The sequence below is a fragment of the Vicugna pacos genome, unplaced genomic scaffold (assembly GCF_048564905.1).
Source record: "Vicugna pacos unplaced genomic scaffold, VicPac4 scaffold_77, whole genome shotgun sequence".
In the NCBI taxonomy this organism is placed as follows: Eukaryota; Metazoa; Chordata; class Mammalia; order Artiodactyla; family Camelidae; genus Vicugna; species Vicugna pacos.
Window position 1 is genome coordinate 3,890,687 of NW_027328758.1, and position 212,519 is coordinate 4,103,205.

Here is a 212,519-nt window from a genome sequence, read left to right on the forward strand (position 1 = left end):
ACATTCGGTAATGGTGACAAGGCCCACGACCTTGGGGTGTTTCTGGAAGACGCTCCACCGATTCTCGGGCACATAGCGGTGCCTGTAGTGGATACAGAGTGTCCACTGGGAGCCACAAGGGCTGATATGGCTAACCGAGGTGAGTAGCTGATAGATGCAAAAGAAATTCTCCTCTGAGATGATCTCTATGGATTGGACCACAACGGGACGAGTCTGGTGGTCCTCAGCACACTGCACGTAGTCAGGGATGCTCATGTTGCAGGCCCTGCCGAGAGGGGGAGGAGATCGAGGTACATTCTCTGCTGTGTGCTATGGGCCCATCTGGGTTGCTTTGACCTGGTGTGTACCAGCCAGAAGACAAGGGAAGCCAAAGCAAATCCAAGGGTACAGTTTGTCCTCAGAGTCTGCATATGGCTACTGTAGCTCGATCACATTACCCAGCTTTTGGTCTAGGCTTCCTGCCTCTGCAGAGAAAGGTCATTTCTTATTTTCTATTTCCAAGCACCTAGCAAGGCCCTGATGCAAAGTCACTGCTCAAAAATGCTGAATAAAGAAATGAACAAAGGAAATGCTTCCCCAACCCCCTTCAGCAGAATATAAAGAAAAGGACCACAGTAGGATCAAAAGATCTGGATTCCTATTCAATTTATTTGAACTCCTAAGCTTCATAATAATGGATAAGAAAACTTGCCTTGGGGTAAAGGGTATTGTTCATTGGTAGAGCATATGCTTAGCATGTACGAGGTCCTGGGTTCAAACCCCAGTACCTCATTTTAAAAATGAAACAAGTAAATACACCTAATTACCCAGCTGAAAAAGTATTTTTTAATTCAAAAGTCAAAAAACACCTTGCAATTGACACAACATTGTAAACTTGACTATACTTCAATTAAAAAAAGCCTTGCCTTACAAGAATATATCTGGATTACGGATGTTTGAAAATGTAAAATGCATAGGGTACCACCTGCATAAAAGGAGGTGACTGTACACATGTTCTATCCTTCCTTTATGAGTTATACTTCCTTTGGGGGGTTTATAACCTCTCAGAGCTAATTTTCTCAGATTAAAAAATATAAACATTACCTGATTCTCAGTACTGCTGAAGAATCAGATAACTCTATGAAAGCATCTGACCCACAGAGTTTACTCAATAAATGTTTGTTGAATGAATGAATAAACAAGCAAAGTGAATGCTGCTCCCTGCCACAAACCATCATAATGGTACTGCCTGGAAATCCCAAGTCCACTTTCACCCGACTCTGCATTAACAATGTGGGTGACCTGGACAGGCCTGCGTGCTTCACGAAGCCCCAGTTTAATCGTGAATAGAAATAAGGGCAATAACACAAACCTCAAATTGTTAGTGAGTCAGTAATGAATTGTACCCCAACACTGCAAGATGGAACCATTAAGAAAACTGGGCAAAGGGCCCATAGGCCCTCTCCATATAATCTCTTACTACCACATGGGAATCTACATTACATCTCAAAATTAAAAGTCTAATATTTTAAAGAGGTTATCGAGGTTAGGTGAGCTCACTGTCTCAAATAAGGAACACACAGTACAAATAGGACAATGCCCAGCCCATGAGATACACTCAGTTAACATTCCCACTGAGCCCACTAGTCCCTCCAACTTCAGAGCAAGAGGATGGGTCCTCGTGGCAACAGGCCACAGCACCTGAAGCTAACAAAGCTAATGGTGTCCACTTAAAAGAGCCCCTGTCACCACCCTTGTTCTAATTTTCTATTTGTAATTTTTTTCTTTTCATTAAATTGGAACTCCAAATTGCATAGAATTCTTACCAGATATCATGATGGCAGCCCTTCAAAACCTGACCACAGAGATCATGATGGCAGCCCTTCTTGGTGAAACAATAAAATGAAAAGCCATTTCCACAAGACCTCTGTGTAAATCTACTAGGGAACTTCATCCTGGACTGAGGAAGAGGACTGGGGAGTAGGGGGTAAACTGGGACACGGAGAAATATGGGCCACCTGTCCCACAATGGACTTTAGACTCACCCTCACCCTCCAGGAACGTCTAAATACACACAGACAGAGTGCTATGGACAAGAATTTTTTTTTAAACAAATCCCTGAATCCCTAGCAGATCTTGTTTCTACCGAGACACAAATGTCTTATTTGTATAATGTTTCACAGAAGCCTTAAAATATTATCACCCCAACTTGACACATCAAGAAACTGAGGTAGAGAAGTTTATCACATTCTACAAGATTAGAGAGAGGCCACGTCAGACACCGTATTTAAATCCAAGTCCCTGCTCCGTTGCTCACACTAGAAAGTGTCACATACTGCCTCTTTCCTGCCCTCTCCCTGCAATAAATCTCTGAAGAGTCTTTTCTGTGTCACCTGCAATCAAAATCACATCAATTTTTCACAAAGAGCTATGTCACTCCTTGGAGGACATACCAAAATCTAAAGGGTTGGGTTGAGAGGAGATATTTGCATTTTCTGTTTCTCAAAGGAAACATGGCTTTAAAAGAAACTGAAAAGTATTTATCTAGTCTAAGCGCTCATTGTGCACAGAAAGAAACGGAGGCTCAGAGGAGAAGAGGAAAGGGCGTTATTAACAAATATTGCCTCAGTGCAGCACCAAGCCAGCCCTGGGCACTTCTGGGGGAGGATCTGGAAGGCCCAGGAGAATGAGTGTTAGAAAATAGAAAGAGAAGAAGAATATAAGGCCCCGTCTCTACACCACCATAACATGAATTTCCACCAAATTACCCAGTATGGGTGCAGCCAATATTAAGGTTGTCTAAACAGGTTATTGAAACCTGGAATTCTCAACCATAGTGGAAATTCCAGCATTTACTGTGCTTTTTTCCCAGTTCAATCATCAATTCAGTGGGCATTCTGTACCAGGGACTACACGAGACCTGGAGTTCTCCCAAATAAAGATCTCTATTACCACGTGTGCAAACCACATAAAGACCACCAGAAGAAAAGCGCCCACAGATAAGATGGAATTACTGAAACTGAAAGCAGCCAAAGAGCATATATTACTAGGAAAAATGGTGCTCCTATAAATGGACTCATGGACATAGAAAGCAAACTGTATTTAGCAGGCAGGAAAGGAGGGATTAACAGATACAAATTAGTAAATATAAAATAAATGACAAGGACCTGCTATATAACACAGGGAACTATATTCAATTTCTTGTAATGAGTTATACTAAAAACAATCTAAAACATATATATATACATATGCATATGTTTATAACTGAATCTCTGCTGTACACCTGAAACTAACATTGTAAATTGACTACACTTAAATAAAAAATAATTTAAAAAATAAGTAAAAATAAAAGCAATGCCATTAAGAAAAAATAAAAGAACACTCTAATCCCCTTAGCTGTAGGTGGTGGAGAATTCTGGTTGCAAACACCAAGTCCACTGGATCACTCCAGCAATGGCTGTCACTCTTTCTGACCATCAGAGAGTCACTTGTTTCACTGAGGTTTCTTTTCTCTTCTGTGAAAGGCTACAGCTGCAACTAACGATGTATAGAATCTCATCATTCACAAGCCCAACAAGTAGTGAGGACTTCCCATGGGCCAGGCTCTGGACAGAGGAAAATACAGGGTCCGAAATATATTCATGGGTAGAAGTTTGTGCCATAAAGACGTTAATTCTTCCTGTTTTGATAGACAGATTCATTGCAATTCTGATTAGAATTCCTACCAGATTTTTCTTGGAATGTAACAAGTGAATTTATGGTCAAGATTAGCCAAGAAATTTCTTTAGAACCACCACTGGGGAGGGGTGGATAGGTCATTAATTTCCACTGCTCTTTCTGAAGTGATAAAAACGTTCTGGAATAATAATGGTTGCACAACTGTGAATATGCTAAAAGCTGCTGAATTTTACCATTTAAATGGATGTACTTCATGGTGTGTGAACTATATCACAATAACGCTGTTATATGAAAAAATATTTCTTGACAAATATTTTTCTTTTTATACCACTAGTCTGTCCCACAATTTAAGAAAAACAAAAAACCAATACAAACCAAACTGTGCCAGGAGTTCTTTAGGACTGCAATATCCCTGGGTCTCCAAGGCCTCTGGTGATGCTGTTCCTGTTAACACACACTAGCTGGGCTGGGCTAGTTAGGGACTGTAACTGTCTTTTTAAAATCGACGGTCACACGTTTCACCCTTGGAGAGGGAAGGAAGGAGGATATCACAGCTTCATGCCTTCAGCTCATTTTTAACAGAACCAAGCCCTGCTTTCACCACTGTTAATCCCTCTCACTATAAAAACACGTGACATCAACAAGCACCGCCATCATAACACCTGAAAGTGTTCAAGGTACTTACCTGTGGCAGAAACACTGAGGGAGGAGACAGAAGCTTGCTCAGCACTGATGCTCCCTTTTCCCGACTCCACCAGGTGAAGCTGGGCGCTACAGCCAGAGGCCCTCAGCCCCGGGAGCAGCACACACGCCACTGAGCTGGTCCTGAGGGAGGGTGAAAGGGAAAGGAGGGCAGCCCTAGGGGGGAGGGAAAGGGGGGGTGCGGGCTGCAGCCCCGCTCGGAGGCCAGCCCCAGCACCAGCATAAGCCGCCCGCTCCCATCCAGGTCCGCAGACCACGCCCACCCGGGAAAAAGCCCGCCCATTGGTGGGGACGGGCAGGCGGCCGAGGAGAGGAAGCCCGGGAGGAGAGGACTCGCTGGCGGGAGAGGGGAAGGGGACGCCAGCCGTGGACTGAGGGGATCCCGGCTGCGTGAGAGGTGGCAGGCGCACACCTGGACCTGGACAGCTGTGGCCGGGGCGCCGGGGCAGGTGGTGCTGTCAGAAGGGTCTGGCCAGAGAAATTCAGCTGAACACGGGCTGACTGGCGCCCTTGGGGGCTGTGAAAGGCGGATCACCCTCCCGAAGCCGCCTGAACCCTTTCCCGGGAGCCCCCCACCTTGCACTTCCACAGCCAGAAGCCCCGGCCCCAGGCAGGAACCAAAGGCCTAACGGGCGACAGAGTTGAGAAGCATTTGGGGCCAATCCCCGGCTCGGACATGGAGCTTTGAACCAGGGGACCACCAGGCACCGACAGCGCATGCACAGGAGGGACATGGATCCTCTCTGGATTCTGTGAGAGAAGGTGGGACAGCGAGGGAGGGAGAAGATGGGAGCGGGTGGAGAAGAGGGGAAAAGTGGAGGGATACAGATGGACAGGAAGAGCAGAGAAGGGATGGGTCTGGATAGGGGAGTGTCGTAGCGGAGTTGGAGAGAAAAAGCTTTACCTCTAGGGCACCCTGAGATGGCAGACCTACCTCTGTACCCTTCTGTAACCGTTCAAGTCCCGCAGCTCATGTTTTACCTCCCTGATCCAGCCCTCCATCAGATGCTTCTGCAGAAACACTACGGGGATCACACCCGTTGCCCCCATGCGGAGCTGGGTTTTCTGTTGCTCTGAGAACCAAGCACCCGCAGGTGTTGTCGCTCAGAACTTCCTTGGGAAGAGTACATATTCCCCTTTTACACGCTGGGAAACAGGCAGGAAGGATCACTGCCTTAGCTCCACTGTCCCAGGTGTTGGGCTGGCGGGGAGTGGTGTGGTACAAGATCAGAGCCCCAGACAGAGCAGACTGCCTGAGTGTTGGTGCATAGTCCCCATCCCTCCTGGGTAAACCATACCCCACCCTAGTGGAAACATCAAGGGCTCACAGTGGTTTCCTGGGGGTGGAAGAGCTGTCCTCATGTGAAGGAAAAGTCCAGCTGGGCTAACAAGCTAAGTCACAAATCTAAGTGTGATAAGTGTCGGTTTACTGATCTAAGTTCTGCTGGGCTATCTCGTAAATCTGAAGTTTAGTGTCAGTTTATTGGGCTAACAACCTAACTCGTAATTCCAAGCTCAACAAGTGTCAGTAATGTGAACTATTACAAATTGATAAGCTGCAGTGTACTGATTCCTTGCATTTTGTTCTTTGAGTCTTATTGGCTAATATCCCCTTACTTGTATTGAAGTCTTTAAAACCTCATGTGCACGTCTTGGAGGTGCTCAGAAATTCGGAGCAGAAGCCCCTCTGAGCCCGCCGGCATAATAATTCTGAGTACTCCAGCACTCCGATTGGTGCTTGTTTCTTGGCTGGCCTGTTTCCATAACACTCAGCTCCAGTGCCCTGCTTTCTAGGTAAATAGGAGTGTTACCAAGTCCAAATTCATACTCCTCAGTGCTGGACAGGCCAATAAGTTTGGAAACCAGATGTTGGGGCTTGGAATAGCAAGTTTCTGTAGACCTAGTTGGCAAACTAATGTTCTGGAAAACCATCTCCCCAAGTCACAATTCAGGCTCCTTTCCTACGCGCTTGGTTGTTGCAAACTTCTTAGTGTAGGAATTCCTTCTTGTTAGAATCCTTTGTTCTTACAGCTATCTGCGTGGGTCAGATCCCTGTAAATCTCCAACAAAACAAACGTTATTTTCTATTCTGCAATTTGCTATCTTTTAATGAATGAAAAAATGTTAAATATCCTTAAAGGTCAGAGCTTCAGAATAAGCTCTCCTGTGTATTTCAGGCTCTAGGCAACAATTTTTTACAAGCAAGATGAAGCCTAGGAGACAGAGCATAGGGTTAAATTCAAAGGAACAGATCTAATATGGAGTCAGATTTGTTCTGTTCTATTACCCGGGCAGAAGCCACTTGAGGATTTAAATCTCTTTAAGTTAAAAATAACTAAAATTTTAAAGGAATTTACATGCATAGGTGGGAATGTGCAAAGCATATCTGGAAAAGCACCCAAAAGATAGTAAACAGTGGCATCTCCAGACAGGGCTGAAAGAACAGAGGATGAGGGAAAACTTCTTTCACTTGTGTATTTTTGTGCTCTGTTTGAGTTTTTTTTTTTAACCTTTTGCTTGCATTTCTTTTTCAGTTAAAATAATGTGTAATGGAGCAAAGGAGTAACTAGCTTAGCAAATACAGCAGCCATGGAATCACTAAGTCATCACTTTTGATTTAAGCCAGAAACATTTATTGACTCTCTCCAATGTGCTCAGTCCTGTTTTAAGACTTCTTTTATTATAATAATAAAATAATAATTTTATTTTATTATAATAATAAAATAATAATAATTATTATTATTATTATTATACTATTATTATTTCTAGTACTATTACTATTACTATTATTACTATTATTTTATGAAATAATAACATGGTATACCTCACCCCTGCCCATGACTGGTGGAAAACCAACTGAGTTTTTCTTGTGTTGTTTTCCAAGGAGTAGAGATGAGTTTATAAACAGAACACATCTTCAGGGCAAAACAGGCAGTGTGCATTACCAGCAGGCCAGACAGCAATGAAGGGTTTTCAATTGAGGCGCAAAGAAGCTGAGAGAGAAAGCCTCAAGGACACTACAAAAAGCTGCCCAAACTGCCATCTCCATGGTACTACTGAAATAGGAAAGAACAAATCTGACTCCACATTTGATCTGTTTCTTTGACTTTAACAAAGCCAAGTTAATATGCTCCGGTCTTTTCATGGGTTATGATGTCACAGAGGAAACGGACAGGTCAACAAGGAACCACTCTGCCGTGATCACGGAGCCGGGGAAAGGGATGGGTTGCAAGATGTATGAAGCAGCCGCAACTGTGCCCGTGCTTCTAGGCAGGTATCCAAAATCGCCTCGACAAGGTGTCAAACATTTGTGCCCACGTCCTCATCAACAGACATGTATTAAAGACAAATGGAAACATATAAAAGGCCAATACCCTTGCTGGGTACACCGTCCAAAGAACAAAGTCTCAGTTTGACAACTGGCCATCTCGGTTCCATGGGATTCATTCTTGGAGAACCTTAAAAACCACTCTTCTGTCCTCAAGAATTGCTGCATATTTGTCCTATCTTTGGCTCAGGGATGCAGCACGTTCAAGTGAACTTTAATGTCTGCACAGATTTGACTGTCTTTCTCCAGGTCCATTTGTCCTTTCCAATGAGGCCTGAGCTATGTCCATCCTCCGTAAGATCTATTCCCTCCAGTGACAGTTCATTGAGCCTGCAATTAAAAGCCAAGTGAACAAGACTGTCCTCAGCTAAAAAGTTGACCCACCCTTCACTGTTTTCTTAATCTCCTCTCCTGGCTAATTGCAACAGACTAACACCTCCCTCCACCAAGATTAAAAACTATGTCATTTTGTCTCCCCAAAGAGAAAGTAAGGTCCATAATAGAGGAGACAACTACATAGTCACCTCTGAATTCGTAGCATATAGAACTGTTAATAAATAGATCTATGATTATGGCTTCTTTCCTTTAAAACCTTTCTGGTTATTTGAATGAGACCTTGGAAGGGAGGTGTTTGCTGTCCAGTATCTTGATCCACAAGACTCTGGAGGACTTTTTCAGAATGGCTGTTCACTGAATCATTCAAAACACAACTTATCAATCAAGGAGTATCTGTGCTTTTCTGCCAGGCGTTTGTGGTCACTCTAATGCCAGAACAACTTTAAATTATATCCTTACTTTGGATTTGTTATTTTTCCCCTCTTCCAACAAAATTGACTTTCCTTAATTTCTTGCCTTGAGGAATTTTTTTTTTTTCCTATTTCACCCTTTAGTAAACCAAGATCCTCAGGATGGGCTTGGCCCATAATATGATCCCCCATCCAACTCCTAGTGTCAGAGGCCTGGGGCTCACATCCTGCCCTCCTGTCAAGGCAACTGAAAATCAGTTCAGGATCAAACCAGCACCCCAGGGATTCTAAGGCTCGCATATCTCCCAGAAACCCTGCTTTCTCATTTGTCTTGGCTTCTGAGAATTTTCCCTCACTTTCTTGACAATTAGTTGTGCAGCTTGAAAGATGAGGAAGGAAGGTTTTATTTCTTAATCAGCATTTTAAGGAACTTGTGTAATGAAAGTTTTCACGAGTTTCTAGAACCCTCCATTGCCGAGAAATAAAACACACTAGACATTTTCTAAATTTAGCTCCCATGTGCATTTTTTCTTTGTTTTTGTTTTCTTAACTGTTAACAGACATTTTTTAATTAAAAAAAAATAAGGCCCCAAAAAGGATAGAACACTGAAGGGGCAAACAAAATTAAAGGGCAAAGACAGAAAAATGATAACTACTCTACAAAGTTAATATAATACATACACTATGTATCAGATCAGCAATTCTCAGTAACAGCTAATTGAAAAATGACCATGAGGTAAAATTTCTCTCCTGTCAGGACATGGCCAACAGAAAATACAATTAAACCAACAAACTAATATCCTAAGTCTGGCGAGGTACAGAAGTCTACAAGCTAAATGTGTCTTCTTCTGGAAAAGAGGAAGACACACCAGCTCTTTTCTGTGGAGCCTGAGCCCACGGGAGGACGGTGAAGTGAGCTCTGTAAGTACCCAATTAGCAAACTGAGTGATGAATAAATAGACGTGAGCTTTGATGACAGAGGTGATACTACTATTCATTTGTCCTGTAAAGTATGACTTCCGTTCAGTGATCAATACTTCGGTGTCCTCAGGAGTTGACATTATTGGAAAATGCACAGCCTGGGCGCAGACCTCCACTTTCAGCTCGTGACACTGCACTTAGATGTCACAAGGGCACCTCCAACTCCACCTGCAAAGAGCTGACTTCACGGTGCTCCTCCAATAGCCGTCCTGCCCAGGGCCTCTGGTCGGGGGCTAAGTTCTCCGTGCCTCTCCCAACTCAGACCCATCACTCACAGATGTGAATGGACCCCTCCTTCAGGGCCCAGATATCCTCAGACACCGAGTCCCACCACCCACACCTGACCTACCAGATACTCACTGACACTCACTCAGCACTGACTCTGTGCTGGGACCATGCTGCACACTGCAAAAGTTATCTCACTGGATCTCCACAACAGTCCTGGGAATTGGGTACATCGCTGCTTCAATTGATTAGATAAATTGTTTCACTTCCTTGAGTGCGTCATTCAAACTGACACGGCTACTGAGCCACAAGCCTGGGCCTGAAAACCAGTTGAAAATTGAACACTGCTACACCTCGCAGCCACCCTACTCTGACTCATCACATCACCTCCTGCCAAGCCTTCTAAATGTTTCCAAGCATTCTACAAGACAAAAGTGAACTACGAGAGCACCCCACTCTCCAACATAAAATCTGTCAATGATGGTCCGCTGCCCTTAGGAGAAAGCCCCACCAGGCCTGAGCACAGCCCAACGGCCCAGCATCCGCGTTCCCTGCGCGGCCACGCCGCCTCACCCAGTACGCAGCTCTACACGTGCCTTCTCTAGGACAGGGATGCAGACTCCGCACAACCCAGGGCTTGTCTCACTTGAACAATGATCACCTTCTTCAGTGTTCATCTTCTTCTTTGCTGACCCTCAGAAAAATGTTTTCTCATGATGAATAAATATCTTTTTCCTTATAACTTCCCATCATTGATAATGAGCTCCCCCGAAAGAGAGAAGACCTAATTGTCAGTCTCCTTATCTGTAAAGTGAGATTAACAAGGAAATATGTGAGGTTTTATGAGAAATAATATTCATGTGAGGCTGAGGGACAATTCCATCATACAATAAGCACTCAATATGTGCTTAATTAATATTAATAAGAATATATTGCATTCCAGCAACCTTCAATCAATTTTTAATGACTTTGTCCAACAGACTACTGACAAACTGTTGGACGAACCACTTTGAGCAGATCAGCACAAGCGTACTGGGATAGGTAAGCGCTGACTCCAGTTGCAGCTGCAGCCACCCAGCACTACGGGGTGGGGGCAGTTTGCTCAAGCTCTTACATGTTGCTTGAGCATTTAGTTGTCGTTATTGATTAAAGACAGGTGGGGGTTCTTTAGTCAAAGCACCTGAAACATAAATCTTCAAAGATTGATGCAAATTAGGTTTCAAGAACAACACTCTCACTAGAAATTATTTGAAAATCATAGTCTTAGCTACTCCGCACATCAAAAGGGCATGTTCTTAAAGTATCTGACTAAATACACCGGAAGGGTTGTTTAAAAGAAATTACGATGAAGCCATCCTGAATAAGCTCCAGTATCATCTGCACAAAGCCCCACCCAAGGGTCTCATTTCACATTTCCACATAGGTGTTCAGGTAGCTTAACTTGGGTCTTGGTTTCTTATAACACGGGGCGGGGAATAGTTGTGGATAGATTTAAGTAGCAAATATATAACTAGGGTAATTGCTGTTAAGGAATTCTAGAAATAAGAAGATTGATATATAGTCCCACCCATAAGAAACTCAGCATGTCCAATTACAGCAGCATTAAAAATAAAATGAGGGATACATTTAACAAAAGTTTACAAGATTTGTACATTGAACTTTTTGAAGTATCACCAAAATAAATTTTAAAAGATCTACATATATGGAAGACATCCCATTTCCATGGAATGATAGACAGTATTATTAAAAATATTAAGACTCCTCAAAATGATCTACATATACAGTGGAATCCCTATCAAAATTCCAGCTGACTTCTTTGCAAAAATTGAAAAACTGATCCCAAAATTAATATGGACGTGCAAGGGGCCCAGGATAGGCAAAACAACCTTGCAAAAGAAGAGTAAAGTTGGAGGACTCACTTTAAAAGGTACTAAAATGCTATAGTAATAAGTCAGTATGATGCTGGCATAAGTTTGGATAAATAAATCTATGAGACACAATAAAAACCCATGGGGAAAAACTTACATTTACAGACAGTTTTCCACTACGGGGCCAAAAACACCCCATTGAAAGAATAGTCTATTCAACAAATTGTGCAGGGACAGCTGGGTATCTGCAGGCAAAAGAATCAATCTGGAATCTGAACACCCATATTTTATATAACAAATAAAAATTAAAACAAAGTAGATCACAGACAGAAATGTAAAAATTAAACCTATAAACTTTCTAAAAGAAGACACAGTATAAATCTTTGTGGTCCTAGGATAGGCTTTGGTTTCCTGGATACAATACCAAGAGCACAAGTGATAGAAGAAAAAAGCAGATAAACTGGACTTCATCAAAATTAAAACCCTTTTCTTACAAAAGACATCATCAAGAAAGTCAAATGACAGGGGAAATGGGTATCTCAAGTCAGAGAGTGCGTGCTTAGCAAGAAAAATAAAATAAATCATTACATCTAACTACCTCCCCTGTAAAGAAATTGTTTTAATGTTTAAAAAAAATAAAGTGAAAGACAATGTGCAGAATAGAAGAACAATTTTGCAAAACATTTATCTAATAAGAGAGTAGCATCCAGGATATATAACGAATTCTTACAACTGAACAATACAATAAAACAGACCCAATTTTTAAATTTACCACGAATTTAGATACATATACAAATGGCCAATAAGCATATGAAAAGATGCTCAACATCACTAGACAAATCAAAATTAAAATGAGATCTCATTTTACACCCACTAGGATGGTTATTACCAAATCATGGACAATAACAAATGTCATTCAGGAGGCAGAGAAACCTCATATGCGGCCAGGGGAAAGGGACAATTGTGCAACTTCTTTGGAGAAGTCTGGTATTTCCTCAAAAGCTTAGAGTTATATGGCTCAGCAATTCCACTCCTACATATAGAGTCATCTCTCAATATCCTTGGGGGGTTGGTTTCAGGAACCCCACACCCTGGATACCATAATCCAAGGATGTTCGAGTCCCTTTACAATCAGCCATCTGGATCCATGTAGTGGAAACTACAGATATGGAGGGCCAACTGTACAGCCAACAGAATGAAAACATATTCTCATAAAAATTTCACATCAATATTCATAGCAGTATCATTCAGAGTAGCCAAAAGTTACTAACAATATCCATCCATCAATGAACGGATAAACACATTTACCAAGAATAGGCCCACAAACTTTTGGTCATTGAAACTTTGACAAAGGAGGTGAGAACATACAATGGATTAAAGACAGCCTCTTCAGCAAATGGTGCAGGGAAAACTGCACAGCTGCATGTAAATCAATGAAGTTAGACTACTCCCTCACAGCATACACAAAAATGAATTCAAAATGTGTTAAAGAATTAAACATGTAGACAAGACACTATAAACCTCTTAGAAGCAACCATAGGCAAAACATGTGACATACATCTCAGCAATGATTTCCTAGAGCAGTCTACTCAAGCAATAGAAAAACAACCAAAAATATACAAGAGGGCTCTAATTAAACTTACAAACATTTGCACAGCTATGGAAACAGTAAGCAAAACAAAAAGACAACCAACCTATGGAATGGGAGAAAATATTTGCAATAAATGAAACTGCTAGGGGCTTAATTCCCAGAATATGTAAACAGCTTTTACACTTAATAAGAAAGAAAAACAAACAATTCAATTCAAAAATTGGCAGAAGTCCTAAAGAAACATTTCTCCAATGAAGACGCACAAATGACCAGTAGGCACATGAAAAAATGTTCAATATCATTATCAGAGAAATGCAAATCAAAACTGCAATCAAATATCACCTCTCACCAGTCAGAATAGCCATCATTCAGAAGTTCACAGACAATAAATACTGGAGAGGCTGCGGAGAATTGGGAACCCTCCTACACTGTGGTGGGAATGCAGTTTGGTGGAGCCATTGTGGAAAAATTATACAGGTTCATCAAAGACAAAACCTTGACCTCCCAGATGACCCAGCAATCCCACTCCTGGGCATATATCCAGAAGGAACCCTAATTAAAAAAGACACCTACACCCCAATGTTCACAGCAGCACTATTTACAATAGCAAGACATGGAAACAACCGAAATGTCCACTGACAGATGGCTGGATAAAGAGGTTGTAGCATATTTGTCCAATAGACTACTATTCAGCCATAAAATAATAATAAAATAATGCCATTTGCAGCAACATCAATGGACCTGGAGAATGTCATTCTAAGTGAAGTAAGCCAGAAAGAGAAAGGAAAATACCACATGAGATTGCTGACATGTGGAATCACAAAAAAAAAAAAAGAAAGAAACAAAAAGATAAATTTCTCTACAGAACAGAAACAGACAGAGTCACAGGAACCAAACTCTGGTTACCAGAGGGGGGAGGGTGTGGGAAGGAATAAATTGGGAGTTCAAGATTTGCAGTTACTGAGTATGTAAAGAATAAACAGCAAGTTTATACTGTATAGCACAGGAGAATATATTTAATATCTTATAGTAACTTATGTTTAAAAACAGTATGAAAATGAATGCCGGTATGTTCCTTTTTAACTGAAGTCTTGTGCTGTAGACAAGAAACTGACACAACATTATAAACTGACTAGACTTCAATGAAAATATTTTTAAATAGACTAAAACCAAAAAAAATGGAAAAGGATATTATCAAACAAAAAGAATAAAGTACTGATTCAGGCTACAATATGGATGAACCTTGAAATTTTATGCTAAAATAAGCCAGACACAGAAAGCCAAATAGTGCCCTTTAAGGTGAACTGTATCTAAGCGTTTATTATACTACTCCTGTAAATTTTCCAGAGGTTTGAAATCTATCAATATCAAAATAAAATGTATTATGCATTAAAAACTTAAAACGCTTCCTCACAGGAGGGCTTTGATTATTAAATGCAGAAACGCATATAAAGCTCTTGGAAAAACAATTTGCACGTCCACACACAGTCACTGCTGTCACTGCCACTCAGAGGGTGGTGCCAGCGCTGATGAGAGCTGCCTCCACTCGCTCCCCTGCAGAAAGGAGTGAAGGCCTGAGCTCTGCCATGCAGGGTGAGCGTGAACCTGAGTCATACACAGCCACCTTCCAGACTCTGCGTTACCCAACTTTCTTATACAAACTGCAACATGTAATGTAAACACGCTAGAGGGATGTATCTTACAACACAGGGAATACAGACAATGTTTTACAGTAACTATAAATGGAGCATCTATTGTACACCTGAAACTAATATCATATTTTAAATCAGCTATATCTCTATAAAAAATTAAAAAATATTTTTAAAATGTTATCACTTTAATATTCAAATCGGTTTTTAAGTAAATACTAAACAGCTTAGAATATATAAAAGCATTTAATTGTGCTGTTTGTTTGCATATTTACATTCAGCCTCTTGCTAAAAGAGAATTTAAACAATTTTTTTAAACACAGCTTAACAACCATAACAACAAAAAGGCAAAACGGAGAGTGAAGAGAAAATGGAGATTCAATACTTAAATGAAACCAGGGGGAGATAAACTCATAAAAATGGATTCCATGAAGTCAGGGCAAGTGTTAAAGGCCGACTACAAATTCAGCTGTAAGATTCTTGGCAGCTAAAGCAAAAAGAAAATGATGAAGGGGCGGGTGGTAGAGCATGTGCTTAGCGTGCACGGGGTCCTGGGTTCAAGCCCCAGGGCCTCCACTAACAGATAAATACATCTAATTACCTTCCCACCAAAAGAACCCCAAAGAAAAGAAAAAGAGAAATTTCTTTCCCAAAAAACCCTGATATTAAATTTGGGTTAAATACTTAAAAACAGATAAAAAGAAAAATAAAAAAGATAAGTGACACTGTGAAGGAAAACCCCAGCTGGGCTAACAAGCTAAGTCACAAATCTAAGTGTGATAATGTCGGTTTACTGATCTAAGTTTTGCTGAGCTACTTGGTAAACCTGAAGTTTAGTGTCAGTTTAATGGGCTAATAAGCTAACACGTAAATCCAAGGACAACAATTGTCAGTAACGGGATCTGTTCCAAATTGATAAGCTTCAGTGTACTGATTCCTTGCTTTTTGTTGTTTGAGCCTTATTGGCTAATAGCCCCATACTTGTAATTAACCCTATAAAACCTCATGTGCACGTCTTGGAGGTGCTCAGAGCTTTGGAAAAGAAGCCCCTCTGAGCGTGTCAGCATAATAAATCTCAGTACTACAACCCTGTGAGTTATACTTGTTTCTTGGCTTGCCTGTTGTTTCTATAACAACACAAGCGATAATGCCCGTGAGATAAATCTGCGGAGGTTGCTGTCAGGTTCCCATGTCTCACGTAGGAAAATCTGAAACATTTTTCTCACCATTCAGGGTCATCATAAGCCCACCTCACACCTCCCGCAGTTAAATGCAAGAGCACAGGTAGGGCCAGACCTTTGCTGTCTCTGTGTCATCACAGTGAGACAGGATGGAAGGGGGAAGAGCACAGCCATTCAAGGAAGGCCACAGCAATTAACATCAAAATGTTAAAGGATTCAACCCCCAATAGGCCTTGAGGCTCAGGATGAAGAGATTTAACTTCTAGCAGATCTTGAGCTTCAGTAAACATCCATTGTATTAGTAACTTGGTCAATAACATGCCCCAGGCAACATGGCAGTCCCAATGATAGCCACAAAAGGTCAAAGGGTGGGAAATGGCCAACTCCCTGGGAATCCCAGCGCCTTACCCTAAGGCTGGTCCTTCTACTTATTAGCATATGAAACCACCAAGCCCAAGAAAACAAGCAACACAGTGCCACCTCGCGGTCACCACTCTCTCTCCCTCTTTGGGGAAGGCCCTCAATCTGTGGAGTGTGTACCTACTTCTAATATGAGCATCAAACCCCCACACCTCGTGACGTTTCTCTTGCATTTCAATGTATCTCTCTGAATAAATCTACCTTTACTCAACACTGGCTTGCTCTTGAATTCTTTACTGCATGAAGTTAAGGAACAAAATCTGGTGGGGCACATCCCAGGGGCTCAATGAAAGCCTGGGACACAGCCCTTCTCATGCCCAACGTTTTTTATTCTTGTATCAACAGGACTGGGCTGTGAAGGGAGGTCTGAGGCCACAGCTAAGGGACAGAAGCAGCCTCCAGGGCTCCAATTGGTGGGCAGTCTCTCCCCCAGCATGGGTCTTGGGGTCTGCCCGGTTCTCTGTGTTTCTCTGTTGTGCTGACTCCCCAGACATACAGCGTACTCCTAGGCTTGTCCCCACAAAACCCTTCTCTCCAAAATACAAGCACATCATGTCACAATCCTCTTGTTCAACAAGGAAATGTTCAGCCCACTTTTTTTCCTCCCCAATAAAGTACCCAACTGTCCTCGCTCCCATCACACCACTATTTTTTGTGAGAACTCTGCACTCGCCACACCCCATCCTGAACACAGGTGCCTTACTGGCTGTGATTGAGATGTTTCTTTCTCACACAGCCTGCGTCCTTTCACTTTCCCCTTGTTACCTTAAAAAAGCATTTCCTGAGTCACTCACCCCTCTGATTCTGAACTAACAAAGTGCTGAGGTTGCAGTCACTATATGCATACATCCCAGTTTTGGCTAGGTTTCCATCACAAGATCTTCATTAAGGAGCTGCATCAAGAAGTTTAAAGAGGCTATTCTTACATCTGAGTGGAGGAGCCTGCAAAAAGTTGAATGGCTTTGAAGAGAGAGTTAACTAGGGACAAAGAAGTTGCAGGTCCTAGTCAAAACTGTCATGAGGCAAAATGTTCTCCCAAGGCTCAATGTGGCTTATGAACACGGAGTCGGCGGGGAGGAGGTGACAGGCAGTGAGTAGGGTGAGAGATACGGGTTACGCTCCCCCAGCTGGGGAAGAAAAGGTTTTTTCCAGTTTTCCAAACAATTTCTTACTACCTTTTTCTATTATTGTCACATACTATTTCCAACGAATTAAGCATATCAATGTCAGTCATTTGGGCCACTTGGGAGAAGCTACACGATGCCATTCACAGGGCTGGGACATGACAGCCACACCAGTCTAGATTGAAAGAACAGTCGGGGTATTTGCAAGGTAATCACGGGCATGCAGCAAACTCCCCAGCTTCAATGACCTCATCTCAATGCTGGGGCCAAGAAAACTACCAAGCAAAGTGCGTGATGATTATGGCCAACATCTGTTTACTAGGTAAGTGCCCGTGAAAGCTGCCGCTTAATGGGGAATGAGTACGATCAACGAGGCCCTGTCTACCTGGCCACACGCGCCCTGCCTTCCTGCCTTGGTGCAGCAGCAGAAATTGTTTAGCTGAGATGAACACCCCCAGAGCAGCCTCGACGGGAAAGCTCCCAGCTCTGTACGGCGAGACGTGTTCCTTTCCTTCTCAGAGCTGATCACAATTTGCTGTCGTCTGTTTTTATGTTTATCCCTTTTGTAACTGTCTCTCCATCGGAGTTTTTGCTCAAGCAGAACAGGGCCAGATGTGTCTTGCGGCCTGCCGGATATTCTGGGCAGGGAAACAGCCGACTCCATATCTGGCTCTGGTGCTGAACAGAGAGGGCAGAAGGCCCAGGGGGCCATGCTGAACCGAGGCCTCTGCACCCAAAATTATGGTCTGATTTTGGGCAAATTATACAGTCTTTTTACCATGAGATTCCTCATCTGTCCATGAAAATAACTGTCCATGGCACATAGAGTTACAAGGATTATAGGAAATCACCAAATTCATAACCTAGCCAAGGGGCTACAAGTGCATCCTCAACAGACAAATGCTGCCTTTACGGCTCTGACACATGCTAAGCGGGGCGGCCCCACACAGTGAACACTGCTAAGTGCCAGTGGGTTAAGTGCTTCATGTGTGCTATAATACTCTTTAGATCTTACAACAATCCCAGGGTGAAACGAATGTTATGCCCATTTCACAGATTCACCAACAGGTTAAGAGATTTTGAATTCTATTTCAAGGCCCTATGGTGAAGAAATGGCAATTTAAACCGGAATCTGGGCCCAGGCCTTGGCTCCATCTCTCTCCAATCCACCTGACCACTTGCCTTTGAATTCCACCTCTCCAATACACAAGTTTCAGCCGGCCAGCTCTTAAATGCAATTTGTGCAGTTTGTCAATGTTGGTTAATTACCATAAACTGTTCTCAGAAACCACTACAGTAAAGAAAGGTGGACTTAAGGAATTCTGCATTGCGTTCTCCTGCAATGTGCAGGATCCCTTTCCTACACCTCCAAATCCAAGTGTATGCTTCCTCCCTGTTTATGTTTGCACACGGCTTATTAAAGCAGAAGGTACCTGCAGTAATTCCATCTCGGTTGCTTTCCAAGGTTGCAGATTATCCATAATCAGTCTGTGAACGAAAATACTACAATGTGAATGAGAATACTGCAACCATGACAGTAAACAAAGAATACTGAAACCAAGTCATTAAAGGCTGCCGCCACCCCCCAGCTAGGACAGGCCTGCAGCTCAGCTGCTACAGCAACTCACAATGGTGTCATCTGAGCAGACTCAGAATAAGAAAGGACAGGCTACTGGCCCGAGATAGCTAGGTGCTTGTCTAAAAAATGAATTCAGTGAGTCCAAATATTTGCTTCCTCTCACACATACAAAAGTACTAAATTCTTGAACTTGAGATACCTGGCTTTCTTTAGATAACAAGCAATCTTTTATTGTTCCAACAACCTGGTCTTTGTTGTAAAGCTCCTATATATCCTAGCTCTGCCTCAACCTCTTGGGAGCAGTCCCTCAGAGAGTTCTGACAGGCTGTCATCCCGGCTCGAGTCCTCCCGCCAAATGAAACATAACTCTTAACTTTTAGGCTGCACATGTATTTCAGTCAACAGTTTTGGACATCATGAAGCACCACAGCAGATTTCTCTCCACCTGAACTCTCCAAGTAACCGGAGCCTTGGTACCAGCAGTGGCCCTTTGTGCCCATCCACCTCCTCGGGGAGTCCAGATGAATTTGGGTGAGTCTCTCTTGGTTCTCGGATCTCACATATTGGTTGATGATCCTAAGTTTATCTGGCGGTGTATCCAGGTACGTGGCCCTCCAGTTGAAAGAACCTGAGGTGAATTACCCACCCAGTGGAGACATATTGGGTGGGGCCTGGTTGAAAGATAACAGGAAATATCCACCTTGAGGATATGTCCAAAGTGGGGCTGGTGGAAACATATGAGGAAAATACTCACCCAGTGGAGACATCCTGAGTGAGTCCAAGTTGAAAGACACTGGGTTCAGGACTGAGTGGTTAGGTAAGAGTCTGGTCTAATATTTTCCTCAATTTGGTTACCTACATTGAATTTTTCAGGATAAAAGTAAAACTCTTATGAGGAAGCTTTCAACTCCAAAATTCGGACCATCCTCCTGGCTGGTAACAGCTTTCTCGGGTGACAGAGAATCTTCCAGGAGTTGTAGACACAAAGACTTCATGACACAGAGTTGTCCCTGTGGGAAATCTTACTAGCAAATTTATTCTGAGAACCCGACCTTACAATGGGGAATAGAACTTTCAAAAAAAAAATAAAGAACAGAAAAGAAAAGAAAAAGAAATGACAGATTGCCAGTCTCCAACTATTACCCCAGCCAGGTTTATGTACATACAAAATTTACAACATTAATTGGGAATAAGAAAAAAAAAACTCACTCTGAAAATAACTAACCAGGCCTGATAAAAACATTTTTTGGCATTCTGAACTTATAAAAACAAAATCCCCTTTAGGGGTAACTTGGATTTCTCTTCCTGTGTCCTTGAAATGTAAATGTTTTATCTTTCTCTGGGTGTTTTAAGTGTGTGTATGTATGTATATGTATGTTTAGTTTATTTTTTAAAGGAAACCTTGGACTCCACCATACAAAAGTTTCAAGTATTGTGTACATATGGTGGCCACGCAAATAAATTGGGATTCTAAGCAATTCTTTGATAGTACCAATTTTCAGATATTTTGCCATCTTAAACTTTGTTGCATCAGCCTGGACCACGAAGGCTTTTAGCTTTTGGAGAGTAAACCTTTGAATTTTATTTAGGCAACACCCCGACTCTCATGTGGAAGGGCCTCTTCATCTTATTGGTTTAAAATCACTATATATATATTATATTTGTATATAAATTGATGGCCATATGATGGATTTTTTAATTTGGAAAACTTTTTAATTGGTGAAAGTTTAAAGAGATCTCATTATAAACAGTTGTTTTATGGTTTCTAATAAAATCAAGTTTAAATGTAGAAAAATATATCTAATGGTTAACCTAAGAACTTAGTTAAAAAAATAAAACTGGTTTGAAAAGCTACGTTTGTGTTTTTCCTTTCTAATAAATGTTTCTAGATATGCTAATAAAAACTTAGAATTATTAATGTTAATTAGGTTGAATAACTGGAAAAATGATTGTAAAAATGTCGAAAAAAAAATTAAGTGGCTTATCCCAAAAGGATAAATATTTTTATATGGTTATTTTGAATCAAATACATAAAATGGACATTTTTGGATTTACATACAGGGTTTTGATACTACACAACGTAAAGTTAAAAAAAAAAGGGCCAAAGGGTTCACCTACTCCCCCCCAAGACTAAAGTTCAAACAAGCCCATTTTACTTACCACAGTTTGAAATATATGTATATATAGACTGAAATACTTGATCAATAATTGGGATAACAGACCAATTAATGTAATTAAAAACTGAGAAGTGCCTAAGCTCTTTGGCTGAAACTTGGGCATCTTAGAGACTTCTATAAAATTATATACAATGCACACACACACACAAAAAGGTTTCTGGCACTCCTTCTAGAAATAAGAATTATTGATTAAACTTAATAAATATAAAAATTAAAGGTATAAGATTTAATAAAATTGAGATAAAAGTTTGTGAAATTGGTATATTTAAATGGTCTTTATACAAAACTTTTGCTTATGTTGTGGGATACATATGTTTAAGAGGAAAAACACTTCCCCTTCTTGGTATTATAAGGCTAGGCACATATCTGTCCCTCTGAAAATATTAATTGAACAAATTAAAATAAACCAATATAGTTACATAAGCCGTCCAATATAATGTAAAACTAAAAACTAATTTGAGTGGCTAATAAAAAAATACAGGTTTACCCTGGGTTTAACTTATAACACAAGGAAAAGAGATCTTACTAAATGCCTTATGCAAGTTTTGGAAGACATATTTAAGTAAGCCTTAATGTTTTAAAACATGGAATTCTTTGTTTACAGCTCTTCTCACTGATACAAAAATGCCATTTAAGGAGATAAAATACGGCATGGGTGAGAGAGCAGTTCTCTGGGGACCTGGAAGACAGTGTCTTTGTCTTGCACATCAGAAATATAAATACAACAAACAGTGACCTAGGACTGAGTCTAATTAGCTCAACGAAATAAACCTTAAGGCCAAGAAATTTTTGGCATATTAGAACTCAGAACTCTGAAGGGTCCTTCAGCCTTTGTGAAGAAATTTTAACTGTCTGTTTCATAAATAGTAAGCCTTAGTGATTTGAGCAAGCAAATTCAGCTTACTCCAACTATTATTATACCTATCTTATAAGTAAGTTTTAAAGTGAAGCTATGAGATCTCTAGCTTTTTTCTGATTATAAGCCTGTGTACACATTATAGAAGTGAGATATTTCTACTGCTAAAGAAAAAAAATTCAAAGTCATAGAGCTCTGCTTAATTGACGTAAAAATATAAGAGCTTAAACATTAAGTATTTTTAAAATAACAACTGAACAAATTGACTTTCAGCGTCATGTGAAATGGAAAATATTCAATATTAAGATAATATTTGATATTGTTTAGTTTAAGTATGTTCTAATTAATATAGACATCTTTAAAGTCATCAATATTATGTATAATACCTTTACTGTACCTAGGTTTAATGAAAGTCAAATAAGATCCTGTTATATATGTTGCAGATTTGTCAAAAAAAAAAATAAAAGTAATGTGCTGTGGTAAAATTTTAAGTAAATTAAATGCAAATGAGATGAGAGCTTTGGGTAAATATTTAAAATATATTTTTAAAATGTATGTTTAAGATAATCTCTAAGTGTTTGGTATCTTTAAATTCTAGTGGTGTGCTAAATTAAGTTAAATGACAAGATTTTATTAAATAGCTATGCCATTTTCAGATAAAATAACATTGAAATACGAATTACTTAACATTTGACTTCCTCTTACAGTGAAACTAAAGGTATATAGAAATATTAATAAATGGTTGGTGCCACACTGAAATAGTCTCTATTAGTAAGGGAATGATCTCAGTATCCTAGGAAAGTAATATAAATGCGTAAAGGAAGATGTAAGAATGGAATAATACTTTGTTAATGAAAAATAGTGACTTTCTCCTGAAGCTGGTTACCTCTGAATGGAAGACAAAATAAGGGACACACTAATATAAGTATAGAAAGCTGTGGAATTCTTGTGGAAAAGGAACCCTGAGGGAAGAGTTTTGTACATGGTCAGAATTGGCTAAGTTTAGAAACAAATTGGGCAACGTAAATGAATCTTAGAAGTTAGCTGGAACAAGATTAGATTTGGTTTTCTCTCTGTTAAGAGGAAAAAATTTTCTTAAAATATTAATCCACCTTCAGTAACAGATTGTAAAACTTCTTATACCACTTAGCTGATCTGTTCTGCCTTTACATTTGACATATTTTCTTGTTAATGAATTAGTACTACTTTACAGTGATCTATATGTTTATCTGATCAAGTGTTCTGAAATCTTTCACAAAACTCCCCAAATATAAAATTCTAATTAATTAAATAAAAATTAATTTAATTAATTAAAATTCTTTTAATCTCCAGTTAAGTTTGGGATGCTACAGAAGGCCCCTGAAACATCCCAAAGAGAGATTTTTAACTATAAAGTTTCATTTGGCATTTTAAATAACATGGAATTATCAAATGAATCATAAAACTTCTAAGGTTATATTGAATGAGAAATATTATTAATATAGGTATTGTAGAAATTACATGGACTCCCTAAAATTCTGGCATATCTGAAATGTTACCAGTGATAATTATGGGTATAGTGAACAGGTTTCTTTATTGATTATAGTGTAACGGTGTTTAACCATGCTTTTAAATTTTTGTCATTTATAGACAGTTAATTGTTTTCTTCTGATGGTTTTGCAAAATGCTTTCTCTTCAAGGAGATTTACTGATTTCTAATAAATTTCAAACTACAGCACTGAACTAAACTGGGTAAGAAATTTTAAAGTTCTAATGAAAACTCTCATTAAAAGAATTAGTTACATGGGACTGGTTAACCTGCTGAATATGGTTATAATTTTTGATATTGTTTGAAATACTACTGGCTTTTAACCTGTTTCCCAGACGTAAAGAATCTCGTCTCCTTAAGCTAGTTATGGTTCACAGCAATTTGATAAATTATACCTATGTAATCACACTTGGAACACTTATCTTTTCTCTCTATCTGATCCCTCAATAGACTAAAAACACTTAGGTCCCCAGTGGCTCTATCAAACAAATTAGGGAGATCATCTCCTAACAGATATAGGAGTATAAAGATATTTTAAGGATTTTAAAGAGAAAAGAATTTACCTAAATCTGTAAGGCAGAAACCCATGAAAAGCCTTGATGTGGCTTTCTTGGCCTTAGCAAACCTTAACATTCTACCCTGAGACTCCGTATTAAAACTTCCAACACAGCCAATTTAAAAAAGCCTATATGATCAAATAATCAGACCTAAGTTGTAAAAAATTAATCTTGATTTGGCTATATTTGAGAAAACTGAGGGTAACTTAAGAGAGAAAATAAATTATATTTTAGTGGATATTAAATTCTAGTTTTGTTAATTGAGGTCCATATTTACTAAGACACTTCCCAGATCATTCCTTGCTGTTATGTCACATTACTGTACGGTTTAATTGAATTATGAAAAAGATACTCTAGGTTTGTTTCTGAAGCTCAGAAATCTATCCTTGGGTAAAGTTCCAATGCCCCATGACCTGCAGCCAGGGGTTATACATACTGCAACAGGCATGACTTAAAGAACTGTCTCCAACCTGAATGGAAGGACCCTTTTTCAGGTACTCTTTTCCAGACCATACACACCAAAGCTGAAGGAAACGGAGTCTCCGATTCATTTCCTATCAGAAACATCCCCTGCACTGCACTGGCCTATCGAGTGCTGCTCCCCTGAAAACAATGCCCAAATGGAGAAAAAGCTACCAGACCAGGATGAGAAGAAGATGACATCTGAGCTAGACAGCTGACCCAAGACACCGGACCAGGACTGTATACCAATTACTTTGATAATTTCTCCAACCTTTGATTATGAACTACTCCACTTGTTAAGTTTATGATAAATTACCTATGTCTAGTACTTCTGTGTTACCTTGGTGGGTTTCCCTACTCCAAGGCTCTAATTAGATAGCCCTCAGAAACGTTATTCTAAAAAGAATTTATAGTTCTGTTTAGGCCACTGTTGATCTTACAAGGTGGGAGATTTCAACTGGCCAATTAATACCTGCTCTGACCCTGACCATAAATATGAACTTTCTCATAGGATCAAACTCAGAAACACAAGCAAAATTTTAACCCAAAAATACAACTTCTCGACTATTAAATTCTTACTTGTGACTTTATTAACGTTACTAGCTGTATTACTTATATCCTGTCTATTTTATAAAATTGTTGTCTGTTACAATTCCCAATGTGTAACTAGGCCCACAAGATGGATGATGGCTAAACATCTTGAAGAAACAGATAAAATTTATAACCCTGAATAAAATAAATATAATAGTGTGATTCTAGGTATGGGAATGAGCAAAGATGGGTAAACACTTTCTGTATCATAATAGACTAGTAAGACAGGTGATCCAGAGAACTTTTAGTATCAACAGGGCCTGACAAAAAAAAACTAACACCTTGAATGGCAACTCAGAAGATTCTTCACCTGAACTAGGAATGAGCCATCCTAGCACCGTGGGACAAAATTGGTCATGAAATGTCTCTCAAAATATTGGTCGAATTTAGGACCAAGTGGGAGCACTGTGAATGAAAATACTACAATGTGCATGAAAATACTGCAACCATGACAGTAAACAAAGAATGCTGAATCCGAGTCATCAGCGGCTGCTGCCAACCCCCAGCGAGTACATGCCTACAGCCCGGCCTCTCAGCCACTCACAGTGGTGCCCTCTGAGCAGACTCAGAGTAAGAAAGGACAGGATACTGGCCCTAGATAGCCAGGGGATTGCCAAAGGAATGAATTCAATGACCCAAATGTTTGCTTTTCACCATACATAGAAAAGCAGTAAATACTTGAACTTGAGATATCTGGTTTTCTTTAGATAACAAGCAATGTTTTATTGTTCCAATTACCTGGTCTTTGTTGTAAGCTTCTATATATCCTAGCTCCTCCCCTACCTCTTGGGAGCAGTCCCTCAGAGTGATCTGAGAGGCTGTCATCCCGGCTCGAGTCCTCCAGCCAAATAAAACAAAGCCCTTAACATATAGGCTGAACGTTTATTTCAATGACGTTCCAGAATAGACACAACTCATCAATTCTGTAATGGAACACACTGAATCAGGAACCAAAGCGTGTTTTAGTCCGGAAAATCTCCGGGTTCCTATTTCTTCCTGTCCTTATACAATCCCTCTAGAACTCATTAATTTGCTGTCTGCTCCTCTGGCAACAAAACTCGTAGAAGACTCAACTCAGCAGAGCGCCCTGCTGGGGAGAACACCCCGCAGAAGCACTGCAGGCTGCCTGCCCTCCTGCACGCTCTGCTGACCCTTGGTGTCCCCCGTGGAGACCAGGCCAACAGAGCTGTTCCTAACAGCTACAAATTCGCACTCGTTAAATAAATCATTTTATTTTATATGATATTTTACGTATATACCCATCTCTGAAAACAGCTTTGCAGAAGCTCAAATCTTCAACATCAATCCCCAAAGGCAAATCCGGTCCCCAAGGGGAAACAAGACTTAAGACGACGCTAAGGCCTCCAAAGTCCTCTCAAGGACCGTCAACCAAACTGCCTGCAGGTCTGCAGCTGCAGGCTGTTACATGTCTGCTTTTAAAGCAACCCCTTCCTGCCCTCGGGTATTACAGTGTCCCTCTACGCCCTCCTGTCTCAGAGTAAAAGCAGCCATTGCAGAACCTTGCAGGGAAGCACTGACAGGAGTCGACAAAGAGGATCAGAGCTAAGCTAATACTTCTGATGACACGACCTTGTCACTGTGTCACTTTACAGATGAAGATATATAGAGAGAGAGGTGGGGTGATATTGCTTAAAGTCACACAGCTAATAAGTGGCAAAGTCTATAACTCTGCTCTTCCCTTCGGCGTGACGCCCCAGCTGGGACGCCCACAGGGTTGTCTCATGCCTGCCTGAACAATCCTCTCCTGTCACTCATAACCCACCACAGGGTCTGACCCTAGCCTGCCTTTTCAGCATCTATTCCCTCCAGTCTCTCAGGAACAAGGCCGTTTGGGCCACTGTATGACTTCCGGCTCCCGGAAACATCAGTGCTCATGCTGGTCTTGCCTGTGCATCCGGCCCGCTGCTCAGAGGCTCTTCCTCCCCTGCAGGAGTACATTTCCACTCTCCGCAGGGACACCTCCTCAGGGGAGCCCTCTTCTCGCTCTCAGCACGGCAGGGCCACATCCCGAGCTGCCCCATTAGGACAGTGTGCGCCCAGGTCTGTTAATCAGACCAGCAGCATCAGAGCCAGGGATTATGCCCGGGCTACCCTGCAAAACTACTGCCCGCCACACAGTCCCCAGCCAGCAGGTCACCTGGAAGTCACAGCAAGTGCCCCACCCAATCCAGAAGCCTCTTCATTTGCCAGCATCGCTGATGACTGGTTTCCAAACTTTGGTCAGTTTCACACAAAACAGCACCTTCAACTGTGAAGCAGAGGGTTTCGCTTCTGCTCCCCATCCTTACTGGTAATGTCAAGGAAAACAAAGAGGCCTTTTCTCAACACTTTTATAATGACACCCTCCCACCCACAATATTCATATGCTCAAGAGCTTTGGATCCACGTGATTTTCTTTCCCTTATGATAAGCGGCTCAAAACACTGCGGGATTCCTTCTATTTAGAGGGTATTTGTACTCAGTTTATCGGCTTTAATCTGTTTTTGTCTCTCTTCAATATCCCTAGCAGTTGCCACCTCTTACTCCCTTCAGCAGCCTCCCTCCCAACATCTACTCTAGGAAATCAGCTGTGATGAGGGGCCCTGGGGCAGTCACAGACGATGCAACTAAGGCAAAGAGAGGGTCCATAATTTGCCCGAGAAGATCAGCTTCAACCCCCAACAATGTGTGTCACATCCCTGTCTTTAACTCTTATGCTAAGCAAGATAACTTTTTGTAGATTATGGTTATAAACAGATGAGGTATAAAAATACATACAAGGACACACATCTACTCTAAGATGCTCACTAACTCCACTATTTTGTTTCTACTTATTTCTATTAAAAAATATTAAGAACCTCTGCAGTCAGTATAGCAAAATGTTACTGGGCTTTAAATCCAGAATATAGAGGTGTTAAATGTGTCATTACTCATACTTATTTGTATGTTCACAATACAAAATTATTTGAAAGTCCCTCTCACCTCCCCCTACTCACTACTGGCTCTCACCTGAGCTCCCAGACCACACATCTAACAACCTTTCACTTTACCCACAGCTGAACTCATCAGTTTTCCGCAGAACTCCCTCTGCAGCTTTCCCTCCTCAGAGCACAGAAGGACCATCATTTACCTCATTAATCCACCCAGAAACCTGGGCCTTACTCCATCCTACATTCACAGACAGCCTTCATCCTTTCCTTTTTACCATCTAAACATGCCTTCAATATGTTCGCTTTTAAACACTGACCGTCCCACCGCTCAAGTGGAAGCCACCAACACTGCCCACCTGGACACATGAGTCTCCTACGTGGCCCCACAGCCACTCTCCCCTACTTGAGACAAATGGGACTTTGTCACTCCCGCGCTTTTTGGACTCTTTTCAGACCCACTCTTCTTAGAAGAAACTCCAAGTTCTTCACCAGGTGAAAGTCTTTGCCATGAAATTGTCACCTCAGGGAGGGCAGGACCCGCCCTCTCCCCTCGGCCCCGCCCTCTCCCCTCGGCCCCGCCCTCTGGCAGAGCATCAGCTTGGGAGGACCTGCTGAGCTACACCAGCCTGTATTCTAAACCTGGTCTGAGTTCTTAGCAAACTGCTTCAATTATCCATACAATTCCAAGGTAAATTAGAAAGATTTTAGATGTTGAGCTAGACTATTGATTTTGGGATTTTGCACTAGCAACCTGCAAGGACATGTTCTAAAGATTCTGTCTTCTTAAAACCACACCCAGGTTAAAGGAGTATTTGTGGAATGTCTTCGGAGGAAAAGGGACTGTACTTTTACAGGCTTTATGTTTTATAACATGAACAACCCGGACAGGGTCACAAATGGAACCGCCTCACAAGTGACAGAAGACAGGTGAGAGGCACAAAGCAACAGGTTGCAAAGATGGTAAGAGCAAACATGATTCTCCAACCCCCCCCAAAAATTTTTGAAACAACCAAAAATTCTGAATTTTAAAAGTAAAAGAGTATCATATAGAGAAGTGAAATAAATAATGCTCTTCATCAGGGTTTCAAGATCTCACTCCAGAGTTTTTAGCAGGCCATACTGAATCCTAGCACAGAAAAATCAAATGGACTTGTAGTGAGAAAGTTCCAGGAAAACTGCAGTAATTCCTCCACTTGTGTAAGGACATACACTCACCTGCTGAAGGTGAATGTAAACCGCATTCTGGATAAATTCGAAAGCTTCCAGGCTCCGCTTCTGGATGCCAAGGACATGGACAGCTTGGAAGCATGCTTCTAACTCAGTCATCGGCATTTTTACACTGCAGGGGAAACGGAGGCACCCAGTCAAGAGCAGAGATGTTCCTGTCGTGTCTCACAGGCCGTGCCTCGGGGATTCAGTGCCCTGCAGCAGCCCGGCCCCAGGCAAGGACCAGCAGCGTTTTCCACCCAAGCAGGAGGGGCACTGTGCTTGAGAAAGCCCATCTCCGATGGGGGCAAGAGGGGCTGGTGGGGTTCAGTGAACCTATAAATGCCCACAGAAATATGCCTGCATTCATTCAAGTGATGCAAACAACTGTAGCAGGCTATTTAACAAAATTTCAATTGTCAGTGGAAATTTTGCCATTCCTTTCCGCTTGTCCCCTGCACTCTGAGACAGGCTTAGGCTCTCTTACACCTGCAGCTCTGTGCAATAGTTGTGAAGTCATTTTACTTTACAGATACCACGGTTCTGCCCAGGGTGATATCCAGCCCAGAGAGGTGGCCCAGGCCAATTTAAAGCTATGTGGCTTGCGTGCGGGGGCAATTACAGGAGCTGGTTCTGGAGCCAGGCCCCTCCCCACCTCTGCTCCCCTCTCTCCCGAGGCCCCGCTGCCAAGCACTCAGGCTCCGTGATCTTATGTCCTACTCTTCTACTCTACTCCAAACCCTTTTCCTTTTGTTTTTTTCCCTAATTATTCCCAGCTGGAGTGATTTTTCAATCTCAATATCTGAAAAAAATTCCTGCAGCCGAAAAAGAGGTCTCCAGAGGTCAATGCCCATATGCTGGTTCCTGAAGAGAGCCCCTGGCTACGGGGACCCTCACCAACACTCACGGGGCATCAGAGATGTTGCAGGGTCGGCCACCCCCTACAAGAGTTTGCTGTCACCCCAATGCCTGCACAGCATCCCTGCTCACAAAATATAGTTGGTACACTTATCGGTTATTAAGAAGCAAAAATACAAAATTGCTCGTATTTCTTACTAATATTATCTATGAAGCTGGAAACGGAATTGTAATAAAATGTACAGTTTTTACCCTATGTTAAATCTGTTCCTTTGAGTTTAAACCTGTGCCCTGTTTCCTAGGCTCAGACTTGGTAGCTCTGCACCATTTGAAAAAGAAAGTTGCCTTTAGCCTGAAATCTGCAGGAAAGCCTATTCTCCTGGCCCTGATCTTTAAAAATGTTAGCTCATCTGCACTTCTGTAGAGATGGCAAGTTGCATAATAGAGAATAGCCTTTGTTTTTTTGGAGGTTTTACAGGGGTACCATGATTTGATCCACATGGACAGCTGCAAGAACAGCGGATTCAAAGGACAAACAATTCATAAAGCAAGAAGTATGCAACAACCAACCACAACCCCGCCCCTTTTTAGTATAAAAGGAGACTGAATTCTTACTTGGGGAAGATAGTTTTCCAGGACATCAGTCTGCCGTCTTCTGGGTCTGCCAGCATTGCAAGTGAAGTCACTATTCCTTGCTCCAACACCTCATCTCCCGGTTTATTGGCCTGTCATGTGGCGAGCAGAACGAGTTTGGACTCAGTAACAAAATGACTGCATTGGAGGTAGTATGTCTCCAATGTTTCCTCATTTCCAATATGTAACATGCACATCATTTATGATCTAGTGCAAATAATTCATCAAAGACAACCACAAAAAGAAGCTATACTCACCTAGCTATCAACACTGAAGTCACAACCTGTCAATTTTATATGATGTTGAACAACACAATGGAAAAACCTAACATAGGGAGTTGATTCCACGGAAATAAAATTATTTCTACTCCTTCAATACTTTTTCTTTTCTTTTCTATTTTATTTTGTTTTGCTTATTGAAAGGAAAATAAAAGTCGTCATTTTATTTCACATATTTTTGTTATAGCTACATTCTTTAAATACTACAAAGAGATTTAAACTGCAAAAAATTGTTCATATATTAGTATAAAGATATATACACAATCAATGGGGATTAGGAAAGGAATGGACATTTACTAAAAATCCACTGCAATCTTGTCTTTTACAAGCATATCCTGGAATATAAGCTGTATGATCCAGGGGGCTCCACCCCCATTCTCACTGTTGAGTCCCTTAGCAATCAACTACTAAGGCACCAGCATAGAACCATGTGATCAGTATTTTAGGAATAAATTAGGGAATTAGCACATTCAATTCTAAAACAAAAACCCTAAAATAAATACTGAACTTATTTACAGATAAAGAAAATTGGAACCAAAACAGTAGTTATTTCCCCAAGGTCACAAAGCTAATAACTGGTAAAGACAAGATTTGAACTCATCTGCCTGATTCTAAAAACTAAGGTGGAAATCCCATTTGACTGGGGAGGGTCCAGCAGCAGAGCCTATCACCCTATCTTTGTTCAGATCTAGCCTTAGACAGCCTGAGACAGCACCCCATTCCTATGGAACTCGAGGGCAAATGATAACAATAAGGATTTTATATCCAGTAGTTTGTTAGGTCTCATTTATATAAAGTGTCAGCAGGTCAGCAGAAAAACTCTGGAAAATATGAGTGGGTCCAGAGCTTTCTGCTGATTAGTAACTCAGTCTCTCAGGACATAGTGACCTTCCCATGAGAGGCCTCATGGACATAAACTAAAGGCAGCTGAGCAATGAAAACTAACAAGAACCTGGAACTCAAGCAAGAAGGTTCCCTGCCATCCCCCACCCAGTTGCCTCTTCACCCGCGTGGACACGATGGCAGGAGACCCAGATTCTTGTCTAAGTTACATCATCATGGATTCTCATCCATAATAATGTATGACTCTATGCCGCCTTATGTCCATTAAAACTCAAATATGATAACACCAATATCTCAGCAGAATATCTATGTCTCCACTTCCTGTCTTCTAATAGGAGAATATTTTTATGGACAAAAAGCAGAAATCCAATTTAAAAAGCCATGCACGAAGCCAGGTGAAATTCTGCTTAAGAGACTGCTCTCACGCTGAGTAAATGAAAACTCAGAAAAAGTGGCCCTTCTCCCTCAGCAAATGGGAGGTAGCCTGATGTGTGTGTGTGTGTGTGTGCACGTGTGTGTGTGTGTAAATCAAATACAATGAATTCTGGGATGTGTACAGTTTTTTTAAGTCACTGTCATTTCATGGGAATGAGCCACAATTTAAATAATTTGAATCTAGTGTTCTGAGAGAGTCTCAGGCTCTTGGTGGAGGAGGTGAAAGGGGAGAGTGAAGGAGGAAAGAGGTACATGAAGCAAAGAACTAAGAATACTGCCAGGGAAAGGCAAGACGTTAGTTTTGTTCTTCCTTGCACCACATACAAATTAGGGACTCGCTTTCTGCTGATGACTTATCGAGCACTGATTTGCAGGAGAAGAGGGGACAGCTCATTGCTCACTGAGCTTGTGACTGTACGTGGCATCTTATAGACACAAATCATTTACCCTGATCAAACACTCTAGCAGCAGGCTGTAATTCTTCTGTTTTGAGAGACAACAAAGCAGGAGTTCAAACAGGATGCATAACTTGACAAAAGTCAGAGGTCCAGTAAACTAAAGAGGATTAATTCAAACTCAGATCTGAATGCAGAGTCTGATCTTCCCACTCCCAGGACTGGAAAATCCTTAACACAGGCTCCCCAGCTCCCCTGCATTGTTCCTGGCACCAAGCATTTGCCATGGCAATGGTCACCATTTCTCACAGACACAGCGCTCTGTGCAGCAAATGACCTTGATCAGACCTTGATCATCTACCTGCCACGCCCACCAGGCTTCACCATACAGGCAGGAAAGCTGGCTTTCAAGTGCATACAAAGCCATTCCTTGTCTAACCTGGGCTCTTCTGTGGTTTCTCCAGCCTAAAGGCAGCCATGAAACTGCTCACAGTTTGTACATGAGCCACACTACCTCTCTCCATCTGTCTCCCCACCTATACTACTTAGCTATGAACATTTTGAGAATCTTCGACACAAATTTTTAAAAACAAAAAAGAAAGGATTCTGGAACAACTACTTAATACTTACAATTTTAAATGACAAAATACAAAGTGAGTATTTACAAACCGAATCTTCCTTTCTAAATTTCAGTTTTAAGCGTTTAAAAATATAATAGCAAAAAATTTTCACTTACAAAATTGACAAAAACATAAACAATAATCTGGAATAAGTTAAAAAATAATGCCCATGTTCTAAATGGAGAAACTTCAGGGCTGTACTGAGGGGTAAAGTAAGAGGTGAGAATGTAGAGACATCAACAAATTGCATGGAGGAAAGCAGTTTTGTAAAGATGTAAGTTCTCATCAGAATAATTCAAAACTTACTGAAAACTCCCATGGCAACTCCAATCTGATTTTTTTTAACTTGAACAAAATATTTTGGAATTCTTCAGGAATAATAAAATCATAATACTAGACAAGAAAATTTGGGATGGAAGAAAAGAATGGAAAAAATTCAGACTGCCAATTATTAAATAAATTTTTACAATATGTAAGTTATGGTGCTGGAGTAAGAAAGGCAGATTGACAGAAGGGAACCATGAGCTCAAAAAGAGACTCTAGTGTACACAAGTATTTTGTAAAGGTGGGATTTCAAATCAAAGAGAAAAGTATGACTTCAGTAATTGTCCTGAGACAATCAGACAATCACCTAGAAAGAATAAATACTATTCCTCTCATAAGGACCACAAGATAATTTACAGACAGTGATGTAAATATAAAAAAGTACTAATAACAGCAAATACAACACTTTGCTCTTATTAACTCAACTAACCCTTACATTAACAAGTACTATTATCATCTCCATCTTAGAGATTAAAAAAAACCTACAGAGGAGATTTATTCCAGTATAAGAAATTATTTTTAAGAATAATTTCAAAGATAAAACACATAAGGAATACATTTATTATCATAAGAATATTTTGAGACACTACCAAAATAAAAATCCTCCTAAACAAAATGAAAGGAAAGAAATGACAAGAAAAAGCTCTGTGATACATGTTGTTGAAGACAAGAAGTTAATGTTCATAACATACAAAGAGCTGTCACAAACCAACAAGAAGCTCCCCCACTTAAATGTGTGCAAAGGATAAAAGGAATCATTCATTTTAAAAAAGTCAAATGGCTAATGAGTGAAAAATGCTCAATACCTCACTGGTCATCAAATGCAAACTAAAACAATGAAAAAGCACTTTTGCTCATCATATTGGCAAATATTTTTAAAAGATATTCTATCTAGTGTCCATCTGTGGGAGAAGAAACCATGAGCGACATTTTCAGAGGACGACATGTCAATGGATATGTAAACTCTGAAAAACGTACGTACACAATGACTCAACACCACTTCTAGGAATCGTTTCCTTTAGGAAAAAACAAATTAGGTCCAAAAAGATGTACCCATCAGGGCATTTACACAGCACTGTTTACAATGGTGGGAAGAAAAACTGAAGTGAAATCATATCCAGCAATAGAGAATTGGTTACATAAGTAATTGTGCATCTTTTCATTCCCCTATGGAAGGAATTTCTAGAGTTACTTGAATGGAGTCTGTGATGAATGTAAATGTCACATCCAGGGACTAAATTTCCAGAAGCCTTAACTAAGGGAATACTCATAAAAGATCACAGGAATGTCTGTACAAGAAGGATGCCAGTCAAATATCCTTTCTGACAGTGGAAAATGGAGAAAATTTAACTGTCCACCATCAAGACAATGATGCGGTAAATCACGACGAGCTGCGAGCAATGAGGGAGCCAGCGTTTCACCGTGGTCCAGGGCCTTGTCCACAGCATTCTCTCACCAAAGGTGTGCGTGGGAAAGAGACCACACCCGCAAATCAGGAGACCCCTCCACTCTATCTGAAAGGACCGGGTGAGTCTGGAGTGGGAGGACGTCTATGATATACACCTGAGTGATTAAAGCGAGCTGCAGAAAAACATATAGTATGGTCTCATTTTTAAATAAAGCATATATACACACACGTATACATGGAATTCTCATATGTGTGTATATATGTATGTCATAGGCATAAAGGTCATGAAATATATATATCAAATTTTCAACAGTTTTTACTCTTCGGAAATAAGGGGAAGGGAGGTAGGGCCTTCCTCTACCACCACAGTTCTCTTTTCAGTATTTCAGTTAAGTATACTTGGAATTTAAAAGTTTATTTAAGTCCGAAGTAAAATTGACAATGCCTCCACAAGACAGAATGCTATACTGGTCATCAAAAATCATGCCAGAGGAGATAGAATATTGTAGAAAAACATATAAAAAGCCAAATGGAAAATGGAGGTGTCCACACAGTAAACAGTCACAGAGTGCTCTCTGGTTTTTTATGACAGAGGTGATCCACACTGATGAAAATATACGTTAACGTCTTAATTATTATCTTTGAATAGCGGGACAAGGATAGCCTCTTTTGCCCCCCTTTTCAGAGTTATTATTTTAAATGCACATTCTTTTTCATCTGAAAAAAGCATTTTTGGGTGTGTAGTACTATGCATTGGAGAATAATACAAGAATACTTAGAGAAACAAGTAACTAGGAGACAAAGCAGCAGCATCACACAATGTAGGAAGGGCGATCCTGATTAACACCACGCAGTTACATAAGGACCCACAAAGTGAGAGCACCTGCTGTAACAGGGCGTGGCCCCCTTCTATTTGTCAGCAGTGTCTTCAGGGCTGAGGCAGTTCTGAGCACGGCCAGTGTCAGTGCTGGTGTCTTGATTGATGCTACTGGGGGTGAGGGCACCTGCAAGCCGAGAGGAAGAACAGAAATCATCCTCTGCCTTTTCTGTCTTGTTTCTTTGTTACTTTAAAAGAGAGCCATATATAAGATAAACCGTGTATCTCCCCAAATGAAATTTCAGTAATGAAACCGTTTTTAAAGACTTCACAGCTTATATTCTGCCTATAACTGTCTTTTCAACAAAGATCATATTTATTAAATGTTAATTAACTCAGTTAATTAACTCCCTGTTGAAACATTCTAGTAAAGAACATGAAATGCAGTATGTAAAAGAACCACACCTGCAGTGACTAGCTCAGCTGTCTTGACGGCAGTGCAGTCAGCCCCCACCATCCCGTGGCCCTGAGCTCCTGATGCTGGTAAGAGATTACGCTGCCGCCTCAGATGGAGAGAAACGGTGAAAGCATTTCTTGAACCCTACAGCACTGACAAAACATAACTGACAAATCCCAGGCCACTTTGAGGCTCTCATTTTCTGTTTCTGGCCAACCCCCATCAATGAGCAGAACCACCCAATCCCCGAGCCATGGGACTCACGTGGGAAGCAGTTTTGGAGAAATTTCCAGGTATAGAATGTAACCAACTATACATAGAACTCTGAAAAAGAAAAGATGCCATACTCTGATTTTGGAAGACACTCAAAATATTCTCCTAAGCCTTAGTAGCTGGAAAGGCTGGGCTTCTCCTAAGTCACTTATTTATTTCACAGCCAGTAAGCATCTCCCTCAAATCCTGCTTCCCTGTGTCTGCTGGGAGCTTGAAGCACACTGCTGCTGTCGATCTTATAAGTCACATGGCAGAGACATGTGTCTCACGCCTGCAATCCTCACACAGGCTCGCCTCCTAGCCTCACTGTCTGAACTGGGCCCCATTTTCTCACCTGTTTATTTGGTATCTGTTCTTCTGTAAGCTACCTGAAATGCGTTTTGGAACATGTCAGAAGAAGCAGTGGGTTGAGAAATGGACAGATTGAGAGGTGAGAGATGGGCAGACAGAGAGAGAGACTCCAAGAAAAGGGGAACAAATAAAATTTCCTATGCAAAACCCTCTTCTAATCAGGGAAGGAAACCACCACGGAAAAGTGTGAAGAGGCAGGTAGCTTAGGACTGTTTCCTGGATTCCATGAAAAGTAATACCAAGAGATGAGAGGGTAGAACTTTAAATAGTAAAAGAAAAAAAGCACGCATGCTTGAAAAATATATCTACAATATGTACTTTCTAAAGAATAGACTGAAATCAGCAGGGCCCAATAACACTACACTTGGGTATTTACAGAAGTGAGAATCCCATCTCCAAACCACAAGGCATCCCTTCAGAGCACTGACAGTCTACATGGGGCGGTCATAAAGCCATCACCGCAAAAGCTATGCTACCCTGCACTTACAAGGAATGAGCAGCTGTGCTCAGGCTGCCCATGCGCATCATTTAAAACCTACAGCACCTCTACGGGGGGGACGCCTAGCGAGCCCCGTCTCTGCAGGACAGAAAACCAGTTCTGGAGAGGCTAAGCCGACTTACCAGTTCTCCATCTCACAGGACTGGTCTCTCCAGAGCAGGACACGAACTCGGACCCACGATTGTAACCATGGTACTACAGTGCTTTGTGTGCTGTTTGTGTGTATAATACATTTGTTTCTATCATGAAAGGTTATTTAATAAATGATCGGTTGTCTTGTCTATCTCATTAGCTCACAATCAATCTTTATACTGTTGAATTGTACTCTTTTCCCCTGAAGAAAGGAACGGAAACAGCGGGGGTCAGAAAGAGGTGGGGCTCCATTCTTTATCTGGGATCTCATCTCATCGAAGTCTCCAAACAGGGAAAAGGAGCAAATGTTCTCTTTATCTTTTAAAGAGAGGGCTCCAGTGATGGTGACTTATTCAATTACAAAATCAAGGCTGGGGAAAGGGCACATGCAGCAACTAGAGCAGTATCAGCTGTAGGAAGGTCAAAAGTGCTCACGGGAGGGCTCAGGGGGCAGCCTCATTTAATTTCAATCAATAAAACAATAACAAACTCTAAAAATACTGGCCTACAATGGATTAGCTCTTTCTTGACATCTAGCAAGTTTCCACAGCCCACATGTAACATTATCGGGAACGAGTGAAAGGAAGAGTCCACAGACAAGGAAAATCAATGCCACAGGCAGGCTGAAACCCAGGCTGGAGTTTAGGAAGAGAAAGGGCATAGTTAAGAACTGGGGAAAGGCTGGGGAAAAAAATCATCACAAGGACTCTCAAGCATCATCCAACAATCATATAATCATTCATTCAAGAGAGAGTTACTGAGGTCGTATTCTGTGCAAGATTGTACAGCGGGTGAAGCAAGAGCGCAGCGTCCATGGTGGCAGCAAGTTGCGGGGCTCAAATACACTTCTGATCCCAGTACCTTGCACACTTGTCCTCAATATAAAGGCAAAGATAATTAAAGTAAAATAATACTCTGTAAACTCAAAGCATTGTTGAAAAAAAAAGTTAAAGAAGACCTAAATACCAGGACAGACACTCCACACACATTCCCCTATCAAAAGAAAGTGCTCTTGGAATGGCAGTGCTCCCCAGAGCGATCCGTATATTCAACGTGGTCTCGATCACAATCCCAGCGGGCTCCTCTGCAGAAACTGACTATCTGCTGCTACAATTCATATGGGAATTCGAGGATCTCAGTAACCAATACGTACTTGAAAAAGAAAAATTTGAGAGGACTTATAATTCTCAATTTCAAACCTTACAACTGTATCTCCAGGTGAGATTAGAGGCCATTGTGAAGTTATTACTGTGTTAATCCTTATTTACTAAATTCTCTACAATGAATATTACTGTTAAAATAAGAAAAATAAAAAGTAAGTTATCCTTTAAAACATGCACACCGATTCATTCATTGGGAAAAAATTATTCTATCAATTAAGAGATAAATATCTATTGAAAAAGGACAACTTAAAAACAAGAGTGCATTTGCATTTTTCATAAATTGAAAACTGAAAAGCACAAAGACGTCAAGTTTCTAGGGAGACCAATGCAACATATTAATAGTTATTTTCAGAAATTCTAATTTAACAATGAAAACTCTGGAAAGGGAAAATCGTGACTGAGAGCCAACTGCAAACACATGGAGAGCAAAGGCCTAGAAATCACAGTTCCTTTAACTCTGCTCCTAACACAATAGGAGAGGAAATTCCTCACTGAGGGGACAGTGGAATCCCATGCATAAGACAGGATACACAGTACAAACTGCACTAGAATTGGTGGTGAATTTTTTAGAAGAATTCTAAAGTTACAAAATTGCTGAAAAACTATTAAAACACTGACAGAAAGATTAAAACACACAGTCATATATATTATATAGAAACATATGTAGTCTGCTCCCATGTTGCATTTAAATACAAATATATTTGTTCATTTATGGGCACTTATGACTTTATCCCTGGTAGAATATTTCAACTAAAACAAATAATCAATATAACACTCCTTTTGTCAAATCTACTTGATAAGTTACTCTGCTATGTAAACATAATGTGTCTAAGATAGATCTAAAATTAGTGAAAAAGACCTTTGTATGGCTTCTTGAACTATTCTCAAAATTCAAAGCTTAATTTTAAAACAGATCTGAACAGTAATTCTATATTACCTTTCCCGTCGTGAAATGAACAACACAGTCTGTTGTCAAAATTCTGTCCTTACAATGATTCACGAGCACCGTATCCTCACAAAACTGCTGGACAGCAAGGCACTATCCAGACACTGTGACCCAACAAATAAAACACAATGAAGACAGTGACCCTATTCTGGAGGGTTTATAGTCTGTGTCAACACCAGGGTTTTATCTGATTGGTTTGATTTGTTGGCAAAATAAAATCAATCAAGTACTTTCTTCTTTGAGCATTCTATAAGTCATGACTCTGCTGTTAGTGTCATGAGCAGGAAAGACTTAAGCATGACTTGATTAGATCAACTAGCAACAATCATCACTGGAGAGTGAGTAATAAAGAAGTTAACTGATAGCAATGCTTCTCCCTACATGAGACCTAAAATAAATCGACACTGATATCCGAAAAGAAAATGAGAATTTGAGGTCCCCAATAAGAAAAAAATCTAACAAGAAATCAAAAAAGTAAAGATTTTTTCATTAACGTTTCCTGGAAAGATTGGAGCATGGTGGTGTTGAGCTCAGATGCTAGGGAAAAACATGAGGGTCTGAATTCCCACAGCACTGGGTAGCTTTGACACTAATATGTCAGTCAAATTCTCTGCATCTCAGTCTCCGATGCATAGACTGGGGACAACAACCGCACCCATCTCCTAGAACGGTCCTAAGAATTAAGTTATTTTATATATACAAGTTTTAATAAAATACATCAGATATTAAATATTACCCCAAAAGCACAAGGAAAAATGAAAACAGAGATAAATTGGAGTTCATTAAACTTTAAAACTTTGCTTCAAAAAACACCATCCAGAAAGTGAAAAAACAACACTCAGGAGAAAATTTTTTCAAATCATTTATCTGATAAGGAATTTGTGTATCAAAAAAAAAATTCCACAGCTCAACAATAAAAAGGCAACTCAATTAAAAAATGAAAAAATAATCTGAAAAGATATTTTTCAAGGAAAATATACAAATGGCCAATAAGCACAATGAAACGGTGTTCAATAACATTAGCTCTAAAGGAAATCAAGTCAAAACAACTAGGAGAAACCGCTTCACATTCACTACAATAGGTTAAAATCAAAAAAAGATTAACAAGCACTAATGAGGACACAGAGGAAGCAGAGCCCGCAGCCATTGCTGGTGAGGATGTAACACAGTGTGACCACTTTGGAAAACATCCTGGCACGTCCTCAGAGAGTTGAACATTTGGCTTCTGAATGATCCACCAATTCTGCTTCCTGGGCACACAAGTAAGAGAACTGAAAACAAATGTTAACATAAAAACTCCTACAGGAATATTCACCATTACTTTTCGCCATTAATTTTCAGAGCCAAAAAACAGAAACAACCCAAATGACTATCACGTGATGAATGGGTAAATAAAGGGGCCCAGCCATACAGTGAAATATTATTCAGCAATAGCAAAGCATAGAGTACTGACTCAGGCCACAACATGGACAAACATTGAAAACGTTACTCAGTGTGAAAGAAGTCAGTCAAAATAGACGGTTCCACTTACATGAAGTGACTCGATTTGCATGAAATGTTCAGCACAGGCAAATCCACAGAGACAGAAGAGTGGCTCCCTGGGGCTTGGGGAGGATGGGGAAGTTGATAATGTCTGCTTATGCGTACTGGGTTTCCTGTTGGGGGGAAGAAAATATTCTAAGATTGACTGGGATGCACATTTCTGGGCATAGAGTAAAATCCGCTGTACATTTTAATGGGTGATTTGTATTAAAACTGTTAAGAACAAAAGCACCTCGGATTAGTACCTTCCATAGTAAATGCAAATTGCTAACATTTATTACAGGAAGAAGAAACTGCCTTCAGCATGAAAGCAGGAGATCAGCAAATATTAGTTAACCGAAATTGGACAAGAGCATTTCACTTGAAACTGTTGCTGAGTGTACAAGAAATACTCAGACATGACAAGGAAAATCAGTTTGACATCACGAAGAAGCATTCTGCTTCAAATGCAAATCAAGGATTCGGCAAGCCCAGCTGCTACAAATGACCAGAGAAGAAACCTGGTTCTTAAAACAAGCACCAGAGCCAACAAGGAAATGGTGGTGAGGAAAGCAGGCGGCCTAAAATCTGGAACAGTGTGCTACAAATAATTTCTCCACTGAAAATTCAAAAATAAAATGAAAGTGATGTAATGCTGTGTTGAACTCACGTGAATGGGCTTCCTGCAGTGCTTGACAGTTCTGTAACCCCGAATGACTCAGGAGAATCAGCATGGCTCCTGGGAGTCCCCAAGTAACTGCCCATCAGCACGCTGACCACCATCACATCTGCCAGGGTTGAATTGCAGAGAAGAGAGCAACCTCTGAAAGGCACAGGGAATGTTGACAAGGGAATAAAAGGCTGCGGTCAATCCTGGGACAGAGGCCCTGTGAGCAGAGGCCAGAAGGCTGCAGGTGAACTGGAGTGGCCCTGGGGCAGGAAGGGACCACAGGGGAGCATATCTCAATTATCTCCTCTCTCTCCCTCGGGTAGGAGGGATAAAGCCTGCATCCTTCTCACCTGGAACTGTGGGTTCTGGCTGGCGGAAGTCTTACCGACACGGAATGAATTTCTCAAGACTGTGGAAAAAGGAAAGAAAGCGAGAGGGATTAGGGAGCCAAATCCACGAGTCTCTCAAATGCTCCCATATTTATTGTGTATAATCAAAGTAAAAAGTCAATAACAGTTATGAGATAGTAGGCAGGAACTTGGGGAAAGAAGGGATGAGACAGAGATTGTAGACTCCACCATGAGTACTAAGGCTTAGTTTACCTTTAGGGAAGTCATGGGCTGAGGGGAACAAGATACATTTTTTAGACATGTTCATTACAAAGCAGACCACCAGACCAGCCTGGTCCCTGTTTTGGGGATAATAGACTATCTAACACCACGCAGGCCTGGCGTTTATAGCTGAGGGCCTGGGTCATTGCTCTGCAATAAGCAGTGTGCTATCTATAACCTCAAATATGCAAGCAAGGCATTGTCTCTGCTTTTTATGGCAAGGAGACAGGAGTGAGGATGCACAGGTGTTTGCTTTAAAGCAGTTAATAAGCACATTTTTTTTCTTAAAGTTGACAGGCGGCTGGGATGTGTTACAACTTGTTAACTCAATCATGGGCTCCCACATGGAACCATTATGGAGGACATCCTAGGATGACAAATCCTGGCTCTGGATCTTTTCCTGCCAGCTTCGGCCACTCCAGCAGGGTCTAGACACATCCCTGAATAACGATCCCACAGAACCACCTAAACTCTTAACTCCTGGTGCTTGAAACTTAATTTTAGCTCTACACAACTTAATGTAGAAAAGTTTCAGAAATAAAAGATATTATATTCTTTTTATATCTCATCATAAGACTGATTTTTCTGATTGCTCTAAGCTGCTTCTACATGGTAAAGCACCTAATTCTGCAGGTGAATTCAGTACTTTCCTTTGGGCATAACTAGACAGTCTGGGCTGTCTGACTTCTATTAGTCAAATAGCAATACACTTAATTGATTTCTTTGTTCATCAATTTCAGCCTGGAGGTGAGGGTCTATCACTATTTTCCTCAGCCCACCCTCTACTCTTTTCTCATCAGCATCTCAGGCCTCCTGAAAACAAAACAAAGCATTTGTTTCCCTTCATCTACACTTTCCACAAAGGCAACAGGAATCATCATGCCTAGAGAATGAATTCAACACAAATGTTAAAACAAAAATCTATAAACCTGAAGCAACTCCATCTCCGACTCATGATACACAATGACATGAGAGTAAGTGTGTCAGGTACAAAGCATGCGTGAGCCTGACCACCTCATTTCTATTCTTCAAAGGAAGGAAGGTTTTCGTATTTTTTATTATCATTCTTTGTCATTGTTTCTGATTAAGCCAAAAAATTTTTTATGAAATAATTAAGCACTGCAATAACAGATTTTCGCTGTATCAATTACAGAAGGAATTCAGAGGGGATAGGAAAACCCACCTCTGTAAAAAATGCAAAATTCCTTCCCCTGTTAAGAACACGAATACAAAATGCAACAGAATTCAAATTCTTGTGGAGAGGACAAAAGCCACAGAATCAAAGCAAAGTCATTATTATGACTCAATCCAAAATTCACTGGACAAACATGCTCAATGCATTCAAATAATTTTTAAGGCACACTGCAAACCATTCACTTAATTATCTACAGGCTAGAGGAAGAATTTCCCTCTATAACAGACAACATAAATCAATAGGTTGCCCCACCAAACAAGGAACAAACATCAGGTTTTTTGCAGTTCTGATAAATCAGCAAGTTTTAAAGATCAAAATCCAGAAATTTTAAACATTCATTCACACCAGAATGAATCAAGCACTTAAAAAAAATAAATAACCCAAAGAAACTAAACACATTGATCACGTACCTGGATCAATGAGAAATTCTTGTACAGCTGGAAAAAAAGAACAGTCTATAGACTTATACTTGAAAAATAAAACTACTTTTAAAGATAACTGCTAAAACACATTTCATCATTCATGTTGCCTTGAAAAATCTGAGGCACTTGTCTCTGATCAGAAAAGCAATTCTGAGTATTAGTATGTTACAATTCAGTGCCAGTTTGCTTTAGAAGAAAAAAGAAAAGCTACTGTTTCTCATCTTGCACAAAGTTTAAAGAACCTCCCTGCCTCTATCTCCTCCCATTTTCTAAGCTCATGCTCCCCAACCCTTCTGAAACAATTATGAGAACCTCTTATTCCCACCAATATGCCAAATCACAAAAGAGTATCAATTTATTTGTGTAAATATATACCTACACCTTGAACTGGAGGAGAAAGATTTCAGAAGGCTATATGGAACTTATTGCTACATTCCTGAAATCACACACATACACGTTCACAGAGACACAGACATATACAAACTGAATTACTGGGCACTTCACAAGCTAAGGACTTACAACTTCTAGAAGATAACTTTGTAGTTAGTTTAAAATACAAAACGGTCAGCTTTTGAAAGCCTTGAACATTGCAAAATCATCCAAATATCAATGAGATCCAATTAGCCTTCTCTGTAGAATGTAATTCCCCATGATGGCAAAGCAGACCCTAAGAAGTAGTGGATCCAAGACTCGTGTTTTTCACTAGCTATGATCGTTTTAAAACATGTAAACAGATTTAGAAAGGTATGTCCCTATGACATTTATTCTTATTGAGATGGCATATGTATTCAATTGTCTATGCAGAAAATAGGACCCATGATGGTGTTTAAGAAATATTTTGTGTATTGAAATATTTATTTTTAAGTGCAGACAAGGAGGGTGGGTATTACTCCATTGTAGAGCACCTGTTGTGCACGCACATGTTCCTGGCTTCAATCCCCAGTACCTTCATGAAAATAAATAAATACAAGTGCTTACTTAAAAATAAGAATAAATTTATATAAAAAAATAAATGCAGACTAAAAAGCACTGCAATCTAGGAGCCACAATTATAATAAAAAACAAGTGTTTCTATCAAATATTGACTATATGCCAATCACAGAGACAACCACAAATCACACCTGACAACCATCACGTGTGATTCTCAGCAATCCTACTAAGTAGACACGGATGAGAAACCCGGCTCTGCGGATGAGGAGACGGAGCTCGGAGGAGCCGGGGACACTGACCGTCCTGCTCCCCGTGACACCGCATCAGCCCAGGGCAAGCGCTGACAGAGCTGCACTGAGGGGACACCCAGCTGCATGGAACCTTGGGGCACTGGGGAGTCCTAGAAAATACTCAAAAGTGTTCAATGAAAAACCATCTCAAATATATTACTCTGTGCCCCATCCTCTAAACACAGAACATGTCTGGGACCTTTTTGATGCCTCCGTGTCCTTTCTGCCATCATCAGTTACGTGCCCTCTCAGCGCGACCAGTCATGAACTGGACCCCATACGAAGTGCACTCAGATGGAAGAGCTTTAAAAGCTGTTTTATGAAGTTTGTAAGACTCTGTCTATTCCTCACACAGGCGGTCATCCAGCACTACTCACCGGTGCGGATGTACCACCTGAAATCACACCTTTCTGCTTTTTAAAATCCCTTCATGTAATACAGACTTTTAAACAGCAAAGAAGCAGCTCAACCACAGACAGTGGACAGCTTTTCACCAAATGGACTCGAACAGCACATCTGACAACCTGGAAGCCCTTGTCTTCTATTAAACCCACTTCCAGGTACTTCATCATTTTCGGATTGGTGGACTCGGCCTCTGAATGGCCTACTCAGAGAGATCCCATCCTCACATCCGGGGGTGGGAGAGGACCCTGCTGCTGGGAGAAATCAGTGAGGAAGGTGGACATCCTCCAGCCATTTCTGCACGGGTAGAAATGCCACATGCTCAGAAATTATACCGTCAGCACCCCTGGGCTCCCATGGACTGGTTTCACATTAAGCAAACTTATGACACACTGATGCAAGAAAACCAGAAATTTAATTTATTAATGTAACAGGAGATGTGAAACTACAAACCAGATTGAAATATCAGAGTTCAACCATGAGTACAGATTCTCCTCCACGGCCCAATCTCGGGCAGGCAGTCACATGGCAAGCGTGGACAGAAGCAGAGCAGGAAGGGTTTCTAGATTAACTCAATGGACTAAATTTCTGTTATAAGAACAGATCTACTGCCTGGAAAACAATTAATGCCAATCACGGGGCACACTCCATGGACAGTGGCTGAGACACGACTGTGAGCACCTGTATAACTCCACTTTCCCTGTCCTTTCTGGTCTAACTGATGCAGAGGTACAGAGGTCCAGGGATGCAGATACCTGTAAACACCCAAAGCCCATCCCTGGGAGCCTGGAAACCAGATAGCCAGGATTTAAATCCCAGCTCTGCCACTTACTAGCTCTGTTACCTTGGCCAAATTACTTACCCTCTGTGTGCCTCAATTTCCACACTGTAAACCTGGGATAACAATCAAATCTTTCTTACTCACTTGTTGTGAAAATTGGAGGATTCATTTCTGTAAAACTCTCAGAAAAGAATGTAGCACATTTTTGGTGCCCAACAAATTTCAATTTAATAAGAAAGTGATTTACAAGTCTCCCATCTAATCATCTTCTGTGTTTCATGACTATTCTGAGTCCCAAAGGAAATCCTTATTTCCCCTCTTATAAACTCTTGAGGAGCACCCTTCTGTTTCAAGCCACCACCTGTTTAAACTGAGGGGGGATTCCCTCCTCCCCACTCCTCTGGTCCATGGGAGACTGCTTCTCCCTTCACACTCCTGACCACTGGCCCACGGCTAGCCCTCCTCACACTAACAGATTGAGGTGTGAGTCCGGGGAGACAAGCAGGGCATATGAAAGCTTTCCTTCCCCTCCAGTGTTGGCCACCCTTAGGAAGCAGCCGGGATGCTCAGTTCCATGGCAAGACAGTCCTGTGCATTATGGGTCAGAATCTCTCAAGGGAATGCTCGCTGTGGACCAGAGTTACCTGGGACTGCGTAAGTCTCTAATTCTGGGACATAGTGTCATGACACTCACTCTCCCACAGCCCTGAATTTCATGGAGAACGTGGCTTCATCAGTAATAAAGGAGACATTTATCGCCTGCCTGTTCTTCTTTGTCATCTCTCAGTTGGCTGCTGGACACAACATGTGTATAAGTATTGGGTCCCCTTAAGCCCCAACATATATGAAGTAACAAAAATTCTGTGGCTTAACATTGGTTCAGGGCGACTGTGTAAATGTCCTGACTCTGCTGATGCTAAATTATGTGTATAGGAACTATGGAACCTCCTCAAATATCTTTCATCATAAAACCAGCTTTTCTTATTTTCCTGTTTCTCAGTAATTGCCAAAGACTATCAAATGATGGCTTCACACCAAATAGCAGTTAAGATTATGAGCCCTCTTGTCATACACACTGTGCTAAACACTTTACATAATTTCTAATTCTCACAATTCTACAAAGCAGAAATGAGTGTCCCCATCTCACAGACGAGGGAAAAACTCAGAACGAACTGACTCAGGATCACGTAGCTCAGTGGCAGCGCGTGCACGCAAACCCAAGTCAAAACACCACACCCCTTTGTATATGTACCAAATCTCCTACCACCCATTGACACACAGCGGTGGGGATAATACTTAGGGAACTCAGTACACTTTTCAGCTTTAAGGTGCTCCAGAGGCCGCTTCTAGCTCTTTTATAAAATCCCGGCTCACTGGTTTCTAACACTGCAAGAAAAGTCCGATGTTGCAACTGTTTGCACAGGAAGTCTGAAATGTTCACAGCGAGATGATAGAATAAAACTAAGACATAAGCAGAATAATAGTTCCAGGTAGTCAGACATAATGGACATTGTGCTACCCTGAAGCATTAAGCAAAGGAATCAAAAAAAAAAAAAAAGTTTAAGACTTCCTTTACAAACAGGAAAGTTAAGACTGTAAGAAGGTGCAACAGCGCCACCTATGGCTTAAAAGGCCTTCCTGGTTGCCTGGAAAGGTGCAACACAAAAATTGCCTGTGGATCAGAAACAAGAATCAGATAACTAAAAGCTTATGTAGTACATACTGCTCTCCTAGTCTTCATGTCTTGCACTGTAGCAAAAACCAACAGACCTGTACTAGGCCTATATTCATAAAAGTCATGTCTGTATTTTTCCAACAGGAGGTAATCTAAGTATCTTGCAAAATACTTCTCAAAGAGCCAGGAAATCATAGAAGTGTATTGAAATACAAAAACATTTATTTACATATTAAAACAGCATGAGCTTTTTTCTATTAAAAAAGCTGACATGTCAAATCAATGTTTTGATATTTTAAAACCTATTAAGAGTGCAGAAAAATAAATCAAAATTTTCTTTAATCACAAAAGAGAGAAGCTTATTCCCTGAAAATGATCAATGTGGATTTTTCTAAACTTAATGCTTCTGGTCAGAGTCCTACGAATTTAAATGTCTGAGTGTATAGTTACACGGCAGCATGAACACTGAGTTGTAACAATACACATTCTGTGTAAATAATCTTCAAGGTCGTCTGCTTAAGTCAATTTAACTAGTCCCTGTCTCAATAGAATGATACAGATTTCATTAAAACTTCATACTGCACGCACACACACACACAAAACCCTGAATCCTTGTTACTTTAAGCCATATTCATATATATCCATATTGAATATGCATCAGAAACAAGCCACCCTCTTTAGTATTCACAGTTGATCCTTCTAAACTATCTGTCATTGTGACAGCACATTTTTACTAAGCAGCTCTTGGATGCTTTGTATACAAGGCGTCTACCTCTCACAGTCAGACATGGTAAACGGCATCACTCAAATTTCACAAATGAGGAAATATACTTAAGCCATGGAAACAACGTACATATTTATCATCAGGAAAGAAAAGAGTAAAGATTTTACTTTCAATATGCACTGACAAACTTTTCCTCCATACTAAGACTACATACATAAAACAAATTCAGTCATTGTAAATTATTCTGTCAATAAACACCACTAGAGAAAAACAAGCAACATCATTAGCAATGATTGGACTTTCAAAGCCCACTCCTATTTTGCACTATAATCATTTTTAATGTTTTGTTTTTAGTGCTTACATAGCACTAATATAAAGAAAACATAAACTATTTAAGTCATTACCTGAGAATGCAACATTTGTGAAAATGTACAATTTTAATTTATGCCGCTCTGTCTCACATTCTCACTGGTGTCTCTCCTTTGAAGGCCTCATCAGGCTGAGATCGCCAAAATCGGTCATTTATGGACTCACAGGAGTTCGGGAAACCACTCAACGGGAGGCTGATCAGAGGAGAAATTGAGAATGCATCCTGTGCAGCCTGGGTTCCAGCACCGAGCTAGGCACCGCCAGCTGCGTTTGATTTGGGACAAGCTGCCCACCTCTCAATCCCTCAGCTGCAAAAAGGAGACATTGATACCTACCGTCAAACACCTGCTTTGAAGTAAAACATGAGAAAAACAGTTTAGCCTTTGGTAGGTGTCCACTCACAGCAAGCTTGGTCATTATGATGATGAGGATTACTTTTAATAAGTTAAGCTAGACCAAAAATTAGAAATCACCATAAAGGAGAAACATTTTAACTCAATAAGCATTTCCTTTTGAATGGATTGATAAAAGTTCTAATGATTTTTTTAATAAACCAAATTTTGTCCATTAATTTTAGATTTACCGGTTTATGGACAAGTCTCCAAAAAAAGAATTAGAGGCCTCTAACCTCTGAATACTAAGAAAGTAAAGTTTAAAACAATTATGGGGGAGAGTATACCTCAGTTGAGAGAGTATGTGCTCAGCACGCATGAGGCCCTCAGTTCAGTCCCCAGTAACTCCATTTAAAAACTTTTATTTAAAAAAAAGGAGAATTAAAGGAAAAAGATGGAGGACTACAGAATTTTTTTAGAGAATCCACTCAGATTTAAGATGGGGAAAAAATATCCATTTCTCACAGGAAATCTTGAGAACTATGTAAACCGGATCTGAGTTGTCTAGTCTTTAACATTATTCATGAATTCATATTACCAAGTCTTAAAACTACCTGATAACCCACAGTGGTGATAGTGATCATAAAACCTGACAATGCGGATCGAACTCCGGCTAGGACTGCTCTGTTCTGACATCTCTGCCCCTGAAGCCTCACCAGGCTGAGAGCACTAAATTTTGTCATTCATGAGCATCTCGTGTAAGTCTTCCACTTGTGCTTCTCAGTCTCCTCTCACCAGCCCCTCTGAGGGAAGCACTGTTATCATCTTCCCCACACGCAGATAAGGTCACTGAGGTACAGAAACTAAACCTGCTCCAGGTCACATCGGCATTAAAGGACGTCTGTATTTCTGCTGTTTTGCGGTTGACAAAGGAATCTGAGATATCAATACAAGATAGACTGTTAAATAATCAAGTCTGTCAGCTCTTCACCTCAAAGAGCAGATACTATAAATTCCTGATGTAGGATGAGGCTGCTGCCACAAAATGACTCAGCTAGAAATTAATATCCAAGATGAAGCAGCGGATACACATAAATATTCATGACTGTCAACTCCTCTCACGGGTCTTGGCCCTTCACTGCCTGAATGGGGGTGAAATCCCCACCCGTGTCTGGGAGGGTAGCGCGGCTCTTCCAAGTCTCACCCAGGCTTCACAGGCTGTTTCCCCCTACAGACTGTCCTAAATGATTAAAAAGCTCACAAGATTTTTACACCAGCCAAAACTGAAAGACATTTCTGCATATGGAGCACTTTCTCAGGCTTAAACCATTTTTGCCTACACTCAGCAAGGGGGAAAAAAGAAACATGACTCTGCAAAGTCTCTTAGCCTTACCACTCACAGGAGTTGAATGGTCTCAGCACAAGATGACCCTTCACATTACAGGATGAGAACAAAATAAAGCCGCCCCAACAACAAGCACTCCCAGAGACAGCGCTCAGCAGTCTTCTGCACACTCACGGTTGTGCAGCCCTCACCACCATCTATTTCCAGAACACTTCATCACCCCAATAGAACACCCCTGTCACTAGCAGTCACTCCACAACCCCCCTCCACCCAGCCCCTTGCAACCATCATCTGCTCTCTGCCACTGCATGAGCCAATTCTGGGCATTTCTAAGATCACTGAAATCAACAATATGTGGCTGTTTGTGTCTGGTTCCTTTCAGTTAACGTGCTGTTATCAAGGCTTTCCCATGTTGAAGTGGTATCAGCATGTCTCTTTTTTTTTGAAAATGTTAAACTTTATTAGAAGGTGGTAAATACTATCAAAAATAGTAGAGTGGGGTATAAGGGATGGGGTTTCAAAGGGAAAAGGCCGGGTTGAGCAGTCAGGGTGGACTACCCAGAGCAGATGGCTTTTTTCATATTCCCCTTTATTTATTTTTTCTTTTTTATTCACTCTTATGTCTGAATAATATTCCACTAAATGGAGATACTACATTTTGTTCTTTCATTCAGCAGCTATATATGGACGAGGTCCAGAAGAATGAGTGTAAGTGGTGGCTAGCAGGGATGGCATTTAAGCAAAGGGCAAGATGTGCTTTCAAAAAAAAAAGTGAACAATCAGAGGCACAAGGAAATTCAGCGCGTTTCTGAGAAAGTGCATGGTTGCTTCAGTAGGACTGCCATGCAGGGCTGTGGGGGATAGTGACAGGAGACACAGTGAGGGAGTCACCTGAGAATATTCCCCACTGCAAGCAGCTCAGCCAATTCTCCTCCCTCATCCTGTGTTTTAGAGACATTTTTGCTAGCTTTTCTCTTATTTCAAGTAACAGTACTTTAGTTACACATCTGATCATCTGCATCAGACCACATTAGCTCCAAGCCACAGAAAATCATTCACTGACCGGAGCAGCTCCAAGACATAACATTGATGGACCAGGGAGTCCTGCAGCATCCCATCCTGCAGGCACAAACCACACATGTTCCCTGGTGATGTCCGGAAAGTAAAATGCATGGAAATATCTCACTGCTGCTGCACGACATCTGCCCACAAATTGCCCCCAAATCATGCTGGCACAGCACTACTCAACCCTCGCACTACCCAAAAAAAAAAAAAAAGAGAGAGAGAGAAAAGAAAAGAAAAGAGAAGAAAAGAAAAGAAAAGAAAAGAAAAGAAAAGAAAAGAAAAGAATAAAGCTAAGAAAGCAAATTTAGGCTCTTCCATTGAAAACCAGCAACCATCACTGCCAGTATCTGAGCTGGAATGATCCTGACTTCAAAAAACACTGTGCAGTTACTATTCAAATGTGACAGACATATATGTATTTCACTTAGATGATATTACAATAGGATTTTTCTTTTCAAAATTTCCAGTTGCAACAATAGCACAAGAAAGTTTATGTTTCATTTTTTAAAAAAAATCAATTATTTTCCACTTTGTTAATTTTGAATCTATTATTATTTTATAAAGGGAGCTATGCTGCAGATTATAAACCAAATATCTGGCTTCTGCAAACAAGACCTATATGACTTCACTATTTCAGAGCAAGCTTTAATGATGCTTTCAAATTGGGGGCGCTCACTAACAGCTCTTTAAATACTGTCAAAGATGTGCTATTATGTAATGCAAAGGGTCTACCTACACATCAACTCAGAAACCAAAGAAACTACACGAAAGCCTTAGTTTATCATTTTAAAATATTCCTATTATTTTGAATATTAAATTTCTTAAAAGATAAGATATTTTTTGAGAAAGACATCAGTTGTATTAAATTTCCTCTCACCAAGAAAGCAATCTTTATCAAGAATTACTACCCCTATGAAAATCCAAAAGACAGGACGTTTCTAGCTAAGTTAACTTACAGATCTCAACACAAGCCTAAATCCTATCTGCTCTCACTTGAACGAGCCCAGCAAAGTCCTGGGCTACTCTGGAACTTAGCTCTTCTGTTCCATATGTTGGCAGAGCTAAGATCATCACACAAGGCAGGGAAGGAGAGAAGAGGTAAGTCCACCTGGCGGCCTCCATCTGTTTACTTCCAGCCACAAGGTGTCGCTAGAGCGACCCCGCTAACAAGCCCTCCACACAAGGAAACCCGGCATCCACTCTGCCCCTGCGGTCCCCAAGCAGTCCCGACGCCCCTCTCCCACTGGTGGCCTCCGAGCCTGTGAATGGTCTTCTAATGACCCTCCCAGTTGGTGACACCCTCCCCCTCTTCCCCGCTACACACACACACACACACACACACACACACACAGCCAAGGCAGCCTTCCCAAAGCACAAATTTGATTACATCTCCCCCACTTCAAACCCATCAGAGGCTCCCTGGTAGAGTTCTAGCCCCACCCCCGACCCTGCTTGTCCATCCTCACCTCAGTACCAGGTCCCCAGTGACCTCAGGGGCCCCGTGACCTGCTGCTACTTCCCACTAGCCTCCAGGCTCATTTTAACTGTTTGTCAAGGAAGTCTTCCTTCCCTCCAACCTCCGCACTTTGGATTAGGTGCCCTGCTGTGTTAATAAAACATTTTAATCTAAGTCAACTTCTGACACTGCTAAGCTCTCAAGAAGCAAGTACATTTTGCTTACTACTGTAGGTCCACCCCGTCTCCCCTAGACACTCAGAATTGCGTGTGTTGTGAATAAAAGAATGAAGGGGTGGGACTCAAAAGGACAGGCAGAGCTGCTCTCCTAAGGGTCACTTCCTGCTGACACCCTTCACTGCCTCTTCTGTGTCAGTTCTAGTAAAAACCAAGCTCCTCCAAAGCCCTCCACCCCTAGGCCCTCTCCAGTGTCCTTCAAAGCAGGGTCACCCACCACCCTGGACCACACAGGGCAGTCTCCCCGAGTCCTCACCCCACAAGCCTCCAGGCCTCTACCCAGGCTGCTCCTGCCACCTGAGTCACCCTCTTGATTCCTTCCCCTGGCTGACTCTTACTCTGTCCTCAGAACTGAATGTAGAGCCAATTTCTTCCAGGAAGTCCTCCCTGATGATGTCCTTTAGCTCTTGGCTGGCTCCATCTACAGCAGCACTGCTTGGCGACCAACTGGTATTTGTCCACCTGCTCCTATGAGACCATGACCTCTTGGAGGCCACGTGGGAAAAAGGAGTGAGGTGACAAGAGGGGTGGGAAGAGCAAACAGGAAAGTCGCAGCTCAAGTCCCAAATTCAAGGATTCTATCTCAGATAAAAAGAATAAACTGTTTCATACGTGTGTCATTTGGCTATGATTTTTGTGGCTCATGGAAAACAAGAGCTTGGTGTTCAAGCCTGAAATCCAAGTTACATGCAAAGAAATGTATATATTCATATCCAAAGGAAACCAGAGCTGCTCAACAACACTTTGCAGTTAAAATCCAAAGGAACTTTGATAAAGGCAATCTCCCTCTCTCTCTTTATTTTTATTTATTTATTTTTTTTTGGTATCATATAGTTTTAGAAGTATTTGTATAACTAAGTGATGGCTACAGCCTATGATTCTGCACTGGAGTGTTTGGGGCTAAGGAAGCCCAGATTACATGCACTGTGTAAATGCAATCACACCAACACAATGACAGGCGCCCTAGTGGCTGAGCTGAAGTTCCAAAGCAGAGAACCTTATGTTGGAAGACAGCTCTCAGTAGAAAGTAAGAAATGAAATGTTCTGTACTCAATCTCATTAGCTTTATGAGCCATTAACAGATAGTATGTCTTGTCTAATGAAACCCCAAAATATATTGTCATCTTCGATTTTCTCCATCTGACTGTTTTATGCTAAATTTGGATATCAAACCCTCACTCCATACGGAAAGCTCAGGCCTTAGCTGCAGCACAGTTACATCCCGTGGAAGAAAGCCGATCAAGGGAGAACAGGAGAGTTTCCCTTCAGAAGCTGCTAAGTGTGGTTTTGCACCTGTATGTCATTTACAACCACGCCATCGTCAAAGGAGTAAGACCTTACATCTGTGGGGCAAAAAGCACTGCGGTGGTTCTGAACCATGAAAGAACACTGAGCTTTGTGCAACAGTCCTGAGGCACTTAAAGCGTACTTTCTCTGAAAGGCTCCGAAACTGACTCACTTCACCATTTCAGGTACAACCGGAATTAGTAGAGAGAACATGCCCTTGAAGTCTGACAAGGCCCTGCTGGAATCCTGCTACAGCATTTACTAGCTGCTAAATGAACCAATTCCTTAAACCTCTGAGGAGGCTTCCCAATCTTCAAAACGGGGCTGCCACCGCCCACTTGGGAGGCATGGATGTGAATGCAACACGCAAGTAGGGCGGCCGACTGGTACGTGACACGGGGCCTGGCTAGTTTCCCTCCGCTGCCCTTCTCCCCCTTTAAACTTGCACTGTTCCCCCTGGTAAGGGTGAAGCCCCAGGAACAGACTGCCCGATTCTTCTGTATATCCCCGGATACATACCTTACCCTTAGGAGGTCAGAAAAACAACTGCCTCCTCCCCAGTCACTATCAATATTCTTAAGAGTCTGGGTTTTTTTAACTCTATGTTTCAGGGAGACTATTCAAGAATTGTTCAACCACCGTTCTCCAGGTTGGCTCCTCTCCCAACGCCCATCCCTTCTTACCTCAAATCTTCTGTCTGATTGCCTTTTGTTCGTGGGAAAGAGAGTCCGCTAGGGTGCGGACTCCCTAGGCCTCCCTCCCTTCATCACAGGAGAGTGTGACTACATTCTCCCAACTCCCCACTCCGACTCCAGCTTCTGAGGAGTTTCCCCTTCTGGACCCTGCAGCCTCTGGATCGTCCCAAGACGCGCACACGTGGCCAAAACCCTCTCTTCAGATTTCTTCCTGGGTGGGCCTGCCCACCCCCCAGAACCTTAAGGATAAATGCCATTGCTCTGAAAATCACAAACGCCGCTGTCTGACACACCAAAGCTGCATGGTCCGGGCTTTCCTCCAAACCAGACACAGCCCTGCCCCCCCTCAGACACAGTCTGCACCTCTTGAGATGAGCTGATCCACTTGCACGGCTGTGAACACCAGCTAAGAATGACGAATCCCAATGTGTATCTCTAGTCCAGCTCCTTCACCTGAGCCCCAGGCTCATAGACACGAGTGCCTCTTGGAAGTCCTAACTTGGATGACAAATGGCATCTTAAAAATGCCATATGTCAAAAAAAAAAGGCCTTATGTCCACCATTTACTCTAGACTTCGATTCCTGGCAGGTACCTCCCAGGCTCCCCATTTTAGTAACAGCCCCAGCACCCACCTAGGTGTTTGAGGTCACATTCAATTTCCACTGTTCCCTCCACCTGGCCCTGCCCTGGAATCAGTCTTGTTATTTCTGTCACTAAGCCAGTCTCAAGTCTGGTTCTGCAGGGAGCACGATGGAAACCCACAAGCTCACAGCAAGGTGCACTGAGTCACAGTCCTCCGAAGGGAGTTCCCTGGAGGGGGAGGCATCTCCTGCTGCCAGTCACCTCAGAAGGCACTGGATTCTCACAAAGAAGGACCAGAAGAAGGGACTCAAGGATCTCCCGTGATCTGAGGTTTGAAGGGCCCGAGGTCTGGGGGAGCTCCTAGTTAGCTGACACTCCTGTCAGTGAGCAGATGAGGATGGTAGGAACCCAGGCAAGTCTTTTCTCGCTCCGACCCCTTTTCTCTCGGGAGCCACGGGAAAGGCCAGTTTCCAGGGCACAGACCGGCCATCACAGATCCCAGCCTGCATTTGCCAACCCAGACAGCCTAGATTCCTACTTGCGACCCTTACTTCTGTTCTGTTCCCCCCCAGAATGTGATGGACTCTTTCAGAAAGTCTGGACTGTCTCAAGCGAGACCAAGTCAGTGAAGGATGAAGTGTCCACATTTGGACCAGAGCATGAAAGGAGAAACAAGGCCTCATGTCCAGCATGACGGTGGTGGCCAAGCCCTTTCCCTGGGTGAGATGAACCAGGGTCGGGGTGAGAATGCAAGGTCCCTTCACGGCTGACAGGGGTGTTGGAGACTCACTACCGCAAAATAACCACACGGCCGTCAGTGGTGGACATCAGCTGCAACAGACACAGAGTCAGCTATTTACTGCCAAAAAGGGGTAAAAGTAAAGGCCGGTGCAGGGAGGCCTGCACGGCTGCTGAGGCAAACCACAGACCCGGCTCTGAATGCCCACTGGCTGAAGCAGAGAGGAAGCTATGGTCCCATTTAGGGGTCCCTGTGTCCACCAGATCCAAGTGAACCAGCTCCTTAGGACAAGGCAATGTTTTCCTGATACTTAGAAAAACCAGTCTCATAAAGGGAACAAAAGAGTGGCATGGTTTTAGGCCCGCTCCTGCCCCTCTATGAATGCAAAGTAAAGTAAATGGCACTGGGAAGGTGAATGCAAAAAAAAAAACCAAAAAACAAAAAACCGGTGACTGCTTCCTCCAACAGCGTCCCCTGCAGCTGCTCACCCCCGAGCCGGCCACTTCCTCACCAGTGACCGCCGGCCAGGAAGCGCCGTCACGCACGTCACACAGCGACAGCCAGGAACCGTGTGCCGAGCACGTTTGTGTAAAAGCCAGAATCAAGCAAGGTGCTGCAGATTTTGACTTTCCAAGTTTAAATACTCCATGAAAAAAATCCCTCAGCAGCCGCCTAAATCAATTCGCATCTCACTTCTTCAAAACAAATAAACAAAATTAGTAAGAGAGCATTTGTTACCAAATATAAGGACGAACTAATAGGTTCCTCAAAGCAAGGACTTTAACATATATCAAACTCCAGTGGGTGATGTGCTAACATAGCAAAAATTCCAAAAAAGTAGAAAATAAGATGACTAGGATAATATACGAATCATGGCAACTGTTAAGTTTTTGCTTTTTATAGCGATGGAGACGGCACAGAGGGCGATCTGGCTATTCCAATGCAGGGTGTGCACAGCCCACATTTTCAGACCGAACAACATGCTCACGGGGTGGTATAAGGGATAAAGGAAAATAGAAAAAGGAATAGAGGAACAGCCAAAATTAGAAACACACGAGAACAAAAATGACTTTGACAGCATTTACAAGAAATTACGTGAGTGTGATGAGGACAGGGACGCGGGGACGGTGAGACCCACCCTCACCTCCTGATCCAGGGAAGGCAGGGGCCTGAGGGGAGCGATGCTGCCGGGGGACCCCAACGTGGTCAGCGCCCCAAACCAAAACTTCACCTAGATGCGTGTAGACAGCTTTTGAGCTACAAAATGTGGTCGCATTTCAAGCTGGACAACTTTACTCACTCCCACCAAGAGGAACAGGGGAGAATTAGGTTCTGCTCCTGAACCAAAGCATTGTTTAAAAAATTAATGACTGTGTAATAGTAAAAGCAACAATGGAGTAAAAGTCACTGGAGGAGAAAGTGCTTGACCCGAGCTCACTGGCCACGTTATCTCACTGACGTTCAGATGCTGGCTGAGCCCTTATGGTACCAGAACAGACAGACCCACCAGGAGGGAGGTTTAATGTGCTGCTGTATTTTGATGCCGGCAGCCATGCCTGGTACACGAGGTTCTGGGTAAACAATGGTGACAGTGTCAACCACTATGGGCTAAGCACACATCCAGCTACTCCGCCAAATCCCAAGGGCAGACTTCAAAAGGCAAAAACAAGCTGGCATTCTCTGTTGGCTCTGCAGAATCAGAGCCAAGCAGTTGCTGAGCAAAAATGTCACCAGTGCCTCCTATGACAAAATAGGAGGCACTGGCGTGGGGCTGGGGCAGGGCTCCAGGCTTCCACTGATCACCCACCAGTCTGTCCAGGGGGTGAAGGAGGTCCCTGCTTTCATTGCACCGATGCACCTACCTTGAATGACGCCTTAGGACTCAACAGGAGGTGACAGGTGAGGTGAACGGAGCCAGCCTTGGTGTAGCACGGTTCTGGCAGCTATGCCCTCAGCAGTGCCCAGTTTCCTAAACCTGACACCTCATCTCCAAGGAGCAGAAGTGTAGTGTGGGCATGTAGATCACAGGGCCCTGTGAGGACAAGTACAGATCATGGCCACGACATGCCTCTCCCCTTCCTTAAGCCATAGAGGAATGTCCGGGGAGGAAGTGAAAATTATTCCAGAGCCTGCCAGGCACCACACGCAGGTGGGACACGGATCCCCTGTGTCTGTCATTCACAGGACTGGTGTGGATTTTCTTTTTATCAATTCTCTGGCATCTTCTCCTCCATCTTACCAACAACAAGAAAGTAGAATCTGACCTTAGAATCACAGAGAATCACAGAGCCCCTCCTGCACAGCGGGCCCGGCAGCACGTGCCATGTCCTCCGACCGTCACCTGTGGGACCGCCATGAGCGCTCTCCAGACTCAAGGCCCGAGGCCGTAGGCCGGGGGGACACAGCTCACCTCACTCTCCCCAGTAAAGGGGGACCACCTCTCGGCAAAGACGTCTCACCCTCTTCTGCCCGAGGGACAGCTTGAAAGATACACAGGGAAACATAGTAGAGGGTGAGGGGTTAGGCAGCCCAGAAGTGATCGTCTGCACTTCCAAGGCAGAGTGGGGTCTTTGACCTAATCACAGGGACAAAGTGAGGACGAATTTTTCCCTGCTGTGTCCCATACACCGTGACATGCCTTTCCCTGCGTAAGGAGCTAATTCGGAAGCCCCTGGCAGTGTTTCTGATGCCCTAACTTGGCATGGTGGCTGTCAGGCAGGGGAGAGGGCCTGAGCCGTGCTGGTGCTGGGCCTGGGAGGCAGGAGACATCGGCTCCACCCTGAGCTCAACCAGCACCTCGTTCTGCGTCTCGGGATTCAGAGTCTCATTTATAAGCAAAGGGATGAAACTGTCCCAGGACAGGCTGTCCAACAGGAATGAAATGAGAGTCATGTAAATAATGTTTCTCAGTTGCCACGTTTAAAATGTAACAACAAAAAAAAAAACCAAGTAACTGATTTTAAGAACAGACCTTACTTATTCTACTGTATGTAAAATACTATCATTTTGACGTGTAATCAATATAGAAAGTAACAAGATAGTTTATATTCTTTTTACTAGACAAGTTTCAGCGTCTGATGTGCATTTGACCTACAGCACATCTCAGCTCAGACCGGCCTCCTCCCCAGCACTACTAACAACAGTAGCTGTGGCTACTCTATTGGACAGCAACTCCAGGGGTCCCCCCAAGTGTCCTGGCTGAAAGAGGGGAGTAAGTGTCCACACTAACCCTAAAAGGATCTCTCTGAAACAAAGGCGGATTTAGTTTTAAACGTCTGAAAACCGGCGGGCTACACCTCCTTCCCGCCTTGGCTACAAGAAAGCCCTCCTCCTTGATGATCCCATTCTGGATGTAGGGAAGCAATCTGTCACACAGCCAGGGTGGCCCGGCCTTCAGGTTGACTTGCCTGCTGTCTGTGTCCAGTCCCACGAAGTCCTCCTTCTCAAATAGGATGTAGAGGAGGGGGGTCTTCTCCCCAGAATTTTCGGGGTCCCCATCCAGCCACTTGGACTTGGGCAAGATGAAGAGTGACTCAGTGAAGTCGTCGATCCTCTTCTCCACCACCCTGCAGTCCTCGTAGATTGAAGGCCACGTCGGTGTGCGGCTGCTCGGCCACCTCCCCATACAGCACAAAGACAAAGAGCTGAGAGTCGTAGAGCGTGGTGCCATACAGCTCCTCTGTGCGTGGAGCTTCTAGAAGGTCTTGGCCAAGAGGCAGTCAGTAATGGTGACAAGGCCCATGACATTGCGGTGGGTCTGGAAGTCACTCCATCCATTCTCGGGCGCATAGAGATACCTATAGTAGATACAGAGTGCCCACTGGGAGCCGCACGGTCTGATCTGGCTCACCAAGGAGATTCCATTATAGATGCAAAAGAAATTCTCTAAGATGATCCCCACGGGTTGGACCACAATCGGGAGAGTCTGGTGGTCCTCAGCGCACTGCATGTAGTCAGGGGCGTTCATGTTGCAGGCGCTGCCGAGAAGGGAGGGTAAATCGATGTACATACTGTGCTGTGGGCTGCGGGCCTCACTGGGATGCGGCGACCTGGTGTGCACCAGCCAGAAGGCAAGGGAAGTCCAAGCAAATCGGGGATAAGTTTGTCCTCAGCGTCTGCACATGGCTACTGAAGCTCAGATCACATTACCCAGCTTTTGGTCTAGGCTTCCATCCCCTGCAGAAAAGGATCATTTCTTGTTTTCTGTTTCCAAGCACCTAGGCAGGCCCTGATGCAAAGTCGGTGCTCAAAACTGCTGAATAAATGAATGAATAAAGGAACTGCTTCCCCACCCCTCAGCAGGATATAATGCAAAGAACCATAGTAGGATCAAAATATCTGGATTTCAACGCCAATTTATTTGAACTCCTAAGGTGCAGAATAATGGGTAAGAAAACTTGCTTTGGGGAGGAGGGTACAGTTCAGTGGTAGAGCACGTGCTTAGCATGTTCAAGGACCTAGGCTCAATCCTCAGTACCTCATTTTAGAAAAATGAAACAAATAAATAAACTTAATTAACCCCCTCAAAAAATATTTTCTCCATTCAAAATTCAAAAAAAAACCACCTTGCAATTGACACAACATTGTAAACTTGACTATACTTCAATTAAAAAAAAAACTACTTGCCTTACAAGAATATATCTGGATTATGGAAGTTTGCAAATGTAAAATGCCTAGGGTACCATTTGCATAAGAAGAAGGAACTGTACAAATGTACTATCCCTCATTTATGAGCTATTTTTCCTTTGGGGAGATTATAACCTCTCAGAGATATTTTTCTCATATTAAAAAAAAAAAAAGAAAAAGAAAACATTACCTGATTCTCCATACTGCTGAAGAATCAGATAACCCTATGAAAGCATCTGACCCACAGAGTTTATTCAATAAATGTTTGTTGAATGAATGAATAAACAAGCAAAGTGAATGCTGCTCCCTGCCACAGACCATCATAATGGTACTGCTTGGAAATGCCAAGCCCACGTTCCACCCAAATCTTCACTAACCACGTGGGTGACCTGGGCAGACCTGTGTGCTTCTCTCAACACCAGTTTATTCACAAATAGAAATGAGGGCAATAACACAAACCTAAAAGGGTTAGTGAGTCACGAATGAATAGTACCCCAACTTTGCAAGATGGAACTATTAAAGAAAATTGGGCAAAGAGTCCATAGGCCCTCTCCATATTATCTCTTACAACTACATGGGAATCTACATTACATCTAAAAATAAAAAGTCTATTATTTTAAAGAGGCTATTGAGTTTAAATCAGCTCACCATCTCAAATAAGGAACACACAGTACAAATAAGAGAATGCGCAGCCCATGAGATGCACTCAGTAAATATTCCCACTGAACCCACTGGTCCCTCCAAATTCAGAGCATGAGGATGTGTCCTCGTGGCCAGAGGCCACTGCACCTGAAGCTAAAAAAGCTGATGGTCCCCACTTTCAAAAGCCCCTGCCACCAACCTAGGTCTAATTTTGTATTTGTAATTTTTTTTCTTTTTATAAAATAGAAATCCCCAATTGCATAGCCTTCAGGTCACCAAAACCTGACCACAGAGATCATGATGGCAACCCTCCTTGGTGAAACAATAAAATGAAAAGCCATTTCCACAAGACCTGTGTGTAAATCTACTAGGGAACTTCATCCTGGACTGAGAGGAAGAGGACTGGGGAGGAGGGGGCAATCTGAGGCACACAGACCCATGGGCCACCTGTCCCACGATGGACATTACACTCAACCCTCACCCTCCAGGAACTTCAAAATACACACAGACAGAGTGATGTGGACAATATATATGTATTTTTAAAGAAATTCCGACTCTCTAGCAGGTCTTGTATCTACCGAGACACAAATGGCTTATGTGTATAATGTTTCACAAAAGCCTTAAAACATTACCACCCCAACTTGACACATTAAGAAACTAGGGATAGAGGTTTATCACATTGTGCAAGATTAGAGAGATGCCACATCAGACACTGTATTTAAACCCAAGCCTTTGCTCCAGTGCTCACACAAGAAAGTGTGACATACTGCCCCTTTCCTGCCCTCTCCCTGCAATAAATCTCTGAAGAGTCTTTTCTGTGCCACGTGGAATCACAATCACATCAATTTACCACAAAGAGCTATGTGACTCCTTGGAGGACGTGTCAAAATCTAAAGGGTTGTGATGGGAGGAGAGATTTGAATTTTCTGTTTCTCAAAGGAAACATGGCTTTAAAAGAAACTGAAAAGCACTTATCTAGTCTAAGCCCTCATTGTGTAGAGAAGGAAATGGAGGCTCAGAAGAGATGAGGAAAGGGACTTATTAACAAATATTGCCTCAGTGCAGCACCAAGCCAGCCCTGGGCCCTTCTGGGGGAGTACCTGGAAGGCCCAGGAAAATGATTGTTAGAAAAAGGAAAGAGAAGAAGCATACAAGGCCCTGTCTCTACACCACCATACCATGAAGTTCCACCAAATTATCCAGTATTGGGTGCAGCCAAAATTTAGGTGGGCTAAAGAGGTTATAGAAACCTGGAAGTCTCAACCATAGTGGAAATTCCAACATTTACTGTTTTTTTCCAAGTTCAAGCATCAGTTCAGTGGGCGCTCCATACGAGGGACTACACGAGGCCTGGAGTTCTCCCAAATACAGATCTCTATTATCACGTGTGCAAACCACACACAGGCCCACCAGAAGAAAAACGCCCACACATAAGATGGAACTACGGAAACAGAAAAGAGCCAACCAGCATATATTGCTAGCAAAAACGGTGCTGCTAGAAATAGACTCATGGACATAGAAAGCAAACTGTTGTTAGCAGGCAGGAAAGGGAGGATTAACAGATACACATTAATAAATATAAAATAAATGACAAGGACCTACTATATAGCACAGGGTACTATTTTCAATTTCTTGTAATGAGTTGTACTAGAAACAATCTGAAAGACATTTATATACATATGCATAAGCTTATAACTGAATCTCTGCTGTACATCTGAAGCTAACATGGTAAATTTACAACACTTCAATAAAAAATAATTTTATATAATAAGTAAAAATAAAAGCAACGCCATAAAAAAAAAAGTAAAAGAACACGGTAATCCCCTTAGCTGTAGGTGGTGGAGAACTCTGCAAGCACCAAGTCCACTCGAATACTCCAGCACTGGCGGTCTCTCATTCTAACCATCAGAGAATCACTTGGCTTCTACGAGGTTACTTTTCTCTTCAGTGAAAGGCTACAGTTCCATCTAATGATGTATTGAATCTCATCATTCACAAACCCAAGAATTAATGAGGATTTCCCATAGGCCTGGCTCTGGACAGATGAAAAGATAGGGTCCCAGATATATTCATGTGTAGAAGAAGTTTATGCCATAAAGACATTAATTCTTCCTGCTTTGATAGACAGATTCATTGCAATTCTGATTAGAATTCCTCCCAGATATTTCATGGAATGTAACAAGTTAATTTATGGTCAGGAACAGCCAAGAAACTTCTTTAGAACCACCACTGGGAAGGGGTGGATAGGTCATGCATTTCAACTGGTCTTTCTGATGTGATGAAAACGTTCTGGAATAATAATGGTTGCACAAATGTGAATATGCTAAAAGCTGCTGAATTGTAACATTCAAGTGGGTGGACTTCATGGTGTGTGAACAATATCACAATAAAGCTGCTATATGAAAAAATCCTTCTTGCCAATTATTTTTCCCTCTATACTACTAGTCTGTCCCACAATTTAAGTAAAACAAACAAACAAAAAAAAACAAAACAAACCAGATTTTGCCAGGAGCTCTTTAGGAGTGCAATGTCCCTGGGTCTCCAACGCCTCAGGTTGTGCTGTTCCTGTTAACACACAGTAGCTGGGCTGGACTAGTTACGGACTATAAGTATCTTTTTAAGATCGACGGTCTCACGTTTCACCCTGGGAGAGTGAATGATGGAGGATGAGACAGCCTCATGCCTTCAGCTCATTTTTAACTGAACCAAGCCCTGCTTTCACCACTGTAATCCCTCTCAGTATAAAAACATGTGACATCAACAAGCACCGCCATCCTAACACCTGAAAGTGTTCAAGGTACTTACCTGGGGCAGAAATCCTGATCAAGGAGACAGAAGCTCCCTCAGCACTGCCGCTCCCTTTTCCCGACTCCACCAGGAGAAGCTGGGAGTTACAGCCGCGGGCTCTCAGCCTGGGGAGCAGCGCCCACGCCGCTAATCTGGACCTCAGGGATCGGGAAAGGGAGAGGAAGGCAGCCCCGGGGTCGCGGGGCAGGGAGAGCGGGGTGGGGGACGCGGGCTGCAGCCCCGCTCGGAGGCCAGCCCCAGCCCCAGCCCAAGCCGCCCGCCCCGTCCGGGTGTGCAGACCCCGCCCGCCCGGGACACAGCCCGCCCAGTGGTGGGGACGGGTCGGCGGCCTAGGAGAGGAAGACCGGGAGGGGAGGACTCGCCGGCGGGAGAGGGGAAGCGGATGCCAGCCGCGGACTGAGGGGAGCCCGGCTGGGTCAAGAGGCGGCAGGGGCACACCTGGCCCTGGGCAGCTGTGGCCGGTGCGCCGGGGCAGGTGGCGCGGGCAGAGGGGTCTGGCCCGAGCAATCCAGCTGAACACACGCTGACTGGCGCCCTGGGGGGCTGTGACACGCCGACCGCCCTCCCGCAGCCGCCTCACCCCTTTCCCGATATCCCCTCACCTTGCACTTCCACAGCCAGAGGCCCCGGCCCCAGGCAGTAGCCAAAGGCCTACAGGGCGACAGAGCTGAGAAGCCATTGGGGCCGATCCCCGGCTCGGAGCTGGAGCTTCCAACCCGCGGTCCAGCTGGCAGCAACTGCGCATGCGCAGGAGGGCCAGCGATCCGCTCTGGGTCCTGAGAGGGAAGGGGAACCGAGGGAGGGAGAATAGGGGAGGAGGAGGGGAGGCGGGGAAAAGTGGAGGGAGACACATGGACAGGAGGAGCAGAGGGAAGGCAGTTATCTGGAATTGGGAGGGGAGTAACAGAGATGGGGAGAAAGCGTTTTACCTCTTGTGGCACCCCGAAGGAGGCAGCAGTCCTGCCTATACACCCTTCTCTTACCCGTCATTGCCCACAGCTCATATTTTACGTCCCTGGCCCAGCCCTCCAGCTAAGGTCTCTGCAGAAACCCTACGGGTATCATACCCGTTGCCCCCACAAGGAGCTAGGTTTACTGTTGCTCAGGGAACCAAGCACCCGCAGGTGTTGTTTCTCAGAACTACCTTGGGAAGAGTACATATTCCCCTTTTACACGCTGGGAAACAGGCAGGCACGATCTCTGCCTTAGCTCCACTGTCCCAAATGTTGGGCTGGCAGGGAGCGGGAGGTAAAATGTCAGAGCCCCAGAAGGAGCAGACTGCCTGAGTGTTGGTGTAGAGTCCCCATCCCTCCTGGGTAAACCACACCCCAACCTCGGGGAATAATCAAGGGCTCACCGTAGGCCCCTGTGTGTGGGAGAGCTGCCCTCAGTCCCAGTGTCCAACTTGCTAGGTAGGTAGAAGTGTTATTGAGTCCAAATTCATTCTCCTCAGTGCAGGACAGGCCAGTAAGTTGGGAGACCAAGTGTTGGGGCATGGAATAGCAAGTTTCTGTAGACCTAGATGGCAAACTAATGTCCTGGAAAACCATCTCCCCAAGTCAGAATTCAGTCTGCTTTCCTATGTGCTTGGTTTTTGCAAACTTCTTGGTGTAGGAATTCCTTCTTGTTAGAATCCTTTGTTCTTGCAGCTATCTCCCTGGGTCAGATCCCTGTAAACCTCCAACAAAACAAACGTTATTTTCTATTCTGCAACGTGTTATCTTTATATGATTGGAAAAGTGTTAAATACCCTTAAAGGTCAGAGCCTTCAGAATAGGCTCTCCTGTATATTTTAGGCTCTAGGCAACATTGTTTTACAAGCAAGAAGAAGCCTAGGAGACAGAGCACAGGGTTAAAGTCAAAGGAACAGATCTAATATGGAGTCAGATTTCTTCTTTTCTATTACTGTGGCAGAAGCCACTTGAGGATTTAAATCCCTTAAAGTTAAAAATAAGTAAAACTTTAAAGGAATTTACATACATTGGTGGGAACTTGCATAGCATATCTGGAAAAGCACACAAAGGATTGTAAACATTGGCATCTCCAGGGAGGCATGTAAGAACAGAGGATGAGGGAAAACTTCTTTCACTTGAGTATTTTTTGCTCTGTTTGAATTTTTTTAACCATATGCATATATTTCTTTTTCAGTTAAAATAAATGTGTAATGGAGCAAAGGAGTAACTAGCTCAGCAAATACAGCAGCCATAGACTCACTGAGTCATCATTTTCGATTTAAGCCAGGAAGCATTGATTGTCTCTCTCCTATGTGCCCAGTGCTGTTTTAAAACTCTTTTATATATTTTTTAATAAAATAATAACATGCTATCCCTCACCCCTGCTCAGGGCTGGTGGGAAACCAACTGAGTTTTTATTGAGTTGTTTTCCAAGGAGTAGAGATGAGTTATAAACAGAACACAACTTCAGGGCAAAACAGGCGGACTGGTTTTCCAGCAGGCCAGATAGCGATGACGGGTTTTCAATAGAGGCGCACAGAGGCTGAGAGAGAAAGCCTCCAGGACCCTACAGAAAGCTGCCCACAGTGCCTTCTCCATGGCACTACTGAAATAGGAAAGAACAAATCTGACTCCATATTAGATCTGTTCCTTTGACTTTAAACATGTGCCCTGTTTCCTAGGCTTAGTCTTGCTGTTTCTGCACCTTTTGTGAAACAATGTTGCCTAGATCCTGAAATATACAGGAGACCCTATTCTCAAGGCTCTGACTTTGAAGGATATTATCACTTTTCCATTCGTATAAAGATAACAAGATACAGAATAGAAAATAACATTTGCTTGTTGGAGGTTTACACGGATCTGACCCAGGTGAAGAGCTGCAAGAACAAAGGATTCTAACAACAAAGAATTCATACACCAAGTTCGCAACAACCAAGCATTCCCGCTTCCCCTTTTTAATATAAGAAGAGCCTGAATTCTGACTTGGGATGATGGTTCTCCAGGACATTGGTCTACCATCTTCTCCGCTGGCTTTACAAATTAAAGCCGCTATTTCTTGCCCCAAATCCTTGTCTCCTGATGTGTTGGCCTATAATGCACGAGTAGAACAAGCGTGGACTCGGAAACACAAACATACATTGAAAGTACGCATTTGGTATATTAAATGACCTGCTTCCACTCGTATTCCTGAGGTTTTCTTCTCTTGACCACTCCTACTATATTTATGAAAAACCTGTCATGTGGACACATTTCCTTCTCTAGCCACTACCCTTCCATGTAAAAACTGATGCCAAGAAGGCAATGGAAGTTGCTAGAAGGTATTACCTGGCCAAAAAAGAGCAGAAGTGGGTTCTGGCTGATGTTCAGGAGCAGGCCGGGGCACCTGACAAGATGTCATAAGTACGGATAGACAGCTGGGCACCAAAGGAGAAGCTTCTAAACTTCCATGAGGGAATTGTTGGATAGGAAGGAACAGTCCCAGACAATAGCTCTGATCCCACCACGAGCTTCCTGGGCAAGGCTGGGCAAGTCATTTAAATTCTCTAGACCCTTGCTGTCCAACACGGGAGCCACCAGCCACATGCAGGATTATGATGTTATTCTGTAGCCAGACAGAATTATAAATAAACACTTTATTGCAAAGGGTCAGCAGGTATAATATTTAAAAACATTATTGGTTATCTTGCCCTAACAAGTTATTTTTGTATGTCTAGCTTTCTGTGGGTTGTAATGCCTGCAACTAATGTTTCCCTTACAGTGAGGTATTTTGAAATTATAAGTTACTGGACACAGTACACTCATATCACAGTTGAAAAAAAACTGATCTAAATAAGCAAGGTGATCTGACTTAGTAGTTATGAGCAGGGGCTCTGGGGCCAGCCTGCATAAGTATTAATTCTCACTCTCCCTCCAGGGAGTTCTGTGTGAATCTTGGACAAATTATTGTTGCTGTTGTTGTTGTTGTTGTCATTGTCATTGTTATTATTTGTGCCTCTTTTTCCTTACCTTTTAAATAGCGAGGAAAATGTAGACTCTATCCCCTACAGTGTTGGCAGGATTAAATGAGTAAACGTCTGTGCTGCCCACTTCCCTGGGTTTCAGCATTCTCCAGGCAATCAGTGCCAAACGCAGTGGCATTCTCCACTGTCTTCGTCAGTCTGGGATTCTGTAACAAATTACCGTGTGTCGGGTGGCTTAAACAACCAGCATATTCCTTATGGTTTGGAGGCTGAGGCTTTCAAGGTCAATGTATCTGGGAGAGGATTGCCAGCTCGAAGATGGCTGTCTTCCCACTATCTTCATGGCCCAGAGAGGAGAGAGAAGCAAGCACTTTGGGGCCCTGTATAAGAACACTAATACCATTCATGAGGGCAATACTCTCATGACCTCATTTTATCCTACTAATCACCTCCCAAAGGCCCCGCATCCTTATATCATCAACCTGGGAGATGAGGTTTCGACATATGGATTTTGAGGGGATGCATTCAGTCCACACATCGGCTAACTCTCCCAAACATGCAGTCATCAAACCTGTAGCTAATTTCAAAATAATGTTTATATCTCTCTGCCCATTTCCATTCCTACATCTACTAACACTGAAGCCCTGCTACATTTTATTTCTTATTTTCCTTGTAGAGGTTTAATTGATTCCTCTAACTCCAAGGATTCGCTCACTCCAGTCTGCTTGACAGCCCTGCCAGGTAGGACTTCCTTAAAACACCTTCCCACTTCACGTGGTTGTTTTTTAGGTGTAAATGTCAGAATTCTCTCCACACCCCATCCTAGACCTTTAATCCCTTACACTACCGCTCACTATGTTATTTTCCTATTACCACTGTAACAAATTCCATTAAGCTTAATAGCTTAAACCAGCACAGACTTATCAGCTTATGGCTGTGGATGTCAGAGATCCAACACAGTTCTCATTGGGATAAATTCAAGATACCAGCAGGGTTCCTTCCTTCTAGAGGGTCTAGAAGAGAATGTTTCCTTTTTTTTTTCCAGTTTACAGAGGTCACCCACCTTCCTTAGCTTGTGCCCCTCAACTTCCTCCATTTTCATGGTCAGCAGCCTTTCTGAACATTGCTCCATCGCTACACCTCCCTCTGATTTTAAACTCAGCTGGGAAATATCCTCCAATTTAAGGACCCCTGTGATTACATTCAGCCCACCTGGACAATCCAGACTACTCACCCTATTGTCTCATCTCAGGATCCCCTTGTCCCATCCCACTCAGGCAGTATGTATGTGGCTGTGACATTCACCTTGTGTAACATTTCCTCATGAGCAATTTATGGTTCAAGGCACTTATAAGTGACTTTTTGTTTTTCTTCCTTATCCTTTCTACATTCAGTTTGTCTGTTGAGATTATATGAATCCTTTTTATTTGTGCCCCTGCACTAATCTATAATAATGTATCATGGGTTTAAAGGCTAACTAATAGACAATTTAGGAGACAGAAATCCTCTAAGATTTTTAATCCTAAAATATCTGTCATCCCTTTTGCCATGTACAGTAACATGTCACAGGTGGCTACCCTGTGGCCGGGGAGGGACATGATTCTGCCATCACACTCCCCTCATTCTTACCAATGTGCTGATCAACTAACCAAGGATCTATGCTCTCCAACTCACTCACTTCCTCCTCCTTTGCATTGACTATCCTGTTCCCACCGCTTCCTTCATTCACCACATCAGGATTTCATGACCACATTCTCCCCTAAATGAAATGGGTATCTTGCATCTAATGCCTGACAGCTGTTCTTATTGTACATGCACACACTGACCTACACATAATCCCGTCCATCTCTTTATTTTCCTAGAATCTTCCAGAAGAATCAGTTCCATGATGATAATGATGATACTGACAATGATGACAGGGGCCTCTCAAGGATTCTGATAAAGAGGGAATCGATAAAGGGAGGGAATCATTGCAAAATTGCCCCAGAAACAGGCTTAAAGGTAAATAACTCTTATAGTTTTTAATGAAATTGACTAATATTTAACTATTTTTAAGACTTTATATCACTGAATTTAAAATTTTAACGGGAATTTTCATTCACCACTAACCAAGATTCAACTCTGGGACCAAAATCTAAGGATTTCTGTCTTCTAAAAAATTGTCCACTAGCCTTTTAAACACGTGATCCTTTTAAAAAGTTTAGTGCTGGGCTGAAAATAAGCAGGATTCATATAATCTCACGAGACACAGTGAATGTGGAAAGACTAAGAAATAAAAATAAAAAGCCATTCATAACGTCTTGAACTTTACGTTGCTCACAGGGGAAAATGTTTGCCAATGTGTGTGTCACATCAACATGACGACTGAGTGGGATGGGGAAGCTGATCTTCCTCATCAGTCATTTATGCTGATTTGTTAGATGCCAAAACAGTTTCCTCATTGAAATTGCTTCTAACAAGTATGGAAGAATTTAGGTTCTACCAAAAGCAGGCTGAACATTTTCCCCTGCTTTCAGGTCTCTGGACTGAATGTCCCCACAAGAAGGACATGATTATGTTTCATAGGGAAGTCTTCCTGAGAAGCAACAGGCTTTTCTAGGGCAGAACTGCAGGGCCCCCCATGGAGGGCTGGAGGAGGTCTAGAGGGGACACTGGAAAAATAGCAGGAGTGAATTCAGATACTGCTGCTCAGGTCGCCAAAGACAGCATTGCTATCTCTAAGGATATGACATTCTCCCAAATTTTCCATGAGTGAAGGAGCCTGTGAACACTAAGCAGGTTGTTAAGACACAGCAGCACATAATTTGCGTGACAACACAATTAGAGTATGATTTGATATTTGCAAAATAACTAGCCCATTGTTCTTTGAAACTGCAGCAGTAGCAATAGAAATAAAAAAGACTGAGCCGTCTTGGAGACAACAATCAATAAACAATTCTAAATCTGCAGAATTCCTTGACAATATTCAAGCAATGAGCTAGATGTGTGCTGCAGATACCTCTTACTGCAGGGCTCACTCCTGCAAAGCATAGAACTAGTTTCTCAGCACACAGAGGGAACCAAGTCAAGATTCCTAATCTTTTGAGATTTACTAAATGGCTGGAAAGATCAGACAAGTACATACAGGCAAATATGATTAAATGGAATCAAATAATATCAAATGTGATTTGAGCACAGACGAAAGAGAAATTCCTTTCACCTGGGATCTAGAGAGACTTCTTCAGAAAATGTGGCTCTGGAGACGGCCAAAGACATGGGTGGAATTTTGGCAGAACAGGATGTAAGGAATTTAAAAACTTATTCTATAATTCATATAAAAATTCAAAGGATCCCAAAAATCCAAAACAACTTTGAACAAGAAAAACAATGTTGGAAGACTTGCACTATCTGATTTTCAAACTTTTTTTTTATAAAGCTACAGTAATCAGAAATTAGGGTGTTGGTGTAAAACAGGAAAATAGAATAATGGAACACAATAGAATGTTCAGAACTAAACCAAGACTTATACAGACAATTGATTCTCAAAAAGGATGCTGTGGAGAAACGATCTTTTCAGCATGTAGTGCTGGAACAATTAGATAGTGATACGCAAAAAAAAAAAAATGAACTTTGATTCACACCTCACAAAATATACAAAATTTACCTCAAAATGGATCATAGATCTTAATAGGAAATCTAAAACTATAAAACAGCTAGGAGAACAAGCATAGGCTTAAGCTTTATGGCCTTGGGTTTGGCAAATTTTTCTTTGCTATGACACCAAAAGTATCATCTATTTTAAAAAGAAACTGATAGAGTGAACTTTATGAACATGAAGACTCTTCAATGCTCTTCTAAACACTGCTAAGCAAATGAAAAGACAAGCCATAGACAGAAGCTATTTGCAGATCATATATCTGATAATGGTCTCTCTTTGTATCTGATCCAGAATAAAGAGGTCTCAAAATTCAATAATAATTCAAACACCTGAATGAATGAGGCCAGAAAACACACTTCAGTAAAGATATCCAGATGGATAATAAGCATATGAAAAGATGCTGATTAAAGGTGTCATTAATGATTAGAGAAATACTTTTAAAAACCACAGTGAGATACTAGTTCACATACATACTAGAATGAATACAGTTAGAAAGACTGACCTTACAAGGTGCTGGCAAGGAAGTAGAGCAACCAGAACTGATACACACCACGAGGAATTTACAATAGTACAACCATTTTGGAAAAGTCTTTAACAGATTCTTTTAAAAAGGTAAACACCTATGTACCATATAATCCAGACATTCCTCATCTGGTGCTTTAGAAAGGAAAAGCATATGTCCATACAAAGACTTATAACCAAATATTCACTGCTATTTTATTTATAATAGCACAAGTTGTAAATAACCCATGCATCCATCAAGAAGTAAATGCAGAAAGAAATGATGGTCTATACAAACACTGCTCACAATAAACTCTTCAGTAAAAACTCAGCACTAAACAATACTCTACTATAAGACAAATAAGCTATTAATACAGCAACACAGATGATTCTCAAAATAATTACACTGAATGAAAGAAGTCAGACAACATAGAGTAGATACTGCATGAATCCATTCATATAAGGATCTTGAAAATGCAAACCAATATGTTGTGATAGAAAGCAGATCAATGGTTCCCAGGGGAAGAGACAGGGAGGGAGGGAGGGACAAAAAAAGTCAGGAGAGAAGCTTTGTAGGTGATGGGTATGTTCACTGTCTTGAGTGTGGTCATGGTTCCTTGGGGATATTCTTACGTCAAAACATATTAAGCTGTACACTTTAAACGTGTGAAAATTATTTTGCCAAGTATACCTCAAAGCTGTTTTAAGAAAAAAGGCACTTTAGTCCTGATCCACCTCAGCGCCTGATTGGAGTGACATGATCAGTCCCTCACACTGTCTGCCTAACGGGAAGGTAGAAAAGCTCTCACAGAAGATAACATGGATTTTTCATTTGCAATGTCTGCCATGTAATAAAGAATTTCTAGACATGCAACATGTCCAGACTATATGACAGATAACATGAGAATAAGGAGCATTAGACAAAGGATGCAAACCCCAGGTGATGTAGGCATCAGAGTTACCAATAAAGGCTATAAAATACTTTTAATATATTCAAGAAAATAAGGAAATGATGGGAGAATAGATAACAGGGTAGAGACTTTCACCAGAGAAATATACTGGAATGTATTTTTAGGAAAAATCAAACTGATACTCTAGAACTGAAGCTTTCAGCTCTGGAAACAGGTAAACAGAGCTAATTAGGATCCCTTTTAAGTAAAACTTTCAGTAATTCTGGGTAAAATATAACAACAAAGTAACACAGAGCTAACTATGGAAAGAGAAGTTCCCTGATGACAATACAAAGAGGACACTTAAAGCCCAGAGTGGTCATCTTGTGAGCTGATGCCACCGCACCCTGGAGGGAAGGGGTTTTCATCTGCACATAAATAAGGATACAATGTCCATGTAGGAAAAAGGGTCCATACCAGATGTAGAAGACTCTTCCTCTATATCTATATAGTCAGAGACAGAGATGTAAAGTGGCAGCAGAGGTCACAGTGACACAGGGCCCTGGGCCAAGGAGTGTGAGCACCTCTGCAAGCTGGGAAAGGTAGGATGATGAATCCCTCCCAAGAGCCTAGGTGTGGAACTTAGCCTTGGCCACTCCTTGGTTTTAGCCCACTGACATTGACTTTGCACTACTGCACCCTAGAACAGTGAGAAGATGAATGTGTATTGCTTTAAGCCACTGAGTCTGTGGTCCTTTGTTACAACAGCAATAGGAAAGGAACTCAGGAACCAATATGAACTTGAACCACAGGCTGCCTTCTGTGCTGGCAGGGAGTCCTTTGTCTCTGATCCTGGGGGAGTGTCCTGTCCTCTGGCAGCATCCACAAACTACCTCATGCTAACTTGGCAGTTTGCAGAGGGTTAAATCTTATCCCTGCACAGTTCTTGATATTTAGTTAATAAAAATGATGGTGTCATCATGGGTATTTTTCCATCTTTTAAATACCCTTCAGTCTTCTAATAAAGCTACTTCTAATTAAGAGACCGTGTAAATAGTTTTCAATCTTCATAATAAATAACTGTGGTTTTATCTGGTTACTTAAATTATGAATAATAATGTTCACATTTGTAAAAGTTATTAAAATCAACATTGTTTAATGAAAATATCATTTCTTTTCGCATGAACATGTATTAACTACAAGAAATGTTCCATGCTTTCTTCTACGATTTACTGTTAGAGCCTTAAAGAATAATATTTTCCTCAAAAGATATTACGGCAAAGGGATTTCTTTTGGTGGAACTGTTCCGGCATCAAATCTGGTGCATGTCTCAGGCCACTGGCAACATAGAGATGATAGAAATTAGGAGGCATTATAAACACAGAATCATTTTTAAAGGAATTAAAAAAACTGGATGTGTGTAAACAAAGAATCAGAGAATATTCTGGTGAAATAAATGTATTTTTCAGCTTAAGCAAGACATGGGGTGAATAAATCTGAAATGAAAAAACCACCCAGAGATTAGCAGCGAGTCATGCATGCAGTGTGAATGATCAAAACCAAGTTGTTTCCAAACCAGTGTGCAGGCTTGATGCCTTCATGAATCAAATCTGTGTGGCACCAGGCCACCTCGAATACATGTTGATGAGGTATTTATAAGCCCTTCACCATCCCAAATCAAAGCCCACGCACGAGCCACAAGACCATCACCTACACATTTGGAAAACACACAACATGGTGAATAGCACTTTTCTTGTTCAGTAGCCGGTGGCAGCGAACTGTCAGCAGACAGAGATACAGGGACACAGAGGCACCTCCCCTCACTCAGCTGATAAACTTCCGTGCATCCCTGGGGACAGGATTGTCATAAAATGCACCATGGATTGATCCTCCTCCTAGGAAAGGAACCGTAGTGCTGTCATTAGGTTTGAGCAGGGGTGGGTGGAGGATCTCAGAAGAGTTGTTTCAGCACACCAATAGAATTCTTGGCCACCGTGACCACGAAAGACAAGTCCCCTGCCATCCCGGTAGGCACTTGGGCTCCTGACAAAAGCTGGGCTCAGTAAAGGGTTGAGTAGAAGGCACAGACCTGAGGGATGCCCCAGCAATAGGCAGGAGGTAGGGCCTGGTTTATACTGCTCTGGGTGTATCCCAGACTCATCCGAATACGAAATCAGAAATTTGCAAAACAGCAGAGCTGGGGTGGATCATCTACTCCAGACTCCTCACCTTACAGTTAAAAGGGTGGCAACCCTGACAGGCAAAGCAACGTGCTAAAGGCAGAGCGTGGAAGTGGCAGTGCCAGATGAAACGCAGCGTGCAACCCCCGTTCAAGGCCGCTGACTCTGACGACGGGGCCAAGGTTTCCAATGAGGAGAATAAGACAGTGTAAATACTTTGTTCCCCCTAAAACCCCAAATGTTTTTTAAAGGCACAAAAACTCACCTTAACTAGATCTCTTCTGAGGGGGCTCTCTTCTGCTTCTTCGTCTTTCTGTCTCCATTTCCCTCTCTCAGACACAAACACATTCAGTTTTGTGAAAGGGGACTTCCTTCCATACAAAGACAGACTTCACATCTTCAGAAAGATACCTGAGAAAGCACGTTTCTCAATTCAAGTCTTTGTGTGAGTTCTGGGCAACTGGCTTATTTTCTAGAACAATCGGTAGTTACAAAATCAGGAAATCATCTTCCACAAAGGCAGAGTTCTGGTCCGTGTTGATAAAGTTGGGGATGTCACATTTCATGAGTCTGTTCGGCTCCTCCTCTGGCCACCTGCTGCATCTGATGGCTTCCTGGAGCCGAATAACACTGTAAAGGGCTATGGTAGGGATACCAGCTTTGGCCTTGTCCAAGTGGTCCACTTCATTGATGTAGCAGTGAAAGAGGGACCTAGATTCATCATTGCACTGCCAGAGAACACCTTGGGCAGCAGCGGTCTTCCAAAGTCTGACACAAAGCTGTTGAGTCTAAATCTCTTCTCGGGAGACTCTGCATTGCTACAAAGAAAACCAAAATAAAATATCGTTCACAGTGTAGCTCGGTGACCTGAAGAATCATAGTTTTTGCCATCTACTGAGAGTAAATCCCTGCACAGAGCATGCTGACATGCACTGGAATTGAAAGACATCACTTCTGAACACATAAAATTAAACTCAAGGCAAAAGTCTAAAGTGAGGGCCCATGGACCATCCTAAAAAGACATCGTTCCCTGAGAATCCTCAATATTGGTGCCTCGCACACCAGTGTTTCTCCGTGGGACACTCAGATCTCTTCATCAGGATTCGTTAAAGTGCTTCTTAAAATGCAGAATCCTGGGGTGCACACCCTCAGAGTCTCCAGAGGTAGCGACTGGTAGTCTGTATTTTCATAGCCACCAGGATAACTAAACATGCTCAGGTTTAGCACCGCAGTCTACATCGGGTCACCTGAGCATCGACAATTCTGTCTCACGGGATGGGGGGTGCCATGTGTGTCAGGGTGCTGTCCTACCCATGTGTCTCCCCTGATTCTCAGAACTGACAGTGCTGCCCCATTGGGCATGAAATACCACCGTTTCACAATGCATACGCAGGGCGCCCGACTGAAAAACAATCAGTGATAGGAGAGGGGACAAAACTCAGCTTCCTGTTACCTTGTTTCACTTACTGTGGGACGAGTGATCAATTCAAGGGTAATAAATCAGTGAATGAGTGAATAACATGACTCGCGTTAGTCCCACGAGTGCCTGGAAGAGCAAGCCTGGGCACATTGAGAACCATAACAGCCCATCTACTTAAATGTCATCCTCCACAGATCTATGTAAAGGTTACTTCCACCCAGGCAGTGACTCCAGAAGGGCAAGAATCATGTATGAACACACTCTCAAATCCAGAACAGAACCTGACAACAATTAGGCTCTGGAGTCTGTGTTTAGCGAGTGTGGAATCTCAGTGATTCCAGCTCTTACACCTTGCCTTCCCATCCCACCACACACGATATGGCCCTTATGTCCAGTTCTCCCGGGGCTGGGGCCACGGAACCCATTTATAGGACTGGAAGAATCTGATCATTTAAACCATCCCCCAGATTATCATCAAGAGTCACCTGCATTTCAGGGATCAGTAATCCCAGAAGCTTTGCAGTTCAGGCAGCTGAGGGATTTTTATATCAGCTCTGTCTTCTACTGTGACTGCCTGGGTGACATCAGACAAGGAATTCTGAAAAGCCTGAACTTTTCCTTTCAGGAATAATCTAATTAACAAATCTCGTTGACCACTCAACAAATGTGATGTGAAGATCAATGATTTTACACAGGAGTACAACATTCACTAGGTCGTGGATTTAGAATCAGAGGAAAATCATTTTAGAAAGATTGACAGAATGTAGCTTTAATGCGAATTTAAGTATTCTTACCTTTCAGTAAATCATCTTCCCCTACTTATCACTTCACCCAAGTTTAAAAGATGTCTGAGAACAGGGATGAGTGTGCCAGCAATCTGAGACCCAATAACCTAAAATGTCACCTAGGAAAAAGAGGGGAGTAACACATTTTTAAAAAGCATGGCGAGGATGGCGGGGCCATCCCCAACCCCAGACTAAGAAGCTCTGAGTAATAGCTTTCCTGCCTGCCTGGGGCATCAGCTGATGTGAAAATCCACCCAGAAACCTCACTGTCCAGCAGCTCTTCCATAACACAGGCTACACTTTCTCAGAATTAAGAATTGCGTCCAGTAACCACTTCGCTGAAGAATAAAGACAAAGGAGAACAAGAGAGTTCTGCCCCTCCCAAGGGAGAGCCCAGACCTCGGGCTGCATGCACTGCGCCCACCTCCCTGGAGAAGAATAAACTGGAGAAGGGCGTTCTGCGAAACTGGGGCAGCAAAGGTTGAGATGGGAACAAATTGACCAGCTGGCCAGGGACAGCCCCCTCCGTCGCTGCCTTGGCGGCTGCCTCAGCCCTCTCAGCCCATCCTGCCCACCTCTGGTGGCTAAGCTGTCAGGGAAATTGCTTTGCGATCTGGAGCAACAGAGGCTGCCCACAGGCCAATCTGCGGAAAAGATGGGCGCAAAACCCCCAGCTCCCGAGTGACAGGCTAAATACCCCCGCCAACACCCCGACGCCCCCGCACCCTACCGCAACCCCGGGGAAATATGACCCGAAGAAGTGTGACCTGGGAACGAGGGGCAGCAGAGGCCGCCCCCACGTCAGGCCTGCAGAGAGATTGGAGCTTATCCTCCAGCTCTCCAGGGGCAGCCCCTGTCCTCTCCACCTCCTGATCTCACCGCGCCTACCTTCCAGGAGCAATCAGACCAGGTGTGGGGTGTCAGGCGAATCTTGCGCCAGAGAGGACATCCCCAGGCCAGGTCAGGGGAGAGGAGAAGAAGTGGCCCCATTAGGCGGGGCAGCCGGCCGTCGCAACTGCCTATGCCCCTTGACCGCATCGGGCCCGTCTCCCAGGAGCAAGCTGACCTGGAGACGGGCATCCGGCTTCTTGGGCAGCAGAGGACGCCCCCAGGATTGTTCGCGGGGAAAAGGAGAGCAAATTGACAGGCTCCGCGCTGCAGGTCTTCTACCCCCGCCATCGCCACCCCCGCACCTTAAAGGCACCGCCCAGGGCGCCCCTCCCCCAGCAGGCTGAGTAGGACACGTGAGTCTGGTGACCTGGGGCAGGAGAGGCCACTCCCACACCAGGCCATCGGGGAGACGGGAGCCAATCCACCAGCTCCCCAAGGCAGCCCCTACCCCCGCAGCAGCCACCACTCTTGCCCATGACCTCACAGTGGCCTTCTCTAGGGAGCAGGCTGACCTGGAGATGGACGTCCGACGAACTTGGGACAACAGGGACCGCCCCCAGGGCAAACCATGGGGGGAAGTGGGAGCAAATGGACAAGTTCCATGGGAAAACCTGCCGCTGCTGCCACCACCCCCAAAGTACCAAGTCCAACTCCCGGGGTCAGGCCGACTAGGATACACGCGTCTCGTAACACAGGGCAACAGCGACCGCCCCCAGAACAAGACGCGGGGAAGATGGGAGCAAATGGTCCGCTCCCCCGCTGCAGGCCCCCGACCACCGCCACCCCTGCACCCTGACTACCCTGCCTCCCGCCCCCAGCAGGCAAAGTGGGACAGGGGTGTCCCGGGACCTGGAGCAGCAGAGGCCGCCTTCAGGCCACGCGGTGCAGACATGGAGCTAATCAACAATCTCCTCCGGGGCAGCCTCCCTATGCCTGCAGCCACCACCTTACCAGCCCCCTGACCGCACCGCACCCATCTCCCAGGAGCAAGCTCACCTGGAGTCGGACCTCAGGCAAATCTCCGGCGGCAGACGTCGCCCCCAAGCCAGGCCGTGGGGGAGAGAAGAAATGGAGCAACTCCCTGGAACACATCCCCTGCCCCTGCCGCCTCCGCCGCCGCCTCCCAGGAGCAAGCTCATCTGGAGACCCGCGTCCCACCTGTAGGGCAGCAGAAGCCGCCCCTGGCTCCGCCTCTGGGGAGAGCGGAGCGAATTGATCGGCTCCCCCGCGGCAGCCTCCCTCCCCCCGTGGGTCCCGCACCTTAACGTCCCCGCCCCCACTCCGCACTCAGCAAGCTGAGTGGGACAGGAGTGTCCGGCGACCTGGGGAAGAAGAGGCCGCTCCCAGGCCCAGCAGCCGGGACAAGGCAGCTATTCCACCCGTTCACCAGGGGTAGACCCGCTCCGCCCCTCTGCCGCTGCCACTGCCTTCTGACCTAACCGCCCCACCTACCAGGAGCAAGCTTACCTGGAGTGCAACATCTGGCGAATCTCCGGCGGCTAAGCCCCACCCCAGGCCAGGCTGCAGGGAAGAGAAGAAATCGATCGGCTTGCCCGGGCAGCCTCCCAACCGCCACCGCCGCCGCCGCAGCCCAAAAGCATTGCAATAGCCTACCGGGGTCAGGCTGACTGCAAGGATGTGCACTTGCCTTCTTATCCTGGCCAGGTCCCTGAGCACCTCCCTGCATCCCTACACTCCCTGCACCTCTGCACCCCTGCTACTCTCTGCAATTCTGCATCCCTCCACCCCCACATCCCCTGAAATGCCTGCGCCCTCCACAGCCCCTGCACCCCTGTCACCAGTTACACTTTTGCACTGCTTACACTCCTGCACCCCTGCATGTCCCACACACCACCTCTTGGGCCTTTGGCAGAGTCTCTGCTGTTAGACCAATGCACAGTGACTCACTCTTTGCCAGTATATGATGCATCAGTGGACGTCAGGGTTTGCCTGCAGGAAGGTACATGTTCCCGGTCACTAGCCTGGGTCACTAGGGTGATCTCTGTGAGGTCACCCAGGACGGGTTCAGAGATGCTGTTCTCTGGGAAGAGAGGAGTTGAAACCGGTCTTGAGGGCAGAGCTGTGCTCACCAGGCCGTCCACGCTTCATGTTTTACACAGGGCTTCGGAGAAGTGAAATGGATCCGGCCAAGTAATACCGGCCTGCTGTGAGCCCACCTCAGTCCTGGGCTCTGAGTCAGACCGACTGGCTCCCTCAATCAGGGCCCAGTTTGGGCACCTGAATGGTCCCTTTGAGGCATCCCAACAGTTCTCAGGATGAAGTCTGGCTGCTTCCACCCCATGGCCCTCCCTCCTACTGTGCTGGCCTCAGGAAGGTTCCTTATATGGGGAAGAAGGCAGCCCACACCCTACCCCACCCCTCACCTTTCTCTAACCCAGGCTGGTGCTCTCTCTGCCCCTCAGAGTCTGGGAAGCCATCCCTCTTCAGTTATGTCCCTTCTGAGATGGACTTGCTTCCACTCAATTCTAGGCGAGGATGCACCATGGAATGCACTGGGTAAGAGAACCAAAATAAATAATTTCTTCTGTGAGGTTGTCTGTTTATCTACTGGGGCTGGGCTGTGTGTAGTTTGCTACAGCTATTGGTGTGAGAGGCTAAAACAGCCTGTGTGTCCTTGTTTTCATCTCCCCGCTGTCTTTGGGTTTTCCCTAGACACTCCTGAGACATTTACTTCTGTTAGTATTATTCCTGTTATTACACACGGGCCCTACTGACATGGAGGTAAGGTGTTGGGGGAGCGGGACAGAGCAGGGCATCTGCAGTCCTGTGATTAGTTCTCATTGAGCCTGTGCCCTGAGCTGTGACCTCCACAAGTGTGTCTCTTTCCCCCCACCCCAATTTGGGTGACACAGAAGGGATTTCCCTTCTCCCAGGTTGGTTAGGCTCTGGTAAAATAATTTCTCATTAAAAAAACAAACAAAAAACAACTTCCCCCAATGAAACAGAATGTTCTGGGTGTATTTCAATACAGTTATTTTCTCCTCTCCAGGCAGGAAGCATGAGGAGTTATCCTCTGACCTTCATTCTGAGAACAGGACATGGTCCTGGATGTAAAATACATGAAAAAGAGCATGGGGCCCCTCTGACTGGCCCCCTGGACTTGTCACACTCTGATTTCCCCACACTGAGCCTCCTGCTGGCCTCAGGGACCTGTTAAATCTGCCTGCCCCCAGGGTTCTTACAAAAGCAGGTTCTGCCTTGGGAGCTGTGACTCTCCAAGCCTGCCCGCTGTTCCCTTTGCAACCTCTCTGAGTTGGGAGCAGCTTTCCCTCTCAGTCTTCTGGGATCTAAGAAGAGCAGTGGGTTTGCAGCTCCCTCAGATCTGGTGTTATTTTCAGGACAGGAGGAAGAACTTCTGAGCTCCACACGAGCTGGACCAGAGGCTGGAATCCTCCCTTCCTCTGCCACCGTGCAATCAGTGGCTGTGGTTCTAGCCGAGTTTCTGAAGATGTGGACTTAAACACACATATCCCAGCCCCCACAGGAGCACACAGTCCCATAAATCCCCCTAGTTTCCACTGGTAACTATGGAGCGGATGGGGACACGGGTTTCGGGACCACAGAGGCCTGACTGCACGACTTGCTCCATGGCCTATTTACGTGGTTGCTCTGGGCCTTGTCTGAAGTGGCTTGCTTACCACACCTGGTACGTGGGAAACACAAAATAAGTACTAGAACCTTCACTTTTTCTCCCTCCAGGGCCTTCAAACGTAGAAAGTAATAAGTGAACTCAGACAGCCTAGTCACCACAATGAGGTCCTTCCAGCCTGGCTCTCCTGAGTGATGGGCACTGACTTGCACCTTAACTCGGAACAGTAGGGGAACTGCCTTCCTCTAACTGGGCCTCTCCCCACACCAGGCACGCCCGCAGCTCAGACGGGGCCAGCTCCCCAACTGAGGTGTGTGCTGGTGGCTTCAGTGTGACCTGGCCCTGCCGGGACATGAACCTGCAGTGAGTGAGGTGGAGGGTCGGGTGGAGGGGGGTCCCTTCTGGGGTGGCAGGGGGCCCGGTAGCACCCCTCCCAGCCTGGTGCCTGGGGCTCCCTAACACCTCCTACAGCTCCTGGGTTGGCTCCGGTCCTGGCCACTCCACACACCCTCCCAGGATCTTTTCATTATGTCCCTTTTCTGCTTTTATCAGCGAGAAGTGGCTTCTGTTGCTTGTTCAGTGAAACAGTACATCGGGAAACCAGACTACTTCTAACATCAGTAAAATACCAACCTCGGTCAGCTCGCCGGGCAGACCGTGCAGCACAAAGGCCTGAACAGGGCTGTGCGAACGGCTTACGTGAAGGGTCCTCAGCATCTGTCTTCAGAGATACAGAAGCTGATGGTTCAGGTAAAACCTCAGGGTGGGATTGAGGAATCCAAAGCTGGTTGGTTTCAAAGGCTAACTGGTCAGACCAGACCCCTGAGCTGTGGTCAGAAGCCTGGCTCAACGTCACGCAGACTCAGCGCCCTAAGTGCCGGGTGGGGCTGGTGCTGTTCCCTTTGCAGGCTCTCGTTGGGGATTCACTGTAGCCCCTTAAATACAGCAGAAATTCCAGCCCCATTAGCCCCCACCCTGAGTGTTCCATGACACAAATCCCGGGAGTGTTTAATTTTCATCTTTGTTTAGGAGGATGAAGGTGGTTCAAGAGAAGACATAAATTCACACTTAGTGACACAAGGTCACAGCCAGTACTTCCTCCACGGAGAGCTATGTGCTCCCACAGTGGTGGCTGGGGGCTGGGCAGAGACCCTCTGCTGGTCCCAGAGGGACTCGCTCATCTGGCCACAACTCATGGGTTGGACAGAAGATCCAGAGGGTGACAGAGCATCTTTCCTGGGAATTTGGAACTGACACATAGAAATCAAGTTCACTCATCTGGAGTTTGGCGGAGGGGAGGGGCAGTGGTTGGAAATCAAATGAAACCAGAGCATGAGAGAAACTTAGAAGTGAAAGAGCGAGAGACAGAGAGACTGAGCTTGTGAGAGCAAATAGTCAGAAAGAAGGCAAACAATCAGGGGACAGAAGAATTCCAGCTCCTGACTGTGTAGTCTGTCCCAGCCCATCAATGACCCCGCGAGATGTTTAATAACATTCCAGTTTTGCAGATTAGGAAACAGGCTGAAAGAGGTGGGGGCTGGGTTTGGGTGCACAGTTAATTCAATTGCCACTGGACCCCACACTTCCCATTGCCTGAAGGCACCCTAATCCTCACTGGGACCCCTGTGGTCCCCTGACAGCCCAGCACCCTGATCAAAGGGACCCTGCGGGAGTGGGAACCCCTCTTGAGTGTGGAGAGTTCCCTGCCCCGAGATGCCATGCATCAGCAAGCTCCCGCTCACCCCAGGTTAACATCAGCCCAGCTGTACAGTCTCCCAACCCGCTTCCCTCCCTGCCAGGCACCCCCATCCTTACCACCGAGTGTACTGCAGGAATTCAGGCACAGGGATGCCCAAATCAACACGAGCCCATCGGCTATAGAAAAAGCAGACTCCCAGGCCCACCTGGGTTGCGAGGGGACAGAAGGTGTCCTCAACTTTCATGTGTCTAAGACAATCTTCTTCAGCTGGAGGTTCTAGAGAAAAATAAAAGGTCCAAAACATAGTTCGGTGAGGAATTCCTCCAAGGACCTGACTCCAGTGTCTACAACCATGTGTACCTACCCCCGGAATTGGGGTGAAGGTGGATTATTGATCAGCACAACCCCTGGTGGCCCAGCTCCTTGGCTTGGCTGCCCAGAGGGGGCTGGGGGAATGGGTAAGGCCAGGGCACTCAGGAAAAGCACAGAGGAGCTGAGCTCTCCCTTCTGCACTCGTAAACCCTTCCCCAAATCTCAAGGCATTGGACAGAGATCCGCCACAATAATGAGATGCTCCCATCTCTTCACTCACTCCTGTCGGTTCACTTACATGCTGAGCATCCACTGGGTCCCAGGACAAGACACATAGGATGGCTGATGGGACAGGCTTGGTCCTTCCCCCTGGAACCTGTTCAATCTGATCAAAGAATGATCACTTATAAAGAGTTTCTCAAAATTATACAGAGACCAAAGACCAACTGCAGAGTGAACCAAATTTAAAAATATATATGAAGATCCCCCAGTCTCCCCGCCTAAGGTTAACAGCATAAAGCAAAAAGTTCTTGCCTTTAATCAGCAGGGAAGTTGTCACCCCCTCTCAGGTGGAAAGGAGAGTTATTCTTTGAGCACGTCACAGAAGTGCTCCATTGGATTGGACAAGGGCATCTACATTCATTCAGCAAATGTGTATAAGCTCCTACTACATACGGGAATCTCCTAACTAGACCGTTCCCAAGGCTCTCGGGCTTTATCAGTCAACAAAATAGACATGACTCCCCATCACTGGGGGCTCAGAATTTTAGCAGAGGAAACAGGCAGCATGTTGGGGTAGCAAGAGTTTGGATAAATTTTTAAAAAAGAGTGATATGAGCAAACTCGGGTGATGGCGGTGGGGTGGGAGGCAGGCAGGAGAGAATAAGGCAATCCTGGCAGATCTCACGGAGTAATGAACTTGAAGCAGAATAGATCCGGAGGAAGAAGGAAGAGCCGGAGCCAGAGGCCCCCAGAGTGAGGGGGAGAGTGTGGGCAGAGAGGCAGAGCACGCCGGGTCCTGAGGCCTTTGTGACGACTTTGGCTCCTAATGACATGGTGACCCGTTTAGTGAGTTTTGAGGGGAGGGGTGATGTAGTCCAACTTATGCTTTTGTGTTTGTGTTTCTTGGGGGGAAGTAATTTATTTATTTTAATGAATGTGCTGGTGATTGAACCCAGGATCTCAAGCATGCTAAGCATGCGCCCTACCACTGAGCAACACCCACCACCCCCAATGTATGTTTTTACAGGCTCCCTCTGACTCTGTGTGGATGAGAGATTGTAGGAAAGCAAAGATGGAAACAGAAGGCTATTGGTATCCAGGAAAGGCTGAAGGTGGCTCTTAGGAGGGCGGGGATCAGAGAGCAGGTATTTAATTAAGACAGAATATCCAGAATTTTCTAACAAGCTGGATTTGCTGTCTGTGAGTGTAAAAGAAAGAGAGAGAAAGGACATGGTTCCAACATCTGGGCCTGGACAATGGGAGGGATGTCCTCTCCGGATGGGAAAGGGGATGGGAAAAGGTGGGGCTGAGCAGGTGGAAAGGGGCTGGTATCAGCTCAGTTCTTCAATGTCATGGTTAAGGGGTGTGTTACATATTGCCACAGAAGTGCCTAATAGGTAGAGGAATCTGTTTTCTTTTTCTTTTTAACATTTAAAAAATATAATTAAACATATTAATTGTATTATGTGAATGATTTGGGAATTTTGTTTCATGCCAAGTTATATGTTATATATAGCCAAATGGAGCATATATCAAAAAGGGGAGAAATGAGGGCTTTCACATAAACTGACTGTCCGTAACGTAGGTAAAATTTCAATAAAACCAGTCTTCAGGGCAAAAACCTCATCTCGGTGTTACATAAAAATAAATGAAAAACGACTATGTTGATGTACCATTATTTCATGTTACATAATAGCCCCAAACTAACAGTGTTTAACTATGAGGCTTGTAGAAATACTATTCGCTTTATTCACATAAATACAGAAGTGCAGAAATGTTCTAAGGTAGAATTAGCATCTTAGTGGAAATAATACATATTTGAGCATTTTACATGATATATATGTACTGATTCAAAATTTGGAAAAGTAATTTCATAGTAGAACATATGTATGAATGTGAAAGCAAGATGAATGAAAGGAAAAGAATGTGATGTGAGTCTCAGGGATAAAGGCTCAGATGGAAAGGGGAAATCAGGGAATTTTGGAGAAATCGAGAAATTGATGGCATGCCAATTTCCAAGGCTGGGTTGCTTCCACCAAAGGAATAGCAGAGAGAGAGAGGAGAGGCCCAGGAACCCACCCTGGGGAACACCCACAGTATATGTTTGGAAAAAACAGGAGACATTGGCAAAGGACCAGCCAGCAGGCCAAAAGCAGAAACAGACAGAGAGATGGGCTGGGGGTTGAGTGAAGCAGGAACACGGGGTAGGAGGGATGGAAGAGCTGGGTCAAATGCTGCCGAGGGGCCAAGCATGATGAGGAGTCAAAATTGACCACTATATTTAGCAACATGGGGTCACTGATGGCCTTGACAGGGCAGTTTCCATAGAGCGAGGGATCAGGCGAAAAGCCAGAATGGGTGTAAAAGGGGATGGCTCAAGAGAAGATGCAGACAGTGAGTTTAAACAACTCCTTAAAGATTTGCTGCAAAGACACAGGGTGGCAATTGGTGGGGGTGAATTAGGGTCAAGGAGTGCTGTTGGTTTAAGAGGATGGACGTTTATATACTGATGGTGCCAACTAGCAGGAGAACAAAATAGATGAGGCAGTGAAAGAGAGGATGGTTTTGGGAGTGACAACCCAGAGAAGATGGGAGGGATGGGGCCTCGGGGACTTCTGGAGGAACTGGCTTTCGATGCCACTTTTAATAAGCGGTGGGGCACCGAGAGTGAGGTCACAGACATCAGAAGGCGAGCGGATGTGCTGGGAGTTGCTTGTGAAATTTCTCTTCTGTTGGCTTGTTTGCTTGTTCAAAGTAGAAAACTAACCTTACCAGCTGAGGAACAAGGAGGAAGAAAGAGTTACTGGAGCCATGAGCAGAAGATAAGAAAGAGCCTTCCAGGGAGAATGGGACAGTAAAAAGGGCAGGGGGAGGCGGGGGAGTGCGCTCCCAGAAAGTTACATTTTCTCTTTGACGTCCCCAAATGTGTGACGTGTTATTACCCTTCCTGCTGTCTACAAAATAAAAATTAATTATGGTTCAGAGGAAATGCTATTTCATTCTAAGAGGCTGCCTGTTTCTCAGGAATGGTCATCTTAAACTGCAAATATTACAAACAATGTTGAAAAGATGAACCTGTGTACCTAAAATCCCCTATTTTCTATTAATCTGTTTACTACTTAGTTCCCCTATCAATAACACATAACAAATACTGCCATGATGGAGGTACACCGATGCTTAAAAGGAAATGAGATCTGTATCCTTTTGCTAAATTCCATGGCTTCCTTAATATGCAGTTCCACTTGGAATTTAGGAATGTCTGGTATAAGAAGTGAGAAACAGTTTGAGAAAATCCCGGCTCAGAATTATACATCACAACCACATCTCACAAGTATATACAGCCGTAAAAAAGTTTAAAAGCAAAACTCCGTAACTACTCTTAAAGACCTTTGCAAACCTGGGCCTGCCAAGATGTTTCCAAACTGGAAAGGAACTCCAATCTCTTGCCTGGTACCGGACCAGAGGCTGGCCAGCCTTTTCTGTAAAAGCAAGAGAGTAAATATTTTCAGTTTTGCAGATCATTTTGTTGTAACCATGCAGGTAGGCAATAAGAAAGCTAAGAGCACTGGGAGATAGGAAACAAACGGGCATGCCCACACTCTCCCTTCCACTCAGGGCAGCTTCTCTGTGGTGGGGAGCTTTGCCACAATCACTTGCTTCTTTTTTCCATTGGTTTCTTTGTTTCCACCTTAATGCTCGAGCTCAGAACTTCAGGTGGGCCTGGTCCTTCAGCATCCATGCAGAGAAGGCTGAGCGGGGTTGGGAACCCCACCTGATGGAGAAGAGAGATTACTGGGAGGGACATTGTGGAGGCCACCATGACACGAGACAATCACACCTTCCGGGGTGAAAGGGAACGAAGACAAGGGAAGGACACAGTAGTGGGACCCCTAGGTCGCCTGCCAGGCTTGTTCTCCCTCCACGGCAACCATGGGGGCCTGGGGGGTGTTGGGCTTCAGCTACGGTGATTAGGATGAAGGGACTCAATATAAAGGACCCTCCAACTCCTCACTAGGTTCCAAACGCAGCCCCTCTAAGTCCACCCTCTGAGTTTCTGGAACTCTGCTGGAAGAATACATGAGCAGGCCAGAACCAGAGCCCAAGCCAAACATGACAGGGGTCTCGTGGGGCTGTAACCCCATGCTCAGTGGTCGGGGACTCCTTGCAAATCTGCAGAAATCCCTGTTCCACCTCATTCCTGGGAGAAACCCCAGATCTCCTCCTGCTCTGTCTGTTCTTCTCTTGAGGCTATTGTCCTGGAGGGATGCTGAGTCATTGAACCTGGTCCTCCAAACGTACATAAGCAGCCTGTTCAATAAAACAAATTATGCACTTTTTCACATTTGCCAGTTTTTTGATTCCAGAAAGGCTGTGGGACTCATTCTCACAGTCTCCTGTGCCCCCACCACATGGTGGCCCTCTGCTCATGTAAACACGATTTCCCACAACTGCACCCTGCCTCCCAGCTTGTCAGAGGGGAGTGTCCCACAAAGACACAGGTGTTTGTGAGGATCCTGTCCCCCAGCAGAAAACCTGCTCCTGGAGCCACGGTCAGGGATCTGGCCTCCTAAGCCGCTCAGCTCTAATTCAAAGCCTAAAGTGGGGGCCCCGAACATTGCTGAATGACTTTCTGAATCACCTGGACTGGAGGGGACTGATTTTCTTTCCAGGAATGGAGGTAGCGCAGCCTCCATTTTCAGGGCTGACCTTGACGATGGATCTAGTTCCCCCGACTGCAACACAGGAAGGAGTGGCCCTTCCATCCCACAGGTTGGAGACCCAACCCAAGGGAGTACTGAAGCAGTGCATTGCTGCCAGGTCCAGCATCCCTGCAGAGTGGCCTCTGCCCTTGAATGACCCCCTTCCCAGGGCCTTTCTTGCCCGGACACCACCACACCCCAGGCTGTGCCAGAGCTCTGGGGCTCTGCGTGTCCAGGGCACACAGGTGGCACCTGAGCCAGGTGTCCCCTGGGCCTCAAGGGAGAGAGGTCTGCTTCTGCATCAGGGGAAGGTGACCCCACAAGGCTGGCAGGACACTCTCAATATGGACCTCCAGGAGCCCTGGGAGCAGTTTCCCTGCAGGTGTTAAGAGCCATCATCAGGAGGGCAGGCCCCTCTTTGTGCAGACCATCCAGCAGTGCTGGGCCCACGTGCTGACCTCAGAAATCTACATGCCCCCACGATTCCCCAGGCAACCTCACAACTTCGTCACTTGGTGACCTGGGTACCACGAGCTCCTTGGCCATCCCATGAGGGTGGTCCTTGCAGGCATGGTCTCCAGGTTCTCCTGTTGAGAAGTCCCCCTGGGTTTCTGTGGTCACAGAGCAGACACCAGAAGATTCTAGTCCTGCAGTGACCCCCACAGCAGTCAGCTCCCCTGTGCATGTCCAGGGACAAATGACAGCAATTTATTGCCAGGTACCGTGATGAACAAGGGGGTGGGATTCCATACTAATTTCAGGATCCTGGTAACTCACTCTGCACCCCAAAAAGCTTCCATGAGAAATGTGTGTATTGGGATGTCTGTGCCCCTAGAAGAGCTGTTCCTGAGGGTTCCTGGGACCCTCCAGCCCCTCTCAAGGTTCTCAGATCCTGGGTCTAAATTTCTATCTGCCTCTTTTGGTGTACGGCCACCTGTGTCTCGTGGTCACGGGTCACTTTATTGCATGACTTGGCATGTTCTTAGTGCTCGTCCTCCACCCCTGCACTAGACTCCCAAGATGTTCCCACTGACCCTTGGCTCCCTGGGTGGCTCAGGGGGCCCTAAGTCTGCACCCTTCACTCTCCTCCTCTACCCCCACCTCTGGGGCCACCCCTAGGTGGACTTGGAGGTGTTTGTAAATGAGTCTTACACAAGGACATATCTGGACAAAGCAGGACCCCACCCCCGGAAAACTCACCTGCTCCCTTCTCAGAAGAGGACCCCACAGCCCCACATTGCCTCCCAGGGGTCTGCTCAGGACACAGTCCCCCAGTTCTGGGCAAGGTGTCTCCCTGGAATCCTTGCTTCCAGGAAGAGTCTCTCTGTCCTTCTTCAGAGTTTAGAGGTGTTCCCATGTCCCTGACCACCAAGATGCCCAGCACAGTCCCTTCAGTGACCTGGAGAGACAAGGAACTTATGTGGCCACAGGTCTCACAGGACACACCTGCTGGGACCCCAGGCTAAAGGGCTGTCCTTCTGCCTTCTCAGGTGTGGCTCCCGTGGTATCTTTTTGCAGGGGGCCCAAACGGGGAGTGTGGCCCAAAGCAGTTCATGGGGCTCTCTGGGCAGGGAAGACTTGGGCCAGGTGGCCTTGCCTGGTTTCCCTGCTGGGCCACTCTGAAAACCCCCGCTCCTCTGGCTGTGGCTGGAGGCCCCTCAAACCTCAGGGCGGGGCTCTTTCTCTCAGCCTCCACTGACTCCAAAGCCACGCTGGTGCTGGCGAGGGGAAAGAGCTTTCTTGCCTTCTTTTGGCCAAGTTGCCACAGGTGGATGCTGCGGGGAGCTGGAGAGAGAGGTAGCACTTGCTCAGATGTGAGTGGTTAAGCAATTTGACACCCTGTCAACTAGCCTTAAACATTGGAATGAGGTCTTTCCCGGTAAAGCTGGAAGTTACTTTCAGTAACTTGTCTAAAGATTTCTTTTTTTTTTCCACTTAAAGACTCATAAAACCTCTCCCAGGTCATTCCTGGTATGGACCATTATCCAGGGATCAATCAGGAAATGCAGGAGGAGAGGGGTGGGGGTGGGGGAGAGGGGAGGTTAGATCAGAGCCCACGGAGAGGAGATGCCCCTCCCAGGAGCCTCACACTGGGCAGTGGCTTCTGGCATCCAGCTCTCCTGTTCTCAGGCCCATTCCATCTGCGGGGTTTTCCAAAAACATAATGGTGGAAGGGCCATGGAGGACACCTAGAACTTCCAGAATAGACAGGGGGAGCAGAGTTACCATGCTGGCCCTGGGTTTGGAGACAGACCTGCAGTGGAGACCACAGGCTTCTGAGAAGCCAGTTTCGAAATAAAGGCAGTATGCACTGGAATACCCGGCTCGAGAGAGTGCTTCATCATAGACATGTAATTTACATAGTTCTCACCACTAAATTCTGTGTTCCCAACACGCTACATGAATGACGGCTTCAACACACATTCATTTCTGAGATGTGAAAAAGTGTAGAGCCGCTCTTTCATCCTGCATAATGGGCATGGCTACACTTAAGAACACTTACCAAGATTTCTCAGCAAGAGCCAATTTCGAAATAAAGGCAGTTTGTGCAGGAAAACCCTGTTGGAGTGAGGGCTTCCCCATACACATGTAAGTTATAGAGTTCCCCTCACCATGAAACGCTGTTCCCAACATGCTACATGCATGAAGGCTTCGACACACATTCAGTTCTAAGCTGCTAGCATGTGGAGAGCCGCTCTTTCATTCAGCACAAAAGGCATGGTTACACCCAGGAAGATTTACCCAGATTTCTCAGCTGCTTCCTTCAGCCAGATTCAAAATAAAGGCAGTTTGTGCTGGGAAAGCCTGTTGGAGCGTGTTCAGAGCTGTTTCGGGCTCTGTCCCAGCTGGAGGGTGCAAAGCCCAACCTCCAGAAAGAGGGACCAGGACCCCACCCGCCAGGTGGTGTTGCCTTTGTAGGGGAACAGTGATCTTTGGGTAAGATATATTGCGGCTCTCTCTAAAAACTGCTTTGACTTAAGTTTGCATCCTAGTCACCAGTTCCAGGACAACAGAAAAGGCATACCCTACATCCCTTTGCACTCAACTCTTCCCAAAAGAGCAAATATTTGTCCATGAAAATACCAGCTGCTCTTCTAAGGCCCACTAAATACCCAGCAGTGTGGGCGGTGCACTCTTGATCAGGGACAGGAGGAGAGGGAACAGCGGTCCTCCTGCAGGCTTGGCCTGGTGTGGCAGCTGCGCTGTGGGTGCGTGGTGGGGAGGGAATGCAGGGAATCCTGTTTGAGGGACCTCTGTGCACGCCTGCATTATAGTCTGAGGCTTCATACAAAGGCTCCAGGCATCCTAACTGGTTAGATACAGCCCCCACCCTTGGGCTGGAACCACCAGGATATAAGTACCTGTAACAGGGACGGTGCCTGGTGTGGGGAGAGGTCATGGGACACTCCGGGGGCAGGGGCGGTGGTGCTGGGGAAGGCAGGGGATGCAGTGAAGGGTGGAGGGAGCAGGGTCCTTTGCTTGGGGGTGCGAGTTCTTTGGGAGACCACAGGGAATGGCACACATCATCCCCACCCTATACCCCAAATTCCTAGCCCCGCCAACACAGGGGCTGCTCTGCACCCTCTCAACGTGGCTCTCCTGTAAGACCGCACCCAACCAGGCATCTGGCACCCTGCCCTACCTCCCCTCTTGGGACAGATCCCGTCTTCTTGGAAACTGCCTAGCAGCGCGTATTCAAGGCCGGCAGCCGGCCTGGCGGATCTGCACTTCAGGTGCCCTACCTGGCCAGACGTGCCTGCCTGGGCTCAGTCCTCTATCTTGCCCACAGGTAGCCTGGGTCCACTTCCGGTGCAAGCGGAGGCCGCGGAGCCCAGGCTGAGCCCCGCACACAGACAGGTGAGGGTGCCCCCGCCCCGCTGCCCCGCCGCCGCGCCCACTGTTGGCAGCATTGCCCCAGCCTCCGGCCGGTGCCACCTGCAGCTGAGGACCTCCGCGCAGCCCCGCCCGCCCCGGCCCCGCCCAGCTGCCCCATAAGCCTCCCCCCACCCCCGTCCTGGCCGCGCCCTTGCTCCCATTGGCTCCGAAAGTTCTGCCCTTGCACGTCTAGCCTCGGGAGGACGCAGACGCAAGCGCTAGGGGAGGGCCCCGCGGCGTTGCCATGGATACAGACGCCGCGCTCCTCGCGGGCTGGCGTGCGCTTCTGGGGCAGGCAGCGGGCTCCGGAAGTGTGCAGCTGCCCGGGGCCATGGCGGTGTTTGCTGCTGGGGATGGCGGCTTGCTTGGCCGGGCCACTAGTTCTGGCCGCGTCAGTCGGCGGCCGACATCCTTTCTGGGGCGGCGTCTCACAGACGGTAAACGTACGGCAGCGCCGTTGGCGGGGCCAGTGGACATGGACCGGGGTGGGATCCGGGTTGGTGTGGCGGCCGGGGAGGGCTGAGGTCATGATGGCAGCCCTTCTTAGTGAAACAATAAAATGAATAGCCATTTTCACAAGACCTCTGAGTAAATCTACTAGGGAACTTCATCCTGGACTGAGGAAGAGGACTGGGGAGGAGGGGGCATTCAGGGGCACAGAGAACCATGGGCCACCTGTCCCACGATGGACTTTAGACTCACCCTCACCCTTCAGGAACTACTAAATACACACAGACAGAGTGCTATGGACAAGATTTTTTTTTTTAAACAAATCCCTGAATCCCTAGCAGGTCTTGTTTCTACCCATACACAAATGGCTTATTTGCATAATGTTTCACAAAAGCCTTAAAATATTATCACCCCAACTTGACACATCAAGAAACTGAGGTAGAGAAGTTTATCACATTCTACAAGATTAGAGAGAGGCCACGTCAGACACCGTATTTAAATCCAAGCCCCTGCTCCAGTGCTCACACTAGAAAGTGTGACATACTGCCCCTTTCCTGCCCTCTCCCTGCAATCAATCTCTGAAGAGTCTTTTCTGTGTCACCTGGAATCACAATCACATTCATTTCCCACAAAGAGCTATGTCACTCCTTGGAGGACTTTTCAAAATCTAAAGGGTTGGTTTGAGAGGAGAGATTTGCATTTTCTGTTTCTCAAAGGAAACATGGCTTTAAAAGAAACTGAAAAGTAGTTATCTAGTCTAAGCCCTCATTGTGCAGAGAAAAAACCGGAGGCTCAGAAGAGATGAGGAAAGGGCCTTATTAACAAATATTGCCTCAGTGCAGCACCAAGCCAGACCTGGCACTTCTAGGGGAGGATCTGGAAGGCCCAGGAGAATGAGTGTTAGAAAACAGAAAGAGAAGAAGCATACAAGGCCCCGTCTCTTCACCACCATAACATGAATTTCCACCAAATTACCCAGAATGGGTGCAGCCAATATTAAGTTTGTCAAAAGAGGTTATAGAATTCTCAACCATAGTGGAAATTCCAACATTTACTGTGCTTTTTTCCCAGTTCAAGCATCAATTCAGTGGGCACTCTGTACCAGGGACTACACGAGGCCTGGGGTTCTCCCAAATACAGATCTCTATTACCACGTGTGCAAACCACATTAAGGCAACCAGAAGAAAAGCGCCCACAGATAAGATGGAATTACTGAAACTGAAAGCAGCAAAAGAGCATATATTACTAGGAAAAACGGTGCTCCTAGTAATGGACACATGGACATAGAATGCAAACTGTGTTTAGCAGGCAGGAAAGGGGGGATTAACAGATACAAATTAGTAAATATAAAATAAATGACAAGGACCTGCTATATAACACAGGGAACTATATTCAATTTCTTGTAGTGATTTATACTAAAAACAATCTAAAACATATATATATACATATGCATATGTTTATAACTGAATCTCTGCTGCACACTTGAAAATAACATTGTAAATTGACTACACTTAAATAAAAAATAATTTTAAAAAATAAGTAAAAATAAATGCAATGCCATTAAGAAAAAATAAAAGAACTCTCTAATCCCCTTAACTGTAGGTGGTCGAGAAATCTAGCTGCAAACACCAAGTCCACTGGATCACTCCAGCACTGGCTGTCATTCTTTCTGACCATCAGAGAGTCACTTGCTTCACTGAGGTTACTTTTCTCTTCTGTGAAAGGCTACAGTTGCAACTAACGATGTATAGAATCTCATCATTCACAAGCCCAAAAAGTAGTGAGAACTTCACATGGGCCAGGCTCTGGTCAGATGAAAAGATAGGGTCCCAGATATATTCATGGGTAGAAGAAGTTTATGCCATAAAGTTATAAATTCTTCCTGTTTTGATAGACAGATTCATTTCAATTCTGGTTAGAATTCCTACCAGATTTTTCTTGGAATATAACAAGTTAATTTATGGTCAGGAATAGCCAAGAAATTTCTTTAGAACCACCACTTGGGAGGGGTGGATAGGTCATTCATTTCCACTGCTCTTTCTGAAGTGATGAAAACGTTCTGGAATAATAATGGATGCACCACTGTGAATATGCAAAAAGCTGCTGAATTGTACCATTTAAATGGATGGAATTCATGGTTTGTGAACTATATCACAATAAAACTGTCCTATGAAAATTATTTCTTGACAATTATTTTTCAGTTTATACACTAGTCTGTCCCACAATTTAAGAAAAACAAAAAACCTAAACAAGCCAAACTATGCCAGGAGCACTTTAGGACTGCAATATGCCTGGGTCTCCAAGGCCTCTGGTGGTGCTGTTCCTGTTAACACACAATAGCTGGGCTGGGCTAGTTAGGGACTGTAACTATCTTTTGAAAATCGAGGATCACTCCTTTCACCCTGGGAGAGGGAAGGAAGGAGGATGTCACAGCCTCATGCCTTCAGCACGTTTTTAACAGAACCAAGCCCTGCTTTCACCACTGCAATCCCTCTCACTATAAAAACACGTGACATCAACAAGCACCGCCATCATAACACCTGAAAGTTTTCAAGGTACTTACCTGAGGCAGAAACATGGAGGGGGGAGACAGAACCTCGCTTAGCAGTGACGCTCCCTTTTCCCGACTCCACCAGGAGAAGCTGGGCGTTAGAGCCGGAGGCTTTCAGCCCAGGTAGCAGCGCCCACGCCACAGAGCTGGTCCTCAGGGAGCGGGAAAGGGAGAGCAGGGCAGCCCCGGGGTCGCGGGGCAGGGAAAGCGGGGAGGGGGACGCGGGCTGCAGCCTCGCTCGGAGGACAGCCCCAGCCACAGTCCCAGGCGCCCGCCCCCGTCCGGGTCCGCAGACCCCGCCCGCCCGGGACACAGCCCGCCCAGGGGCGGGGACGGGCCGCCGGACGAGAAGAGGAAGCCCGGGAGGAGAGGACTAGCGGGAGGGAGAGGGGAAGGGGACGCCAGCCGCGGACTGAGGGGATCCCGGCTGGGTGAGAGATGGCAGGTGCACACCAGGCCCTGGACACTGTGGCCGGGACGCCGGGGCAGGTGGCGCTGGCAGAGGGGTCTGGCCTGAGCAATTCATCTGAACACGGGCTGACTAGCGCCCTTGGGGTCTGTGACAGGCGGACCGCCCTCCCGCAGCCGCCTGACCCCTTTCCCAGGAGCCCCCCACCTTGCACTTCCACAGTCAGAGGCCCCGACCCCAGGCAGGAACCAAAGGCCTACCGGGCGACGTAGTTGAGAAGCCTTTGGTCCCGATCCCCGGCTCGGATATGGAGCTCCCAACCAGCGGACCACTTGGCACTGACTGCGCATGCGCAGGAGGGCCAGCGATCCTCTCTGGGTTCTGTGAGAGAAGGTGGGACAGCGAGGGAGGGAGAAGATGGGAGCGGGTGGAGAGGACGGGAAAATTGGAGGGATACAGATGGACAGGATGAGCAGAGAGAAGGAAGGGATCTGGAGAAGGGAGGGTCTTAGAGGAGTTGGAGAAAAAAAGCTTTACCTCTGGGGCACCCCTAGGCGGCAGACCTGCCTCTGTACCCTTCTGTTACCCTTCAAGCCCCGCAGCTCAATTTTACCACCGTGATCCAACCCTCCGTCCGATGCTTCTGCAGAAACCCTAGGGAGATCACACCCGTTGCCCCCACGCGGAGCTGGGTTTTCTGTTGCTCTGAGAACCAAGCACCCGCAGGTGTTGTCGCTCAGAACTACCTTGGGAAGAGCACATATTCCCCTTTTACACGCTGGGAAACAGGCAGGCAGGATCTCTGCCTTAGCTCCACTGTCCCAGGTGTTGGGCTGGCGGGGAGCGGGATGGTACAAGATCAGAGCCCCAGACAGAGCAGACTGCCTGAGTGTTGGTGCATAGTCCCCATCCCTCCTGGGTAAACCATACCCCACCCTAGTGGAAACATCAAGGGCTCACAGTAGTTCCCTGGGTGTGGGAGAGCTGTCCTCATGTGAAGGAAAAGTCCAGCTGGGCTAACAAGCTAAGTCACAAATCTAAGTGTGATAAGTGTCAGTTTACTGATCTAAATTATGCTGGGCTATCTCGTAAATCTGAAGTTTAGTGTCAGTTTATTGGCCTAACAACCTAACTCGTAATTCCAAGCTCAACAAGTGTCAGTAATGTGATCTGTTACAAATTGATAAGCTCCAGTGTACTTATTCCTTGCTTTTTGTTCTTTGAGCCTTATTGGCTAAGCCCCCCTTACTTGTAACTAAGCCTTTAAAACCTCATGTGCACGTCTTGGAGGTACTCAAAACTTCGGAGCCGAAGCCCCTCTGAGCCCACCGGCATAAAAATTCTGAGTACTCCAACACTCCGATTGGTGCTTTTGTCTTGGCTGGCCTGTTTCCATAACACTCAGCTCCAGTGCCCAGCTTTCTAGGTAGATAGGAGTGTTACCAAGTCGAAATTAATTCTCCTCAGTGCAGGACAGGCCAATAAGTTGGGAGACCAGATGTTGGGGCATGGAATAGCAAGTTTCTGTAGACCTAGATGGCAAACTAATGTCCTGGAAAACCATCTCCCCAAGTCACAATTCAGGCTCCTTTCCTATGTGCTTGGTTAGTGCAAACTTCTTAGTGTAGGAATTCCTTCTTGTTAGAATCCTTTCTTCTTGCAGCTATCTGCGTGGGTCAGATCCCTGTAAACCTCCAACAAAAGAAACGTTATTTTCTATTCTGCAATTTGCTATCTTTTAATGAATGAAAAAGTGTTAAATATCCTTAAAGGTCAGAGCCTTCAGAATAGGGTCTCCTGTTTATTTCAGGCTCTAGGCAACATTGTTTTACAAGCAAGATGAAGCCTAGGTGACAGAGCATAGGGTTAAATTCAAAGGAACAAATCTAATATGGAGTCAGATTTGTTCTGTTATATTACCCGGCCAGATGCCACTTGAGGATTTAAACCCCTTTAAGTTAAAAATAACTAAAATTTTAAAGGAATTTACATACATAGGTGGGAATGTGCAAAGCATATCTGGAAAAGCACCCAAAGGATAGTAAACAGAGGCATCTCCAGAGAGGGCTGAAAGAACAGAGGATGAGGGAAAACATCTTTCACTTGTGTATTTTTGTTCTCTGAGTTTTTTTTAAACCATTTCCTTGTATTTCTTTTTCAGATAAAAGAAATGTGTAATGGAGCAAAGGAGTAATTAGCTTAGCAAATACAGCAGCCATGGAATCACTAGTCATCACTTTTGATTTAAGCCAGAAAGCATTTTTTGACTCTCTCCAATGTGCTCTGTCCTGTTTTAAGACTTCTATTATTATTATTATTATTATTATTATTATTATTATTATTATTATTATTATTATTATTATTATTATTACTATTACTACAACTACTACTAATATTACTATTACTATTATTACTATTATTTTATGAAATAATAACACGGTTTACCTCACCCCTGCCCATGGCTGGTGGAAAACCAACCAAGTTTTTCTTGAGTTGTTTTCCAAGGAGTAGAGATGAGTTTATAAACAGAACACATCTTCAGGGTAATACAGGCAGAGTGCTTTTCCAGCAGGCCAGAGAGCTATGAAGTGTTTTCAACAGAGGCGCCCAGAAGCTGAGAGAGAAAGCCTCCAGGACACTACAAAAAGCTGCCCAAACTGCCGTCTCCATGGTACTACTGAAATAGGAAAGAACAAATCTGACTTCATATTTGATCTGTTTCTTTGAATTTAACAAAGCCAAGTTAATATCCTCCGGTCTTTTCATGGGTTATGATGTCACAGAGGAAACGGACAGGTCAACAAGGAATCACTCTGCCGTGATCCCGGAGCCGGGGAAAGGGATGGGCTGCAAGATGTATGAAGCAGCCGCAACTGTGCCCGTGCTTCTAGGCAGGTATCCAAAATCGCCTCGACAAGGTGTCAAACATTTGTGCCCATGCCCTCATCAACAGACATGTATTAAAGACAAATGGAAACATATAAAAGGCCAATACCCTTGCTGGGTACACCGTCCAAAGAACAAAGTCTCAGTTTGACAACTGGCCATCTCGGTTCCATGGGATTCATTCTTGGAGAACCTTAAAAACCACTCTTCTGTCCTCAAGAATTGCTGCATATTTGTCCTATCTTTGGCTCAGGGATGGAGCACGTTCAAGTGAATTTTAATGTCTGCACAGATTTGACTGTCTTTTTCCAGGTTCACTTGTCCATTCCAAAGAGGCTTGAGCTATGTCCATCTTCCGTAAGATCTATTCCCTCCAGTGACAGCTCATTGAGCCTGCAATTAAAAGCCAAGTGAACAAGACTGTCCTCAGCTAAAAAGTTCACCCACCCTTCACTGTTTTCTTAATCTCCTCTCCTGGCTAATTGCAACAGACTAACACCTCCCTCCACCAAGATACCCAACTATGTCATTTTTCTCCCCATAGGGAAAATAAGGTCCATAAAAGAGGAGACAACTCCATAGTCACCTCTGAATTCTTAGCATATAGTAATGTCAATAAATACAACTCAGATTATTGTTAGTTTCCTTTAAAACCTTTCTGGTTATTTGAATGAGACCTTGGAAGAGAGGTGTTTGCTGTCCAGTATCTTGATCCACAAGACTCTGGAGGCCTTTTTCGGAATAGCTGTTCACTGATTCATTCAAAACACAACTTATCAATCAAGGAGTAGCTGTGGTTTTCTGCCAGGAGTTTGTGGTCACTCTCATGCCAGAACAGCTTTAAACTATATCCTTAATTTGGATTTGTTATTTTTCCCCTCTTCCACCAAAATTGACTTTTCTTACTTTCTTGTCTTGAGGAATTTTTTTTTCCTATTTCACCCTTTAGTAAAGCAAGATTCTCAGGATGGGCTTGGCCCATTTTATGATCACCCATCCAACTCCTATTGTGAGAGGTCTGGGGCTCACCTGCTTCCCTCCTGTCAAGGCAACTGAAAATCAGTTCAGGAGCCAACCAGCACACCACGGCTTCTAACGCTCACGTATCTCTCAGAAACCCTGCTTTCTCGTTTGTCTTGGCTTCTGAGAATTTTCCCTCACTTTCTTGACAATGAGTTGTGCAGCTTGAAAGATGAGGAAGGAAGGTTTTATTTCTCAATCAGCGTTTTAAGGAACTTGTGTAATGAAGGTTTTCAGGAGTTTCTAGAACCCTCCATTGCCGAGACAGAAAACACACTAGACATTTTCTAAATTTAGTTCTCATGTGCATTTTTTCTTTGCTTTTTTTTTTTAACTGCTAACAGACATTTTTTAATTAAAAAAAAAATAAGGCCCCAAAAAGAATAGAACACTGAAGGGGCAAACAAATTAACGGGCAAAGACAGAAAAATGATAACTACTCTACAAAGTTAATATAATACATACACTATGTATCAGATCAGCAATTCTCAGTAACAGCTAATTGAAACATGACCATGAGGTAAAATTTCTCTCCTGTCAGGACATGGCCAACAGAAAATACAATTAAACCAACAAACTAATATCCTAAGTCTGGCGAGGTACAGAAGGCTACAAGCTAAATGTGTCTTATTCTAGAAAAGAGGGAGTCTCACCAGCTCTTTTCTGTGGAGCCTGAGCCCACGGGAGGACGGTGAAGTGAGCTCTGTAAGTACACAATTAGCAAAGTGAGTGATGAATAAATAGACGTGAGCTTTGATGACAGGGATAATACTACTATTCGTTTGTCCTTTAAAGTATGACTTCACGTTCAGTGATCAATACTTCGGCGTCCTTAGGAGTTGAGATTTTAGGAAAATGCACAACCTGGGCCCAGATCTCCTCTTTAAGCTCGTGACACTGCAGTTAGTTGTCTCAAAGGCAGCTCCAACTCCACATGCAAAGAGCTGACTTCACGGTGTTCCTCCCATAGCCGTCCTTACCAGGGCCCCTGGTCGGGGGGTAAGGTCTCCCTGCGTCTCCCAACTCAGGCCCATCACTCACAGATGTGAATGGACCCCTCCTTCAGGGACCAGATATCCTCAGACTCCGAGTCCCACTACCCTCAACTGACCTACCAGATACTCACTGGCACTCACTCAGCACTGACTCTCTGCTGGAGACCACACTGCACACTGCACAGTGTATCTCACTGGATCTCCACAATAGTCCTGGGAATTGGGTACATCACTGCTTCAATTGATTAGATAAATTGTTTCACTTCCTTGCGTGCGTCCTTCAAACTGACACGGCTACTAAGCCACAAGCCTGGGCCTGAAAACCACTTGAAAATTGGACACTGCTACACCTCGCAGCCACCCTACTCTGACTCATCACATCATCTCCTGCCAAGCCTTCTAAATGTTTCCAAACATTCTAGAAGACAAATATGAACTATGAGAGCACCCCACTCTCCTACTTAAAATCTGTCAATGATGGTTCACTCCCCTTAGGAGAAAGCCCAACCAGGCCTGAGCACAGCCTAAGGCCCCAGCATCCGCTTTCCCTGCACGGCCGCGCCGCCTCACCCACCACGCAGCTCTACACGTGCCGTGTCTAGGACAGGGATGCTGACTCCGCACAACCCAGGGCTTGTCTCACTCGAACAATGATCACCTTCTTCAGTGTTCATCTTCTTCATTGCTGACTCTCACAAAAATGTTTTCTCATAATGAATCAATATCTTTTTCCTTACAACTGCTCATCATTAATAATGAGCTCCTCCCAAAAGAGAGAAGACCTAATTCTCAGTCTCCTTATCTGTAAAGTGAGAATAACAAGGAAATATGTGAGGTTTCAAGAGAAATAATATTCATGTGAGGCTGAGGGACAATTCCATCATACAGTAAGCATTCAATATGTGCTTACTTAATATTAATAAGAATATATTGCATTCTAGCAACCTTCAATGTTTTATGACTTTGTCCAACAGACTACTGACAAACTGTTGGACGAACCACTTTGAGCAGATCAGCACAAGCATACTGGGAGAGGTAAGTGCTGACTCCAGTTACAGCTGCAGCCACCCAGCACTACGGGGCGGGGGCAGTTTGCTCAAACTCTTACATGTTGCTTGAGCATTTAGTTCTCATTATAGAATAAAGACAGTTGTTCTTTAGTCAAAGCTCCTGAAACATAAATCTTCAAAGATTGATGCAAATTAGGTTTCAAGTACAACACTCTCACTAGAATTTATTTGAAAATTATAGTCTTAGCTACTCCGCACATCAAAAGGGCATAATCTTAATGTATCTGACTAAATACACTGAAAGGGTTGTTTAAAAGTAATTAAGAAGAAGCCATTCAGAATAAGCTCTCAGTATCATCTGCACAAAGACCCACCCAAGGGTCTCATTTCTCACTTCCACATAGGTGTTTTCAAGTAGCTTACCTTGGGTCTTGGTTTCTTATAACACGGGGCGGGGAATAGTTGTGGATAGATTTATGTAGCAAATATATACCAAGGGTATTTGTTGTGAAGGAATTCTACAAATAAGAAGATTGATACATAGTCCCACCCATAAGAAATTCAGCCTTTCCATTTACAACAGCATTAAAAATAAAGTGAGAGATACATTTAACAAAAATTTACAAGATTTGTACATTGAACTTTTTGAAGTATCACCAGAATAAATTTTAAAAGATCTACATATATGGAAGACATCCCATTTTCATGGAATGATTGACAATATAATTAAAAATGTTAAGAATCCTCAAAGTGAACTATATATTCAGTGGAATCCCTATCAAAATTCCAGCTGACTTCTATGCAAAATTGAAAAACTGATCCCAAAATTCACATGGACCTGCAAGGGGCCCAGGACAGCAAAAACAACCTTGAAAAAGAAGAGTAAAGTTGGAGGACTCACTTTAAAGTGTACTAAAATGCTATAGTACTAAGTCAGTATGATACTGGCATAAGTTTGGATAAATAAGTCTAAGAGACACAATAAAAACCCACGGGGAAAAACTTACATTTACAGACACTTTTCCACTAGGGGGCCAAAAACACTCCATTGAAAGAATAGTCTATTCAACTAATGGTTCAGGGACAGCTGGGTATCTGCAGGCAAAAGAATCAATCTGGAATCTGAACACCCATATTTTATATAACAAATAAAATTAATTGAAAATAGATCACAGACAGAAATGTAAAAATTAAACCTATAAACTTTCTAAAAGAAGACACAGTATAAATCTTTGTGGGCCTAGGATAGGCTTTGGTTTCCTAGATACAAAACCAAGAGCACAAGTGATAGAAGGAAAAAGCAGATAAACTGGACTTCATCAAAACTAAAACCTTTTTCTTACAAAGGACATCATCAAGAAAGTGAAATGACAGGGGAAAAGGGTATCTCAAGTCAGAGAGTGCGTGCTTTGCAAAAAAATAAAATAAATCTTTACATCAAACTACCTCCCTTGTAAAGAAATTGTTTTAATGTTTAAAAAAATATAGTTAAAGGACAATGTGCAGAATAGAAGAAAAATTTTGCAAAGCATGTATCTAATAAGAGAGTAGTATCCAGGATATATAACGAATGCTTACAACTGAACAATACAAAAAAATACACCCAATTTTTAAATTTACCACGAATTTAAATAGATATACAAATGGCCAATAATCATATGAAAAGATGCTCAGCATCACTAGGGAAGTCAAAAACAAAATGAGATCTCATTTTACACCCACTAGGATGGTTATAACCAAAACATGGACAATAACAAATGTCGTTCAGGAGGCAGAGAAACCTCATATGCGGCCAGGGGAAAGGAACAATGTTGCAGCTTCTTTGGAGAAGTCTGGTATTTCCTCAAAAGCTTAGAGTTATATGTCTCAGCAATTCCACTCCTACATATAGAGTCATCTCTCAATATCCTTGGGGGGTTGGTTTCAGGAACCCCACACCCTGGATACCATAATCCAAGGATGTTCGAGTCCCTTTACAATCAACCATCTGGATTCATGTAGTGGAAACTACAGATATGGCGGGGCAAATGTACAGCCAACAGAATGAAAACATATTCTCATAAAAAATTTCACATCAATATTCATAGCAGTATCATTCAGAGTAGCCAAAAGTTACTAACAATATCCATCCATCAATGAACGGATAAACAAAATTACCAAGAATAGGCCCACAAACTTTTGGTCATTGAAACTTTGACAAAGGAGGTGAGAACATACAATGGAGTAAAGACAGCCTCTTCAGCAAATGGTGTAGGGAAAACTTAACAGCTGCATGTAAATCATTGAAGTTAGACTACTCCCTCACAGAATATACAAAAATGAATACAAAATGTGTTAAAGACTTAAACATGTAGACAAGACACTATAAACCTCTTAGAAGCAACCATAGGCAAAACATCTGACATACATCTCAGCAATGTTTTCCTAGAGCAGTCTACTCAAGCAATAGAAAAACAACCAAAAATATACAAGAGGGATCTAATTAAACTTACAAGCTTTTGCACAGCTATGGAAACAGTAAGCAAAACAAAAAGACAACCAACTTATGGAATGGGAGAAAATATTTACAATAAATGAAACTGCTAGGGGCTTAATTCCCAGAATATGTAAACAGCTTTTACACTTAATAAGAAAGAAAAACAAACAATTCAATTCAAAAATTGGCAGAAGTCCTAAAGAAACATTTCTCCAATGAAGACGTACAAATGGCCAGTAGCCACATCAAAAAATATTCAATATCATTATCAGAGAAATGCAAATCAAAACTGCAATCAAGTATCACCTCTCACCAGTCAGAATAGCCATCATTCAGAAGTTCACTGACAATAAATACTGGAGAGGCTGCGGAGAATTGGGAACACACCTACACTGTGGTGGGGATACAGTTTGGTGGAGCCATTGTGGAAAAGTGTATAGATGTTCCTCTAAAGACATAAAATTGACCTCCCAGATGACCCAGCAATCCCACTCCTGGGCATATATCCAGAAGGAACCCTAATTGAAAAAGACACCTACACCCCAATGTACACAGCAGCACTATTTACAATATCAAGACATGGAAGGAACCGAAATGTCCACTGAGAGATGACTGGATAAAGAGGTTGTAGCATATTTGTCCAATAGACTACTATTCAGCCATAAAATAATAATAAAATAATGACATTGGCAGCAACATCAATGGACCTGGAGAATGTCATTCTAAGTGAAGTAAGCCAGAAAGAGAAAGGAAAATACCACATGAGATTGCTCACATGTGGACTCTAAAAAAAAAAAAATAGAAAGAAACAAAAAAATAAACTTATCTACAGAACAGAAACAGACACAGAGACATAGAAACCAAACTATGGTTACCAGTGGGGAGAGGGTGTGGGAAGGAATAAACTGGGAGTTCAAGATTTGCAGATACTGAGTATGTAAAGAATAAACAGCAAGTTTATACTGTATAGCACAGGAGAATATATTTAATATCTTATAGTAACTTATGTTTAAAAAGAGGATGAAAATGAATACAGGTAGGTTCCTATTTAGCTGAAGTGTTGTGCTGTACACAAGAAACTAACACAAAATTATAAACTAACAAGACTTCAATGAAAATATTTTTAAATAGACCAAAAACGAAAACAAAGGAAAAGGATATTATCAAGCAAAAAGAATAAAGTACTGATTCAGGCTACAATTATGGATGAACCTTGAAACTTTATGCTAAAATAAGCCAGACACAGAAAGCCAAATAGTGCCCTTTAAAGTGAACTGTATCTAAGCGTTTATTGTACTACTCCTGTAAATTTTCCAGAGGTTTGAAATCTATCAATATCAAAATAAAATGTATTATGCATTAAAAACTTAAAACGCTTCCTCACAGGAGGGCTTTAATTATTAAATGCAGAAACGCATATAAAGCTCTTGGAAAAACAATTTGCACGTCCACACACAGTCACTGCTGTCACTGCCACTCAGAGGGTGGTGACAGCGCTGATGAGAGCTGCCTCCACTCGCTCCCCTGCAGAAAGGAATAAAGGCCTGAGCTCTGACAGGCAGGGTGAGCGTGAACCTGAGTCATACACAGCCACGTTCCAGACTCTGCGTTACCCAACTTTCTTATACAAACTGCAACATGTAATGTAAACACGCTAGAGGGATGTATCTTACAACACAGGGAATACAGACAATGTTTTACAGTAACTATAAATGGAGCATCTATTGTACACCTGAAACTAATATCATATTTTAAATCAGCTATATTTTTATGAAAAATTAAAAAATATTTTTAAAATGCTATCACTTTAATATTCAATTCGGTTTTTAAGTTACTACTAAACAGCTCAGAATGTATAAAAGCATTTAATTGTGCTGTTTGCTTACATATTTATTTACATTCAGCCTCTTGCTAAAAGAGAATTTAAACAATTCTGTTAAACACAGCTTAACAACCATAACAACAAAAATGCAAAACGGAGAGTGAAGAGAAAATGGAGATTCAATACTTAAATGAAACCAGGGGGAAGTAAACTCATAAAAATGGATTCCATGAAGTCAGGGCAAGTGTTAAGGCTGACTAGAAATTCAGCTGTAGGATTCTTGGCAGCGAAACCAAAAAGAAAAGATGATGGGGCGGGTGGTAGAGCGTGTGCTTAGCGTGCACGGGGTCCTGGGTTGAAGCCCCAGGGCTTCCACTAACAGGTAAATACATCTAATTAACTGCCCCCCTAAAAGATCACCAAAGAAAAGAAAAAGAGAAATTTCTTTCCCAAAGAACCCTGATATTAAATTTGGATTAAATATTAAAAAAAAGAAAAATTCAAAAGATAAGTGACACTGAAGGAAAACCACAGCTGGCCTAACAAGCTAAGTCACAAATCAAAGTGTGATAAGTGTCGGTTTCCTGATCTAAGTTTTGCTGGGCTACCTGGTAAATCTGAAGTTTAGTGTCAGTTTACTGGGCTAATAAGCTAACCCGAAAATCCAAGGTCAACAGTTGTCAGTAACGTGATCTGTTCCAAATTGATAAGCTTCAGTGTACTGATTCCTTGCTTTTTGTTGTTTGAGCCTTATTGGGTATTAGCCCCATACTTGTAATTAACCCTATAAAACCTCATGTGCACGTCTTGGAGGTGCTCAGAGCTTTGGAAAAGAAACCCCTCTGAGCCCGCCAGCGTAATAAATCTCAGTACTCCAACCCTCTGTGTGATTCTTATTTCTTGGCTGGCCTTTTGTTTCCATAACAACACAAGCGATAATGCCCGTGAGATAAATCTGGGGAGGCTGCTGGTAAGTCGCCATGTCTCACGTGGGAAAATCTGAAACATCCTTCTCACCACTCAGAGTCATCATAAGCCCACACCACACCTCCTGCCGTTAAATGCAGGAGCACGGTTAGGGCCCGGCCTTTGCTGTCTTTGTGTCATCACAGTGATACAGGATGGAAGGGGGAAGAGCACAGCCATTCAAGGAAGGCCGCAGCAATTGACATCAAAATGGTGAAGGATTCAACCCCCAATAGGCCTTGAGGCTCAGGATGAAGAGATTTAACTTCTAGCAGATCTTGAGATTCAATAAACATCCATTGTAATAGTAACCTGGTGAATAACATGCCCCAGGCACCATGGCAGTCCCAATGATAGCCACAAAAGGTCAAAGGGTGGGAAATGGCCAACTCCCTGGGAATCCTAGCCCCTTGCCCTAAGGCTGGTCCTTCTACTTATTAGCATATGAAACCACCAAGCCCAAGAAAACAAGCAACACAGCGCCACCTCGCGGTCACCACTCTCTCTCCCTCTTTGGAGAAGACAGACCTTCTGTCTGTGGGGTGTGTACCTACTTCTAATCTGTGCATGAAACCCCCACACCTCGTGACGTTTCTCTTGCATTTCAATGTATCTGTCTGAATATATATACCTTTACTCAACACTGGCTTGCTCTTGAATTCTTTACTGCATGAAGTCAAAGAACAAAATCTGGTGGGGCACATCCCAGGGGCTCAACGAAAGCCTGGGACACAGCCCTTCTCATGCCCAACGTTTTTTATTCTTGTATCAACAGGACTGGGCTGTGAAGTGACGTCTGAGGCCCCAGCTAAGGGACAGAACCAGCTTCCAGGGTTCCAATTTGCGGGCAGCCTCTCCCCCAGCTTGGGCCTTGGGGTCTGCCCGGTTCTCTGTGTTTCTCTGTTGTGCTGACTCCCCAGCCATACAGCGTACTCCTAGGCCTGTCCCCACAAAACCCTTCTCTCCAAAATACAAGCACGTCATGTCACAATCCTCTTGTTCAACCAGGAAATGTTCAGCCCACTTTTTTCCTCCCCAATAAATTACCCAACTGTCCTCCCTCCCATCACATCACTTCTTTCTTTGTGAGAACTCTGCACTCGCCACACCCCATCATGAACACAGGTGTCTTGCTGGCTGTGACCGAGATGTTTCTTTCTCACACAGCAAGCGTCCTTTCACTTTCCCCTTGTTACCTTAAAAAAGCCTTTCCTGAGTCACCCACCCCTCTGATTATGAACTCACAATGTGCTGAAGTTGCAGTCACTATGTGCATACATCCCAGTTTTGGCTAGGTTTCCATCACAAGATCTTCATTAAGGAGCTGCATCAAGAAGTTATACAGGGTATTCTTACATCAGAGTGGAGGAACCTGCAAAAAATTTAAACGGCTTTGAAGAGAGTGTTAACCAGGGACAGAGATGTCGCGGGTCCTAGTCAAAAGTGTCATGAGGAAAAATGTTCTCCCAAGGCTCAGAGTGGCTTCTGAACACAGAATCCTCAGGGAGGAGGTGACAGGCAGTGATTAGGGTGGGTGATACAGGTTACGCTCCCCCAGCTGGGGAAGAATAGGTTTTTTTCTTGTTTTCCAAACAATTTCTTACTATCTTTTTCTCTTATTGCCACATACCATTTCCTACGAATTAAGCATATCAATGTCAGTCACTTGGTCCACTTGGGAGAAGCTACACGATGCCATTCACAGGGATGGGGCATGACAGCCACACCAGTCTAGGTTGAAAGACCAGTGGGGGTATTTGCAAGGTAATCACGGGCATGCAACAAACTCCCCAGCTTCAATGACCTCATCTCAAAGCTGGGGTCAATAAAACTACCAAGCAAATTGCGTGAAGATTATGGCCAATGTTTACTAGGTAAGTGCCCGTGAAAGCTGCCGCTTAATGGGGAATGAGTACGATCAATGAGGCCCTGTCTACCTGCCCACATGCGCCCTGCCTTCCTGCCTTGCTGCAACAGCAGAACTTGTTTAGCTGAGATGAACACCCCCAGAGCAGCCCAGACGGGAAAGCTCCCAGCTCTGCACGGCGAGATGTGTTCCTTTCCTTCTCAGAGCTGATCACAGTTTGCTGTCGTCTGTTTTTATGTTTATCCCTTTTGTAACTCCCTCTCCTCCGGAGTTTTTGCTCAAGCAGCACAGGGCCAGGTGTGTCTTGGGTCCTGCCGGATATTCTGGGCAGGGAAACAGCCAACTCCATATCTGGCTCTGGTGCTGAACGGAGAGAGCAGAAGGCCCAGGGGCCCATGCTGAACTGAGGCCCCTGCACCCAAAATTATGGTCTGACCTTGGGCAAATTACACAGTCTTCTTTACCCTGAGATTCCTCATCTGTCCATGAAAATAACTGCCCATGTCACACAGAGTTACAAGTATTAAAGGAAATCAACAAATTCACAACCTAGCCAAGGGGCTACAAGTGCATCCTCAACAGACAAATGCTGCCTTTACGGCTCTGACGCACGCTAAGCGGGGCGGCCCCACACAGTGAACACTGCTAAGTGCCAGGGTGTTAAATGCTTCATGTGTGCTATAATACTCTTTAGATCTTACAACAATCCCAGGAAGAAATGAATATTATCATGCCCATTTCACAGATTCACCAACAGGTTGAGAGTATGCATTCTATTCCAAGGCCCTATGGTGAAGAAATGGCAATTTAAACCGGAATCTGGGCCCAGGCCTTGGCTCCATCTCTCTCCCATCCACCTGACCACTTGCCTATGAATTCCACCTGTCCAATATAAAAGTTTGCAGCCGGCCATCCCTTAAAAGCAATGTGTGCCACTGTTTGTAAATGTTGTTTAATTACCATAAACTGTTCTCAGAAACCACTACAGTAAAGAAAGTTGGACTTAAGGAATTCTGCATTGCGTTCTCCTGCAATGTGCAGGATCCCTTTCCTACACCTCCAAATCCAAGTGTATGCTTCCTCCGTGTTTATGTTTGCACACGGCTTATTAAAGCAGAAGGTATCTGCAGTAATTCCATCTCGGTTGCTTTCCAAGTTTGCAGATTATCCATATTCGGTCTGTGAACGAAAATACTACAATGTGAATGAGAATACTGCAACCATGTCAGTAAACAAAGAATACTGATACCAAGTCATTAAAGGCTTCCGCCACTCCCCGGCGAGGACAGGCCTGCAGCCCAGCCACTGCAGCAACTCACAATGGTGCCCTCTGAGCAGACTCAGAATAAGAAAGGACGGGCTACTGGCCCGAGATAGCTAGGTGCTTGTCTAAAAAATGAATTCAGTGAGTCCTAATATTTGCTTCCTCCCATTCATACAAAATCACTAAATTCTTGAACTTGAGATACCTGGCTTTCTTTAGATAACAAGTAATCTTTTATTGTTCCAACAACCTGGTCTTTGTTGTAAAGCTCCTATATATCCTAGCTCTTCCTCAACCTCTTGGGAGCAGTCCCTCAGAGAGTTCTGAGAGACGGTCATCCTGGCTCGAGTCCTCCCGCCAAATGAAACATAACTCTTAACTTTTAGGCTGCACGTTTATTTCAGTCAACAGTTTTGGACACCATGAAGCACCACAGCAGATTTCTCTCCACCTGAACTCTCCAAGTAACCAGAGCCTTGGTACCAGCAGTGGCCCTTTGTGCTCATCCGCCTCCTCGGGGGGTCCAGATGAATTTGGCTGAGTCTCTCCTGGTTCTCAGATCTCACATATTGGTTGATGATCCTAAGTTTTATCTGGCGGTGTATCCAGGTACGTGGCCCTCCAGTTGAAAGAAACTGAGGTGAATTACCCACCCAGTGGAGACATCCCGAGTGGGTCCAAGTTGAAAGACACTGGGTTCAGGACTGAGTGGTTAGGTAAGAGGCTGGTCTAATGTTTTCCTCAATTTGGTTACCTCCATTGAATTTTTCAGGATAAAAGTAAAACTCTTATGAGGAAACTTTCAACTCCAAATTTTGGACCATCCTCCTGGCTGGTAACAGCATTCTCAGGTGACAGGGAATCTTCCAGGAGTGGTAGACACAAAGACTTCATGCCACAGAGTTGTCCCTGTGGGAAATCTTACTAGCAAATTTATTCTGAGAACCCGACCTTACAATGGGGAATAGAACTTTCAAAAAAAAAATAAAGAACAGAAAAGAAAAGAAAAAGAAATGACAGATTGCCAGTCTCCAAGTAAAACCCCAGCCAGATTTATGTACATACAAAACTTACAACATTAATCGGGAATAAGAAAAAAAAAAACTCACTCTGGAAATAACCAGGCCTGATAAAAACATTTTTTGGCATTCTGAACTTATAAAAACAAAATCCCCTTTAGTGGGAACTTGGATTTCTCTTCCTGTGTCCTTGAAATGTAAACGTTTTATCTTTCTCTGGATGTTTTAAGTGTGTGCATGTAAGTATATATATGTTTAGTTTAGTTTTTAAAGGAAACCTTGGACTCTGCCATACAAAAGTTCAAGTATTGTGTACATACGGTGGCCACGCAAATAAATTGGGATTCTAAGCAATTCTTTGATTGTACCAATTTTCAGATATTTTGCCATCTTAAACTTTGTTGCATCAGCCTGGACCACGAAGGCTTTAAGCTTTTGGAGAGTAAACCTTTGAATTTTATTTAGGCAACACCCCGACTCTCATGTGGAAGGGCCTCTTCATCTTATTGGTTTAAAATCACTATATATATATATATATATATATATATGTATATATATATATTTATATATATATAAATTGATGGCCATATGATGGATTTTTTAATTTGGAAAAACTTTTTAATTGGTGAAAGTTTAAAGAGATCTCATTATAAACGGCTGTTTTATTGGTACCTATTAAAATAAAGTTTAAATGCAGAAAAATATATCTAATGGTTAACCTAAGAACTCAGATATAAAAATATAACTGGTTTGAAAAGCTACATTTTTGTTTTTCCTTTCTGATAAATGTTTCTAGAGATGCTAATAAAAACTTAGTATAATTAATGTTAATTAGGTTGAATAACTGGAAAAAGGATTGTAAAAATGTCAAAAAAACAGATAAGTGGCTTATCCCAAAAGGATAAATATTTTTATATGGTTATTTTGAATGAGATAAATAAAATGGACATTTTTGGATTTACATACAGGGTTTTGATACTACACTACGTAAAGTTAAAAAAAAAGGGCCAAAGAGTTCACCTACTCCCCCCCAACATTAAAGTTCAAACAAGTCCGTTTTATTTACCACAGTTTAACATATATTTATATGTAGACTGAAATACTTGATCAAGGATTGGGACAACAGACCAATTAATGAAATTAAAAATCGAGAAGGGCCTAAGCTCTTTGGCTGAAACTTGGGCATCCTAGAGACTTCTATAAAATTATATACAATGTACACCCACAAAAAAAAGGTTTCTGTCACTCCTTCTAGAAATAAGAATTATTGATTAAACTTAATAAATATAAAAATTAAAGGTATAAGATTTAATAAAATTGAGATAAAAGTTTGTGAAATTGGTATATTTAGATGGTCTTTATATAAACCTTTTGCTTATGTTGTGGGATAGATATGTTTCAGTGGAAAAACGCTTCCCCTTCTTGGTATTATAAGGCTGGGCACATGTCTATCCCTCTGAAAATATTAATTGAACAAATTAAAGGAAACCAATATAGTTACTTGAGACGTCCAATATAACGTAAATCTAAAAAGTAATTTGAGTAGCTAAAAAAAAAAAATAGGTTTACCCTGGGTTTAACTTATAACTCAAGGAAAAGAGACCTTAATAAATGTCTTATGCAAGCTTTGGAAGACAAAATAAAGAAAACCTTAGTTTTAAAACATGGAATTCTTTGTTTACAGCTCTTCTCACTGATACAAAAATGCCAATTAAGGAGATAAAATTGGGTCTGGGTGACAGAGCATTTATCTGGGGACCTGGAAGAGAGTGTCTTTGTCTTGCAGATCAGAAATATAAATACAACAAACAGTGACCTAGGACTGAGCCTAATTAGCTCAACGAAATAAAACTTGAGGCCATGAAATTTTTGGCATTTTAGAACTCAGAACTCTGACGGGTCCTTCAGACTTTGTGAGGAAATCTTAATTATCTGTTTCATAAATAGTAAGCCTTAGTGATTTGAGCAAGCAAATTCAGCTTACTCCAACTATTATTATAAATATAAGTAAGTTTTAAAGTGAAGCTATGAGATCTCTAGCTTTTGTCTGTTTATAAGCCTGCATACAGATTATAGAAGTGAGATATTTCTACTGCTAAAAAAAAAAATTTCGAAGTCAAAGAGCTCTGCTTAATTGATGTAAAAATATAAGAGCTTAAAAATTAAGTATTTTTAAAATAAAAACTTAACAAATTGACTTTCAGTGTCATGTGAATTGGAAAATATTCAATATTAAGGTAATATTTGATATTGTTTATTTTAAGTATGTTCTAATAAATGTAGACATCTTTAAAATCATCCATCTTAACTATAATACCTTTACTGTACCTAGGTTTAATGAAAGTCAAATAAGATCCTGTTATATCTGTTGCAGATTTGTCAAAAAAAAAATAACAGTAATGTGCTGTGGTAAAATTTTAAGTAAATTAAATGTAAATGAGATGAGAGCTTTGGGTAAATATTTAAAATATATTTTTAAAATGTATGCTTAAAATAATCTCTAAATGTTTGATATCTTTAAATTCTAGAGTTGTGCTAAATTAAGTTAAATGACAAGATTTTATTAAATATCTATGCCATTTTCAGATAAAATAAGATTGAAATATGAATTACTTAACATTTAACTTCCTCTTACAGTGAAACTAAAGGTGTTTAGAAATATTAATAAATGGTTGGTGTCACACAGAAATAGTCTCTATTAGTAAGGGAATGATCTCAGTATCCTAGGAAAGTAATATAAATGCGTAAAGGAAGATGTAAGAATGGAATAATACTTTGTTAATGAAAAATAGTGACTTTCTCCTGAAGCTGGTTACCTCTGAATGGAAGACAAAATAAGGGACACACTAATATAAGTATAGAAAGCTGTGGAAGGCTTGTGGAAAAGGAACCCTGAGGAAAGTTTTGTACGTGGTCAGAATTGGCTAAGTTTAGAATCAAATTGGGCAACGTAAATGAATCTTAGAAGTTAGCTGGAACAAGATTAGATTTGGTTTTCTCTCTGTTAAGAGGAAAAAATTTTCTTAAAATATTAATCCACCTTCAGTAACAGATTGTAAAACTTCTTATACCACTTAGCTGATCTGTTCTGCCTTTACATTTGACATATTTTCTTGTTAATGAATTAGTACTACATTACAGTGATCTATATGTTTATCTGATCAAGTGTTCTGAAATCTTTCAAAAAGCTCCCCAAATATAAAATTCTAATTAATTAAATAAAAATTAATTTAATTAATTAAAATTCTTTTAATCTCCAGTTAAGTTTGGGATGCTACAGAAGGCCCCTGAAACATCCCAAAGAGAGATTTTTAACTATAAAGTTTCATTTGGCATTTTAAATAACATGGAATTGTCAAATGAATCATAAAACTTCTAAGGTTATATTGAATGAGAAATATTATTAATATAGGTATTGTAGAAATTATATGGACTCCCTAACATTCTGGTTTATCTGAAATGTTACCAGTGATAATTATGGGTATAGTGAACAGGTTTCTTTATTGATTATAGTGTAATGGTGTTTAACCATGCTTTTAAATCTTTTGTCATTTATAGACAGTTAATTGTTTTCTTCTGATGGTTTTGCAAAATGCTTTCTCTTCAAGGAGATTTACTGATTTCTAATAAATTTCAAACTACAGCACTGAACTAAACTGGGTAAGACATTTTAAAGTTCTAATGAAAACTCTCATTAAAAGAATTAGTTACATGGGACTGATTAACCAGCTGAATATGGTTATAATTTTTGATATTGTTTGAAATACTACTGCCTTTTAACCTGTTTCCCAGACATAAAGAATCTCTTCTCCTTAAGCTAGTTATGGTTCACAGCAATTTGATAAATTATAACTATGTATACAGACTTGGAACAGTTATCTTTTCTCTCTATCTGATCCCTCAAAAGACTAAAAATACTTAGGTCCCCAGTGGCTCTATCAGACAAATTAGGGAGATCATCTCCTAAGAGATATAGGAGTATAAAGGTATTTTAAGGATTTTAAAGAGAAAAGAATTTACCTAAATCTGTAAGGCAAAAATCCATGAAAAGCCTTGACGTGGCTTTCTTGGCCTTAGAAAACCTTATTAACATTCTACCCTGAGACTCCGTATTAAAACTTCCAACACAGCCAATTTAAAAAAGCCTATATGATCAAATAATCAGACCTAAGTTGTAAAAAATTAATCTTGATTTGGCTATATTTGAGAAAACTGAGGGTAACTTAAGAGAGAAAATAAATTATATTTTAGTGGATATTAAATTCTAGTTTTGTTAATTGAGGTCCATATTTACTAAGACACTTCCCAGATCATTCCTTGCTGTTATGTCACATTACTGTACGGTTTAATTGAATTATGAAAAAGATACTCTAGGTTTGTTTCTGAAGCTCAGAAATCTATCCTTGGGTAAAGTTCCAATGCCCCATGACCTGCAGCCAGGGGTTATACATACTGCAACAGGCATGACTTAAAGAACTGTCTCCAACCTGAATGGAAGGACCCTTTTTCAGGTACTCTTTTCCAGACCATACACACCAAAGCTGAAGGAAACGGAGTCTCCGATTCATTTCCTATCAGAAACATCCCCTGCACTGCACTGGCCTATCGAGTGCTGCTCCCCTGAAAACAATGCCCAAATGGAGAAAAAGCTACCAGACCAGGATGAGAAGAAGATGACATCTGAGCTAGACAGCTGACCCAAGACACCGGACCAGGACTGTATACCAATTACTTTGATAATTTCTCCAACCTTTGATTATGAACTACTCCACTTGTTAAGTTTATGATAAATTACCTATGTCTAGTACTTCTGTGTTACCTTGGTGGGTTTCCCTACTCCAAGGCTCTAATTAGATAGCCCTCAGAAACGTTATTCTAAAAAGAATTTATAGTTCTGTTTAGGCCACTGTTGATCTTACAAGGTGGGAGATTTCAACTGGCCAATTAATACCTGCTCTGACCCTGACCATAAATATGAACTTTCTCATAGGATCAAACTCAGAAACACAAGCAAAATTTTAACCCAAAAATACAACTTCTCGACTATTAAATTCTTACTTGTGACTTTATTAACGTTACTAGCTGTATTACTTATATCCTGTCTATTTTATAAAATTGTTGTCTGTTACAATTCCCAATGTGTAACTAGGCCCACAAGATGGATGATGGCTAAACATCTTGAAGAAACAGATAAAATTTATAACCCTGAATAAAATAAATATAATAGTGTGATTCTAGGTATGGGAATGAGCAAAGATGGGTAAACACTTTCTGTATCATAATAGACTAGTAAGACAGGTGATCCAGAGAACTTTTAGTATCAACAGGGCCTGACAAAAAAAAACTAACACCTTGAATGGCAACTCAGAAGATTCTTCACCTGAACTAGGAATGAGCCATCCTAGCACCGTGGGACAAAATTGGTCATGAAATGTCTCTCAAAATATTGGTCGAATTTAGGACCAAGTGGGAGCACTGTGAATGAAAATACTACAATGTGCATGAAAATACTGCAACCATGACAGTAAACAAAGAATGCTGAATCCGAGTCATCAGCGGCTGCTGCCAACCCCCAGCGAGTACATGCCTACAGCCCGGCCTCTCAGCCACTCACAGTGGTGCCCTCTGAGCAGACTCAGAGTAAGAAAGGACAGGATACTGGCCCTAGATAGCCAGGGGATTGCCAAAGGAATGAATTCAATGACCCAAATGTTTGCTTTTCACCATACATAGAAAAGCAGTAAATACTTGAACTTGAGATATCTGGTTTTCTTTAGATAACAAGCAATGTTTTATTGTTCCAATTACCTGGTCTTTGTTGTAAGCTTCTATATATCCTAGCTCCTCCCCTACCTCTTGGGAGCAGTCCCTCAGAGTGATCTGAGAGGCTGTCATCCCGGCTCGAGTCCTCCAGCCAAATAAAACAAAGCCCTTAACATATAGGCTGAACGTTTATTTCAATGACGTTCCAGAATAGACACAACTCATCAATTCTGTAATGGAACACACTGAATCAGGAACCAAAGCGTGTTTTAGTCCGGAAAATCTCCGGGTTCCTATTTCTTCCTGTCCTTATACAATCCCTCTAGAACTCATTAATTTGCTGTCTGCTCCTCTGGCAACAAAACTCGTAGAAGACTCAACTCAGCAGAGCGCCCTGCTGGGGAGAACACCCCGCAGAAGCACTGCAGGCTGCCTGCCCTCCTGCACGCTCTGCTGACCCTTGGTGTCCCCCGTGGAGACCAGGCCAACAGAGCTGTTCCTAACAGCTACAAATTCGCACTCGTTAAATAAATCATTTTATTTTATATGATATTTTACGTATATACCCATCTCTGAAAACAGCTTTGCAGAAGCTCAAATCTTCAACATCAATCCCCAAAGGCAAATCCGGTCCCCAAGGGGAAACAAGACTTAAGACGACGCTAAGGCCTCCAAAGTCCTCTCAAGGACCGTCAACCAAACTGCCTGCAGGTCTGCAGCTGCAGGCTGTTACATGTCTGCTTTTAAAGCAACCCCTTCCTGCCCTCGGGTATTACAGTGTCCCTCTACGCCCTCCTGTCTCAGAGTAAAAGCAGCCATTGCAGAACCTTGCAGGGAAGCACTGACAGGAGTCGACAAAGAGGATCAGAGCTAAGCTAATACTTCTGATGACACGACCTTGTCACTGTGTCACTTTACAGATGAAGATATATAGAGAGAGAGGTGGGGTGATATTGCTTAAAGTCACACAGCTAATAAGTGGCAAAGTCTATAACTCTGCTCTTCCCTTCGGCGTGACGCCCCAGCTGGGACGCCCACAGGGTTGTCTCATGCCTGCCTGAACAATCCTCTCCTGTCACTCATAACCCACCACAGGGTCTGACCCTAGCCTGCCTTTTCAGCATCTATTCCCTCCAGTCTCTCAGGAACAAGGCCGTTTGGGCCACTGTATGACTTCCGGCTCCCGGAAACATCAGTGCTCATGCTGGTCTTGCCTGTGCATCCGGCCCGCTGCTCAGAGGCTCTTCCTCCCCTGCAGGAGTACATTTCCACTCTCCGCAGGGACACCTCCTCAGGGGAGCCCTCTTCTCGCTCTCAGCACGGCAGGGCCACATCCCGAGCTGCCCCATTAGGACAGTGTGCGCCCAGGTCTGTTAATCAGACCAGCAGCATCAGAGCCAGGGATTATGCCCGGGCTACCCTGCAAAACTACTGCCCGCCACACAGTCCCCAGCCAGCAGGTCACCTGGAAGTCACAGCAAGTGCCCCACCCAATCCAGAAGCCTCTTCATTTGCCAGCATCGCTGATGACTGGTTTCCAAACTTTGGTCAGTTTCACACAAAACAGCACCTTCAACTGTGAAGCAGAGGGTTTCGCTTCTGCTCCCCATCCTTACTGGTAATGTCAAGGAAAACAAAGAGGCCTTTTCTCAACACTTTTATAATGACACCCTCCCACCCACAATATTCATATGCTCAAGAGCTTTGGATCCACGTGATTTTCTTTCCCTTATGATAAGCGGCTCAAAACACTGCGGGATTCCTTCTATTTAGAGGGTATTTGTACTCAGTTTATCGGCTTTAATCTGTTTTTGTCTCTCTTCAATATCCCTAGCAGTTGCCACCTCTTACTCCCTTCAGCAGCCTCCCTCCCAACATCTACTCTAGGAAATCAGCTGTGATGAGGGGCCCTGGGGCAGTCACAGACGATGCAACTAAGGCAAAGAGAGGGTCCATAATTTGCCCGAGAAGATCAGCTTCAACCCCCAACAATGTGTGTCACATCCCTGTCTTTAACTCTTATGCTAAGCAAGATAACTTTTTGTAGATTATGGTTATAAACAGATGAGGTATAAAAATACATACAAGGACACACATCTACTCTAAGATGCTCACTAACTCCACTATTTTGTTTCTACTTATTTCTATTAAAAAATATTAAGAACCTCTGCAGTCAGTATAGCAAAATGTTACTGGGCTTTAAATCCAGAATATAGAGGTGTTAAATGTGTCATTACTCATACTTATTTGTATGTTCACAATACAAAATTATTTGAAAGTCCCTCTCACCTCCCCCTACTCACTACTGGCTCTCACCTGAGCTCCCAGACCACACATCTAACAACCTTTCACTTTACCCACAGCTGAACTCATCAGTTTTCCGCAGAACTCCCTCTGCAGCTTTCCCTCCTCAGAGCACAGAAGGACCATCATTTACCTCATTAATCCACCCAGAAACCTGGGCCTTACTCCATCCTACATTCACAGACAGCCTTCATCCTTTCCTTTTTACCATCTAAACATGCCTTCAATATGTTCGCTTTTAAACACTGACCATCCCACCGCTCAAGTGGAAGCCACCAACACTGCCCACCTGGACACATGAGTCTCCTACGTGGCCCCACAGCCACTCTCCCCTACTTGAGACAAATGGGACTTTGTCACTCCCGCGCTTTTTGGACTCTTTTCAGACCCACTCTTCTTAGAAGAAACTCCAAGTTCTTCACCAGGTGAAAGTCTTTGCCATGAAATTGTCACCTCAGGGAGGGCAGGACCCGCCCTCTCCCCTCGGCCCCGCCCTCTCCCCTCGGCCCCGCCCTCTGGCAGAGCATCAGCTTGGGAGGACCTGCTGAGCTACACCAGCCTGTATTCTAAACCTGGTCTGAGTTCTTAGCAAACTGCTTCAATTATCCATACAATTCCAAGGTAAATTAGAAAGATTTTAGATGTTGAGCTAGACTATTGATTTTGGGATTTTGCACTAGCAACCTGCAAGGACATGTTCTAAAGATTCTGTCTTCTTAAAACCACACCCAGGTTAAAGGAGTATTTGTGGAATGTCTTCGGAGGAAAAGGGACTGTACTTTTACAGGCTTTATGTTTTATAACATGAACAACCCGGACAGGGTCACAAATGGAACCGCCTCACAAGTGACAGAAGACAGGTGAGAGGCACAAAGCAACAGGTTGCAAAGATGGTAAGAGCAAACATGATTCTCCAACCCCCCCCAAAAATTTTTGAAACAACCAAAAATTCTGAATTTTAAAAGTAAAAGAGTATCATATAGAGAAGTGAAATAAATAATGCTCTTCATCAGGGTTTCAAGATCTCACTCCAGAGTTTTTAGCAGGCCATACTGAATCCTAGCACAGAAAAATCAAATGGACTTGTAGTGAGAAAGTTCCAGGAAAACTGCAGTAATTCCTCCACTTGTGTAAGGACATACACTCACCTGCTGAAGGTGAATGTAAACCGCATTCTGGATAAATTCGAAAGCTTCCAGGCTCCGCTTCTGGATGCCAAGGACATGGACAGCTTGGAAGCATGCTTCTAACTCAGTCATCGGCATTTTTACACTGCAGGGGAAACGGAGGCACCCAGTCAAGAGCAGAGATGTTCCTGTCGTGTCTCACAGGCCGTGCCTCGGGGATTCAGTGCCCTGCAGCAGCCCGGCCCCAGGCAAGGACCAGCAGCGTTTTCCACCCAAGCAGGAGGGGCACTGTGCTTGAGAAAGCCCATCTCCGATGGGGGCAAGAGGGGCTGGTGGGGTTCAGTGAACCTATAAATGCCCACAGAAATATGCCTGCATTCATTCAAGTGATGCAAACAACTGTAGCAGGCTATTTAACAAAATTTCAATTGTCAGTGGAAATTTTGCCATTCCTTTCCGCTTGTCCCCTGCACTCTGAGACAGGCTTAGGCTCTCTTACACCTGCAGCTCTGTGCAATAGTTGTGAAGTCATTTTACTTTACAGATACCACGGTTCTGCCCAGGGTGATATCCAGCCCAGAGAGGTGGCCCAGGCCAATTTAAAGCTATGTGGCTTGCGTGCGGGGGCAATTACAGGAGCTGGTTCTGGAGCCAGGCCCCTCCCCACCTCTGCTCCCCTCTCTCCCGAGGCCCCGCTGCCAAGCACTCAGGCTCCGTGATCTTATGTCCTACTCTTCTACTCTACTCCAAACCCTTTTCCTTTTGTTTTTTTCCCTAATTATTCCCAGCTGGAGTGATTTTTCAATCTCAATATCTGAAAAAAATTCCTGCAGCCGAAAAAGAGGTCTCCAGAGGTCAATGCCCATATGCTGGTTCCTGAAGAGAGCCCCTGGCTACGGGGACCCTCACCAACACTCACGGGGCATCAGAGATGTTGCAGGGTCGGCCACCCCCTACAAGAGTTTGCTGTCACCCCAATGCCTGCACAGCATCCCTGCTCACAAAATATAGTTGGTACACTTATCGGTTATTAAGAAGCAAAAATACAAAATTGCTCGTATTTCTTACTAATATTATCTATGAAGCTGGAAACGGAATTGTAATAAAATGTACAGTTTTTACCCTATGTTAAATCTGTTCCTTTGAGTTTAAACCTGTGCCCTGTTTCCTAGGCTCAGACTTGGTAGCTCTGCACCATTTGAAAAAGAAAGTTGCCTTTAGCCTGAAATCTGCAGGAAAGCCTATTCTCCTGGCCCTGATCTTTAAAAATGTTAGCTCATCTGCACTTCTGTAGAGATGGCAAGTTGCATAATAGAGAATAGCCTTTGTTTTTTTGGAGGTTTTACAGGGGTACCATGATTTGATCCACATGGACAGCTGCAAGAACAGCGGATTCAAAGGACAAACAATTCATAAAGCAAGAAGTATGCAACAACCAACCACAACCCCGCCCCTTTTTAGTATAAAAGGAGACTGAATTCTTACTTGGGGAAGATAGTTTTCCAGGACATCAGTCTGCCGTCTTCTGGGTCTGCCAGCATTGCAAGTGAAGTCACTATTCCTTGCTCCAACACCTCATCTCCCGGTTTATTGGCCTGTCATGTGGCGAGCAGAACGAGTTTGGACTCAGTAACAAAATGACTGCATTGGAGGTAGTATGTCTCCAATGTTTCCTCATTTCCAATATGTAACATGCACATCATTTATGATCTAGTGCAAATAATTCATCAAAGACAACCACAAAAAGAAGCTATACTCACCTAGCTATCAACACTGAAGTCACAACCTGTCAATTTTATATGATGTTGAACAACACAATGGAAAAACCTAACATAGGGAGTTGATTCCACGGAAATAAAATTATTTCTACTCCTTCAATACTTTTTCTTTTCTTTTCTATTTTATTTTGTTTTGCTTATTGAAAGGAAAATAAAAGTCAAGTCATTTTATTTCACATATTTTTGTTATAGCTACATTCTTTAAATACTACAAAGAGATTTAAACTGCAAAAAATTGTTCATATATTAGTATAAAGATATATACACAATCAATGGGGATTAGGAAAGGAATGGACATTTACTAAAAATCCACTGCAATCTTGTCTTTTACAAGCATATCCTGGAATATAAGCTGTATGATCCAGGGGGCTCCACCCCCATTCTCACTGTTGAGTCCCTTAGCAATCAACTACTAAGGCACCAGCATAGAACCATGTGATCAGTATTTTAGGAATAAATTAGGGAATTAGCACATTCAATTCTAAAACAAAAACCCTAAAATAAATACTGAACTTATTTACAGATAAAGAAAATTGGAACCAAAACAGTAGTTATTTCCCCAAGGTCACAAAGCTAATAACTGGTAAAGACAAGATTTGAACTCATCTGCCTGATTCTAAAAACTAAGGTGGAAATCCCATTTGACTGGGGAGGGTCCAGCAGCAGAGCCTATCACCCTATCTTTGTTCAGATCTAGCCTTAGACAGCCTGAGACAGCACCCCATTCCTATGGAACTCGAGGGCAAATGATAACAATAAGGATTTTATATCCAGTAGTTTGTTAGGTCTCATTTATATAAAGTGTCAGCAGGTCAGCAGAAAAACTCTGGAAAATATGAGTGGGTCCAGAGCTTTCTGCTGATTAGTAACTCAGTCTCTCAGGACATAGTGACCTTCCCATGAGAGGCCTCATGGACATAAACTAAAGGCAGCTGAGCAATGAAAACTAACAAGAACCTGGAACTCAAGCAAGAAGGTTCCCTGCCATCCCCCACCCAGTTGCCTCTTCACCCGCGTGGACACGATGGCAGGAGACCCAGATTCTTGTCTAAGTTACATCATCATGGATTCTCATCCATAATAATGTATGACTCTATGCCACCTTATGTCCATTAAAACTCAAATATGATAACACCAATATCTCAGCAGAATATCTATGTCTCCACTTCCTGTCTTCTAATAGGAGAATATTTTTATGGACAAAAAGCAGAAATCCAATTTAAAAAGCCATGCACGAAGCCAGGTGAAATTCTGCTTAAGAGACTGCTCTCACGCTGAGTAAATGAAAACTCAGAAAAAGTGGCCCTTCTCCCTCAGCAAATGGGAGGTAGCCTGATGTGTGTGTGTGTGTGTGTGCACGTGTGTGTGTGTGTAAATCAAATACAATGAATTCTGGGATGTGTACAGTTTTTTTAAGTCACTGTCATTTCATGGGAATGAGCCACAATTTAAATAATTTGAATCTAGTGTTCTGAGAGAGTCTCAGGCTCTTGGTGGAGGAGGTGAAAGGGGAGAGTGAAGGAGGAAAGAGGTACATGAAGCAAAGAACTAAGAATACTGCCAGGGAAAGGCAAGACGTTAGTTTTGTTCTTCCTTGCACCACATACAAATTAGGGACTCGCTTTCTGCTGATGACTTATCGAGCACTGATTTGCAGGAGAAGAGGGGACAGCTCATTGCTCACTGAGCTTGTGACTGTACGTGGCATCTTATAGACACAAATCATTTACCCTGATCAAACACTCTAGCAGCAGGCTGTAATTCTTCTGTTTTGAGAGACAACAAAGCAGGAGTTCAAACAGGATGCATAACTTGACAAAAGTCAGAGGTCCAGTAAACTAAAGAGGATTAATTCAAACTCAGATCTGAATGCAGAGTCTTATCTTCCCACTCCCAGGACTGGAAAATCCTTAACACAGGCTCCCCAGCTCCCCTGCATTGTTCCTGGCACCAAGCATTTGCCATGGCAATGGTCACCATTTCTCACAGACACAGCGCTCTGTGCAGCAAATGACCTTGATCAGACCTTGATCATCTACCTGCCACGCCCACCAGGCTTCACCATACAGGCAGGAAAGCTGGCTTTCAAGTGCATACAAAGCCATTCCTTGTCTAACCTGGGCTCTTCTGTGGTTTCTCCAGCCTAAAGGCAGCCATGAAACTGCTCACAGTTTGTACATGAGCCACACTACCTCTCTCCATCTGTCTCCCCACCTATACTACTTAGCTATGAACATTTTGAGAATCTTCGACACAAATTTTTAAAAACAAAAAAGAAAGGATTCTGGAACAACTACTTAATACTTACAATTTTAAATGACAAAATACAAAGTGAGTATTTACAAACCGAATCTTCCTTTCTAAATTTCAGTTTTAAGCGTTTAAAAATATAATAGCAAAAAATTTTCACTTACAAAATTGACAAAAACATAAACAATAATCTGGAATAAGTTAAAAAATAATGCCCATGTTCTAAATGGAGAAACTTCAGGGCTGTACTGAGGGGTAAAGTAAGAGGTGAGAATGTAGAGACATCAACAAATTGCATGGAGGAAAGCAGTTTTGTAAAGATGTAAGTTCTCATCAGAATAATTCAAAACTTACTGAAAACTCCCATGGCAACTCCAATCTGATTTTTTTTAACTTGAACAAAATATTTTGGAATTCTTCAGGAATAATAAAATCATAATACTAGACAAGAAAATTTGGGATGGAAGAAAAGAATGGAAAAAATTCAGACTGCCAATTATTAAATAAATTTTTACAATATGTAAGTTATGGTGCTGGAGTAAGAAAGGCAGATTGACAGAAGGGAACCATGAGCTCAAAAAGAGACTCTAGTGTACACAAGTATTTTGTAAAGGTGGGATTTCAAATCAAAGAGAAAAGTATGACTTCAGTAATTGTCCTGAGACAATCAGACAATCACCTAGAAAGAATAAATACTATTCCTCTCATAAGGACCACAAGATAATTTACAGACAGTGATGTAAATATAAAAAAGTACTAATAACAGCAAATACAACACTTTGCTCTTATTAACTCAACTAACCCTTACATTAACAAGTACTATTATCATCTCCATCTTAGAGATTAAAAAAAACCTACAGAGGAGATTTATTCCAGTATAAGAAATTATTTTTAAGAATAATTTCAAAGATAAAACACATAAGGAATACATTTATTATCATAAGAATATTTTGAGACACTACCAAAATAAAAATCCTCCTAAACAAAATGAAAGGAAAGAAATGACAAGAAAAAGCTCTGTGATACATGTTGTTGAAGACAAGAAGTTAATGTTCATAACATACAAAGAGCTGTCACAAACCAACAAGAAGCTCCCCCACTTAAATGTGTGCAAAGGATAAAAGGAATCATTCATTTTAAAAAAGTCAAATGGCTAATGAGTGAAAAATGCTCAATACCTCACTGGTCATCAAATGCAAACTAAAACAATGAAAAAGCACTTTTGCTCATCATATTGGCAAATATTTTTAAAAGATATTCTATCTAGTGTCCATCTGTGGGAGAAGAAACCATGAGCGACATTTTCAGAGGACGACATGTCAATGGATATGTAAACTCTGAAAAACGTACGTACACAATGACTCAACACCACTTCTAGGAATCGTTTCCTTTAGGAAAAAACAAATTAGGTCCAAAAAGATGTACCCATCAGGGCATTTACACAGCACTGTTTACAATGGTGGGAAGAAAAACTGAAGTGAAATCATATCCAGCAATAGAGAATTGGTTACATAAGTAATTGTGCATCTTTTCATTCCCCTATGGAAGGAATTTCTAGAGTTACTTGAATGGAGTCTGTGATGAATGTAAATGTCACATCCAGGGACTAAATTTCCAGAAGCCTTAACTAAGGGAATACTCATAAAAGATCACAGGAATGTCTGTACAAGAAGGATGCCAGTCAAATATCCTTTCTGACAGTGGAAAATGGAGAAAATTTAACTGTCCACCATCAAGACAATGATGCGGTAAATCACGACGAGCTGCGAGCAATGAGGGAGCCAGCGTTTCACCGTGGTCCAGGGCCTTGTCCACAGCATTCTCTCACCAAAGGTGTGCGTGGGAAAGAGACCACACCCGCAAATCAGGAGACCCCTCCACTCTATCTGAAAGGACCGGGTGAGTCTGGAGTGGGAGGACGTCTATGATATACACCTGAGTGATTAAAGCGAGCTGCAGAAAAACATATAGTATGGTCTCATTTTTAAATAAAGCATATATACACACACGTATACATGGAATTCTCATATGTGTGTATATATGTATGTCATAGGCATAAAGGTCATGAAATATATATATCAAATTTTCAACAGTTTTTACTCTTCGGAAATAAGGGGAAGGGAGGTAGGGCCTTCCTGTACCACCACAGTTCTCTTTTCAGTATTTCAGTTAAGTATACTTGGAATTTAAAAGTTTATTTAAGTCCGAAGTAAAATTGACAATGCCTCCACAAGACAGAATGCTATACTGGTCATCAAAAATCATGCCAGAGGAGATAGAATATTGTAGAAAAACATATAAAAAGCCAAATGGAAAATGGAGGTGTCCACACAGTAAACAGTCACAGAGTGCTCTCTGGTTTTTTATGACAGAGGTGATCCACACTGATGAAAATATACGTTAACGTCTTAATTATTATCTTTGAATAGCGGGACAAGGATAGCCTCTTTTGCCCCCCTTTTCAGAGTTATTATTTTAAATGCACATTCTTTTTCATCTGAAAAAAGCATTTTTGGGTGTGTAGTACTATGCATTGGAGAATAATACAAGAATACTTAGAGAAACAAGTAACTAGGAGACAAAGCAGCAGCATCACACAATGTAGGAAGGGCGATCCTGATTAACACCACGCAGTTACATAAGGACCCACAAAGTGAGAGCACCTGCTGTAACAGGGCGTGGCCCCCTTCTATTTGTCAGCAGTGTCTTCAGGGCTGAGGCAGTTCTGAGCACGGCCAGTGTCAGTGCTGGTGTCTTGATTGATGCTACTGGGGGTGAGGGCACCTGCAAGCCGAGAGGAAGAACAGAAATCATCCTCTGCCTTTTCTGTCTTGTTTCTTTGTTACTTTAAAAGAGAGCCATATATAAGATAAACCGTGTATCTCCCCAAATGAAATTTCAGTAATGAAACCGTTTTTAAAGACTTCACAGCTTATATTCTGCCTATAACTGTCTTTTCAACAAAGATCATATTTATTAAATGTTAATTAACTCAGTTAATTAACTCCCTGTTGAAACATTCTAGTAAAGAACATGAAATGCAGTATGTAAAAGAACCACACCTGCAGTGACTAGCTCAGCTGTCTTGACGGCAGTGCAGTCAGCCCCCACCATCCCGTGGCCCTGAGCTCCTGATGCTGGTAAGAGATTACGCTGCCGCCTCAGATGGAGAGAAACGGTGAAAGCATTTCTTGAACCCTACAGCACTGACAAAACATAACTGACAAATCCCAGGCCGCTTTGAGGCTCTCATTTTCTGTTTCTGGCCAACCCCCATCAATGAGCAGAACCACCCAATCCCCGAGCCATGGGACTCACGTGGGAAGCAGTTTTGGAGAAATTTCCAGGTATAGAATGTAACCAACTATACATAGAACTCTGAAAAAGAAAAGATGCCATACTCTGATTTTGGAAGACACTCAAAATATTCTCCTAAGCCTTAGTAGCTGGAAAGGCTGGGCTTCTCCTAAGTCACTTATTTATTTCACAGCCAGTAAGCATCTCCCTCAAATCCTGCTTCCCTGTGTCTGCTGGGAGCTTGAAGCACACTGCTGCTGTCGATCTTATAAGTCACATGGCAGAGACATGTGTCTCACGCCTGCAATCCTCACACAGGCTCGCCTCCTAGCCTCACTGTCTGAACTGGGCCCCATTTTCTCACCTGTTTATTTGGTATCTGTTCTTCTGTAAGCTACCTGAAATGCGTTTTGGAACATGTCAGAAGAAGCAGTGGGTTGAGAAATGGACAGATTGAGAGGTGAGAGATGGGCAGACAGAGAGAGAGACTCCAAGAAAAGGGGAACAAATAAAATTTCCTATGCAAAACCCTCTTCTAATCAGGGAAGGAAACCACCACGGAAAAGTGTGAAGAGGCAGGTAGCTTAGGACTGTTTCCTGGATTCCATGAAAAGTAATACCAAGAGATGAGAGGGTAGAACTTTAAATAGTAAAAGAAAAAAAGCACGCATGCTTGAAAAATATATCTACAATATGTACTTTCTAAAGAATAGACTGAAATCAGCAGGGCCCAATAACACTACACTTGGGTATTTACAGAAGTGAGAATCCCATCTCCAAACCACAAGGCATCCCTTCAGAGCACTGACAGTCTACATGGGGCGGTCATAAAGCCATCACCGCAAAAGCTATGCTACCCTGCACTTACAAGGAATGAGCAGCTGTGCTCAGGCTGCCCATGCGCATCATTTAAAACCTACAGCACCTCTACGGGGGGGACGCCTAGCGAGCCCCGTCTCTGCAGGACAGAAAACCAGTTCTGGAGAGGCTAAGCCGACTTACCAGTTCTCCATCTCACAGGACTGGTCTCTCCAGAGCAGGACACGAACTCGGACCCACGATTGTAACCATGGTACTACAGTGCTTTGTGTGCTGTTTGTGTGTATAATACATTTGTTTCTATCATGAAAGGTTATTTAATAAATGATCGGTTGTCTTGTCTATCTCATTAGCTCACAATCAATCTTTATACTGTTGAATTGTACTCTTTTCCCCTGAAGAAAGGAACAGAAACAGCGGGGGTCAGAAAGAGGTGGGGCTCCATTCTTTATCTGGGATCTCATCTCATCGAAGTCTCCAAACAGGGAAAAGGAGCAAATGTTCTCTTTATCTTTTAAAGAGAGGGCTCCAGTGATGGTGACTTATTCAATTACAAAATCAAGGCTGGGGAAAGGGCACATGCAGCAACTAGAGCAGTATCAGCTGTAGGAAGGTCAAAAGTGCTCACGGGAGGGCTCAGGGGGCAGCCTCATTTAATTTCAATCAATAAAACAATAACAAACTCTAAAAATACTGGCCTACAATGGATTAGCTCTTTCTTGACATCTAGCAAGTTTCCACAGCCCACATGTAACATTATCGGGAACGAGTGAAAGGAAGAGTCCACAGACAAGGAAAATCAATGCCACAGGCAGGCTGAAACCCAGGCTGGAGTTTAGGAAGAGAAAGGGCATAGTTAAGAACTGGGGAAAGGCTGGGGAAAAAAATCATCACAAGGACTCTCAAGCATCATCCAACAATCATATAATCATTCATTCAAGAGAGAGTTACTGAGGTCGTATTCTGTGCAAGATTGTACAGCGGGTGAAGCAAGAGCGCAGCGTCCATGGTGGCAGCAAGTTGCGGGGCTCAAATACACTTCTGATCCCAGTACCTTGCACACTTGTCCTCAATATAAAGGCAAAGATAATTAAAGTAAAATAATACTCTGTAAACTCAAAGCATTGTTGAAAAAAAAAGTTAAAGAAGACCTAAATACCAGGACAGACACTCCACACACATTCCCCTATCAAAAGAAAGTGCTCTTGGAATGGCAGTGCTCCCCAGAGCGATCCGTATATTCAACGTGGTCTCGATCACAATCCCAGCGGGCTCCTCTGCAGAAACTGACTATCTGCTGCTACAATTCATATGGGAATTCGAGGATCTCAGTAACCAATACGTACTTGAAAAAGAAAAATTTGAGAGGACTTATAATTCTCAATTTCAAACCTTACAACTGTATCTCCAGGTGAGATTAGAGGCCATTGTGAAGTTATTACTGTGTTAATCCTTATTTACTAAATTCTCTACAATGAATATTACTGTTACAATAAGAAAAATAAAAAGTAAGTTATCCTTTAAAACATGCACACCGATTCATTCATTGGGAAAAAATTATTCTATCAATTAAGAGATAAATATCTATTGAAAAAGGACAACTTAAAAACAAGAGTGCATTTGCATTTTTCATAAATTGAAAACTGAAAAGCACAAAGACGTCAAGTTTCTAGGGAGACCAATGCAACATATTAATAGTTATTTTCAGAAATTCTAATTTAACAATGAAAACTCTGGAAAGGGAAAATCGTGACTGAGAGCCAACTGCAAACACATGGAGAGCAAAGGCCTAGAAATCACAGTTCCTTTAACTCTGCTCCTAACACAATAGGAGAGGAAATTCCTCACTGAGGGGACAGTGGAATCCCATGCATAAGACAGGATACACAGTACAAACTGCACTAGAATTGGTGGTGAATTTTTTAGAAGAATTCTAAAGTTACAAAATTGCTGAAAAACTATTAAAACACTGACAGAAAGATTAAAACACACAGTCATATATATTATATAGAAACATATGTAGTCTGCTCCCATGTTGCATTTAAATACAAATATATTTGTTCATTTATGGGCACTTATGACTTTATCCCTGGTAGAATATTTCAACTAAAACAAATAATCAATATAACACTCCTTTTGTCAAATCTACTTGATAAGTTACTCTGCTATGTAAACATAATGTGTCTAAGATAGATCTAAAATTAGTGAAAAAGACCTTTGTATGGCTTCTTGAACTATTCTCAAAATTCAAAGCTTAATTTTAAAACAGATCTGAACAGTAATTCTATATTACCTTTCCCGTCGTGAAATGAACAACACAGTCTGTTGTCAAAATTCTGTCCTTACAATGATTCACGAGCACCGTATCCTCACAAAACTGCTGGACAGCAAGGCACTATCCAGACACTGTGACCCAACAAATGAAACACAATGAAGACAGTGACCCTATTCTGGAGGGTTTATAGTCTGTGTCAACACCAGGGTTTTATCTGATTGGTTTGATTTGTTGGCAAAATAAAATCAATCAAGTACTTTCTTCTTTGAGCATTCTATAAGTCATGACTCTGCTGTTAGTGTCATGAGCAGGAAAGACTTAAGCATGACTTGATTAGATCAACTAGCAACAATCATCACTGGAGAGTGAGTAATAAAGAAGTTAACTGATAGCAATGCTTCTCCCTACATGAGACCTAAAATAAATCGACACTGATATCCGAAAAGAAAATGAGAATTTGAGGTCCCCAATAAGAAAAAAATCTAACAAGAAATCAAAAAAGTAAAGATTTTTTCATTAACGTTTCCTGGAAAGATTGGAGCATGGTGGTGTTGAGCTCAGATGCTAGGGAAAAACATGAGGGTCTGAATTCCCACAGCACTGGGTAGCTTTGACACTAATATGTCAGTCAAATTCTCTGCATCTCAGTCTCCGATGCATAGACTGGGGACAACAACCGCACCCATCTCCTAGAACGGTCCTAAGAATTAAGTTATTTTATATATACAAGTTTTAATAAAATACATCAGATATTAAATATTACCCCAAAAGCACAAGGAAAAATGAAAACAGAGATAAATTGGAGTTCATTAAACTTTAAAACTTTGCTTCAAAAAACACCATCCAGAAAGTGAAAAAACAACACTCAGGAGAAAATTTTTTCAAATCATTTATCTGATAAGGAATTTGTGTATCAAAAAAAAAATTCCACAGCTCAACAATAAAAAGGCAACTCAATTAAAAAATGAAAAAATAATCTGAAAAGATATTTTTCAAGGAAAATATACAAATGGCCAATAAGCACAATGAAACGGTGTTCAATAACATTAGCTCTAAAGGAAATCAAGTCAAAACAACTAGGAGAAACCGCTTCACATTCACTACAATAGGTTAAAATCAAAAAAAGATTAACAAGCACTAATGAGGACACAGAGGAAGCAGAGCCCGCAGCCATTGCTGGTGAGGATGTAACACAGTGTGACCACTTTGGAAAACATCCTGGCACGTCAACAGAGAGTTGAACATTTGGCTTCTGAATGATCCAGCAATTCTGCTTCCTGGGCACACAAGTAAGAGAACTGAAAACAAATGTTAACATAAAAACTCCTACAGGAATATTCACCATTACTTTTCGCCATTAATTTTCAGAGCCAAAAAACAGAAACAACCCAAATGACTATCACGTGATGAATGGGTAAATAAAGGGGCCCAGCCATACAGTGAAATATTATTCAGCAAAGCAAAGCATAGAGTACTGACTCAGGCCACAACATGGACAAACATTGAAAACGTTACTCAGTGTGAAAGAAGTCAGTCAAAATAGACGGTTCCACTTACATGAAGTGACTCGATTTGCATGAAATGTTCAGCACAGGCAAATCCACAGAGACAGAAGAGTGGCTCCCTGGGGCTTGGGGAGGATGGGGAAGTTGATAATGTCTGCTTATGCGTACTGGGTTTCCTGTTGGGGGGAAGAAAATATTCTAAGATTGACTGGGATGCACATTTCTGGGCATAGAGTAAAATCCGCTGTACATTTTAATGGGTGATTTGTATTAAAACTGTTAAGAACAAAAGCACCTCGGATTAGTACCTTCCATAGTAAATGCAAATTGCTAACATTTATTACAGGAAGAAGAAACTGCCTTCAGCATGAAAGCAGGAGATCAGCAAATATTAGTTAACCGAAATTGGACAAGAGCATTTCACTTGAAACTGTTGCTGAGTGTACAAGAAATACTCAGACATGACAAGGAAAATCAGTTTGACATCACGAAGAAGCATTCTGCTTCAAATGCAAATCAAGGATTCGGCAAGCCCAGCTGCTACAAATGACCAGAGAAGAAACCTGGTTCTTAAAACAAGCACCAGAGCCAACAAGGAAATGGTGGTGAGGAAAGCAGGCGGCCTAAAATCTGGAACAGTGTGCTACAAATAATTTCTCCACTGAAAATTCAAAAATAAAATGAAAGTGATGTAATGCTGTGTTGAACTCACGTGAATGGGCTTCCTGCAGTGCTTGACAGTTCTGTAACCCCGAATGACTCAGGAGAATCAGCATGGCTCCTGGGAGTCCCCAAGTAACTGCCCATCAGCACGCTGACCACCATCACATCTGCCAGGGTTGAATTGCAGAGAAGAGAGCAACCTCTGAAAGGCACAGGGAATGTTGACAAGGGAATAAAAGGCTGCGGTCAATCCTGGGACAGAGGCCCTGTGAGCAGAGGCCAGAAGGCTGCAGGTGAACTGGAGTGGCCCTGGGGCAGGAAGGGACCACAGGGGAGCATATCTCAATTATCTCCTCTCTCTCCCTCGGGTAGGAGGGATAAAGCCTGCATCCTTCTCACCTGGAACTGTGGGTTCTGGCTGGCGGAAGTCTTACCGACACGGAATGAATTTCTCAAGACTGTGGAAAAAGGAAAGAAAGCGAGAGGGATTAGGGAGCCAAATCCACGAGTCTCTCAAATGCTCCCATATTTATTGTGTATAATCAAAGTAAAAAGTCAATAACAGTTATGAGATAGTAGGCAGGAACTTGGGGAAAGAAGGGATGAGACAGAGATTGTAGACTCCACCATGAGTACTAAGGCTTAGTTTACCTTTAGGGAAGTCATGGGCTGAGGGGAACAAGATACATTTTTTAGACATGTTCATTACAAAGCAGACCACCAGACCAGCCTGGTCCCTGTTTTGGGGATAATAGACTATCTAACACCACGCAGGCCTGGCGTTTATAGCTGAGGGCCTGGGTCATTGCTCTGCAATAAGCAGTGTGCTATCTATAACCTCAAATATGCAAGCAAGGCATTGTCTCTGCTTTTTATGGCAAGGAGACAGGAGTGAGGATGCACAGGTGTTTGCTTTAAAGCAGTTAATAAGCACATTTTTTTTCTTAAAGTTGACAGGCGGCTGCGATGTGTTACAACTTGTTAACTCAATCATGGGCTCCCACATGGAACCATTATGGAGGACATCCTAGGATGAAAAATCCTGGCTCTGGATCTTTTCCTGCCAGCTTCGGCCACTCCAGCAGGGTCTAGACACATCCCTGAATAACGATCCCACAGAACCACCTAAACTCTTAACTCCTGGTGCTTGAAACTTAATTTTAGCTCTACACAACTTAATGTAGAAAAGTTTCAGAAATAAAAGATATTATATTCTTTTTATATCTCATCATAAGACTGATTTTTCTGATTGCTCTAAGCTGCTTCTACATGGTAAAGCACCTAATTCTGCAGGTGAATTCAGTACTTTCCTTTGGGCATAACTAGACAGTCTGGGCTGTCTGACTTCTATTAGTCAAATACCAATACACTTAATTGATTTCTTTGTTCATCAATTTCAGCCTGGAGGTGAGGGTCTATCACTATTTTCCTCAGCCCACCCTCTACTCTTTTCTCATCAGCATCTCAGGCCTCCTGAAAACAAAACAAAGCATTTGTTTCCCTTCATCTACACTTTCCACAAAGGCAACAGGAATCATCATGCCTAGAGAATGAATTCAACACAAATGTTAAAACAAAAATCTATAAACCTGAAGCAACTCCATCTCCGACTCATGATACACAATGACATGAGAGTAAGTGTGTCAGGTACAAAGCATGCGTGAGCCTGACCACCTCATTTCTATTCTTCAAAGGAAGGAAGGTTTTCGTATTTTTTATTATCATTCTTTGTCATTGTTTCTGATTAAGCCAAAAAATTTTTTATGAAATAATTAAGCACTGCAATAACAGATTTTCGCTGTATCAATTACAGAAGGAATTCAGAGGGGATAGGAAAACCCACCTCTGTAAAAAATGCAAAATTCCTTCCCCTGTTAAGAACACGAATACAAAATGCAACAGAATTCAAATTCTTGTGGAGAGGACAAAAGCCACAGAATCAAAGCAAAGTCATTATTATGACTCAATCCAAAATTCACTGGACAAACATGCTCAATGCATTCAAATAATTTTTAAGGCACACTGCAAACCATTCACTTAATTATCTACAGGCTAGAGGAAGAATTTCCCTCTATAACAGACAACATAAATCAATAGGTTGCCCCACCAAACAAGGAACAAACATCAGGTTTTTTGCAGTTCTGATAAATCAGCAAGTTTTAAAGATCAAAATCCAGAAATTTTAAACATTCATTCACACCAGAATGAATCAAGCACTTAAAAAAAATAAATAACCCAAAGAAACTAAACACATTGATCACGTACCTGGATCAATGAGAAATTCTTGTACAGCTGGAAAAAAAGAACAGTCTATAGACTTATACTTGAAAAATAAAACTACTTTTAAAGATAACTGCTAAAACACATTTCATCATTCATGTTGCCTTGAAAAATCTGAGGCACTTGTCTCTGATCAGAAAAGCAATTCTGAGTATTAGTATGTTACAATTCAGTGCCAGTTTGCTTTAGAAGAAAAAAGAAAAGCTACTGTTTCTCATCTTGCACAAAGTTTAAAGAACCTCCCTGCCTCTATCTCCTCCCATTTTCTAAGCTCATGCTCCCCAACCCTTCTGAAACAATTATGAGAACCTCTTATTCCCACCAATATGCCAAATCACAAAAGAGTATCAATTTATTTGTGTAAATATATACCTACACCTTGAACTGGAGGAGAAAGATTTCAGAAGGCTATATGGAACTTATTGCTACATTCCTGAAATCACACACATACACGTTCACAGAGACACAGACATATACAAACTGAATTACTGGGCACTTCACAAGCTAAGGACTTACAACTTCTAGAAGATAACTTTGTAGTTAGTTTAAAATACAAAACGGTCAGCTTTTGAAAGCCTTGAACATTGCAAAATCATCCAAATATCAATGAGATCCAATTAGCCTTCTCTGTAGAATGTAATTCCCCATGATGGCAAAGCAGACCCTAAGAAGTAGTGGATCCAAGACTCGTGTTTTTCACTAGCTATGATCGTTTTAAAACATGTAAACAGATTTAGAAAGGTATGTCCCTATGACATTTATTCTTATTGAGATGGCATATGTATTCAATTGTCTATGCAGAAAATAGGACCCATGATGGTGTTTAAGAAATATTTTGTGTATTGAAATATTTATTTTTAAGTGCAGACAAGGAGGGTGGGTATTACTCCATTGTAGAGCACCTGTTGTGCACGCACATGTTCCTGGCTTCAATCCCCAGTACCTTCATGAAAATAAATAAATACAAGTGCTTACTTAAAAATAAGAATAAATTTATATAAAAAAATAAATGCAGACTAAAAAGCACTGCAATCTAGGAGCCACAATTATAATAAAAAACAAGTGTTTCTATCAAATATTGACTATATGCCAATCACAGAGACAACCACAAATCACACCTGACAACCATCACGTGTGATTCTCAGCAATCCTACTAAGTAGACACGGATGAGAAACCCGGCTCTGCGGATGAGGAGACGGAGCTCGGAGGAGCCGGGGACACTGACCGTCCTGCTCCCCGTGACACCGCATCAGCCCAGGGCAAGCGCTGACAGAGCTGCACTGAGGGGACACCCAGCTGCATGGAACCTTGGGGCACTGGGGAGTCCTAGAAAATACTCAAAAGTGTTCAATGAAAAACCATCTCAAATATATTACTCTGTGCCCCATCCTCTAAACACAGAACATGTCTGGGACCTTTTTGATGCCTCCGTGTCCTTTCTGCCATCATCAGTTACGTGCCCTCTCAGCGCGACCAGTCATGAACTGGACCCCATACGAAGTGCACTCAGATGGAAGAGCTTTAAAAGCTGTTTTATGAAGTTTGTAAGACTCTGTCTATTCCTCACACAGGCGGTCATCCAGCACTACTCACCGGTGCGGATGTACCACCTGAAATCACACCTTTCTGCTTTTTAAAATCCCTTCATGTAATACAGACTTTTAAACAGCAAAGAAGCAGCTCAACCACAGACAGTGGACAGCTTTTCACCAAATGGACTCGAACAGCACATCTGACAACCTGGAAGCCCTTGTCTTCTATTAAACCCACTTCCAGGTACTTCATCATTTTCGGATTGGTGGACTCGGCCTCTGAATGGCCTACTCAGAGAGATCCCATCCTCACATCCGGGGGTGGGAGAGGACCCTGCTGCTGGGAGAAATCAGTGAGGAAGGTGGACATCCTCCAGCCATTTCTGCACGGGTAGAAATGCCACATGCTCAGAAATTATACCGTCAGCACCCCTCGGCTCCCATGGACTGGTTTCACATTAAGCAAACTTATGACACACTGATGCAAGAAAACCAGAAATTTAATTTATTAATGTAACAGGAGATGTGAAACTACAAACCAGATTGAAATATCAGAGTTCAACCATGAGTACAGATTCTCCTCCACGGCCCAATCTCGGGCAGGCAGTCACATGGCAAGCGTGGACAGAAGCAGAGCAGGAAGGGTTTCTAGATTAACTCAATGGACTAAATTTCTGTTATAAGAACAGATCTACTGCCTGGAAAACAATTAATGCCAATCACGGGGCACACTCCATGGACAGTGGCTGAGACACGACTGTGAGCACCTGTATAACTCCACTTTCCCTGTCCTTTCTGGTCTAACTGATGCAGAGGTACAGAGGTCCAGGGATGCAGATACCTGTAAACACCCAAAGCCCATCCCTGGGAGCCTGGAAACCAGATAGCCAGGATTTAAATCCCAGCTCTGCCACTTACTAGCTCTGTTACCTTGGCCAAATTACTTACCCTCTGTGTGCCTCAATTTCCACACTGTAAACCTGGGATAACAATCAAATCTTTCTTACTCACTTGTTGTGAAAATTGGAGGATTCATTTCTGTAAAACTCTCAGAAAAGAATGTAGCACATTTTTGGTGCCCAACAAATTTCAATTTAATAAGAAAGTGATTTACAAGTCTCCCATCTAATCATCTTCTGTGTTTCATGACTATTCTGAGTCCCAAAGGAAATCCTTATTTCCCCTCTTATAAACTCTTGAGGAGCACCCTTCTGTTTCAAGCCACCACCTGTTTAAACTGAGGGGGGATTCCCTCCTCCCCACTCCTCTGGTCCATGGGAGACTGCTTCTCCCTTCACACTCCTGACCACTGGCCCACGGCTAGCCCTCCTCACACTAACAGATTGAGGTGTGAGTCCGGGGAGACAAGCAGGGCATATGAAAGCTTTCCTTCCCCTCCAGTGTTGGCCACCCTTAGGAAGCAGCCGGGATGCTCAGTTCCATGGCAAGACAGTCCTGTGCATTATGGGTCAGAATCTCTCAAGGGAATGCTCGCTGTGGACCAGAGTTACCTGGGACTGCGTAAGTCTCTAATTCTGGGACATAGTGTCATGACACTCACTCTCCCACAGCCCTGAATTTCATGGAGAACGTGGCTTCATCAGTAATAAAGGAGACATTTATCGCCTGCCTGTTCTTCTTTGTCATCTCTCAGTTGGCTGCTGGACACAACATGTGTATAAGTATTGGGTCCCCTTAAGCCCCAACATATATGAAGTAACAAAAATTCTGTGGCTTAACATTGGTTCAGGGCGACTGTGTAAATGTCCTGACTCTGCTGATGCTAAATTATGTGTATAGGAACTATGGAACCTCCTCAAATATCTTTCATCATAAAACCAGCTTTTCTTATTTTCCTGTTTCTCAGTAATTGCCAAAGACTATCAAATGATGGCTTCACACCAAATAGCAGTTAAGATTATGAGCCCTCTTGTCATACACACTGTGCTAAACACTTTACATAATTTCTAATTCTCACAATTCTACAAAGCAGAAATGAGTGTCCCCATCTCACAGACGAGGGAAAAACTCAGAACGAACTGACTCAGGATCACGTAGCTCAGTGGCAGCGCGTGCACGCAAACCCAAGTCAAAACACCACACCCCTTTGTATATGTACCAAATCTCCTACCACCCATTGACACACAGCGGTGGGGATAATACTTAGGGAACTCAGTACACTTTTCAGCTTTAAGGTGCTCCAGAGGCCGCTTCTAGCTCTTTTATAAAATCCCGGCTCACTGGTTTCTAACACTGCAAGAAAAGTCCGATGTTGCAACTGTTTGCACAGGAAGTCTGAAATGTTCACAGCGAGATGATAGAATAAAACTAAGACATAAGCAGAATAATAGTTCCAGGTAGTCAGACATAATGGACATTGTGCTACCCTGAAGCATTAAGCAAAGGAATCAAAAAAAAAAAAAAAACGTTTAAGACTTCCTTTACAAACAGGAAAGTTAAGACTGTAAGAAGGTGCAACAGCGCCACCTATGGCTTAAAAGGCCTTCCTGGTTGCCTGGAAAGGTGCAACACAAAAATTGCCTGTGGATCAGAAACAAGAATCAGATAACTAAAAGCTTATGTAGTACATACTGCTCTCCTAGTCTTCATGTCTTGCACTGTAGCAAAAACCAACAGACCTGTACTAGGCCTATATTCATAAAAGTCATGTCTGTATTTTCCCAACAGGAGGTAATCTAAGTATCTTGCAAAATACTTCTCAAAGAGCCAGGAAATCATAGAAGTGTATTGAAATACAAAAACATTTATTTACATATTAAAACAGCATGAGCTTTTTTCTATTAAAAAAGCTGACATGTCAAATCAATGTTTTGATATTTTAAAACCTATTAAGAGTGCAGAAAAATAAATCAAAATTTTCTTTAATCACAAAAGAGAGAAGCTTATTCCCTGAAAATGATCAATGTGGATTTTTCTAAACTTAATGCTTCTGGTCAGAGTCCTACGAATTTAAATGTCTGAGTGTATAGTTACACGGCAGCATGAACACTGAGTTGTAACAATACACATTCTGTGTAAATAATCTTCAAGGTCGTCTGCTTAAGTCAATTTAACTAGTCCCTGTCTCAATAGAATGATACAGATTTCATTAAAACTTCATACTGCACGCACACACACACACAAAACCCTGAATCCTTGTTACTTTAAGCCATATTCATATATATCCATATTGAATATGCATCAGAAACAAGCCACCCTCTTTAGTATTCACAGTTGATCCTTCTAAACTATCTGTCATTGTGACAGCACATTTTTACTAAGCAGCTCTTGGATGCTTTGTATACAAGGCGTCTACCTCTCACAGTCAGACATGGTAAACGGCATCACTCAAATTTCACAAATGAGGAAATATACTTAAGCCATGGAAACAACGTACATATTTATCATCAGGAAAGAAAAGAGTAAAGATTTTACTTTCAATATGCACTGACAAACTTTTCCTCCATACTAAGACTACATACATAAAACAAATTCAGTCATTGTAAATTATTCTGTCAATAAACACCACTAGAGAAAAACAAGCAACATCATTAGCAATGATTGGACTTTCAAAGCCCACTCCTATTTTGCACTATAATCATTTTTAATGTTTTGTTTTTAGTGCTTACATAGCACTAATATAAAGAAAACATAAACTATTTAAGTCATTACCTGAGAATGCAACATTTGTGAAAATGTACAATTTTAATTTATGCCGCTCTGTCTCACATTCTCACTGGTGTCTCTCCTTTGAAGGCCTCATCAGGCTGAGATCGCCAAAATCGGTCATTTATGGACTCACAGGAGTTCGGGAAACCACTCAACGGGAGGCTGATCAGAGGAGAAATTGAGAATGCATCCTGTGCAGCCTGGGTTCCAGCACCGAGCTAGGCACCGCCAGCTGCGTTTGATTTGGGACAAGCTGCCCACCTCTCAATCCCTCAGCTGCAAAAAGGAGACATTGATACCTACCGTCAAACACCTGCTTTGAAGTAAAACATGAGAAAAACAGTTTAGCCTTTGGTAGGTGTCCACTCACAGCAAGCTTGGTCATTATGATGATGAGGATTACTTTTAATAAGTTAAGCTAGACCAAAAATTAGAAATCACCATAAAGGAGAAACATTTTAACTCAATAAGCATTTCCTTTTGAATGGATTGATAAAAGTTCTAATGATTTTTTTAATAAACCAAATTTTGTCCATTAATTTTAGATTTACCGGTTTATGGACAAGTCTCCAAAAAAAGAATTAGAGGCCTCTAACCTCTGAATACTAAGAAAGTAAAGTTTAAAACAATTATGGGGGAGAGTATACCTCAGTTGAGAGAGTATGTGCTCAGCACGCATGAGGCCCTCAGTTCAGTCCCCAGTAACTCCATTTAAAAACTTTTATTTAAAAAAAAGGAGAATTAAAGGAAAAAGATGGAGGACTACAGAATTTTTTTAGAGAATCCACTCAGATTTAAGATGGGGAAAAAATATCCATTTCTCACAGGAAATCTTGAGAACTATGTAAACCGGATCTGAGTTGTCTAGTCTTTAACATTATTCATGAATTCATATTACCAAGTCTTAAAACTACCTGATAACCCACAGTGGTGATAGTGATCATAAAACCTGCCAATGCGGATCGAACTCCGGCTAGGACTGCTCTGTTCTGACATCTCTGCCCCTGAGGCCTCACCAGGCTGAGAGCACTAAATTTTGTCATTCATGAGCATCTCGTGTAAGTCTTCCACTTGTGCTTCTCAGTCTCCTCTCACCAGCCCCTCTGAGGGAAGCACTGTTATCATCTTCCCCACACGCAGATAAGGTCACTGAGGTACAGAAACTAAACCTGCTCCAGGTCACATCGGCATTAAAGGACGTCTGTATTTCTGCTGTTTTGCGGTTGACAAAGGAATCTGAGATATCAATACAAGATAGACTGTTAAATAATCAAGTCTGTCAGCTCTTCACCTCAAAGAGCAGATACTATAAATTCCTGATGTAGGATGAGGCTGCTGCCACAAAATGACTCAGCTAGAAATTAATATCCAAGATGAAGCAGCGGATACACATAAATATTCATGACTGTCAACTCCTCTCACGGGTCTTGGCCCTTCACTGCCTGAATGGGGGTGAAATCCCCACCCGTGTCTGGGAGGGTAGCGCGGCTCTTCCAAGTCTCACCCAGGCTTCACAGGCTGTTTCCCCCTACAGACTGTCCTAAATGATTAAAAAGCTCACAAGATTTTTACACCAGCCAAAACTGAAAGACATTTCTGCATATGGAGCACTTTCTCAGGCTTAAACCATTTTTGCCTACACTCAGCAAGGGGGAAAAAAGAAACATGACTCTGCAAAGTCTCTTAGCCTTACCACTCACAGGAGTTGAATGGTCTCAGCACAAGATGACCCTTCACATTACAGGATGAGAACAAAATAAAGCCGCCCCAACAACAAGCACTCCCAGAGACAGCGCTCAGCAGTCTTCTGCACACTCACGGTTGTGCAGCCCTCACCACCATCTATTTCCAGAACACTTCATCACCCCAATAGAACACCCCTGTCACTAGCAGTCACTCCACAACCCCCCTCCACCCAGCCCCTTGCAACCATCATCTGCTCTCTGCCACTGCATGAGCCAATTCTGGGCATTTCTAAGATCACTGAAATCAACAATATGTGGCTGTTTGTGTCTGGTTCCTTTCAGTTAACGTGCTGTTATCAAGGCTTTCCCATGTTGAAGTGGTATCAGCATGTCTCTTTTTTTTTGAAAATGTTAAACTTTATTAGAAGGTGGTAAATACTATCAAAAATAGTAGAGTGGGGTATAAGGGATGGGGTTTCAAAGGGAAAAGGCCGGGTTGAGCAGTCAGGGTGGACTACCCAGAGCAGATGGCTTTTTTCATATTCCCCTTTATTTATTTTTTCTTTTTTATTCACTCTTATGTCTGAATAATATTCCACTAAATGGAGATACTACATTTTGTTCTTTCATTCAGCAGCTATATATGGACGAGGTCCAGAAGAATGAGTGTAAGTGGTGGCTAGCAGGGATGGCATTTAAGCAAAGGGCAAGATGTGCTTTCAAAAAAAAAAGTGAACAATCAGAGGCACAAGGAAATTCAGCGCGTTTCTGAGAAAGTGCATGGTTGCTTCAGTAGGACTGCCATGCAGGGCTGTGGGGGATAGTGACAGGAGACACAGTGAGGGAGTCACCTGAGAATATTCCCCACTGCAAGCAGCTCAGCCAATTCTCCTCCCTCATCCTGTGTTTTAGAGACATTTTTGCTAGCTTTTCTCTTATTTCAAGTAACAGTACTTTAGTTACACATCTGATCATCTGCATCAGACCACATTAGCTCCAAGCCACAGAAAATCATTCACTGACCGGAGCAGCTCCAAGACATAACATTGATGGACCAGGGAGTCCTGCAGCATCCCATCCTGCAGGCACAAACCACACATGTTCCCTGGTGATGTCCGGAAAGTAAAATGCATGGAAATATCTCACTGCTGCTGCACGACATCTGCCCACAAATTGCCCCCAAATCATGCTGGCACAGCACTACTCAACCCTCGCACTACCCAAAAAAAAAAAAAAAGAGAGAGAGAGAAAAGAAAAGAAAAGAGAAGAAAAGAAAAGAAAAGAAAAGAAAAGAAAAGAAAAGAAAAGAAAAGAATAAAGCTAAGAAAGCAAATTTAGGCTCTTCCATTGAAAACCAGCAACCATCACTGCCAGTATCTGAGCTGGAATGATCCTGACTTCAAAAACCACTGTGCAGTTACTATTCAAATGTGACAGACATATATGTATTTCACTTAGATGATATTACAATAGGATTTTTCTTTTCAAAATTTCCAGTTGCAACAATAGCACAAGAAAGTTTATGTTTCATTTTTTAAAAAAAATCAATTATTTTCCACTTTGTTAATTTTGAATCTATTATTATTTTATAAAGGGAGCTATGCTGCAGATTATAAACCAAATATCTGGCTTCTGCAAACAAGACCTAAATGACTTCACTATTTCAGAGCAAGCTTTAATGATGCTTTCAAATTGGGGGCGCTCACTAACAGCTCTTTAAATACTGTCAAAGATGTGCTATTATGTAATGCAAAGGGTCTACCTACACATCAACTCAGAAACCAAAGAAACTACACGAAAGCCTTAGTTTATCATTTTAAAATATTCCTATTATTTTGAATATTAAATTTCTTAAAAGATAAGATATTTTTTGAGAAAGACATCAGTTGTATTAAATTTCCTCTCACCAAGAAAGCAATCTTTATCAAGAATTACTACCCCTATGAAAATCCAAAAGACAGGACGTTTCTAGCTAAGTTAACTTACAGATCTCAACACAAGCCTAAATCCTATCTGCTCTCACTTGAACGAGCCCAGCAAAGTCCTGGGCTACTCTGGAACTTAGCTCTTCTGTTCCATATGTTGGCAGAGCTAAGATCATCACACAAGGCAGGGAAGGAGAGAAGAGGTAAGTCCACCTGGCGGCCTCCATCTGTTTACTTCCAGCCACAAGGTGTCGCTAGAGCGACCCCGCTAACAAGCCCTCCACACAAGGAAACCCGGCATCCACTCTGCCCCTGCGGTCCCCAAGCAGTCCCGACGCCCCTCTCCCACTGGTGGCCTCCGAGCCTGTGAATGGTCTTCTAATGACCCTCCCAGTTGGTGACACCCTCCCCCTCTTCCCCGCTACACACACACACACACACACACACACACACACAGCCAAGGCAGCCTTCCCAAAGCACAAATTTGATTACATCTCCCCCACTTCAAACCCATCAGAGGCTCCCTGGTAGAGTTCTAGCCCCACCCCCGACCCTGCTTGTCCATCCTCACCTCAGTACCAGGTCCCCAGTGACCTCAGGGGCCCCGTGACCTGCTGCTACTTCCCACTAGCCTCCAGGCTCATTTTAACTGTTTGTCAAGGAAGTCTTCCTTCCCTCCAACCTCCGCACTTTGGATTAGGTGCCCTGCTGTGTTAATAAAACATTTTAATCTAAGTCAACTTCTGACACTGCTAAGCTCTCAAGAAGCAAGTACATTTTGCTTACTACTGTAGGTCCACCCCGTCTCCCCTAGACACTCAGAATTGCGTGTGTTGTGAATAAAAGAATGAAGGGGTGGGACTCAAAAGGACAGGCAGAGCTGCTCTCCTAAGGGTCACTTCCTGCTGACACCCTTCACTGCCTCTTCTGTGTCAGTTCTAGTAAAAACCAAGCTCCTCCAAAGCCCTCCACCCCTAGGCCCTCTCCAGTGTCCTTCAAAGCAGGGTCACCCACCACCCTGGACCACACAGGGCAGTCTCCCCGAGTCCTCACCCCACAAGCCTCCAGGCCTCTACCCAGGCTGCTCCTGCCACCTGAGTCACCCTCTTGATTCCTTCCCCTGGCTGACTCTTACTCTGTCCTCAGAACTGAATGTAGAGCCAATTTCTTCCAGGAAGTCCTCCCTGATGATGTCCTTTAGCTCTTGGCTGGCTCCATCTACAGCAGCACTGCTTGGCGACCAACTGGTATTTGTCCACCTGCTCTTATGAGACCATGACCTCTTGGAGGCCACGTGGGAAAAAGGAGTGAGGTGACAAGAGGGGTGGGAAGAGCAAACAGGAAAGTCGCAGCTCAAGTCCCAAATTCAAGGATTCTATCTCAGATAAAAAGAATAAACTGTTTCATACGTGTGTCATTTGGCTATGATTTTTGTGGCTCATGGAAAACAAGAGCTTGGTGTTCAAGCCTGAAATCCAAGTTACATGCAAAGAAATGTATATATTCATATCCAAAGGAAACCAGAGCTGCTCAACAACACTTTGCAGTTAAAATCCAAAGGAACTTTGATAAAGGCAATCTCCCTCTCTCTCTTTATTTTTATTTATTTATTTTTTTTTGGTATCATATAGTTTTAGAAGTATTTGTATAACTAAGTGATGGCTACAGCCTATGATTCTGCACTGGAGTGTTTGGGGCTAAGGAAGCCCAGATTACATGCACTGTGTAAATGCAATCACACCAACACAATGACAGGCGCCCTAGTGGCTGAGCTGAAGTTCCAAAGCAGAGAACCTTATGTTGGAAGACAGCTCTCAGTAGAAAGTAAGAAATGAAATGTTCTGTACTCAATCTCATTAGCTTTATGAGCCATTAACAGATAGTATGTCTTGTCTAATGAAACCCCAAAATATATTGTCATCTTCGATTTTCTCCATCTGACTGTTTTATGCTAAATTTGGATATCAAACCCTCACTCCATACGGAAAGCTCAGGCCTTAGCTGCAGCACAGTTACATCCCGTGGAAGAAAGCCGATCAAGGGAGAACAGGAGAGTTTCCCTTCAGAAGCTGCTAAGTGTGGTTTTGCACCTGTATGTCATTTACAACCACGCCATCGTCAAAGGAGTAAGACCTTACATCTGTGGGGCAAAAAGCACTGCGGTGGTTCTGAACCATGAAAGAACACTGAGCTTTGTGCAACAGTCCTGAGGCACTTAAAGCGTACTTTCTCTGAAAGGCTCCGAAACTGACTCACTTCACCATTTCAGGTACAACCGGAATTAGTAGAGAGAACATGCCCTTGAAGTCTGACAAGGCCCTGCTGGAATCCTGCTACAGCATTTACTAGCTGCTAAATGAACCAATTCCTTAAACCTCTGAGGAGGCTTCCCAATCTTCAAAACGGGGCTGCCACCGCCCACTTGGGAGGCATGGATGTGAATGCAACACGCAAGTAGGGCGGCCGACTGGTACGTGACACGGGGCCTGGCTAGTTTCCCTCCGCTGCCCTTCTCCCCCTTTAAACTTGCACTGTTCCCCCTGGTAAGGGTGAAGCCCCAGGAACAGACTGCCCGATTCTTCTGTATATCCCCGGATACATACCTTACCCTTAGGAGGTCAGAAAAACAACTGCCTCCTCCCCAGTCACTATCAATATTCTTAAGAGTCTGGGTTTTTTTAACTCTATGTTTCAGGGAGACTATTCAAGAATTGTTCAACCACCGTTCTCCAGGTTGGCTCCTCTCCCAACGCCCATCCCTTCTTACCTCAAATCTTCTGTCTGATTGCCTTTTGTTCGTGGGAAAGAGAGTCCGCTAGGGTGCGGACTCCCTAGGCCTCCCTCCCTTCATCACAGGAGAGTGTGACTACATTCTCCCAACTCCCCACTCCGACTCCAGCTTCTGAGGAGTTTCCCCTTCTGGACCCTGCAGCCTCTGGATCGTCCCAAGACGCGCACACGTGGCCAAAACCCTCTCTTCAGATTTCTTCCTGGGTGGGCCTGCCCACCCCCCAGAACCTTAAGGATAAATGCCATTGCTCTGAAAATCACAAACGCCGCTGTCTGACACACCAAAGCTGCATGGTCCGGGCTTTCCTCCAAACCAGACACAGCCCTGCCCCCCCTCAGACACAGTCTGCACCTCTTGAGATGAGCTGATCCACTTGCACGGCTGTGAACACCAGCTAAGAATGACGAATCCCAATGTGTATCTCTAGTCCAGCTCCTTCACCTGAGCCCCAGGCTCATAGACACGAGTGCCTCTTGGAAGTCCTAACTTGGATGACAAATGGCATCTTAAAAATGCCATATGTCAAAAAAAAAAGGCCTTATGTCCACCATTTACTCTAGACTTCGATTCCTGGCAGGTACCTCCCAGGCTCCCCATTTTAGTAACAGCCCCAGCACCCACCTAGGTGTTTGAGGTCACATTCAATTTCCACTGTTCCCTCCACCTGGCCCTGCCCTGGAATCAGTCTTGTTATTTCTGTCGCTAAGCCAGTCTCAAGTCTGGTTCTGCAGGGAGCACGATGGAAACCCACAAGCTCACAGCAAGGTGCACTGAGTCACAGTCCTCCGAAGGGAGTTCCCTGGAGGGGGAGGCATCTCCTGCTGCCAGTCACCTCAGAAGGCACTGGATTCTCACAAAGAAGGACCAGAAGAAGGGACTCAAGGATCTCCCGTGATCTGAGGTTTGAAGGGCCCGAGGTCTGGGGGAGCTCCTAGTTAGCTGACACTCCTGTCAGTGAGCAGATGAGGATGGTAGGAACCCAGGCAAGTCTTTTCTCGCTCCGACCCCTTTTCTCTCGGGAGCCACGGGAAAGGCCAGTTTCCAGGGCACAGACCGGCCATCACAGATCCCAGCCTGCATTTGCCAACCCAGACAGCCTAGATTCCTACTTGCGACCCTTACTTCTGTTCTGTTCCCCCCCAGAATGTGATGGACTCTTTCAGAAAGTCTGGACTGTCTCAAGCGAGACCAAGTCAGTGAAGGATGAAGTGTCCACATTTGGACCAGAGCATGAAAGGAGAAACAAGGCCTCATGTCCAGCATGACGGTGGTGGCCAAGCCCTTTCCCTGGGTGAGATGAACCAGGGTCGGGGTGAGAATGCAAGGTCCCTTCACGGCTGACAGGGGTGTTGGAGACTCACTACCGCAAAATAACCACACGGCCGTCAGTGGTGGACATCAGCTGCAACAGACACAGAGTCAGCTATTTACTGCCAAAAAGGGGTAAAAGTAAAGGCCGGTGCAGGGAGGCCTGCACGGCTGCTGAGGCAAACCACAGACCCGGCTCTGAATGCCCACTGGCTGAAGCAGAGAGGAAGCTATGGTCCCATTTAGGGGTCCCTGTGTCCACCAGATCCAAGTGAACCAGCTCCTTAGGACAAGGCAATGTTTTCCTGATACTTAGAAAAACCAGTCTCATAAAGGGAACAAAAGAGTGGCATGGTTTTAGGCCCGCTCCTGCCCCTCTATGAATGCAAAGTAAAGTAAATGGCACTGGGAAGGTGAATGCAAAAAAAAAAACCAAAAAACAAAAAACCGGTGACTGCTTCCTCCAACAGCGTCCCCTGCAGCTGCTCACCCCCGAGCCGGCCACTTCCTCACCAGTGACCGCCGGCCAGGAAGCGCCGTCACGCACGTCACACAGCGACAGCCAGGAACCGTGTGCCGAGCACATTTGTGTAAAAGCCAGAATCAAGCAAGGTGCTGCAGATTTTGACTTTCCAAGTTTAAATACTCCATGAAAAAAATCCCTCAGCAGCCGCCTAAATCAATTCGCATCTCACTTCTTCAAAACAAATAAACAAAATTAGTAAGAGAGCATTTGTTACCAAATATAAGGACGAACTAATAGGTTCCTCAAAGCAAGGACTTTAACATATATCAAACTCCAGTGGGTGATGTGCTAACATAGCAAAAATTCCAAAAAAGTAGAAAATAAGATGACTAGGATAATATACGAATCATGGCAACTGTTAAGTTTTTGCTTTTTATAGCGATGGAGACGGCACAGAGGGCGATCTGGCTATTCCAATGCAGGGTGTGCACAGCCCACATTTTCAGACCGAACAACATGCTCACGGGGTGGTATAAGGGATAAAGGAAAATAGAAAAAGGAATAGAGGAACAGCCAAAATTAGAAACACACGAGAACAAAAATGACTTTGACAGCATTTACAAGAAATTACGTGAGTGTGATGAGGACAGGGACGCGGGGACGGTGAGACCCACCCTCACCTCCTGATCCAGGGAAGGCAGGGGCCTGAGGGGAGCGATGCTGCCGGGGGACCCCAACGTGGTCAGCGCCCCAAACCAAAACTTCACCTAGATGCGTGTAGACAGCTTTTGAGCTACAAAATGTGGTCGCATTTCAAGCTGGACAACTTTACTCACTCCCACCAAGAGGAACAGGGGAGAATTAGGTTCTGCTCCTGAACCAAAGCATTGTTTAAAAAATTAATGACTGTGTAATAGTAAAAGCAACAATGGAGTAAAAGTCACTGGAGGAGAAAGTGCTTGACCCGAGCTCACTGGCCACGTTATCTCACTGACGTTCAGATGCTGGCTGAGCCCTTATGGTACCAGAACAGACAGACCCACCAGGAGGGAGGTTTAATGTGCTGCTGTATTTTGATGCCGGCAGCCATGCCTGGTACACGAGGTTCTGGGTAAACAATGGTGACAGTGTCAACCACTATGGGCTAAGCACACATCCAGCTACTCCGCCAAATCCCAAGGGCAGACTTCAAAAGGCAAAAACAAGCTGGCATTCTCTGTTGGCTCTGCAGAATCAGAGCCAAGCAGTTGCTGAGCAAAAATGTCACCAGTGCCTCCTATGACAAAATAGGAGGCACTGGCGTGGGGCTGGGGCAGGGCTCCAGGCTTCCACTGATCACCCACCAGTCTGTCCAGGGGGTGAAGGAGGTCCCTGCTTTCATTGCACCGATGCACCTACCTTGAATGACGCCTTAGGACTCAACAGGAGGTGACAGGTGAGGTGAACGGAGCCAGCCTTGGTGTAGCACGGTTCTGGCAGCTATGCCCTCAGCAGTGCCCAGTTTCCTAAACCTGACACCTCATCTCCAAGGAGCAGAAGTGTAGTGTGGGCATGTAGATCACAGGGCCCTGTGAGGACAAGTACAGATCATGGCCACGACATGCCTCTCCCCTTCCTTAAGCCATAGAGGAATGTCCGGGGAGGAAGTGAAAATTATTCCAGAGCCTGCCAGGCACCACACGCAGGTGGGACACGGATCCCCTGTGTCTGTCATTCACAGGACTGGTGTGGATTTTCTTTTTATCAATTCTCTGGCATCTTCTCCTCCATCTTACCAACAACAAGAAAGTAGAATCTGACCTTAGAATCACAGAGAATCACAGAGCCCCTCCTGCACAGCGGGCCCGGCAGCACGTGCCATGTCCTCCGACCGTCACCTGTGGGACCGCCATGAGCGCTCTCCAGACTCAAGGCCCGAGGCCGTAGGCCGGGGGGACACAGCTCACCTCACTCTCCCCAGTAAAGGGGGACCACCTCTCGGCAAAGACGTCTCACCCTCTTCTGCCCGAGGGACAGCTTGAAAGATACACAGGGAAACATAGTAGAGGGTGAGGGGTTAGGCAGCCCAGAAGTGATCGTCTGCACTTCCAAGGCAGAGTGGGGTCTTTGACCTAATCACAGGGACAAAGTGAGGACGAATTTTTCCCTGCTGTGTCCCATACACCGTGACATGCCTTTCCCTGCGTAAGGAGCTAATTCGGAAGCCCCTGGCAGTGTTTCTGATGCCCTAACTTGGCATGGTGGCTGTCAGGCAGGGGAGAGGGCCTGAGCCGTGCTGGTGCTGGGCCTGGGAGGCAGGAGACATCGGCTCCACCCTGAGCTCAACCAGCACCTCGTTCTGCGTCTCGGGATTCAGAGTCTCATTTATAAGCAAAGGGATGAAACTGTCCCAGGACAGGCTGTCCAACAGGAATGAAATGAGAGTCATGTAAATAATGTTTCTCAGTTGCCACGTTTAAAATGTAACAACAAAAAAAAAAACCAAGTAACTGATTTTAAGAACAGACCTTACTTATTCTACTGTATGTAAAATACTATCATTTTGACGTGTAATCAATATAGAAAGTAACAAGATAGTTTATATTCTTTTTACTAGACAAGTTTCAGCGTCTGATGTGCATTTGACCTACAGCACATCTCAGCTCAGACCGGCCTCCTCCCCAGCACTACTAACAACAGTAGCTGTGGCTACTCTATTGGACAGCAACTCCAGGGGTCCCCCCAAGTGTCCTGGCTGAAAGAGGGGAGTAAGTGTCCACACTAACCCTAAAAGGATCTCTCTGAAACAAAGGCGGATTTAGTTTTAAACGTCTGAAAACCGGCGGGCTACACCTCCTTCCCGCCTTGGCTACAAGAAAGCCCTCCTCCTTGATGATCCCATTCTGGATGTAGGGAAGCAATCTGTCACACAGCCAGGGTGGCCCGGCCTTCAGGTTGACTTGCCTGCTGTCTGTGTCCAGTCCCACGAAGTCCTCCTTCTCAAATAGGATGTAGAGGAGGGGGGTCTTCTCCCCAGAATTTTCGGGGTCCCCATCCAGCCACTTGGACTTGGGCAAGATGAAGAGTGACTCAGTGAAGTCGTCGATCCTCTTCTCCACCACCCTGCAGTCCTCGTAGATTGAAGGCCACGTCGGTGTGCGGCTGCTCGGCCACCTCCCCATACAGCACAAAGACAAAGAGCTGAGAGTCGTAGAGCGTGGTGCCATACAGCTCCTCTGTGCGTGGAGCTTCTAGAAGGTCTTGGCCAAGAGGCAGTCAGTAATGGTGACAAGGCCCATGACATTGCGGTGGGTCTGGAAGTCACTCCATCCATTCTCGGGCGCATAGAGATACCTATAGTAGATACAGAGTGCCCACTGGGAGCCGCACGGTCTGATCTGGCTCACCAAGGAGATTCCATTATAGATGCAAAAGAAATTCTCTAAGATGATCCCCACGGGTTGGACCACAATCGGGAGAGTCTGGTGGTCCTCAGCGCACTGCATGTAGTCAGGGGCGTTCATGTTGCAGGCGCTGCCGAGAAGGGAGGGTAAATCGATGTACATACTGTGCTGTGGGCTGCGGGCCTCACTGGGATGCGGCGACCTGGTGTGCACCAGCCAGAAGGCAAGGGAAGTCCAAGCAAATCGGGGATAAGTTTGTCCTCAGCGTCTGCACATGGCTACTGAAGCTCAGATCACATTACCCAGCTTTTGGTCTAGGCTTCCATCCCCTGCAGAAAAGGATCATTTCTTGTTTTCTGTTTCCAAGCACCTAGGCAGGCCCTGATGCAAAGTCGGTGCTCAAAACTGCTGAATAAATGAATGAATAAAGGAACTGCTTCCCCACCCCTCAGCAGGATATAATGCAAAGAACCATAGTAGGATCAAAATATCTGGATTTCAACGCCAATTTATTTGAACTCCTAAGGTGCAGAATAATGGGTAAGAAAACTTGCTTTGGGGAGGAGGGTACAGTTCAGTGGTAGAGCACGTGCTTAGCATGTTCAAGGACCTAGGCTCAATCCTCAGTACCTCATTTTAGAAAAATGAAACAAATAAATAAACTTAATTAACCCCCTCAAAAAATATTTTCTCCATTCAAAATTCAAAAAAAAACCACCTTGCAATTGACACAACATTGTAAACTTGACTATACTTCAATTAAAAAAAAAACTACTTGCCTTACAAGAATATATCTGGATTATGGAAGTTTGCAAATGTAAAATGCCTAGGGTACCATTTGCATAAGAAGAAGGAACTGTACAAATGTACTATCCCTCATTTATGAGCTATTTTTCCTTTGGGGAGATTATAACCTCTCAGAGATATTTTTCTCATATTAAAAAAAAAAAAAGAAAAAGAAAACATTACCTGATTCTCCATACTGCTGAAGAATCAGATAACCCTATGAAAGCATCTGACCCACAGAGTTTATTCAATAAATGTTTGTTGAATGAATGAATAAACAAGCAAAGTGAATGCTGCTCCCTGCCACAGACCATCATAATGGTACTGCTTGGAAATGCCAAGCCCACGTTCCACCCAAATCTTCACTAACCACGTGGGTGACCTGGGCAGACCTGTGTGCTTCTCTCAACACCAGTTTATTCACAAATAGAAATGAGGGCAATAACACAAACCTAAAAGGGTTAGTGAGTCACGAATGAATAGTACCCCAACTTTGCAAGATGGAACTATTAAAGAAAATTGGGCAAAGAGTCCATAGGCCCTCTCCATATTATCTCTTACAACTACATGGGAATCTACATTACATCTAAAAATAAAAAGTCTATTATTTTAAAGAGGCTATTGAGTTTAAATCAGCTCACCATCTCAAATAAGGAACACACAGTACAAATAAGAGAATGCGCAGCCCATGAGATGCACTCAGTAAATATTCCCACTGAACCCACTGGTCCCTCCAAATTCAGAGCATGAGGATGTGTCCTCGTGGCCAGAGGCCACTGCACCTGAAGCTAAAAAAGCTGATGGTCCCCACTTTCAAAAGCCCCTGCCACCAACCTAGGTCTAATTTTGTATTTGTAATTTTTTTTCTTTTTATAAAATAGAAATCCCCAATTGCATAGCCTTCAGGTCACCAAAACCTGACCACAGAGATCATGATGGCAACCCTCCTTGGTGAAACAATAAAATGAAAAGCCATTTCCACAAGACCTGTGTGTAAATCTACTAGGGAACTTCATCCTGGACTGAGAGGAAGAGGACTGGGGAGGAGGGGGCAATCTGAGGCACACAGACCCATGGGCCACCTGTCCCACGATGGACATTACACTCAACCCTCACCCTCCAGGAACTTCAAAATACACACAGACAGAGTGATGTGGACAATATATATGTATTTTTAAAGAAATTCCGACTCTCTAGCAGGTCTTGTATCTACCGAGACACAAATGGCTTATGTGTATAATGTTTCACAAAAGCCTTAAAACATTACCACCCCAACTTGACACATTAAGAAACTAGGGATAGAGGTTTATCACATTGTGCAAGATTAGAGAGATGCCACATCAGACACTGTATTTAAACCCAAGCCTTTGCTCCAGTGCTCACACAAGAAAGTGTGACATACTGCCCCTTTCCTGCCCTCTCCCTGCAATAAATCTCTGAAGAGTCTTTTCTGTGCCACGTGGAATCACAATCACATCAATTTACCACAAAGAGCTATGTGACTCCTTGGAGGACGTGTCAAAATCTAAAGGGTTGTGATGGGAGGAGAGATTTGAATTTTCTGTTTCTCAAAGGAAACATGGCTTTAAAAGAAACTGAAAAGCACTTATCTAGTCTAAGCCCTCATTGTGTAGAGAAGGAAATGGAGGCTCAGAAGAGATGAGGAAAGGGACTTATTAACAAATATTGCCTCAGTGCAGCACCAAGCCAGCCCTGGGCCCTTCTGGGGGAGTACCTGGAAGGCCCAGGAAAATGATTGTTAGAAAAAGGAAAGAGAAGAAGCATACAAGGCCCTGTCTCTACACCACCATACCATGAAGTTCCACCAAATTATCCAGTATTGGGTGCAGCCAAAATTTAGGTGGGCTAAAGAGGTTATAGAAACCTGGAAGTCTCAACCATAGTGGAAATTCCAACATTTACTGTTTTTTTCCAAGTTCAAGCATCAGTTCAGTGGGCGCTCCATACGAGGGACTACACGAGGCCTGGAGTTCTCCCAAATACAGATCTCTATTATCACGTGTGCAAACCACACACAGGCCCACCAGAAGAAAAACGCCCACACATAAGATGGAACTACGGAAACAGAAAAGAGCCAACCAGCATATATTGCTAGCAAAAACGGTGCTGCTAGAAATAGACTCATGGACATAGAAAGCAAACTGTTGTTAGCAGGCAGGAAAGGGAGGATTAACAGATACACATTAATAAATATAAAATAAATGACAAGGACCTACTATATAGCACAGGGTACTATTTTCAATTTCTTGTAATGAGTTGTACTAGAAACAATCTGAAAGACATTTATATACATATGCATAAGCTTATAACTGAATCTCTGCTGTACATCTGAAGCTAACATGGTAAATTTACAACACTTCAATAAAAAATAATTTTATATAATAAGTAAAAATAAAAGCAACGCCATAAAAAAAAAAGTAAAAGAACACGGTAATCCCCTTAGCTGTAGGTGGTGGAGAACTCTGCAAGCACCAAGTCCACTCGAATACTCCAGCACTGGCGGTCTCTCATTCTAACCATCAGAGAATCACTTGGCTTCTACGAGGTTACTTTTCTCTTCAGTGAAAGGCTACAGTTCCATCTAATGATGTATTGAATCTCATCATTCACAAACCCAAGAATTAATGAGGATTTCCCATAGGCCTGGCTCTGGACAGATGAAAAGATAGGGTCCCAGATATATTCATGTGTAGAAGAAGTTTATGCCATAAAGACATTAATTCTTCCTGCTTTGATAGACAGATTCATTGCAATTCTGATTAGAATTCCTCCCAGATATTTCATGGAATGTAACAAGTTAATTTATGGTCAGGAACAGCCAAGAAACTTCTTTAGAACCACCACTGGGAAGGGGTGGATAGGTCATGCATTTCAACTGGTCTTTCTGATGTGATGAAAACGTTCTGGAATAATAATGGTTGCACAAATGTGAATATGCTAAAAGCTGCTGAATTGTAACATTCAAGTGGGTGGACTTCATGGTGTGTGAACAATATCACAATAAAGCTGCTATATGAAAAAATCCTTCTTGCCAATTATTTTTCCCTCTATACTACTAGTCTGTCCCACAATTTAAGTAAAACAAACAAACAAAAAAAAACAAAACAAACCAGATTTTGCCAGGAGCTCTTTAGGAGTGCAATGTCCCTGGGTCTCCAACGCCTCAGGTTGTGCTGTTCCTGTTAACACACAGTAGCTGGGCTGGACTAGTTACGGACTATAAGTATCTTTTTAAGATCGACGGTCTCACGTTTCACCCTGGGAGAGTGAATGATGGAGGATGAGACAGCCTCATGCCTTCAGCTCATTTTTAACTGAACCAAGCCCTGCTTTCACCACTGTAATCCCTCTCAGTATAAAAACATGTGACATCAACAAGCACCGCCATCCTAACACCTGAAAGTGTTCAAGGTACTTACCTGGGGCAGAAATCCTGATCAAGGAGACAGAAGCTCCCTCAGCACTGCCGCTCCCTTTTCCCGACTCCACCAGGAGAAGCTGGGAGTTACAGCCGCGGGCTCTCAGCCTGGGGAGCAGCGCCCACGCCGCTAATCTGGACCTCAGGGATCGGGAAAGGGAGAGGAAGGCAGCCCCGGGGTCGCGGGGCAGGGAGAGCGGGGTGGGGGACGCGGGCTGCAGCCCCGCTCGGAGGCCAGCCCCAGCCCCAGCCCAAGCCGCCCGCCCCGTCCGGGTGTGCAGACCCCGCCCGCCCGGGACACAGCCCGCCCAGTGGTGGGGACGGGTCGGCGGCCTAGGAGAGGAAGACCGGGAGGGGAGGACTCGCCGGCGGGAGAGGGGAAGCGGATGCCAGCCGCGGACTGAGGGGAGCCCGGCTGGGTCAAGAGGCGGCAGGGGCACACCTGGCCCTGGGCAGCTGTGGCCGGTGCGCCGGGGCAGGTGGCGCGGGCAGAGGGGTCTGGCCCGAGCAATCCAGCTGAACACACGCTGACTGGCGCCCTGGGGGGCTGTGACACGCCGACCGCCCTCCCGCAGCCGCCTCACCCCTTTCCCGATATCCCCTCACCTTGCACTTCCACAGCCAGAGGCCCCGGCCCCAGGCAGTAGCCAAAGGCCTACAGGGCGACAGAGCTGAGAAGCCATTGGGGCCGATCCCCGGCTCGGAGCTGGAGCTTCCAACCCGCGGTCCAGCTGGCAGCAACTGCGCATGCGCAGGAGGGCCAGCGATCCGCTCTGGGTCCTGAGAGGGAAGGGGAACCGAGGGAGGGAGAATAGGGGAGGAGGAGGGGAGGCGGGGAAAAGTGGAGGGAGACACATGGACAGGAGGAGCAGAGGGAAGGCAGTTATCTGGAATTGGGAGGGGAGTAACAGAGATGGGGAGAAAGCGTTTTACCTCTTGTGGCACCCCGAAGGAGGCAGCAGTCCTGCCTATACACCCTTCTCTTACCCGTCATTGCCCACAGCTCATATTTTACGTCCCTGGCCCAGCCCTCCAGCTAAGGTCTCTGCAGAAACCCTACGGGTATCATACCCGTTGCCCCCACAAGGAGCTAGGTTTACTGTTGCTCAGGGAACCAAGCACCCGCAGGTGTTGTTTCTCAGAACTACCTTGGGAAGAGTACATATTCCCCTTTTACACGCTGGGAAACAGGCAGGCACGATCTCTGCCTTAGCTCCACTGTCCCAAATGTTGGGCTGGCAGGGAGCGGGAGGTAAAATGTCAGAGCCCCAGAAGGAGCAGACTGCCTGAGTGTTGGTGTAGAGTCCCCATCCCTCCTGGGTAAACCACACCCCAACCTCGGGGAATAATCAAGGGCTCACCGTAGGCCCCTGTGTGTGGGAGAGCTGCCCTCAGTCCCAGTGTCCAACTTGCTAGGTAGGTAGAAGTGTTATTGAGTCCAAATTCATTCTCCTCAGTGCAGGACAGGCCAGTAAGTTGGGAGACCAAGTGTTGGGGCATGGAATAGCAAGTTTCTGTAGACCTAGATGGCAAACTAATGTCCTGGAAAACCATCTCCCCAAGTCAGAATTCAGTCTGCTTTCCTATGTGCTTGGTTTTTGCAAACTTCTTGGTGTAGGAATTCCTTCTTGTTAGAATCCTTTGTTCTTGCAGCTATCTCCCTGGGTCAGATCCCTGTAAACCTCCAACAAAACAAACGTTATTTTCTATTCTGCAACGTGTTATCTTTATATGATTGGAAAAGTGTTAAATACCCTTAAAGGTCAGAGCCTTCAGAATAGGCTCTCCTGTATATTTTAGGCTCTAGGCAACATTGTTTTACAAGCAAGAAGAAGCCTAGGAGACAGAGCACAGGGTTAAAGTCAAAGGAACAGATCTAATATGGAGTCAGATTTCTTCTTTTCTATTACTGTGGCAGAAGCCACTTGAGGATTTAAATCCCTTAAAGTTAAAAATAAGTAAAACTTTAAAGGAATTTACATACATTGGTGGGAACTTGCATAGCATATCTGGAAAAGCACACAAAGGATTGTAAACATTGGCATCTCCAGGGAGGCATGTAAGAACAGAGGATGAGGGAAAACTTCTTTCACTTGAGTATTTTTTGCTCTGTTTGAATTTTTTTAACCATATGCATATATTTCTTTTTCAGTTAAAATAAATGTGTAATGGAGCAAAGGAGTAACTAGCTCAGCAAATACAGCAGCCATAGACTCACTGAGTCATCATTTTCGATTTAAGCCAGGAAGCATTGATTGTCTCTCTCCTATGTGCCCAGTGCTGTTTTAAAACTCTTTTATATATTTTTTAATAAAATAATAACATGCTATCCCTCACCCCTGCTCAGGGCTGGTGGGAAACCAACTGAGTTTTTATTGAGTTGTTTTCCAAGGAGTAGAGATGAGTTATAAACAGAACACAACTTCAGGGCAAAACAGGCGGACTGGTTTTCCAGCAGGCCAGATAGCGATGACGGGTTTTCAATAGAGGCGCACAGAGGCTGAGAGAGAAAGCCTCCAGGACCCTACAGAAAGCTGCCCACAGTGCCTTCTCCATGGCACTACTGAAATAGGAAAGAACAAATCTGACTCCATATTAGATCTGTTCCTTTGACTTTAAACATGTGCCCTGTTTCCTAGGCTTAGTCTTGCTGTTTCTGCACCTTTTGTGAAACAATGTTGCCTAGATCCTGAAATATACAGGAGACCCTATTCTCAAGGCTCTGACTTTGAAGGATATTATCACTTTTCCATTCGTATAAAGATAACAAGATACAGAATAGAAAATAACATTTGCTTGTTGGAGGTTTACACGGATCTGACCCAGGTGAAGAGCTGCAAGAACAAAGGATTCTAACAACAAAGAATTCATACACCAAGTTCGCAACAACCAAGCATTCCCGCTTCCCCTTTTTAATATAAGAAGAGCCTGAATTCTGACTTGGGATGATGGTTCTCCAGGACATTGGTCTACCATCTTCTCCGCTGGCTTTACAAATTAAAGCCGCTATTTCTTGCCCCAAATCCTTGTCTCCTGATGTGTTGGCCTATAATGCACGAGTAGAACAAGCGTGGACTCGGAAACACAAACATACATTGAAAGTACGCATTTGGTATATTAAATGACCTGCTTCCACTCGTATTCCTGAGGTTTTCTTCTCTTGACCACTCCTACTATATTTATGAAAAACCTGTCATGTGGACACATTTCCTTCTCTAGCCACTACCCTTCCATGTAAAAACTGATGCCAAGAAGGCAATGGAAGTTGCTAGAAGGTATTACCTGGCCAAAAAAGAGCAGAAGTGGGTTCTGGCTGATGTTCAGGAGCAGGCCGGGGCACCTGACAAGATGTCATAAGTACGGATAGACAGCTGGGCACCAAAGGAGAAGCTTCTAAACTTCCATGAGGGAATTGTTGGATAGGAAGGAACAGTCCCAGACAATAGCTCTGATCCCACCACGAGCTTCCTGGGCAAGGCTGGGCAAGTCATTTAAATTCTCTAGACCCTTGCTGTCCAACACGGGAGCCACCAGCCACATGCAGGATTATGATGTTATTCTGTAGCCAGACAGAATTATAAATAAACACTTTATTGCAAAGGGTCAGCAGGTATAATATTTAAAAACATTATTGGTTATCTTGCCCTAACAAGTTATTTTTGTATGTCTAGCTTTCTGTGGGTTGTAATGCCTGCAACTAATGTTTCCCTTACAGTGAGGTATTTTGAAATTATAAGTTACTGGACACAGTACACTCATATCACAGTTGAAAAAAAACTGATCTAAATAAGCAAGGTGATCTGACTTAGTAGTTATGAGCAGGGGCTCTGGGGCCAGCCTGCATAAGTATTAATTCTCACTCTCCCTCCAGGGAGTTCTGTGTGAATCTTGGACAAATTATTGTTGCTGTTGTTGTTGTTGTTGTCATTGTCATTGTTATTATTTGTGCCTCTTTTTCCTTACCTTTTAAATAGCGAGGAAAATGTAGACTCTATCCCCTACAGTGTTGGCAGGATTAAATGAGTAAACGTCTGTGCTGCCCACTTCCCTGGGTTTCAGCATTCTCCAGGCAATCAGTGCCAAACGCAGTGGCATTCTCCACTGTCTTCGTCAGTCTGGGATTCTGTAACAAATTACCGTGTGTCGGGTGGCTTAAACAACCAGCATATTCCTTATGGTTTGGAGGCTGAGGCTTTCAAGGTCAATGTATCTGGGAGAGGATTGCCAGCTCGAAGATGGCTGTCTTCCCACTATCTTCATGGCCCAGAGAGGAGAGAGAAGCAAGCACTTTGGGGCCCTGTATAAGAACACTAATACCATTCATGAGGGCAATACTCTCATGACCTCATTTTATCCTACTAATCACCTCCCAAAGGCCCCGCATCCTTATATCATCAACCTGGGAGATGAGGTTTCGACATATGGATTTTGAGGGGATGCATTCAGTCCACACATCGGCTAACTCTCCCAAACATGCAGTCATCAAACCTGTAGCTAATTTCAAAATAATGTTTATATCTCTCTGCCCATTTCCATTCCTACATCTACTAACACTGAAGCCCTGCTACATTTTATTTCTTATTTTCCTTGTAGAGGTTTAATTGATTCCTCTAACTCCAAGGATTCGCTCACTCCAGTCTGCTTGACAGCCCTGCCAGGTAGGACTTCCTTAAAACACCTTCCCACTTCACGTGGTTGTTTTTTAGGTGTAAATGTCAGAATTCTCTCCACACCCCATCCTAGACCTTTAATCCCTTACACTACCGCTCACTATGTTATTTTCCTATTACCACTGTAACAAATTCCATTAAGCTTAATAGCTTAAACCAGCACAGACTTATCAGCTTATGGCTGTGGATGTCAGAGATCCAACACAGTTCTCATTGGGATAAATTCAAGATACCAGCAGGGTTCCTTCCTTCTAGAGGGTCTAGAAGAGAATGTTTCCTTTTTTTTTTCCAGTTTACAGAGGTCACCCACCTTCCTTAGCTTGTGCCCCTCAACTTCCTCCATTTTCATGGTCAGCAGCCTTTCTGAACATTGCTCCATCGCTACACCTCCCTCTGATTTTAAACTCAGCTGGGAAATATCCTCCAATTTAAGGACCCCTGTGATTACATTCAGCCCACCTGGACAATCCAGACTACTCACCCTATTGTCTCATCTCAGGATCCCCTTGTCCCATCCCACTCAGGCAGTATGTATGTGGCTGTGACATTCACCTTGTGTAACATTTCCTCATGAGCAATTTATGGTTCAAGGCACTTATAAGTGACTTTTTGTTTTTCTTCCTTATCCTTTCTACATTCAGTTTGTCTGTTGAGATTATATGAATCCTTTTTATTTGTGCCCCTGCACTAATCTATAATAATGTATCATGGGTTTAAAGGCTAACTAATAGACAATTTAGGAGACAGAAATCCTCTAAGATTTTTAATCCTAAAATATCTGTCATCCCTTTTGCCATGTACAGTAACATGTCACAGGTGGCTACCCTGTGGCCGGGGAGGGACATGATTCTGCCATCACACTCCCCTCATTCTTACCAATGTGCTGATCAACTAACCAAGGATCTATGCTCTCCAACTCACTCACTTCCTCCTCCTTTGCATTGACTATCCTGTTCCCACCGCTTCCTTCATTCACCACATCAGGATTTCATGACCACATTCTCCCCTAAATGAAATGGGTATCTTGCATCTAATGCCTGACAGCTGTTCTTATTGTACATGCACACACTGACCTACACATAATCCCGTCCATCTCTTTATTTTCCTAGAATCTTCCAGAAGAATCAGTTCCATGATGATAATGATGATACTGACAATGATGACAGGGGCCTCTCAAGGATTCTGATAAAGAGGGAATCGATAAAGGGAGGGAATCATTGCAAAATTGCCCCAGAAACAGGCTTAAAGGTAAATAACTCTTATAGTTTTTAATGAAATTGACTAATATTTAACTATTTTTAAGACTTTATATCACTGAATTTAAAATTTTAACGGGAATTTTCATTCACCACTAACCAAGATTCAACTCTGGGACCAAAATCTAAGGATTTCTGTCTTCTAAAAAATTGTCCACTAGCCTTTTAAACACGTGATCCTTTTAAAAAGTTTAGTGCTGGGCTGAAAATAAGCAGGATTCATATAATCTCACGAGACACAGTGAATGTGGAAAGACTAAGAAATAAAAATAAAAAGCCATTCATAACGTCTTGAACTTTACGTTGCTCACAGGGGAAAATGTTTGCCAATGTGTGTGTCACATCAACATGACGACTGAGTGGGATGGGGAAGCTGATCTTCCTCATCAGTCATTTATGCTGATTTGTTAGATGCCAAAACAGTTTCCTCATTGAAATTGCTTCTAACAAGTATGGAAGAATTTAGGTTCTACCAAAAGCAGGCTGAACATTTTCCCCTGCTTTCAGGTCTCTGGACTGAATGTCCCCACAAGAAGGACATGATTATGTTTCATAGGGAAGTCTTCCTGAGAAGCAACAGGCTTTTCTAGGGCAGAACTGCAGGGCCCCCCATGGAGGGCTGGAGGAGGTCTAGAGGGGACACTGGAAAAATAGCAGGAGTGAATTCAGATACTGCTGCTCAGGTCGCCAAAGACAGCATTGCTATCTCTAAGGATATGACATTCTCCCAAATTTTCCATGAGTGAAGGAGCCTGTGAACACTAAGCAGGTTGTTAAGACACAGCAGCACATAATTTGCGTGACAACACAATTAGAGTATGATTTGATATTTGCAAAATAACTAGCCCATTGTTCTTTGAAACTGCAGCAGTAGCAATAGAAATAAAAAAGACTGAGCCGTCTTGGAGACAACAATCAATAAACAATTCTAAATCTGCAGAATTCCTTGACAATATTCAAGCAATGAGCTAGATGTGTGCTGCAGATACCTCTTACTGCAGGGCTCACTCCTGCAAAGCATAGAACTAGTTTCTCAGCACACAGAGGGAACCAAGTCAAGATTCCTAATCTTTTGAGATTTACTAAATGGCTGGAAAGATCAGACAAGTACATACAGGCAAATATGATTAAATGGAATCAAATAATATCAAATGTGATTTGAGCACAGACGAAAGAGAAATTCCTTTCACCTGGGATCTAGAGAGACTTCTTCAGAAAATGTGGCTCTGGAGACGGCCAAAGACATGGGTGGAATTTTGGCAGAACAGGATGTAAGGAATTTAAAAACTTATTCTATAATTCATATAAAAATTCAAAGGATCCCAAAAATCCAAAACAACTTTGAACAAGAAAAACAATGTTGGAAGACTTGCACTATCTGATTTTCAAACTTTTTTTTTATAAAGCTACAGTAATCAGAAATTAGGGTGTTGGTGTAAAACAGGAAAATAGAATAATGGAACACAATAGAATGTTCAGAACTAAACCAAGACTTATACAGACAATTGATTCTCAAAAAGGATGCTGTGGAGAAACGATCTTTTCAGCATGTAGTGCTGGAACAATTAGATAGTGATACGCAAAAAAAAAAAAATGAACTTTGATTCACACCTCACAAAATATACAAAATTTACCTCAAAATGGATCATAGATCTTAATAGGAAATCTAAAACTATAAAACAGCTAGGAGAACAAGCATAGGCTTAAGCTTTATGGCCTTGGGTTTGGCAAATTTTTCTTTGCTATGACACCAAAAGTATCATCTATTTTAAAAAGAAACTGATAGAGTGAACTTTATGAACATGAAGACTCTTCAATGCTCTTCTAAACACTGCTAAGCAAATGAAAAGACAAGCCATAGACAGAAGCTATTTGCAGATCATATATCTGATAATGGTCTCTCTTTGTATCTGATCCAGAATAAAGAGGTCTCAAAATTCAATAATAATTCAAACACCTGAATGAATGAGGCCAGAAAACACACTTCAGTAAAGATATCCAGATGGATAATAAGCATATGAAAAGATGCTGATTAAAGGTGTCATTAATGATTAGAGAAATACTTTTAAAAACCACAGTGAGATACTAGTTCACATACATACTAGAATGAATACAGTTAGAAAGACTGACCTTACAAGGTGCTGGCAAGGAAGTAGAGCAACCAGAACTGATACACACCACGAGGAATTTACAATAGTACAACCATTTTGGAAAAGTCTTTAACAGATTCTTTTAAAAAGGTAAACACCTATGTACCATATAATCCAGACATTCCTCATCTGGTGCTTTAGAAAGGAAAAGCATATGTCCATACAAAGACTTATAACCAAATATTCACTGCTATTTTATTTATAATAGCACAAGTTGTAAATAACCCATGCATCCATCAAGAAGTAAATGCAGAAAGAAATGATGGTCTATACAAACACTGCTCACAATAAACTCTTCAGTAAAAACTCAGCACTAAACAATACTCTACTATAAGACAAATAAGCTATTAATACAGCAACACAGATGATTCTCAAAATAATTACACTGAATGAAAGAAGTCAGACAACATAGAGTAGATACTGCATGAATCCATTCATATAAGGATCTTGAAAATGCAAACCAATATGTTGTGATAGAAAGCAGATCAATGGTTCCCAGGGGAAGAGACAGGGAGGGAGGGAGGGACAAAAAAAGTCAGGAGAGAAGCTTTGTGGGTGATGGGTATGTTCACTGTCTTGAGTGTGGTCATGGTTCCTTGGGGATATTCTTACGTCAAAACATATTAAGCTGTACACTTTAAACGTGTGAAAATTATTTTGCCAAGTATACCTCAAAGCTGTTTTAAGAAAAAAGGCACTTTAGTCCTGATCCACCTCAGCGCCTGATTGGAGTGACATGATCAGTCCCTCACACTGTCTGCCTAACGGGAAGGTAGAAAAGCTCTCACAGAAGATAACATGGATTTTTCATTTGCAATGTCTGCCATGTAATAAAGAATTTCTAGACATGCAACATGTCCAGACTATATGACAGATAACATGAGAATAAGGAGCATTAGACAAAGGATGCAAACCCCAGGTGATGTAGGCATCAGAGTTACCAATAAAGGCTATAAAATACTTTTAATATATTCAAGAAAATAAGGAAATGATGGGAGAATAGATAACAGGGTAGAGACTTTCACCAGAGAAATATACTGGAATGTATTTTTAGGAAAAATCAAACTGATACTCTAGAACTGAAGCTTTCAGCTCTGGAAACAGGTAAACAGAGCTAATTAGGATCCCTTTTAAGTAAAACTTTCAGTAATTCTGGGTAAAATATAACAACAAAGTAACACAGAGCTAACTATGGAAAGAGAAGTTCCCTGATGACAATACAAAGAGGACACTTAAAGCCCAGAGTGGTCATCTTGTGAGCTGATGCCACCGCACCCTGGAGGGAAGGGGTTTTCATCTGCACATAAATAAGGATACAATGTCCATGTAGGAAAAAGGGTCCATACCAGATGTAGAAGACTCTTCCTCTATATCTATATAGTCAGAGACAGAGATGTAAAGTGGCAGCAGAGGTCACAGTGACACAGGGCCCTGGGCCAAGGAGTGTGAGCACCTCTGCAAGCTGGGAAAGGTAGGATGATGAATCCCTCCCAAGAGCCTAGGTGTGGAACTTAGCCTTGGCCACTCCTTGGTTTTAGCCCACTGACATTGACTTTGCACTACTGCACCCTAGAACAGTGAGAAGATGAATGTGTATTGCTTTAAGCCACTGAGTCTGTGGTCCTTTGTTACAACAGCAATAGGAAAGGAACTCAGGAACCAATATGAACTTGAACCACAGGCTGCCTTCTGTGCTGGCAGGGAGTCCTTTGTCTCTGATCCTGGGGGAGTGTCCTGTCCTCTGGCAGCATCCACAAACTACCTCATGCTAACTTGGCAGTTTGCAGAGGGTTAAATCTTATCCCTGCACAGTTCTTGATATTTAGTTAATAAAAATGATGGTGTCATCATGGGTATTTTTCCATCTTTTAAATACCCTTCAGTCTTCTAATAAAGCTACTTCTAATTAAGAGACCGTGTAAATAGTTTTCAATCTTCATAATAAATAACTGTGGTTTTATCTGGTTACTTAAATTATGAATAATAATGTTCACATTTGTAAAAGTTATTAAAATCAACATTGTTTAATGAAAATATCATTTCTTTTCGCATGAACATGTATTAACTACAAGAAATGTTCCATGCTTTCTTCTACGATTTACTGTTAGAGCCTTAAAGAATAATATTTTCCTCAAAAGATATTACGGCAAAGGGATTTCTTTTGGTGGAACTGTTCCGGCATCAAATCTGGTGCATGTCTCAGGCCACTGGCAACATAGAGATGATAGAAATTAGGAGGCATTATAAACACAGAATCATTTTTAAAGGAATTAAAAAAACTGGATGTGTGTAAACAAAGAATCAGAGAATATTCTGGTGAAATAAATGTATTTTTCAGCTTAAGCAAGACATGGGGTGAATAAATCTGAAATGAAAAAACCACCCAGAGATTAGCAGCGAGTCATGCATGCAGTGTGAATGATCAAAACCAAGTTGTTTCCAAACCAGTGTGCAGGCTTGATGCCTTCATGAATCAAATCTGTGTGGCACCAGGCCACCTCGAATACATGTTGATGAGGTATTTATAAGCCCTTCACCATCCCAAATCAAAGCCCACGCACGAGCCACAAGACCATCACCTACACATTTGGAAAACACACAACATGGTGAATAGCACTTTTCTTGTTCAGTAGCCGGTGGCAGCGAACTGTCAGCAGACAGAGATACAGGGACACAGAGGCACCTCCCCTCACTCAGCTGATAAACTTCCGTGCATCCCTGGGGACAGGATTGTCATAAAATGCACCATGGATTGATCCTCCTCCTAGGAAAGGAACCGTAGTGCTGTCATTAGGTTTGAGCAGGGGTGGGTGGAGGATCTCAGAAGAGTTGTTTCAGCACACCAATAGAATTCTTGGCCACCGTGACCACGAAAGACAAGTCCCCTGCCATCCCGGTAGGCACTTGGGCTCCTGACAAAAGCTGGGCTCAGTAAAGGGTTGAGTAGAAGGCACAGACCTGAGGGATGCCCCAGCAATAGGCAGGAGGTAGGGCCTGGTTTATACTGCTCTGGGTGTATCCCAGACTCATCCGAATACGAAATCAGAAATTTGCAAAACAGCAGAGCTGGGGTGGATCATCTACTCCAGACTCCTCACCTTACAGTTAAAAGGGTGGCAACCCTGACAGGCAAAGCAACGTGCTAAAGGCAGAGCGTGGAAGTGGCAGTGCCAGATGAAACGCAGCGTGCAACCCCCGTTCAAGGCCGCTGACTCTGACGACGGGGCCAAGGTTTCCAATGAGGAGAATAAGACAGTGTAAATACTTTGTTCCCCCTAAAACCCCAAATGTTTTTTAAAGGCACAAAAACTCACCTTAACTAGATCTCTTCTGAGGGGGCTCTCTTCTGCTTCTTCGTCTTTCTGTCTCCATTTCCCTCTCTCAGACACAAACACATTCAGTTTTGTGAAAGGGGACTTCCTTCCATACAAAGACAGACTTCACATCTTCAGAAAGATACCTGAGAAAGCACGTTTCTCAATTCAAGTCTTTGTGTGAGTTCTGGGCAACTGGCTTATTTTCTAGAACAATCGGTAGTTACAAAATCAGGAAATCATCTTCCACAAAGGCAGAGTTCTGGTCCGTGTTGATAAAGTTGGGGATGTCACATTTCATGAGTCTGTTCGGCTCCTCCTCTGGCCACCTGCTGCATCTGATGGCTTCCTGGAGCCGAATAACACTGTAAAGGGCTATGGTAGGGATACCAGCTTTGGCCTTGTCCAAGTGGTCCACTTCATTGATGTAGCAGTGAAAGAGGGACCTAGATTCATCATTGCACTGCCAGAGAACACCTTGGGCAGCAGCGGTCTTCCAAAGTCTGACACAAAGCTGTTGAGTCTAAATCTCTTCTCGGGAGACTCTGCATTGCTACAAAGAAAACCAAAATAAAATATCGTTCACAGTGTAGCTCGGTGACCTGAAGAATCATAGTTTTTGCCATCTACTGAGAGTAAATCCCTGCACAGAGCATGCTGACATGCACTGGAATTGAAAGACATCACTTCTGAACACATAAAATTAAACTCAAGGCAAAAGTCTAAAGTGAGGGCCCATGGACCATCCTAAAAAGACATCGTTCCCTGAGAATCCTCAATATTGGTGCCTCGCACACCAGTGTTTCTCCGTGGGACACTCAGATCTCTTCATCAGGATTCGTTAAAGTGCTTCTTAAAATGCAGAATCCTGGGGTGCACACCCTCAGAGTCTCCAGAGGTAGCGACTGGTAGTCTGTATTTTCATAGCCACCAGGATAACTAAACATGCTCAGGTTTAGCACCGCAGTCTACATCGGGTCACCTGAGCATCGACAATTCTGTCTCACGGGATGGGGGGTGCCATGTGTGTCAGGGTGCTGTCCTACCCATGTGTCTCCCCTGATTCTCAGAACTGACAGTGCTGCCCCATTGGGCATGAAATACCACCGTTTCACAATGCATACGCAGGGCGCCCGACTGAAAAACAATCAGTGATAGGAGAGGGGACAAAACTCAGCTTCCTGTTACCTTGTTTCACTTACTGTGGGACGAGTGATCAATTCAAGGGTAATAAATCAGTGAATGAGTGAATAACATGACTCGCGTTAGTCCCACGAGTGCCTGGAAGAGCAAGCCTGGGCACATTGAGAACCATAACAGCCCATCTACTTAAATGTCATCCTCCACAGATCTATGTAAAGGTTACTTCCACCCAGGCAGTGACTCCAGAAGGGCAAGAATCATGTATGAACACACTCTCAAATCCAGAACAGAACCTGACAACAATTAGGCTCTGGAGTCTGTGTTTAGCGAGTGTGGAATCTCAGTGATTCCAGCTCTTACACCTTGCCTTCCCATCCCACCACACACGATATGGCCCTTATGTCCAGTTCTCCCGGGGCTGGGGCCACGGAACCCATTTATAGGACTGGAAGAATCTGATCATTTAAACCATCCCCCAGATTATCATCAAGAGTCACCTGCATTTCAGGGATCAGTAATCCCAGAAGCTTTGCAGTTCAGGCAGCTGAGGGATTTTTATATCAGCTCTGTCTTCTACTGTGACTGCCTGGGTGACATCAGACAAGGAATTCTGAAAAGCCTGAACTTTTCCTTTCAGGAATAATCTAATTAACAAATCTCGTTGACCACTCAACAAATGTGATGTGAAGATCAATGATTTTACACAGGAGTACAACATTCACTAGGTCGTGGATTTAGAATCAGAGGAAAATCATTTTAGAAAGATTGACAGAATGTAGCTTTAATGCGAATTTAAGTATTCTTACCTTTCAGTAAATCATCTTCCCCTACTTATCACTTCACCCAAGTTTAAAAGATGTCTGAGAACAGGGATGAGTGTGCCAGCAATCTGAGACCCAATAACCTAAAATGTCACCTAGGAAAAAGAGGGGAGTAACACATTTTTAAAAAGCATGGCGAGGATGGCGGGGCCATCCCCAACCCCAGACTAAGAAGCTCTGAGTAATAGCTTTCCTGCCTGCCTGGGGCATCAGCTGATGTGAAAATCCACCCAGAAACCTCACTGTCCAGCAGCTCTTCCATAACACAGGCTACACTTTCTCAGAATTAAGAATTGCGTCCAGTAACCACTTCGCTGAAGAATAAAGACAAAGGAGAACAAGAGAGTTCTGCCCCTCCCAAGGGAGAGCCCAGACCTCGGGCTGCATGCACTGCGCCCACCTCCCTGGAGAAGAATAAACTGGAGAAGGGCGTTCTGCGAAACTGGGGCAGCAAAGGTTGAGATGGGAACAAATTGACCAGCTGGCCAGGGACAGCCCCCTCCGTCGCTGCCTTGGCGGCTGCCTCAGCCCTCTCAGCCCATCCTGCCCACCTCTGGTGGCTAAGCTGTCAGGGAAATTGCTTTGCGATCTGGAGCAACAGAGGCTGCCCACAGGCCAATCTGCGGAAAAGATGGGCGCAAAACCCCCAGCTCCCGAGTGACAGGCTAAATACCCCCGCCAACACCCCGACGCCCCCGCACCCTACCGCAACCCCGGGGAAATATGACCCGAAGAAGTGTGACCTGGGAACGAGGGGCAGCAGAGGCCGCCCCCACGTCAGGCCTGCAGAGAGATTGGAGCTTATCCTCCAGCTCTCCAGGGGCAGCCCCTGTCCTCTCCACCTCCTGATCTCACCGCGCCTACCTTCCAGGAGCAATCAGACCAGGTGTGGGGTGTCAGGCGAATCTTGCGCCAGAGAGGACATCCCCAGGCCAGGTCAGGGGAGAGGAGAAGAAGTGGCCCCATTAGGCGGGGCAGCCGGCCGTCGCAACTGCCTATGCCCCTTGACCGCATCGGGCCCGTCTCCCAGGAGCAAGCTGACCTGGAGACGGGCATCCGGCTTCTTGGGCAGCAGAGGACGCCCCCAGGATTGTTCGCGGGGAAAAGGAGAGCAAATTGACAGGCTCCGCGCTGCAGGTCTTCTACCCCCGCCATCGCCACCCCCGCACCTTAAAGGCACCGCCCAGGGCGCCCCTCCCCCAGCAGGCTGAGTAGGACACGTGAGTCTGGTGACCTGGGGCAGGAGAGGCCACTCCCACACCAGGCCATCGGGGAGACGGGAGCCAATCCACCAGCTCCCCAAGGCAGCCCCTACCCCCGCAGCAGCCACCACTCTTGCCCATGACCTCACAGTGGCCTTCTCTAGGGAGCAGGCTGACCTGGAGATGGACGTCCGACGAACTTGGGACAACAGGGACCGCCCCCAGGGCAAACCATGGGGGGAAGTGGGAGCAAATGGACAAGTTCCATGGGAAAACCTGCCGCTGCTGCCACCACCCCCAAAGTACCAAGTCCAACTCCCGGGGTCAGGCCGACTAGGATACACGCGTCTCGTAACACAGGGCAACAGCGACCGCCCCCAGAACAAGACGCGGGGAAGATGGGAGCAAATGGTCCGCTCCCCCGCTGCAGGCCCCCGACCACCGCCACCCCTGCACCCTGACTACCCTGCCTCCCGCCCCCAGCAGGCAAAGTGGGACAGGGGTGTCCCGGGACCTGGAGCAGCAGAGGCCGCCTTCAGGCCACGCGGTGCAGACATGGAGCTAATCAACAATCTCCTCCGGGGCAGCCTCCCTATGCCTGCAGCCACCACCTTACCAGCCCCCTGACCGCACCGCACCCATCTCCCAGGAGCAAGCTCACCTGGAGTCGGACCTCAGGCAAATCTCCGGCGGCAGACGTCGCCCCCAAGCCAGGCCGTGGGGGAGAGAAGAAATGGAGCAACTCCCTGGAACACATCCCCTGCCCCTGCCGCCTCCGCCGCCGCCTCCCAGGAGCAAGCTCATCTGGAGACCCGCGTCCCACCTGTAGGGCAGCAGAAGCCGCCCCTGGCTCCGCCTCTGGGGAGAGCGGAGCGAATTGATCGGCTCCCCCGCGGCAGCCTCCCTCCCCCCGTGGGTCCCGCACCTTAACGTCCCCGCCCCCACTCCGCACTCAGCAAGCTGAGTGGGACAGGAGTGTCCGGCGACCTGGGGAAGAAGAGGCCGCTCCCAGGCCCAGCAGCCGGGACAAGGCAGCTATTCCACCCGTTCACCAGGGGTAGACCCGCTCCGCCCCTCTGCCGCTGCCACTGCCTTCTGACCTAACCGCCCCACCTACCAGGAGCAAGCTTACCTGGAGTGCAACATCTGGCGAATCTCCGGCGGCTAAGCCCCACCCCAGGCCAGGCTGCAGGGAAGAGAAGAAATCGATCGGCTTGCCCGGGCAGCCTCCCAACCGCCACCGCCGCCGCCGCAGCCCAAAAGCATTGCAATAGCCTACCGGGGTCAGGCTGACTGCAAGGATGTGCACTTGCCTTCTTATCCTGGCCAGGTCCCTGAGCACCTCCCTGCATCCCTACACTCCCTGCACCTCTGCACCCCTGCTACTCTCTGCAATTCTGCATCCCTCCACCCCCACATCCCCTGAAATGCCTGCGCCCTCCACAGCCCCTGCACCCCTGTCACCAGTTACACTTTTGCACTGCTTACACTCCTGCACCCCTGCATGTCCCACACACCACCTCTTGGGCCTTTGGCAGAGTCTCTGCTGTTAGACCAATGCACAGTGACTCACTCTTTGCCAGTATATGATGCATCAGTGGACGTCAGGGTTTGCCTGCAGGAAGGTACATGTTCCCGGTCACTAGCCTGGGCCACTAGGGTGATCTCTGTGAGGTCACCCAGGACGGGTTCAGAGATGCTGTTCTCTGGGAAGAGAGGAGTTGAAACCGGTCTTGAGGGCAGAGCTGTGCTCACCAGGCCGTCCACGCTTCATGTTTTACACAGGGCTTCGGAGAAGTGAAATGGATCCGGCCAAGTAATACCGGCCTGCTGTGAGCCCACCTCAGTCCTGGGCTCTGAGTCAGACCGACTGGCTCCCTCAATCAGGGCCCAGTTTGGGCACCTGAATGGTCCCTTTGAGGCATCCCAACAGTTCTCAGGATGAAGTCTGGCTGCTTCCACCCCATGGCCCTCCCTCCTACTGTGCTGGCCTCAGGAAGGTTCCTTATATGGGGAAGAAGGCAGCCCACACCCTACCCCACCCCTCACCTTTCTCTAACCCAGGCTGGTGCTCTCTCTGCCCCTCAGAGTCTGGGAAGCCATCCCTCTTCAGTTATGTCCCTTCTGAGATGGACTTGCTTCCACTCAATTCTAGGCGAGGATGCACCATGGAATGCACTGGGTAAGAGAACCAAAATAAATAATTTCTTCTGTGAGGTTGTCTGTTTATCTACTGGGGCTGGGCTGTGTGTAGTTTGCTACAGCTATTGGTGTGAGAGGCTAAAACAGCCTGTGTGTCCTTGTTTTCATCTCCCCGCTGTCTTTGGGTTTTCCCTAGACACTCCTGAGACATTTACTTCTGTTAGTATTATTCCTGTTATTACACACGGGCCCTACTGACATGGAGGTAAGGTGTTGGGGGAGCGGGACAGAGCAGGGCATCTGCAGTCCTGTGATTAGTTCTCATTGAGCCTGTGCCCTGAGCTGTGACCTCCACAAGTGTGTCTCTTTCCCCCCACCCCAATTTGGGTGACACAGAAGGGATTTCCCTTCTCCCAGGTTGGTTAGGCTCTGGTAAAATAATTTCTCATTAAAAAAACAAACAAAAAACAACTTCCCCCAATGAAACAGAATGTTCTGGGTGTATTTCAATACAGTTATTTTCTCCTCTCCAGGCAGGAAGCATGAGGAGTTATCCTCTGACCTTCATTCTGAGAACAGGACATGGTCCTGGATGTAAAATACATGAAAAAGAGCATGGGGCCCCTCTGACTGGCCCCCTGGACTTGTCACACTCTGATTTCCCCACACTGAGCCTCCTGCTGGCCTCAGGGACCTGTTAAATCTGCCTGCCCCCAGGGTTCTTACAAAAGCAGGTTCTGCCTTGGGAGCTGTGACTCTCCAAGCCTGCCCGCTGTTCCCTTTGCAACCTCTCTGAGTTGGGAGCAGCTTTCCCTCTCAGTCTTCTGGGATCTAAGAAGAGCAGTGGGTTTGCAGCTCCCTCAGATCTGGTGTTATTTTCAGGACAGGAGGAAGAACTTCTGAGCTCCACACGAGCTGGACCAGAGGCTGGAATCCTCCCTTCCTCTGCCACCGTGCAATCAGTGGCTGTGGTTCTAGCCGAGTTTCTGAAGATGTGGACTTAAACACACATATCCCAGCCCCCACAGGAGCACACAGTCCCATAAATCCCCCTAGTTTCCACTGGTAACTATGGAGCGGATGGGGACACGGGTTTCGGGACCACAGAGGCCTGACTGCACGACTTGCTCCATGGCCTATTTACGTGGTTGCTCTGGGCCTTGTCTGAAGTGGCTTGCTTACCACACCTGGTACGTGGGAAACACAAAATAAGTACTAGAACCTTCACTTTTTCTCCCTCCAGGGCCTTCAAACGTAGAAAGTAATAAGTGAACTCAGACAGCCTAGTCACCACAATGAGGTCCTTCCAGCCTGGCTCTCCTGAGTGATGGGCACTGACTTGCACCTTAACTCGGAACAGTAGGGGAACTGCCTTCCTCTAACTGGGCCTCTCCCCACACCAGGCACGCCCGCAGCTCAGACGGGGCCAGCTCCCCAACTGAGGTGTGTGCTGGTGGCTTCAGTGTGACCTGGCCCTGCCGGGACATGAACCTGCAGTGAGTGAGGTGGAGGGTCGGGTGGAGGGGGGTCCCTTCTGGGGTGGCAGGGGGCCCGGTAGCACCCCTCCCAGCCTGGTGCCTGGGGCTCCCTAACACCTCCTACAGCTCCTGGGTTGGCTCCGGTCCTGGCCACTCCACACACCCTCCCAGGATCTTTTCATTATGTCCCTTTTCTGCTTTTATCAGCGAGAAGTGGCTTCTGTTGCTTGTTCAGTGAAACAGTACATCGGGAAACCAGACTACTTCTAACATCAGTAAAATACCAACCTCGGTCAGCTCGCCGGGCAGACCGTGCAGCACAAAGGCCTGAACAGGGCTGTGCGAACGGCTTACGTGAAGGGTCCTCAGCATCTGTCTTCAGAGATACAGAAGCTGATGGTTCAGGTAAAACCTCAGGGTGGGATTGAGGAATCCAAAGCTGGTTGGTTTCAAAGGCTAACTGGTCAGACCAGACCCCTGAGCTGTGGTCAGAAGCCTGGCTCAACGTCACGCAGACTCAGCGCCCTAAGTGCCGGGTGGGGCTGGTGCTGTTCCCTTTGCAGGCTCTCGTTGGGGATTCACTGTAGCCCCTTAAATACAGCAGAAATTCCAGCCCCATTAGCCCCCACCCTGAGTGTTCCATGACACAAATCCCGGGAGTGTTTAATTTTCATCTTTGTTTAGGAGGATGAAGGTGGTTCAAGAGAAGACATAAATTCACACTTAGTGACACAAGGTCACAGCCAGTACTTCCTCCACGGAGAGCTATGTGCTCCCACAGTGGTGGCTGGGGGCTGGGCAGAGACCCTCTGCTGGTCCCAGAGGGACTCGCTCATCTGGCCACAACTCATGGGTTGGACAGAAGATCCAGAGGGTGACAGAGCATCTTTCCTGGGAATTTGGAACTGACACATAGAAATCAAGTTCACTCATCTGGAGTTTGGCGGAGGGGAGGGGCAGTGGTTGGAAATCAAATGAAACCAGAGCATGAGAGAAACTTAGAAGTGAAAGAGCGAGAGACAGAGAGACTGAGCTTGTGAGAGCAAATAGTCAGAAAGAAGGCAAACAATCAGGGGACAGAAGAATTCCAGCTCCTGACTGTGTAGTCTGTCCCAGCCCATCAATGACCCCGCGAGATGTTTAATAACATTCCAGTTTTGCAGATTAGGAAACAGGCTGAAAGAGGTGGGGGCTGGGTTTGGGTGCACAGTTAATTCAATTGCCACTGGACCCCACACTTCCCATTGCCTGAAGGCACCCTAATCCTCACTGGGACCCCTGTGGTCCCCTGACAGCCCAGCACCCTGATCAAAGGGACCCTGCGGGAGTGGGAACCCCTCTTGAGTGTGGAGAGTTCCCTGCCCCGAGATGCCATGCATCAGCAAGCTCCCGCTCACCCCAGGTTAACATCAGCCCAGCTGTACAGTCTCCCAACCCGCTTCCCTCCCTGCCAGGCACCCCCATCCTTACCACCGAGTGTACTGCAGGAATTCAGGCACAGGGATGCCCAAATCAACACGAGCCCATCGGCTATAGAAAAAGCAGACTCCCAGGCCCACCTGGGTTGCGAGGGGACAGAAGGTGTCCTCAACTTTCATGTGTCTAAGACAATCTTCTTCAGCTGGAGGTTCTAGAGAAAAATAAAAGGTCCAAAACATAGTTCGGTGAGGAATTCCTCCAAGGACCTGACTCCAGTGTCTACAACCATGTGTACCTACCCCCGGAATTGGGGTGAAGGTGGATTATTGATCAGCACAACCCCTGGTGGCCCAGCTCCTTGGCTTGGCTGCCCAGAGGGGGCTGGGGGAATGGGTAAGGCCAGGGCACTCAGGAAAAGCACAGAGGACCTGAGCTCTCCCTTCTGCACTCGTAAACCCTTCCCCAAATCTCAAGGCATTGGACAGAGATCCGCCACAATAATGAGATGCTCCCATCTCTTCACTCACTCCTGTCGGTTCACTTACATGCTGAGCATCCACTGGGTCCCAGGACAAGACACATAGGATGGCTGATGGGACAGGCTTGGTCCTTCCCCCTGGAACCTGTTCAATCTGATCAAAGAATGATCACTTATAAAGAGTTTCTCAAAATTATACAGAGACCAAAGACCAACTGCAGAGTGAACCAAATTTAAAAATATATATGAAGATCCCCCAGTCTCCCCGCCTAAGGTTAACAGCATAAAGCAAAAAGTTCTTGCCTTTAATCAGCAGGGAAGTTGTCACCCCCTCTCAGGTGGAAAGGAGAGTTATTCTTTGAGCACGTCACAGAAGTGCTCCATTGGATTGGACAAGGGCATCTACATTCATTCAGCAAATGTGTATAAGCTCCTACTACATACGGGAATCTCCTAACTAGACCGTTCCCAAGGCTCTCGGGCTTTATCAGTCAACAAAATAGACATGACTCCCCATCACTGGGGGCTCAGAATTTTAGCAGAGGAAACAGGCAGCATGTTGGGGTAGCAAGAGTTTGGATAAATTTTTAAAAAAGAGTGATATGAGCAAACTCGGGTGATGGCGGTGGGGTGGGAGGCAGGCAGGAGAGAATAAGGCAATCCTGGCAGATCTCACGGAGTAATGAACTTGAAGCAGAATAGATCCGGAGGAAGAAGGAAGAGCCGGAGCCAGAGGCCCCCAGAGTGAGGGGGAGAGTGTGGGCAGAGAGGCAGAGCACGCCGGGTCCTGAGGCCTTTGTGACGACTTTGGCTCCTAATGACATGGTGACCCGTTTAGTGAGTTTTGAGGGGAGGGGTGATGTAGTCCAACTTATGCTTTTGTGTTTGTGTTTCTTGGGGGGAAGTAATTTATTTATTTTAATGAATGTGCTGGTGATTGAACCCAGGATCTCAAGCATGCTAAGCATGCGCCCTACCACTGAGCAACACCCACCACCCCCAATGTATGTTTTTACAGGCTCCCTCTGACTCTGTGTGGATGAGAGATTGTAGGAAAGCAAAGATGGAAACAGAAGGCTATTGGTATCCAGGAAAGGCTGAAGGTGGCTCTTAGGAGGGCGGGGATCAGAGAGCAGGTATTTAATTAAGACAGAATATCCAGAATTTTCTAACAAGCTGGATTTGCTGTCTGTGAGTGTAAAAGAAAGAGAGAGAAAGGACATGGTTCCAACATCTGGGCCTGGACAATGGGAGGGATGTCCTCTCCGGATGGGAAAGGGGATGGGAAAAGGTGGGGCTGAGCAGGTGGAAAGGGGCTGGTATCAGCTCAGTTCTTCAATGTCATGGTTAAGGGGTGTGTTACATATTGCCACAGAAGTGCCTAATAGGTAGAGGAATCTGTTTTCTTTTTCTTTTTAACATTTAAAAAATATAATTAAACATATTAATTGTATTATGTGAATGATTTGGGAATTTTGTTTCATGCCAAGTTATATGTTATATATAGCCAAATGGAGCATATATCAAAAAGGGGAGAAATGAGGGCTTTCACATAAACTGACTGTCCGTAACGTAGGTAAAATTTCAATAAAACCAGTCTTCAGGGCAAAAACCTCATCTCGGTGTTACATAAAAATAAATGAAAAACGACTATGTTGATGTACCATTATTTCATGTTACATAATAGCCCCAAACTAACAGTGTTTAACTATGAGGCTTGTAGAAATACTATTCGCTTTATTCACATAAATACAGAAGTGCAGAAATGTTCTAAGGTAGAATTAGCATCTTAGTGGAAATAATACATATTTGAGCATTTTACATGATATATATGTACTGATTCAAAATTTGGAAAAGTAATTTCATAGTAGAACATATGTATGAATGTGAAAGCAAGATGAATGAAAGGAAAAGAATGTGATGTGAGTCTCAGGGATAAAGGCTCAGATGGAAAGGGGAAATCAGGGAATTTTGGAGAAATCGAGAAATTGATGGCATGCCAATTTCCAAGGCTGGGTTGCTTCCACCAAAGGAATAGCAGAGAGAGAGAGGAGAGGCCCAGGAACCCACCCTGGGGAACACCCACAGTATATGTTTGGAAAAAACAGGAGACATTGGCAAAGGACCAGCCAGCAGGCCAAAAGCAGAAACAGACAGAGAGATGGGCTGGGGGTTGAGTGAAGCAGGAACACGGGGTAGGAGGGATGGAAGAGCTGGGTCAAATGCTGCCGAGGGGCCAAGCATGATGAGGAGTCAAAATTGACCACTATATTTAGCAACATGGGGTCACTGATGGCCTTGACAGGGCAGTTTCCATAGAGCGAGGGATCAGGCGAAAAGCCAGAATGGGTGTAAAAGGGGATGGCTCAAGAGAAGATGCAGACAGTGAGTTTAAACAACTCCTTAAAGATTTGCTGCAAAGACACAGGGTGGCAATTGGTGGGGGTGAATTAGGGTCAAGGAGTGCTGTTGGTTTAAGAGGATGGACGTTTATATACTGATGGTGCCAACTAGCAGGAGAACAAAATAGATGAGGCAGTGAAAGAGAGGATGGTTTTGGGAGTGACAACCCAGAGAAGATGGGAGGGATGGGGCCTCGGGGACTTCTGGAGGAACTGGCTTTCGATGCCACTTTTAATAAGCGGTGGGGCACCGAGAGTGAGGTCACAGACATCAGAAGGCGAGCGGATGTGCTGGGAGTTGCTTGTGAAATTTCTCTTCTGTTGGCTTGTTTGCTTGTTCAAAGTAGAAAACTAACCTTACCAGCTGAGGAACAAGGAGGAAGAAAGAGTTACTGGAGCCATGAGCAGAAGATAAGAAAGAGCCTTCCAGGGAGAATGGGACAGTAAAAAGGGCAGGGGGAGGCGGGGGAGTGCGCTCCCAGAAAGTTACATTTTCTCTTTGACGTCCCCAAATGTGTGACGTGTTATTACCCTTCCTGCTGTCTACAAAATAAAAATTAATTATGGTTCAGAGGAAATGCTATTTCATTCTAAGAGGCTGCCTGTTTCTCAGGAATGGTCATCTTAAACTGCAAATATTACAAACAATGTTGAAAAGATGAACCTGTGTACCTAAAATCCCCTATTTTCTATTAATCTGTTTACTACTTAGTTCCCCTATCAATAACACATAACAAATACTGCCATGATGGAGGTACACCGATGCTTAAAAGGAAATGAGATCTGTATCCTTTTGCTAAATTCCATGGCTTCCTTAATATGCAGTTCCACTTGGAATTTAGGAATGTCTGGTATAAGAAGTGAGAAACAGTTTGAGAAAATCCCGGCTCAGAATTATACATCACAACCACATCTCACAAGTATATACAGCCGTAAAAAAGTTTAAAAGCAAAACTCCGTAACTACTCTTAAAGACCTTTGCAAACCTGGGCCTGCCAAGATGTTTCCAAACTGGAAAGGAACTCCAATCTCTTGCCTGGTACCGGACCAGAGGCTGGCCAGCCTTTTCTGTAAAAGCAAGAGAGTAAATATTTTCAGTTTTGCAGATCATTTTGTTGTAACCATGCAGGTAGGCAATAAGAAAGCTAAGAGCACTGGGAGATAGGAAACAAACGGGCATGCCCACACTCTCCCTTCCACTCAGGGCAGCTTCTCTGTGGTGGGGAGCTTTGCCACAATCACTTGCTTCTTTTTTCCATTGGTTTCTTTGTTTCCACCTTACTGCTCGAGCTCAGAACTTCAGGTGGGCCTGGTCCTTCAGCATCCATGCAGAGAAGGCTGAGCGGGGTTGGGAACCCCACCTGATGGAGAAGAGAGATTACTGGGAGGGACATTGTGGAGGCCACCATGACACGAGACAATCACACCTTCCGGGGTGAAAGGGAACGAAGACAAGGGAAGGACACAGTAGTGGGACCCCTAGGTCGCCTGCCAGGCTTGTTCTCCCTCCACGGCAACCATGGGGGCCTGGGGGGTGTTGGGCTTCAGCTACGGTGATTAGGATGAAGGGACTCAATATAAAGGACCCTCCAACTCCTCACTAGGTTCCAAACGCAGCCCCTCTAAGTCCACCCTCTGAGTTTCTGGAACTCTGCTGGAAGAATACATGAGCAGGCCAGAACCAGAGCCCAAGCCAAACATGACAGGGGTCTCGTGGGGCTGTAACCCCATGCTCAGTGGTCGGGGACTCCTTGCAAATCTGCAGAAATCCCTGTTCCACCTCATTCCTGGGAGAAACCCCAGATCTCCTCCTGCTCTGTCTGTTCTTCTCTTGAGGCTATTGTCCTGGAGGGATGCTGAGTCATTGAACCTGGTCCTCCAAACGTACATAAGCAGCCTGTTCAATAAAACAAATTATGCACTTTTTCACATTTGCCAGTTTTTTGATTCCAGAAAGGCTGTGGGACTCATTCTCACAGTCTCCTGTGCCCCCACCACATGGTGGCCCTCTGCTCATGTAAACACGATTTCCCACAACTGCACCCTGCCTCCCAGCTTGTCAGAGGGGAGTGTCCCACAAAGACACAGGTGTTTGTGAGGATCCTGTCCCCCAGCAGAAAACCTGCTCCTGGAGCCACGGTCAGGGATCTGGCCTCCTAAGCCGCTCAGCTCTAATTCAAAGCCTAAAGTGGGGGCCCCGAACATTGCTGAATGACTTTCTGAATCACCTGGACTGGAGGGGACTGATTTTCTTTCCAGGAATGGAGGTAGCGCAGCCTCCATTTTCAGGGCTGACCTTGACGATGGATCTAGTTCCCCCGACTGCAACACAGGAAGGAGTGGCCCTTCCATCCCACAGGTTGGAGACCCAACCCAAGGGAGTACTGAAGCAGTGCATTGCTGCCAGGTCCAGCATCCCTGCAGAGTGGCCTCTGCCCTTGAATGACCCCCTTCCCAGGGCCTTTCTTGCCCGGACACCACCACACCCCAGGCTGTGCCAGAGCTCTGGGGCTCTGCGTGTCCAGGGCACACAGGTGGCACCTGAGCCAGGTGTCCCCTGGGCCTCAAGGGAGAGAGGTCTGCTTCTGCATCAGGGGAAGGTGACCCCACAAGGCTGGCAGGACACTCTCAATATGGACCTCCAGGAGCCCTGGGAGCAGTTTCCCTGCAGGTGTTAAGAGCCATCATCAGGAGGGCAGGCCCCTCTTTGTGCAGACCATCCAGCAGTGCTGGGCCCACGTGCTGACCTCAGAAATCTACATGCCCCCACGATTCCCCAGGCAACCTCACAACTTCGTCACTTGGTGACCTGGGTACCACGAGCTCCTTGGCCATCCCATGAGGGTGGTCCTTGCAGGCATGGTCTCCAGGTTCTCCTGTTGAGAAGTCCCCCTGGGTTTCTGTGGTCACAGAGCAGACACCAGAAGATTCTAGTCCTGCAGTGACCCCCACAGCAGTCAGCTCCCCTGTGCATGTCCAGGGACAAATGACAGCAATTTATTGCCAGGTACCGTGATGAACAAGGGGGTGGGATTCCATACTAATTTCAGGATCCTGGTAACTCACTCTGCACCCCAAAAAGCTTCCATGAGAAATGTGTGTATTGGGATGTCTGTGCCCCTAGAAGAGCTGTTCCTGAGGGTTCCTGGGACCCTCCAGCCCCTCTCAAGGTTCTCAGATCCTGGGTCTAAATTTCTATCTGCCTCTTTTGGTGTACGGCCACCTGTGTCTCGTGGTCACGGGTCACTTTATTGCATGACTTGGCATGTTCTTAGTGCTCGTCCTCCACCCCTGCACTAGACTCCCAAGATGTTCCCACTGACCCTTGGCTCCCTGGGTGGCTCAGGGGGCCCTAAGTCTGCACCCTTCACTCTCCTCCTCTACCCCCACCTCTGGGGCCACCCCTAGGTGGACTTGGAGGTGTTTGTAAATGAGTCTTACACAAGGACATATCTGGACAAAGCAGGACCCCACCCCCGGAAAACTCACCTGCTCCCTTCTCAGAAGAGGACCCCACAGCCCCACATTGCCTCCCAGGGGTCTGCTCAGGACACAGTCCCCCAGTTCTGGGCAAGGTGTCTCCCTGGAATCCTTGCTTCCAGGAAGAGTCTCTCTGTCCTTCTTCAGAGTTTAGAGGTGTTCCCATGTCCCTGACCACCAAGATGCCCAGCACAGTCCCTTCAGTGACCTGGAGAGACAAGGAACTTATGTGGCCACAGGTCTCACAGGACACACCTGCTGGGACCCCAGGCTAAAGGGCTGTCCTTCTGCCTTCTCAGGTGTGGCTCCCGTGGTATCTTTTTGCAGGGGGCCCAAACGGGGAGTGTGGCCCAAAGCAGTTCATGGGGCTCTCTGGGCAGGGAAGACTTGGGCCAGGTGGCCTTGCCTGGTTTCCCTGCTGGGCCACTCTGAAAACCCCCGCTCCTCTGGCTGTGGCTGGAGGCCCCTCAAACCTCAGGGCGGGGCTCTTTCTCTCAGCCTCCACTGACTCCAAAGCCACGCTGGTGCTGGCGAGGGGAAAGAGCTTTCTTGCCTTCTTTTGGCCAAGTTGCCACAGGTGGATGCTGCGGGGAGCTGGAGAGAGAGGTAGCACTTGCTCAGATGTGAGTGGTTAAGCAATTTGACACCCTGTCAACTAGCCTTAAACATTGGAATGAGGTCTTTCCCGGTAAAGCTGGAAGTTACTTTCAGTAACTTGTCTAAAGATTTCTTTTTTTTTTCCACTTAAAGACTCATAAAACCTCTCCCAGGTCATTCCTGGTATGGACCATTATCCAGGGATCAATCAGGAAATGCAGGAGGAGAGGGGTGGGGGTGGGGGAGAGGGGAGGTTAGATCAGAGCCCACGGAGAGGAGATGCCCCTCCCAGGAGCCTCACACTGGGCAGTGGCTTCTGGCATCCAGCTCTCCTGTTCTCAGGCCCATTCCATCTGCGGGGTTTTCCAAAAACATAATGGTGGAAGGGCCATGGAGGACACCTAGAACTTCCAGAATAGACAGGGGGAGCAGAGTTACCATGCTGGCCCTGGGTTTGGAGACAGACCTGCAGTGGAGACCACAGGCTTCTGAGAAGCCAGTTTCGAAATAAAGGCAGTATGCACTGGAATACCCGGCTCGAGAGAGTGCTTCATCATAGACATGTAATTTACATAGTTCTCACCACTAAATTCTGTGTTCCCAACACGCTACATGAATGACGGCTTCAACACACATTCATTTCTGAGATGTGAAAAAGTGTAGAGCCGCTCTTTCATCCTGCATAATGGGCATGGCTACACTTAAGAACACTTACCAAGATTTCTCAGCAAGAGCCAATTTCGAAATAAAGGCAGTTTGTGCAGGAAAACCCTGTTGGAGTGAGGGCTTCCCCATACACATGTAAGTTATAGAGTTCCCCTCACCATGAAACGCTGTTCCCAACATGCTACATGCATGAAGGCTTCGACACACATTCAGTTCTAAGCTGCTAGCATGTGGAGAGCCGCTCTTTCATTCAGCACAAAAGGCATGGTTACACCCAGGAAGATTTACCCAGATTTCTCAGCTGCTTCCTTCAGCCAGATTCAAAATAAAGGCAGTTTGTGCTGGGAAAGCCTGTTGGAGCGTGTTCAGAGCTGTTTCGGGCTCTGTCCCAGCTGGAGGGTGCAAAGCCCAACCTCCAGAAAGAGGGACCAGGACCCCACCCGCCAGGTGGTGTTGCCTTTGTAGGGGAACAGTGATCTTTGGGTAAGATATATTGCGGCTCTCTCTAAAAACTGCTTTGACTTAAGTTTGCATCCTAGTCACCAGTTCCAGGACAACAGAAAAGGCATACCCTACATCCCTTTGCACTCAACTCTTCCCAAAAGAGCAAATATTTGTCCATGAAAATACCAGCTGCTCTTCTAAGGCCCACTAAATACCCAGCAGTGTGGGCGGTGCACTCTTGATCAGGGACAGGAGGAGAGGGAACAGCGGTCCTCCTGCAGGCTTGGCCTGGTGTGGCAGCTGCGCTGTGGGTGCGTGGTGGGGAGGGAATGCAGGGAATCCTGTTTGAGGGACCTCTGTGCACGCCTGCATTATAGTCTGAGGCTTCATACAAAGGCTCCAGGCATCCTAACTGGTTAGATACAGCCCCCACCCTTGGGCTGGAACCACCAGGATATAAGTACCTGTAACAGGGACGGTGCCTGGTGTGGGGAGAGGTCATGGGACACTCCGGGGGCAGGGGCGGTGGTGCTGGGGAAGGCAGGGGATGCAGTGAAGGGTGGAGGGAGCAGGGTCCTTTGCTTGGGGGTGCGAGTTCTTTGGGAGACCACAGGGAATGGCACACATCATCCCCACCCTATACCCCAAATTCCTAGCCCCGCCAACACAGGGGCTGCTCTGCACCCTCTCAACGTGGCTCTCCTGTAAGACCGCACCCAACCAGGCATCTGGCACCCTGCCCTACCTCCCCTCTTGGGACAGATCCCGTCTTCTTGGAAACTGCCTAGCAGCGCGTATTCAAGGCCGGCAGCCGGCCTGGCGGATCTGCACTTCAGGTGCCCTACCTGGCCAGACGTGCCTGCCTGGGCTCAGTCCTCTATCTTGCCCACAGGTAGCCTGGGTCCACTTCCGGTGCAAGCGGAGGCCGCGGAGCCCAGGCTGAGCCCCGCACACAGACAGGTGAGGGTGCCCCCGCCCCGCTGCCCCGCCGCCGCGCCCACTGTTGGCAGCATTGCCCCAGCCTCCGGCCGGTGCCACCTGCAGCTGAGGACCTCCGCGCAGCCCCGCCCGCCCCGGCCCCGCCCAGCTGCCCCATAAGCCTCCCCCCACCCCCGTCCTGGCCGCGCCCTTGCTCCCATTGGCTCCGAAAGTTCTGCCCTTGCACGTCTAGCCTCGGGAGGACGCAGACGCAAGCGCTAGGGGAGGGCCCCGCGGCGTTGCCATGGATACAGACGCCGCGCTCCTCGCGGGCTGGCGTGCGCTTCTGGGGCAGGCAGCGGGCTCCGGAAGTGTGCAGCTGCCCGGGGCCATGGCGGTGTTTGCTGCTGGGGATGGCGGCTTGCTTGGCCGGGCCACTAGTTCTGGCCGCGTCAGTCGGCGGCCGACATCCTTTCTGGGGCGGCGTCTCACAGACGGTAAACGTACGGCAGCGCCGTTGGCGGGGCCAGTGGACATGGACCGGGGTGGGATCCGGGTTGGTGTGGCGGCCGGGGAGGGCTGAGGTCATGATGGCAGCCCTTCTTAGTGAAACAATAAAATGAATAGCCATTTTCACAAGACCTCTGAGTAAATCTACTAGGGAACTTCATCCTGGACTGAGGAAGAGGACTGGGGAGGAGGGGGCATTCAGGGGCACAGAGAACCATGGGCCACCTGTCCCACGATGGACTTTAGACTCACCCTCACCCTTCAGGAACTACTAAATACACACAGACAGAGTGCTATGGACAAGATTTTTTTTTTTAAACAAATCCCTGAATCCCTAGCAGGTCTTGTTTCTACCCATACACAAATGGCTTATTTGCATAATGTTTCACAAAAGCCTTAAAATATTATCACCCCAACTTGACACATCAAGAAACTGAGGTAGAGAAGTTTATCACATTCTACAAGATTAGAGAGAGGCCACGTCAGACACCGTATTTAAATCCAAGCCCCTGCTCCAGTGCTCACACTAGAAAGTGTGACATACTGCCCCTTTCCTGCCCTCTCCCTGCAATCAATCTCTGAAGAGTCTTTTCTGTGTCACCTGGAATCACAATCACATTCATTTCCCACAAAGAGCTATGTCACTCCTTGGAGGACTTTTCAAAATCTAAAGGGTTGGTTTGAGAGGAGAGATTTGCATTTTCTGTTTCTCAAAGGAAACATGGCTTTAAAAGAAACTGAAAAGTAGTTATCTAGTCTAAGCCCTCATTGTGCAGAGAAAAAACCGGAGGCTCAGAAGAGATGAGGAAAGGGCCTTATTAACAAATATTGCCTCAGTGCAGCACCAAGCCAGACCTGGCACTTCTAGGGGAGGATCTGGAAGGCCCAGGAGAATGAGTGTTAGAAAACAGAAAGAGAAGAAGCATACAAGGCCCCGTCTCTTCACCACCATAACATGAATTTCCACCAAATTACCCAGAATGGGTGCAGCCAATATTAAGTTTGTCAAAAGAGGTTATAGAATTCTCAACCATAGTGGAAATTCCAACATTTACTGTGCTTTTTTCCCAGTTCAAGCATCAATTCAGTGGGCACTCTGTACCAGGGACTACACGAGGCCTGGGGTTCTCCCAAATACAGATCTCTATTACCACGTGTGCAAACCACATTAAGGCAACCAGAAGAAAAGCGCCCACAGATAAGATGGAATTACTGAAACTGAAAGCAGCAAAAGAGCATATATTACTAGGAAAAACGGTGCTCCTAGTAATGGACACATGGACATAGAATGCAAACTGTGTTTAGCAGGCAGGAAAGGGGGGATTAACAGATACAAATTAGTAAATATAAAATAAATGACAAGGACCTGCTATATAACACAGGGAACTATATTCAATTTCTTGTAGTGATTTATACTAAAAACAATCTAAAACATATATATATACATATGCATATGTTTATAACTGAATCTCTGCTGCACACTTGAAAATAACATTGTAAATTGACTACACTTAAATAAAAAATAATTTTAAAAAATAAGTAAAAATAAATGCAATGCCATTAAGAAAAAATAAAAGAACTCTCTAATCCCCTTAACTGTAGGTGGTCGAGAAATCTAGCTGCAAACACCAAGTCCACTGGATCACTCCAGCACTGGCTGTCATTCTTTCTGACCATCAGAGAGTCACTTGCTTCACTGAGGTTACTTTTCTCTTCTGTGAAAGGCTACAGTTGCAACTAACGATGTATAGAATCTCATCATTCACAAGCCCAAAAAGTAGTGAGAACTTCACATGGGCCAGGCTCTGGTCAGATGAAAAGATAGGGTCCCAGATATATTCATGGGTAGAAGAAGTTTATGCCATAAAGTTATAAATTCTTCCTGTTTTGATAGACAGATTCATTTCAATTCTGGTTAGAATTCCTACCAGATTTTTCTTGGAATATAACAAGTTAATTTATGGTCAGGAATAGCCAAGAAATTTCTTTAGAACCACCACTTGGGAGGGGTGGATAGGTCATTCATTTCCACTGCTCTTTCTGAAGTGATGAAAACGTTCTGGAATAATAATGGATGCACCACTGTGAATATGCAAAAAGCTGCTGAATTGTACCATTTAAATGGATGGAATTCATGGTTTGTGAACTATATCACAATAAAACTGTCCTATGAAAATTATTTCTTGACAATTATTTTTCAGTTTATACACTAGTCTGTCCCACAATTTAAGAAAAACAAAAAACCTAAACAAGCCAAACTATGCCAGGAGCACTTTAGGACTGCAATATGCCTGGGTCTCCAAGGCCTCTGGTGGTGCTGTTCCTGTTAACACACAATAGCTGGGCTGGGCTAGTTAGGGACTGTAACTATCTTTTGAAAATCGAGGATCACTCCTTTCACCCTGGGAGAGGGAAGGAAGGAGGATGTCACAGCCTCATGCCTTCAGCACGTTTTTAACAGAACCAAGCCCTGCTTTCACCACTGCAATCCCTCTCACTATAAAAACACGTGACATCAACAAGCACCGCCATCATAACACCTGAAAGTTTTCAAGGTACTTACCTGAGGCAGAAACATGGAGGGGGGAGACAGAACCTCGCTTAGCAGTGACGCTCCCTTTTCCCGACTCCACCAGGAGAAGCTGGGCGTTAGAGCCGGAGGCTTTCAGCCCAGGTAGCAGCGCCCACGCCACAGAGCTGGTCCTCAGGGAGCGGGAAAGGGAGAGCAGGGCAGCCCCGGGGTCGCGGGGCAGGGAAAGCGGGGAGGGGGACGCGGGCTGCAGCCTCGCTCGGAGGACAGCCCCAGCCACAGTCCCAGGCGCCCGCCCCCGTCCGGGTCCGCAGACCCCGCCCGCCCGGGACACAGCCCGCCCAGGGGCGGGGACGGGCCGCCGGACGAGAAGAGGGAGCCCGGGAGGAGAGGACTAGCGGGAGGGAGAGGGGAAGGGGACGCCAGCCGCGGACTGAGGGGATCCCGGCTGGGTGAGAGATGGCAGGTGCACACCAGGCCCTGGACACTGTGGCCGGGACGCCGGGGCAGGTGGCGCTGGCAGAGGGGTCTGGCCTGAGCAATTCATCTGAACACGGGCTGACTAGCGCCCTTGGGGTCTGTGACAGGCGGACCGCCCTCCCGCAGCCGCCTGACCCCTTTCCCAGGAGCCCCCCACCTTGCACTTCCACAGTCAGAGGCCCCGACCCCAGGCAGGAACCAAAGGCCTACCGGGCGACGTAGTTGAGAAGCCTTTGGGCCCGATCCCCGGCTCGGATATGGAGCTCCCAACCAGCGGACCACTTGGCACTGACTGCGCATGCGCAGGAGGGCCAGCGATCCTCTCTGGGTTCTGTGAGAGAAGGTGGGACAGCGAGGGAGGGAGAAGATGGGAGCGGGTGGAGAGGACGGGAAAATTGGAGGGATACAGATGGACAGGATGAGCAGAGAGAAGGAAGGGATCTGGAGAAGGGAGGGTCTTAGAGGAGTTGGAGAAAAAAAGCTTTACCTCTGGGGCACCCCTAGGCGGCAGACCTGCCTCTGTACCCTTCTGTTACCCTTCAAGCCCCGCAGCTCAATTTTACCACCGTGATCCAACCCTCCGTCCGATGCTTCTGCAGAAACCCTAGGGAGATCACACCCGTTGCCCCCACGCGGAGCTGGGTTTTCTGTTGCTCTGAGAACCAAGCACCCGCAGGTGTTGTCGCTCAGAACTACCTTGGGAAGAGCACATATTCCCCTTTTACACGCTGGGAAACAGGCAGGCAGGATCTCTGCCTTAGCTCCACTGTCCCAGGTGTTGGGCTGGCGGGGAGCGGGATGGTACAAGATCAGAGCCCCAGACAGAGCAGACTGCCTGAGTGTTGGTGCATAGTCCCCATCCCTCCTGGGTAAACCATACCCCACCCTAGTGGAAACATCAAGGGCTCACAGTAGTTCCCTGGGTGTGGGAGAGCTGTCCTCATGTGAAGGAAAAGTCCAGCTGGGCTAACAAGCTAAGTCACAAATCTAAGTGTGATAAGTGTCAGTTTACTGATCTAAATTATGCTGGGCTATCTCGTAAATCTGAAGTTTAGTGTCAGTTTATTGGCCTAACAACCTAACTCGTAATTCCAAGCTCAACAAGTGTCAGTAATGTGATCTGTTACAAATTGATAAGCTCCAGTGTACTTATTCCTTGCTTTTTGTTCTTTGAGCCTTATTGGCTAAGCCCCCCTTACTTGTAACTAAGCCTTTAAAACCTCATGTGCACGTCTTGGAGGTACTCAAAACTTCGGAGCCGAAGCCCCTCTGAGCCCACCGGCATAAAAATTCTGAGTACTCCAACACTCCGATTGGTGCTTTTGTCTTGGCTGGCCTGTTTCCATAACACTCAGCTCCAGTGCCCAGCTTTCTAGGTAGATAGGAGTGTTACCAAGTCGAAATTAATTCTCCTCAGTGCAGGACAGGCCAATAAGTTGGGAGACCAGATGTTGGGGCATGGAATAGCAAGTTTCTGTAGACCTAGATGGCAAACTAATGTCCTGGAAAACCATCTCCCCAAGTCACAATTCAGGCTCCTTTCCTATGTGCTTGGTTAGTGCAAACTTCTTAGTGTAGGAATTCCTTCTTGTTAGAATCCTTTCTTCTTGCAGCTATCTGCGTGGGTCAGATCCCTGTAAACCTCCAACAAAAGAAACGTTATTTTCTATTCTGCAATTTGCTATCTTTTAATGAATGAAAAAGTGTTAAATATCCTTAAAGGTCAGAGCCTTCAGAATAGGGTCTCCTGTTTATTTCAGGCTCTAGGCAACATTGTTTTACAAGCAAGATGAAGCCTAGGTGACAGAGCATAGGGTTAAATTCAAAGGAACAAATCTAATATGGAGTCAGATTTGTTCTGTTATATTACCCGGCCAGATGCCACTTGAGGATTTAAACCCCTTTAAGTTAAAAATAACTAAAATTTTAAAGGAATTTACATACATAGGTGGGAATGTGCAAAGCATATCTGGAAAAGCACCCAAAGGATAGTAAACAGAGGCATCTCCAGAGAGGGCTGAAAGAACAGAGGATGAGGGAAAACATCTTTCACTTGTGTATTTTTGTTCTCTGAGTTTTTTTTAAACCATTTCCTTGTATTTCTTTTTCAGATAAAAGAAATGTGTAATGGAGCAAAGGAGTAATTAGCTTAGCAAATACAGCAGCCATGGAATCACTAGTCATCACTTTTGATTTAAGCCAGAAAGCATTTTTTGACTCTCTCCAATGTGCTCTGTCCTGTTTTAAGACTTCTATTATTATTATTATTATTATTATTATTATTATTATTATTATTATTATTATTATTATTACTATTACTACAACTACTACTAATATTACTATTACTATTATTACTATTATTTTATGAAATAATAACACGGTTTACCTCACCCCTGCCCATGGCTGGTGGAAAACCAACCGAGTTTTTCTTGAGTTGTTTTCCAAGGAGTAGAGATGAGTTTATAAACAGAACACATCTTCAGGGTAATACAGGCAGAGTGCTTTTCCAGCAGGCCAGAGAGCTATGAAGTGTTTTCAACAGAGGCGCCCAGAAGCTGAGAGAGAAAGCCTCCAGGACACTACAAAAAGCTGCCCAAACTGCCGTCTCCATGGTACTACTGAAATAGGAAAGAACAAATCTGACTTCATATTTGATCTGTTTCTTTGAATTTAACAAAGCCAAGTTAATATCCTCCGGTCTTTTCATGGGTTATGATGTCACAGAGGAAACGGACAGGTCAACAAGGAATCACTCTGCCGTGATCCCGGAGCCGGGGAAAGGGATGGGCTGCAAGATGTATGAAGCAGCCGCAACTGTGCCCGTGCTTCTAGGCAGGTATCCAAAATCGCCTCGACAAGGTGTCAAACATTTGTGCCCATGCCCTCATCAACAGACATGTATTAAAGACAAATGGAAACATATAAAAGGCCAATACCCTTGCTGGGTACACCGTCCAAAGAACAAAGTCTCAGTTTGACAACTGGCCATCTCGGTTCCATGGGATTCATTCTTGGAGAACCTTAAAAACCACTCTTCTGTCCTCAAGAATTGCTGCATATTTGTCCTATCTTTGGCTCAGGGATGGAGCACGTTCAAGTGAATTTTAATGTCTGCACAGATTTGACTGTCTTTTTCCAGGTTCACTTGTCCATTCCAAAGAGGCTTGAGCTATGTCCATCTTCCGTAAGATCTATTCCCTCCAGTGACAGCTCATTGAGCCTGCAATTAAAAGCCAAGTGAACAAGACTGTCCTCAGCTAAAAAGTTCACCCACCCTTCACTGTTTTCTTAATCTCCTCTCCTGGCTAATTGCAACAGACTAACACCTCCCTCCACCAAGATACCCAACTATGTCATTTTTCTCCCCATAGGGAAAATAAGGTCCATAAAAGAGGAGACAACTCCATAGTCACCTCTGAATTCTTAGCATATAGTAATGTCAATAAATACAACTCAGATTATTGTTAGTTTCCTTTAAAACCTTTCTGGTTATTTGAATGAGACCTTGGAAGAGAGGTGTTTGCTGTCCAGTATCTTGATCCACAAGACTCTGGAGGCCTTTTTCGGAATAGCTGTTCACTGATTCATTCAAAACACAACTTATCAATCAAGGAGTAGCTGTGGTTTTCTGCCAGGAGTTTGTGGTCACTCTCATGCCAGAACAGCTTTAAACTATATCCTTAATTTGGATTTGTTATTTTTCCCCTCTTCCACCAAAATTGACTTTTCTTACTTTCTTGTCTTGAGGAATTTTTTTTTCCTATTTCACCCTTTAGTAAAGCAAGATTCTCAGGATGGGCTTGGCCCATTTTATGATCACCCATCCAACTCCTATTGTGAGAGGTCTGGGGCTCACCTGCTTCCCTCCTGTCAAGGCAACTGAAAATCAGTTCAGGAGCCAACCAGCACACCACGGCTTCTAACGCTCACGTATCTCTCAGAAACCCTGCTTTCTCGTTTGTCTTGGCTTCTGAGAATTTTCCCTCACTTTCTTGACAATGAGTTGTGCAGCTTGAAAGATGAGGAAGGAAGGTTTTATTTCTCAATCAGCGTTTTAAGGAACTTGTGTAATGAAGGTTTTCAGGAGTTTCTAGAACCCTCCATTGCCGAGACAGAAAACACACTAGACATTTTCTAAATTTAGTTCTCATGTGCATTTTTTCTTTGCTTTTTTTTTTTAACTGCTAACAGACATTTTTTAATTAAAAAAAAAATAAGGCCCCAAAAAGAATAGAACACTGAAGGGGCAAACAAATTAACGGGCAAAGACAGAAAAATGATAACTACTCTACAAAGTTAATATAATACATACACTATGTATCAGATCAGCAATTCTCAGTAACAGCTAATTGAAACATGACCATGAGGTAAAATTTCTCTCCTGTCAGGACATGGCCAACAGAAAATACAATTAAACCAACAAACTAATATCCTAAGTCTGGCGAGGTACAGAAGGCTACAAGCTAAATGTGTCTTATTCTAGAAAAGAGGGAGTCTCACCAGCTCTTTTCTGTGGAGCCTGAGCCCACGGGAGGACGGTGAAGTGAGCTCTGTAAGTACACAATTAGCAAAGTGAGTGATGAATAAATAGACGTGAGCTTTGATGACAGGGATAATACTACTATTCGTTTGTCCTTTAAAGTATGACTTCACGTTCAGTGATCAATACTTCGGCGTCCTTAGGAGTTGAGATTTTAGGAAAATGCACAACCTGGGCCCAGATCTCCTCTTTAAGCTCGTGACACTGCAGTTAGTTGTCTCAAAGGCAGCTCCAACTCCACATGCAAAGAGCTGACTTCACGGTGTTCCTCCCATAGCCGTCCTTACCAGGGCCCCTGGTCGGGGGGTAAGGTCTCCCTGCGTCTCCCAACTCAGGCCCATCACTCACAGATGTGAATGGACCCCTCCTTCAGGGACCAGATATCCTCAGACTCCGAGTCCCACTACCCTCAACTGACCTACCAGATACTCACTGGCACTCACTCAGCACTGACTCTCTGCTGGAGACCACACTGCACACTGCACAGTGTATCTCACTGGATCTCCACAATAGTCCTGGGAATTGGGTACATCACTGCTTCAATTGATTAGATAAATTGTTTCACTTCCTTGCGTGCGTCCTTCAAACTGACACGGCTACTAAGCCACAAGCCTGGGCCTGAAAACCACTTGAAAATTGGACACTGCTACACCTCGCAGCCACCCTACTCTGACTCATCACATCATCTCCTGCCAAGCCTTCTAAATGTTTCCAAACATTCTAGAAGACAAATATGAACTATGAGAGCACCCCACTCTCCTACTTAAAATCTGTCAATGATGGTTCACTCCCCTTAGGAGAAAGCCCAACCAGGCCTGAGCACAGCCTAAGGCCCCAGCATCCGCTTTCCCTGCACGGCCGCGCCGCCTCACCCACCACGCAGCTCTACACGTGCCGTGTCTAGGACAGGGATGCTGACTCCGCACAACCCAGGGCTTGTCTCACTCGAACAATGATCACCTTCTTCAGTGTTCATCTTCTTCATTGCTGACTCTCACAAAAATGTTTTCTCATAATGAATCAATATCTTTTTCCTTACAACTGCTCATCATTAATAATGAGCTCCTCCCAAAAGAGAGAAGACCTAATTCTCAGTCTCCTTATCTGTAAAGTGAGAATAACAAGGAAATATGTGAGGTTTCAAGAGAAATAATATTCATGTGAGGCTGAGGGACAATTCCATCATACAGTAAGCATTCAATATGTGCTTACTTAATATTAATAAGAATATATTGCATTCTAGCAACCTTCAATGTTTTATGACTTTGTCCAACAGACTACTGACAAACTGTTGGACGAACCACTTTGAGCAGATCAGCACAAGCATACTGGGAGAGGTAAGTGCTGACTCCAGTTACAGCTGCAGCCACCCAGCACTACGGGGCGGGGGCAGTTTGCTCAAACTCTTACATGTTGCTTGAGCATTTAGTTCTCATTATAGAATAAAGACAGTTGTTCTTTAGTCAAAGCTCCTGAAACATAAATCTTCAAAGATTGATGCAAATTAGGTTTCAAGTACAACACTCTCACTAGAATTTATTTGAAAATTATAGTCTTAGCTACTCCGCACATCAAAAGGGCATAATCTTAATGTATCTGACTAAATACACTGAAAGGGTTGTTTAAAAGTAATTAAGAAGAAGCCATTCAGAATAAGCTCTCAGTATCATCTGCACAAAGACCCACCCAAGGGTCTCATTTCTCACTTCCACATAGGTGTTTTCAAGTAGCTTACCTTGGGTCTTGGTTTCTTATAACACGGGGCGGGGAATAGTTGTGGATAGATTTATGTAGCAAATATATACCAAGGGTATTTGTTGTGAAGGAATTCTACAAATAAGAAGATTGATACATAGTCCCACCCATAAGAAATTCAGCCTTTCCATTTACAACAGCATTAAAAATAAAGTGAGAGATACATTTAACAAAAATTTACAAGATTTGTACATTGAACTTTTTGAAGTATCACCAGAATAAATTTTAAAAGATCTACATATATGGAAGACATCCCATTTTCATGGAATGATTGACAATATAATTAAAAATGTTAAGAATCCTCAAAGTGAACTATATATTCAGTGGAATCCCTATCAAAATTCCAGCTGACTTCTATGCAAAATTGAAAAACTGATCCCAAAATTCACATGGACCTGCAAGGGGCCCAGGACAGCAAAAACAACCTTGAAAAAGAAGAGTAAAGTTGGAGGACTCACTTTAAAGTGTACTAAAATGCTATAGTACTAAGTCAGTATGATACTGGCATAAGTTTGGATAAATAAGTCTAAGAGACACAATAAAAACCCACGGGGAAAAACTTACATTTACAGACACTTTTCCACTAGGGGGCCAAAAACACTCCATTGAAAGAATAGTCTATTCAACTAATGGTTCAGGGACAGCTGGGTATCTGCAGGCAAAAGAATCAATCTGGAATCTGAACACCCATATTTTATATAACAAATAAAATTAATTGAAAATAGATCACAGACAGAAATGTAAAAATTAAACCTATAAACTTTCTAAAAGAAGACACAGTATAAATCTTTGTGGGCCTAGGATAGGCTTTGGTTTCCTAGATACAAAACCAAGAGCACAAGTGATAGAAGGAAAAAGCAGATAAACTGGACTTCATCAAAACTAAAACCTTTTTCTTACAAAGGACATCATCAAGAAAGTGAAATGACAGGGGAAAAGGGTATCTCAAGTCAGAGAGTGCGTGCTTTGCAAAAAAATAAAATAAATCTTTACATCAAACTACCTCCCTTGTAAAGAAATTGTTTTAATGTTTAAAAAAATATAGTTAAAGGACAATGTGCAGAATAGAAGAAAAATTTTGCAAAGCATGTATCTAATAAGAGAGTAGTATCCAGGATATATAACGAATGCTTACAACTGAACAATACAAAAAAATACACCCAATTTTTAAATTTACCACGAATTTAAATAGATATACAAATGGCCAATAATCATATGAAAAGATGCTCAGCATCACTAGGGAAGTCAAAAACAAAATGAGATCTCATTTTACACCCACTAGGATGGTTATAACCAAAACATGGACAATAACAAATGTCGTTCAGGAGGCAGAGAAACCTCATATGCGGCCAGGGGAAAGGAACAATGTTGCAGCTTCTTTGGAGAAGTCTGGTATTTCCTCAAAAGCTTAGAGTTATATGTCTCAGCAATTCCACTCCTACATATAGAGTCATCTCTCAATATCCTTGGGGGGTTGGTTTCAGGAACCCCACACCCTGGATACCATAATCCAAGGATGTTCGAGTCCCTTTACAATCAACCATCTGGATTCATGTAGTGGAAACTACAGATATGGCGGGGCAAATGTACAGCCAACAGAATGAAAACATATTCTCATAAAAAATTTCACATCAATATTCATAGCAGTATCATTCAGAGTAGCCAAAAGTTACTAACAATATCCATCCATCAATGAACGGATAAACAAAATTACCAAGAATAGGCCCACAAACTTTTGGTCATTGAAACTTTGACAAAGGAGGTGAGAACATACAATGGAGTAAAGACAGCCTCTTCAGCAAATGGTGTAGGGAAAACTTAACAGCTGCATGTAAATCATTGAAGTTAGACTACTCCCTCACAGAATATACAAAAATGAATACAAAATGTGTTAAAGACTTAAACATGTAGACAAGACACTATAAACCTCTTAGAAGCAACCATAGGCAAAACATCTGACATACATCTCAGCAATGTTTTCCTAGAGCAGTCTACTCAAGCAATAGAAAAACAACCAAAAATATACAAGAGGGATCTAATTAAACTTACAAGCTTTTGCACAGCTATGGAAACAGTAAGCAAAACAAAAAGACAACCAACTTATGGAATGGGAGAAAATATTTACAATAAATGAAACTGCTAGGGGCTTAATTCCCAGAATATGTAAACAGCTTTTACACTTAATAAGAAAGAAAAACAAACAATTCAATTCAAAAATTGGCAGAAGTCCTAAAGAAACATTTCTCCAATGAAGACGTACAAATGGCCAGTAGCCACATCAAAAAATATTCAATATCATTATCAGAGAAATGCAAATCAAAACTGCAATCAAGTATCACCTCTCACCAGTCAGAATAGCCATCATTCAGAAGTTCACTGACAATAAATACTGGAGAGGCTGCGGAGAATTGGGAACACACCTACACTGTGGTGGGGATACAGTTTGGTGGAGCCATTGTGGAAAAGTGTATAGATGTTCCTCTAAAGACATAAAATTGACCTCCCAGATGACCCAGCAATCCCACTCCTGGGCATATATCCAGAAGGAACCCTAATTGAAAAAGACACCTACACCCCAATGTACACAGCAGCACTATTTACAATATCAAGACATGGAAGGAACCGAAATGTCCACTGAGAGATGACTGGATAAAGAGGTTGTAGCATATTTGTCCAATAGACTACTATTCAGCCATAAAATAATAATAAAATAATGACATTGGCAGCAACATCAATGGACCTGGAGAATGTCATTCTAAGTGAAGTAAGCCAGAAAGAGAAAGGAAAATACCACATGAGATTGCTCACATGTGGACTCTAAAAAAAAAAAAATAGAAAGAAACAAAAAAATAAACTTATCTACAGAACAGAAACAGACACAGAGACATAGAAACCAAACTATGGTTACCAGTGGGGAGAGGGTGTGGGAAGGAATAAACTGGGAGTTCAAGATTTGCAGATACTGAGTATGTAAAGAATAAACAGCAAGTTTATACTGTATAGCACAGGAGAATATATTTAATATCTTATAGTAACTTATGTTTAAAAAGAGGATGAAAATGAATACAGGTAGGTTCCTATTTAGCTGAAGTGTTGTGCTGTACACAAGAAACTAACACAAAATTATAAACTAACAAGACTTCAATGAAAATATTTTTAAATAGACCAAAAACGAAAACAAAGGAAAAGGATATTATCAAGCAAAAAGAATAAAGTACTGATTCAGGCTACAATTATGGATGAACCTTGAAACTTTATGCTAAAATAAGCCAGACACAGAAAGCCAAATAGTGCCCTTTAAAGTGAACTGTATCTAAGCGTTTATTGTACTACTCCTGTAAATTTTCCAGAGGTTTGAAATCTATCAATATCAAAATAAAATGTATTATGCATTAAAAACTTAAAACGCTTCCTCACAGGAGGGCTTTAATTATTAAATGCAGAAACGCATATAAAGCTCTTGGAAAAACAATTTGCACGTCCACACACAGTCACTGCTGTCACTGCCACTCAGAGGGTGGTGACAGCGCTGATGAGAGCTGCCTCCACTCGCTCCCCTGCAGAAAGGAATAAAGGCCTGAGCTCTGACAGGCAGGGTGAGCGTGAACCTGAGTCATACACAGCCACGTTCCAGACTCTGCGTTACCCAACTTTCTTATACAAACTGCAACATGTAATGTAAACACGCTAGAGGGATGTATCTTACAACACAGGGAATACAGACAATGTTTTACAGTAACTATAAATGGAGCATCTATTGTACACCTGAAACTAATATCATATTTTAAATCAGCTATATTTTTATGAAAAATTAAAAAATATTTTTAAAATGCTATCACTTTAATATTCAATTCGGTTTTTAAGTTACTACTAAACAGCTCAGAATGTATAAAAGCATTTAATTGTGCTGTTTGCTTACATATTTATTTACATTCAGCCTCTTGCTAAAAGAGAATTTAAACAATTCTGTTAAACACAGCTTAACAACCATAACAACAAAAATGCAAAACGGAGAGTGAAGAGAAAATGGAGATTCAATACTTAAATGAAACCAGGGGGAAGTAAACTCATAAAAATGGATTCCATGAAGTCAGGGCAAGTGTTAAGGCTGACTAGAAATTCAGCTGTAGGATTCTTGGCAGCGAAACCAAAAAGAAAAGATGATGGGGCGGGTGGTAGAGCGTGTGCTTAGCGTGCACGGGGTCCTGGGTTGAAGCCCCAGGGCTTCCACTAACAGGTAAATACATCTAATTAACTGCCCCCCTAAAAGATCACCAAAGAAAAGAAAAAGAGAAATTTCTTTCCCAAAGAACCCTGATATTAAATTTGGATTAAATATTAAAAAAAAGAAAAATTCAAAAGATAAGTGACACTGAAGGAAAACCACAGCTGGCCTAACAAGCTAAGTCACAAATCAAAGTGTGATAAGTGTCGGTTTCCTGATCTAAGTTTTGCTGGGCTACCTGGTAAATCTGAAGTTTAGTGTCAGTTTACTGGGCTAATAAGCTAACCCGAAAATCCAAGGTCAACAGTTGTCAGTAACGTGATCTGTTCCAAATTGATAAGCTTCAGTGTACTGATTCCTTGCTTTTTGTTGTTTGAGCCTTATTGGGTATTAGCCCCATACTTGTAATTAACCCTATAAAACCTCATGTGCACGTCTTGGAGGTGCTCAGAGCTTTGGAAAAGAAACCCCTCTGAGCCCGCCAGCGTAATAAATCTCAGTACTCCAACCCTCTGTGTGATTCTTATTTCTTGGCTGGCCTTTTGTTTCCATAACAACACAAGCGATAATGCCCGTGAGATAAATCTGGGGAGGCTGCTGGTAAGTCGCCATGTCTCACGTGGGAAAATCTGAAACATCCTTCTCACCACTCAGAGTCATCATAAGCCCACACCACACCTCCTGCCGTTAAATGCAGGAGCACGGTTAGGGCCCGGCCTTTGCTGTCTTTGTGTCATCACAGTGATACAGGATGGAAGGGGGAAGAGCACAGCCATTCAAGGAAGGCCGCAGCAATTGACATCAAAATGGTGAAGGATTCAACCCCCAATAGGCCTTGAGGCTCAGGATGAAGAGATTTAACTTCTAGCAGATCTTGAGATTCAATAAACATCCATTGTAATAGTAACCTGGTGAATAACATGCCCCAGGCACCATGGCAGTCCCAATGATAGCCACAAAAGGTCAAAGGGTGGGAAATGGCCAACTCCCTGGGAATCCTAGCCCCTTGCCCTAAGGCTGGTCCTTCTACTTATTAGCATATGAAACCACCAAGCCCAAGAAAACAAGCAACACAGCGCCACCTCGCGGTCACCACTCTCTGTCCCTCTTTGGAGAAGACAGACCTTCTGTCTGTGGGGTGTGTACCTACTTCTAATCTGTGCATGAAACCCCCACACCTCGTGACGTTTCTCTTGCATTTCAATGTATCTGTCTGAATATATATACCTTTACTCAACACTGGCTTGCTCTTGAATTCTTTACTGCATGAAGTCAAAGAACAAAATCTGGTGGGGCACATCCCAGGGGCTCAACGAAAGCCTGGGACACAGCCCTTCTCATGCCCAACGTTTTTTATTCTTGTATCAACAGGACTGGGCTGTGAAGTGACGTCTGAGGCCCCAGCTAAGGGACAGAACCAGCTTCCAGGGTTCCAATTTGCGGGCAGCCTCTCCCCCAGCTTGGGCCTTGGGGTCTGCCCGGTTCTCTGTGTTTCTCTGTTGTGCTGACTCCCCAGCCATACAGCGTACTCCTAGGCCTGTCCCCACAAAACCCTTCTCTCCAAAATACAAGCACGTCATGTCACAATCCTCTTGTTCAACCAGGAAATGTTCAGCCCACTTTTTTCCTCCCCAATAAATTACCCAACTGTCCTCCCTCCCATCACATCACTTCTTTCTTTGTGAGAACTCTGCACTCGCCACACCCCATCATGAACACAGGTGTCTTGCTGGCTGTGACCGAGATGTTTCTTTCTCACACAGCAAGCGTCCTTTCACTTTCCCCTTGTTACCTTAAAAAAGCCTTTCCTGAGTCACCCACCCCTCTGATTATGAACTCACAATGTGCTGAAGTTGCAGTCACTATGTGCATACATCCCAGTTTTGGCTAGGTTTCCATCACAAGATCTTCATTAAGGAGCTGCATCAAGAAGTTATACAGGGTATTCTTACATCAGAGTGGAGGAACCTGCAAAAAATTTAAACGGCTTTGAAGAGAGTGTTAACCAGGGACAGAGATGTCGCGGGTCCTAGTCAAAAGTGTCATGAGGAAAAATGTTCTCCCAAGGCTCAGAGTGGCTTCTGAACACAGAATCCTCAGGGAGGAGGTGACAGGCAGTGATTAGGGTGGGTGATACAGGTTACGCTCCCCCAGCTGGGGAAGAATAGGTTTTTTTCTTGTTTTCCAAACAATTTCTTACTATCTTTTTCTCTTATTGCCACATACCATTTCCTACGAATTAAGCATATCAATGTCAGTCACTTGGTCCACTTGGGAGAAGCTACACGATGCCATTCACAGGGATGGGGCATGACAGCCACACCAGTCTAGGTTGAAAGACCAGTGGGGGTATTTGCAAGGTAATCACGGGCATGCAACAAACTCCCCAGCTTCAATGACCTCATCTCAAAGCTGGGGTCAATAAAACTACCAAGCAAATTGCGTGAAGATTATGGCCAATGTTTACTAGGTAAGTGCCCGTGAAAGCTGCCGCTTAATGGGGAATGAGTACGATCAATGAGGCCCTGTCTACCTGCCCACATGCGCCCTGCCTTCCTGCCTTGCTGCAACAGCAGAACTTGTTTAGCTGAGATGAACACCCCCAGAGCAGCCCAGACGGGAAAGCTCCCAGCTCTGCACGGCGAGATGTGTTCCTTTCCTTCTCAGAGCTGATCACAGTTTGCTGTCGTCTGTTTTTATGTTTATCCCTTTTGTAACTCCCTCTCCTCCGGAGTTTTTGCTCAAGCAGCACAGGGCCAGGTGTGTCTTGGGTCCTGCCGGATATTCTGGGCAGGGAAACAGCCAACTCCATATCTGGCTCTGGTGCTGAACGGAGAGAGCAGAAGGCCCAGGGGCCCATGCTGAACTGAGGCCCCTGCACCCAAAATTATGGTCTGACCTTGGGCAAATTACACAGTCTTCTTTACCCTGAGATTCCTCATCTGTCCATGAAAATAACTGCCCATGTCACACAGAGTTACAAGTATTAAAGGAAATCAACAAATTCACAACCTAGCCAAGGGGCTACAAGTGCATCCTCAACAGACAAATGCTGCCTTTACGGCTCTGACGCACGCTAAGCGGGGCGGCCCCACACAGTGAACACTGCTAAGTGCCAGGGTGTTAAATGCTTCATGTGTGCTATAATACTCTTTAGATCTTACAACAATCCCAGGAAGAAATGAATATTATCATGCCCATTTCACAGATTCACCAACAGGTTGAGAGTATGCATTCTATTCCAAGGCCCTATGGTGAAGAAATGGCAATTTAAACCGGAATCTGGGCCCAGGCCTTGGCTCCATCTCTCTCCCATCCACCTGACCACTTGCCTATGAATTCCACCTGTCCAATATAAAAGTTTGCAGCCGGCCATCCCTTAAAAGCAATGTGTGCCACTGTTTGTAAATGTTGTTTAATTACCATAAACTGTTCTCAGAAACCACTACAGTAAAGAAAGTTGGACTTAAGGAATTCTGCATTGCGTTCTCCTGCAATGTGCAGGATCCCTTTCCTACACCTCCAAATCCAAGTGTATGCTTCCTCCGTGTTTATGTTTGCACACGGCTTATTAAAGCAGAAGGTATCTGCAGTAATTCCATCTCGGTTGCTTTCCAAGTTTGCAGATTATCCATATTCGGTCTGTGAACGAAAATACTACAATGTGAATGAGAATACTGCAACCATGTCAGTAAACAAAGAATACTGATACCAAGTCATTAAAGGCTTCCGCCACTCCCCGGCGAGGACAGGCCTGCAGCCCAGCCACTGCAGCAACTCACAATGGTGCCCTCTGAGCAGACTCAGAATAAGAAAGGACGGGCTACTGGCCCGAGATAGCTAGGTGCTTGTCTAAAAAATGAATTCAGTGAGTCCTAATATTTGCTTCCTCCCATTCATACAAAATCACTAAATTCTTGAACTTGAGATACCTGGCTTTCTTTAGATAACAAGTAATCTTTTATTGTTCCAACAACCTGGTCTTTGTTGTAAAGCTCCTATATATCCTAGCTCTTCCTCAACCTCTTGGGAGCAGTCCCTCAGAGAGTTCTGAGAGACGGTCATCCTGGCTCGAGTCCTCCCGCCAAATGAAACATAACTCTTAACTTTTAGGCTGCACGTTTATTTCAGTCAACAGTTTTGGACACCATGAAGCACCACAGCAGATTTCTCTCCACCTGAACTCTCCAAGTAACCAGAGCCTTGGTACCAGCAGTGGCCCTTTGTGCTCATCCGCCTCCTCGGGGGGTCCAGATGAATTTGGCTGAGTCTCTCCTGGTTCTCAGATCTCACATATTGGTTGATGATCCTAAGTTTTATCTGGCGGTGTATCCAGGTACGTGGCCCTCCAGTTGAAAGAAACTGAGGTGAATTACCCACCCAGTGGAGACATCCCGAGTGGGTCCAAGTTGAAAGACACTGGGTTCAGGACTGAGTGGTTAGGTAAGAGGCTGGTCTAATGTTTTCCTCAATTTGGTTACCTCCATTGAATTTTTCAGGATAAAAGTAAAACTCTTATGAGGAAACTTTCAACTCCAAATTTTGGACCATCCTCCTGGCTGGTAACAGCATTCTCAGGTGACAGGGAATCTTCCAGGAGTGGTAGACACAAAGACTTCATGCCACAGAGTTGTCCCTGTGGGAAATCTTACTAGCAAATTTATTCTGAGAACCCGACCTTACAATGGGGAATAGAACTTTCAAAAAAAAAATAAAGAACAGAAAAGAAAAGAAAAAGAAATGACAGATTGCCAGTCTCCAAGTAAAACCCCAGCCAGATTTATGTACATACAAAACTTACAACATTAATCGGGAATAAGAAAAAAAAAAACTCACTCTGGAAATAACCAGGCCTGATAAAAACATTTTTTGGCATTCTGAACTTATAAAAACAAAATCCCCTTTAGTGGGAACTTGGATTTCTCTTCCTGTGTCCTTGAAATGTAAACGTTTTATCTTTCTCTGGATGTTTTAAGTGTGTGCATGTAAGTATATATATGTTTAGTTTAGTTTTTAAAGGAAACCTTGGACTCTGCCATACAAAAGTTCAAGTATTGTGTACATACGGTGGCCACGCAAATAAATTGGGATTCTAAGCAATTCTTTGATTGTACCAATTTTCAGATATTTTGCCATCTTAAACTTTGTTGCATCAGCCTGGACCACGAAGGCTTTAAGCTTTTGGAGAGTAAACCTTTGAATTTTATTTAGGCAACACCCCGACTCTCATGTGGAAGGGCCTCTTCATCTTATTGGTTTAAAATCACTATATATATATATATATATATATATATGTATATATATATATTTATATATATATAAATTGATGGCCATATGATGGATTTTTTAATTTGGAAAAACTTTTTAATTGGTGAAAGTTTAAAGAGATCTCATTATAAACGGCTGTTTTATTGGTACCTATTAAAATAAAGTTTAAATGCAGAAAAATATATCTAATGGTTAACCTAAGAACTCAGATATAAAAATATAACTGGTTTGAAAAGCTACATTTTTGTTTTTCCTTTCTGATAAATGTTTCTAGAGATGCTAATAAAAACTTAGTATAATTAATGTTAATTAGGTTGAATAACTGGAAAAAGGATTGTAAAAATGTCAAAAAAACAGATAAGTGGCTTATCCCAAAAGGATAAATATTTTTATATGGTTATTTTGAATGAGATAAATAAAATGGACATTTTTGGATTTACATACAGGGTTTTGATACTACACTACGTAAAGTTAAAAAAAAAGGGCCAAAGAGTTCACCTACTCCCCCCCAACATTAAAGTTCAAACAAGTCCGTTTTATTTACCACAGTTTAACATATATTTATATGTAGACTGAAATACTTGATCAAGGATTGGGACAACAGACCAATTAATGAAATTAAAAATCGAGAAGGGCCTAAGCTCTTTGGCTGAAACTTGGGCATCCTAGAGACTTCTATAAAATTATATACAATGTACACCCACAAAAAAAAGGTTTCTGTCACTCCTTCTAGAAATAAGAATTATTGATTAAACTTAATAAATATAAAAATTAAAGGTATAAGATTTAATAAAATTGAGATAAAAGTTTGTGAAATTGGTATATTTAGATGGTCTTTATATAAACCTTTTGCTTATGTTGTGGGATAGATATGTTTCAGTGGAAAAACGCTTCCCCTTCTTGGTATTATAAGGCTGGGCACATGTCTATCCCTCTGAAAATATTAATTGAACAAATTAAAGGAAACCAATATAGTTACTTGAGACGTCCAATATAACGTAAATCTAAAAAGTAATTTGAGTAGCTAAAAAAAAAAAATAGGTTTACCCTGGGTTTAACTTATAACTCAAGGAAAAGAGACCTTAATAAATGTCTTATGCAAGCTTTGGAAGACAAAATAAAGAAAACCTTAGTTTTAAAACATGGAATTCTTTGTTTACAGCTCTTCTCACTGATACAAAAATGCCAATTAAGGAGATAAAATTGGGTCTGGGTGACAGAGCATTTATCTGGGGACCTGGAAGAGAGTGTCTTTGTCTTGCAGATCAGAAATATAAATACAACAAACAGTGACCTAGGACTGAGCCTAATTAGCTCAACGAAATAAAACTTGAGGCCATGAAATTTTTGGCATTTTAGAACTCAGAACTCTGACGGGTCCTTCAGACTTTGTGAGGAAATCTTAATTATCTGTTTCATAAATAGTAAGCCTTAGTGATTTGAGCAAGCAAATTCAGCTTACTCCAACTATTATTATAAATATAAGTAAGTTTTAAAGTGAAGCTATGAGATCTCTAGCTTTTGTCTGTTTATAAGCCTGCATACAGATTATAGAAGTGAGATATTTCTACTGCTAAAAAAAAAAATTTCGAAGTCAAAGAGCTCTGCTTAATTGATGTAAAAATATAAGAGCTTAAAAATTAAGTATTTTTAAAATAAAAACTTAACAAATTGACTTTCAGTGTCATGTGAATTGGAAAATATTCAATATTAAGGTAATATTTGATATTGTTTATTTTAAGTATGTTCTAATAAATGTAGACATCTTTAAAATCATCCATCTTAACTATAATACCTTTACTGTACCTAGGTTTAATGAAAGTCAAATAAGATCCTGTTATATCTGTTGCAGATTTGTCAAAAAAAAAATAACAGTAATGTGCTGTGGTAAAATTTTAAGTAAATTAAATGTAAATGAGATGAGAGCTTTGGGTAAATATTTAAAATATATTTTTAAAATGTATGCTTAAAATAATCTCTAAATGTTTGATATCTTTAAATTCTAGAGTTGTGCTAAATTAAGTTAAATGACAAGATTTTATTAAATATCTATGCCATTTTCAGATAAAATAAGATTGAAATATGAATTACTTAACATTTAACTTCCTCTTACAGTGAAACTAAAGGTGTTTAGAAATATTAATAAATGGTTGGTGTCACACAGAAATAGTCTCTATTAGTAAGGGAATGATCTCAGTATCCTAGGAAAGTAATATAAATGCGTAAAGGAAGATGTAAGAATGGAATAATACTTTGTTAATGAAAAATAGTGACTTTCTCCTGAAGCTGGTTACCTCTGAATGGAAGACAAAATAAGGGACACACTAATATAAGTATAGAAAGCTGTGGAAGGCTTGTGGAAAAGGAACCCTGAGGAAAGTTTTGTACGTGGTCAGAATTGGCTAAGTTTAGAATCAAATTGGGCAACGTAAATGAATCTTAGAAGTTAGCTGGAACAAGATTAGATTTGGTTTTCTCTCTGTTAAGAGGAAAAAATTTTCTTAAAATATTAATCCACCTTCAGTAACAGATTGTAAAACTTCTTATACCACTTAGCTGATCTGTTCTGCCTTTACATTTGACATATTTTCTTGTTAATGAATTAGTACTACATTACAGTGATCTATATGTTTATCTGATCAAGTGTTCTGAAATCTTTCAAAAAGCTCCCCAAATATAAAATTCTAATTAATTAAATAAAAATTAATTTAATTAATTAAAATTCTTTTAATCTCCAGTTAAGTTTGGGATGCTACAGAAGGCCCCTGAAACATCCCAAAGAGAGATTTTTAACTATAAAGTTTCATTTGGCATTTTAAATAACATGGAATTGTCAAATGAATCATAAAACTTCTAAGGTTATATTGAATGAGAAATATTATTAATATAGGTATTGTAGAAATTATATGGACTCCCTAACATTCTGGTTTATCTGAAATGTTACCAGTGATAATTATGGGTATAGTGAACAGGTTTCTTTATTGATTATAGTGTAATGGTGTTTAACCATGCTTTTAAATCTTTTGTCATTTATAGACAGTTAATTGTTTTCTTCTGATGGTTTTGCAAAATGCTTTCTCTTCAAGGAGATTTACTGATTTCTAATAAATTTCAAACTACAGCACTGAACTAAACTGGGTAAGACATTTTAAAGTTCTAATGAAAACTCTCATTAAAAGAATTAGTTACATGGGACTGATTAACCAGCTGAATATGGTTATAATTTTTGATATTGTTTGAAATACTACTGCCTTTTAACCTGTTTCCCAGACATAAAGAATCTCTTCTCCTTAAGCTAGTTATGGTTCACAGCAATTTGATAAATTATAACTATGTATACAGACTTGGAACAGTTATCTTTTCTCTCTATCTGATCCCTCAAAAGACTAAAAATACTTAGGTCCCCAGTGGCTCTATCAGACAAATTAGGGAGATCATCTCCTAAGAGATATAGGAGTATAAAGGTATTTTAAGGATTTTAAAGAGAAAAGAATTTACCTAAATCTGTAAGGCAAAAATCCATGAAAAGCCTTGACGTGGCTTTCTTGGCCTTAGAAAACCTTATTAACATTCTACCCTGAGACTCCGTATTAAAACTTCCAACACAGCCAATTTAAAAAAGCCTATATGATCAAATAATCAGACCTAAGTTGTAAAAAATTAATCTTGATTTGGCTATATTTGAGAAAACTGAGGGTAACTTAAGAGAGAAAATAAATTATATTTTAGTGGATATTAAATTCTAGTTTTGTTAATTGAGGTCCATATTTACTAAGACACTTCCCAGATCATTCCTTGCTGTTATGTCACATTACTGTACGGTTTAATTGAATTATGAAAAAGATACTCTAGGTTTGTTTCTGAAGCTCAGAAATCTATCCTTGGGTAAAGTTCCAATGCCCCATGACCTGCAGCCAGGGGTTATACATACTGCAACAGGCATGACTTAAAGAACTGTCTCCAACCTGAATGGAAGGACCCTTTTTCAGGTACTCTTTTCCAGACCATACACACCAAAGCTGAAGGAAACGGAGTCTCCGATTCATTTCCTATCAGAAACATCCCCTGCACTGCACTGGCCTATCGAGTGCTGCTCCCCTGAAAACAATGCCCAAATGGAGAAAAAGCTACCAGACCAGGATGAGAAGAAGATGACATCTGAGCTAGACAGCTGACCCAAGACACCGGACCAGGACTGTATACCAATTACTTTGATAATTTCTCCAACCTTTGATTATGAACTACTCCACTTGTTAAGTTTATGATAAATTACCTATGTCTAGTACTTCTGTGTTACCTTGGTGGGTTTCCCTACTCCAAGGCTCTAATTAGATAGCCCTCAGAAACGTTATTCTAAAAAGAATTTATAGTTCTGTTTAGGCCACTGTTGATCTTACAAGGTGGGAGATTTCAACTGGCCAATTAATACCTGCTCTGACCCTGACCATAAATATGAACTTTCTCATAGGATCAAACTCAGAAACACAAGCAAAATTTTAACCCAAAAATACAACTTCTCGACTATTAAATTCTTACTTGTGACTTTATTAACGTTACTAGCTGTATTACTTATATCCTGTCTATTTTATAAAATTGTTGTCTGTTACAATTCCCAATGTGTAACTAGGCCCACAAGATGGATGATGGCTAAACATCTTGAAGAAACAGATAAAATTTATAACCCTGAATAAAATAAATATAATAGTGTGATTCTAGGTATGGGAATGAGCAAAGATGGGTAAACACTTTCTGTATCATAATAGACTAGTAAGACAGGTGATCCAGAGAACTTTTAGTATCAACAGGGCCTGACAAAAAAAAACTAACACCTTGAATGGCAACTCAGAAGATTCTTCACCTGAACTAGGAATGAGCCATCCTAGCACCGTGGGACAAAATTGGTCATGAAATGTCTCTCAAAATATTGGTCGAATTTAGGACCAAGTGGGAGCACTGTGAATGAAAATACTACAATGTGCATGAAAATACTGCAACCATGACAGTAAACAAAGAATGCTGAATCCGAGTCATCAGCGGCTGCTGCCAACCCCCAGCGAGTACATGCCTACAGCCCGGCCTCTCAGCCACTCACAGTGGTGCCCTCTGAGCAGACTCAGAGTAAGAAAGGACAGGATACTGGCCCTAGATAGCCAGGGGATTGCCAAAGGAATGAATTCAATGACCCAAATGTTTGCTTTTCACCATACATAGAAAAGCAGTAAATACTTGAACTTGAGATATCTGGTTTTCTTTAGATAACAAGCAATGTTTTATTGTTCCAATTACCTGGTCTTTGTTGTAAGCTTCTATATATCCTAGCTCCTCCCCTACCTCTTGGGAGCAGTCCCTCAGAGTGATCTGAGAGGCTGTCATCCCGGCTCGAGTCCTCCAGCCAAATAAAACAAAGCCCTTAACATATAGGCTGAACGTTTATTTCAATGACGTTCCAGAATAGACACAACTCATCAATTCTGTAATGGAACACACTGAATCAGGAACCAAAGCGTGTTTTAGTCCGGAAAATCTCCGGGTTCCTATTTCTTCCTGTCCTTATACAATCCCTCTAGAACTCATTAATTTGCTGTCTGCTCCTCTGGCAACAAAACTCGTAGAAGACTCAACTCAGCAGAGCGCCCTGCTGGGGAGAACACCCCGCAGAAGCACTGCAGGCTGCCTGCCCTCCTGCACGCTCTGCTGACCCTTGGTGTCCCCCGTGGAGACCAGGCCAACAGAGCTGTTCCTAACAGCTACAAATTCGCACTCGTTAAATAAATCATTTTATTTTATATGATATTTTACGTATATACCCATCTCTGAAAACAGCTTTGCAGAAGCTCAAATCTTCAACATCAATCCCCAAAGGCAAATCCGGTCCCCAAGGGGAAACAAGACTTAAGACGACGCTAAGGCCTCCAAAGTCCTCTCAAGGACCGTCAACCAAACTGCCTGCAGGTCTGCAGCTGCAGGCTGTTACATGTCTGCTTTTAAAGCAACCCCTTCCTGCCCTCGGGTATTACAGTGTCCCTCTACGCCCTCCTGTCTCAGAGTAAAAGCAGCCATTGCAGAACCTTGCAGGGAAGCACTGACAGGAGTCGACAAAGAGGATCAGAGCTAAGCTAATACTTCTGATGACACGACCTTGTCACTGTGTCACTTTACAGATGAAGATATATAGAGAGAGAGGTGGGGTGATATTGCTTAAAGTCACACAGCTAATAAGTGGCAAAGTCTATAACTCTGCTCTTCCCTTCGGCGTGACGCCCCAGCTGGGACGCCCACAGGGTTGTCTCATGCCTGCCTGAACAATCCTCTCCTGTCACTCATAACCCACCACAGGGTCTGACCCTAGCCTGCCTTTTCAGCATCTATTCCCTCCAGTCTCTCAGGAACAAGGCCGTTTGGGCCACTGTATGACTTCCGGCTCCCGGAAACATCAGTGCTCATGCTGGTCTTGCCTGTGCATCCGGCCCGCTGCTCAGAGGCTCTTCCTCCCCTGCAGGAGTACATTTCCACTCTCCGCAGGGACACCTCCTCAGGGGAGCCCTCTTCTCGCTCTCAGCACGGCAGGGCCACATCCCGAGCTGCCCCATTAGGACAGTGTGCGCCCAGGTCTGTTAATCAGACCAGCAGCATCAGAGCCAGGGATTATGCCCGGGCTACCCTGCAAAACTACTGCCCGCCACACAGTCCCCAGCCAGCAGGTCACCTGGAAGTCACAGCAAGTGCCCCACCCAATCCAGAAGCCTCTTCATTTGCCAGCATCGCTGATGACTGGTTTCCAAACTTTGGTCAGTTTCACACAAAACAGCACCTTCAACTGTGAAGCAGAGGGTTTCGCTTCTGCTCCCCATCCTTACTGGTAATGTCAAGGAAAACAAAGAGGCCTTTTCTCAACACTTTTATAATGACACCCTCCCACCCACAATATTCATATGCTCAAGAGCTTTGGATCCACGTGATTTTCTTTCCCTTATGATAAGCGGCTCAAAACACTGCGGGATTCCTTCTATTTAGAGGGTA

General features: G+C 43.8%; 1 protein-coding gene and 4 long non-coding RNA genes across 5 annotated transcripts; all 5 read right to left on the bottom strand.

The window, feature by feature from the left end:
- Positions 1-7,750: 7,750 nt before the first annotated feature.
- Positions 7,751-19,906, bottom strand: LOC140694675 (uncharacterized). Its single transcript, XR_012070257.1, has 4 exons — positions 19,806-19,906; positions 19,497-19,722; positions 18,906-18,960; positions 7,751-8,017 (listed from the first exon to the last, which is right to left on the bottom strand). It is a non-coding gene; the product is annotated as an uncharacterized lncRNA (long non-coding RNA).
- Positions 19,907-40,818: 20,912 nt separating this feature from the next.
- On the bottom strand, positions 40,819-158,395 carry LOC140694672 (uncharacterized). Its single transcript, XM_072957815.1, has 18 exons — positions 158,218-158,395; positions 157,613-157,752; positions 134,746-134,804; positions 134,396-134,548; positions 133,736-133,859; positions 129,106-129,165; positions 128,850-129,007; positions 128,451-128,571; positions 123,245-123,354; positions 121,781-121,904; positions 65,797-66,077; positions 65,192-65,331; positions 64,883-64,951; positions 44,198-44,224; positions 42,332-42,390; positions 41,982-42,099; positions 41,322-41,445; positions 40,819-41,061 (listed from the first exon to the last, which is right to left on the bottom strand). Exons 9-16 carry the CDS (start codon positions 123,298-123,300, stop codon positions 42,094-42,096), a joined length of 762 nt encoding a protein of 253 aa, XP_072813916.1. The 5' UTR covers positions 123,301-123,354; positions 128,451-128,571; positions 128,850-129,007; positions 129,106-129,165; positions 133,736-133,859; positions 134,396-134,548; positions 134,746-134,804; positions 157,613-157,752; positions 158,218-158,395; the 3' UTR covers positions 40,819-41,061; positions 41,322-41,445; positions 41,982-42,093.
- Positions 76,855-81,397, bottom strand: LOC140694674 (uncharacterized). Its single transcript, XR_012070256.1, has 5 exons — positions 81,320-81,397; positions 80,879-80,932; positions 80,408-80,604; positions 78,530-78,639; positions 76,855-77,133 (listed from the first exon to the last, which is right to left on the bottom strand). It is a non-coding gene; the product is annotated as an uncharacterized lncRNA (long non-coding RNA).
- LOC140694678 (uncharacterized) lies at positions 100,270-102,026 on the bottom strand. The gene is made up of 3 exons (XR_012070260.1): positions 101,800-102,026; positions 101,156-101,310; positions 100,270-100,519 (listed from the first exon to the last, which is right to left on the bottom strand). It is a non-coding gene; the product is annotated as an uncharacterized lncRNA (long non-coding RNA).
- Positions 158,396-192,681: 34,286 nt separating the features above from the next.
- Positions 192,682-194,438, bottom strand: LOC140694677 (uncharacterized). Its single transcript, XR_012070259.1, has 3 exons — positions 194,212-194,438; positions 193,568-193,722; positions 192,682-192,931 (listed from the first exon to the last, which is right to left on the bottom strand). It is a non-coding gene; the product is annotated as an uncharacterized lncRNA (long non-coding RNA).
- Between the last annotated feature and the right edge of the window lie 18,081 nt (positions 194,439-212,519).

What these genes read in the sequence shown, in the direction of transcription:
- LOC140694672 (XM_072957815.1), bottom strand. Translation starts at nt 123,300, where the DNA reads ATGCTGGCAGACCCAGAAGACGGCAGACTGATGTCCTGGAAAACTATC. An exon ending in AGAGCTCCTGGCAAAATCTG is followed by an intron (nt 44,225 to 64,882) that starts GTTTGTTTTGTT and finishes CTTTTTTTCCAG; the next exon opens with CTGTACAAGAATTTCTCATT. An exon ending in AGAATTTCTCATTGATCCAG is followed by an intron (nt 42,391 to 44,197) that starts GTACGTGATCAA and finishes CTTTTTCCACAG; the next exon opens with TCTTGAGAAATTCATTCCGT.